Source organism: Engystomops pustulosus, chromosome 7 (assembly GCF_040894005.1).
Source record: "Engystomops pustulosus chromosome 7, aEngPut4.maternal, whole genome shotgun sequence".
Lineage (NCBI taxonomy): Eukaryota > Metazoa > Chordata > Amphibia > Anura > Leptodactylidae > Engystomops > Engystomops pustulosus.
In genome coordinates, this window is record NC_092417.1 from 146,043,583 (window position 1) to 146,284,679 (window position 241,097).

A 241,097-nucleotide genomic window follows, 5' to 3' on the forward strand; every position below is an offset into this window, starting at 1 on the left:
TCAGAGACTGTAAGCTCTTGTGTCACCCCTCATCCTCATAGACTGTAAACTCTTGTGTCATCCCTCATAGACTGTAAGCTCTTGTGTCTCCCCCCTCATCCTCATAGACTGTAAGCTCTTGTGTAACCCCCTCACCCTCATAGACCGTAAGCTCTTGTGTCATCCCCTCATCCTCATAGACTGTAAGCTCTTGTGTCACCGCCTCATCCTCATGGACTGTAAGCTCTTGTGTCTCCCCCTCATCCTCATAGACTGTAAGCTCTTGTGTCCCCCTCATCCTCATAGACTGTAAGCTCTTGTGTCACCCCCCCATCCTCATAGACTGTAAGCTCTTGTGTCACCTCCTCATCCTCATAGACTGTAAGCTCTTGTGTCACCCCCTCATCCTCATAGACCGTAAGCTCCTGTGTTATCCCCTCATCCTCATAGACTGTAAGCTCTTGTGTCACCCCTCATCCTCAGAGACTGTAAGCTCTTGTGTCACCACCTCATCCTCATAGACTGTAAGCTCTTGTCATCCCTCATAGACTGTAAGCTCTTGTGTTATCCCCTCATCCTCATAGGCTGTAAGCTCTTGTGTTATCCCCTCATTCTCATAGACTGTAGGCTCTTGTGTCACCACCTCATCCTCATAGACTGTAAGCTCTTGTCATCCCTCATAGACTGTAAGCTCTTGTGTTATCCCCTCATCCTCATAGGCTGTAAGCTCTTGTGTTATCCCCTCATTCTCATAGACTGTAAGCTCTTGTGTCACCCCTCATCCTCATGTGTTATCCCCTCATCCTCATAGACTGTAAGCTCTTGTGTTATCCCCTCATTCTCATAGACTGTAAGCTCTTGTGTCACCGCCTCATCCTCATAGACTGTAAGCTTTGTGTCACCCCCTCATCCCTCATAGACTGTAAGCTCTTGTGTTATCCCCTCATCCTCATAGACTGTAAGCTCTTGTGTCACCCCCTCATCCTCATAGACTGTAAGCTCTTGTGTCATCCCTCATAGACTGTAAACTCTTGTGTTATCCCCTCATCTTCATAGACTGTAAGCTCTTGTGTCACCTCCTCATCCTCATAGACTGTAAGCTCTTGTGTCACCCCCTCATCCTCATAGACTGTAAGCTTTTGTGTCACCCTCATCCTCATAGACTGTAAGCTCTTGTGTCACCCCCTCATCCTCATAGACTGTAAGCTCTTGTGTCACCCCCTCATCCTCATAGACTGTAAGCTTTTGTGTCACCCTCATCCTCATAGACTGTAAGCTCTTGTGTCACCTCCTCATCCTCATAGACTGTAAGCTTTTGTGTCACCCCCTCATCCTCATAGACTGTAAGCTTTTGTGTCACCCCCTCATCCTCATAGACTGTAAGCTTTTGTGTCACCCCCTCATCCTCATAGACTGTAAGCTCTTGTGTCACCCCCCCATCCTCATAGACTGTAAGCTCTTGTGTCACCTCCTCATCCTCATAGACTGTAAGCTCTTGTGTCACCCCCTCATCCTCATAGACCGTAAGCTCCTGTGTTATCCCCTCATCCTCATAGACTGTAAGCTCTTGTGTCACCCCTCATCCTCAGAGACTGTAAGCTCTTGTGTCACCACCTCATCCTCATAGACTGTAAGCTCTTGTCATCCCTCATAGACTGTAAACTCTTGTGTCATCCCTCATCCTCAGAGACTGTAAGCTCTTGTGTCACCCCTCATCCTCATAGACTGTAAACTCTTGTGTCATCCCTCATAGACTGTAAGCTCTTGTGTCTCCCCCCTCATCCTCATAGACTGTAAGCTCTTGTGTAACCCCCTCACCCTCATAGACCGTAAGCTCTTGTGTCATCCCCTCATCCTCATAGACTGTAAGCTCTTGTGTCACCGCCTCATCCTCATGGACTGTAAGCTCTTGTGTCTCCCCCTCATCCTCATAGACTGTAAGCTCTTGTGTCCCCCTCATCCTCATAGACTGTAAGCTCTTGTGTCACCCCCCCATCCTCATAGACTGTAAGCTCTTGTGTCACCTCCTCATCCTCATAGACTGTAAGCTCTTGTGTCACCCCCTCATCCTCATAGACTGTAAGCTCTTGTGTTATCCCCTCATCCTCATAGGCTGTAAGCTCTTGTGTTATCCCCTCATTCTCATAGACTGTAAGCTCTTGTGTCACCACCTCATCCTCATAGACTGTAAGCTCTTGTGTCACCCCCTCATCCTCATAGACTGTAAGCTCTTGTCATCCCTCATAGACTGTAAGCTCTTGTGTTATCCCCTCATCCTCATAGGCTGTAAGCTCTTGTGTTATCCCCTCATTCTCATAGACTGTAAGCTCTTGTGTCACCCCTCATCCTCATGTGTTATCCCCTCATCCTCATAGACTGTAAGCTCTTGTGTTATCCCCTCATTCTCATAGACTGTAAGCTCTTGTGTCACCGCCTCATCCTCATAGACTGTAAGCTTTGTGTCACCCCCTCATCCCTCATAGACTGTAAGCTCTTGTGTTATCCCCTCATCCTCATAGACTGTAAGCTCTTGTGTCACCCCCTCATCCTCATAGACTGTAAGCTCTTGTGTCATCCCTCATAGACTGTAAACTCTTGTGTTATCCCCTCATCTTCATAGACTGTAAGCTCTTGTGTCACCTCCTCATCCTCATAGACTGTAAGCTCTTGTGTCACCCCCTCATCCTCATAGACTGTAAGCTTTTGTGTCACCCTCATCCTCATAGACTGTAAGCTCTTGTGTCACCCCCTCATCCTCATAGACTGTAAGCTCTTGTGTCACCCCCTCATCCTCATAGACTGTAAGCTTTTGTGTCACCCTCATCCTCATAGACTGTAAGCTCTTGTGTCACCTCCTCATCCTCATAGACTGTAAGCTCTTGTGTCACCCCCTCATCCTCATAGACTGTAAGCTCTTGTGTCACCCCCTCATCCTCATAGACTGTAAGCTTTTGTGTCACCCTCATCCTCATAGACTGTAAGCTCTTGTGTCACCTCCTCATCCTCATAGACTGTAAGCTTTTGTGTCACCCCCTCATCCTCATAGACTGTAAGCTTTTGTGTCACCCCCTCATCCTCATAGACTGTAAGCTTTTGTGTCACCCCCTCATCCTCATAGACTGTAAGCTTTTGTGTCACCCTCATACTCATAGACTGTAAGCTCTTGTGTCACCTCCTCATCCCCATAGACTGTAAGCTCTTGTGTCACCCCCTCATCCTCATAGACTGTAAGCTTTTGTGTCACCCCCTCATCCTCATAGACTGTAAGCTTTTGTGTCACCCTCATACTCATAGACTGTAAGCTCTTGTGTCCCCCCTCATCCTCATAGACTGTAAGCTTTTGTGTCACCCCCTCATCCTCATAGACTGTAAGCTTTTGTGTCACCCCCTCATCCTCATAGACTGTAAGCTTTTGTGTCACCCCCTCATCCTCATAGACTGTAAGCTTTTGTGTCACCCTCATCCTTATAGTCTGTAAGTTTTTGTGAGCAGGGCCCTCGCTCCTATTGTTCCATATGACTGTACTCTGTAATGTAATATATTTGTATGTGTCCCCTATGATTTGTAAAGAGCTGTGGAATATGATGGTGCTATATAAATCAAGATTATTATTATTATCATTATAATGACAGTAATATTTATTATTTTCACTTTAGGCAAGTACATCCAAGACTGCCAACCTTTAGTTTATCGAAATAAAGTCCAAACATGCCAACTTACCTGTAAATCTCTGAGTACGAGAGACAAATCATGCGAAATAGACTTCGTTCACATTGATGGCTGCACCTGTAAGGATGAATTTTACATGACACAGCATGGTCAGTGTGTTCCCCAGAGTGAATGTCATTGTTACCATTTGGGAATATATTATAGCCCAGGAGAAAAAGTGAATAGAAATGGCATTGAGTGGTATGTATTATTACATGGTCAATAATCTGCATTGTATGAATACCATTATTTCCTTATGATTTTCTCATGCTCGCCATAGTCAAACATTTTCCATACACTATTATAGCTGATCAAAACTGAATATACATAGCACATAGTTATGTAGTTATTGTTAGAATTTTTATTATTGAGAGGTCAACTTGACTTAGTGCGCCTGAGGCCGATGGCACACGTGGCATTTTAAACCTGGTTTTAGGCCATTTTTAAGCAGTCCGTTAAAAAACGAGCCACGTATTTGGGATCCAGTATGCAAATGCAGCTTTATTTATGCTTCTGTGAGGCTGATCATGCAAATGTTTTTTTCCCCACCTCTTTATTGTATTTTGCTCTTATAATAATTCTATTCTGTTATTGAAATTATCAGACCCAAAAGGACTTGGTCTGGCTAGATGCCCAAGAAGCAAAAGTAGATCCTGCATAGTTAAGGATGAGTGTCCTATATTAACCCCTTAAGGATGCATTTTTTAGCTTAAGGCTCAGCCCCATTTATTGGATTCTGACATGTGTCTCTTTATATGGTTATAACTTTTGAACACTGTTACTTATCAAAACGATTCTGAGATTGTTTTTTCCCCACATGTTGTACTTCATTTTAGTGGTAAATTGTGGCTGATAATTTTTGCATTTATTTACAAAAAAAAAGAAAAAATGATGATTTTTTTTTTTTTTTTTAAATTGCCATTTTTTAAATCCAAAATCATTGCGTTTATAGGCAGATAGATTTACCACCTAAATAAGTTGCTGAATAACATTTCCCATAAGTCTGCTTTACATTTTCATAATTTTTGAAATGTCTGGATAATTTGTTTTGATGTCACGGGGCTTACAAATCAAACATAGGTTTTCAGTATTTTCAGAATTGACTATTTTGGGGATAAATACTGTTTTAAATGAAGTTTTACATATTCAACAACTACACCCCCCTATATAATCAACCGATTTTCAAATTTGCACCCCTCAAACTATCAGAAACAACTTTTAGGAAGATTGTTAACCTCTTGAGATCTTCATAGTGATTTCTTCAAAATGGAGGTGAAATTTAGAATGGTCAAATTTTGTCGGTTACCGTATTTTCCTGATGATAAGGTGTACCGGACTATAAGGCGCATTATGAATAAAGGCTGGCTACCATGAATAATTCCGTATATAAGGCGCACCGGACTATAAGGCGCAGGGTTAGAAGGAGGTCCGGGGGCGTGGTTTGAAAGCCGAGCGGAGAGGTCGCAACCAGCGACTCTCCACAGACTCGGCAACCCAGCAAGAGGTGAGTGGTCACACAGGGAGATGGGGAAGGGGGTCCGTTCAGGTGGAGGAGGGCAGTGGACCCTACTTACATGGGTCCCTGCTACCGAAGACAGCAGATCTCCAGCGGGAACTGCAGACCACGCGGCAGAAGTTGGCTGGAGATCTGCTGTCTCCGGTCTCCGGTAGCAGGGACCTATGTAAGTAGGGTCCGCTGCCCTCCTCCAGTCACTGCCAGTCACTGCCTTCCTCCATACATAAGGCGCACCGGACTATAAGGCGCACTTTGGATTTCTAAGGAAATCTTAGGTTTTTATGTGCGCCTTATAGTCCGGAAAATACAGTATATGTTCGTCCTAAAATTTACACTTTTCCAAAAGAAAAAAAGAGAAACCTTAGAATTTATTATGCAATTTCTCCCGAGTACAGAGACCCCCCCACATGTGGCCGTTACTTGTTTTATGGGGGAACAGGGAGGCACAGAAGGGAAGGAGCGCCCTGCAGATGCCAGGATTTTAGTTTCCTAATTGGCCCCTTTTGTAGGCTATAAAATGTTAGCTTTTTCGTTATTGGGGCCATGTGACAGCATTTTTTTTGAGGGATGAGATGCTTTTTCCAGTGTTCCAATTTTGGGGTTGGTATCCCCTATTGTTGAAAATTTAGGAACTTTTTTGAGGGCAGGAGTAGAAAAGCATCAATTCTGTACTGGATATTTTACTTTTTTTTCCGTGTTCACAGTATAGCCTTATAATCATGTTATCTTTATTCTATGGGTCGATACGATTACGGGGATATACGACTTAATCTGCCATATAAAACCCTATTGTGGGGAAAAATCTATCATTTTTGCATTGCCGTCTTTCAAGTGGCATAACAAGTTTACTTTTTTAGCTACGGAGCTGGTTGATAGCTTGTTTTTTGCGGGACATGTTGTGCTTTGCAACAGTATCATTCTGGAGTAGATTTTTTTTTATCACTTTTTATTGCATTTTTTGTGGGATTCAATAGGTAAAAATCATAAATTTTGGCGGGTTTATTGGAGTTTTTTTCACAGCGTTCATCGTGCAGGTTCAATAATGATATAATTGTATTCTACAGGTTGTTACGGACCTGGTGATAGCGCGAGCTGGTGTCGGAGCATATCTTCATTATTTCCAGAAAGCGCTGTATTGCTTTTTAAATGGTTTTATTCTTTATATTCCAAGCAGGCTTCAGCGCACCATGCGTGCGCCTGAATAGGAAGTGCCGGAGAGACGGTGATGTTACCGAGCTCTCGGGCAAACTCGCGCTTGCGCAACTTCGCATGCAAAGCTGGCCAGGATAAAAATTTTAAGTTGCGCAAGTGTGCCTGAGAGCTCAGTGACATCACTTCCTATTCAGGCGTACGCACGGTCGTGTGCATGGTGCGCTGAACACTTATTATAGTGCGCCAAAGAATGATTGGAATATAAAGAATAAAACCGTTTAAAAAGCAATACAGCGGTTTCTGGAAATAATGAAGATACAGCTCACTCTGAGCTGGTGCAAGGTATTTGAGGATTATAACTATGATTTTAAAGTGGTAGGTTTCCTTTAAGATCACGTCATAGATGCCATCTTTCAGGCAGTGCCTACAGGCAGCTTTGGGGTCCTGATCGGACCCTAGGGCTGCCATAGCAACGATTGGTGCCCCCCTGATGGCGCGGGGGAATGAGGGCGATCGTGGGGGACAGACTCCCCAAAGGCAAGTTAAATGCTGTGGTCGCGTTGACAGTGGCATTTAACAGGTTAAACACCCGTGATCGGAGCCCACTCTGACCGCGGGAGTTACACTGTTGTGTCAGCTATTAGTTGTAGCCGGCACCCCGCTTCTCCCGATGCCGGTTCAGCTCAGATCTTGAGCTGAACCGGCATCAGCACTGCGTCCGATATACCGGACGCTGAGGGCTAAGTCACTGTGCTCAGCGCCCAAAATATCAGAGACAGAGCGGGAAGGGGTTAAAGAGAATCCATCACCAGTTTTGTCCATACAAAGCTTCAGACAGTGTTTGGTAGCTGTGCAACCATACCTTTGTGCTGTTAGTAGCGACAGGACTGCGAAAAGTGAAGTTATGATCCATGTTTGCAGCTCTTCCAAGGGCTCTGGGCAGGTCTTTCACCCTGAAGAGCTTTCTGCTATTTACCCTGTGCTGCTCCACTACCCCTCCCCTCTGCTAGGAATACAAGCTGTGTCAGGATTTTGGATGTATAATCAAAGTAGTAACTCAGAACAGAGGCGAGTGGCTGATGAACTGTTCACTGCAAAGAGCAGAAAGCTCTTCAAGCGGAAAAGACCTGCCCAGAGCTTTTTCATGAGTTGCAAACCTAGATTAAAGTTACATTTTCACAGTTCTGCAACTACTGACGACAAACGCAAATGTATGGTTCCACAGCTCTCCAGGACCTATACCTAGCACTGTCTGCATTTTATTATGGTCAAAACTGAAGACAGATTCCCTTTAAGGACTTTCATGATGTGACTTGAAATACCTTAAAGTGCAAGAAACATTAATCTTACCAGGCAAAGGAGCTGTATGTCCAGAGTGACTAGATCTTAAAGACCAATCCAGTATGTATAGTAAAATATGGTGGTAGTGGTCTTATTTTGGTGGGAGATTTGATGCCATAAAGTGCCTAGAGTTTGTTGTAAGACTTGCCAGGGCTCTGATCAGAAATCCATGTATGTCATGTCATGGCCAGGATAAGAGAGCATTTTTATGGGTACTTAAAGGGGTTGGCCACTTTACCTCATGTTTTTGTAATGTGTGACTAAGTGCAGGGAGCAGGATATTAGGTAATTTACCAATGTACATATATTAAAAGTGCTGCTTCGCTTTATTGACATGTAAAGTGAAGTCTCCCGTCTATTACCTCATCAGCCAGACATTCCTGTCCATAAAATGGCTACAGATGGACGGTCATGTGATCTCTAAGTGGTTGTTCATGGACAGATAGAGATCACATGACCGTCCATCTGCGGCCATTTTATGGATAGGGATGTCTGGCTGATGAGGTAAAAGACAGGAGGCTTCACTTTACATATCAAGAAAACGCAGCAGAACTATTAATAGATGTATATTGGTATTGTTGACTATAAATCTAGATTTGATATATAAAGCTCCCTTTGTGCTTCTGTTGGTCTTTGATGGCTAGATAAGCATCATATATATACATACATAATATACATTGCAAAATACAATGAACCAGAGCAATTTTTCTGTAGACTTAATGTATATTCATTCAAGCAATTAAGAAATGATTAAAGCTGGGCTTTCATTTACAGTATCTGTCGTGATGGGAAGCTACTTTGTGACTACAGCCAACTGCAAACAAAAGGTAAAACAAACAAAAACATAATATGCTAAATACAAATATGGTGACGTGTGTTTGTTAAGTTGTATCTGCAGAGAAAAAAATCCACTCTGTGTCTCATGGTGCAGAAACAAAATAAGACTTGAAATGGAAGTTAGGATAAGCAGATATAGCTATGCTCACCTTGTATCGCTAGGTAACGGTCATATAGAAATTTGCTGTAACCTCCTCGGCTTGGGCATACAGATGGATATGTTGTCCAAAGGGTTAACGTGAATAGAGGTAGAAAACAATTTCAGGGTTACAGGTTAATAGTGCAAATCAACGTCAGGCCCAGTGCTGCACTGGCCGGCCACCAAATGCACCCAAAGGTTGGAGCCTCCTGATGTTTGCGCCAGAGAGGCACAAACTGCATCATATGCTGGCGCACAAGCACTGGTGTATGATAAATGTCCCCCTATGTTTCTAGTAAAATAGATAGTGGAAGTGGATAGATGCATCTGTGAACAACTACAGGTGGTGTTACTTAAACACTTAGCAGAATGATAGGGGTGAGTAGTTGCAAGGGTTAAAGGAAATCAAACCCTCAAAAAACGCAAAAACCTAAAAATACTCACCTCCGCTCCTCTTCATCTTGATCCCATCACTATCGGTCGCTAGTCTTGACATGTCGGAATCACCTAGAAAAGAAACGTATAATTAGCAGCACAGAGGGCAGGGACAAGATGTCCAGCGCTCCAGGCTGCTGATTATGCACGTCCTCGCACCTCCTTCTCCCATGCTACCAGCAGCTCTGTGCTGCTAATTATAAGTTTCTTTTCTAGGTGATCCCGGCATGTCAAGACTAGCGACAGACAGCGCCGAGATTAAGATGAAAAGGAGCGGAGGTGAGTATTTCTAGGGTTTTTTGTGTTTTTTGAGTGGTTGTTTTCATTTATAGAACATCTACTGCCAGGATAAAGGATTTTAAACCAAACACTTTGACATACTGGTGTGTGCCCTCTCTGGCAGGATCTGCTCTCATTTTAGCTTCTTATTCCCTGTTTTTTTTTTTTTTAAAAGGATTTTAAAACTATGCAAATGAGCCTAAGGGGCTCCAGGCTCCATTGGTTTTAATGAAGCCTGGAGACCCTTAGACTAATTTGCATAATTGTAAAACCCTTTATTCTTAAAAACAAGGGCATAAGAAACTTAAAGAAAAGTGGATTCTGCCTGAGGGGACACACACCACTATGTCAGTGTGCTCGGTTTACAATCCTTCATCCTGGTGGTAGATTTCCTCTAACGTATCTGACGACTGTACTGCTTACTGCCAGAGGCTAGTGGCGATACATGCAGGAAGAAAAAAAGGGAGAAAGTAGGTAAGTAGAGCCATTTTCCATATGGGGAAAGGACTATAAACTATTGCCTCTTAGGACATCGCTTCCAGGATTAGGGTTAGGTCTAAAAATACATTTAAAATAAGTTAAAAAATAAATAACACCTGAAAGTTTAAATCATCCCCTTTCTCCTTGATATACAATAAACAAATAAAATAAAAAACTTGTATATGTCGCTTGGTGTTCCAAAATGCTGATCTATCAAAATATAAAAACAAATATGCTGGCAGTGAACTCTGTAATAGAAAATACCTTCCACGTGTCCAAAACACCACATTTTTGCCATTTCACATCTAACACAAATGATGACTGTCTTTGTTCTGATGTGTCACATGTAATTTGTGGGCTTTTATAAAGAAGCATGCTGGTTTGATAAGCTGCGTGTCAGCGTGCTTCGTTTTCTCTTGATCTGAGAGTTGGTCCATGCTGATCAGACAGTAAGTAGTGGGCACCTGTTATATTTAGTAGATTACACCAGATAGAGTATACCTATAGTATACTTAATACTATAAATATGGTATAAAAATAATGATTATTGCTATAATTTGAATGTATTCCAATGTATTTCATTTTAGATTGTAAGGCACCGATGGTCTTCTTTAATTGCTCTAAAGAGCCTGTAGGCTCTACAGGAATTGAGTGCGTAAGGACCTGTCAAAACTTAAATGTGGACTGTGTAAGTATACGTGGAAGTATATGTGGACTGTAAAATGTAAAAGGTAGATTAGTATGTTGCCTGTTGAACTGAAAGTGCCTCAAAGGTCACTCGGCCCTACATTAAGAGACTACAGTACTATAATGAAAAGGGAGTCTACTAGCTACACCAAGCATTATAATCAGCTGGCAGCATGTTGTAGAGAAATGCACTGTGATTTCCTACATGTCTTTCTTATTTCTTTCAAATATGCCATTCACAGGATATTCCCACGCCATGTTTCTTACAAATGCCTTTCTAACCTGACATAGAGGGTAGTGTTCCAGGCAGGAACGTCAGTGCACCAACAAGCTCATTAGGATAGGGATTGCATGGGGAATTTCCGACGTATTGCCAATACAGGTGGTCCCCTACTTAAGGACACTCGACTTACAGACGACCCATAGTTACAGATGGACCCCTCTGCCCACTGTGACCACTGGTGAAGCTCTATGGATGCTTTACTATGGTCCCAGACTGCAATGATAAGCTGTAAGGTGTCTAATGAAGCTTTATTGATAACCCTTGGTCCCATTACAGCAAAAATTTTGAAACACCAATTGTCACTGGGGCAAAAATGTTTTTTTGTCTGGATCTAACATTATACAATATACAGTTCCGACTTACATACAAATTCAACTTAAGAACAAACCTACGGACCCTATCTTGTATGTAACCCGGGGACTGCCTGTATATTACAATCCTTGGGGAAAGCGGTAGACTCCCAGACATATAATGGTTCGAGCCGTGCTGAAAATGTGTGTGTTTTTCATTTAAGCTACATATTTAATGTATCAAAAATAGGCACTATTCTTTCTATACTCTGCCAACAGCCTGTTAAGTGGCTTCAAGTTTCACCAGCCATTTGGATATTCTTAGTCAATTGCCTTTGGATATTCTACATATTTAATGCAGGCAAATTTACACACAGAACTTACTCGTTCTGAATATTAGATTTTCTGCAGAAGCTAGACAGAAACACATTGATGATATCCCCTTTGACCTATAACCAACTTTTATATGGAAATATTCTAAATGTAATTCACTTAAAGGAAATCCACCATCAAAATCCATCATGATAAACCAGGGGCACTTACTCATAGATCCATGCACCATAACTGTGGCAATCTTTTTATATTTGTTATCCACAATCTTATTCCTTCTAAAATCAACTTTTAAAGTTATGTTAATGATTCAGAAGCGCTACGGGGAGCGTTACTAGAGCCCCAATGTGCTGCAGCACCATAGGCTTTTACACTGTATCCCCTCCCCCTGTTCCCTCTGCACTTCCACCCTCCCTCTGCCTGATGTCATCGCACTGCAGCAAAGGAAGTTTCAGCACACAGTGGGAGGGGCAAGTGCTCCTTGCATCTAATCTGTGAAGCCACAGCAGGGATGAGCTATATTAACATCCACCAGAGCCCTTCTGGTTTGTCAGCCTAATTATTAAAGTTGATATTAGAAAGTAGGAGGCCATGGATATCAAATACAAGAAGATTACCACAGTTATGGTGCCTGGTCTATGAGTAAGTGTCCCTGGTTTATCATGCTTCATTTTGATAGTAGATTTCCTTTTTATGTAGTGAAATGCCTCCCTGTATTCATCATTTTGGATCATAAACCAGTTATATGTTTTGTTTCATATAACAGATCAGCAACGAGTGTGTTTCTGGTTGTATTTGTCCTCAAGACAAGTTGGCAGACGGCAAAGGAGGATGCGTGCCTAGTGGTCGCTGTACCTGTTTTCACAATGACAAGATATATGACCATGGTGGAAAAGCCAAGATCGGCTGCAATATGTGGTGTGTAGCTAACCATTCATCAAAATCAATGCTTTCAAAATAGAATGGTGATCAAAAAGTTGTACAGTCCCCAAAATGGTAGAAAAGAAAACATCAGCTCTTCCAGCAAGAAAATGACACCTGCCACAGCTCCGTAGACGGAAGGATTAAAAAGTTATTAACAGAAGATGGCAAAATGAATTAATTAATTATTTTACAGAAGGTTTTAAAATGTATTAAAGAGGACCTGTCACCCAAATTTCCGGCACTAGAAGTGCTTGAACAAACGCATGAGGGGGCGGGGCTGGGACGTGGCTAGGGGCGGTGACTGCTGCCTGGCGCGCGGCAGTCGCTGCCGGCCTATGAAGCGAGCGGGGCGGTCCAGGGAAGAGGCAGAGCCTCGGACTGCCCCCTCATGAATTCATCGTGCCACTTTGTGAACGGATCGATGATTACATTGTACCCCGCCGCAGTGTTAGATAGCGTTACCGGAGGTTTGCGACGTTTGTTCAAGCACTAGGAGCTGCTTACTTTAGCCGAAAATTTGGGTGACAGGTCCTCTTTAAAACATATAGGGGGTCATTTACTAAGGGCCCGATTCGTGTTTTCCCGACGTGTTACCCGAATATTTCCGATTTGCGCCGATTGTACCTGAATTGCTCCGGGATTTTGGCGCACGCGATCGGATTGTGGCGCATTGGCACCGGCATGCGCGCGACGGAAATCGGGGGCGTGGCCGAGGGAAAACCCGACGGATTCGGAAAAACCGCCGCATTTAAAAAAAAAATTGTGTCGCGAAAATTTCACTCACCTTCATCCAGGATAGGCCGGTGTATTTCGAGTCATTCCAGCGGACTTCAGCGCAGCAGCGCCACCTGGTGGACGGCGGAGGAACTACCATCATAAATCCTGTCCGGACCCGAATCCAGCGCAGAGAACGCGCCGCTGGATCGCGAATAGGCCGGGTAAGTAAATCTGCCCCATAGTTTTGGTATCACTGTGATCGTACCAACCAAAGGAATAAAAGATAGGTGTAATTTGGAGCGCACAGTTAAACCCTTAGGCCTCTTTCTCACTTGCATTGCAGATCACATCAGAGTCTGATCAGGGTGCGATCAGGGTTTCATCAATTTTTTCAGTGTCTCAGTTTTTCATGCGCATTTTCAATGCAATTTCAATGCGTTTTTCCCACGCAGATAACGCACGTTAAAAAAAAATTAAAAGCTTCTGTACAAAAAAAAATCCTTCATATCACCATCTTCTGGCACTAATAACAATTTCATACTTTGGTGAAGGTACTGTGTGGTGTTATTTTTTATGGAATGAGCTGTATTTTCTTTGTTACCATTTTGGGGACAGTATAACCTTTTTATTCAATATTTTATGTGTTGGAAAAAAATGGTATGGTGAAAAAGTGTCATTTTGCCAGATTGTAACAGATCTGTGTAAATCACATAGCCTCAGGTCTTATAAAGACCAGAGGCTGTCATGGCAATGGATTGTCGCTCTGGTGGCTGGCATTACAGAGAGCGACGATCACCATGCACCCGCGGCTTTTGACTGCATCTGAAAGGCACGTTCTTCATTAATATGACACCCCCTGCCCTACTCTGAAAGTGTTCACCAATTATTGTGGCGCACGGTCAGACTAAGAACTAATACGTTCCTTCAGGTGCACATTTTTTCTGCCTTGTCGGACACAAAACTGGCGCAGACACTTTATAAATACATGTGTAAGCAATTTGCACATTCTTTCTAGTGCTAAAACAACAGAGAGAAAAAAGGGGGGGGAGAAGGCAAAACAAGAGGACGGCGCCTCGTGTATTATTGTGGGGTAGGAGGATATATCAATAGGCGTCAAGGTCGTTCTGTGGGAGGGTGTAAGCGACACCCCCCCTATATGTTATGCTCACCTTAGTGCGCTAAAAAAGCGCATATAGTTACATCAATAGCTGCCCATCAGGTAGCCGGTGTAGTCCGTCTGGAGGAACGGTTAACCGGTGTAGTTAAGTGCAAAGTGTGGTTGGAAAACCAAAGGAAAAACTGGTACGGCGCTATTGAAAGGGTAATCTTCAGGTAGGGTAATAGGTTTATTAGTTCCAGAGTAAACGCGTTTCGGGCAAACTGCCCTTCTTCAAGTACAATATGGAAGGGGGTTTCTATACAGTATTAAAAACATTCAATCAATAGTCAAACAATATTTAAAAATGGATACATATACATATACATATATATATAAAAATTATAGTGTAACAAATCTCAGGGTAATGTGCAGAGTCTTAAGGGAGCGAGATCATTTGTGAGATGGGAAAGTTTCAGTTAAAATTGATATTATTTAAAAATAGTAGAAGTTCATAGGAAAAAAAATATATATATATATAGACAACAATCAATTCTTAAAAGGAGGGATGTTTATCCACTAGTGGGGATTAAATGGCATAAATAAATATTAATATACTGAGTGTTGGGTATATAGCTGTGATGGTAGAGGCTATTAATTGGTGTTAGGAGTGGCCATCAAATATTTGTAAATAGGAATAGAAAAGGACCTAAATACTTAATACTTACAGTGGTTGAGCTCCGGGGTCGGGAGATGTTTGAGCGCCAACACACAAGACACACGGGCTGGGTGAATGCCGCGTGTATAAACGCTAGGTGGGCGGAAGTGAGGGAGAGACCGGACCGGAAGTTGACGGCCGGGGCTAGGTTACGCGTTGTCATGGAGACCTGACGCGCTGAGTGTCATTGGTCGGCACGAGATCGTGGCACGGCACGGAACCAGAGGTAGATAAAGGGGGTTCTACTAGGAGGTATTGTAGTGATCATTGGATAAATATAAAGATTACAATATAACAAAATTAAAATTAAATAATTAAAATGAACATAAATACATAAAAATTGTTTAGATAAAGGACAGTAAAGGAACAGTAAGACAAAACGTTGATTGAGGACCATATACCAATTATCCAGTGTTGGGCAATGGACATAGATTATCTGGGGTCTTCTAAAGTTTCATTTAATCCATCGGGCATAAGTGTTTTCAATTTAAAAATCCAGAACATTTCGCGTTGTCTAAGTTTATTAAATCTTGAATGACAGGAAATATCAATTTGTTCAATGGGGGTGACATAAAAAGCTTCCATATTACAGTCATGTACGGCCGCCGCGTGTCTAGACACGCTGTGCTTGGGGAACCCTTTTAGAATATTAGATCTATGGTTATTCAGACGGCTTTTGAGTGTCTGAGTGGTTCTCCCTATATATTGGAGCCCGCAGGAACATTCGATCAAATAAATTACAAAGGATGAGCTACAGTTTAAAAATGATTTAATGGGAAAGGATTCTTTTGTGATATTTGAGTGGAATTCTTTTTTCCGGTGTGAAATTGATTGACAGCATTTGCAGAGATTATGTCCACATTTATAGGATCCTTTTATGGCCGGAAAGAAAGACATTTTAGATTTGTTGGTGTGGCTGTTGGGCTTTTTAAGACGGCTGGGTGCTAGTGAGTTACGTAAAGTAGTGTTACGTCTATAGGTAAATCTAGGAGTTTTGGATAGAGATTTGCCCAGATGTGGGTCAAGAAGTAGTATGTTCCAGTGTTTATTAAAAATTTGTTTTATCCTTGATGAATGTTGGGAGAAGGTGGAAATGAAATTAGATGTAAAATTATTTCTATTAGGTTCTAAGGGGTCTTTGGGGGTCGTATTCTTTGTTTTTTTGTATAAACAGTCTTTTTGGTTTATTGATTCAACTTTAGACCTTGAATCTCGAATTAATTGAGTGGGATAGCCCTTGTCTTTGAATCTTCTAGCCAGTTGGGTGGATTGTTCTGAAAAGTCTTTGTTGGTGGTACAGTTCCTTCTAAGTCTCTTAAACTGTCCGTAGGGGACATTTAGGAGCCATTTTTTGAAATGTGCACTAGAAAAGTCTAGATAGCTGTTGCTATCCACAGATTTGAAAAAAGTACGAGTGTTGAGAACATTGTTTGAATTCGGGAATATTTCAATGTCAAGGAACTCTGCTTTGTTCTTAGTTGCAGTAAACGTGAATTGTAGTCCCCAGGGATTCAGGTTTAGATCACGTGTAAACGTATTAATTTCATCAAGGGAACCATCCCATATAATGAAGACGTCGTCAATGAAACGTTTGTACAATTTACATTTAGTAAAAAATGGGTGTAGGTAAAGGAAGGTTTCTTCTAGATGTCCGACGACCAAATTGGCAAAGCTGGGAGCGAACTTAGTGCCCATGGCAGTCCCTTTAGTTTGGATGTAAATATCTGACTTAAATGTAAAGTAGTTGTGGGTCAAAATAAATTGTATAGCGTCCAGGATAAATGAAATTTGTGACGGTAAATTTTCAGGGTCTTTGTCCAGAAAGTATTTAATTGATTGTATTCCACAGCTGTGGTCAATGTTGGTGTATAAAGAGCAGATATCCATAGTTAGAAAGTAATAAGTGTTTGTCCAAGGGTGATTTAGAGTAGTATTAATAAAATCGGTGGTATCTTGGATATGGGAGCTCAAGTTTAGGACATATTTCTGTAAGAAAAGGTCAATGTAATGTGACAGGTTTGAGGTGATGGAGTTGATTCCCGCAATGATAGGTCGGCCGGGTGGATTAATGATACTTTTATGAACTTTTGGTAGATAGTAAAATAACGGAGTGGTTGGTTCTTGTATTAGAAGGTATAGAAATTCATTTTTGTTTAGAATGCCTTCTGTAAGACCTTTTTTAAGGAATGTTTCCAACTCTTTGTTAAAGAGAGTGGTCGGATTGTAGTCCATTTTTCTATAAAAATCTGTATCTGATAGTAGGCGTATTGATTCTAGGACATATGAGTCTAGGGACTCATATGTCCTAGAATCAATACGCCTACTATCAGATACAGATTTTTATAGAAAAATGGACTACAATCCGACCACTCTCTTTAACAAAGAGTTGGAAACATTCCTTAAAAAAGGTCTTACAGAAGGCATTCTAAACAAAAATGAATTTCTATACCTTCTAATACAAGAACCAACCACTCCGTTATTTTACTATCTACCAAAAGTTCATAAAAGTATCATTAATCCACCCGGCCGACCTATCATTGCGGGAATCAACTCCATCACCTCAAACCTGTCACATTACATTGACCTTTTCTTACAGAAATATGTCCTAAACTTGAGCTCCCATATCCAAGATACCACCGATTTTATTAATACTACTCTAAATCACCCTTGGACAAACACTTATTACTTTCTAACTATGGATATCTGCTCTTTATACACCAACATTGACCACAGCTGTGGAATACAATCAATTAAATACTTTCTGGACAAAGACCCTGAAAATTTACCGTCACAAATTTCATTTATCCTGGACGCTATACAATTTATTTTGACCCACAACTACTTTACATTTAAGTCAGATATTTACATCCAAACTAAAGGGACTGCCATGGGCACTAAGTTCGCTCCCAGCTTTGCCAATTTGGTCGTCGGACATCTAGAAGAAACCTTCCTTTACCTACACCCATTTTTTACTAAATGTAAATTGTACAAACGTTTCATTGACGACGTCTTCATTATATGGGATGGTTCCCTTGATGAAATTAATACGTTTACACGTGATCTAAACCTGAATCCCTGGGGACTACAATTCACGTTTACTGCAACTAAGAACAAAGCAGAGTTCCTTGACATTGAAATATTCCCGAATTCAAACAATGTTCTCAACACTCGTACTTTTTTCAAATCTGTGGATAGCAACAGCTATCTAGACTTTTCTAGTGCACATTTCAAAAAATGGCTCCTAAATGTCCCCTACGGACAGTTTAAGAGACTTAGAAGGAACTGTACCACCAACAAAGACTTTTCAGAACAATCCACCCAACTGGCTAGAAGATTCAAAGACAAGGGCTATCCCACTCAATTAATTCGAGATTCAAGGTCTAAAGTTGAATCAATAAACCAAAAAGACTGTTTATACAAAAAAACAAAGAATACGACCCCCAAAGACCCCTTAGAACCTAATAGAAATAATTTTACATCTAATTTCATTTCCACCTTCTCCCAACATTCATCAAGGATAAAACAAATTTTTAATAAACACTGGAACATACTACTTCTTGACCCACATCTGGGCAAATCTCTATCCAAAACTCCTAGATTTACCTATAGACGTAACACTACTTTACGTAACTCACTAGCACCCAGCCGTCTTAAAAAGCCCAACAGCCACACCAACAAATCTAAAATGTCTTTCTTTCCGGCCATAAAAGGATCCTATAAATGTGGACATAATCTCTGCAAATGCTGTCAATCAATTTCACACCGGAAAAAAGAATTCCACTCAAATATCACAAAAGAATCCTTTCCCATTAAATCATTTTTAAACTGTAGCTCATCCTTTGTAATTTATTTGATCGAATGTTCCTGCGGGCTCCAATATATAGGGAGAACCACTCAGACACTCAAAAGCCGTCTGAATAACCATAGATCTAATATTCTAAAAGGGTTCCCCAAGCACAGCGTGTCTAGACACGCGGCGGCCGTACATGACTGTAATATGGAAGCTTTTTATGTCACCCCCATTGAACAAATTGATATTTCCTGTCATTCAAGATTTAATAAACTTAGACAACGCGAAATGTTCTGGATTTTTAAATTGAAAACACTTATGCCCGATGGATTAAATGAAACTTTAGAAGACCCCAGATAATCTATGTCCATTGCCCAACACTGGATAATTGGTATATGGTCCTCAATCAACGTTTTGTCTTACTGTTCCTTTACTGTCCTTTATCTAAACATTTTTTATGTATTTATGTTCATTTTAATTATTTAATTTTAATTTTGTTATATTGTAATCTTTATATTTATCCAATGATCACTACAATACCTCCTAGTAGAACCCCCTTTATCTACCTCTGGTTCCGTGCCGTGCCACGATCTCGTGCCGACCAATGACACTCAGCGCGTCAGGTCTCCATGACAACGCGTAACCTAGCCCCGGCCGTCAACTTCCGGTCCGGTCTCTCCCTCACTTCCGCCCACCTAGCGTTTATACACGCGGCATTCACCCAGCCCGTGTGTCTTGTGTGTTGGCGCTCAAACATCTCCCGACCCCGGAGCTCAACCACTGTAAGTATTAAGTATTTAGGTCCTTTTCTATTCCTATTTACAAATATTTGATGGCCACTCCTAACACCAATTAATAGCCTCTACCATCACAGCTATATACCCAACACTCAGTATATTAATATTTATTTATGCCATTTAATCCCCACTAGTGGATAAACATCCCTCCTTTTAAGAATTGATTGTTGTCTATATATATATATATTTTTTTTCCTATGAACTTCTACTATTTTTAAATAATATCAATTTTAACTGAAACTTTCCCATCTCACAAATGATCTCGCTCCCTTAAGACTCTGCACATTACCCTGAGATTTGTTACACTATAATTTTTATATATATATGTATATGTATATGTATCCATTTTTAAATATTGTTTGACTATTGATTGAATGTTTTTAATACTGTATAGAAACCCCCTTCCATATTGTACTTGAAGAAGGGCAGTTTGCCCGAAACGCGTTTACTCTGGAACTAATAAACCTATTACCCTACCTGAAGATTACCCTTTCAATAGCGCCGTACCAGTTTTTCCTTTGGTTTTCCAACCACACTTTGCACATTCTTTCTAGTGCAGTCAGACAGAAAACCGGTGCAAACACCTGTGACTGTGATAATCTTCTTACATCTGTTATGGTCTCCTTCTTTCTAAAATCAACTTTTAAAATTATACCAATGAGCCAGATGAGTCCTGCTCCCTAGGCACTTCCCCCTCCCTCTGCCTCTTGTAATTTCACACAGTGGGATGGGGGAAGTGCTCCTGCACAACCATAACAGATAGTTTCAGAAAAATCTATACAGCACTTCATTTGTTGTGGCTATAATTTGTTTTATGCTTGCGTAAAACAGTCCTTTTTTTGTCCATATTATGTTATGAAATCTATATAGCTTTTTAATTACAATGTTACTCAATTTCAGAATAATGTGGATCCTCTTGACCACTAAAGTTTTACTTTTTTCTGTCACTGAAAATTTGATTTGTTATTATTTGCTTACACCATGTTCAACATTGTTTTTCAAGTACCTGTAATAACCGTAAATGGGATTGTGCCAACCAAGAAGCCCTGGCTGAGTGCTTTGTTTATGGAGAAGGAAATTATATAACGTTTGACAAAAAGCATTACCGATACAGTGGGCAGTGTGAATATACTTTGGTTCAGGTACGTAATATATCAGCTATGCACTCACAGCTTATTTATTCTGTGCAAAGTAATCAACCAAAACACATGAAACGGCTGCTGGCACGATTTGAATGATCCAATGGCGAGGTTGGATTTCCAAGCAGCATAGTGATATGTGATGCAAGGAGTCCCTTCTCCCCCCCTTGCATCAGCAGCATCATTATAACAGTTCAGGGCTGCTGTTCCACACCGACAACTGAGCTACAGTACCTACACGGAGTCCTAGAGAGCTCATGGCACACATTTACAATCACGTGCATGAGGCCTTAGTGAGTACTTGTTTTATATGGATGTTCAAAAAATATTCATGTAATAAAAAATAATTGTTTTAAAAATAATACTATAATAAATAATAAAATAATAATAATAAAAATAATTGGCAGTTGAAGTCTTTATTATAATCATAATTGTTTTCTTTTTCTTTGTTCATATCATTTTCATAAAATGTATAATTACAGGATTACTGTGGCACTAATGTCGAGAATGGAACTTTTCGCATTATTTCTGAAAACACGCAGTGCAGTGACACCGGTACAACTTGTGCAAAAACCATCAAAGTCTTTTTACGAGTGAGTCAATAACATTTGTTAATATATTTTCCTCAAACCAGTCTTGCTATAACATAGTATTTATTAATTTTCCAAGTTACAGCAACATCACATTCTTAATAAAGATGGCATGTATCTGATGAAATTAATGTGCAGGATGTAATATGAATAGAACAATGAAGTTTCATTCTATACCAGGCATTGGATGAAATAGCATTTTTGGACCCCAATCACGGTTTAATTATATAGAGTTAACTCTTCTCTGCATGGTACAGCTCTGTCTTAGTTTTAAACTGACTTGTGACTCTAGGAAGCCAATAAAGCATAGGTGGTTGGAAGTGGGGGGAGTTGAGGATGATAGACCATGCTCAGTAGTGGATTATTATATAGGCTGTTTGGGAAGTTGCTGATGGTCTCCTGAGGGATCTCCTCCCAGACCTGGACTAAACCATCCACCAACTCTTGAACAATCTGTGGTGCAACGTAACATTGGTGGATGGAGCGAGAGATGATGTCCCAGATGTTCTCAGGAACGTGCAAGACAGACCAAAGCTCCAATGCCTTCATCTTAGGAACTGCTGACTCACTCCAGCGATTTAAGGTCTAGCATTGTCCTGCATTAGGGGGAACCCAGAGCCAACCGCACCAGCATATGGTGTCATACCGGGTCTGAGGATCTCATCTTGGTACGTAATGGCAGTCAGGCTACCTCTGGCGAGCAAATGGAGGACTGTCCAGCCCTCCAAAGAAATGCCAACCCACACCATTACTGATCCATTGCCAAACCGATCATGCTGAAGCATTTTGCAGCAGAGCACTCTCCGTGGTGTCTCCAGACTCCTTCTGTAACTCCTTCTGTGCTCTGTGTGAACCTGATTTCATCTGTGCAGAGCATAGGGTGCCAGTGGCGAATTTGCCAATCCTGCTTTTTTCTGGCAAATATCAAGTCTCTGTGAACATAACCCCACCTGTAGGCGTCAGGCACTCATACCATCCTCATGAAGTCAGTTTCTAAAAGTTTGTGCAGACACATGCACATTTTTGGCTGCTGGAGGTCATTTTGCAGGGCTCTGGCTCCTCCTGTTCCTTCTTGCACAAAGCAGGAGTTGCGGTCCTGGTGCTGGGTTGTTGCCCTCCTATGGCCCCCTCCACGTTTCCTAGTGCACTTGTCTGTCTCCTGGTGGGGCCTCCAGTTTGTGGACAGTGAAATATTCTGAAATATTCAAACCTTATGCTTTTAACCCTTTTGATGACTTTAGAGACTACCTATTTGAGATGTATCAGGCATTAGTGCTCCTACTAGATTGTAGGTACCAAGGCTGTCACCTTCATCTTTTAAAGGGGTTTTCCCACGAACAAAAGTTAAGCCCTATCCACAATCCGTCAGACTAATGTAGCAGATGGGCGCTCATGACAGTTCTGCTCCATTAATCTGTATGGACCTGAAAAGAATTGCCACGCTCACCGATCTCTATCAGCTCCATAGAGATTAATGAAGCAGAACGGTCATGCACGGCTGTCTGCTCCATTAGTCTGACAGAGCGACGATGGGTCTGACGGACAAGTTTAAAAGGGGCTGCGTTATGATTGAATATTTACCTCTCCATAGCCCAAAGCCATATAGTGTGTTGTCAGGATGGACAGAAATAATTATAATTCACTGCTGCTGAAAGCTATAAAAAAGAATAGAATATAAATTGTAATGGTTTAAAACTTTTCCTAACTGTAAACTGGTTTATTCCTAGGGCTACAGTCTACGTTTAGCAGATGGTGAAGTAGAAGTAACCAATGAAGGTGATAGTATAGAGTCACCATTTCAGATCCGGAATACCAGCCTTTACTTGATCATAAGGGCAAACAATGGATTGGTCATAATTTGGGATAAAAAAACTGGTATAACTATTAAGATCACAGGAAACTATCAAGTAAGCATTTATTGAATTTTTAGTTTGCTTGGTGTATGTGTGATGTTAAAGTTGCAGATATATTATGATGTGTAAAATTAAATCAAATTTTTCTTATTTTCAGTTCATTATCTCCTTGTAGGAATGTTCTCATGAAGACAAAATTCTTAAATGCACTCAGGATAACAACATAACATATTTACATAGATACAGTCAGATAAGATCTTTATCCAGGGGAAAGAAGGGGAGGCGTATAGTACAGCTGACAGTATGTAATGGATGTGATAGCAGAGGGGAAAATGTCATGTGTTATAAGCATCTCATAGATCTCATCATCTCATCTCTGATCTGTCTCATTTCTCTTTCATGTGTCAGATACTAGCTCAATGTTCAGAAGCTAAATGCAAGTGTATATAAACCTGTACCCTGATAATCTAACCACATTGTCAGCACAGAAAACTAGAGGAATCATGAGGTGTCTGCCAACCCACACTCTGAAATATTACACTGACCAGCCTAAAATTTCCTTCCATGGGTAAACCCCTTTAAGGAAAGTCCCAAAGTAAAATAGATGCATGTTTGTCAAATTAAAACAGAACTCTTCATGCACATATTGCACCTACAAATATCAAATGTTCCTTGTGTCGAATATTTGTCTTGAGTAGTTATATATCTCTTATCCTTCTTATAGCATAATGTCTGTGGACTCTGTGGAAATTATGATGGAAATTCAAATAACGATTTCAATACTCGAGGTCAATGTACTGTAGAAGATGTGATAGAATTTGGTAACAGCTGGAAATTATCACCATCGTGTCCAGAAACTGAGAGCATGGTAGAACCATGTGAGGTTAATCCCCACCGAAAGTCATGGGCTCAAAAACAGTGTGGAATTCTCATGAGTGACAAGTTCAAACCCTGCCATTCTGAGGTAAATTTAATAACGGCCTATCAAATGGTTGAACAATAGAGCAATAGATTTATCATATAAAATCATGTCATGATAATAAAATATAAAAGGAATGTGATTTTTAGCTGGTGACAGGTTCCACTAACCTATGCTATGCGGATTTTAAAAATGCCTTTGTCACCATTTGGAATCACTTCAGTAGTTTATATAGGTTTAATTCACATTACCTGGTTCCCTGCAAGCCGCCTGTGGTGAGTCTCCAAGGAGGAGGCAGTGGCAGCCTGTGTGTGCCTGTATCTCTTAATATCTCCTCTCTCTCTCCTCCACATCATCCCTCTCCTGCCTGCTGAATGCACATAACAGGAAGTGGGCAGGGAGCTGCAGGAATTTGGAGGAGAGGAGACTGGCACAGGCACACACAAGCTGCCGCTTTCCCCTCCCAGGGACTTACTGCACTCAGCTGACAGGGAGCCAGGTAATGTAACTGAAATGATTCAGAAAGCATTTTTAAGATCAGCATAGCATAGGCTATAGGAACCTGTCACCGGCTAAAAATGACATTCCTGGTGACAGGTTGGCTTTAAGTTGCACTAGCCTTAGGATCACTTAGCAGCTATAAAGCTCTTAAATGAATTACAGTTTTCAGACTGTCGTGGATGGAGGAGGAGACCAGCCCACCTTTGTCAGTGCGTGAGATGAGTGTATCTAACAGTAAATAAAGTGTGATTGTCTGTAAGGGATGACGTGTAGCTACACCAGAGGTACTTGGAAGATGCTCGCTCATAGTGCTGCAGAACTGAGAATGGTAGGCTGTGAGAGTGTGCAAGACAGCCAAGAGTACATTGTTGTCAAGCCAAAGGGACACAGATAAATTATGACCACAACGAATGTAGACTGAGCTGTTAAGATAATGCTGAGGTGCTATAATGTGCCAGCACTATTTTATGAATGCCAACATAATGTTACAGGTGTCAGAAATGTGTCAGCTGAAGTTAGACTTTGGTCTCCTATAACACTTTTTTGCCTCATCAAACACCAAAGTTTGTTGCCGTCATGTGAGTAAAATCTTTCAGATAACATTGTTGTCTGCCTGCATTCTCCTTTCATCTGTCTAATGTGCACAACTTTGTGCCAGACCTGTTTCACCTGATGCCTGAGCCTAACGTGACAACCATTTACAACAGGTTGGAAAGTTACCTGAACAGTGGCGAAACTTGAAGCTGATAGGTCCTAGTGCAAAGTCTGTGCCAAGCCCCTGACTATAATGTATGGTGTATACTACTAGCCTTCTCATATGGGAAAGTGACACCCAATGGGCCCCTGTTGCAACCTCACCATCTGCATCCCCCCAAGTTACCCCCCTGTACCTAAATTATTAACAGGTTGGCCTTCTACACTACAAGTTTTAAAAAGAGCTAAAAAATGGCCAAGTCTCAAAATCACCAAATGATACTTGTGTTACATCTAATCATCTGCATATTTTTCACAAAATATTTTTGTCACTTGCAAATAAAAATACCATTACATCAAAAATAACTGGTCTTCCACAACTATCATTACAGGTTGATCCTTCTAGCTATTATGATGCATGTGTGAAGGACTCATGCGCTTGTGATGAAGGGGGAGATTGTGACTGTTATTGCACAGCCATAGCACAGTATGCTCAGGCATGTCTCTCACATTGCATCTGCGTTGAGTGGAGAACACCAAATCGTTGTCGTAAGTATATATTACATGAATATATTACAGATGTTCAATAGCCACTATCATTAAAATTAAAGACTGTGCAAATATAAATAACATTCGCATTAACACTTTGGAAAACTTATTTGCATTCTTCCCAGAATTCCCTAGTGGAGCATCTACGGCTTTAAGTCTCCACTCGCCTTTAAGGTGGCCTTAATTGGCAATGTCTCCTTAAGGAGAACACCTACTGTCTGACCCTAGTCAATAGCCTCTCACATAGCCAAATTGGTTCCCTACACTGTACTGAGGAGACCCAACCAGGTTGAAACAGTGCTGTCTACAGTTGGGAGTCTGTTCCTTATGGAATAGATATACTGGTTTGGCTTAATCCCACATCATGTTTTTAGACTTCTTGTAGGTCATACTTGGTGTTAAGGGGGCTGCCTTTCAAGGTAGCAAAGGGAGGTATTGTTATCCATTTAACACCTTGGAAAAATTATTTGCATTCTTCCCAGTATTCCCTAGTGGAGCATCTATGGCTTTAAGTCTCCGCACGGCCGTAATGGAGAATAAAAAATAGCCCCTTTAAAAAAACGAATCGAAAGTGCAGCATGCAATTAATATAAATATGTTAGTGCACCTGTCCATATACATATACTTTTCTAGTGTCTCATGATTATTGATGTGATATGTACTTGTCCTTTTGTGCAGCTGTGTTCTGTGACTATTATAATGAGGAAGGCAAGTGTGAGTGGCACTATAAAGCTTGTGGTGCCAACTGCTTGAAGACCTGCAGAAACCCATCTGGAACCTGTTTATCTGAACCTAATAAAGTTGAAGGTATGTAGATTTAGGACTAATGCAAATTATTTTAGAGTACCGTATATACTCGAGTATAAGCCGACCCGAGTATAAGCCGAGACCCCTAATTTTACCACCAAAAACTGGGAAAAACTATTGACTCGAGTATAAGCCGAGGGTGGGAAATGCATTGGTCACAGACCCCCTCAGTATATACCCAACCAGCCCCTATAGTATACAGCCAGCCCAGCCCGCCCCCAGTAGTATACAGCTTGCCCCCAGTAGTATACAGCCTGCCCCCAGTAGTATACAGCCTGCCCCCAGTAGTATACAGCCTGCCCCCAGTGGTATACAGCCTGCCCCCAGTGGTATACAGCCTGCCCCCAGTGGTATACAGCTTGTCCCCAGTGGTATACAGCTTGTCCCCAGTGGTATACAGCCTGCCCCCAGTGGTATACAGCCTGCCCCCAGTGGTATACAGCCTGCCCCCAGTGGTATACAGCGTGGCCCCAGTGGTATACAGCCTGCCCCCAGTGGTATACAGCCTGTCCCCAGCATTATACAGCCTGCCCCCAGCATTAAAATAAAATAAACTTATATACTCACCCTCCGATGTGCAGCGCTGCTCCCCCGATGTCGGCGCCGCTTGTCTTCAGGCGTCCGCGCCGCTTGTCTTCAGGCTTCGGCGCCCGTCTTCTTTATTCTGCTGGGCGCCGCCATGTCTTCCCTCTGGGCGACGCCTAGTGTGACGTCAGCAGCGGCGCGGAGGAAAGACATGGCGGCGCCCAGCAGAAGAAAGAAGACGGGCGCCGAAGCCTGAAGACAAGCGGCGCGGACGCCTGAAGACAAGCGGCGCCGACATCGGGGGAGCAGCGCTGCACATCGGGGCCACCGGAAGGTGAGTATATAAGTTTATTTTTAAAGTATTTTTACTCGTATATTTAAGTATATTGACTCGTGTATAAGCCGAGGGGATGTTTTTCAGCACATTTTTTGTGCTGAAAAACTCGGCTTATACACGAGTATATATGGTATTTATTTGTTTTCTAGGCTATAACTATTGATCACCTATTGTACCCCAAGAAGAGACAATTGGTAACATTGCTGTGAAAGAGACCTAATATTGAGGATCTATTACATGTACATGTTGCAAATAGGTTTAACCCTGGGAAACCCTGTTTACATTGTCTACCTTGGAAAGGATATTTTTAGCAAAAAAATGTAAATATGATGTTCAAAAATTACTGAAAATGACACATTATCTGTGACACATCATATCTATAGTCAGATTTCTTTCAGCATTGTAATGAACACATAATGAGATATTCCTTGTGTGACTTTCAGTAATTCTCTGTGTGACTTTCCGTAGGCTGTTACCCTGTGTGCCCCATTGATAAGCCTTTCTTTGAAGAGGTTAGTATGGAGTGTGTTGCTCAGTGTGGCTGCTATGATCAAATGGGACGCTACTACAAACCTGGAGACAAAATTGTATCCTGCAATAATTGTGAAGTCTGGTAAGTTACCATAAAAGACAGTATTTGATTTTGACATTTTACTGTGCACAATATATATTTTTGGCTATATAAATTAAATTTTGCAGTGAAAAAAATGTTTTCATTTTCTTTTTTCAGTAACTGTACAACTAAAGGCATCCAATGTGAATATGACACAAATGGTATGTTTTTTAATTATGTGTTAATATTTTAGCTAAGGCTATCAGTCATCAGAGTTAACACAAAATATGTTGGATCTCCATAGACAGGCCTGTGTGTCAAATCTGTTGTACTAATTTATCACAGTCCATAGACGTGTTACAGACACCTTAAAGAGCACTTCAAGGGGTAAACCCATCTGGGTAATCGCAAATAATTTAATCCATCTGCCATATGTATACATTTATTCAATTAGATGTTATTAAAAAATGTTCATGTGTGAAGATAATTTCCCATTAATGTAGCCCCTATGTTGTCCCTTACAAATGAGATAGCTTCCTATGACCACCCCTGTACCCTGGCAAGGGGGGTTGTACCACAGGACAGATGCAGGACATACCGTAACTCACTGCCATTTCATATGCAAAAACAATAGGGGACATTTATTAGGTCTTCTAGAAAAGTGGCGTAGAAGAACTGAAATAATCTCAATTACTTGCAAAATGCCAATAATTGTGATTATTTTCCCTGCCAGTAGCAGAGTGGGCTGGCATGGGGCATACCTGCACACTACCTAAGAATGTTTACCTTGAATATTGGTTTTTACACAAACTGGTGAAGTTTTGGCCACCAGCGCAGCCTAAGGTGTACATTTGGAACACAGTTAAGTTTAGACCTTAAATCTTGGGTTTCGGGAACCAGCAACATATGTTTTTTTATTACATGATGTCATTTGGACATGTTTGGGGGTTTTCTTGGTTCATTTGGATAATAATAACCCTAATGGATTCCCAGGATGGTTTCATCAATAACCGCTTGTGGGGTTTTATAGCTTTATGTATTGGCTCTGAAGCACTAATCAAAAACCGGTCCTAGAAAGCCCTTTTATGGGCTTTACTTAGCAGGTTTCATTTGTAAATGAAAAAAAATACTACATAACAGCTTCAGATGGATCAGTCTAAGGACTTTTTCACATTGGCGTTGATGTTCAGCGTTAGTTCTGCAACGGTTGCACATCTGTACCATTTTGTCTCAGTTTTTCTTCAGTTCTGTCTGTGTTTTTCTTTCATTTTTATTAAACTGAAGGTTTAACATTGCTCTGAAAACATCACACCTGGATTTTCAGCCTCATCGGTGAAAAAAACTGAGGTTTCCTCTGTTTTTTTTGCGGACCATAGACTTCTATAGCCTTTCATGATCCACATGAGTGAAAAAAAATAGGACAGGTTTCATAATTTTTTCCGCAGAACAATGTGGAATCAGTGAAAATACAGGCCAATGTTAAAACACCTAAAGAAATCAATGGCTTTGTGATGCATCTGTGGAAATCAGTGAACCACAGACGTGAAAAATAACATCAATGTTAAAGAGCCCTAATATTTCTGTGCAGTTTTTAGGTGTGGTTCTAAGCTTAGCCCCTGTTTTATGTATAAAACACCTTATGAAAGCTATCTAGTATATCATAAATGTTAGCCTACTGGTTTGTCTTTGTGTCGGGGATGGGGGTAAATTTTGTACGCAGAAGACTTGCTGGAGCGGCAGGAGGGATTGGTAAATTTTGTATGAAGTCTAAACTATTCTTACATCTATTCCATCTGCAGCTTGTTATTGTGAATACAATGGAAAAATGTTTGGCTACAATCAAACAATCGATAGTAAAGATATTGGCAAAGGAATGTGTCTTATCCGTGTATGTGGCATCAATGGCACAACACCTGAATACACAGTTCAGTGCGGAAGTACAACGCCTACCACAATTACATCCACAGTGACTATAACTTCCACGACAGCCCCAACTACTTTTACACCACCATCGACAACAAAATGTATTTGCTATGTTGACAACAAAACTTATAAAGCAGGTAAGCTGTGCAAACCTAAACTGATTGTTCCTAAAATCTAGTGGCTGCTGAAGCTGGATCTCTGAAAGCACAGATTTTCTTCAATGAAATCTGGGGCAAAAGAACACACTTTTTAAATACCTTTTTGGAAGGGGTGCCATTGGGCCACCCTTAACCTTAAAAAAAAGATGTTCTGATTTGTACACACACACATTTATACACTCATATATATACACATTCATAAACATACATATGCGTATACACACATACAATATATACGCATTAAATACACACACTTATAGTATATTCACATTATATACACACATATAGTATACATGCATCATATACTTACAGGCATACAGTATACACTGTATATACTGTATATATATATATAGCACATACACAAATACATACAGTTTGTACACACCATGCAAACACATACAGCATACATATATACACACACACACACACACAGCAAATACACACACATACATGCATACACCCATACACACTTTATATACTCATTGTCAGGAAGTCTTCTTATCTTGGCGGAGTTGTCACAGTAGCTCAAAGGTAGAGCTGAAAGGTTACTAGTCCTGCTGTTCTGCTTTCCCCCTTTCCTACATTACTCATCTGAGCAACTGGCTCAGCCATGTACTGTGGAAGATGTGCAGTGTTATATAAATATTATCCTGTACTATGTTCAGCATAATATGTATATAATGGTACACATCCTCCGATCTTTAGTGTGGCTGGTCGGTGGCCGGGCCCCCTGACACTGCGGGCCCCGTTATAACACTTGTTATAACACCCCTGCCTTTTGTTATAGTTTTAACCACATCATTGGGGCAAAGTTTACAGGAAAAAAAGTATGCACAGCACCAGAGTGGATATTTGAGGGATCAGTCTTATCAAACTGATCCAATAACCTTCCATGTTCTGTGCCACGATATTTCCATTGCATTTGATACTGTACATATAAAAGGTTTGTATGTAAAAGGACACTGCTGGGGCAAGGGGGAAATATTTGTATTTGGATAAGCACTTGGTTAAGTGATAGATTGCAGAGGTTTATCATTAATGAAACATTCTCAGATTGGATTGTGGAAGCTCTGTATAGTAATTTACATAGAAGGATTGTATGATATTAAAGAGGGATTTCTGGCAACTGGAGGCCTCGGTGGAAAAATTTAATTTAATGTAGATAAATGTAAGGTTATGCACTTGGGCTGAGCAAATAAAAAGTACAACTATGTTTTAAACAGTCAGTTACTTGTAAAAACTGATACAGTAAAAAATTGGGGGTACTGGTGGATGGTAAATGTAATTTTAGTGAACACAGGCAGCTGCTGATAAGGTGAGGTAACAGTTGTATGCACTTTTGGATACTAGTTTAAGGAAAGGACATAGTTTAAGTTAAACAGTGCAAAAAGAGAGTAACCAAGATGATTACAGATCTGTAATCTTCCAAACCTAGAGGAAAGTCAATTCTACTATTGCCCTAACAGTGAGACTATGGAACTAATTTGTACATGTTCAACGGGGGCCTGGATGCCTTTGTTGAGAGAAAATATCAAATCAATCAATATCAAAGGAAAAAAAACACTTTGTTAACAGTTTATATTGATCCAGGGAGTTATATTTTGATGGCAATGTTTGAGGTCAGGATAGGATTTTTTTCTTACTTTGGGTCAATTGCCATCAGTCTTGTAGGCACTCAGTTTTCACAAGAGCCCGCCGGAAAGCGGGTTGGACATGCTGCGGCAGGATGCCACCAGGTCGTTCCACAGGCACAACTTTGCTCGCGGGGGTGGCCAAAGTGAGGTACAGAATCAGCAAGCAGAATAAGAGTTGTAGTCAGATCGGAGTCGGGCACGTAGCAGAAGATCAAGACAAGCAGAAAGGAATCGAGGTCAAGTATGAAGCAAGAGGTCACAGTGGATAATACACGGGAATCACAATAGGAACGCTTTCTCAATGGCAATGAGGCACAAAGATCCGGCAGGTGGCACAGGAAGAGACAGGCTACTTATTAGGACAGGGGCCGGCCAGTGCCGTGCTGGCCCTTTAGGTTGAACAGAGCCCGCGTGCATGCTGGGGCACGGAAGCCATCGCCGGAGCATGCAGAGGTGAGTGAGCCTGTGGCCGTCGTGCTAGGGCACACTGAGGCACATGGGTGAGCCTGCCACCCGAGAGATGGGTCCCAGGAGCACCTGTGACAGGTGATAATTTGGTGATTGTGGGGATAAAACATCTGGGACTCTCACCAACCCTTAGAAAAGGTCTTCTATGAATGGCGTAGTAAGCAGGGGCAGATTAACCCCTTAAGGACGCAGCGTTTTTTTGCTAATTTCTCGCTCTCCCTCTTCAAAAATCTGAAACTTTTACATTTTTCCTTGTACAGAGCTGTGTGAGGGCTTATTTTGTGCGTAACTAATTTTTCTACTTCGTGGCGTTATTTATCATTCCATGCCGTGTCCTGAGAAGCTGGAAAAATGTGACTTTTCTAGCGGTGGTGGTCAAGGCAAGGTACAGAATCAAGAGGCAGAGCCAGAGTCGAGGTCAGGCAGGAGGTCAGGACAGGCAGCACAGAAGCGGAGTCAGGGAAAAGGCAGAAGGTCAGGGCTGGTGGCAGATAATCGAGGTTAGGAACGGAATCAAGGTCACAACGGATAATCAGAATAACTTCAGGAACAAACACAGTAACGAGGCACGGGGCACTAACATTTGGCAGGGGACACAGGAAGTGAAAAAAAGCTGTGTAAATTAATTAACGAGGGAATTTATAAAAATTAGGAAACTAGCACACATGACATTTCTGCTCTAGGTAAAGGTGCCGGACATACAAACATTTCATTTTTGAAGAATCTGTTCTGGATTCGAACATTTCTTATTTTATGTTTTTTTATGTTCATCCTTATATGAATTTTTAGCAAAATAAAAGGAATACATTTTTAATGAATTGTGTGATCCTGCCCCATAACTTTGTCCGAAGGGGATACCAACATTGAGTCTACTGGCTAAACCACACTGTTATACCAGTCCAGCTCCTAACCTAGCACCCCCCGACTAAGCAGCAGCTCCACAATCATAAAGTTGAGCATATGGGTTGTGCCAGACCGCACAACCTGGGAAGTTGAGCACCCATTTTTGCCAATTAATCAACTGATTGTTGACGATCGGATATGAACTATCCACACACACACAAATATCCTGAGCTGAACTAAAGGAATAAAAGTTAAAATTGCCAATTTTAGCATTTGATGAAGCTTTATATAGTTATAACGTTTTATTTGTCCACCTCGTCCTCAAAAAGCGACTCTGAGAAACTCCCGAGAAGGCGCTTATGTAGTAGTGCCGAAGTGCTCGAGACTTCTGCCAGAGTGCCCGAGACTTCTGCCGGAGTGCCCGAGACTTCTGCCGGAGTGCCCGGGACTTCTGCCGGAGTGCCCGGGACTTCTCCTGGAGTGCCCGGGACTTCTCCTGGAGTGCCCGGGACTTCTCCTGGAGTGCCCGGGACTTCTCCTGGAGTGCCCGGGACTTCTCCTGGAGTGCCTGGGACTTCTGACCCCACACGGGTGACCCCCAGTAATTATACTCCTCAGATTTTACGGCCAGTACTGGATACACAGAAACACAGCAGAGCTTGGAACAGTGGACTATTTTAAGTTTGATGGTGCAGCAGAGATAGAGAAGTATTGGGACATAGTACTTCTTATGGGATTCGTCAAAAAGCCCGCTATCAGGGACTATTGGAGCACAGACATACTGTACCACACCCCGATGTTCTGCATGGCGATGAGTAGGATGCGCTTTTAAACCATGCATAGGTTCTTGAATTTTGGCGACAATTCTCAGTGCCCACCCAGCGATAAACCCAGTTATGATAGGTCCGGCCCATATTAGATTATCTGAGAGCCTGGTTTATGGAAGTGTATATTCCAATGAGGCACATATCAGTGGACGAGTTCCTGGTACATTTCAAAGGGATACTTCAGTTCTGCCTGTACCTGCCCAATAAGAGGGCAAGCTATGGCGTGAAGATGTATAAGCTGTGTGAGATTGCATCAGGGTACACTTTTAGGTTCAGGGTATATGAAGGGAAGGACTCTAGAATATTGCCCCATGAATGCCCCCCTCCCCTCCTTCCTGGGATTTGCTGGAAAGATAGTTTGGTATTTGGTGCACCCACGAGGGCTACCAGCTCTACCTAGATAATTTTTATACTAGTACTACCCGAAGTCGCCCGGTCTCCCGAAGTCGCTGCTAGGGTAAAAGCACAGAAGGCATGAGAGCTGAGCACCAAGCAGCGACTCGGTATTGTGTGTTAGGTACAAGGACAAGAGGGATGTCCTTGTACTAAAAACAATACAATGGCACACCACCACCCCTGCCCCTGTACGAGGTACCAGTGCAGAAACCCCTAAGCCGGACTGTATTTTGGATTATAATAGGTACATGGGAGGGGTGGATTTGTCAGACAAGGTACTTCCGACATATAATGCCATGCGAAAGTCGAGGGGGGGGTAAAAGAAGCTGGCCGTGCACATCATGTAGATGGCACTGTATAATGCTTACGTGTTACATTGAATGTGCAGGCCAGAGGGGACCTTTCCTGAAATTTCAAGAGGTAGTCACGCAGTTGACACATTTTTTACTTTGCACAAGTTACTTTGCATTAGATTTTGCCCAGCATGTTGGGGGCTAAAATGCTCATCACAACCCCAGATAAATTCTTTGAGGGGTCTAGTTCCCGAAATGGTATAATTTCTCTGGGGTTTCTATTGCACTGGTACCTCAGGGAGCCTGCGAACATGACATGACACTCCAATTCCAAACGTGTGAAAGCGGAGCTCCAAAAGTAAAATTTCACTCCTTCCCTTCTCAGCCCTGCCGCATGCCCAGCCTGTCAATTAATGGCACATGTGTGGTATTGCCATACTCGGGACAACCAGCAGAATGTTTTTTGGGGTGTTTGTCTAAAGTGGCATGGGTTGGCCACAATATATTAGGCACTAAAATTACATTTTTGAGATAAAAACTAATTTTTTACTCTGCACCATTTACTTTGCATTAGATTTTGGCCAGCATGTTGGGGGTTTAAATTCTCACCATAACCACAGACAAATTCTTTGAGGGGTCTAGTTTCCAAAATGGTGACATCTTTGGGGGGTTTCTATTGTACTGTTCATGGACTCTTCAATTGCACTGTGGCACCACAAAACATTTGCAGCCAAATTGGCCTTCCAAAAACCCAACTCTGTACGTACTGTGTTCTGGACATCGCTGTGTGAAGAAACAGCAGTTAAGATCCACATGTCTGGTATTGCCATACTCGGAAGAAGCAGCGCAAACATTTTGGGATGTATATTTGCCACCATCGGTGGGAGGTGTTGACATCGCCAACCAACACCAATCTGATTGGTCCTGTGATGTCGATCGCCGCCATTAGGCAATCAAACAGACTGGCCAATGACAGCGATCTGTGAAGCTGGAGGGGGGGGGCAGATCTTACTAGCTCTCCAACATCAGAATTTTTTGTTTGTTGGTGTTGGAGAGAGTGGTGCTAGTGATCTGTCCCTTTACTGTACCCTAAAACACATGATTACCCCCCATTGTCTGTTTTCCCTATCCCCCACAACTGCACTTTAAAGTGCGTTCTGTGAGGAGGAGGAGTAGTAGTAGTAGTAGTAGCATGTAGTAGTAGCGTGTAGGAGTAGTAATAGCATGGAGGAGTAGTCATTCTGTGGAGGAGTAGTCATTCTGTGGAAGAGGAGTAGTAGCGTGGAGGTGTAGTAGTAGCGTGGAGGTGTAGTAGCAGCATGGAGGAGTAGTAGTAGCATGGAGAGGTAGTAATAGCATGGAGGAGTAGTCGTTCTGTGGAGGAGTAGACGTTCCATGGAGGAGTAGACGTTCCATGGAGGAGTAGACGTTCCATGGAGGAGTAGACGTTCCATGGAGGAGTAGACGTTCCATGGAGGTGTAGACGTTCCATGGAGGAGTAGTCGTTCTGTAGAGGAGTAGTCACTCTGTGGAGGAGTAGGCGTTCTTTGGAGGAATAGGCATTTTTCTCTGGAGGAGTAGTAGTAATTGTGTGGAGGAGTTTGGAGTGCAGAGGAGGTTGCGGATATCGTTGCTGTATTTTTTCCAGGAAGGGGGGGGGTTGCCAGTAAGTCTGGAAGTGAGGCCACACGTATTGGACCAGGGCAGCACTTTCCAGGAGAAGTTCCCCAAACTGCCAGCAAAGGAACACACAAAAGAGGTGCAGGGTGTGCACCAAAAGGGGATTAAAAAACAAACCAGTGTGACACATAACCAGGGTTATGAATGAAGGAGTATTTTAGAATTTATCACACATCCCTGGATATATAATTGTACCCTGAACGATGCACTCTCACACAGCTTATACATCATGCCGCACGTTCCCTGCAGAGCTCTGCCGTGTGCCCAGCCAGCAAATTATTGCCATACCCGGGAGAACCTGCATCATGATTTTTGGGTTTTTTGTCTCTAGTGGCAGGAGCTGGGCACAAGATGACATACTGGGGGTCATTTACTAAGGGCCCGATTCACGTTTTGCCGACGTGTTACCCGAATATTTCCGATTTGCGCCGATTTTTCCTGAATTGCCCCGGGATTTTGGCGCACACGATCGGATTGTGGCGCATCGCCGCTGGCATGCACGCGACGGAAAACGGGGGGCGTGACCGAACGAAAACCCAACGATTCGGAAAAACCGCCGCATTTAAAAAAAAAAAATTTGTTGCTCGGGACGCGCTTACCTTCACTCAGCCCGGCTCGGTTTAATCCAGTGCGTTCCGATGATCTTCAGTGCAGCAGCGACATCTGGTGGATGGCGGAGGAACTGCCTTAGTGAATCGCCGGAAGACCCGAATCCACCGCAGAGAAGGCGCCGCTGGATCGTGAATGGGCCGGGTAAGTAAATCTGCCCCAATGAATATTTTGTACTATGCACTATCCATTATGCATTATCCTTGGGGTCCACCTGTGGGGCTAAAATGCTCACTACACCCCTAGATTTATTCATGGAGGGGTGTAGTTTTCAAATAGGGTCCGTACTCAGGGGTTTCTACTGTGCTGATCCCTAAGGGCATGTAAAATGTCTGTGCTCCAAATGGCAGTTCTTTTTTTCTGAGCCCTGTTGTGCCTCCATCTTGTAGATTATTACCACAAATGGGGTATCGCGGTATCCAGGAGAACCTGCATGATGATTTTTGGAGTGTTTGTCTCCAGTGGCATGAATTGGGCAAATTTTGAGAAATTGCAATGCAATTTTTACTCTGCACCATTCAATTTGTATTACATTTGAGCCATGATCTTAGGGCTTAAAAATGCTATTACTTCCTTAGGTAAATTCTTTGGGGTAACATCTTTGGGATTTCTTTTGTACTGGTACCTCGGAGGCACTCCAATACCAGTCTAGTGAAAATGGTGCTCCAAAAGCTAAAATTTGCTTGTTCCCTACTGAGCCGTGCCATGTGCACATCCTGTAGATTATTGGCACATATGGGGTATTGCCATAACTGGGATAACCCGCATAATGGTTTTTAAGGTGTTTATCCCCAGTGGAATGAGTTTAACAACAATGCATTTTTGGCATATTTGGCAAAAAATTGCATATTTTAAGAAATAAATGTAATTATTACTCTGTACTATTCACTTTGTATTACATTTCAGCCAACATCTCAGGGGTTAAAATGCTCATACAACCCTTGATAAATTCTTTGAGCATGTAGACTATTGCCACACGTGGGGTATTGCCATACCCGTAATAAGGTGCAGAATGATTTTTAGGTCCTTTATCCACAGTGGCATGAGTTGGGCTGAATACATTTCTCACTACAATGGCACATTTGAGCCATTCCCACAAAATTTGCTCCTTCCCTTCTCAGCCCTGCTGTGTGCCCAGCCTGCCTACCATTGACACATATGTGGTATTGCTGTACTTAAGACAACCCACAGAATGATTTTTGGGGTGGTTCTCTACAGTGGCAAGGTTTGGCCACAATATATTTGGCACTAAAATGGCATTTTTGAGATAATTAACGCAATTTTTACTCCGCACCATTTTACTTTGCACTAGATTTTGGCCAACATGTTGGGGGTTAAATGCTCACCTCAACCCCAGATACATTCTTTGAGGGTGCAGTTTCCAAAATGGTGTCACTTTTTGGGGGCTTCAATTGTACTGGTACCTCACAGACTATGTGAACATGACATGGAACCCCAAATCCCAACTTGTGAAAAGCTAAATTTCACTCCGCCAATAGTCAGCCCTGCTGTGTGCCCAGCCTGCCTATTATTGGCACATATGTGGTATTACCGTACTTGGGACAACCCGCAGAATGATTTGTGGGGTGTTTGTCTAAAGTGGTATGGGTTGGGCACAATATATTTGGCACTAAAGGGGCATTTCTGGGAAAAAAATGCAATTTTTACCCTGCAGCATTTACTTTGTATTACATTTTTGTCCAGCATGTTGAGGGTTAAAATGCTCACTACAACCCTACATAGATTCATTTAGGGGTGTAGTTTCCTAAATAGTGACATCTTTGGAGGTTTTCTATTGTACTGTTACTTCAGGGGCTCTTCAAGTACACAGTGGGACCACAAAACATTTGTAGCCAAATTGGCCGCCAAAAACCCAATAGCACCAACTCTATTCTGGACATCGCTGTGCGATGAAACAGCAGTTGACATCCACATGTGTGGTACTGCCATACTCGGAAGAAGCAGGGCAAAAACTTTGGGATGTACATTTACCTTAAATTCCTTCTAAATGTGTACATTTTAGGGCTTAATGAGAATAATCTTATTTTAAATTATAAATTGAAATTTCAAAATTTTCAATCCATTTTTGTTTGCTTCCAGGGAAAGAATTAATGGGTTAACAGAAGTCTCAAATGCTGGTTTGAACAGTTTGAGAAGTTAGATTCATAAAATGTTTTTTTTGTGGGGGTTTATAGTACATAAGCCTTTATAGAGCACTTTCAAACTGAATCGGTCACCAAAAATGTAGCATTTTCCAAATCTCTTGAATATCCGAGAAGTTGCTACTAAAACTTGAAACCTTCTCACATCCATAAAACAAAAGGAAACTTAAAACAAATTAAAAAAAAATAAAAAGAAGACCAATGGCATAAGGTTTCTACAAATAAAATTTTGGTATGACTTTTTGTCTAAAAGTAGAACATTTGAAACTGTGAAACTTTGAATCCCCCCCCCCCAAAAGTAACTGATCATTGAAATGATACTACTAACATAATTTACAATGCCTCACAAGAAAACAATCTCAAAATCATGCACCCTGTAATATACTAGACTGGCTAAATGTAGACATTATCCAATCTAAGCTTAATAAAATCAATGTGTATAAAGCTCTTGGACCAGATGGGTTACACCCCAGAGTTCCTAAAGAACTCAGTTCTGTTATTGCTGTACCACTGTCTAAAATCTTCAGGGATTCCGTAATGTCTGGTGTGGTGCCAAGTGACTGGCGCTAGGCAAATGTGGTGCCAATATATAAAAAGGGCTCTAGAACTTCGCCAGGCAATTACAGGCCTGTAGGCTTAACTTCCATTGTGGGGAAAATACTGGAAGGGTTAGTAAAAGACTACATACTGGAGTACGTGACATCAAATAGCATAATAAGTGACAGCCAGCATGGGTTTACTAAGAATAGAAGTTGTCAAACTAACCTTATCTGCTTCTATGAAGAGGTGAGCAGATGCCTGGATGGAGGAGCAGCTGTGGATATTGTGTTCTTGGACTTTGCAAAGGCATTTGACACTGTTCCTCTTAGACGCCTGATGGGTAAAATTAGGGCTATTGGTTTGGCAGAAATCATTTGCAATTGGATTGAAAACTGGCTGAAGGATCGTATTCAGAGAGTTGTGGTCAATGATTCCTACTTGGAATGGTCATCAGTTATATGTGGTGTACCCCAGGGTTCTGTGCTTGGCCCACTACTATTTCATCTATTTATTAATGATATAGAGGTAGGAATTAATAGCACTGTGTCTATTTTTGCAGAGGACACCAAACTGTGTAGTGTAATACAGTCTATGGAGGATGTTCATAGGCTGCAGGGTGACTTGGACAAACTGAATGTTTGGTCATCCACTTGGCAAATGAGGTTTAATGTGGATAAATGTAAGGTTATGCACCTGGGGGCCAATAATCCAAAGGCAAAATATGTCCTTGGGGGAGTAAATCTGGGAGAGTCCTTTGTTGAGAAGGACCTGGGGGTACTAGTAGATCATAAATTGAATAACAGCATGCAATGTCAATCAGCTGCCTCTAAAGCTAGTAGGATCTTGTCATATATCAAAAGTGGTAGGGATGTAATATTACCACTATACAAGGCAATGGTTTGGCCATACCTGTAATATGCTGTCCACTTCTGGGCACCGGTCCATAAAAAGGATGCCCTGGAGCTGGAGAGGGTTCAACGTAGAGCCACAAAAATGATAAGGGGTATGGAGGGTCTCAGTTATGAGGAAAGATTAAAACAACTAAATTTATTTAGTCTGGAAAAGAGACCACTACGAGGGGACATGATTAATTTATATAAATATATTAATGGTCCATACAAAAAATATGGTGGTAAGTTGTTTCACATTAAATCAAATCAAAAGACGAGGGGTCACTGTCTCAGTTTGGAGAAATCAAGGTTTAATCACCGGAGGCGACAGGGCTTTTTTACTATGAGAACTGTCAATCTGTGGAATAGCCTGCCTCAGGCGCTGGTCACAGCAGGGACAGCGGAGAGCTTCAAGATGGGTCTAGATGCCTTTTTAAACCTAAATAACATTGATTGTTATGTTATATAGAATTGTTTCCCCTAAATCCCTTCCTCATCCAATCCCATACCCTTCCTTGGTTGAACTTGATGGACAAGTGTCTTATTTCAACCGTATAAACTATGAAACTATGACAATCAAAGGGGCTGAGCCGTAACGTACAAACAGGCTACATCCTTAAGGAGATAAACAAGATATGTTTCTGCATCAGTGTAGCTACAGCATTCTCAAGGTATGTTTGGTTCATAATGCTGAAATTAAATGGTAGATTTCCTTTAAAAGTGAAAATTCTAAAATGGGTTCTTTTTTTGTGGGATGCTTCTTTTTTTAACAGGTCCATAAGAGAAATGCCTTAGAATCTATAAGCCTCAAACTGATTTTAAAGTAGCTTAGCAGGATAGTAGGGCCACATACTGTTTGAAATCTAATATATAAAGCTGAGTGTATGTATATATGTGCGCTAAAGGAATCCGCACCATCGTGTTTCCAATCGCAAAATTTTGAACTGTCGCCTTTTGTGACTTCCCTCTTAATTTCCAAAATACGCTTAGTAAAATTACCACCAAACTGCAGGAAACATTGATTGCTGACTGTTGTAGCAGTTTACCTGGATAGCAATTACAGCTCAGCTTCTATTTTGCTACTGAGCTCTAAGCTCTAAATGGTTGCTGTAGAAAATTATGTTCTGAGTATAAGACACTTAGTTATGAGTTAATTTGATTTAAATGGTGATGCTTAGCCAATGTTGTTGTTGTGGCATTAGATAGTCTCCAATACTCCAGTCACATCAAGAGCTGCATGTCTATTTAATCTTACACCATCCCAGAATACTGTAACTTTGGATGTGACTGGAGTATCAATCTGCTATCATATCAACTCACATGCTCTGATCACATCCAGAGCTGGAGTCTTATCCTTGCCATTATATAATCTCTGATATTCCATTCACATCCAAAACTGTTGTTAATATTTAGTTATTAGAGTTTCACTGATACTCCAGTCGGAGTATAGAATCCATCATCTATTTACTGCTGTATCTTTTCAGATGACTGCAGTTCTGGATTTGACTGGAGTATCAATCTGCTGTTAAATCATATCTGATACTCTAGTAGCATCTAGAGCTGCAGTCTCATATCCCCTCTTGAATTCTCACCCATGATCCCTTGCTCTAAGGGATGAGAAGAAGAAAGTAAGCATTTATTCCAAGCTTGGTAATTCATGAATAGAATGCCAGAACTACACTGAAGACTGGTACTGGGGCAGTTGGAGAGTGGGAGCTATTAGAGCATATGGGTGCCAGATATCCTTCTGGAGAGGGATGTGTACAGTAACACCGCTCACCCAGCAGAATATATGGAATATTGGAATTATTCTTGGTGGGGCTGAATTGTTGACAAATGGTGGAATAAAGAGCACACAACTGCAGAGTCACCTTCTAATGACCCCAATCACTATAACACCCTCACCAGGAGAAACAGCCCAGCCACAGGACCTGTGGGAGGTAGAGTGAACAGGCTGGATAAAGGGGTAGAGCAAATTTATGCCTTTGGTTTGTGATTTTTATATTCAATTTTTCTTTTTTAACCCATTCTATTTTGTTAAAGCTAAAAGCTATTTGGGCAACAACAGCTACTACAGATAGCGTTTTATAAAAGCTGCCTCAAGAAGCAGGGTAAAAACAAAATTATCTATTGTTTCTTAGTTGGAACTTACTGCAGTATAAAAAAATGTATTAATACCGAGAATTTACCAAATAATATTTTTGTATCATATTTGTAATTTTTGTTGTTACATTTGTTGTTCTCTTTCCTTTTTACAGATTCGGTAATATATAAAAACTATGATAATGAAACTGGATGCTCATCTTTAATTATATGTGACACATTATGTCAAATAAAAACAGAGCAATTGCCATGTACGACAGCCACATCCACAACAAGAGTAACACCAACCACTGCTACTACTACAAGTGCATATACTATTTTGACTAGCACCATTACCACCAAAAGTCCATCAACAACTAGTAAGACTACGGAAACTAGTACTTCAGCAATCTCTACTAGTAAACCTTCTACCACTCCTGTAAGCACAAGATCATCTACTGCATCTACAACAAGTGGTACTACAACATCTACCCCAGGAACAACACCAAGCACTGAAACTTCTAGTAGTACAACGCTATATACTTCTCTGACTAGCACCACTACCACATCAAAAACTACCACTACAACTCCATCAACAACTAGTAAGACTACAGCAAGTAGTATATCATCAACCTCTGCCACTACACCTTCTACCACTCCTGTCACCACTACATCTACTGCAACTACAACCAGTGGCACTGTCCCATCAACAAGTCCTGTGCCTACTAGCAGTACAACACCATATACTTCTTTGACTAGCACCAGTACTTCTTCACCTACTTCTACAACTACATCAACTTCTAGTAAGCCTACAACAATTAGTACATCATCAACCTCTGTCACTACACCTTCTACCACTCCTGTCACCACTACATCTACTGCAACTACAACCAGTGGTACTGCCACATCCACCACAACAAGTCCTGTGCCTACTAGCAGTACAACACCATATACTTCTTTGAGTAGCACCACTACTTCTCCACCTACTTCTACAACTCCATCAACTACTAGTAAGCCTACAACAATTAGTACATCATCAACCTCTGTCACTACACCTTCTACAACTCCCTTCACTACTAGATATAGTGCAACTACAACTAGTGCTACTGTCACATCCACCACAACTAGTCCTGTGCCTACTAGCAGTACAACATCATATACTTCTTTGACTAGCACCACTACTTCTCCACCTACTTCTACAACTCCATCAACTACTAGTAAGCCTACAACCATCAGTACATCATCAACCTCTGTCACTACACCTTCTACCACTCCTGTCACCACTACATCTACTGCAACTACAACCAGTGGTACTGCCACATCAACAAGTCCTGTGCCTACTAGCAGCACAACGCCATATACTTCTTTAACTAGTACCAGTACTTCTTCACCTACTTCTACAACTCTATCAACTACTAGTAAACCTACAACCATCAGTACATCATCAACCTCTGTCACCACACCTTCTACCACTCCTGTCACCACTACATCTACTGCAACTACAACCAGTGGTACTGCCACATCAACAAGTCCTGTGCCTACTAGCAGCACAACGCCATATACTTCTTTAACTAGTACCACTACTTCTCCACCTACTTCTACAACTCTATCAACTACTAGTAAGTCTACAACAATAAGTACCTCATCAACCTCTGCCACTACACCTTCTAGCACTCCTGTCACCACTACATCTACTGCAACTACAACCAGTGGTACTGCCACATCAACAAGTCCTGTGCCTACAAGCAGTACAACACCATATACTTCTTTGACTAGTACTACTACTTCTCCACCTACTTCTACAACTCTATCAACTACTAGTAAGTCTACAACAATAAGTACATCATCAACCTCTGCCACTACACCTTCTAGCACTCCTGTCACCACTACATCTACTGCAACTACAACCAGTGGTACTGCCACATCAACAAGTCCTGTGCCTACTAGCAGTACAACACCATATACTTCTTTGAGTAGCACCACTACTTCTCCACCTACTTCTACAACTCTATCAACTACTAGTAAGTCTACAACAATAAGTACCTCTTTAACCTCTGCCACTACACCTTCTAGCACTCCTGTCACCACTACATCTACTGCAACTACAACCAGTGGTACTGCCACATCAACAAGTCCTGTGCCAACTAGCAGTACAACACCATATACTTCTTTGACTAGTACCACTACTTCTCCACCTACTTCTACAACTCTATCAACTACTAGTAAGTCTACAACAATAAGTACCTCATCAACCTCTGCCACTACACCTTCTAGCACTCCTGTCACCACTACATCTACTGCAACTACAACCAGTGGTACTGCCACATCAACAAGTCCTGTGCCAACTAGCAGTACAACACCATATACTTCTTTGACTAGTACCTCTACATCTCCACCTACTTCTACTACTCTATCAACTACTAGTAAGTCTACAACAATAAGTACCTCATCAACCTCTGCCACTACACCTTCTAGCACTCCTGTCACCACTACATCTACTGCAACTACAACCAGTGGTACTGCCACATCAACAAGTCCTGTGCCTACTAGCAGTACAACACCATATACTTCTTTGACTAGTACCTCTACTTCTCCACCTACTTCTACTACTCTATCAACTACTAGTAAGCCTACAACAATTAGTACCTCATCGACCTCTGCCACTACACCTTCTACCACTCCTGTCACCACTACATCTACTGCAACTACAACCAGTGGTACTGCCACGTCCACCACAACTAGTCCTGTGCCTACTAGCAGTACAACACCATATACTTCTTTGAGTAGCACCACTACTTCTCCACCTACTTCTACAACTCCATCAACTACTAGTAAGCCTACAACAATTAGTACATCATCAACCTCTGTCACTACACCTTCTACAACTCCTTTCACTACTAGATATAGTGCAACTACAACTAGTGCTACTGCCACATCCACCACAACAAGTCCTGTGCCTACTAGCAGTACAACACCATATACTTCTTTGACTAGCACCAGTACTTCTTCACCTACTTCTACAACTCCATCAACTACTAGTAAGCCTACAACAATTAGTACATCATCAACCTCTGCCACTACACCTTCTAGCACTCCTGTCACCACTACATCTACTGCAACTACAACCAGTGGTACTGCCACATCAACAAGTCCTGTGCCTACTAGCAGTACAACACCATATACTTCTTTGACTAGTACCTCTACTTCTCCACCTACTTCTACTACTCTATCAACTACTAGTAAGTCTACAACAATAAGTACCTCATCAACCTCTGCCACTACACCTTCTAGCACTCCTGTCACCACTACATCTACTGCAACTACAACCAGTGGTACTGCCACATCAACAAGTCCTGTGCCTACTAGTAGTACAACACCATATACTTCTTTGACTAGTACCTCTACTTCTCCACCTACTTCTACTACTCTATCAACTACTAGTAAGTCTACAACAATAAGTACCTCATCAACCTCTGCCACTACACCTTCTAGCACTCCTGTCACCACTACATCTACTGCAACTACAACCAGTGGTACTGCCACATCAACAAGTCCTGTGCCTACTAGCAGTACAACACCATATACTTCTTTGACTAGCACCTCTACTTCTTCACCTACTTCTACTACTCTATCAACTACTAGTAAGTCTACAACAATAAGTACCTCATCAACCTCTGCCACTACACCTTCTAGCACTCCTGTCACCACTACATCTACTGCAACTACAACCAGTGGTACTGCCACATCAACAAGTCCTGTGCCTACTAGCAGTACAACACCATATACTTCTTTGACTAGCACCAGTACTTCTTCACCTACTTCTACAACTACATCAACTTCTAGTAAGCCTACAACAATTAGTACCTCATCGACCTCTGCCACTACACCTTCTACCACTCCTGTCACCACTACATCTACTGCAACTACAACCAGTGGTACTGCCACGTCCACCACAACAAGTCCTGTGCCTACTAGCAGTACAACACCATATACTTCTTTGAGTAGCACCACTACTTCTCCACCTACTTCTACAACTCCATCAACTACTAGTAAGCCTACAACAATTAGTACATCATCAACCTCTGTCACTACACCTTCTACAACTCCTTTCACTACTAGATATAGTGCAACTACAACTAGTGCTACTGCCACATCCACCACAGCAAGTCCTGTGCCTACTAGCAGTACAACACCATATACTTCTTTGACTAGCACCTCTACTTCTTCACCTACTTCTACTACTCTATCAACTACTAGTAAGTCTACAACAATAAGTACCTCATCAACCTCTGCCATTACACCTTCTAGCACTCCTGTCACCATTACATCTACTGCAACTACAACCAGTGGTACTGCCACATCAACAAGTCCTGTGCCTACTAGCAGTACAACACCATATACTTCTTTGACTAGCACCAGTACTTCTTCACCTACTTCTACAACTACATCAACTTCTAGTAAGCCTACAACAATTAGTACCTCATCGACCTCTGCCACTACACCTTCTACCACTCCTGTCACCACTACATCTACTGCAACTACAACCAGTGGTACTGCCACCTCCACCACAACAAGTCCTGTGCCTACTAGCAGTACAACACCTTATACTTCTTTGAGTAGCACCACTACTTCTCCACCTACTTCTACAACTCCATCAACTACTAGTAAGCCTACAACAATTAGTACATCATCAACCTCTGTCACTACACCTTCTACAACTCCTTTCACTACTAGATATAGTGCAACTACAACTAGTGCTACTGCCACATCCACCACAACTAGTCCTGTGCCTACTAGCAGTACAACATCATATACTTCTTTGACTAGCACCAGTACTTCTTCACCTACTTCTACAACTCCATCAACTACTAGTAAGCCTACAACAATTAGTACATCATCAACCTCTGTCACTACACCTTCTACCACTCCTGTCACCACTACATCTACTGCAACTACAACCAGTGGTACTGCCACCTCCACCACAACAAGTCCTGTGCCTACTAGCAGTACCACGCCATATACTTCTTTGACTACTACCACTACTTCTCCACCTACTTCTACAACTCCATCAACTACTAGTAAGCCTACAACCATCACTACATCATCAACCTCTGTCACTACACCTTCTACCACTCCTGTCACCACTACATCTACTGCAACTACAACCAGTGGTACTGCCACCTCCACCACAACAAGTCCTGTGCCTACTAGCAGTACAACACCTTATACTTCTTTGAGTAGCACCACTACTTCTCCACCTACTTCTACAACTCCATCAACTACTAGTAAGCCTACAACAATTAGTACATCATCAACCTCTGTCACTACACCTTCTACAACTCCTTTCACTACTAGATATAGTGCAACTACAACTAGTGCTACTGCCACATCCACCACAACAAGTCCTGTGCCTACTAGCAGTACAACACCATATACTTCTTTGACTAGCACCAGTACTTCTTCACCTACTTCTACAACTCCATCAACTACTAGTAAGCCTACAACAATTAGTACATCATCAACCTCTGTCACTACACCTTCTACCACTCCTGTCACCACTACATCTACTGCAACTACAACCAGTGGTACTGCCACCTCCACCACAACAAGTCCTGTGCCTACTAGCAGTACCACGCCATATACTTCTTTGACTACTACCACTACTTCTCCACCTACTTCTACAACTCCATCAACTACTAGTAAGCCTACAACCATCACTACATCATCAACCTCTGTCACTACACCTTCTACCACTCCTGTCACCACTACATCTACTGCAACTACAACCAGTGGTACTGCCACCTCCACCACAACAAGTCCTGTGCCTACTAGCAGTACAACACCTTATACTTCTTTGAGTAGCACCACTACTTCTCCACCTACTTCTACAACTCCATCAACTACTAGTAAGCCTACAACAATTAGTACATCATCAACCTCTGTCACTACACCTTCTACAACTCCTTTCACTACTAGATATAGTGCAACTACAACTAGTGCTACTGCCACATCCACCACAACAAGTCCTGTGCCTACTAGCAGTACAACACCATATACTTCTTTGACTAGCACCAGTACTTCTTCACCTACTTCTACAACTCCATCAACTACTAGTAAGCCTACAACAATTAGTACATCATCAACCTCTGTCACTACACCTTCTACCACTCCTGTCACCACTACATCTACTGCAACTACAACCAGTGGTACTGCCACCTCCACCACAACAAGTCCTGTGCCTACTAGCAGTACCACGCCATATACTTCTTTGACTACTACCACTACTTCTCCACCTACTTCTACAACTCCATCAACTACTAGTAAGCCTACAACCATCAGTACATCATCAACCTCTGTCACTACACCTTCTACCACTCCTGTCACCACTACATCTACTGCAACTACAACTAGTGGTACTGCCACATCCACCACAACAAGTCCTGTGCCTACAACTCCATCAACTACTAGTAAGCCTACAACAATTAGTACTTCATCAACCCCCTCCACTTCACCTTCTACAACTCCTTTCACTACTAGATATAGTGCAACTACAACTAGTGCTACTGCCACATCCACCACAAAATCAAGTCCTGTGCCTACAAGCAGTACAACACCATATACTTCTTTGACTAGCACCACTACTTCTCCACCAACTTCTACAACTCAATCAACTACTAGTAAACCTACAACAACTAGTACACCATCAACTGCTACCAGTAGTACTAGACCTCCTACTACCGCAACTACCACAAAATCTACTTCTACATTAAGTTACACAACAGGTAAGTCTTAATAGCAGAATGATTATGTGGTGTTTAGAATTGAAGACATCAGGGCACATGTATCATAGTTTCAGCTAGGCAAATTGTCAAATTTTAGTAACTTTTGCCATTCTTGCGCCATTTTTGTGACTTTAAACTGTTCTTTTTCAAGTACGCCTTGTCTGCACCTTTGTGCAGTGTGCCTGATTTATCATTGTTTTCCAGATGTTCCGTGCAACATTTCACTTTTTTTGCGCCTTTTTAGGCGCAAATCTGGACCTGGTCCAGGGCAGGTGCAAAGGAAGCTTTTTTTTTCATGGACCCGATTTTAACATGTAAATTGGAAGTATTTCACATGCTTTAACTGTTTAACATTTTGCACAGTATACACAGTAAAATTGGTTTCTTCTAAGGGTGAGGTCACACATAGCGGTTTAATTGCATTTTTAATGCATTTTGAAACTAATTACAACAGCTGAGGAGAGGTGATTTTCCTTATTTCATTACTGTTTACAAAATGCAATATAAACGCCATGTTAATGCATGTGTTAACATGGAGTTTACTATGCGTTTTGTACATTCAAATGTTAACAGTAATGTAATTAGGAAAATCACCCCTCCTCAGCTGTTGTAATAGGTTTGAAAATGCATTACAAATGCAACATGTTAAATCCCAAATTAACAGTAGTGTCCACTCCTGTATATAACCTCCTCACGTGACTTGTATCCACTTCTGCATATATCCCCCTCACGTGGCTTGTGTCCATGTGGATTTGAGACATTTGCAACAAAAAGTCTCAAAAAGAAGCCAAATTTTGCACCTGCCAGGACAGGAAAAAGTGAACATGTATCACAAGTAAAAAGACAGAATCATACATAAGGTGCAAAAAAAAGCCGCCAAATGTCTCTAAAATTCACCTCAGAGATACAAAACTATGATACATGTGGCCCATCTACTTTCAAATTGTATCTGCAAGTTTTTTTGATACCGTAAGTTGAAAATTATTCATTTTAAATGATGACCAACTTCTCAACAAACTTCACGTAAAGAAATTGTATGTTCAATTTCAAGAAGCTGATATTTTTTCAGGAGTAAGTGTCTCTTTCACTTCTTGTTGTTTCTTTGCTAATTTAATAGCAGCCTCAGCTGCAGTGACAACTTCTGGCCTCTACCAAGACACGGCACCAACTACTTCCAAATCTGTGTTCAATGTTTAAATCAAACAGATTAAATTAGAGTAGAAATATTTTGAGAAAAAAAAGGAGCATTGTGACAAAAGGTATATAAAGTCAAATGGGATAATCTCAAGTATTTGTGACTTAACTGCAGGATATGTCATAGATACATGATATATGAAGGTAGATGCAGAGAGTCTATGCATTTTTTTCTTCGATCCAACTGTCATGAGAGTGTGGCTGTGCAAGAGTGGCACGTTCTCGAGATAATTGCAGGGCCCATAGGTGGGACCCTTATCTGTCATGTATTTATCACATATCCAATATTCGGACGATTTCCAATTTGCGCCACATTTAGCAGGGATTTTTTCTTGCGACACAAACCGGGGCGTGGGCTGTCGGACAATCCGATTGATTCGGATTTAACATTTAAATTGTAAGCCCAAGCACTTACATGCACCGGGAAGAAAAATGTAAATTCCGGAAGACCTGAGCGGGGAAGCGACACATGCAGGATATCGGTTGCAAGATCTAAGTGAATCGCGCCATATGTGCATTCTCGTCGGACAACGCACCTCCTGGAACACACAGGGACGGGTAAGTAAATGAGCCCCATAGACTGTTAAGAAGTCGTTAATTTCAATTTATATAACTAGTTTTTCCATGTAATCTATTCACTGTAAGCCTATTCAAGAATTAGAATTTTTGAAAAGGAATTACGGTAATCCTCAGCATTATATATTTTTTTTAATTTTTATTTTTACATTTTTTTTTCACTGATACTCACTCAGATCTGTTTAATCATGGAATTCAGCACCACATGATTCTTATATAGCTGCATCAACATATCAAAATTGATAATAGGTTGACTAGGGTCATAGAAACTGAATTTCACTGAACTTGCCATGATACCCAACTCGCCTAGCTGTCCATGCCGTTTAGACTACCGAAATGATGGTACCCAACTGGACCACTTCCCTACAGTCAATGAAGTAGAGGATAGGGAAGAGGAGAGCCAACCACAGCAAACCACATCAAAACTGTGAGAGTGCATCAGGACAGAAGTTTTTGCTCAATTTTATGTTTGAGGTGTCTGAGAATTTCCTGTGCAAAAACATTGCAAAAAGGCAGAAATTGAGCAGATGTTAAACATACGTGCGACTGGTGCAGTCTATTTGCACACAACACACATCAGGAGGCATTTAACATTGCACATACTATAAATCCGACTCGTGCAAACCTGCCAGTCTAACACATAGGGGGGATTTACTAATTCTGGCGCAAGCTCGACTGTCTGCATCGGAGATCAGTCTCTGTAAAGCACAGCCCGATGTATTAAAGTGGTGCACGGCTGTTAGCAATTAATGGGTAGATGGAAATAACAGTTGGGCGCAATAAAAATGCCTACATCAATGAAATATGCGCCAAAATGTTACATGGACTGCGCCTTAATTTTGCTCTATGACCATTTTTCCTGGTCTATTGTGCGACAAAATTTGCGCCAAAATTGCTGACAAAATACATATAAATGTGACTGATAATGTGGAAAAGTTAGGCCACGCCCACTTGCGCCGGGGATAGTCGGAAACATCTGTTCCTTCTGGCGCAAACTCATTATAAATGATCCGCCACAATTCCACGCCAAATAAAAAGTAAAATCATTTTTTTTGGCGCAGATACGATTATACATCTGTCCCGTAGACATCTGCCCAAAATCCTGCCTAATGATAAATTGCGCCATAGCCTGCAGGTTATAGCTATCTAAACTATCTAGTTATAGCAATCTTAAAGAACTGCCGTCTCCATCTGCCAATAAGCACGGGTCCCTTCATGCCCCTCAACATCCACTAGGCGTTGAGGTGACAAAAGTTTGTAAATATTCTATTTCTGGGTTTGTATGTTAAAAAACGGTTGTACAAGCCCTTATAAATCTGCCTCCAGGTGCCTACAAAATGTACTATGTGATATTTTTTACTGAATATTTCTCAGAATGGTTGCTAGGTAATGCTATTTGTTACTTTAGAGACAACGTATTAGTATGACTGTATATTTTAATTTCTAATTTGATAAGGTTTTTATAAAATACTTTCTTAAATAAGTCAGAATCTTAACCCTCTATTACAGGCACAATAGCAATCAGTACTATGACGTCCTTAACAACATTACTTGATTTAACCAAAACTAGTATTTCCACAGTGGTAAGTTCCTGTTTTTATTTTACTTCACAACATAATTGGGACAAGTACATGGTACACTGGCCTTCTCTGTATTAGATCATTCATGATCTTTTCTTTTGTATTTAGATTATTAGTCATTAGTCACTGATCAAAACACCTTGTAAGGGCACTGACCACGTAATTACAGGTGCACGCGTAACTAGAGTAATTTAAATGCCACTTGCTACTTTCCCAGTGGCATTTAAACAGTTAACATGGGTGTCACCGGTGTTAACTGGTTTAAATTTCGAGTCCGCTCATCACTAGTCATTACAAGACAGCTATCTCCAGATGGAGTTCTTGGCACTAGCTGTCATAAATGTAATCAATATCTGACCACATATGTGGAAGATATTTAATTTCCTATATAAAAAAAAGAAACATATTTTTCGTTTATCTTAAGGCCTTTATCAGACTAAATCTGTAAAATAATTTCGATACTACAAATTTCTTGTTCTAATATTGATTATTATGTGAACAGAATTTAAGTAAAGTAATTGGGTGATATTTATCACCATGTTGCCTGATTTCTTGTATAATTTTTGCAACCTTTTTGTATCATCTGTCAAGTTAAGCCTTTTTTATCATTTTGAGTCTTTGGTGTGCCTCGATAGTCAAAGTTTCTTGAAATAACTGTTGTGGTTTCGGCCCTCTGGGTAAAGGGACAAATAAAATCTATTGTCAGGATTCGGGATGCGTGGATCCGCTGGACCGGGAGGGGGTACTAGCCAACACCTGGGACCGGAGTCTTAGTGGCACCTGGTCTTTACCAGAGTCCGCCGCAAAGCGGGTTGGACTTGCTGCGGCAGGGTACCAGGTCGTTCCACAGGTGCGACTAGCCCGCGGTGGTAGCCGAGGTTGAGGTACCTTGGCGGAAGACAGTCTCGTGGTCAGGTCCAGGCACAAGGTCAGGGCAGGTGGCAGAGATGCAACGTCAAGTCCAATCCTGGGTCAGCAACGGGAGGTCCAGGCAGATGGGAACGGGAACACAGGCACACAGGACACGTAAACTCAGGAGCAGGAACACACAGGAGCAGGAACGCAGGATACACAGGAACACACAGGAATGCTGGAGACACAGGAACGCAGGAGACTCGCTAGGGAGCTTTTTCTAGGCTGTGGGGCACATAGATCCGGCAGGGGAGAAAGGAAGGGGCTAGGAATTTATAAAGAATGGCATCTGGCCAGCGGCAATTATCGGCGTGCTGGCCCTTTAAATCCGACAGAGCCGGTGCGTGCCCTATGCTGTGGGGACGCGCGCAGGGAGCTGCGGGAGACGCTACTGGATCCAGGCAAGGTGAGTCGCGCGGTGAGCGCAGCGGCCCGCACGGAGGTACACGGCTGCGCCTTCAACCCGAGACAAGGGTCACATGGGCACCCGTGACAGTGCCCCCACCTTCGGCCTCCCCCTCTTCTTGGCCTGAAGGAATCTCTGAAGTACAGATTGGTCTAGAATGTTGTCTTCTGGATCCCAAGCCCTCTCCTCTGTCCCCTTCCGGTCAACAAGAAAGAACTGCTTCCCTCTGACTGGCTTCATGCCCAGGACTTCTTTCACCTTAAAGACATCAGAGGAGTCTGCCTCAGGAGTTGGCAGTGCCACTTGCCAGGAGAAGCAGTTCAGGATGACAGGCTTCAGAAGGGAGACATGGAAGGAATTTGGGATGCAGGCGCAACTTATAGGCCACGGGGTTGATGTGTTTCAGCACTTCAGACCCAGATAGCGAGGACCAAGCTTGTAGCTGGGAATCTTCACCCGGACATATCTTGAAGACAGCCACACTTTATCACCCGGCCTGAGTCTTGGTGCGGGCAGATGCCTGAAGTAGGGATTGCCGTGTTTGCTCCCAGATGGATCTGGGGTCCTGAACCAATTCCTCCATGGCAGGAACATCGGAAGGCACTGACAGAGGAAGAGGTGGGTGTGGATGTCGTCCGAAGACAACAAAGAGAAACAAAGAGAGCGGCACTGGCAGATTCAGAGTCCAGAGAATTATATGAAAATTCTGCCCAAGGTAAGAGGGTAGCCCAATCGTCCTGACGAGCAGAGACAAAGTGCCGTAGAAAGCAGCCCAGAGTCTGGTTGACCCTCTCCACTTGTCGGTTAGACTGTGGATGATAGGCAGAAGAGAAGTCCAGCTTTACCTGCAGTTGGCTGCACAAGGAACGCCAGAACTTGGAAACAAACTGGACCCCTCGGTCCGAGACAATGTGTTGAGGAAGCCCATGAAGCCTAAAGATGTGAAGAAAGAACAAGCTGGCAAGACGTGGAGCCAACGGCAAACCAGGCAACGACACAAAGTGGGAAATCTTGGAGAACCCATCCATTACCAACCAGATGACTGTATTACCGGAGGAAGATGGGAGATCCGCAATAAGGTCCATGGCTATGTGAGTCCACGGGCAACAAAGCATCGGCAACGGCAGGAGAAGACCTCCTGAAGACTTGTTATGGGCACAGGAAGTACAGGAACTCACAAAATCTTGAATGTCCTTGACCAGATCTGGCCACCAGTAGTAACAAGTTATGAGAGCGATAGACCTCTGCACCCCAGGGTTCCCAGCCAAACAAGAGCAGTATCCCCAAGTTAGCATCCTTTTCTGAAGAGCTGGTCGGACAAAGGTCTTGCAAGAAAGAAGCTGCCGTAGGTCCACAGGAGCAGCAACAAGCAGAAGTTCCGGAGGAATGATATGACGAGAAGCCGGTTCTTCCCTAACAACATCAGAGGCCATCGGCGAGCGCAGGGGCCCACACGGAGGTACACGGGTGCGCCTGCAACCGGAGACTAGGGTCGCAGGGGCACCTGTGACAATTATGGTGCAACTTTTTACACCTTTTATGTCTCTCAACCTCCCTATATGATTTAGAAAAGTCTCAATGGGAAAGAAGAGAAAACAAATCTCAACTTCACAAATCAGACCAAAAAAAAAGTGCTCAAAAATTTGTACAAGAAATCAACATGGTAATAAATGCCACCCATCAAATTATAAATCTCAACACTAAGGCCTGAATTTATGAAGACTAGGTGGATCAGGTGCCAGTCTTAATAACCCATCTGCAAGAGGCTGTGCTCTCAGCCCAGTCATGCCCACTTGTTGTGGAGGTTGATGAAAGGGGGGAAATAGTCCCAATTCCTAGTCAGTGCCAGGAATTGTGACATTTTTGTGCATTGTAAGCCAGAAAACTGGCGCATTAGGCATGATAAATTCCCCACACAGTATGCATGTATACCTAATGGGGGAATTTATTATTGTGCAGTAGCACTTGATGTTCCCCCTGTCCCTTTGATCACACCAGATATGTCAAGAGGCTCATGAAAAAAAGCAATAACTTCACAAGGAATGGGGGCTAGTGTGCAAGTGCGGGGTGGGAGTGCCGAGTGCATGACTAGCCTTTTGCTAGCACTTGCAACTATTTTCCTCTCTCTGCCACCTTCACACCAGTGGGGTGTGAAGGGGCGTGGGGGAAGGGCGCGACCACCTGGGCCGTTACTATCCCTGCGCCGGCACACTCGCTGCGCCAGCGCACTCGCTGCTGCCTGGCGTAGAATAAATGCTATGCAGCCTCCTGCCCCGTATGTTACTGAGAATATGCAACGGCAGTGCAATCATACACTGTCGCCAGCGTATGATAAATGTCCCCCAATGTTTTGTTGCAGCAACAATTGCTGTTAAACCTCTAAGGGAACTGTCTTTGCAAGCAGGTTGTCTTTTTTGCCCCAACAACACTCTGCCTCTGTTTATTTGAATCAACATTTATTTGTAAGCTTATTGAACACTGCCAAAATAGTTTAGAAAATATTTGAATTTCAAATTCTGCATATTTATGTATGTTTATTTGCCTTACTTTTGATGTTCTCATTTCTGAGGTTTTTATTTTTTATATTTTATATATTTTTTATATACTCAAAATAGTAGTGTAGCGCAGTTGAGTAAGGATCCTACTCATCATCGCTACTGCAGCAATATTGGTTGTCAACGCTGCACAAGTTTCGTGGCAACTAATGGGAAAATGATCACTTACATAATCATTAGTTTTTGGGGAGCGATTATAAATGTTATAAAACAGATAATGTATCCGAACGCTTTGATTTTCCAGGATTGAATGAAATTTTCTCAACTGGAAGACACTTTATCTTCTGCCAAACTTTATAGAAACTTGGGGGTCTTAATGTTAGCGCTACATTCTATTATTTGGTATATACTAATGTCCAGGAGGGGAAGATAAGGAAAATAAGATTTTTTTTTAAATTTATTTGCTTATTTTTTTAGACAGTAAATAAGTGCGAAGCTGTGAGTTGCCCAGCAGGTTCAATGTTAAATATCACTGAACTAGATTGTCTCAATGCAACAAAACCAAAGGATTGTAAAGAAAGTCTACGGTTATATGATACAAAACTCTGTTGCTTTATTTATATCTGCCCAGGTAAGTATAAATCAGTTTACATACTAATTCATCTGATAATAGCATCTAAATAATTTGCATCTAAATGATTTGTATATGTGATATTTTATGTCAATGGATGAACCAGAATGGAGCAGATTTATCAATTTGTTGGTTTCATGTCCCTGCAATTTGTTATGATGTTTGGTATGGTTTAGGAAAGCTTAACCCCTTAACGACCTGGCCCATTGGGCAAGATGAAAGTCTTGCTTCAGGCGCCAGATAGCAGTTCCCCGAGAAGTACGGCAGCTTGGTGCGCAGACCAACCATTTACATTGTGTGCTTATAGCACCAGCACCAGATCCTACTCCTGCCTCCCACATGAACCTCCTTCTGCCTCCTCCCACATCATGCTGGCATCGTCTTCAGGAGCGTAGTCGGCAGTACTGCCATCCACTGCTAGTACTTGCCGCCCTGACTTCTCCTAACATGAAAGCTGAAGCCAGCACTGCAGTTTCTAGCAGCCACTCAGATTTGCCATGCTTCCTCAGCCAAGAGATGCTTCTCACAGCAACCCCTCTACACCCCCTCCTCCTCAGACCTGACTGAAACTTGAGAAGTGGAGGGTGGCGCTGCAGTAAATTCTTTAGCAAATGAGTGTGAACAGAAGCCTGTGAAGGTGTCAGAGCCCTAGCAGATAAGTTTCTACTGTGTCTTCTTACTACTTGTGGGAAGTGGTCAGGGAGTTGTGAAGCTGCTGCTTGTGTGTTTCACACTGACAACAGCTTATATGTAGTGACTGTAACTTAACTGCTCAGCTCAAAAATATAATATACAAAATAGTATACACACAAACAGACCTGATTGCACAAAAAATCCCTAATCCATGATTCTAGTACAACGTGTCTGTTCCTGATAGCTGTTGTCTTCACTGCTGGTTATGAAGTTCCTTATCTCCCCTTCAAGGTCTTTCCCTATATTCAGAAACCTATTAGTCTGGCCCCCCTGCTCCCTTAAGGTATTATGACTTGGAGGATTGTGGTACAGATTTTCCATCTGTAAAAATTTTCCATATCCCTCTCTTATTAGAGCTACTGTGAGACCACTGTTAAGCAGAAACTTCTAAATTCCAATTCTGATATTCAGCTATCTGTCAGGGAAGGGGGTAAAGAGTTGAATATTTTGCTATGTGGTTAAACTATTTTCCAATTTTGCTACCTTGCAGATGTCCAAATTACAGGAATACAAGTTGAAATATTTTTGCAACAATGTTAAATGATGAAAATATTTTAGACTTGTGGTCAAGAATCTTATACCATTGTTGTAGATACCTACATGACAATTATATTTTCTTCACTAACTCCTTCCACATTGTGGATAGCGACAACGCAGGAATATGTGAGAATTCCTGCCATTCAACAACTGGCAAGGGTAGTAAGACTACTTACTTCAAATAGTTTCCACTTTTGACCTAGGTTCACCACTGCAAATGTGCTGTTTCATTTACAATCAGCAATGTGATCTACATGTACAGGTCCCTCTCACAACTGTCACGTCAACGCAATAACTGTAATTCTACATGCCACCTATCAAGTTATATCCCTTTGAATAGTTCATGCCCAAAAATGGACCTAAATATTTGCCGTTTATTAGGTGTAAAAACTGTTTAAAACCCTGCAGAGCAAAGGCTTTGGGCACAATTTACAAATTAATCTTCTATTTTCTGTTTTCTATCTTCTGTTTTATCAACAAATTGATAAATCTGCCTCCTTATGGTTGTAAAGAAGTTTGTGAGGAACAATGCTACCCAGGACTTCTTTTATTATAATTCTGTATGCCATGATTTCAGCAATATACAGTTATAAAAACCATGCTTATCAGTCTGGGATGCACCAGCTCATAGCCACTTGTCTTTTAATTTGTTCACTCCCTGATTATGATACGAGTCCCACCTGGTCCTGCCCATCCACTCTATATAGAGGAACTTGTATCGTAAGTGCTCTAAGGCTACGTCACGGGAGCACCACAGACCAATTAGCATCATTTTTGTAATCCTATATTGTTGCAGTCGTGGTGTATAGAGTTATAATGAAAGAAGTTCTGAGGAGCATAGTTGTAGTCTACCATCAGTAAAACTAATGGTAGATGTCCTTTAAACAGATGCAAAAATAAAACCTTATTTAAAATCGTAATGGCAAAGAAAGAAAACAAGGTTCTCTCTTTTGTGGCTCTACCGTATAAGCATGATAGAGTCAGCCTGTTTGGCTTTCATTGTCACAAGACCTTTGTCAGTTAATGCACTGAGCTTTAAAGGGAACCTGTCATGAGGTTGGCCATTGTTACTTGATGACAGGTTCCAATAGCCTCTTGCATGCAGATTTTAAAAAGTTTATTCACATTACCTGCCTCTCTGCTAGCAGTATCCACCGAGTCACAGGGATAAGAGGGACTTCAAAGGATGTATCCTTCCCTCCTACAAGCACTGGAATTGCTCGCAGCAGTGATGTGACGTAAGAAGGAGGCAGTGATCAGGGTAGAGGGAGGAGGATGTACGAAGAGGGAAGGAGGCATACATGAAATGGGAACTATGGCCATTGGAGCTGCTTACCTTGTGGCTCACTTAATGTTGTTGGCAGGAAGCCAAGTAATGTGAATGAACTTTTAAAAAGCATTGGCTGTAGTAAGAATATCAACGTGCAAGAGGCAATTGGAATCTGCCATTATTGAAAAATGACCATCCAGGTTCCCTTTAGCCTTTTGTATTTCTTATATTTATAGAATATTTTTTTCCCCTACAGAATGTAAAACAGAAAGTTTACAGAGAAAAAAGGTACAATTTTTAAAATGTTTATTTAGAATAAATTTTAAATATATTTGTGATTATGGGCTGTGAAATGGACAGAGGAAAGTGGGGACACATTTCAGAAATGAATTTGTTAGGGTCTGCAATTAGTTAAAAATGCCTTGACAGCTCTAGTGATATGATGGGGCTTTATACATAAAGATTATTGTTTTATAGAGTTACAGTAAACAGTGTTTTATGATTCAGTTGTTATCAATGGGAATAAAATAAATGGCATTTTCCTTGTCAATATGACATGCCCCTCTATTCTGTGACACCATAAGTGGCATTTCATGATAAAACATGGCCTATAGACAAGGTTTACTTTCATGAGAGGACAGACGACAAGATCACACAACACAGCATTATAACTATTGTCCCTCTCACATGTGTTGGCACTGCTCTTGTGGAAGCCCTGTTCCTCACCCTAGTTGTGAGGCTTCATCACATCTACCTACACCACTTAAACAGAGGCTAGAGTTAAGGATCATACAAGGATTACTGCATAGTACTCAGCTGTATTGGTGGAGGTCCTCTGCTACTTGGTTACTGGTGGAGGTCCTTCCTCCTGGTCACTAAGCATTCACCATGCTCCTGGTCACTAGTAGAGGGCCCCTCCTCTTGGAGATTCCCTCTTCCTGGCCACTAGTGGAGGCCCCTCCTCCGGGTCACTAGTGGAGCCCCCTTCTCTGTGGTCACTGGCGGAAGTCCCCTCCTCTTGGTCACTGGCAGAGGTCTCCTCCTCCTGGTCACTGGTGGAGCCCCCTTCCGCGTGGTCACTGGTAGAAGTCCCCTCCTCCTGGTCACGGTGGAGGTCCCCTTCTCCTGGCCGCTGGCGGAGGTCCCCTCCTCCTGGTCACTGGTGGAGCCCCCATCAGATTCATTAAAGTGGAATTTGGGCCATGATAAATCCACTGTTAGTGTCTTATGTTATGTGGGTAACATAAAAAGTCGCATAAAAAGTCACAAAAAAACATAAAATATTGCGGTAAGGACTGGTGTAAATATGTGCCAAAATTTGCACCTAAACTGAAAGTCGCAAATCATGAATTCAGTCCAATTGTGAAAACTTGTCTATGCAATTAATGCATTTGGTGCAAGCAGGGTCAAAGTGACTTTCACTGTTCCATGTTCATTTGGCGCAATGTAAATTCGCATTTGTACCACAACTGTGCCAAAGTTAATGTTGGTGGATCCCAATAATCTGGCTCATGATTATTTATAGCCCAGAAAAGACCTTAACAATGTCCATTTATTCAGTTCAGTATAATTGCATGATACTGCATTTGTACACATTCCAGGGTTATAATACATTACTTTACAAATACCTGAAAGGTACTTTATTTTTGTTCTTTTTGTTTCATTTTTTTCTTAGCCTGGTGATGTATGGGAGGAGAATTGTCAGAACTGCACCTGCACAAATAATGGTGAAAAAGCATGTGTTGCACTCCCTTGTCCTCCTGTTGTAACAAAACCATGCACTGAGCCCGGATATCGAGCCATAAACATTCAAAATCCAGCAAATCCCTGTTGTTTGGTACATAAATGTGGTATGTATAAAGCTTTTTTAAAACACACCACTACAAAAAAAAAATCCCTCCAAAGTCCTATGCAAATGGATGAAAATAGTCACTTTTTACCATAGATAAGTCACTTTTAGAAGCTAAAAGAGGAGCTTCACATCAGACTCCCTTATAATGGGTCTGTAGTATCCAGAAAACAATATTGTATGAGTTACAGAACTGGTGAAGACATGGTTAGGAATGAGAGATATAGATAAAGATGCATTTCCCAACTATGGGGGATATCTATCAGAAGTGTCTGAGAGCAAAACTGTAACCAATCAGAGCTCAGCTTTCTTTTCATAAACTGGTGTATGAAAATGAAAGATGAGTTCTGATTATTTGCCACAAAGCAACTAAAACTTGCTCTCTGACACTTCTGATAAATCTCCCAGTATGTCATTAAAGGGGTTCTTCTGGAATTTGTATTTTTTAATATACGTCTATTTTAAAAAAATAATAATTACCTCTCTGCTATTCCTGCTCCTACTTCCGTCACTGGCAGCTACTGATTATATAGAGAGGCCGGCGGTGACGTCTACAGCCGTGCTCCTGCTCCTGCATGAGTCTGAGTGCAGTAGCAGGAGCCCGGCTGTAGAAGCAATGTACTGTGTGCGGTTAGTTTCCTGCTATAAAGTACAAGGATTAGCTGATATGTGGCTCACATTCTATTTTCTCAATATGCTATTTTTTTTAAAATAATACTTTGATATCTTTTCAGTTTGCGATATAAGTACCTGTCCACCAGTAACAAGCACATGTGCTAAAGGGTTAAAGCCTGTAATCTCATTGGACGGTTGCTGTGCGAAGGTGTCATGCGGTAGGTTATGTAAAAACACTGTATTCTGTGTGATTATGGAGTCTTGATTTTCTACAGAGATTCTTAGAAAAAATGACTGTTCATCACTTACATGGCATAAAGGTCAGAAGGTTTTTTTTTAGGCCTGCAGACAAGTGCGTTGTGCGTATATATTTGCTAAACTAGATCATTATGAATATTGGATCAGAGAACATTTCCTACAGTACAGATAAGCCCCTCAACCCTAAGCTGTTTTGAGCTTGTGTTTTTTGTGGGACATATCGTTTTAATTGTTCTTTTATTGCTTTTCTGTTTTTTATTTGAGTCAGCATAACAAAAGTTAACAATTTGTTTATTCTTTTTTTTAACGTTAACCACAGAGGCGAAATATTGAGCTACACATATTTATTTTTAAGTTTCTGATATTGAATCTTCCAATATTTTAACTAGGAAAGGTGCATTTCTTTTTGCACACTTGTTTAGAGCCATTTCAACAATATCCACTTAAAGGACATCTACCACCAGGATGAAGGATTGTAAACCAAGCACACTGACATACTGGTGTGTGCACCCCCTCTGGCAGGATCTGCTCTTCTTTTAGCTTCTCATGCCCTGTTTTTTAGATGAAACAGGATTTGTAAATTATGCAAATGAGCCTTTGAGACTCCACTTTCCAAGGGTGTTAATGGAGCCTGAAGCCCCTCAGGGCCATTTGCATAATTTTAAGACCTTTTGGGGGGAATAGGAAGCTTAAACAAAAGTAAATCCTGCCAGAGGGGGCACCCCAGTATGTGAGTGTGCTTGGTTTACAATCCTTCATCCTGGTGGTAGATGTCCTTTAAAAGCTTTTTTCAGATAACTGTGTTTGACTGTGAAACAAAGGGGTGGGGAGTTATCAGGAGTTATTAGGCCTGTGAACAATCATGACTCAACGTTTACAGGTTGTGGTGCAATTGTATGCCAGATGGGACCTGGTGCACAATTGTACGCCATCACAGCCAGGCGTTGATATATAAGGAGGTCAGTGCTATCTAATGTATATGGTACATGGCAAAGGCATATGATAAATGACCACGAATGACTGTATGTTGGCTGAATTTCATGGTCCAAAAACTACCACGGAAACAGATTCCAAACATCAGAATTATCTGATTAGTTCTGTGTGTAAAGTATAGTGTTAGTTGTAATTCCGGATCTCACAATTTGTAAGAATTAAGAATATTCTCCTAAAAGAATCTAAGAATCAAAAATTTGATTTAGATTAACTTTTCAATATAGACCTGGACAGTTCATCTCTAATTACATGTTACTGGTACCATAGTGTACTGTATGGTATTATTGGAGTCCTTTGGTCAGTCCTGACATACTCTATCCCATGTTATATTCTCGCTCCGCACCTGGGTTTGCCGTTTCTTAGAATCTGACACCTTGAGGCGCAATGTCAATCTGAGTCCTTTGCAGGATTTGTCTACATCCAGACTTTTACATATTGTTGGTCTGCAGACAACATGTGCATCCAATTGTCCTAAACTTCTATGTCTTTACTGAAGAGCTGCATATAAGAAACAGCAACATTTTTGCACAAAAACAGATATAATGTGGATTGCGCAGACATTCTGATAAACTGCTCCGGTTCTGTCACCCTGGACTGATTTGACTTATCATATTAAAAGAAATAGTGATATTATGAAGTAGGTTGCATCAGAAGAATGACATGAGCCACTGCTCTAGCTAGGAAAGGTTTTGACTGGCCTTTTGTACTAAAAAGATTTGGAATTGTTAGTGACAAGGCAATACAGGTAGAAAGTGGTTTTGTATTGACAACAGTCTTACCTAAAAATTATTTTTGTGTAGTTCCCGAAATCACAACAACCACAAAAGCAGGCAAGCTGCCCACCACAAGTCCAGGTAAGTCATTATCTTGGATTCTTTTATCACATATGTATAAAACTCTACATCCCTTCCACATGAAAGTGATGGAAGGAGTATTTTTGTATGTAAAATTTGCAGCATCTCAACGTTCTAGAATGAGACGGTAATGTTGTTATCACTGTGTGTCAGTGGTGGGACTGGTAACCATGGGGCCCCATTGCAAAATTTTGAATGGAGCTCTCAATATAACATATCATTGTGTCGGGATAACACACAGAGTGATGTCACAATATTGTCATAATGCATGCAGTCATGTCACTGAAGAAGGACAATGCACACAACGATGTCATAGTACAGAGATAAATACAACGGAGATATCTGACTACAGCAATTATACTATTAATCACACAGATGTCACTCCACAGGTAATGTGGAGTGCACACAGCTCGTTTGTAAAATGTGTTAGCAATAATTAAAATATACCTTCCACTATCATTATTAACTGCTCTCTATAAGCTAAAATGGGCCCCCTTTATTGAGGGACCCCATCACTGCTGCTGCTATGTTAACTACCATGGTAGTAAAACCCTTGTGGATTTAGTATCATTGTCTTTGCTACAAAAGTGATAAAGTTTTTTCTTTCATAAACATGTTAGTCACAAGGCATATTAAAGGGGTTGGCCACTTTACCTCATGTTTTTTGTAATGTGTGTATAAGTGTGTGTAAAAATCTATTAATAGTTTTGCACTGCTTTCTTGATACCTAATATCCTGCCCCCCACACATTACAATAAACATGAGATAAAGTGGCCAACCCCTTTAACTCTTGAATATAGATCTATGTCTCTTTGTCTCTTACTACTTGTGAAAACAAGGTTTGGACCTACTGTATGATGGGAATCTTTAAACCTGCTAATTAAATTAGTGAACATTACAGGCATTTTAGGGACACAAGTAGTAGATTTGGTGTGATGAGTTATTACCATTTACAGAGCTGTTTCTAGGTAATAATCCCAGGGGGAAGCTTAATAAAGTACAGGACCTGAGCCAGGGTTCACTAAATACATATATATTATCCAAAAAGATGTTACATACTGTATATAAAGCCACATCATTTACATAATTTACATTCAAATTGGCCTCCTGGAGTGAATTGATGTTATTTCTATAGCTACCCACAAAAAAGTAAATCATTTTTCATCAGTAGGGCATAGCCACCGCAAAATAGTATCACAGAAAAATAAATCTAATCTCACAAAAAATAAGCCCTCACTTGACAACATTAACGGTGGCATAGAAGGAAATGTGATGGCAGACCCTGACATACAATTACTCGATGACACGATGATGTAAGCATGCACGTCTCAAGGCGGAACTGCGCTAGAAGGCTGGCGTCCCACTGACCTAGAACTACAGTCTAGGCCCGGTGTTATAGACATTTCTGACCCGGCGGGGAGGCCTTGGTCAGATCCTAGTAAAGAATGGAGGCTCTGGGAACCTGAAATCGCCTGTCAGGAGGAGCAGCCCCCTTAATTGCCTTGTGATCCCATGGACCGGAGTTCGGGAGAAGTGCTGGAGCTGGACCAATCGGGTGGACAGAGTGGCAACCTTGAGGCTGGGGAGTCCCCTGCTCAGACTGCGCGATGGATAAGGCGAATCAGTGGTTGGTGAGATCCCAAATGTGATGGCAGACCCTGGCATAGAATGCAGCCACCTCTGCTGGAGAGATTGCACAAAGAAACAAAACATCTAATTGAAAATTAGTTTAATGAAGATTAATGAATGCCAAAATGAGAATACCCCTTTAAGTTCTCAACACTACTAACTTTTCTAACCATTCTACTAACTTTTGATTTGGAGCTGGATTTCTGGTGTATATACCACTAATCAGGACTAACTTGTTTAGAAACTTGTGGGCTAAGATATGGAGGACTAATTTAACCTTGTTTATATTTTTAGACAATATTTATATTTGGTGTGTTATATAGCTTCATATTGATGTAAAGTGACTTTTACAAGCGATTACAGTAGGAACATTACAGAAACATAGAACCAAAAAGGATACAGGTTCCAGTAAGACCTCCTTGATGGGTCGCCAAAAGAAACAATTCACAGTACCCCGCTTGACCAGATATTTTGTGTCCAAACAGGGGGAACCTGAAAAGGGGGAAAAAAACAGGTGATAATGTGCAAATTAGTTCCATATCTAAAGATCTAGATTATTCGTTACTTCAGGGGCCTATGAAGATAATTCTTTTACTGTTTTCCCAGACAAACTTATGCTCATCTCTAGTATGATGCAGACAATGGGGCATATCTACAATGGCCTCTGTGGCGTTGAAGGGGCGTGAGGGGGAAGGGCGTGGCTGACTGAGCGGAGGGCACAGCTGGTTGGGAGTGGGCTGGCGTGGGGCATTACAGTCCCCGCGCCTGCACACTCGCTGCTGGGGACTTTTCACATTTGATAAGTCGCTGGCTGCATTTATTTCCAAGCCACGCAAGGCTGAGGCCTCTTGATGTATCGAGCTGTGGAAATGCAATTATCATACGCACATGCACCATCCAACATTGTCGGAATCTAACTTCCAAAGGATATTAGACAAGTTAGAAAATAACATTACCTTAAAGCTCACATCAGCTACTAACGAAATTAGAGTGCTGATAACGTAGAAGCATTCACAAGTGACCAACACACTAATTGTAACACCATGATTGATCTGACATCCAGTTTGCAAGATCAGCTGAAGAAACAGGCACTAAAAATCTGATTTAGAGGATAGATCAAGGAAGAACAACTTACGCATTAGAGGTGTTCCAGAAACTGTTAAAAATACTGAACTCCCATAATTCATCTGAAATCTGTTTTCAGCAAAACTTCCTGACAGATTTAACAATCGACAGGGCCCATAGGCTCACCAAACTAAAATCTCTTCCGGAATCCATTCCATGAGACGTTCTAGTAAGAGTCCCTTTTTTCACAAAAAAAGAAGAAAATGAGACAAAAATGACAAAAAAAAACAAATGAGACAAAAATGCTCACTATCAGCAAAATATAATGATATTAAGATTTTTCATGATCTCTCCAAAAGGGGCTACCCATTCAAATTGACTTTTAGAAAAGATGACTCTCTATTTTCATATGCCTCAATCAGCGAACTTGGGAAAATGGGATTGTCCAACAACAGAAGTAGTCAGAAACTCGCCCAAAAGCAAAGTCCCAAATAAACTTACAGTAGATTGGAAAAAGGTATAGACATGCTATTACTAGATGAATTGCATTTCTTTCTGTCCCTGCTTAGCAGCCGCTTAGATTGTGTACTCAACAAATAATTTAACACCATAAAAAGAGTTATATATAAAAATAAACATGAATTTACCCCCTCGGTCCTCCCGGTGTCCGCCGAAGCAGTCTCTCCGTGCTTTGGACTTGTAGCTTCTGGTTGCTTGGACAGGCCCCCCGATACCATTCCCAGTAGTTTCTGTTGATTCAGGGAGTTACTCTGACCACCATATTAGGGGTCAAAAATTCATTTTTTCCCTGCTGGGGCCAATTGTCTTGAGCCTTATCACTAAGTGATCACATTGCTAAGAAAATTCAAGTCAACCCTAAAAAAACAAGCCCTCAAACAGGTTTGATTATCGAACGTTTAAGCTGCGGCTTTTTGAAAGGTGAGGCTAAAAAAATGCTTAAATATTTTTAAGATTCATTAACAGTGTTCTAAGGGGTTAATGCGCTTTGTTTTTTCTTGTGTTTCATTCTGCAACTCCAGGTTGTAAGCCTCGGTGTAAATGGTCACAGTGGTTTGATGTCAGTGTTCCTTCAAATAAACCCGACGAAGGAGAGTTTGAGACCTATTTCAACATTATTAAATCTGGATTAGAAGTGTGTCCGAAGAATATGGGGCCAGAGAACATTACCTGTAGACCAACCTCAGATAATTTGTCACTAGAACAGTTCAGGCAGAACGTGACCTGTGATCTTGCCACAGGACTCATCTGTAAGAATGAGAATCAAATAAATCAACTGTGCTACAACTATGAGATCAGCGTATATTGCTGTAGTCCTTTACCTTATGAATGCTACTCTACAACCTCTGAAACTATTACAAGCACAACTACACCACCAACAACCACAACTACTACTACTCCTACCAGTACATCAGCTACAGTAGTGGACAGATCTACAAGTAAGAAACAAAGAACTTTTAATCAATGTGATTATTAGGCGTGCACTGTCTATTTAGTTTACAGCACAGGGCTGCATTTATCAAGTGTAATAGATATATTCACATTCCATTAACGCCACGGCTGTTCCATTAGAGATAATGCCCTGGCTTTTAGTGGCTGACTAAGAGACTCCAATCTGTGAGTATTTGTGGAGATTAATGCTACACAGAAGAAACTCCATCTGATTTTGCACTAGAAAGTATAATGTATCTGCGCCAATTTTGTGTCGAGGCTGCACTGTGTCCAACAAGACTAAAAAGTGTGCACTAAAAGGGGCTGTTACTGCTTAGTCAGACCATGCGCCACAATTCTGTCTAATGTGCACCACAATTCTCCAGTATGAAGAAAGTGCACCAAAAAAATGCTACATTCTGCTGGAGCAGTGCAGGGGGCGCCAGATTCATAGAAACCATGCAACACATTTCATTAATCTATCGCACTCTGCACACTCTGCATTATTTTTGTGGACAGGATGAATCTAGACAGGATCTAATCTAAGGTCAATAAAATAAATGTGTACAAGGCTCCTGGACCAGATGAGTTAAGCCCAGTTCTGTTATTGCTGTGCCGCTGTCTAAAATCTTCAGAGATTCCCTAAAGACTGGTACGGTGCCAAGTGACTGGCACAAGGCAAATGTGGTGCCAATATTTTAAAAAGGCTCTAGAACTTTGCCAGCCAATTACAGGCCTGTAAGCTTAACTGCAATTGTGGGGAACATTTTCGAGGACTACTTAAAGACTACATACAGGAGTATGTGACAACAAATAGTATAATAAGTAACAGCCAGTATTGGTTTACTAAGGATAAAAGTCGTCGGGATGGAGGAGCTGCTGTGGATATTGTGTTCTTGGACTTTGCAAGGGCATTTGACACTGTCCCTCATAGACGCCTGATGGTTAAAATAAGGTCTTTTGGTTTTGGGGCTAATAATCCACATGCAACATATGTCCTTGCAGGAGTAAATCTGATAGAGTTGAGAAGGCCCTGGGTTGACTAGTAGATCAAAAGTTAAATATTAGTTTGCAATGTCAATCGGCTGCCTCTAAAGCCAGCAAGATCTTGTCATGTTTCAAAAGTGGTATGGACTCTCGGCATAGGGATGTAATATTACCACTGTACAAGGCATTGGTTCGGCCTGTAAGTTGCTCATCGTTATTATTTCCACATGAATCCCTTCCACAGCATGGAAAGCTCTGCTGTCGGAGCCAAGAGCACAACTCCAAGAAAGTACCTTCCAACTCAAAGCTATCAGGTATGATTAAACTTTATTGTAACATCAAACAAAACATCCAAAGTTACAAACACTTAAAATGTCCAAGTGTTTCTGGCTATTCACAGCCCTTACTCATGACTGATTTGTGTGCGATCCGAATCTTTTTTAAGTTACTTTCGCCCAAAGTAATGATCGTACACTCCTCTACATCATGTGAAACCTTGTTTTCCTGATTGTGTATACCGCACAACCAAGAATTTCTGCAACATTGTTATAATAATCTTATATCATGTCACAGGTTTTATACATGTCACCTACATATGTAATTAAAATAAAAAAAAACATGAACCTATATTTATCTATATGGAGATGTATGGTGAGCCGCTTCCCCAGGTCTAAATTCCTCTTGTGATCCTGTGTTATCTCTTATCACATGACATCCTTCTTCTAAGTTGAAATCTTCTAACACTGAGATAGAGCTTTCTAGTTGTACCAAGAAGAAGCGGATTGCCATCTCCCATACATGAATAAAAAGAGAAGAGTAAAAGGATAAATCAATAAATATAATTAACTTTTAAAAACAATGTTACATGTTCTTAATATTTTAAAACAAGGGGTAATATTGATTATTAATTTACCGATAATTCATTAAAGCACTTGATCTAAAAAGAAAAGGAAAAAGAAGAACAACAAAAGGAATGGACCATTCCTACATAAATTGCACATGAAATTATGTAATACCTTGAACAATACATGTTAATTTTTTTGTATCAATTGCTTATTAGTGTAGTTAAAATATTTTTTATAATTTAAGCCATGGGGAAATCTAGTTTCTAATTTAAACACCCAATATGCCTCACGATCCCTGAGAAGAACAGACATATCTCCTCCCCTCTCTGGTTTCTTGTTTTTTTCAATATAGAAGGTTTTAAGATGGCTAATATCCTTATTATGTGTTAGTAGAAGGTGTTTGGAGGCTCCTGATAGGCTTCTGCCCTCAGGCGTATTAATAGCTTGTAGATGTTCTAAAAAACTGACCCTGTAGCGTCTTGTCATCTGGTCGACGTACATAAAATAACAGACTGTGCTTTTAATTGCAATTAAGTAAATCCATAAAAAGGCATGTTTTGCAATTATATGATCCAGATTTATGAAACCCCTTACACGATTACCAGTTACCCATGGGTTTTAGTTTTAAAAGTGAGGGTGCTAGTATGTTCCCTAGAGTGCATCCCTTCAATGGGACTACTCTACAACCATTATCTATGGTGTCTTCTTTCAGTAATGGTAAATGTTTCAGTACTCTTTGTTTTATTTTAGAAAATTGGGGACAGTAGTTTGTAACTAAAGTTGGTACCCCTGACAGTTTCTTGTTTTTAAATAGTTACTGTATATGATCCTCATAAATGTGGATCAGATAAGTAAAAAAAGTGCTCTTATGTCATGAAAACTTTTTTTTTCTTCTGATCGTCGAAATGAGAGAAAATATGACATTATGGATTTCATTAATTGCAATTTGTATAATTTCATATATGTCATTAACTGTACCCTGGAAAGTATCACGATGCTCGATACTGACACGATACTTTCGAGAGAAAAAAAGTATTATCTGAATGTATAGGGTCACATGGGGTGTTTACATTGCATTTAGAAATGCAATGTAAACATCTGGGGGCAGGGTTCAACCTGAATGCATATGCATTGCTATTGAAACACATGCGATCAGTAACTGTCAACCACAGTGTTGCAAGCAGAGCTTTAGTGTATATTTATTGTAAAGTCTGTCCTGATATTGTTAATATATGATAGTATACTAAATAGTTTTTGGATGTCAGTTTGATATCCTTTTTTTGCGGATGGCAAACAGACCCCTTGTTTCGTATGGGTCTGTTCACATGTCCATTTTTTTCTCGGATGTGTAGACAATGAGGAAAAAAATTGCAGCATTTTGTCTCGCATGTGGACCATGTACATCCATAGAAAAAAACATATGGATGTCATGCAAATGCCGTAAATTTTTTTGCAGATCTATTGACTTCTATGTCAATAGATCCGCAAATAAATTTACGGCAGTTGCATGACATCCGTATGTATTGTTGGAGGTATAACATAATTTCATGTTCAATTTGGGAAGTAATGGTCCATTCCTTTTGTTGTTCTTCTTTTTCCTTTTGATTTTAGATCAAGCGCTCTAATGTATTATCGGTAGAAACATATTTAATATTACCCCTTGTTTTTAAATAATAAGAAACATGTAACATTGTTTTTAAAAGTTAATTTTATTTATTGAGTTATCCTTTTACTCTTCTCTTTTTATTCATGTATGGGAGATGGCGATCCGCTTCTCCTTGGTACAACTAGAAAGCTCTATCTCAGTGTAAGAAGATTTCAACTTAGAAGAAGAAAGTCATGTGATAAGATATAACACAGGATCACAAGAGGAATTTGGGCTCGCCGTACATCTCCATCTCCATTTTAATTACATATGTATGGGACATGGATAAAACCTGTGACATGATATTAGATTATTGTAACAATGTTGCAGAATTTCTTGGTTGTCCGGTACAAACAATCAGGCAAACATGGTTTCACGTGGGCCAATGTAATTCAAAATAGATCCTGACCTCACACAAATCAGTCATGAGTAAGTGGTGTGGATGCTACAATAAAGTTTAATGATACATGACATCTCTGAGCTGGAAGATACTTTCTTGGATTGGTTCGGCCACAATAGGAGTATGCACTAGGAGTATGGGCACTGGTCCATAAAAAGGAGGCCCTAGACCTAGAGAGGGTTAAACAAAAAGTCACAAAACTGATAAGGCTTATGGAGAGTCTCAGTTTGGAGGAAAGATTAAAACAACAAGATTTATTTAGTCTGGAAAAAAGAGGGGACATAACTAAGAGGGGACATAATTTAGATTGATATATGAATAGTCCATACAAAATATGATGGAAACTAGTTCCAGGTTAAACCAAATCAAAAGACAAGGGGGCACTATATGCCTCTGGAGAAAACAAGGTTTAATTACCAGAGGCGACAGAGCTGCTTTACTATGAGAATTGTCATTCTGTGGAATAGCCTGCCTCAGGCGCTTGTCACAGTAGGGACAGCAGAGAGCTTCAAGAAGGGTCTAGATGCCTTTTTACATCTAAATAACATTGATGGTTGTCAGGATCAGTGGATCCTCTGGACCACCATGGGAGATGGAACTAGCCAACACCTGGGACCGGAATCCAAGTGGCACCTGGTTTTCACCAGAGCCCGCCGCAAAGCGGGTTGGACTTGCTGCGGCAGGATACCACCAGGTCGTTCCCAGGCGCGACCAGCCCGCGGTGGCAGCCGAGGTCGAGGTTCCTTAGCAGAAGACAGTCTCGTAATGAGGTCCAGGCTCGGGGTCAGGGCAGGAGGCAGAGATGCGAGGCTAAGTCCAAATCCGGGGTCAGCAACGGGAGGTCCAGGCAGGTGGGAACGGGAACACAGGCACACGGAACACAGCAACACGGAGGAACTCGGGTAACACGGCTACACAGGACTTGGGGGCGGAGACACACAGGAACGCAGGAATACACAGGAACGCAGGAATACACAGGAACGCAGGAATAATCACCAGGAAGCTTTCTCTTAGGCTGTGAGGCACAAAGATCCGGCAGGGGACGCAGGAAGAGGCAGGTTTCTTAAAGGTGAGGTGTTCAGCCAGGGCACCAATTAGCGGTGCGCTGGCCCTTGGAGGTGGGAACACGAGCGCACGGCAGTCCGGGGAAGAGCAAGAGCCGGGAGAGGTGAGTGAGGAGACCGGGCTGCAGCGGGGGCACACAGAGGAGCACGAATGCGCCCACGAACCGAGACAGGGATCGTGGGAGCACTCGTGACAATGGTTATGTTATGTAGAATTGTTTCCCCTAAATCCCTTCTTTATCCAATCACTTCCATTCCTAGGATTAACTTGATGGACATTTGTCTTTTTTTAACCATATAAACTATGTAATTTGTATCGGCTGAAAAAAAAATGGGGGCGGGGAAATTCCTTGCTGTCCGGAAAAGAGTTTCCATGGTGTCAACATGAAAAGAGAAGCCCATAGGGAGAATGCTGGTATATCAGTCTGCAGCTGTTATGGTAATAGCTATTGGGGATGAATAGTCAATGCACCCAATTAATTACTGCTGCTGCTATCCATCATTTGAGAGTCAATACACCCTGTTCATTACTGCTGCTAACCATCATTTGAGGGTCAATACACCCTGTTCACTACTGTTGCATGTATGTATCAACTTCCTGTTTTGGTTTTGGGATCCAATCCCCTTTTTGTAGGTTACAAAACACCACTAAACTGTGCTTAAGTACATTCTTAAAAGATATCACTAGTCTGTTGAGTTTCTGAGGTCACTATCCCCATATTTGAACTTACAGCATCACTGTTTTGCTGAAAATGTGTTATAACATTTTACATTTTGGGGGTGGAAATACACTTCTGGCCTTTGTGTAACAGCAGTAAGGAAAGGAGGTTTAGTACTGTCCTGATGGCATCACTAGGTGTCATTTGATGAATAAAACCTTAAAAAAGCAAGCCCACGAACATCTACAGTATGATCTATTTTCTCCACAAAAACAGTTCATCCTTGTTCAAACAATGATATGATGCATTATTGATGTATTGTAATGCATTAGAACTGTTAGCTTCCAGCAGGGACTAATAGGAATCTCCAGCAGGCGGGTCCAGGAACTTAAATCAGCGCTGCTCATGGGAGGACTGGTAATATTGAGGATGAGTTGGAAAGCCATTAATACAGATAAGAACAGCACTTTCATCACACAGGCTCTTCTTCTGATCCTGTATCCTGTGTTCAGTAATTGCATTTCCCACTCTGGAAATCTGTATTTAAGTCTTTATAAAAATGCAATACAATGAGATGCTCATTAATACTATGCTTGGATTTCCTATGGATTTATATGCAGATTTTCTGAATAAGAGCCCAGACACTGTTCAGTTAGTCTCATTGTCAGATGTGGATTATAATATATGTCGATTGGGCGGTAACCCGGGGCCCAAGCCTTCTAAGGGGCCGATGACCACCCAACCAAATTTTTACTGAGAAGGACCTTTGCTGCTGAAATTTTTGTTAATCTGTTCTTGCCTTTAATACATCTGTATTTAGGAGCCATTTTAGGACCTTTGTGGGCCCCGAATGACATGTCTCATTTATTATTTGGGTTGGTATGATCAATGAGATACTAAGAATACTATAATACTTTACCTTAGGTTGTCTGATCCTACCATATACTGCCATAATACAGTATAGCACTATATGGAGATTTTACTGATCACATACTACTACAGAATGTGCCAGTGGCACATTGTAACAAATGATCACAAACTGTACAACCCTCGGGTCTTACAAAGACCTGAGGCTGTCATAGCAACAGATCGTTTCTACCTGATGATGTCATGATGACGTCACTTGCCGCCGGCGATCAAAGGGTTAACACCTACGATCAACATCCAAACATTTGTATGGAGACATCTCTGCCTGTGAGCCCTCTCCATACACGACGTGTGACATTGTAGAATAACCCCAGTAAGGGGTTTAATAAGGAAGAAAAGGTAAAAGAGATAAAAGAAGGATACATAGAGATATTTCTTTAATAAACTATATTACAAAGTTTCCTTTTATCACCTACACTGTTCATTTATAAAATGTAGTCAAATGTTTAGTTAAACTTTAACCTTAAATGATAAAAGTCATTCTATAACTCAGTGGGAGAGATTTATCAATGACTTTTTGGCATAAAAAAAAAGACAACAAAAATTGCAAGGGCCTTTTTCCCGATACTCTGATATAGTGGCTTATACATAGAACCACTGCAAATGGAACACTGTGCATAGCCAGAATTATGACTTGTAATTTTTTAATTCAAAAAAAAAGTCACAAGGTCACTTCACTCCTGGTGTATGTGTTGTTGCAATTATTTTACTCTACTTCCGGTTATTTAAAAAAAAAAATCCCGGAGAGATTTATTAATGGGCCTACACCACTTTAACAAATCTGAAAAGCAACAGAGTTCCAAAGGCAGTCATAGAACTATTGTAAGGAGTGATATGTTTAATTCAGTTTTTTCCCTTAAATCCGCTAGGAAGGTCACTAACAAACATAATATTTTTTACTGTCAGCTTACTTCATCCTGCTATGGTAAAATTTACTCTTCGAGCTTGGGGGTTTTAAAGGTTTTGTATAGGGTGGCACACATCGGTACACTATAGGGTGAAAGATCAAACAGACCAGTGTCTCCACCACCATAATAAAATGGTAACTAGCACTAATAGGATTGATTTGCAAGGGTCTGTGCTTTTAGTGCAATTGTATCCACCTAGAAACGTTATAGTTGAAAATTTGTCAGGAACCACTCAGACATCCTAATAAGCTGCCCACATTCAGTGACTCTGGGGTGATGTGACTTTCCACACTATAAAGAGAAAATACCTATACGAGCATCAGTGTTGGATCAGAAATACATTTCCTATAGAACAGATAAGTTACTGGCCCAGCTGGGAAAAAAACATATCTAATGTTTTAATTTTACTTATTTCTTACGAAAAAGGAAAGTGTTAGTGACAAGTACATGTATAACATCTGTTTGTTTAGTCCAATATTCTTATCTGAATGTTATTTTTCTGTAGGGCTCAAAACCATAATGACCTCACTGGGCGGCACTTCAACTTCAGGTAAGTAATTATGACAGATTTATCAACTTGTTTTACAACTCATATCTACGGATTCAAATGTATGGATTTTTTTGCAATAAATCTCACTTTAAGGTTTTTGGTCACAACAATGACTTGTAACAAGTTTTACTGTGGTCTATACATGACACAGTGGTGTGGACAAGGAATATTACGGCGCATAACCAAAGTTTAAGGGAAATTTACCTAATAAACTCCAACCTGTATGTTGTGAAGAAAATTAATACCTTTAGATCATGTTTCCTTCATGGAAGGAAATCAGCTTTGAAGTGAGATGTAAATTGGTTGATTGTTTTGGATTATTACAGTATGCGCTATCCAATTCTTTAATGTACAATACAGAGCCAGATTAAAACAAAACCATTTAATAAATCTATTTACATGTCATTTGTATTAAAGGAAATCTATCATTTAAAGTAAAAAACATGTACAGATACTCACCTCCGCTCCTCTTCATGATGATCCCAGCGGTATTCTTCTCTAATGTTGACACGCGGGGATCACCTTGGAAAGAAACGTAGCTAATTATGCACGATTTATATTGCTGCGTCCAAAATATCTGATCTATCAAAATATAAAGACTTTTACTACTGCTATGGAAAAAGGACGGTCATAATTTTTTTTTAAAATGGTCAGTCAGTCAGTCCCTGTCACCGCCTGTCTGTATCCACCTTACCTCACGCATAAGTGTCTTCTACTAATTTCCTATAGTAACCAATCATAGCTCAGAGCTCATATTAATGACCTGTTGCAGAATAGCAACCAATCACGGCTCAGCTTCTAACTGCCAAAGCAGCAGCAGACAATGGCTCATGTATATGGTGGGTAATAAGTAAATTTTGGAAAGCATGGGGTTAAAATTTCCTCTCAAAACCTGGTCTGAGTCACAGGAAACAACTGTGCAAAATTTGGTGATCGTAAACGCAACGTTACAGATTTCTTTAGCGGACATACATACGTACATACATACATCCAGCTTATATATATATATATATATATATATATATATATATATATATACATATTTGATACCTCTGTGATGTACTACTCAAAGGGAAGGTGTCATGTAGACTGTATTGTGAAAGACATATAAATAAAGTGGTGCAACTTTTGTTGCCAATTCCTCCACATTTGGAGTTTTTTCTCCACTATATGGCACATATTATTAAATTGTGCTACTAGTAAGTACAATTTAAAAGAAATCAAGCTTAATTGAACAAAATTAAGCATAATCAACCAGTTACACTTACTCATAGATACAGACACTGTGGCTGTGGTAATCTTCTTATATTGGTTATTCATGCCCTCTTTTCTTCTAAAGTCAACTTTAAAAATGATGATAATGAGTCTGAGGGGCTCCTTAGGGTGTTACCAGCATTTACTGTGCTGCAAATAAAGATATTTGTCAGATAGGACAAATTTAACAGTTAGCTAACTGTTTAACATTTTAATGAATTCGTAGTGTGGCCTGTATATTGTGTGTGATTGAGAGCCTATACTGTATTGTAAATTAACCCACCCAAAATAAATACTTTATTAAAAACTAGTTAAAAAGCATTACTCTTATCCCAAAAGGGTTCCTTTCCATGGCTGCAATATTTAAAAAAAAATCAGTTTGTAAACTGATATGCAGCTCACCTGACATGAGTCCAATGAAGCCCTGCATTTTCATGAGTTACTTGCATTGCTCCGCCTCCTAGCTCCCGATTGCCAAGTCTCAGTGTTACAGAACTGCTGCTATTTGGAACATTGAGGCACATTTACTTACCCGGTCCAGTCACGATCCAGTGACGCATTCTCCAACGAGGATTAGGATCTGCCAGGATTCACTAAGATCCTTGCGCCCAATATCCACCAGGTGTCGCTGCTGTGCTGAGGTCCGCTGGAGTTCACCTGCTTCTTCCTGTTGCATGTGAGTGCTTGATCTTGCGACACATATTATTTTCAAAATTCCGCAGTTTTTCCGAATCCGTCGGGTTGTTCGACGGCCACTCCCCTCCGATTTCTGTTGCTTGAAAGCCGGCGGCGATCCGCCAAAATCTGATTGCGTGCACCAAAATCCTGGGCAATTCGGCGCAAATCAGAAATCATTTGGAAACCCGACGAAAGTGCCCGATTCGGACCCCTAGTAAATGAGCCCCATTGTGTTAGAGGTCATCATTGGCCACTTCATGTTTTAATAATAAGCTAATAACACCTAAATAATATTTCACTTGATAATTTAGATCTGTAATTAAATCAGTATGTGCATTTAGTATAAAGATTAGAGATGAGCGAACATGCTCGTCCGAGCTTGATGCTCGTTCGAGCATTAGCGTACTCGAAACTGCTCGTTGCTCGGACGAATACTTCGCCCGCTCGAGAAAATGGCAGCTCCCGCCGTTTTGCTTTTTGGCGGCCAGAAACAGAGCCAATCACAAGCCAGGAGACTCTGCACTCCACCCAGCATGACGTGGTACCCTTACACGTCGATAGCAGTGGTTGGCTGGCCAGATCAGGTGACCCTGGGATAGACTAGCCGCTGCCCGCGCTGCTCGGATCATTCTGTGTCTGGATGCCGCTAGGGAGAGAGCTGCTGCTGGTCAGGGAAAGCGTTAGGGTGTTCTATTAGCTTACTGTTAGGCAGGAGTGATTCTCCAAGAACCCAACAGCCCTTCTTAGGGCTACAATAACGTTCTACTTTTTTTTTTTTTTATTTGCATCTAGTACCATTTTGTGAGGAATTAGCAGGGGGACTTGCTACCGTTGTGTTTAGCTCTTAGTGGCACACATATCCACCTCAAACACCAAAGTGGGAAAATTTAGTAGGGGTTGGATTTCAATTAGGCACAGTCTGCCATTTTTCCTTTTTTATTTTACGTTTATTTTGTTTAATAACTCAGTGTCATCTCATCTGGCATAGTAGTGTGCTTTCATACTTGGCTAGAAAATAGCCATAGGAGAATCCAAACGGCTTACGCCTACAGTAGCGTTATATATTTGATTTCTGGTTGATCTGCTGGTGGCTGTACTTGCTGCAGTGCATCTACTAGCCAATTGTGAGCAATTTGTAGTGAGACTTGCGACCGCTGTGTTTTGCGCTTAGTGACGCACATATCCATTGCAAAGACCGAAGTGGGAAAATTTTGTAGGGGTTGGATTTCAATTAGGCACAGTCTGCCATTTGTCCTTTTTTATTTTACGTTTATTTTGTTTAATAACTCAGCGTCATCTCATCTGGCATAGTAGTGTGCTTTCATACTTGGCTAGAAAATAGCCATAGGAGAATCCAAACGGCTTACGCCTACAGTAGCGTTATATATTTGATTTCTGGTTGATCTGCTGGTGGCTGTACTTGCTGCAGTGCATCTACTAGCCAATTGTCAGCAATTTATAGTGAGACTTGCGACCGCTGTGTTTTGCGCTTAGTGACGCACATATCCATTGCAAAGACCGAAGTGGGAAAATTTAGTAGGGGTTGGATTTCAATTAGGCACAGTCTGCCATTTGTCCTTTTTTATTTTACGTTTATTTTGTTTAATAACTCAGCGTCATCTCATCTGGCATAGTAGTGTGCTTTCATACTTGGCTAGAAAATAGCCATAGGAGAATCCAAACGGCTTACGCCTACAGTAGCGTTATATATTTGATTTCTGGTTGATCTGCTGGTGGCTGTACTTGCTGCAGTGCATCTACTAGCCAATTGTCAGCAATTTGTAGTGAGACTTGCGACCGCTGTGTTTTGCGCTTAGTGACGCACATATCCATTGCAAAGACCGAAGTGGGAAAATTTGGAAGGGGTTGGATTTCAATTAGGCACAGTCTGCCATTTGTCCTTTTTTATTTTACGTTTATTTTGTTTAATAACTCAGCGTCATCTCATCTGGCATAGTAGTGTGCTTTCATACTTGGCTAGAAAATAGCCATAGGAGAATCCAAACGGCTTACGCCTACAGTAGCGTTATATATTTGATTTCTGGTTGATCTGCTGGTGGCTGTACTTGCTGCAGTGCATCTACTAGCCAATTGTCAGCAATTTGTAGTGAGACTTGCGACCGCTGTGTTTTGCGCTTAGTGACGCACATATCCATTGCAAAGACCGAAGTGGGAAAATTTAGTAGGGGTTGGATTTCAATTAGGCACAGTCTGCCATTTGTCCTTTTTTATTTTACGTTTATTTTGTTTAATAACTCAGCGTCATCTCATCTGGCATAGTAGTGTGCTTTCATACTTGGCTAGAAAATAGCCATAGGAGAATCCAAACGGCTTACGCCTACAGTAGCGTTATATATTTGATTTCTGGTTGATCTGCTGGTGGCTGTACTTGCTGCAGTGTATCTACTAACCAATTGTCAGCAATTTGTAGTGAGACTTGCGACCGCTGTGTTTTGCGCTTAGTGACGCACATATCCATTGCAAAGACCGAAGTGGGAAAATTTAGTAGGGGTTGGATTTCAATTAGGCACAGTCTGCCATTTGTCCTTTTTTATTTTACGTTTATTTTGTTTAATAACTCAGCGTCATCTCATCTGGCATAGTAGTGTGCTTTCATACTTGGCTAGAAAATAGCCATAGCAATAGGATAGCATTGTTTGGTTTTAAAAACTCAAAAACACAAAAAAAAAAAAAAACACAAAAAAAAGTTAAAAAAAAATTAAAGCTATAACTCTCATTTTAAAAATGTTTAACCCGAGGGCTAGGGGTAGAGGACGAGGGCGGGGATGTGGGCGTCCAACTACTGCAGGGGTCAGAGGCCGTGGTCCTGGCCGGGGTGAGACACCACCTGCTTATGAGGGAGCAGGGGAACGCCGCAGAGCTACACTTCCTAGGTTCATGTCTGAAGTTACTGTCTGTTGAGGCCAGAACAGTGCGAACAGGTGATGTCGTGGATTGCTGACAATGCTTCGAGCAATTTGTCCACCAGTCAGTCTTCCACGCAGTCCACCCATGTCACCGAAATCGCCACTCCTCCAGCTCCTGCACCTCAGCCTCCTCCCCCCCAATCTGCCCCCTCCCAGGAAAATTTGGCATTTGAACCGGCATACTCTGAGGAACTGTTTTCTGGACCCTTCCCACAGTCACAAACCACTTGTCCGGTTGCTGCTGAGCAATTTTCCGATGCCCAGGTTTTCCACCAGTCACAGTCTGTGGGTGATGATGACCTTCTTGACGTAGTGGAAGTGTGTAAAGAGGTGTCCGACGATGAGGAGACACGGTTGTCAGACAGTGGGGAAGTTGTTGTCAGGGCAGGAAGTCCGAGGGGGGAGCAGACTGAGGGATCGGAGGATGATGAGGTGACAGACCCAAGCTGGGTTGAGAGGCCGGGTGAACACAGTGCTTCTGAGACGGAGGAGAGTCCTCGACCAGAACAGGTTGGAAGAGGCAGTGGTGGGGCCAGACGGAGAGGCAGGGCCAGAGCTGGTGCATCAGCGCCAAATGTGTCAACTAGTGAAGCTCCCGTGGCGAGGGCTCTTGCGGCGAGGGCTAGATCTTCAGAAGTCTGGAGGTTCTTTAAGGAAACACCGGATGACCGACGGACTGTGGTGTGCAACATTTGCCAAACCAGGCTCAGCAGGGGTTCCACCACTACTAGCTTAACTACCACCAGTATGCGCAGGCATATGAATGCTAAACACCCCACTCAGTGGCAACAAGCCCGTTCACCTCCGGCCGTGCACACCACTGCTCCTTCCCCTGTGTCAGCTGATAGTCAGCCCCCTGCCCAGGACCCTGCCACAAAAACCCCATCGTCGCCTCCACGATCCTCCACAGCATCCACCAGCGTTCAGCTCTCCATACCCCAGACGCTGGAGCGGAAACGCAAATATAGTGCAACCCACCCGCACGCCCAAGCCCTTAATGTGCACATCTCCAGATTGCTTAGCCTGGAGATGCTGCCCTATAGGCTAGTAGAGACCGAGGCCTTTCGCAACCTCATGGCGGCGGCCGCCCCTCGGTATTCGGTCCCCAGCCGCCACTACTTTTCCCGATGTGCCGTCCCAGCCCTGCACCAGCACGTGTCAGACAACATCACCCGTGCCCTGACCAACGCCGTTTCTGACAAGGTCCACCTGACCACGGACACCTGGACGAGTGCTGCCGGGCAGGGCCACTATATATCGCTGACGGCACATTGGGTTAACTTGGTGGAGGCTGGGACCGAGTCTGACCCTGGGGCTGGTCATATACTGCCGACGCCGAGGATTGCGGGGCCTACCTCGGTCCAGGTGTTTCAGGCCTACTATGCCTCCTCCTCCTCCCACCCCTCCTCCACCTCCTCCTCCGAACTACCATCCGTGGGCACGGCGCCATCAGTCGGTAGCTCTAGGCACAGCAGCAGTGCCGTTGCTAAGCGACAGCAGGCGGTGCTCAAACTGCTGAGCCTAGGCGATAAAAGGCACACCGCCCAAGAGCTATTACAGGGCATCACGGCGCAGACTGATCTGTGGCTGGCACCGCTGAACCTGAAGCCAGGCATGGTTGTGTGTGACAACGGCCGTAACCTGGTGGCGGCTCTGCAACTCGGCAGACTGACACATGTGCCATGCCTGGCCCATGTGTTAAATCTGATAGTTCAGCGTTTCCTCAAGACATACCCCAATCTGTCAGATTTGCTCACGAAGGTGCGCCGCATCTAAGCGCATTTCAGGAAGTCCAGCACAGATGCTGCCACTCTCAGGGCAGCGCAGCGCCGCCTCCAACTGCCCGCTCACCGACTGTTGTGCGACGTGCCCACGAGGTGGAATTCAACACTGACCATGTTATCCAGAGTTTACCAGCAGCGCCGAGCCATTGTAGACTGCCAGATGTCAACTTCCACCAGAACTGGTAGTCAGGTCAGTCAGCTTCCTCAAGTCTACAATGAGGAGTGGACGTGGATGTCTGATATCTGTCAGGTGCTGAGTAACTTTGAGGAGTCAACACAGATGGTCAGTGGCGATGCCGCCATCATCAGCCTCACCATCCCGCTGCTTGGCCTGTTGAAAAACTCTCTGATCAGCATGAAGTCGGAAGCTTTGCGCTCGTCACAAGAGACGGGGGAAGAAGATTCCCTTGTTGATAGCCAAAGCACCCTTAGGTCTGTTTCTCAGCGCATATCGGAGGAGGTGGAGGTGGAGGAGGATGAGGAGGAAGAGGAGGAGAATGTTGGCGAGACACAAGAGGGGACCATTGTTGAGTCCTTTACTGTTCAGCGTGTATGGGCAGAAGAAGAGGAGTTGGAGGAGTTGGAGGAGGAGGAAATGGACAGTCAGGCCAGTGAGGGGAGTGAATTCTTACGCGTTGGTACTCTGGCGCATATGGCAGATTTCATGCTAGGCTGCCTATCCCGTGACCCTCGCGTTCAAAGAATTTATTCCAGCACCGATTACTGGGTGTTCACTCTCCTGGACCCACGGTACAAGCAAAATCTTTCCACTCTCATCCCTGCAGAGGAAAGGAGTGTGAGAATGCATGAATACCAGCAGGCCCTGGTGCACAAGCTGAAACAGTATTTCCCTTCTGACAGCGCTAGCGGCAGAGTGCGTAGTTCTGCGGGACAAGTAGCGAGGGAGAGTAGGCGAGCAGGCAGCTTGTCCAGCACTGGCAAGGGTATGCTTTACAAGGCTTTTGCCAGCTTTATGTCACCCCAGCAAGACACTGTCACCTGTCCCCAGTCTCGGCAGAGTAGGGCTGATCTTTACAGAAAGATGGTGAGGGAGTACGTAGCTGACCATACCATCGTCCTAAATGATCACACAGCTCCCTACAACTACTGGGTTTCAAAGCTGGACATGTGGCACGAACTGGCGCTGTACGCCTTGGAGGTTCTTGCCTGCCCTGCCGCTAGCGTCTTGTCCGAGCGGGTTTTCAGTGCAGCTGGTGGCATCATCACCGATAAGCGTATACGCCTGTCGACTGACAGCGCTGACAGGCTGACGCTTATTAAGATGAATAAAGCCTGGATTTCTCATAATTTCCAATCTCCACCAGGTGAAGGAAGCTCAACCTGAATAATTGATCCACTCCTCCTCCTCCTCATTTTCCTCCTTCTCCTCCTCTTTGTACAGTAAAGCAGAGGAAACTGGCTATTTTTTGACAGGGCCCACTGGCTCTTGCTATAGTACTTTATGCATTTAATTTTTCTGGAGGGCCACCGACCCGGTCCTCTGTTTTAAACAATTTTTGGGAGTGCCACATACAGGCACTCAATCTATTCAATTTTTCTGGAGGGCCACCGACCCGTTCCTCTGTTTTAAACAATTTTTGGGAGTGCCACATACAGGCACTCAATCTATTCTATTTTTCTGGAGGGCCACCTACCTGCTCCTCTGGTTTGAAAACTTTTTGGGACTGCCACATACAGGCACTCAATCTATTCTATTTTTCTGGAGGGCCACCTACCTGCTCCTCTGGTTTGAAAACTTTTTGGGAGTGCCACATACAGGCACTCAATCTATTCTATTTTTCTGGAGGGCCACCTACCTGCTCCTCTGGTTTGAAAACTTTTTGGGACTGCCACATACAGGCACTCAATCGATTCCATTTTTCTGGAGGGCCACCTACCTGCTCCTCTGGTTTGAAAACTTTTTGGGACTGCCACATACAGGCACTCAATCTATTCTATTTTTCTGGAGGGCCGCCTACCTGCTCCTCTGGTTTGAAAACTTTTTTGGAGTGCCACATACAGGCACTCAATCTATTCTATTTTTCTGGAGGGCCACCTACCTGCTCCTCTGGTTTGAAAACTTTTTGGGACTGCCACATACAGGCACTCAATCGATTCCATTTTTCTGGAGGGCCACCTACCTGCTCCTCTGGTTTGAAAACTTTTTGGGACTGCCACATACAGGCACTTAATCTATTCTATTTTTCTGGAGGGCCACCTACCTGCTCCTCTGGTTTGAAAACTTTTTGGGACTGCCACATACAGGCACTCAATCTATTCAATTTTTCTGGAGGGCCACCTACCTGCTCCTCTGGTTTGAAAACTTTTTGGGACTGCCACATACAGGCACTCAATCTATTCAATTTTTCTGGAGGGCCACCTACCTGCTCCTCTGGTTTGAAAACTTTTTGGGACTGCCACATACAGGCACTCAATCGATTCCATTTTTCTGGAGGGCCACCTACCTGCTCCTCTGGTTTGAAAACTTTTTGGGACTGCCACATACAGGCACTCAATCTATTCTATTTTTCTGGAGGGCCACCTACCTGCTCCTCTGGTTTGAAAACTTTTTGGGACTGCCACATACAGGCACTCAATCTATTCAATTTTTCTGGAGGGCCACCTACCTGCTCCTCTGGTTTGAAAACTTTTTGGGACTGCCACATACAGGCACTCAATCTATTCAATTTTTCTGGAGGGCCACCTACCTGCTCCTCTGGTTTGAAAACTTTTTGGGACTGCCACATACAGGCACTCAATCTATTCTATTTTTCTGGAGGGCCACCTACCTGCTCCTCTGGTTTGAAAAATTTTTGGGACTGCCACATACAGGCACTATCCAAATTAAATTGTCTCCATAGCAGCCTCCACACGTTGTCTCCATTGCTACCTCCAAAAGTCGTCCATATAGCTGCCTCCATACATCGTCCCTTTATCAAACGAGGTGTGTCAGGCAGAAATTTGGGTTGTTTTCATGGATTCCACATCAAAGTTGTTAACTTTGTCGCCACCCAGCTGTGTTATCCACAAAATATACTAATAAACTTTTATCATTTACCAATATTATTTCAGCGCTTCTTGCGCATCTGTTTACATTCCCCTCACCCGCCATATCCTAAACTTATAAGAACGCTACTACACTTGATCTTATACAAAAGGTTCTTAGAAGTGCTGTTTGGGGAGTAGCCTAGAGACAGGGGCTTGGATTGGCGAAAGCTCGCCTGGCAGCGGAGCGCCAACTCCATGCCAAGATCCAACTAACATAGTTTTAACTGCAGCACCTTTAATCTACTACTAGTTCACTGCCTCCATACATGGTCCCCTTATCAAACGAGCTGTGTCAGGCAGAATTTTGGGTTGTTTTCATGGCTTCCATGTTAACTTTGTCGCCACCCTGCTGTGTAATCCACAAAATATACTGGCAAACTTTTATCATGTACCGATATTATTTGAGCGCTTCTTGCTCACCTCCTTTGGTTCCTCTCTGCCACCCATTGGTTTGAAGCCTGAGTCCATTTAGGGTATGTCGCCATGCCACTCTCTAGCCTGCTGCCGCTGCCTCTGCATGCCGTCCCCTATAGTGTCAGGGTCAATTATTGCATGTTTTAGATGCTATCTAGCTTCATTCTGTCACTCTGTCATGGCCATGCTGTTGCCCATAATTTTGGCATAATGGTGCGATTAAGCAGCCTTAGAGGCATCCATGCATGCTGCCCCTGCTGTTTCCTGTCCATTTCCGTGGTGTTTCCATCCTTTTCTGAGGTTCCCAGGTGTTTGGCCAAGCTTCCCTGTGCAGAGCCTTGGTCCCCTTGAAAAATGCTCGAGTCTCCCATTGACTTCAATGGGGTTCGTTATTCGAGACGAGCACTCGAGCATCGGGAAAAGTTCGTCTCGAATAACGAGTATCCGAGCATTTTAGTGCTCGCTTATCTCTAATAAAGATCTAAGTTATTAGACACTATGCCCTCCAGCACACAATCGTTGGTTTTCCACAATCTACGGCTGTCATGGCCGTTTTTGTGGGCTGCGTGTAATCCATATATACCTCGTTTCACAGCTGTATGTCCGCAAAGTTGGTCTGTGCGTAATCCATGTTTTCTAGAAAGGCAGTGTTTGAGCAAAGGCCTAGTACAAGCTTAAGTAATTTGTCTTTTTTCACAACCCCATTGATTTGGATTGGGCATGCTCTGAGTTTTCCTCACAGGCACCAGCTTCAGCCACGGTGATGAGGAATCCTCAATAATGAGCATGATCCCATAGTAATACATGGAGCTGTGAGACAGCCACAAAAAAAAAAAAAAATGGGCATAGCACCTGAGGAACAAATGATCGTGTGCATATTGCTTATAATAGAAATATAGGGGAAAAACAAATAGAACACAGAAAATGTACCATTAATTCAGTCGATTAGAAGAATTACTTTTATTAGCTCAAAGTTGAACACCATAAAAAGAAACACAAAAATGTTTTATGTGATTAAAAAATCTTAACTTGGTTAATCATGTGTAATGTAATGTAAAGTATCTGCATGCATTGCTTTATTTTGATGTTTCTTATTTTCTTCCAATTTTTGGTTGATCATAAGTAAGTGGTGCAAATGGCAGCTAATGTACTTTTGTGGACCCCATGCCCCCCATCCCAGGCCATGCAATACATTATGTGACATCATATGAATCATATGACATACATGTTAACCCGATTCTGATGGTCCACTGTCTTTTGATGGCGAGCATTGCTATCTATGCGGTGAATGCTGGAGCTACTCACGGACACGTGATTGCCCTGTGGACATGTGATTGCCGGCTACGAAAGACTTAAGCAGAGATGTTTTTCCCCCACATGGGGTTATTTTCCTCGCTAACTTAACTTTTATAGATGCCCCAGTTACAGTGTTAAATGTGTAAGGTAAAAAAAAACTAAAAACAAACAAAATGTAATTTTATCACCAAAAACTGGGAAAACCTATTGACTTGACATAAGCCGAGGGTGGGAAATGCATTGGTCACAGTCTCCCAGTATACAGCCACCAAGCCTCCAGTAGTATACAGCCAGCCCCCTTTAGAATATATACAGCCAGCCTCCTTTAGTAAACAGCTTTCCCCCTGTAGTATATAGCCAGCCAGCCCCCTTAGTATACAGCCAGCCCCCTTTAGTAGCCAGCCAACCCCTCTTAGTAGCCAGCCAGCTCCCTTTATTAGCCAGCCAGCCCCCTTTAGTAGCCAACCCCCTTTATTAGCCAGCCAGCTCCCTTTATTAGCCAGTTGGCCCACAGTTTGCCCAGCACTTAAAAAAATAAACTTACAGATGACGCCATAGTATGATCTAGCTGGCAGAGCGCAGTGCCGCGTCTCTGCCGGCTGTTACAGCAGACAGAAGAGGAGCTGCGGGGACCCAAGCATCGCAGAGAAGACAGTAGAGGAGCCGCGCTTAGTGTCAGGGAACCGCACCGAGCATTGAGGGCGCCAGAAGATGAGTATGTAAGTTTATTTTTTTTATTAACTCATGTGTAAGTCTTCTTTTACACTTTTTTGTAACTTTAACCACCACCCCCAAACAATATGCTCTTACATTTGTTAATTGTTCAACTAGTCCAATGAAGGAATTTAACAATGTGTCTGAGGTTCTGCCAATTTCAAAACTAGAAAATGCTATTTTTTTGCCGTACCTGATTTATCGTTGTAATGATATTTCTCAGAGCAGTACAGGCGGTCCCCTACTTAAGAGCACCCGACTTACCCCTAGTTACAAACGGACCTCTGGATGTTGGTAATTTACTGTACTTTAGCCCTAGGCTACAATAAACAGCTATAATAGTTATCACAGGTGTCTGCGGTTAAACTTTATTGTTAATCCTGGTTCTGATGACAATCCAACATTTTTAAAATCTAATTGTTACAGAGACCAAAAAAAAATTTGGCTGGGGTTACAGTTTTAAACAATACAGTTCCAACTTACATACAAATTCAACTTAAGAACAAACCTACAGAACCCATCTTGTACGTAACCCGGGGACTGCCTGTATAAGGTTCTTACTTTAGACCTAGGGCCACATGTATCACTTTTGTCCGCCTAAGTGTAGTAGTTGCGCCTAAATTCTGCCTAAAGTTTAGGCACAATTTTGGCGCAGTTTCAGCGCAATGTTAGATTTGGGCACTTACATGTGATCCTGCTACAAGCTCCTCTCTGCTTCTCCCACATCCCAGAATGAAGATAACACTCACAGCAGCACCTAGGTGTGTGACTCCCAGCACCCAGTGATCTCCTCAGCAGTGGCTTCTCCTGGAGGGGATCATTTGGAGCTGATCACCAGTGTGATCATTCTGCTACACAAGGGACACTTGTCTGTACTATCTGCAACATTCTGCAAACTTTACTTGCTCTTGCTCTGAGCTGAGGATTTTGCAAAATGTTTTGTAAATAGAAGTTGATGAACTGTAAATAGAGTCTGCAGGCAGTTTATGTAATGTCTGTACTAGTCTCTGCAGTGTCTGCTGCTGGGTATGAGCTGCTCTACACAGGGGCTCAGTGTCTGCAGTGTCTGGCTGAGCTCTGCTGCTGGGGATGAGATGCTCTGCACAGGGGCTCAGTGCTTACTTCTTAGTTAACGCCACCTTGGGCTGGAGTGTTTTTGCACCCGTTTTTCCACCTGAATGAAAAGTCACAAGTAATGAATATCATAAGGCGCAACAAAACATCTGGATTGGTAGGATAAATGAGGGAAATATGGTTATATTTGGTGCGCGGCTAGTTTGGCTTTTAATTGCAAAAATGGCGCAAAAACTGTGCGCCAGTATGAAAAGGCGCAAAAACAACAGAAAAAACAAGTGATACATTTGGCCCCTAGTTTTAGTTAGTCTAAGCTGTGCTCCCATATTTTTGACGCAGGGACTATTTACCCCAGGCCACACCCTTTTTTTGTAAAGGCCATGTTTTGAAGGCCATTCCCCCAAGTTGGAAATTTGCCAAAAAAAGGTCTAAAAGCCTTGATAAATGTGGTACGGGGCATTTTAGGTCCAAATTTTTCAGTTCTTTTAGAAATTAGCCCTGAAACCTATCAGCACAGCACCTTGTAGCTATTTCCATCAATGAGAAACACAGTGGTTATTTATTTCTTTACCTGGTGTAGTAATCTTGAAACTTCTAAAACTGCTAATTAGCTTGAGATTACAACTAAGGTTGATTTCTGCAGTGGCATCTTCAGCATTTGACGCACATAAATGCATTGTACAAAGCTGCGTTTCATAGGTAACATGTGAAACTACCAGATAAGTCCCAACCCCAGCAATGTTGTCTGCAACACTGGCTCTGCACTCATGGACCGACAACGACAATGTAAAACTGCTAGACAGCAGTATTATTTCACTAATCATAGAGCCATATTCCATAGAGCTCCAATCAGTCACAGATTGGCCCATATATATTAACCCTTTTGCGCATGTACATGTACATTGGGAAATCCAGTCAGTTTCTATATCCCAACGTACATGTACATCTCAGCTATCGCCTGGGCTCAGTAGCAGGGCCGTGTGATCGCTGCATGAGCTCGGCTGTATGTGAAAGCTGGGCTCCCGCACTAATAGTTAGAATTGCGATATTCACATAACGAAAATAAGTGCCGGCACCAGCTCACGCTGAGCTGGTGCACGGCATTTGCAGCTTAGAAGCATGATTGGAAGTGTTAGGTTTCCTTTAAAGGGGAAAAAAATGACAAAATGCTTTAACATCCGGGTTCAAAACAGGATACTAATGGGTTATATTTTTTCTCAATTATTTAACTCTAATTTGTGATATTTAGTGTATTTGGTCTTATGAACATGATTACAGGCAGTCCCCGGGTAACATACAAGATAGGGACTGTAGGTTTGTTCTTAAGTTGAATTTGTATGTAAGTCGAAACTGTATATTTTATCATTGTAGTTCCCGACAATTTTTTTTTTTGCCCCAGTGACAATTGGAGTTTCACATTTTTTTGCTGTAATAGGACCAAGAATTATCAATAAAGCTTAATTGCAGACAATTTTAAGCTGATTATTGCAATCTGGGACTATTTTAAAGCATCCAGAGAGCTTCACCAGAGGTCACAGTGGGCAGAGGGGTCCGTCTGTAACTATGGGTTGTCTGTAAGTCGGGTGTCCTTAAGTAGGGGACCGCCTGTATTGGAAAAAAAAAAAAAAAAGATAAGTAGATCTTTTCACATTTTTATGAATGGCCCAAATTGTTCCATAGGAGGTAAAAAACCCCCACAAAAAACAAATGATGAAAAAACCTGAACAAAACCCACGGAATACAAGTTCTAGTTCAGCTGTGATGACAAAAATTTTAAAGGTTATGGATCTTTAAAGATGAGAGTGAATTATGTCACAATAAATTCTAGGGACAGAACAGAATGCAACAGAGCTAATTTGTAATGTATTTTTTTCTCTCATATTTATTCAGCAACTCCAGAATGTCAGCCTGTATGTAAATGGTCAGAATGGTTTGACGTCAGTCATCCCGCAAGAGAACCTAATGGAGGAGATTTTGAAACCTATGAAAACATTAAGACGGCTGGATTTAAATTGTGTGAGGGGAATATAAGACCTGAGAGCATTGCATGCAGAGCAGTGGATAACCCAAATATATCCCTAGAACAGATAGGACAGGTGGTGACCTGCAATGTCTCTATTGGACTCGTCTGCAACAATAAGGATCAGGCAAAAGTCTCAGAGTTGTGCCTCGACTATGAGATCCAAATATTATGCTGCAATCCTTTACCTGATTATTGTTATGCTACAACCCTTGAACCTCCTACAAAATCTATGACGACCACATCTACACCTCCAACAACCTCCGGGTCTACAGCTACCCCTGCCAGTTTTCCAACTACTATTACATCATTGACCACATCTACAAGTAAGTAACAAAGAGTAATTCACATGAGTGGGATTATTGCAGTTATTAGGGCTGCAGGCAGCCCTAAACCCCTGATGACGCCAGTATCGGCGAAACATGTCGGGAGGGTCTGGTTGAGCAGAATGTTTTAAATAGCAGTGGACAGTGCTTAGGAAAATGCCAAAAAGGGCTTGCTATATATAGGTTAGCCTGCACTTGTTAGCCTCTCAGTTAGACAAAACGGAGAGGTCTTTCATATAATAGGAAGAGTTGGGAGAAATCTATGAACATTTCTTACCCACTTTTAGATGCTCACTTCAGCATCTGTTGCTATAAGAAAGGGAACTGATAACCCCCTCCAGCATTAGTTGTATATGCACATTCGTTCATGGAGTCGCTTAATGCTGCTGCACTTTTGTTTTCCAGCTACTGATCACTGTGCCTTTTAACAAACTTTAGTCCAGTTGTTCTTTAATTGAAACCGAATAAAAGTTACATTTTAATATTTGTCCCCTGGTGGTTTACAGGTAATATTGGTTGCATGCCGGGCGACTATGGGCTCTTTCTACGACAGATTTCTGGTGCAAATTATGACCCAATATGGAACAATTTAGCAATTTTAGTAAATAGTTACTATGTGTGTAACCTGTATAGTGGCTGATGTATTGCAGGCATCCACACTAACTACATCAGCATAGAAATACTTGTAGCTGTTTTCATGACCCATTTATTTCTGGGCCTCTTTATCTTGACACTAATGGGGTTGATTTCCTCACCACCAAACGCAGCATTGGGTAATATGTCACTTGCTGCAGATGCTCATGAATGTGCTTGACCCATGAAAATAGACCCATGTATTGGTCAGATCCCATGGACTGAGCGCAGAAAAGTGGACATGAGTTATTGCATCATAGAGAAATATAATGCAAGGAGTCCCTGTCTGCCGTCCAAACAGTGGAGCCGACGCAGACACTGTAACATCATAATAAATAATAGTATGTATTGCCCCTATGAAGAATTAAGATCCCCATACTAAATGATATATTTTTCCAATTTAATGATTTATTATGGAGGAGTCTCAGTTTAATAGAGATAAAATATATATTATTCATCATGTTCAATTTATTCATCAAATTATTAAAGGGGCAACATTAATTATGATTTTTTATCGCCCAAAATATGAAATTTCTCAAATTGTGACCTTAAAAACAACAGTTCATCCTCCTTATCACTTACACTAACCCATAATATGGAAAAACGTTATAAATGCGGTCATTTCTAGCAAATGTTAAATACAGTTAATTTTCTGTTCAAACTAATAAGCCTGAATACTGATATTATGAAAATTATTATAGCTGTCACCATACTACTCAGCAGGAATCAACCACACATTTACATTGGTGGCAGGAAGGGGGCTATTCATATTTCTGGGCTCTAGCAGTGATCACACATTGCATCCCCCACATGGAAATCTGCAAGCAAATCTTCATAAAAATCGCAATACAGATGACAGTAATCCAGATGAAATGTGCATTGAAAATACATGTTGAATTTCTATGCACTTATATGCAGATTTACTGTATTTGCATAAGAGTCTAGATTGTGTTAAATGAACCAAAGGGTGTTTTTTATGTTGGTATTATGGACATTTTGATGAGCAAATCAGACTTTTTATGTCGGTTCTCATTAAATTTTGTAGAAATCTACTGATCTTATAAGTACCTTTATCCTCTGAACATTTGCGACTTCTGCAAGACAGATCACTTAGATCAGTGTCATTGTCAGGCATGACACAAGCCGACACCTGGGACTGGAGTCTAAGCGGTACCCGGTTTTCACCAGAGCCCGCCGCAAAGCGGGTTGGTCTTGCTGCGGCTTGGTACCACCAGGTCGTTCCACAGGTGCAACTTATCCGCGGTGGCAGCCAAGGGCGTGGTCGGAGACAGTCAGATGGTAAAGGCAGGCTGCAACGGTTCCAGGTCTGGGACGGAGCAGGAGGTCAAGGCAGGCACCGTAGGAGCGTGAAAGGGAACAGGTGCGGGGTCACAATGGGGAATCCAATCACAAGCACTAGGCACAGTACAAAGCTTTCTCGACGGCATATAGTATAAAGATCCGGAAGGGAATGCTGGGAGATGCAGTGCTTTATCCATTTCCTGAAAAGGGCCAGCACCAATTAGTGATTCGCTGGCTCTTTAAATACTCTGACGCTGGTGCGCACCCCTGAATATGTTGCGCCCTCCACATATAACAATAATACTGTGTAAATTATGATAAATATTATATAACATCAACAAATAGAATTCCCTGGATAAAAGCATGTTATGTGACCAATAAATAAGAATAGTTACTACCCCTTCCTCTTTAATTAAAGGGGTATTCCTACTTCCTCCAAATATTGTTTCTACAATGAAAATGTATACAATTTTCCAATATAGTTTATTTATCAATTCCTCACAGTTCTCTAAATCTCTGCTTGCTGTCATTCTATAAAAAGCTTCCAGAAATCTAAAACAAGGTCACAGAGGTGCACGGCTCGTTATATCACACAGCTCTGATTACTCTCTGTGATATAATGAGCCGTGCACCTGTGTGACTATGGTCAGATTTCTGTCCACAGGAAGTAAACATAGAAGCTTTCTATAGAATGACAGCAAGATCTAGAAAATTGAGGAATTGCTGCAAAAGTATGTTGAAAAATGCATACATTTTCATCATGCAAACAATAACAATGATTTGTCTTAAAGGTGTTTTTTTCCCGAACAAAAATTAGGCCTTATCCACGGGATCTGTTTTCACATATTGTGAAAGCGAGGGGTCCGATGGGTACCCACGTACCTCCATTGGACCCCTTGTCGCTCTGTCAGAGTAAAGGAGCAGACGGCCGCGCATGACCGTTCAGCTCCATTAATCTCTATGGAGCAGACGGAAATTGCAGAGCGCGGCGCTAACCGGGATAGGTCCTAACTTTTGTTAATGGGAAAAACCCTTTAATGAGAAAACCCCTTTAACTATTCTAAATACAGTCACCCTGTCTGTATTAGAACACACTGGGAAAGAATAAGTTTTATGCCCCCGTAATTATTAATATAATTAATATATAATACCCCATTTAATTATTGCTCCCTAATCAGGAATGCTATTTATTATATTGCCCATGAAGTTATCCTTATTACGTAAATAGCTCTCACCGTGGTAAATAAAATTAATACATATCATACAAATATTCAAAAGCAGAGCGCGTCTCAAATACAGATAAATAGAAAATCAGGGTCATTTACTGCAATTATTAACGCGCCTAACGGAAAAGCCACAAAGGTGGACTGAAAAGGAGACGCAAAGTAAATGGCAAAATGGTGTCATGCAAGAGGGAACGAGGCATTGGTAGGCAGAGAAGATAGTATGCTGGGAGAAATGGTAGAGGGAACCCAAGATATGGCGAAAGGAATTTCTCTTTCCAATGTTTTTATTCAGTCACACAGGTAAAATGTACAAATCTACAATTGGCGTATATGTTAGACTCATTTTACATTAAAAGGTGTCACATGAAAATTTATGATATAACCATACAGAAGAAAATATAATTTTCTAACAACAATCAACTAATTGGTGCCAGAAATATTCCAGGAACAACATATATACTTTATTGTATATACTCTATGTATTATGTATATGGAATATGGACACAGGGCATCAGTATCAGAAGGGCTCAGGTCTAGCATCCATCAGGGTTAAATCCTGTTCTTTTGTACCAGGGGCCCCATGTTTTATAGTGGTTCTTAAGGGTTCTTGAAGTTCTTTACAACCCTTGAGAAAGCAATTTCTGATACCGCTGTAGATAAAATTTTGACGGCAATTGATAAATGTAATTAATTTGTGTCTGATTTATGTATAATCAACAATTATTGGACATAGCAAAATATATAACAGTACAATACAAGGAATAAAAGAAAAAGATGATTGTACAAGGCAGATCACGCAGGATCCGGAATATTATAAACATTTGGTAATGGTAGGTTATACATTAGAGGTTGGAACTAATTTGTATTCCATTGGATAAGAAGCCCTAAGGTGCTGTCTTGTACAGAATAGCTATTACAATATGGCCAACATGGCCGCATAAAGAAAGAGAGGATATAAACAGACTAACATGTACATATAATAGAAGAAAAAAGGAAACGAGAAGGAGAGGGGGGGGGCACAAGGGGGAGGGAAAGGTGCTTGAAAAGGAGGGGGTGGGTACAGGGGGTGAAGGACCTCTAAGACCGAGTTCCAGCGAGTAAGGGGGGGCTGTGACACGTGCCTGCTTATGATAGAAGATCGTGGAGTTCCTGAGAACTCGAGAATGTATCCCATGGGATCCAAGCCGCGTTCACCTTGCCCGGGTCTGCTGAATCATTAGCTACCAACTCCTCCATTCTACGAATAAACCCAAGCTCCTGGATCCATTCAACTATTGTGGGAGGATGTGGGCTCTTCCAATGTCTAGGAATTACTGTACGAGCTGCGGTTAAAAAGTGACGAAGGAGGCCTTTCTTGATGGTAGAGATAGTACCGGGTATAATCGATAATAAAGCTAGCTGAGGAGAGGGAGTAGCACTCTTACCAGTAACCTGATGGTAGACGTCAAAGACTTTATTCCAGAACGGTTGGAGGATCGGACAGCTCCACCATATATGGAGCAATGTACCCACTTCCGCCCCGCATCGCCAGCACGTGTCAGAAACCTCGGGGAAAACTCTATGAAGCCATGAGGGACATCTGTACCACCTGGAGAGTATTTTATAGTTCTTTTCCTGAGCACTACAGGGAAGAGGCATTTTGTGTGAGAATAGAAAGGCCTTATCTAGTTCCTCGTCTGTTAGTTCTATAGAGAGAGCTGTCTCCCATGCTCCGATGTAGTTCGGCCTACCCGGAGTGGCGTCCTCCAGCAACAGGCCATATATGGTTGAAAGAGCATGGGCTGGTGGGGAGGACTGTCTGAACAATGCTTCTAGAGACGTGGGAGACGACCCGAACGCAGTGCGATCAGGGTCAGCTGTTATGTAGGATGCTAGTTGTCTATGCTCTAGCCATGAGAGTGAAATATCCGGGTGGGAGGCCCTCAGAGACTCCATAGTGGGGATTGCCCCATCAACCATAATCTGGCCCAAACGGGTGTCAGAAGAAGCCTCCCAACAGAGGAATCGCTGTCTACCCACGCCAGGTGGGAATGCCGGATTATTAAATAGAGGGGTCAAAGGGCCCCCCATCCTGAGTAATGTATTTTTGCTCGTCAGTCTGTCCCACGTGGAGAAGAAGTATGGGGAGAATAGTGAGTGATCGAGGTCCGACGGCCTGGAATTAACCGGGGTCCAAGGAAGGTAACGCAGCGTAGGGGATACCAAGTCGCGTTCCAGCCGGGCCCACTGTTTAGTCTCTGTATTGTAAGTCCAATCTACCAGCCGCTGGACCATGGCCGCTGTGTGATATAGTCATGGGTCAGGGAGTCCCACCCCCCCCCCTAGCTTTTGTACGGGACAGCACGGAAAAGCTGATGCGACTAGAACCGCCTCCCCAGATAAACCTCCTAAAAGCGGTACGGAGTTTCGAGAAAAAGAAACTTGGGGGTCGGATCGGCAGTGTCTGAAATAAGTACAGGAAACGGGGCATTGTGTCCATTTTTAAGACATTAACTCGGCCGAACCAGGAGAGGTGGCGGCCACGGTACTGGCTGAGGTCACTGAGGGTTCTCTCTAAGAGAGGTTTGTAGTTCAGAGCATACAGAGAGGAAAGGTCCGCTGAGATATAAATACCCAGGTAATATATGTGGGAGCTCTTCCATTTGAAGGGGAATTGAGAGGCCAGGTGGAGCGCTTCAGCCCCAGGGAGGGAAACATTTAAGATCTCTGATTTTGAGAGGTTCACCTTAAAATTGCTAAGGGAGCCGAATCTTGCAAATTCTTCCAAAATATTGGGGAGAGTAATTCTAGGCTGTGAGACATATAAAAGGAGATCATCAGCGTAAAGGGCCATCTTATAGTGGTGGGTTCCGATTTGAAGACCATGTACACTAGGGTTCCGACGGAGGGCAACAGCCAGGTACTCCATGACTATAACGTACAGGAGAGGAGATAGAGGGCAGCCCTGCCTGGTGCCATTCCTAATATGAAAGGGACCAGACAGGATACCGTTCGTTCGAACCTGAGCCGTAGGGGCCGAATATAGAGCCTGTACCAGGCCCAGGAAGCGAGGGCCAATGCCCAGCTGTTCCAGCGAGGTCCAGAGGAAACCCCAGTGTACACGGTCGAAAGCTTTCTCTGCGTCCACCGAAAGCAAACACATCTGCTGTCTGGTCAACTTAGCCCTGGAAGTAAGAAGCAGAGTCTTATTAGTGTTATCACGTGCTTCCCTCCCCTGGATGAAGCCCACCTGGTCGTTATGGATAACGGCTGGGAGTAAGGGCCCTAGGCGGTTGGCCATTAATTTAGAGAGTATTTTTATATCCATATTAATAATGGAGATTGGGCGGTAGCTGGCGCAAATGGAGTGGTCTTTACCTGGTTTGGGGAGCACGGAAATAGAAGCCTGTAACGATTGCGGTGGAAGGGGAGCCTGTGAGGAGATGCAGTTGAACGTACGCGTCAAGAGTGGGACTAAGTCAGTCTTCAATGTCTTATAGAAACGGGGGGTAAAACCGCCTGGGCCCGGGGACTTACCCGCCGGCGTGGTTTTGATAACCTCCATTACCTCAGATTCGGAAAAGTCAGCCTCCAGGTCCTCGCGACCCTCCTTAGTCAGTCTTGGAAGAGCATTATCCTTAATGTAAGCTTGTATTCTCTCCAGCTCTCTGGCCCCAGCCGAGTCAGATAGTGGGCCCTGCAGGTTATATAAACTTTCGTAGTAGCTCTGAAAAATTGTATTAATCTCTTTGGGGTCGTGAGTCAGTCTGTCTAAACGGTCTTTGATTTGTGGAATATACGTGCCGGTTGCACGGGGGTGAAGGTACCTAGCCAGAGCTCTCCCACACTTATTAGAATACTCATAGAAGAAACGCTTATTCCTATCCACAGACCTCAAATAGTTCTGGTTCAGTAATTCCTTCAGTTCCTCACGAGTATTCAACAGTTCATTCAATACTGCCTGGGACCCCCCACTTTTGTGTTCCTGGTCTAGAGTACTAATCCTGGACAAAAGTGCCAGGGTTTTGGCCGATCTCTCCCGCTTCAGACGGGCCCCGTGTTTAATAAATACGAGTTGAAGCATACCCTTGAGGGTCTCCCACTGCAATGGGAGTGGAGGTTGTTGTCCCGAGTGAATAGTGAGGAACTCGGTAATTTGCTTACGAATGTCCGCAAGGCAAACAGAGTCCCTGAGCAAATTGTCATTAAGACGCCACCGCCACGGCGAGGCAAAGGGACCTGGGATGTCTAGAGCGAGAGAGATCGGGGCATGGTCTGACCACAAGGAAGGAGCCACTGACGCTGCGGGCCTCCATGTAAGGGCATGGTGACTCAAAAAGAACATGTCCAGCCGGCTGTAAGACCGATGCGCCGGGGAGTAATAAGTATAGTCTCTGGAATGCGGATGGAGGATTCTCCAAACGTCTATTAGCTGAGATTCCCACAGGGTTTTGCGTAGCTTCCGCATTTGGGCTGGGGCCATGGAGGGTCGTGCCACGGAGCAGTCAACAGTCGGGTCCATCGGGAAATTAAAGTCCCCCCCCATGACCACTATGCCCTCCGAGAAGTCCCGCAGCCTAGCCAGGAATTTACGGCAGACTCGTATCTGATCTCTATTGGGAAGGTATACTGAAGCCAGCGTCAGCAATTGACCCCATATCTTTATTTTTACAAAGATATATCTACCCTCGGGGTCAGTCTGGGAGTCAATAACTTCGTGCTGTAGGCGCTTGTGGATAGCAATAGATGCCCCTCTGGACTTAGCCCCCGAGTGAGTGCTGTGGAACCAAGTCGTATAGTATCTATCCCTGAAATTGGGGATGTTGTCGGTGCGGAAGTGGGTTTCCTGTAGGAATAGAAGGTCGGCCCTCAGTTTATGCATGCGGAATAATATCTGACTGCGTTTCTGAGGAATGTTCAGCCCCCTAGCATTGAGGGAGTAACAGGTGATCGGTGCCATAATCGTGTCTAGCGCAAGGAAATGAGCTCGGTCCTGGCACACTGGGGAAGGATAAAAAGAGGTAAGGGGACAGCAGCAGGAAAGATTCAAGGAAAGTCAAACGATGGGGAAGGGAATTCAAGAACAACAAATAAAACAATAATAAAGCAGCTTCAAGGGCTGCTAAGCTTTCAGGGTCAAATTCTGTCGTAGACGACAGAAATGAGCCTATTGGGGTCAGGTTATACCACGAGTAGACCTGCTAGTCGTGGGGCCCACTGGGAAACGAGCTGTCTATGCAGGGCGCCCCACGGGGGCCAGGGACCGCCATAAGAAAGGAACAATAATATACAGTTATCCATGCCTTACTGTAAACAAAACACCAGCAGAGCAATCACGTATATAAGCAATCAATGCAACGATGCAACAGGATATAAAGGATACGTTTGAGGACCGAGAGCACCATTCCTAAGTAAGAAGATAGAAACCCAAGTTGTCTTGGAGGGAGGATGCAAAGTCCAATTAAAGGCAGAGAGTCCTCATCTCGGCTGGGGGGGACCCTGAACATCTTCTCCTCCTCTGTCAGGAGAGCGTCTCCTGCCTCTCCGGCGAGGGAACCTCTGCGGTCTTGGTGGTTGGAAGGGAAGATTTGGTGGGAGGAAAGAGGGCCAGTCCGTTATAAGAACATCCGGCAGATTAAGTGCGGCAAGGAATGCAGGGAGGTCTCCAGGATGGCGAAGCGCTGTTGTTAGGCCATCGCGCCTGACCTGGAGGCGGAACGGGAAGTCCCAAGAGTATGGTATATTCCTGCCCTGTAGGATATTCAGGAGGGGCTTGAGGGCCTTGCGTTTCTGAAGTGTTAAGCGAGACAGATCAGGCAGCAGCTGGATGTCTGTATCCCGGTAACGTACCCTGCCGGCCTCCCGTGCTCTATTCATAATTTGCTCTTTGATCTGGTATCTATGGACTCTGCAGATGATGTCCCTAGGTCGAGAAGGATCATTTGGGCGAGGGCCCAAGGCTTGGTGTGCTCTGTCGAGCTCTAAAGGGGAATCCACAGGGACCCCAAGAACGTTGTTGAATATGGTTCTGAGGGTACTATCAATCTGCTGATTATCAATGGCTTCTGGTAGTCCCCGTACTCTGATATTGTTCCTGCGGCCCCTATTCTCGGCATCATCCATCTGCTCAGAGAGGGCCAGGATTTGTTGTGAGTGAAGAGAGATCTGTGTATCATGAGCTGTGAGTCTTTCAGAAACGGTGCGATGTGAGGACTCATTGGTGGATACTCTCTGTTCAAGCTGTTGGACTTCATCGCGCAGGCCGGCTATCTCCACTCTGTACGATTGTTCAAGGCGAGCCACATAACTCTCCATATCCTCTCTAGTTGGGATGGCTCTGATATGATTGCGGAGGGCACGTATGTCTGCCAGCACTCCCGCTTCCAGCGGATTGCATTGATAATTTGAAAAAGGCTGCGGGGAAATTGAGGCTGCCCTTGTGGGCGAGTCACCAAGAGATTGATCAGGATCACTATCCTGGGTGCTGTTATAGTATAGACGTGGACTCCTTGATAAGGAGGACTCCGGAGGTCCAGGAGACTGTGCTACCGGCGCATCTTGAGGCCAGGTGCCAGGAGAGTCAGGGGGGGCACCCTGGGAACTAGCAATTATATGTGGGGGCGATGAGCCTCTCTTGTCGCCCAGCAGGGGGGCCTTCTGGACCTTCACTGTCGGGTATAACCCTGCATGGTGGGAGGGTGTAGGTGTAGGTGACCCATAGGCAATGGCCCCCTCTGTGCCTGGGGGGTAGAACTCAGGGGTCAAGGGACATAGGTCGGTGGCTTTCCCTAAGTGAGATCCCGTGACCTCCCGCTCCTGTGAGACCCTTATCGGGTCAAAGTCCCGCACCTCAGGGGGGATCTGTCGCTCACCTGTCGCCGCTGGAGCTGCAGGAGGGCTGTGCTGTGGCGTGGTGTCGCTCCGGACTGGAGTGAGGCATGTGCCGTTCATCCCTGACCGGAGAGCAACAAGGCCGGGAGACGCCGCGTGGATCCTCTCAGGTGGCCGCGATGGGATGCTCCCACTCAGGGCCTGCAACACCGGGGCGCCAGTGGTCTCTGCTAATTCCTCCGGAGCCGAGGCAGAGTCGGGGGAGGCCGGAGCCGCACCAGTGCGGTGCGCACAGTGTTGCGGGGACCCGGCGGAAGTGTAGGCCTGCGCCTGAAGGTGAGAGGAGGCCGCGACATCCGCCATTTTGGCGCACTCACCACGCTGCTCTGAGTGCCCGGAATCCAGCCCCTCCGCTGGCTGCGATCCGCGTTCCGGTGAGCGAGGATGAGATCCGGGAGAAGGCTCTTGAGGTGAGTTGTCCGGGGGAGCCAGGTCAATCAGGTCCCTCGCGTCCACTGGTGAAGGCCGCGTGTCTTGGGAGGCCTGAGGGACCAAGTACCGGTCGATGCCCTTCGGTGCAGGCCTTGTTGGGGTTGGGGCGGCAGGCCCTGTTCCCCTTCTCTTCCTGGGACCCATGTGGGGTAGAATCGGGCAGGATGGATGCAGATTCTGTGGCGGATTCCTGGCTAAACCCGGGAGCTAAGTAAGGTTGCTTCCTCACTCCTCCATAGCCAGGCCACGCCCCTAATTTGTGTCTGATTTAGTTATGGAGGTAGGAGGGCTTAAGAATGAAATTTCCTTCCTTAGAAAAGATATGCAAAAAGTTAAAAAAAAGGGTCAATAACACAGAAAAACAGGTTGGTGAGATAGAAGAATCCCTGAAATTACTAAAGTCAGAAGTAGGAGAGTTAAAACAGGAGAATGTATAATTTAAACACAAACTGGTGGATATGGAGAACCGGTCCAGAAGGTCAAACGTTAAATGTGTTGGATTCCCTGAGGGTGCAGAAGGAAAAGACCCAGTGCTAGGGTCTTTATAGAAGATGCCTCGAAAAAAGGTTAAGGGATTTTTATTTTTCCCATGACACAATTATGCTAAAGAGACAGAAGGACTTAGCGGGGTGTCATTAGAGCCTTTCCGTGCTGCATATCTACTGGCTGGTACACTTTCCCATCCCACTGTGTGCTAAACCTTCCTCTGTTAAAGTGAGATTACAGTAGGCAAAGGGAGGGGGAAAGTGCTGAGGAGTAGGGTGAAACAGCCTCTGCTAATCCATCCCAGAACCCTTCAGGCTCATTAACATAATTGTAAAAGTTGATTATAGAGGGAATGATTAAACCAATATGTTTACTGTCATTTTGAGGCGTATAACATGATTTTATAATTACAGTCTACAAAAAAAAACAGAAGATCACAAATAAACCTGTGATCTTGTAAACCTTTATCCAGCTTAAGTGACTGAAACTTGGGAAGTTATGGATTTTGAAAAAAAAAGAGTAATGGTGAAAAAATGATCAAATAAATACTTGGACAAATTTAATGCTAAGGGGTTAATTTATGATCTTTTTGGCTCAATTTTTGATTGTGAGCCTCAGTGTGAATGGTCATCCTGGTTTGATGTCAGTACTCCTCAAGATGGACCTGATGGAGGAGATTATGAAACATATGAGAACATTGAGAAGGCAGGACTCAAAGTGTGTGAGGGGGATTCTATACCTAAGCACATTAGTTGCAGAGCAGTGGATTCTTTAGATACGTCACTTAAAGATATGGGACAGATAGCGACCTGTAATGTCTCTATTGGACTCATTTGTAACAACAAGGATCAGTCATATATGTGCCTCGACTTTAAGATTATGCTGTAGTCCGTTACATGATTACTGCTACCGTACAACCCCTGGGGTCACTACAACAACCACCACCACGACAGCTACTCCTGTCAGTTTTCCAACTACTATTACATCACTGACCACATCTACAAGTAAGTAACAAAGTATGTCCTAGATTTCTGCGGCTGCAGTCTATGAGCAGCCATGATGCTTTATAGAAACAACTTGGCCTTACTGATGTTTTTGTAGACTTGTGGTATATCATGAAAGTTTATATACAGGCATTAACCCCTTAAGGACGCAGGGTTTTTTTGCTCATTTCTCGCTCTACACCTTTAAGAATCCATAACTTTTTCATTCTTCCTTGTACAGAGCTGTGTGAGGGATTATTTTGTGTGAAACAAATTTTAATTTCTCGTGATGTTATTTAGTATTCCATGCCGTGTACTGGGAAGCAGGAAAAAAATTCCAAATGTGGAAACATGCATGTGCGTAACGTTCTTGTGGGCTCAGTTTTTACGACTTTCACTTTGCACTCCAAATGACACCTCTACTTTATTCTTTGGTTCGGTTGGGTTTCATACTTTGGTGTACGGATCTGTGTGATGGGTCATTTTGTGCGAAATGAGGCGATGTTTTCATTGCTACCATTTTGAGGACTGTGTGACATTTTCATCACTTTTTACAAGTTATACAAGTTATACTAGTTAACTTGTAAAAGTTATGCTTTTTACAAGTTATACTAGTATGGTGGCTAGATGTAGTGGCATGGGCCACTGGTGGTCGAAGACTGGTGAGATCCACCCTATTATTCCTTACTGTCCGGATTAATGTTGGTCCGTGGTTTTGAGATGATGCACCGTGTCATATGCTATACAGGAATGCACTGAGGCACGGTGAGGTATTACTGGGGACCGTGTCAGACGAGACTTATTGGAGGTCTGAACGAGTTCCCTTTCTGATGTGTTTTTGCTGACTAGATGGTTGATGTGCATACTATTGTGGTTCACTGTGAACTTATTTTATCAGTAATTATTAAAAGTTACGTTTTACTTATGGTACTGGTACATTCTGCTGGATTTCTTTCTACTTTTTTTTTACTTTGCTGCCATATATGTCATTATGTGATATTAACTGATCTTTATTTTGATTTTTACTACTATGAAACAGTTGATTTGTATTCTTTGTATGATTTTACATTGTCATTGTCTAAACAAACGCATCATTATTTAGGATGGCCAGACTTACTGCAGTAAAACTCTCTTTGTATACATCGTACAAAAGAAGTGCCAGATTTTTCTATGCAAGTTTCTGACGTAGTGGTACTCTATCCAAGATCCCCAAATGCCACATGTACAATTTGTTCAGCAAGTCTTAAAGGCATTGGCACAAAAGATCATTTCTCAAGGCTAAGAAAAGGAGGCCCTACCAATCACTGGTACTACCGTTAAAAAATTCTATCAACCCTGCAGAAGACATGTAAACATTCAACTTCAATGACTGAAAACTGTAAAAGTTTTAAATTTTAAAAAATGAGGGTGAAAGAATGCTTGGGCATATTGGCCCAAAACAAGATTCTAAGGGGTTAATGAGTTGTATGTTTTTCTTGCATGTATTCAGCAACTCCAGATTGTGAGCCTCAGTGTGAATGGTCATCCTGGTTTGATGTGAGTACTCCTAAAGATGAACCTGATGGAGGAGATTTTGAGACCTATGAGAACATTGAGAAGGCTGGACTTAAAGTGTGTGAGGGGGATAAGAAACCTGAAGACATTGCTTGCTTAGCACAAAATGGCATAGCACCAGAAGAGAAGGGAGAGGTTGTGATCTGTAATGTCTCTATTGGACTCATCTGTTTGAACAAGGATGTTAAAAGGCCCAAGAAATTGTGCAGCAACTATCAAATTGATGTATACTGCTGCAGTCCATTACCCGATTACTGCAAGACTACAACCTCGGAAATAACTACTACAACTACATCACCGACAATCACTGCCTCTGAGACTACAACTACTTCTGTCAGTACTTTAACTACTACTACTACTACTACTACTACTATATCATCGACCAGACCTACAAGTAAGATTGAGATAAGGAACAGTTTGGTGTTATTTACATGCCTGTGATTATTGGACATTGCACCCCCAGGAGAAGCCATGCATAATCTCAGGGGCTATAGGGACATAGAAAGGGTAGAGACCTAAAGCTTCAAACAGAGGGACAGCTCAGAGGTGGCATCTGGCTGTAAATATCACATATTCGGCACCATTGCACTTATATATTTAGTTGGGCCATGCAGACATACATAATGGGGCTCATTTACAAAGGGTCCGCAGGACGCATTTTCGTGGGGTTTCCCACCGATTTCCATTTTGCGCCAAATTGCTCTGGGTTTACCCAATTGCCCTGGGATTGCCCTGGCTTGCACGCGACAGAAATCGGGGGGCGGGCTGTTGGACAACCCGACGGATTCCTACAACGCGCGGGATTTAACATTTAGAAAGAAGCACCAAGCACCAGAAAGAAGCAAGTGAACTCCGGCGGACCTCGGCGCAGAAGCGACAGATGCAGGAACTCGGGCGCACAAGCTTAGTGAATCGCGGCAGACCCTAATCCTCATCGAACAACGCACCGCGGGATCGCGACAGGACCGGGTAAGTAAATCTGCCCCATTGTGCTAGACTGCAGCAGTGAGGCTCCTTAGATAGTCCTTTTATCTGTATGAACCAGTACATACACCAAAAAGCTTTGTCAGACATTGTCCACTCAGCTGAAGAGGTATATATGAACAATCCAGAAGTTTATTCAGGCTGAAATTCTTGTTCATATGCGCAAACCAGCAGGTGAAAAGATTAAAAAATTGCCAGAGCTCAAGAGGAGATAACTGATAACTAAGATGGCAGACAAATATGTGCTACAGACAGGGCCCTACTAATGTTGATGTTTCCCTAGGCACTCTCCACAAATGCTACCTCTGCTCTAGGCACTCTCAGTGCTTACTCCCCCTATTGGAGCTTAAAGCTAACACCTCTGCCCATAACGCTCAGCACGTTACTAGAAGAGATCAGCACCAGACCCAGGAGGAGTATCTCTAAATGATCCACTGTTAAGCATTAGATTCAAAAACTGCTTCAGGGAGCGTTCACAGTGTGTTTTGAAATACATTCGGAAAAATGCATCATCATATGTAAATATATTTTCTCAGTAGCATGCGTATGGTGTGTGACATTGTCAGTCATCACTATTAATAACAAAACACATGTTGCTACTTAGAAAACACATATGCTTTTGATGCATTTCACCAAATGCATTTAAATTGCAAACACATCAGAATGCGGCCTACGGGTGTGTTCACATTCTGCACGTGAATTACATTTAGGAAGGAAATTCTAGCAACATTAGGAGGAGTTTCTCTCATAATGTGCTCTCTCTTAGGGCTCATTCACATGGCCGTCTGGGGGGACGTACATGCGGCCGCAAATTTGCGGCCACATGTACGTCCCCATAGACGGCAATAGCGGCACGGCGGGGATACGGTGCCACAAATGTGGGCAGATCTGGGCCGCACATCACAAAAAGATAGAGCATGCTCTTTCTTTTGGCGAGCGTGCGGCCGTATGCCGCACGGCGGGCATACCGCGTGTCTATGTACCCTTAGTGTGATCTCCTCATCTCTTTGCAGTGTAATAAAAATGCACAGGGCATCAGCTTCTATCCACAAGCAGACATCATCTTAGTTTCAGCATGTATCAGCAAGTATGTAACATAAAAGCATTTTCATCAATCATAAAGCAGTGCTTCACAATGTCATAATATTGTGTCTGCTGTACAGAGCAGCAGAGTGGATAGCTCTTTGCCTCTTTAAAGGCAACTAGAGATGAGCGAGTATACTCGTCCGAGCATAATGCCCGTTCGAGTATTAAGGTACTCGAAACGGCTCGTTGCTCGGACGAGTATTTCCCCTGCTCGAGATCGAGCATTTAATTTAAAAAACACAGTGAAGAACAATGAAGAATAGAATAAAAACAGTGAACACAGGATCATTTAAGTGAAAAACACAGTGAAGAACACAGTGAAGAATAGATTACAGATGTTCTGCACATCTGCTTACTTGTCGGAAGATACGCGTGGAACGGCAGCAGGGAGACATCAAGCAGCACGAGGGAGACATCAAGCAGCAGGGAGACATCAAGCAGCACGGGGGAGACATCGGGCAGCACGGGGGAGACATCGGGCAGCACGGGGGAGACATCGGGCAGCACGGGGGAGACATCAAGCAGCACGGGGAGACATCGGGCAGCACGGGGGAGACATCGGGCAGCACGGGGGAGACATCGGGCAGCACGAGGGAGACATCGGGCAGCACGGGGGAGACATCGGGCAGCACGGGGGAGACATCAAGCAGCACGGGGAGACATCGGGCAGCACGGGGGAGATATCGGGCAGCACGGTGGAGACATCGGGCAGCACGGGGGAGACATCGGGCAGCACGGGGGAGACATCGGGCAGCACGGGGGAGACATCGGGCAACACGGGGGAGACATCGGGCAGCACGGGGGAGACATCGGGCAGCACGGGGGAGACATCGGGCAGCACGGGGGAGACATCAAGCAGCACGGGGAGACATCGGGCAGCACGGGGGAGACATCGGGCAGCACGGTGGAGACATCGGGCAGCACGGGGGAGACATCGGGCAGCACGGGGGAGACATCGGGCAGCACGGGGGAGACATCGGGCAGCACGGGGGAGACATCAAGCAGCACGGGGAGACATCGGGCAGCACGGGGGAGACATCGGGCAGCACGGGGGAGACATCGGGCAGCACGGGGGAGACATCGGGCAGCACGGGGGAGACATCAAGCAGCACGGGGAGACATCGGGCAGCACGGGGGAGACATCGGGCAGCACGGGGGAGACATCGGGCAGCACGGGGGAGACATCGGGCAGCACGGGGGAGACATCAAGCAGCAGGGAGACATCAAGCAGCACGGGGGAGACATCGGGCAGCACGGGGGAGACATCGGGCAGCACGGGGGAGACATCGGGCAGCACGGGGGAGACATCAAGCAGCACGGGGAGACATCGGGCAGCACGGGGGAGACATCGGGCAGCACGGGGGAGACATCAAGCAGCAGGGAGACATCAAGCAGCACGGGGGAGACATCGGGCAGCACGGGGGAGACATCGGGCAGCACGGGGGAGACATCGGGCAGCACGGGGGAGACATCAAGCAGCACGGGGAGACATCGGGCAGCACGGGGGAGACATCGGGCAGCACGGGGGAGACATCGGGCAGCACGAGGGAGACATCGGGCAGCACGGGGGAGACATCGGGCAGCACGGGGGAGACATCAAGCAGCACGGGGAGACATCGGGCAGCACGGGGGAGACATCGGGCAGCACGGTGGAGACATCGGGCAGCACGGGGGAGACATCGGGCAGCACGGGGGAGACATCGGGCAGCACGGGGGAGACATCGGGCAACACGGGGGAGACATCGGGCAGCACGGGGGAGACATCGGGCAGCACGGGGGAGACATCGGGCAGCACGGGGGAGACATCAAGCAGCACGGGGAGACATCGGGCAGCACGGGGGAGACATCGGGCAGCACGGTGGAGACATCGGGCAGCACGGGGGAGACATCGGGCAGCACGGGGGAGACATCGGGCAGCACGGGGGAGACATCGGGCAGCACGGGGGAGACATCAAGCAGCACGGGGGAGACATCGGGCAGCACGGGGGAGACATCGGGCAGCACGGGGGAGACATCGGGCAGCACGGGGGAGACATCAAGCAGCACGGGGAGACATCGGGCAGCACGGGGGAGACATCGGGCAGCACGGGGGAGACATCGGGCAGCACGGGGGAGACATCGGGCAGCACGGGGGAGACATCAAGCAGCACGGGGAGACATCGGGCAGCACGGGGGACACAGACATCGGGCAGCACGGGGGACACAGACATCGGGCAGCACGGGGGACACAGACATCGGGCAGCACGGGGAGACTTCAGTGGAAGAAGAGGAGCGGATCCCGGGACAGCGTATCACCCCGACAAGTAAGCAGATGTGCCGAACATCTGTAATCTATTCTTCACTGTGTTTTTCACTGCGTTTTTCACTTAAATGATCCTGTGTTCACTGTTTTTATTCTATTCTTCACTGTTCTTTACATCTGCTAACTTGTCGGGAGATAATATACGCGCAGAACAGTGAAGAATAGATTGCAGATGTTTGCATACATCTGATCACTTATCAGAAGACATTCTTTTTCAATTAAATAACACATTTTATTCCTGAACCATGGTCCCTTTGAAAAATGCTCGGGTCTCCCATTGACTTCAATGGGGCTCGTTATTCGAGACGAGCACTCGAGCATCTGGAAAAGTTCGTCTCGAATAACGAGCACCCGAGCATTTTAGTGCTCGCTCATCTCTAAAGGCAACCTGTGAGGAGAAATTGATATAATAAGTCATCCACCAGTATGTTGTCAAGCAGCTGAATACCTTCCAGATTGTATTTCTTTCATGACCCCGTATGGTGGAATCATCGAGAAAATCTACTCTGAAGTGAGATGTAAATTTATTATATAACGTCAAGGAGGAGGAGATTTTAACATTGAAGTCAAGCTCTCAAGCCCCTTCACTGTTATTGATGGTCCTGCATCAAGAGACATGTTTTTTAATCACAGAGGAGGAGGCGTTCAGAGCTCCCCACCTTGACTTCAGTGTTAAACTCTCCTCTTCCTTGACTTTACACAAACAATTTACAGCTCACTTCGAAGTTGATTTTCTGGATGATGTCATCACACTGGGACATGAAAGAAACAAAAACTAGAAAGTGTTACACTGCTTGACAACATTTTGGTATTGGTTTATTAGGTCAATTGTTGATGACAGTTTCCCTTTAAGTTCATGCCAACCATCATCATAGTGGTCACTGTGCAGAGGGTTTCAGTGGTGGAGGAACCTCTTTTTACTATTTTCCATTGACTCTATATTTTTTTAAGTATAAGATGACCTGAGTATAAGCCAAAGTACCTAATTTTAACTAAAAAAACTGGGAAAAACTTATTGACTCAATTATAAGCCTACAAGTATAAGCTTTTTCCTGGCGAAGCTCTGGCTTCGGCTCTGTGTCCCTGCGCGTTTCGTCGGAAAGGTGAGTACAGTGTTTTTTAAAATTGACTCAAGTACAAGCTGAGTTAGGGTTTTTCAGCATATTTTTGTGATGAATAACTTGGCATGTACTCAAGTACATACGGTAAACATCAATGTCAACATTGACGGCATCTACTTGTTTACATTGGTCGCACATGTCGGAGCAGAAGCCTGGCAGTTTCTACCCACACAATCACTGAATGCAAGTTTACATCAGTTTGCAGCAAAGGGTTAGAGGCAATGGTACATTTATTATTTGCCAATACTTCTTTACGACTCAAGCAGCATCTCATAGCTGCTTAAAATAGGGGGGCTGATACTGCCCTAATGGCGTCCCTGGGTGCCATTATTAAATTCAGCTTAACCTTAAAAAAACAAGCTGTGATGAGAATGTAAAACCTTATGGCTTTTGAAAGGTGAAGTTCAAAAGAATTACCAAAAATTGGATGAATTGGATAGGATGCTAAAGGTTTTTGCATTTTTTTTCTTGTTGTATTCAGCAACTCCAGAATGTGAGCCTTACTGTTATACCTCAAAATGGTTTGATGTGAGTACTCCTGTGTATGAGCCTAATGGAGGAGATTTTGAGACCTATGAGAACATTGAGAAGGCTGGATTCAAAGTGTGTGAGGACAATATGAGACCAAAGAACATTTCCTGCAGAGCAGAGAAATTGCATGATATACCACTTAAAGAAGTGGGTCAAATAGTAACCTGTGATGTATCCATTGGTCTCATCTGTAACAACAAAGATCAATTATCTATAAATATGTGCTACAACTATCAGATCCAAGTATATTGCTGCAGTCCTCCACCTGATTACTGCTACTTTACAACATCTACAGCACCAATAACAACAGCCACAACAACAGCCACACCTGTCAGTACTCCTACTATTTCCACATCTACAGGTAAGAAGGAAACAAGGAATATAAACAACTAGTTCTCCATAGGAATGTGATAATTAAACGTGTAGCATCAAATAATCCACAGAAAAAAATTCAAAACAATATAGTATGCCAATTTTACTAATTTTCATGACTTAAAAACAGCAGGATCTGTGGAAATGGATGCTTCTCTTAAAACCTGTCCAGCAAACAGCGCAACCACAACTAGACCTGGTGCAAGCAGTCACACTGTGTAAGCAGGGATAAACTGTCCCTGGGGTGTCCCTACAGGCTACCAATTGCCTAAAGCAGACAAACTGCTCTGATATGGGCAAACCCACCATCAGGTACCTCACAAACGAACCCCGAGAGACCCTGCAAGTTGACAGGTAAAACTTACTTCATCTGGCAGCTGCTGGATGGTGGAGCGGACAGGTAACAACAAGTTGGAGACAGACCACTAGTCATACTAGGACACAAAGGGACAAAGAACAGACACAGACAAACAAGCGGAGTCGGACAGAACTAGGTCAAAATCGACATGATGGCGAAGGTACAGAACTTTAACACTAAAGACAGGTACAGTAAAGTAGCAGAGGTCGATACACAGAGAAGCAAGTAACCACACAGGGAGCAAATTCACAGGGAACAGATATAAGGAGACTAGTACAATCAGCAAGGTGCAATGCGACTGGTCATGGACTGGTATATAAAGGAGTTCCTGGATGCCGCCCACAGCAGCTAATTGGATCAACAAGAAGATTATGCTGGCACAGATGTTACAGCTACAAAAAGTTATGAGCTTTATATATGGTGGCATTAAAATTGTTATTCTATAGTGCAGTGGTGGCGAACCTATGGCACAGGTGCCAGAGGTGGCACTCAGAGCCCTCTCTATGGGCACCCTCACCATCACTCGAGGGCAGAGTTCACCAGACAGGACTCAAGGCCTTTTGCAGTCCCAGGCAGCCAAATACCCTAGAAGGAAACTACAATGATAATCCAAACTTCTTCTCCTTTTTTCTACTGTATTGGTGTCCTCAGGTGCCTGTACAATTTAAACCTGTGACAGAGCAGGGAGTAATAAGTTGCTGCTTAAATTGTCGAATTGGCACTTTGCAAAAAATACGTGGGTTTTGGTTGTAGTTTGGGCACTTGGTGTCTAAAAGGTTTGCCATCACTGCTATAGTGTATAGGGACAAACAACTTTGGCAAGTGAAATGGAAACCGAGTTGTTAATCATTTGCAAAGTTCTTGTAGGAATAACATTGCAATAACACACAGACTTAAAGTGGTTGGTCCCTTTACTTCATGTCTTTTGTTCTGTGTGTAAGTGTAAGAGGGGTAGGATATTAGGTGATTTCCCAATATACATCTATTAATAGCTTGCTCATTTTGGCTTGTGGTTCTAAGTGGCTTGTGTAAATAAGTGGAGTTAAAACAAGCTGATTTGTGTGTGCTAAGAGTGAATCTGTGGTTTGGACCATTATGGATTGTGTACATAGAAACTAGCAAGGCACTTTGGCCGCAGTCACATGTTCCGTCTGAACACTGGTGCATGGGGGGGAAAACTCGGCCGGATAGCATATGCGTTTCCAGGGAACTGCATCCAATTGGTAGACCGCGATGTCTTGTTTATTGTGGCTTGTGGAAATAAGGGATGTTTACAGAGGAGTTCACAGCAGAACTGTAAGTAATCTATATCTCTTGATTTATACACTCGTCACAGTTTTGTAACTGGAATTTGGATAGCAAGATTGTTGTTATGCTCCAGTGCACACTCTGCCATATGTATCTCGCTGCTAGAGCAGGAGTTCCAGGGTGAATACAGATGTGCCCATATGTTTCATCTGGAAGCTGTTAGAGATTTGGAGGAAAATATTGCACGTCTCCGAGTAATCGCCTATTTTGAGAGGGTATACTGCTTAGAGAGCAAGCAATAAAGGGGATAGAAGTGTCGGGTCCAGAAGAAAGCCAGGAGGACCAGGTTGGTAGCTGGGTTACTGTAGATAGAGGGGGTACAAAGGGGTCCAAGAAAAGGAAGGCCAATTCTGCCTCTGAACACCCAAGCAAAATTGCAAAATTGTGCAATGATGCAAAGATGTGGGTTTCAGAAATGGCAGCCCTAGAGGATCTTGCTCTCTCTTACAGCCAAGCAGACCAGCTAGTAGTAGGGGGATGATAGTGCAGGTAAGCCAAGGCAATTAGTGATTGTAGGGGAGTCTATAATCGGGATAGAATCATTTGTCACCAAGACCACCTCATCCGAATGGTTTGCTGTCTCCCTGGTGCAAGGGTTCGGTATGTTGTGGGACAGGAGGATAAATTACTGGGAGGGGCTAGGGATGACCCAGCTGTTGTGGTCCATATTGGAACCAATGACAGAGTAGGTGGTACGTGGAGGAGCCCGAAGAATAATTTTAAAGAATTAGGTTCAAAGATTAACAAAGGACCCCCAAGGCGCCCCCTGCACTGCTCCTGCACAATGCCTCAACTTTTTTTGGTGCACCTTAAACATAGGGTGCATGACACAATTATGTTGAACACTGCATGATAAATGTGTTGCATTGTGCACCAGAACGCACCTTTCAGTGCAGAATAGGTGCAGCATGCGCCACAAATATGTTTTGTGCATCAAAAATTTAGAGCTGCATTACAGGGTATACAGGAAAGACCAGGAGCGTAACTAGTAGTCTCTGGACCCCATAGCAGATTTCTACATGGGTCCCCCTTCCCCTTAAAAAGCTACATACATATTTGTAAAATCCCACTCACACATAGATTATATACAAACTCATAGGGACTTATTTATCATGGCTTCTGCACCATAACACTGGCGTAGAAGCCCTGAAATAATCACAAATGCTAACGTATTGCTAGCACTTGCGATTATTTTCCTCTATTGCCACCTCCACACCAGGGGGACATGGAGGAGGGTTGTGACAGTGATCTGGTGTGGGGCATTCTCCTCCCTGCGAAAAGTCACTGGCTCCGCTTATTTGTACTCCAGGCAGTACCTGATGCAGAAACAAAATGTGGCACAGCCACCTGCCGGATATATCAAGAGGCCTAAGTCTCTTGATGTATCTGGCTGTGCCTATATACAAATTCATAAAGTATAAACACACCATAAAAACACATACTGAATATACAAACATACAGCATTTAGCAGAGGAAGGAAGAGGAGAGAGATATCCACTCTGTCCGCACTGGTGTGAGGTTAAAAAATGTTCAAAACAATTTATTCAGTTCATCAAAAAAGTTAAAAACAGCACAACATCACAGGGAAAAAATGCATGAGATGACGCGTTCGGACAAAACAAGGTGTCAGTCCTTAACCCCTAAACGCTGAAGCCACTTTTCACCTTCCTGACACGGCCCATTTTTTAAAATCTGACATGTGTCTATTTAAGTGGTTATAACTTTGGAACGCTTTAACATATCCAGTTGATTTTGAGATTGTTTTTTCGTGACATATTGTACTTCATGCTGGTTGAGAAATTTAGTCAATATATTTAGTATTTATTTATGAAATAAATGGAAATTTGGCAAAAATTTTGAAAAAAACAATGTTTTCCAAATTCAAAATTTTCTACTTTTTGGAAAGTTGGTCATATCACTAAAATAACTTGATAACTAACATTTTCCATATGTCTGCTTTAACTTGGCATCATTTTTCAAACCTCTTTTCCTTTATTTAGGATGTTAGGAGGCTTATAACTTTAGGTGCAGTTTTTCAGATTTTCACGAAAATCATCAAAACCTACTTTTGGAGGGTCAATTTAGTTAGAAGTGACTTTATAAGGCCCACATGACAGAAAACCCCCACAAATGACACCATTTTAGAAACTACACCCCTCAAAATATTCAAAACAACCTTTGGGAATTTTGTTAACCCTATGAGCATTTCATGAGGGTGAAAGATAAATGAAAGTGAAATTAGAGAAATGTAATTTTATCTTACTATAGATTCATTGAACACTAAAATTTGCACCTTCACAATGGGTTAAAAAGGAAAATGCATTTTACAATGTTGAGGGCAATTCCTCCTGAGTATGCAAATACCCATTTTGTCACTGTACCCTGCTGTACGGGCACAGGGGGGCACTTGGAATGGAAAGAGCGTTGTTTTGTTTTTGCAGGGCAAATATGGCTGAAAAAGTTTTCACGTGTCAGGATGCATTTGGAGAGCCATAATGGTACCAAAACAGAGGAAAGCCCCAACATGAGACACCATTTTGGAAAGTACACCCCCTGGAGAGTTTAGCAATGTGTAATTTGTGTATTTTCCCCAACAGGTGTTTGATTCAATTAGGCCCCAAAACGGAAAAAAGGTGAAAATTTTCTAGAAAAAGTCACTTTTACCCCAAATTTTTGTAAGCCACAAGGGATAAAAGATGAAACAACCCCATAAATGTGTAAAACTATTTCTCCTAAGCACAGAACTGCACCACTTTTGCATGTAAAGTGTTGTATGGGTACACAGTAGGGCTCAGAAGGGAAAGAGGGGCTTTGGCCTTTTAGAAGCCAGATTTGACAATCATCCTTTACATGTGTCAGGATGCATTTGGAGAACCCTAGTGGTACCAAAACAGAGGGGAACCCCAACAAGTGTCACCATTTTGGAAAGTGCACCCTTTGGAGAATTCAGCAAGGTGTAATATGTGTATTTTCCCCTACAGGTGTTTGCTTCAATTAGGTCCCTAAAAGGAAAAAGGTGAACATTTTCCCAAAAAAGTCACTTTTACGGCTAATTTTTGTATCCCATAAGGCATTAAAGATGAAACAACCCCAAAAAATGTGTACTAGCATTTCTCCCGAGTATAAAATTGCCCCACACATGCAAATAAAATGTTGTATGGGTACGCAGTGAAGCTCAGAAGGGAAAGAGGGGCGTTGGCCTTTTAGAAGCCAAATTTGACAGACATCCTTTACATGTGTCAGGATGCATTTAGAGAGCCGTAGTGGTACCAAAACAGAGGGGAACCCCAACAAGTATCACCATTTTGGAAAGTACACCCCTTAGAGAATTTAGCAAGGTGTAATATGTGTATTTGTCCGTAAAGGTGTTTGATTTAATTAGGACTTATATAGATAAAAGGTGAACATTTTCTTATAAAGGTCATTTTACTCCTAATTTTATATAGCCACAAGGGATAAAAAAATGCAATAACCCCCCAAAATGTGTAAACCTATTTCTCTCAAGTGTAGAAGTACCCCACATGTGTATATAAAATGTTGTATGCACGCACTGTAAAAGGAAAGGGGAATGTTTGCCTTTTAGAAGCCAAATTTGACAGAAATGTTTGACATGCATTTGGAGAACCCTAGTCGTATAAAACAGAGAAGAATCCGAAAAGTGACCCTAATTTTTGAATGTACACCCCTTAGAGAATTTTGCAATGTGTAATATATGTATTTGCCCCTACAGGTGAATGATCCAATTAGGCCCTAATCATTAAAAAGGTGAACATTTTCCTATAAATGTCACTTTACCCCTAATTTATGTAAGCCACAAGGGATAATATATTAAATAACCCCAAAAAAGGTGTAAAACTATTTCTCCTGAGTGTAGAAGTACCCCACATGTGCATATACAATGCTTTATGGGCGCACAGTAGAGGAAAAGAGGGATGTTTGTCTTTTAGAGGCCAAATTTGACAGAAATCCTTCATATGTGTCAGGATACATTTGGAGAGCCGTAGTGGTACCAAAACAGAGGAAAACCCGAAAAGTGACCCTAATTGTTGAATGTACACCCCTTGGGGAATATAGCAAGGTGTAATATGTGGTATAGTGTAATACACGTGGTGAAATGAGCATTTTGAACATACAGGTGGTTTCCAAATACGATGTGCAATGGAGTCCAAGATGGAAATTTCAATTATTTCTGGAAAGTTCAGTGCCCGTTATGTGGCGCCCCTTATGAAATAATGGAGGGGTATAGGGAGCAACGGGACATAACAGTTGTTATTATTCATTTTACCGAAATTAATTCACAATAGGTTGGGCGTGAATTGTGAATGTCTAGTGTATAAGGAGGTAGAATATATCAAGGGACCAACTAAACTTTTGTCACTCTGGAGTTGTCGCAGGTCTCTTAGTAGTATGTAGTGTCCATCCTTACTCCTCTTTTGGAACAGACTCTTTATTGAGTCCTACCTTTAGAAGCAGCAGAATTCACCGGGAAAATGCTGTCCTGGCAAAACACAGGAACATCTAAACCAGAGGTACTGGGGCCCCGTCCTTCTTGTCCCAATGTTAGTTTCCTAATATCTTCCTCTTGAAAACGGAGAAATGATACGGCAGGACCTGCACATTGGAACAGCTCGTAAGAGTTGTACAGCATCATCTGTACAATGTGCACGGCCAGCGCTTTTGTACCATATCTTCGTTTTATCGCCAAGTGTTGCTCTTATTCACCCTAGCGATGCCCATTGTGACGAATATTGCTGCTTTTGGCTGGACCAAATCGACCAGCCAATAGCGGCAAACATGGACAGAGGGGGGCAACAAAACCCCTCTGGACCGCAAGGCACAATTGGTGGCTTTCAGGAACAGCCGCCACCCTGCCCCGATCACCGTGTCTACAGACACGGTGATCGGTATTACTGACGTCATAAGTAAATTCGCTTCTATTGGCTCGTCTGAATTGATGAGCCAATAGCAGCGATAATAAACTGGGGGGGTGTGGGGGGGACGTAACCCTTCTGGTCCATGGGGCAGGATGGATGGCTGTGAGGAACAGCCGCCGTCTTACCCCGATCAGTGAACAGCCGCCGTCTTACCCTGACCGGTGTTGGCAAGTCACTACCCGCCGCACCGTTCTATAACAACGCTCGTTGGGAATAGGCTATACAATCTTTATTTATTTTTTAAGCAATTTAGACAAATAAGGGCTTATTTTTTGCGAGACGAGATGCACTGTAAAAAAAACTTAATTTTAGTGGGTTTTTAGCTTATTGAAGCAATTTTATTACGTGTGGAGGAAAATAAAATCATCAATTCTTGTTTTGGATTTTTAGCATTTTTTTGGGGGGGGTGTTCACTGTAGCATAACAATAATATATTATCTTTATTCTACGGATCCCTACGATTACGGTGATACCTCATTTATATAGTTTTATTTTTATTTGTCCAATTTTATTGAAGGAAAACTAGAATAGAAAAAATTGCATTTGTTTTAGTATTGCCATTTTTATAGCGGCATAATTATAGTATTTTTTGGTTAGCGGAGCTGGTTGTAAGCTTATTTTTTGCGTGACAAGTTGCTCTTTTTATTGGTATCATTTTGGTGCTTGTAACTTTTTCGGATCACTTTTTAGAACATTTTTTGTAAAGCAATTTGATAAAAAGTTTTAATTTTTGGCAAGTTTTTGGTTTTTTTTTTTTACCACGTTCACCGAGCGGGTCCAATTATGATTAGGATTTATTGTACAGATTGTTACGGACGCGGCGATACCAAATAAGTGGGGTTTTTTTGTGATTTAGTGTTTTTTATACTTTATTACTTGTGTAAAGGGAAATGTGGTGTTTGGGGGGACTTTCACTTTCTTTTATTATTTATTTTTATTGTAAAAAACCTTTATTTATTTATTTTTACTTTTTTTACTGTTACTGACATCTAAGCTTGAACAAGTGATCTTCTGATCACTTGTTCAAGCTTTTTTAAAGGTTACACAGTGCAATACAGATGTATTGCACTGTGTAATGTAAGACACTGAGCATGCTGCGCATGCCCAGTGTCTTACAGCCGGGTCCTGCCAGGAGGCACGGACCCGGCTTCCGGAGGAAGATCTCGCAGCCCCGGGCACCGGCAGTCCCGGGGCTGCGATCGGAGCAGCGGACCCCCCCCCCCCCCCCGGTAAGCGCCGCGGGGGGGTCCGATTCAACTTTAATTAACTTTAAATGGCTCTAACACGCCGCGGTCAGCGCGACCGCGGCGTGTTAGGGGTTAACACCCGCGATCGGAGAAATCTCCGATTGCGGGTGTTAGAGGCGGGTGTCAGCTATAACATATAGCCGACAACCGCAGCTTCTGGCGCCGGCTCCGTTCAGGAGCCGGCGCCAGAAGCTTGACGTAATAGTACTGCATTTTGCGGGAACGCACCTCCCGCGATGCAGTACTATTACGTCAAATGTCGGGAAGGGGTTAATCATACCGCATACAGCATTTACACATGTAAATCTCCCCCATAGAATATAGGCATCATACTTACTTTATATACATACCATACATCATGTATAAACATAAACACACATATACACATGCAGATACACCAGATAAACACACATATACACCATAAACACATATATACAGCTGCATACTTACTAGAACATGTATTCTCTCTGCATGTTGTTGCACCATCAGTTTGGGTCAAGTGACCAGATGGCGAGCGAATGAGGTGGGCGGGGGAAAACAAGGTTACTGGTCACTATGGCAGGGATAGACACTCCTCTCTGGCGGGCCTCTGTAATGATGTTGTGTCGCAGTGCATGACAAAAACCATCGGGCATGATTCGCCAAGTCACGGGCCCCTGGGACTTGAGGGGGCCCTGTAGGAGCCACTACTGCTGATATGGCTATAGTTATGCCCTCTGTGAAAGACAAATGGCCAAAAGATGGCAAAACAAATCACAAGAAATCATTTAAGTATATAAATGCTAAAAAAAATAGTTTCGAGTAGGTGGGACCCCTATAAACTGAAAAAGGAGCTTTGGTGACTGGAGACCAGAGAAGGCGGAGCTATTAAATGGGTTTTTTAGCTCCATTTTTATCTCTAAGGTATAGAGATAGGGGGCACAGCGCTCGGCTACAAACACCATAAGCTCATTTAATTAAGTGCAACTTCATTTATTGGGGGAACCCCCACTGCTCAGCTAGTTAAACGAGGTTCACACTACCGTACAGATTTCCATTTCTAGTTTCCGCTCACAAAAGTAAAAAAATGTAAGTTGAACATTCATTATAAATCCCATTGAAATCATTGTACTTATCAATGTCATCTGTTATGACTTGTTAAAAAAGTCATAATGATTCATCCATTTTTTTATAGTAAAAATGGCATTGGCTGCATACCAAATGTTACCATTTTTACATTAAATTGAGTGTGAGAGTGATAGTTAGAAATGTCATTTTTTGTATCTGTTATTACCTAACTTTTTTTTAGATAGATAGAGAATTAGATAGATACAGGCAGTCCCTGAGTTACGTACAAAATAGGTTCCATATATTTGTTCTTAAGTTGAATTTGTATGTAAGTCGAAACTTTATATTTTATAATTGTAGTTCCAGACAACATTTTTTTTACCCCAGTGACAATTGGAGTTTTTTGCTGTAGTGGGGCCATGGATTATCAATAAAGCTTCATTACAGACACTTTACAGCTGATCATTGCAGTCTGGGACTAAAGTAAAGCATCCAGAGAGCTTCACCAGAGGTCACAGTGGTCAGAGGGGTCCGTCTGTAACTATGGGTCGTCTATAATTCAGGTGTCCTTAAGTAGGGGACCACCTGTATAGGTAAACAGAGATATAACAGATCAGGAAATAGTTTCAATAATTGATCATCTATTTCTGTATAATATTGTTTATTCATTCAGATTTTTTTTTTTTGGGGGGGGGGGTCCTTTCTAAACTTAGTAAGGATTATTAGTAATTCTAAAACTTAAATTGTAAATGTCTGCCATAAAATCAATCAAGACTGATTTCAGAACTATGAGTTCATATTTAACTTGTGTTCATTTTTATTTCTTATAGGAGGATGCATTATTAACAATGTCCTGTACACGGTAAGTCTTCACATGAATGAACAGTAAGTTAAAAACTTTAAGTCTCTATCTACAGGTAGATTCACGATAGGAAAGACCACATGGCCTTACTAGCTTGAAATTTTTGCTGTTGGTATTCATAGCAGCTCTCCTTTTTTTAAATTCAATCCAAAAGTTGAAATCAAGTTAAGTCATCAATGGACTGACCAGAGTGGAGTTTTATTATGCACCATTTTACACTTTGAATAGAGGAGATGAGAGGGCATTTCAGTTCCGTTCCGGTCGCTGAGCGTTCATGTTGAACATTCCATCAACCACACAATGCGAGTTTGATGCAAGTTGAATGCTTCAAAAACCTCTCATGGTCAATTGGCCTAAGTATACGTTGCCTTCCTCTGTAGTAGGTGTGGTATTTGATTTTTGGCTATTTTTGTGATTTATGACTTTAGATGTCAACCTTCCAAATATCCGAATATTATTGGTAAGTTATCTAGTCTTGGTAAGAACAGTGAAGAAGCTTTTACATGGGCCACTGATCAGGCTTGTTTATCAGATCAACAAATCTTTTATACTAGCCTAAAAAATGATTGTTTGTCAGAAGTACAGTATATCTCTGCACCTGAACACAATGAAAAGGATGATGTGAAAGAACCCTAAATCCATGCCTAGATGCTGAAGGAACAAAATGGGATATTACTTTATCTGTTATCTTTATTGATAATATATTTTGATATATGGACCTATATACAGGATAGTGCCATGCACAGGACAAACAAGACAAACAACACAAACAGGGAAGAATAGCTGACAAGCCAGTTCTCAACAGAGATAGCAACAAAACACAAAATCACAGAAGCAGAAGAACAGTCTGAAATTCAAATGAGATCAAAACACCAGAAATGCTGAAAACAGAGACTCACAATCAAGATATGGAGCATCTATAACTATATGTAAACAGAATACTTAAAGCAATAAACACCCTCTGCTTCAGGAAAGATTGTAGCAGAGCTCTGTCAGTCACAACAGTTAACCATTGCTGGAACAGAGCATACTTCAATAAGAGAAGGATGGGTAACAATCAACTCCGAAACAGCCAGCAAACTAGGTCCGTTTTGTTGGATACAGTACTGCATGTACTATGCAGATAAAAAATATACAGTCAATTGAAAGTCAATGGAAATGTTATTGTGTACCGTATTCTTCCACGTGAAAACAGTATATTTTCGAGTATGTGACTATTGCTCTATTGACCACTATATGATTTTCAGAGTATGGTCTCCAATAATAGAACATTGAGTGGTGGTCAATCTGTTCATATAGCAAACTCTGAAACACATATTTTTGAAAATATTTAAAGGAAACCTACCACTTGAAGTGGCAGGTTTCAGAAGAAAACACCGAGCACCAGCTCAGGGTGAGCTGGTGCCGGTGCTTATTTTTGTTAGTGTTTTAAACCGCGGTATCCCGGTTTAAAACACTTTTTAAACTGTACAGCCGGCGCAGGGAGGTACGCGCTCGGCGCTTACCATGCGCGCGGCTCTCCTTCACTTCCTATGTAGCCGCGCGCATGGTAAGCGACGAGCGCGTACCTCCCTGCGCCGGCTATACAGTTTAAAAAGTGTTTTAAACCGGGATACTGCGGTTTAAAACACTAACAAAAATAAGCTCCGGCAACAGCTCAGCCTGAGCTGGTGCTCGGTGTTTTCTTCTGAAACCTGCCACTTCAAGTGGTAGGTTTCCTTTAAGGATCCCAGTGGTCAGTTCCTGAGCAGTTCCTCAACAACTACAAATGTATACTCCACCCTGTGTAAAGAGTATATCTCTTTTAATTATGGATATAAATATCATCAACAGAATACTTATGTCTGAAGAGTCTAATAGTCTATTTCTTCTGGTTTTCAGGAAGGACAGTCTGTACCTTCCCCCAGTGACAAGTGTGTAGTTTATAGATGCGAGAAGGTGGACGGACAGCTTGTTACACTTGAAGAAAGGCAGACCTGCCAATATAAGAGCTCAAATGACTGTAAAAATGTAAGCATATAATGACCTTGCGCTGTGATTATACTTTTCTGCAGTAATGAATTTCTTCATTCTAATCTGAATTTTATCATATGTTTAGGGTGAAGAGTTTGTTCAAATTCCTGACCAATGCTGTGGAGAATGTGTCCAAAAACCCTGTGTTGTTGTAACATCAAATGGAGAAACTAAAACTTTGACCGTAAGTTAACCCCTTCGTGACTGAGGTTGATTGGTGCCTGAATGTCCAGGTCAATTTCTGATGTTCTTCCATGCGCTTCATAAGAAGTTTTTCTTTGTTTTTTTTTCATGACATGGGAGTCTTTAATTTGATAGTATAGTTTTATTCATTACATATTTTTTTCTTTATAAAATTTTCTGATAATTGACTAAAATGTGAAAAAATAAGCTTTTTTTTTACCAAAATATGTTATGAATATCTACAGCATTATTCAAGCACCCTTTACCCAAGTTCAGCTACAGATGCAGAGGATGCATGTATTTTCTCAAAGTGAAAGTTAAAGTCTTTCTGCAGCTTCATCTACATTTTGCCTTCAGCTGAAAGGATGGAAAGGGGCACGCTTCAAACAACTATATCTCCTGAACCCTGGCACGTAAAACCACATGTCATATTAAACAGAAGAATTTCCCCTTTATCATGATATAAGGATGTGTGGATGCGTAACAGAACCAGAGATATCCCCTCTTAAAGGATGATGCAGGATCATATCTTGGTTAATCCCTGAGCTGGGTGGTTTTGATGAAAAACAATTAAAAACATTCAGTACCTTGGGAAAGCTTGGTCAGGCTGGCTGCCTAGGTAAACACATTAGACATGGAGTTTGTAAATACAAATAGAGTTTAGTCAAGATATGACTAATCAACCTAAGCTGGTAAACAGCAAGTGGGGATGGTGCAGCAATTGATTATTCTACCTTCAGGCACAACTCAGGGATTACATCATCCTCTCCTGCATTGAATAACTCACATTCTAGGTGAAGCACTGAACCAAGTGCTGAACCAGCCATAGAAGGGACAGAGCTTCATCATCATAATGTTATATCTGTTTTATCAGCAAAACCACTCAGTACAGGAATCAAACAAGATATGATCCTGCATCAGTGAGGCTACAGCATTCTCAAGGTATGTTTGATTCATAATGCATCAATTCAAATGGTAAGTTTCCTTTAAGGCTACTATTGGAAATAGACAGCTGTACATAAAAACTTTAAAGATGTATCTCTGGTTCTGTGAAGCATCCATACAAAATCCTTATATCATATCATATATTTATAAAGGGTATCTAAAAGTTAACTAAACATAGAATTCAGGTACCAGAAATGGAGAGGTGTTCACACATGGTAGTGTTCATACATTTATTTATCATTAGGGATAACTTTTGTCAAGGCCTTACCACCCTTTTCATCAGATCCTATGATAACATAGGTGCTGTGCAGGGTTGGAACAGCGTGGATGGGCTGATAGGACTAACAAAGACGAAAACTGACAAAAACTCCTTCCTAGCTGTCCTTACCTAATTGCCCATCCTACCCTTATTGGTAAGTAACAACTGGTTGATGTTCCTTTCCTGCACCAAAATGCAAATATAGAGAGAGACAAGTACAGAAAAATGCAAACACCAAAAAGAAGTTAAAAAGATATGGGTCAGAAACAAGAAGACAAATAGTACAAAATTTGTAGGCAAAAGGATAGTCTAAAAACTAGGGTGAAAAAAAGGGTCAAAGAATTCAGAATACAGAACATGTCAGAGCCCCAGTCCAGAAGATGAATGGATCAGTCCATGCAGACAGGGGAGAAATGTGAGAGATTCTGTCTATAACAGTTGATTAACCGCAGAGCTGGTATAGTGGAGATCAGCCAGAAAACAAGTAAACCAGTTTTCAGTCTAGTAAGGACATAATGATGCATAATTAAATCCAAATAGGCATAGATGTTACAAAAGGTAGGTGCAGGACGGAAGATGGCAGTATATGATAGGATCGATCAGACAATCTAGGGTTAAAGTACCCTAGGGAGTATGAAAAATAGTAAAAATAAAAATATAAAAAAGTAAAAAAAAAAACCTTAAAATTCAAATCACCCCACTTTCCCTAAAACTGATAGAAATATAAATAAACAGTAAAAATCATAAACCCATTAGGCCACGTCCAAAAATACACAATCTATCAAAATATAATAACGGTTTTTCACTGCGATTTCAGTCCTAAAAATGGTAGCATTGAAAACGCCATCAAAATTCGCAAAAAAATAACACTACCCACAGCTCCGAAAACCAAAGTAAAGAAGATGGTAAATAAATTTTTTTTTGTACGGGAGGTTTTAATTTGTGTAAATATAGGAAAACATTATAGAACCTATACAAATTTGGTATCATTGTAATCGAACCGACCCAACAGACATGTAATTTGTGGCGCACAGTGAAATCCGTAAAATCCAAGCCCACAAGAAAACGACGCAAATGCTTTTTTTCCTGCAATTTCACTGCATTTGGAATTTTTTTCTGCTTCCCAGTACACGCCATGGAATTCTAAACACCACCATTTTGAAGTGCAATTTGATACACAGAAAACAAGCCATCACACAGCTCTGCACATGGAAAAATAAAAAAGTTATCGATTTTTGAAGGTGGGGAGTGAAAAATTAAAACGCAAAAACGAAAAAGGGCTGGGAAGGGGTTAATAAATCACCTTCTGCTTAGTAAAATTCATACCCTCTACTGTTGCCTACTCTCCCATATAATACATGATAAATAGTCCAAATGAATTATCAGTATTGTATCAATTATTTATGGTAAATCACTCCCCATAATTAATTGAATTAATGTATAATGTATATACAGTGAAACTGAAGAAACAAGCCCCCTCTCCCCAAAATAGAGTTAAATAAATGCTGTGGTTCTAAATAAAACAAAATAGCCAATCACTGTACCTTCCACTGTACCTACTTTCCCCACATGACCTTAGCCCTGCCAAAAATATACTTCGCATACTATGAAAAACACAGGATAGAAAGTAGTAGCAAGCTACGCCTTTCCATCCTACTTCCTCCTCCTCAGCAGAGGACATTGGAGCCTATTGGGAACTGCTGGACTGGACCCAGCTTTCATCCTGTGTGATCAGAGTCCTACTGGTTTCCATTAGAGCCTGAGAGCATTCAGCTCATTCCTGCTTTTGGAAAGGTGTGAGTATCGGGGGAATCCTGTGAGTGGATATCTTATACATGTGACGATGGTCTTGTATAACTTTTACCATGGATCCCACACTAATGTGGACATTTTGGGTTAGATGGGGAATGTTTACCTGGCAATTTTTCAAAATGGCGACTCCCACTTGCTGGGTGCTGTGTTCATCAATAGCAGAGTGGGGTTGCCATGGAATTGGAGATGTTAGCACAGAAGTCTAAGCAGATTTGAATTGATAAAAGGAAAAAACTATACAAGCCTGGCACCAGAAAACATAGAATATTTCACATTTATTAGTCAGGTTTTTATAAAAATAAACATTAAAAAAATGTCTATATTGATTATAAATAGACAATAGAATTATAAATAGTAAAATGTTATATTGGCACTGCAACCTCTATTTGAGGTAAAAAAGCTAAATTGTCCTATTATGATCCTCCAAAATGTCCAGACACAGTTATATATAATATCACATCCAAATCATAGGACGGTAGATAAAGTTTGCTGTATAGTGCACTAATGTGCAAAGCAAAAATAAAACGGTAAAATGTACTATGACTGTGACTATAATTAGGTTAAAACTCACAAAAAAACATGTTTTATACAACCTCCATTATTCTCCAGCCTTATTGTGTAGAGACTTGTGCTGGGTGTGGCGACTTTCGGCTCTATATGATGAGATTCAGTCAAATAAGTTGCTGCACTTGTTTTTTTTTTTTTTGGACCACCACTGGTCACAGGAGGCCCAAGTCCATGGGAATCCTTCCAGCAAATATGTGTCTGGTTTGTGACGTAGTTTCTGGTGCACATGTTTTTGATTTGTGGGGCAGTTTGTGGCGCATGTGTTGTTGGTTTGTGGCACAATCTGTAACGCACTCGGTGTACCACTTATCCCAGAAATAAAATTCAATGAATTCAATGAACACAATGGAGCACATTTACTTCATAGTATATGTGCTTTATATTTCACAGAAAGTGCATTGTCCGACAATAATGTCCTGTGCCGCGATTCACTAAGATCGTGCGCCCAATATCCTGCATGTGTCACTTCCCGCTCAGGTCCACTGGAGTTCAGCTTCTTCTTCCTGGTGTATGTAAGTGCATTGTTTTGCGACACAAATTGAAAGTTAAATCCTGCGCTCACTCTGAATCAGTGGGCTCGTCCTCCCCCCGAATTTCTGTTGCATGAAAGCCGGCGCAGCTGCGCCACAATTCGATCGCGTATGCACAATCCCAGCATAAACCCCTGTTAAATACCTGTCAAAGCTGCACAAATCCCGAAAAACCGCGAACAGTCCGACAAAAGTGCGATCCGCGACCCTTAGTTAATAATCCCCAATGTCCGCAGTAGTGGAGAACAATACAACTTCCAATGCTATTGTGAGTATAAAAGCTGCATTCACTGCACCTTAAATTTGAATAGAATAGTGGACCGGATGATCCTATTAGTATATAGAAGGTGTATTATCGCTAAACGTGATGCTACTGAGGAATAAGTTGGAAACTCCAAATGTGTCTAGTGATAATATACCTTCTATATACTAATAGGGGCGGCCGGTCCACTATTCTATACAAATTGAAGGTGTTGTGAATGCAGCTTTTATACTCACAAATGCATTGGAAATTGCATTGATCTCCACTACTGTGGACATTGGGGCACATTTACTTACCCGTCCCGTTGACGCCGCCGATCCGATATGTCCAACGAGGATCCGGAGCTGCTGCGTCCAATTTCCTGCATGTGTCGCTTCCCCGCTGAGGTCCGCCGGAGCTCAACATCTTCTTCCCGGTGCTGATCTTGGGACACAATTTTGAAATTTAAATTCTACGGTTTGTCTGAATCAGTGGGGTTGTCCGATGGCAACGCCCCCGATTTGTGTTGCATGAAAGGGGGCGCCGATGTGCCACATTCTGATTGTGTGCGCTAAAAACCCAGGGCAATTCAGGGCAAATTGGAAATATTCGGAAAACCCGACGAAAATGTGTCCGATGGACCCTTAGTAAATGTGCCACATTTTGTTCTGTTGCTAAATTTTATTTCTGGGATTAGTGGTGCGGCTACCTACGTCTGTTGCACAGCAAACTTAGACCAAATATAGGTAAGTTTATGCCTGGGTTGCCATCCTTTTTCAATTGTTAAGCAGAGATCTAGAAAACCATGAGGAATTGGTACACAAAGTATATTGGAAAACTGTATAACTTATCCTTAGACACAAAATATCAATTATTTTCTGAAAGTAGACAACCCCTTTAAGTTTTAACAGTCTAACAATCTATTTCTTCTGGTTTTCAGGAAGGACAGTCTGAACCTTCCCCCAGTGACAAGTGTATAGTTTATAGATGTGAGAAGGTGGACGGACAGCTTGTTACACTTGTAGAGAAAGAGGCCTGCCAATATAAGAGCTCAAATGACTGTAAAAAAGTAAGTATATAATGACCTTGCGCTGTGATTATACTTTTCTGCAGTAATGAACTTCTTCATTCTAATCTGATTTTTATCACATGTTTAGGGTGAAGAGTTTGTTCAAATTCCTGACCAATGCTGTGGAGAATGTGTCCAAAAATCCTGTGTTGTTGTAACATCAAATGGAGAAACTAAAACCTTGACCGTAAGTTAACCCCTTCATGACTGAGGGTGATTGGTGCCTGAATTTCCAGGTCAATTTTTGATGTTCTGCTATGTGCTTCTTTAAATGAATCTTTGGAAAAGCTTTACATATCATAAGAATTTTTCTAATAACCCCCTCTAAAACATGGGTCAATTACCTGTGATCTTAGAGATGATGGAGCATATTTATAAAGAGTATCTAAAAGTTAACTAAACATAGGATTCAATAGGTACCAGAAATGTAGAGAAGTACACACATGGTGGTGTTCACACATTTATTCATAATCAGGGACGACTTTTTTTCAAGCATTTACCCTCTCCATAAAATCCTATGATAACATAGGTGTTGTGCAGGGGAAAGGAACTGAGATGGGCTGATAGGAAAGACAAAGACAGTGTGCTTCTAAACTCCCTCCCAGCTGTCCGTACCTTATTGTCCAGCCCACCCTTATTGGTAGGTAACAGCTGGTTGATGTTCCTTTACTGCACCAAAATAAACAATACAAAAATACAGAGAGAACAATGCAAACTCCAAAAAGAAGTAAAAAAGATACAGGTCAGAAACAAGAAGACATATGCATAATTGGTAGGCAAATTGATATGTAACAATAGGTAGTTGCAGGGAGAAAGATGTGTCCCCCTGGTTTCCCTCACAACTATTATTATCCACATAATTATAATAAATTAAAACATTGAAATCACATTGTCCCTTATATCCAATGCCTGTAGGTATTAGGATTAGAGATGAGCGAACATGCTCGTCCGAGCTTGATGCTCGGTCGAGCATTAGGGTACTCGAAACTGCTCGTTGCTCGGACGAATACTTCGCCCGCTCGAGAAAATGGCAGCTCCCGCCGTTTTGCTTTTTGGCGGCCAGAAACAGAGCCAATCACAAGCCAGGAGACTCTGCACTCCACCCAGCATGACGTGGTACCCTTACACGTCGATAGCAGTGGTTGGCTGGCCAGATCAGGTGACCCTGGGATAGACTAGCCGCTGCCCGCGCTGCTCGGATCATTCTGTGTCTGGATGCCGCTAGGGAGAGAGCTGCTGCTGGTCAGGGAAAGCGTTAGGGTGTTCTATTAGCTTACTGTTAGGCAGGAGTGATTCTCAAAGAACCCAACAGCCCTTCTTAGGGCTACAATAACGTTATACTTTTTTTATTTTAATTTGCATCTAGTACCATTTTGTGAGGAATTAGCAGGGGGACTTGCTACCGTTGTGTTTAGCTCTTAGTGGCACACATATCCATAGCAAAGACCGAAGTGGGAAAATTCAGTAGGGGTTGGATTTCAATTAGGCACTAACTCAGTGTCATCTCATCTGGCATAGTAGTGTGCTTTGATACTTGGCTAGAAAATAGCCATAGGAGAATACAAAGAGCTTACTTACGCGTACAGTAGCGTTCTATATATTTGATTTCTGGTTGATCTGCTGGTGGCTGTACTTTCTGCAGTGCATGTACTAGCCAATTCTGAGCAATTTGTAGTGAGACTTGCGACCGCTGTGTTCTGCGCTTAGTGACGCACATATCCATAGCAAAGACCGAAGTGGGAAAATTTAGTAGGGGTTGGATTTCAATTAGGCACTAACTCAGTGTCATCTCATCTGGCATAGTAGTGTGCTTTGATACTTGGCTAGAAAATAGCCATAGGAGAATACAAAGAGCTTACTTACGCGTACAGTAGCGTTCTATATATTTGATTTCTGGTTGATCTGCTGGTGGCTGTACTTTCTGCAGTGCATGTACTAGCCAATTCTGAGCAATTTGTAGTGAGACTTGCGACCGCTGTGTTCTGCGCTTAGTGACGCACATATCCATAGCAAAGACCGAAGTGGGAAAATTTAGTAGGGGTTGGATTTCAATTAGGCACTAACTCAGTGTCATCTCATCTGGCATAGTAGTGTGCTTTGATACTTGGCTAGAAAATAGCCATAGGAGAATACAAAGAGCTTACTTACGCGTACAGTAGCGTTCTATATATTTGATTTCTGGTTGATCTGCTGGTGGCTGTACTTTCTGCAGTGCATGTACTAGCCAATTCTGAGCAATTTGTAGTGAGACTTGCGACCGCTGTGTTCTGCACTTAGTGACGCACATATCCATAGCAAAGACCGAAGTGGGAAAATTTAGTAGGGGTTGGATTTCAATTAGGCACTAACTCAGTGTCATCTCATCTGGCATAGTAGTGTGCTTTGATACTTGGCTAGAAAATAGCCATAGCAATAGGATAGCATTGTTTGGTTTTAAAAACTCAAAAAAAAAAAAACACAAAAAAAAACAAAAAACACAAAAAAAAAACAAAAAAAAGTTAAAAAAAAAATAAAGTTATAACTCTCATTTTAAAAATGTTTAACCCGAGGGCTAGGGGTAGAGGACGAGGGCGGGGACGTGGGCGTCCAACTACTGCAGGGGTCAGAGGCCGTGGTCCTGGGCGGGGTGAGACACCACCTGCTGATGAGGGAGCAGGGGAACGCCGCAGAGCTACACTCCCTAGGTTCATGTCTGAAGTTACTGGGACTCGTGGTAGAGCACTGTTGAGGCCAGAACAGTGCGAACAGGTGATGTCGTGGATTGCTGACAATGCTTCGAGCAATTTGTCCACCACCAGTCAGTCTTCCACGCAGTCCACCCATGTCACCGAAATCGCCACTCCTCCAGCTCCTGCACCTCAGCCTCCTCCCCCCCAGTCTGCCCCCTCCCAGGAAAATTTGCCATTTGAACCGGCATACTCTGAGGAACTGTTTTCTGGACCCTTCCCACAGTCACAAACCACTTGTCCGGTTGCTGCTGAGCAATTTTCCGATGCCCAGGTTTTCCACCAGTCACAGTCTGTGGGTGATGATGACCTTCTTGACGTAGTGGAAGCGTGTAAAGAGGTGTCCGACGATGAGGAGACACGGTTGTCAGACAGTGGGGAAGTTGTTGTCAGGGCAGGAAGTCCGAGGGGGGAGCAGACTGAGGGATCGGAGGATGATGAGGTGACAGACCCAAGCTGGGTTGAGAGGCCGGGTGAACACAGTGCTTCTGAGACGGAGGAGAGTCCTCGACCAGAACAGGTTGGAAGAGGCAGTGGTGGGGCCAGACGGAGAGGCAGGGCCAGAGCTGGTGCATCAGCGCCAAATGTGTCAACTAGTGAAGCTCCCGTGGCGAGGGCTCTTGCGGCGAGGGCTAGATCTTCAGAAGTCTGGAGGTTCTTTAAGGAAACACCGGATGACCGACGGACTGTGGTGTGCAACATTTGCCAAACCAGGCTCAGCAGGGGTTCCACCACTACTAGCTTAACTACCACCAGTATGCGCAGGCATATGAATGCTAAGCACCCCACTCAGTGGCAACAAGCCCGTTCACCTCCGGCCGTGCACACCACTGCTCCTTCCCCTGTGTCAGCTGCTAGTCAGCCCCCTGCCCAGGACCCTGGCACAAAAACCCCATCGTCGCCTCCACGATCCTCCACAGCATCCACCAGTGTTCAGCTCTCCATACCCCAGACGCTGGAGCGGAAACGCAAATATAGTGCAACCCACCCGCACGCCCAAGCCCTTAATGTGCACATCTCCAGATTGCTTAGCCTGGAGATGCTGCCCTATAGGCTAGTAGAGACCGAGGCCTTTCGCAACCTCATGGCGGCGGCCGCCCCTCGGTATTCGGTCCCCAGCCGCCACTACTTTTCCCGATGTGCCGTCCCAGCCCTGCACCAGCACGTGTCAGACAACATCATCCGTGCTCTGACCAACGCCGTTTCTGACAAGGTCCACCTGACCACGGACATGTGGACGAGTGCTGCCGGGCAGGGCCACTATATATCGCTGACGGCACATTGGGTTAACTTGGTGGAGGCTGGGACCGAGTCTGACCCTGGGGCTGCTCATATACTGCCGACGCCGAGGATTGCGGGGCCTACCTCGGTCCAGGTGTTTCAGGCCTACTATGCCTCCTCCTCCTCCCACCCCTCCTCCACCTCCTCCTCCGAACTACCATCCGTGGGCACGGCGCCATCAGTCGGTAGCTCTAGGCACAGCAGCAGTGCCGTCGCTAAGCGACAGCAGGCGGTGCTCAAACTGCTGAGCCTAGGCGACAAAAGGCACACCGCCCAAGAGCTATTACAGGGCATCACGGCGCAGACTGATCTGTGGCTGGCACCGCTGAACCTCAAGCCGGGAATGGTTGTGTGTGACAACGGCCGTAACCTGGTGGCGGCTCTGCAACTCGGCAGACTGACACATGTGCCATGCCTGGCCCATGTGTTAAATCTGATAGTTCAGCGTTTCCTCAAGACATACCCCAATCTGTCTGATTTGCTCACGAAGGTGCGCCGCATCTGTGCGCATTTCAGGAAGTCCAGCCCAGATGCTGCCACTCTCAGGGCAGCGCAGCGCCGCCTCCAACTGCCCGCTCACCGACTGTTGTGCGACGTGCCCACGAGGTGGAATTCAACACTGACCATGTTATCCAGAGTTTACCAGCAGCGCAGAGCGATTGTAGACTGCCAGATGTCAACTTCCACCAGAACTGGTAGTCAGGTCAGTCAGCTTCCTCAAGTCTACAATGAGGAGTGGACGTGGATGTCTGATATCTGTCAGGTGCTGAGTAACTTTGAGGAGTCAACACAGATGGTCAGTGGCGATGCCGCCATCATCAGCCTCACCATCCCGCTGCTTGGCCTGTTGAAAAACTCTCTGGTCAGCATGAAGTCGGAAGCTTTGCGCTCGTCACAAGAGACAGGGGAAGAATATTCCCTTGTTGATAGCCAAAGCACCCTCAGGTCTGTTTCTCAGCGCATATCGGAGGAGGTGGAGGTGGAGGAGGATGAGGAGGAAGAGGAGGAGAATGTTGGCGAGACACAAGAGGGGACCATTGTTGAGTCCTTTACTGTTCAGCGTGTATGGGCAGAAGAAGAGGAGTTGGAGGAGTTGGAGGAGGAGGAAATGGACAGTCAGGCCAGTGAGGGGAGTGAATTCTTACGCGTTGGTACTCTGGCGCATATGGCAGATTTCATGCTAGGCTGCCTATCCCGTGACCCTCGCGTTCAAAGAATTTATTCCAGCACCGATTACTGGGTGTTCACTCTCCTGGACCCACGGTACAAGCAAAATCTTCCCACTCTCATCCCTGCAGAGGAAAGGAGTGTGAGAATGCATGAATACCAGCAGGCCCTGGTGCACAAGCTGAAACAGTATTTCCCTTCTGACAGCGCTAGCGGCAGAGTGCGTAGTTCTGTGGGACAAGTAGCGAGGGAGAGTAGGCGAGCAGGCAGCTTGTCCAGCACTGGCAAGGGTACGCTTTACAAGGCTTTTGCCAGCTTTATGTCACCCCAGCAAGACCCTGTCACCTGTCCCCAGTCTCGGCAGAGTAGGGCTGATCTTTACAGAAAGATGGTGAGGGAGTACGTAGCTGACCATACCATCGTCCTAAATGATCACACAGCTCCCTACAACTACTGGGTTTCAAAGCTGGACATGTGGCACGAACTGGCGCTGTACGCCTTGGAGGTTCTTGCCTGCCCTGCCGCTAGCGTCTTGTCCGAGCGGGTTTTCAGTGCAGCTGGTGGCATCATCACCGATAAGCGTACACGCCTGTCGACTGACAGCGCTGACAGGCTGACGCTTATTAAAATGAATAAAGGCTGGATTTCTCAGAATTTCCAATCTCCACCAGGTGAAGGAAGCTCAACCTGAATAATTGATCCACTCCTCCTCCTCCTCCTCATTTTCCTCCTTCTCCTCCTCTTTGTACAGTAAAGCAGAGGAAAATGGCTATTTTTTGACAGGGCCCACTGGCTCTTGCTATAGTACTTCATGCATTTAATTTTTCTGGAGGGCCACCTACCCGGTCCTCTGTTTGAAACAATTTTTGTGAGTGCCACATACAGGCACTCAATCTATTCCATTTTTCTGGAGGGCCACCTACCCGGTCCTCTGTTTTAAAAAATTTTTGGGACTGCCACATACAGGCACTCAATCTATTCCATTTTACTGGAGGGCCACCTACCTGCTCCTCTGGTTTGAACAATTTTTGGGACTGCCACATACAGGCACTCAATCTATTCCATTTTACTGGAGGGCCACCTACCTGCTCCTCTGGTTTGAACAATTTGTGGGACTGCCACATACAGGCACTCAATCTATTCCATTTTACTGGAGGGCCACCTACCTGCTCCTCTGGTTTGAAAAATGTTTGGGACTGCCACATACAGGCACTCAATCTATTCCATTTTACTGCAGGGCCACCTACCTGCTCCTCTGGTTTGAACAATTTTTGGGACTGCCACATACAGGCACTCAATCTATTCCATTTTACTGGAGGGCCACCTACCTGCTCCTCTGGTTTGAAAAATGTTTGGGACTGCCACATACAGGCACTCAATCTATTCCATTTTACTGGAGGGCCACCTACCTGCTCCTCTGGTTTGAAACATTTTTGGGACTGCCACATACAGGCACTCAATCTATTCCATTTTACTGGAGGGCCACCTACCTGCTCCTCTGGTTTGAACAATTTTTGGGACTGCCACATACAGGCACTCAATCTATTCCATTTTACTGCAGGGCCACCTACCTGCTCCTCTGGTTTGAACAATTTTTGGGACTGCCACATACAGGCACTCAATCTATTCCATTTTACTGCAGGGCCACCTACCTGCTCCTCTGGTTTGAACAATTTTTGTGAGTGCCACATACAGGCACTCAATCTATTCCATTTTACTGGAGGGCCACCTACCTGCTCCTCTGGTTTGAAAAATGTTTGGGACTGCCACATACAGGCACTCAATCTATTCCATTTTACTGGAGGGCCACCTACCTGCTCCTCTGGTTTGAAACATTTTTGGGACTGCCACATACAGGCACTCAATCTATTCCATTTTACTGGAGGGCCACCTACCTGCTCCTCTGGTTTGAACAATTTTTGGGACTGCCACATACAGGCACTCAATCTATTCCATTTTACTGGAGGGCCACCTACCTGCTCCTCTGGTTTGAACAATTTTTGGGACTGCCACATACAGGCACTCAATCTATTCCATTTTACTGGAGGGCCACCTACCTGCTCCTCTGGTTTGAACAATTTGTGGGACTGCCACATACAGGCACTCAATCTATTCCATTTTACTGGAGGGCCACCTACCTGCTCCTCTGGTTTGAAAAATGTTTGGGACTGCCACATACAGGCACTCAATCTATTCCATTTTACTGCAGGGCCACCTACCTGCTCCTCTGGTTTGAACAATTTTTGGGACTGCCACATACAGGCACTCAATCTATTCCATTTTACTGCAGGGCCACCTACCTGCTCCTCTGGTTTGAAACATTTTTGGGACTGCCACATACAGGCACTCAATCTATTCCATTTTACTGGAGGGCCACCTACCTGCTCCTCTGGTTTGAACAATTTTTGGGACTGCCACATACAGGCACTCAATCTATTCCATTTTACTGGAGGGCCACCTACCTGCTCCTCTGGTTTGAAAAATGTTTGGGACTGCCACATACAGGCACTATCCAAATTAAATTGTCTCCATAGCAGCCTCCACACGTTGTCTCCATTGCTACCTCCAAAAGTCGTCCATATAGCTGCCTCCATACATCGTCCCTTTATCAAACGAGGTGTGTCAGGCAGAAATTTGGGTTGTTTTCATGGATTCCACATCAAAGTTGTTAACTTTGTCGCCACCCTGCTGTGTTATCCACAAAATATACTGGCAAACTTTTACCATTTACGGATATTATTTCAGCGCTTCTTGCGCAGCTGTTTACATTCCCCTCACCCGGCATATCCTAAACTTATAAGAACGCTACTACACTTGATCTTATACAAAAGGTTCTTAGAAGTGCTGTTTGGGGAGTAGCCTATAGACAGGGGCTTGGATTGGCGAAAGCTCGCCTGGCAGCGGAGCGCCAGCTCCATGCCAAGATCCAACTAACATAGTTTTAACTGCAGCACCTTTAATCTACTACTAGTTCACTGCCTCCATACATGGTCCCCTTATCAAACGAGCTGTGTCAGGCAGAATTTTGGGTTGTTTTCATGGCTTCCATGTTAACTTTGTCGCCACCCTGCTGTGTAATCCACAAAATATACTGGCAAACTTTTATCATGTACCGATATTATTTGAGCGCTTCTTGCTCACCTCCTTTGGTTCCTCTCTGCCACCCATTGGTTTGAGTCCAATTAGGGTATGTCGCCATGCCACTCTCTAGCCTGCTGCCGCTGCCTCTGCATGCCGTCCCCTATAGTGTCAGGGTCAATTATTGGATGTTTTAGATGCTATCTAGCTTCATTCTGTCACTCTGTCATGGCCATGCTGTTGCCCATAATTTTGGCATAATGGTGCGATTAAGCAGCCTCAGAGGCATCCATGCATGCTGCCCCTGCTGTTTCCTGTCCATTTCCGTGGTGTTTCCATCCTTTTCTGAGGTTTCCAGGTGTTTGGCCAAGCTTCCCTGTGCAGAGCCTTGGTCCCCTTGAAAAATGCTCGAGTCTCCCATTGACTTCAATGGGGTTCGTTATTCGAGACGAGCACTCGAGCATCGGGAAAAGTTCGTCTCGAATAACGAGCACCCGAGCATTTTAGTGTTCGCTCATCTCTAATTAGGATCCATTCATTTTTTTACTCATTTATCCCCCATAATTATTTTTTGTCATTATCATCCATTTTTATTATTTTGTAATTTATTTTTATAAATTTATATATAAATTATAATCCCTACAGTATTGTATAGATTATTTAAATAACTCCCCATAATTAATTGAATTAATGTATGATATGTGTATAGAGTGAAACTGAAGAAACCAACCCCCCTCTCCCCAAAATAGATTTAAATAAATGCTGTGGTTCCAAATAAAACAAAATAACCACTAACTGTACCTCCCATCCTCTAACTTTCCCCACATGACCTTAGCCCTGCCAACTGTCTGCACAATATACATTGCACAGGGTAATACATAACCGCAATCTACATCTTTCCATCCTACTTCCTCCTGTTGAGCATTGGAGCTTATTTGGAGCTGCCCCTAGCCTCTGGTGTGTGCTCAGGGGGGTCAGAAGTGATGTAACTGTCAATATTATGGCAGTGACGTCACTAGGGGAACATTGGTGGCAGCCAATCACAGGCTGCAGCGGATGATTACTTCACCTATTGTGTTCAGAGGAGGAGGAGAGAAACAGGACAACCTATGTGCATACAGTGGGATACGCCCTAGCCTTCCGTTGTAAGGGTACCTTGGGATCCCTCCTTTTCATTTGCTTACATTAAATAAGATTTGAACCTAACCTTATTTGTAGGCTATCAGGGGGTCTTTTGTAGGCGGGTACAGCACAATGTATGTGCTTTCTGTCAGTAAAATATACAGTTAATTGAAATTTCATTGATTTCTGTACTCTCCATTATGTGGTGATGCATATGAGAACAAAGTTTCCCAATATCCTCATTTATGACCATTGCTTCTGGGCCTATGAGTGCTATACTTTACATCAGAATTATTTGGTTATCAGGCATTTACATAATCACTCTAATCTTATAGGGGACTTTAAGACCCAGATTTTGTGATTGATGGATGTTCCAGTGGTTGAAATCTCAGTGATAAGAAATGTATCCTCTTGTGGATAGGGGGTTATTTTTTCTGGTAATCCCTTTTCAATATACCGTATATACTCGAGTATAACCCGACCCGAGTATAAGCCGAGGCCCCTAATTTTACCACAAAATAATGGGAAAATCTATTGACTCGAGTATAAGCCGGGGGTGGGAAATGCATTGGTCACAGCCTTCCCAGTATATAGCCTGTCAGCCCCTGCCCCAGTGTATATAGTCTGCCAGCCCCTGCCCCAGTGTATATAGCCTGATAGGCTCTGCCCCAGTGTATATAACCCCCCCCCCCTGTTGTGCAGCACAACAATACCATTGTAGCGGATGGATCGCACAGAAGATCTAAGGGGGATGCCAGAAAGGTGATTTTTGATTTAGTTTTTTGACTCGAGTATAAGCCGAGTTTGGGTTTTTCAGCACATTTTTTGTGCTGGAAAACTAGGCTTATACTCGAGTATATAAGGTAAGTAACAGTCATGAGTAATTTAGCAGAATACAGTATGTCTATTTCTTCTTGTTTCCAGGAAGGAGAATTTTATACTCCTACAGATGACAAGTGTAAATCTTATACATGTGAGAAGATTGATGGACAGCCTGTAACAATAATAGTAAAGACGGACTGCCAATATAAGAGCTCGTTGGATTGTGCATCTGTAAGTAAATAAGGACCCAGCTCTATGATAAAGAACATGTGCACTGATTTACTTCTTTATGAACTATATTAACTTTTATTTAGGGTGAAGAGTTTGTTCAGCCTCCTGACCAGTGCTGCGGACAGTGTGTCCAGAAATCTTGTGTTGTTGTAACATCCAATGGAACTAAAATCTTAAACGTAAGTTAAAATATCTTCTGTTTCAATGTTATTAAATCACTAAAGGATCTTTGCATACTTATTTTATAAAAGTACTGTTCTCATGTGCTTTGTTTTTCAGGAATTTTCTTTTCTGTTCCAAATGAAATATACACATGATATATACATTTTTGACCAGTTTAGTAGTAAATAAAAAGATTTAGATTTTTTTTTCCAGGCTCCTAAAAAGAAGTGTAACATTTGTTTTTATGCAATGTGAACCAAACATACCTTGAGAATGATGTAGCGACACTGATGCAGAAACTGATTTTGTTTATTCCCTGAGCCGAGTGATTTTTCTTAAAAAATAATTATACAATTATGATAATGAGGCTCTGTTGCTCCTGTGGCTGCCCAGTGCTTCTCCTCTTAACCTAATTATGCACTGCTCCAGAGAAAGCTGTAGTCACTGTGTTGTCCATGACAGGCAGAAGTTGTCAAATGCTGCACCATCCCCGAGCTGCTGTGTATGAGTCATCCAGCTCAGGTTTAGTTTGATTAATCCTATCTGGACAGTTCAGGAAGCTCTGTGTAGTGTGTTCATCAGTCTGCATTCAGCTTTCCCAAGGTCCTGGATTTTATAATTGTTTTTTGAGAAAAACCACTGGTTTGAGGGATTAAACAAAATATGTTTCTGCATCAGTGTAGCTACAGCATTCTCAAGATTTGTTCGGTTTACAATGCATAAAAACAAAAGGTAGATATTTCATTACTTACAAAACACTTTACAAATCTGTGAGAAGTAAATAAAATCAGCCAAAATACAAAATAAAAGACAGATGGCCAAAGATAGCAAAACAAATCCTATGAAATTTTTAAAGAATATCATTGCAAAAAGAAATGGGTCAGAGCAGGTTTGAACCCTATATTCTGAAAACAGGGAATTGCTGACAGGTGACTAAGAGAAGGTGGAGATACTAAATGTTTTTTTTAGCTCCGTTTATACAATAAAAGAAAGAACTTCTGACGTGGGTGGTGTCAGTGCGGGTCATGGATCTTGTAATATACTACACTGGCTGAATGTTGACGTGATCCAATCTAGGCTTCATAAAATCAATGTGTACAAGGCTCCTGCACAGATGGGTTACACCTCAGACTTCTTAAATAATTCAGTTCTGTTATTGCTGTACCGCTGTCTAAAATCGATGGATTCCCTAATGTAAGGTATGGTGCCAAGTGACACTTTTTTGACATTTATTTGATAATTAAATATAATCAATTAGATTTGTAAATGGCACAAATTTTTCTCGAATCTTATCTATAGTGTCACTTAGAGATCTTAACGTTCTCTTTCTTAACCAATATAAACTGTTTTGCTTTAAAGGAACATTGACTAAGAAATTCTTCGCAAGCCTTTTCATCATGCACATTATAATCTCTTTCTAAACAGTAGATTCCACCTTAAACCTTCCGGAATTATTTGTGCCTTATCTAGATATTTCACGTAACTTCATTATTACATAATACAGCAGACACCTACTTTGTACGGTTTAAGCTAAAAATAAAGCTCATTTGCTCAAAACAGCTGAAAGCAGAAAGAAAGGTAGGGGTAAAAGAGGAACACAAGTACATAATTCATAAATGAAGTCTAATACAAAGTTTGGTTTATCATTTGTACTATTGATTTATGCCATTTAAAAGAAAATTAAGCTTCTCATAAGAACGGTCGATGGCTGGGAAAAGTACATTGTGAAAGTTTATAAAATACTACAGAATGAGGGTTATTTGTTTCCTGAGGCTGCCTTTAACAGAGAAATGTAATTATTAATGAATGAACTCAATCATTATTGCAGTCTCTGAGATGTGAATGAGTGCTGAGAACATGGAATGCTTAATCCTACATGTAAAAAGAACACTCCACATTTCTGACTACTTCACCATGAGTGCTATACTCTCTATCAAAATTATTTTGGGATCAGGCATTAACAAAATCACTGTAATCTTATATAATCTTATAGGAGACTCTGACACCCAGTTTTTTGTGATTGTTGAATGTTCCAGTGGTTGAATTCTCTGTGATAAGAAATGTATCCTCTTGTGAATTGGGGGTTATTTTTCTTTTCTGGTAAACCTCTTTCAATATGAGTAACAGTCATGAGTAATTCAGCAGACTACAGTATGTCTATTTCTTCTTGTTTCCAGGTAGGAGAATTAAATACTCCTCCTGATGACAAGTGTAAATCTTATACATGTGAGAAGATTGATGGACAACCTGTTACACTTATAGCAAAGACGGACTGCCAATATAAGAGCTCGGTGGACTGTGAATCTGTAAGTAAATAAGGACCTGGATATGTGATAAAACACATGTGCACTGATTTACTTCTTTATGCTAATCTATATTAACTTTTATTTAGGGTGAAGAGTTTGTTCAGCCTCCTGACCAGTGCTGCGGACAGTGTGTCCAGAAATCTTGTGTTGTTGTAACATCAAATGGAGAAACTAGAATCTTGAATGTAAGTTAAACTTCAATGTTTTTAAGTCACTAAAGGATCTATAGGATATGTTTATAAAAGTGCCATTCTCATATATTTTTTTAAAGGGAACCTGTCATCAGGAAGGTCATTCTTACAAGATGACAGGTTCCAAGAGCATCTGGCATGTTGATTTCAGTTTTTGTGCATCTGAACAATACCAGTGATTTTTATATGTTTCTTTAACATTACCTAGCTCCCTGTCAGCAGTAGGTGGTGAGACCCAGGGGAGCAGTTCAAATGAAAATTTCTTATGCCAGTGAGCTTCTGTAAGCGGGGGAGCAGAGAAAAGGCTGAGGGAGGGCAATGAGTGAGGATGAGGGGAGGAGAAATGGAGGAGAAGACGACTTGTGCCATTTGAACTACCCCTTTTTCCCCAGGACTCGCCACACACTGCAGACAGGGAGCCATGTAATGTTAAATAAACAATTTAAAACTGTTGGGATTGTTCAGATGCACCACAAAGGAATTGTTAAAATTCACATGCCATTGGGACCTGTCATCATGTAAAAATGACCTTCTTGATGACAGGTTCCCTTTAAGGCAGTAGGTTTGTGGTTTAACCCCTTAACGCTCTGCGCTCTGGATGTGAATGAGTACTGAGAACATGGGGTGCTTAATCCCTCATGTAAAAGAACACTTTGCATTTGTAACTTCTGCTGCATTCACTTCTACAGGTTTTATGAGATAGTATTCCATAACTATATCAAAAGAAAAAAGTCAGAAACCAGAAATGTATCCTCTTGTAGAAAAAGGTTTTTTTTTTTTCCCTTGTAATCCCTTGTCAATATGAGTGACAGTCATGAGTAATTTAGCAGAATACAGTATGCCTATTTCTTCTCCTTTCCAGGTAGGAGAATTATATACTCCTCCCGATGACAAGTGTAAATCTTATACATGTGAGAAGATTGATGGACAACCTGTTACACTTATAGCAAAGACAGACTGCCAATATAAGAGCTCGTTGGACTGTGAATCTGTAAGTAATTAAGGACCTGGATCTGTGATAAAACACATGTGCTCCGATTTACTTCTTCATGATAATCTTTATTAATTATATGTAGGGTGAAGAGTTTGTTCAGCCTCCTGACCAGTGCTGCGGACAGTGTGTCCAGAAATCTTGTGTTGTTGTAACACCGAATGGAGAAACTAGAATCTTGAATGTAAGTTAAAATATCTTCTGTTTCAATTTTATTAAGTCACCAAAGGATCTTGTATGCGTGCATGTTTTTTTTTTTAACTTTGTTTTATAAAGGGAACCTGTCATCAGAAAGGTCATTTTTAAATGATGACAGGTTCCAATAGCGTCTGGGATGAAATGCCTTTGTCATGATTCTAAATAATTCTAGTGATTTTTTAATTGCTTCCTTTACATTACCGAGCTCCCTGCCAGCAGTGTGTGGTGAGTCCCAGGGGAGGAGTTCAAATGAGAATTTCTTGCGACAGTGAGCTTACAAAAGCAGGGGGAGTAGGGGAGAAGCTGGGAAAGGGCAATGAGGATGAGGGGAGGAGAAGACAACTTGCTGCATTTGACTTGCCTATCTTTCCCCAGGACTCACCACACACTGCAAGATAATGTTAAAGAAACAATTAAAAAGCACTGGAATTATTGATATGCACCACATAGGCATATTTAAAATAATTATGCCAGAGGCTATTAGTACCTGACATCATGTTAAAATGACCTTTCTGGTGAAAGGTTACCTTTAAGGCATTTTCTTTGTGGTCCAAGTAATACATATATTATATTATAAAACCTGATAGATTCCTCCTGCTGCCTCTGCCCTAATCTGTAAATTAATAATCCTGAAACCTAACCTAGCTGGTTACAAACTTTACCAAGGGGCGTGGATTAGCCTTAACTTCCAGTACCGGAGCAGGCTAGTACACGCACCCAGTACTAAGGAAAAGGGACTTAGATTTTGTTTTTAATTTTTTTACAGGCCATTTAGGGTTCACACAACCTAGGGAAGGGTGGGGGCTGAAAATAGTTTAAAAAATTGTGATTGCTCATATAATCTACTGCAATACAAATTTGAAGTATTTTGCCAATATAACGCTTTCCTATCACACAATGCTGGACACAGAGTAAAATAATACACCTACTCTGTATGGTTTAAGCTAGTGCAGAGAGCTGATTTACTCAAAACTGCTGTAAGCAGGAAGAAAGGTAGGAGTAAAAAAGGGACACATGAACATATTTCATCAATAAAATTTACTATTATCATATTGAACTATTGATTTACGCAATTTAAAAGAAAATTAAGCTACACTTTAAATTTCCTCTACAATGACCGATGACTGGGAAACAGTAAAGAAACTTCATGAAAGCTTATAAAATACTACACAATGCTGGTTTTACATGTGGGGTATTTTTGTTTCCTACAAACTGCCTTTAACAGATAAATCTAATTATTAATTAATGAACTTATTAATTATTGGGATGTGAAGGAGTACTGCGAACATGGGATGCTTAATCCCCAGGATTTATGAGACTGTAACCCCTATTTTTTATCAAAAGAAAAAAGTTAAATGACAGAGAAATGTCATTGATTTCTGTACTGTCCATTATGTGGTGATGCATATGAGAACAAAGGTCCACAATTCCCTCATTTGTGCCATTGACTTCTGGGGCAATGAGTGCTATACTCTCCATCAGAATATTTGGGTACCAGGCATTTAAATAATCACTCTAATCTTATAGGGGACTTTGAGACCCCGTTTTTGTGATTGATGGATGTTCCAGTGGTTGAAATCTCAGTGACCAGAAATGTATTATCTTGTGGATAGGGGGTTATTTTTCTGGTTTAACCTCTGTTAATAGTAATACTCTGCCATGAGTAATTCAGCACACTAAAGTATGTCTATTTCCTCTCCTTTCCAGGTAGGAGAATTATATACTTCTCCCGATGACAAGTGTAAATCTTATACATGTGAGAAGATTGATGGACAGCCTGTTACACTTATAGCAAAGACGGACTGCCAATATAAGAGCTCATTGGATTGCGAATCTGTAAGTAAATAAGGGACCAGCTCTATGATAAAACACATGTTCACTGATTTACTTCTTTATGATAATCTATATTAACCTTTATTTAGGGTGAAGAGTTTGTTCAGTCTCCTGACCAGTGCTGCGGACAGTGTGTCCAGAAATCTTGTGTTGTTGTAACATCAAATGGAGAAACTAGAATCTTGAATGTAAGATAAAATATCTTCTGTTTCAATTTTGTTAAGTCACTAAAGGATCTTGTATGCGTGCATGTTTTTTTTTTTAACTGCCTTTCTCATGTACTTTGTTTTTAAAGGGAACTTGTCATCAGAAAGGTTATTTTTACATGATGCCTTTGTCATGATTCTAAATAATTTTAGTGATTTTTAATTGTTTCCTTAACATTACCTAGCTCCATGCTAGCAGTGTGTGGTGAGTCCCAGGGGAGGAGTTCAAATGAGAATTTCTTGTGGCAGTGAGCTTACAAAAGCAGGGGGAGTAGGGGAGAAGCTGGGAAAGGGCAATGAGGATGAGGGGAGGAGAAGACAACTTGCTGCATTTGACTTGCCTATCTTTCCCCAGGACTCACCACACACTGCAAGATAATGTTAAAGAAACAATTAAAAAGCACTGGAATTATTGATATGCACCACGTAGGCATATTTAAAATAATTATGCCAGAGGCTATTAGTACCTGACATCATGTTAAAATGACCTTTCTGGTGAAAGGTTACCTTTAAGGCATTTTCTTTGTGGTCCAAGTAATACATATATATATATATTATTATTTAAAGAAAACCTACCGTTAGGAATCTATCATCAAAAGTAGATCTGATAGTAGATTCCTCCTGCTGCCTCTGCCCTAATCTGTAAATTAATAATCCTGAAACCTAACCTAGCTGGTTACAAACTTTACCAAGGGGCGTGGATTAGCCTTAACTTCCAGTACCGGAGCAGGCTAGTACACGCACCCAGTACTAAGGAAAAGGGACTTAGATTTTGTTTTTAATTTTTTTTACAGGCCATTTAGGGTTCACACAACCTAGGGAAGGGTGGGGGCTGAAAATAGTTTAAAAAATTGTGATTGCTCATATAATCTACTGCAATACAAATTTGAAGTATTTTGCCAATATAACGCTTCCCTATCACACAATGCTGGACACAGAGTGAAATAATACAGCAGACGCCTACTCTGTATGGTTTAAGCTAGTGCAGAGAGCTGATTTACTCAAAACTGCTGTAAGCAGGAAGAAAGGTAGGAGTAAAAAAGGGACACATGAACATATTTCATCAATAAAATTTACTATTATCATATTGAACTATTGATTTACGCAATTTAAAAGAAAATTAAGCTACACTTTAAATTTCCTCTACAATGACCGATGACTGGGAAACAGTAAAGAAACTTCATGAAAGCTTATAAAATACTACACAATGCTGGTTTTACATGTGGGGTATTTTTGTTTCCTACAGACTTCCTTTAACAGATAAATCTAATTATTAATTAATGAACTTATTAATTATTGGGATGTGAAGGAGTACTGCGAACATGGGATGCTTAATCCCCAGGATTTATGAGACTGTAACCCCTATTTTTTATCAAAAGAAAAAAGTTAAATGACAGAGAAATGTCATTGATTTCTGTACTGTCCATTATGTGGTGATGCATATGAGAACAAAGGTCCACAATTCCCTCATTTGTGCCATTGACTTCTGGGGCAATGAGTGCTATACTCTCCATCAGAATATTTGGGTACCAGGCATTTAAATAATCACTCTAATCTTATAGGGGACTTTGAGACCCCGTTTTTGTGATTGATGGATGTTCCAGTGGTTGAAATCTCAGTGACCAGAAATGTATCATCTTGTGGATAAGGGGTTATTTTTCTGGTTAACCTCTGTTAATAGTAATACTCTGCCATGAGTAATTCAGCACACTAAAGTATGTCTATTTCCTCTCCTTTCCAGGTAGGAGAATTATATACTTCTCCCGATGACAAGTGTAAATCTTATACATGTGAGAAGATTGATGGACAGCCTGTTACACTTATAGCAAAGACGGACTGCCAATATAAGAGCTCATTGGATTGCGAATCTGTAAGTAAATAAGGGACCAGCTCTATGATAAAACACATGTTCACTGATTTATTTCTTTATGATAATCTATATTAACCTTTATTTAGGGTGAAGAGTTTGTTCAGTCTCCTGACCAGTGCTGCGGACAGTGTGTCCAGAAATCTTGTGTTGTTGTAACATCAAATGGAGAAACTAGAATCTTGAATGTAAGATAAAATATCTTCTGTTTCAATTTTGTTAAGTCACTAAAGGATCTTGTATGCGTGCATGTTTTTTTTTTAACTGCCTTTCTCATGTACTTTGTTTTTAAAGGGAACTTGTCATCAGAGAGGTTATTTTTACATGATGCCTTTGTCATGATTCTAAATAATTTTAGTGATTTTTAATTGTTTCCTTAACATTACCTAGCTCCATGCTAGCAGTGTGTGGTGAGTCCCAGGGGAGGAGTTCAAATGAGAATTTCTTGTGGCAGTGAGCTTACAAAAGTAGGGGGAGCAGGGAAGAAGCCGAGAAAGGGCAATGAGGATGAGGGGAGGAGAAGACAACTTGTTGCATTTGACTTGCTTATCTTTCCCCAGGACTCACCATACAATTCAAGGTAATGTTAAAGAAACACTTAAAAAGCACTGGAATTATTGAGATGCACCACAAAGGCATATTTACAATCATTATGCCAGATGCTATTGGTACCTGACATCATGTTAAAATAACCCTTCTGATGAAAGGTTACCTTTAAGGCTTTTTCTTTGTGGTCCAAGTGAGATATACCGATTATTATTTAAAGAAAACCTACCGTGAGGAATCATCAGAAGTAGATCTGATGGTAGATTTCTCCTGCTGACTCTGCCCCAATATGTAATTTAATAATCCTGAAACCTAACCTAGATTGTTAAAAACTTTACTAAGAGGCGTGGATTAGCCTTAGCTCCCAGTACCCGACCAGACTAGTACACGCCCCAAAAGCCTCTTCAGTTAATTTATATATTACTAAAATAAAGTTTTTAACAAGTTTATTGCAGTACAGATTTAGACAAATGCAAACAGGAGGAATGTACCATCAGATCTCCTCCTGATGGTAGATTCTTCATGCTAGGTTACCTTTAACATCAGTACAGTACTAAGGAAAAAGGGACTTAGATTTTGTTTTTACTCTTTTTACAGTCCATTTAGGCTTCAGACAACCTAGGGAAGGGTGGGGGGGCTGAAAAAAGTTTAAAAAATTGCGATTGTTCATACAATCTATTTCAATACAAATTTGAAGTATTTTGCCAATATAACACTTTCCTATCACACAATCCTGGACACAGAGTGAAATAATACAGCAATCACCTACTCTGTATGGTTTAAGCTAGTGCAGAGAGCTGATTTACTCAAAACTGCTGTAAGCAGGAAGAAAGGCAGGAGTAAAAAAGGGACACATGAACATATTTCATTAATAAAATTTACTATTATCATATTGAACTATTGATTTATGCAATTTAAAAGAAAGTTAAGCTACACTTTAAATTTCCTCTACAATGACCGATGACTGGGAAACAGTAAAGAAACTTCATGAAAGCTTATAAAATACTACACAATGCTGGTTTTACATGTGGGGTATTTTTGTTTCCTACAAACTGCCTTTAACACATAAATCTAATTATTAATTAATGAACTTATTAATTATTGGGATGGTGAAGGAGTACTGCGAACATGGGATGCTTAATCCCCAGGATTTATGAGACTGTAACCCCTATTATTATCAAAAGAGAGAAATGTCATTGATTTCTGTACTGTCCATTATGTGGTGATGCATATGAGAACAAAGGTCCACAATTCCCTCATTTGTGCCATTGACTTCTGGGGCAATGAGTGCTATACTCTCCATCAGAATATTTGGGTATCAGTCATTTACATAATCACTCTAATCTTATAGGGGACTTTAAGACCCCGTTTTTGTGATTGATGGATGTTCCAGTGGTTGAAATCTCAGTGACCAGAAATGTATCATCTTGTGGATAGGGGGTTATTTTTCTGGTTAACCTCTGTTTATAGTAATACTCTGCTATGAGTAATTCAGCACACTAAAGTATGTCTATTTCCTCTCCTTTCCAGGTAGGAGAATTATATACTTCTCCCGATGACAAGTGTAAATCTTATACATGTGAGAAGATTGATGGACAGCCTGTTACACTTATAGCAAAGACGGACTGCCAATATAAGAGCTCGCTGGATTGTGAATCTGTAAGTAATTAAGGACCCAGCTCTATGATAAAACACATGTTCACTGATTTACTTCTTTATGATAATCTATATTAACCTTTATTTAGGGTGAAGAGTTTGTTCAGCCTCCTGACCAGTGCTGCGGACGGTGTGTCCAGAAATCTTGTGTTGTTGTAACATCAAATGGAGAAACTAAAATCTTGAACGTAAGTTAAAATATTTTCTGCTTCAATGTTCAGTTAAGTCACTAAAGGATCTTTGCATGTATTTATAAAAGTGTCATTCTCATGTACTCTGCTTCTAAAGGGAAACTGTCATCAGAAAGGTAATTTTTACATAATTTAAATAGGCTCCTTAGTGTTCAAACACCATATGGAAGGGTGAGGCCTGAAACAGAGCAAAAAAATGATTGCTCATACAAGCTACTGCAAATTTGTAGTATGTTGCCAATTTAACACTCTCCTAGCACAAAGTCCTGGACACAGAGTGATATGTAATAGAAATCTTAAAACAACAGGCCTGGAAGCATTGTCTGTCACTAAAACAGAAATCTGATTTACTCAAAACTGCTGAAAGCAGAAAAAACTTAGGGGTTTGAGGAACACAAGAAAATATTACATTTATAAAGGTATATCGCAAAGTTTAGTATTATCAATTGTAGCATTGGTTCATGCAATTTAAAAGAAAATTAAGCTACACATTAAGCTACATTCTTGGGAAACAGGAAAGGTACTTTGGGAAAGCTTATAAAATACTACACAATGCTGGTTTTACATTTGAGCCGTTTTGTTGATGGCAGACTAACTCTAACAGAGAATTATAATTAATTATTAATTCATTCATTAATTAGTACATATCCATACCTTTACCATAAGTTATAGGAATGGTGATCAGCAGGCCCATTTCTTCCACCGGCACTGCCAGAGATGGCCCCAGGCACAAACCAGTGGAAGAAACGGGGCTGCAGTGTGCTGGCTACCTGTAGACTGTGTGTGTGTGTGTGTGGGGGGGGGGCTGCATTGTGCGATTGTGAGATTTGAGATGATGTTTGTATTCTTACCATTTTGCGGACTGTGCGACCTATTATGTCATGTAAAGTGGCATAAAAGTGGCGTTTCAGGCATGTGGCCGCTATTTTCTATTATGTGGTTCACCCCGGGGAATACCCGTTTTTATATTTTGATAGATCAGGAAATTTCTGACGTGGTGATACCACGTTTTAGAGAACGTGGTTTATAAACTTTCTTTTAGTTTATATTTTACAATTTTTTTAGATCTTCTAGGGTACTTTAACTTTAGACGGTCTGATCGTTCCTACCATATACTGCAATACTGCTGTTTTTACACGATTTATTACAATGTGCAACAAATCTGCAGAAACCATACGGTTTACAAAGAGCTGAGGCTGCTAAGGCAACTGATCGCCACCCCCCAATGACGTCACAGGGAGCGACAATTAAAGCAAAGATGGTGGCACACACACGATCATGGTTGTTAGCAGTGGATGTTTGTAATATGCAGCGAATCCCATGTCTGTATGATGAGAGCTTACCTCCTGAGCCTTCTTTATACATGCTTAACAGCTCCACGTCGTGAAAGTACAGCATTGAGAGTTAAGAGGTTAATAAATTAGCAAAAATATCTACATTTCTGTTTTATTCTGTCAAGATGGGGTGCAGAGTATAATTTCATGAGCAAAAAAAAGAACTTTTTTGACCTTACCAATTGGCTGCAATGAAACAAAGCGTGAAAAAATTAAGGGATCTGTATATTTTCTGTACCCACTGTATACATATAAATCACTGTTATAATAATTCATAACAGGTACAATATTATAATTTGAAAGACATTGTACATTATAATTAAAGGGGGGGGGGGGGTCACTGTATATGTTAGAATTAATTTTGGAGAGCAATGTCTAAGGTGATGTAGTGGGATAGTGCATACAAAATATCTTATCGGAATAGTCCCTGAACGTTTCTTTGGGTCTCCACGGCCTGAGTAATCCTTAAAGTAGGAATGAAACATTCACCACGCTGTTATTTGCTATTTAGCGATTTTCCTTTATCAAAAATATATCAATTGTTTACAACACCTGTAAATATGAATATCAGTAAAATCACCAGCATACACCAAGTGTTAACAGTCTATTTCTTCTGTTCTTTAGGAAGGATCATCTTTTACCGATGACAAGTGTACATCTTATAAATGTGAGAAGTTGCAAGGACAACTGGCTACACTTATAGAAAAAGAGACCTGCCAACATAAGAGCTCAAAGGACTGTGCATCTGTACGTATCTGCTGACATTGCTCTGTGACTATACTTATGATCACTGATTTTCTTCTGTTATCTAATCTTTCTTAACTTTCTTAACAATTAGGGTGAAGAGTTTGTTCAACTTCCTGACCAGTGCTGCGGACAGTGCATCCAAACATCTTGTGCTGTTGTTTCACCTAGTGGGAAAACTGAAAGCTTGCCTGTATGTTAACATGTCTTTTTTTCTCTATTGTTCAGTTGTATAGGTATCTCATCAGATTAAACTAAAGTGTTTGTCCTTCCGGGTACTATTATGCAGAGGAGGGGCAGAATAGGTTAAACAAATATTGCTTACCTCCCATTTTTAACTAGAACCAATGTTCCATCACTTACTGGTTGTGGTAATGCCCCCTTACCACCGTGTAAACAGTTGGAGGCCAGCAATAGAATGGAGTCAATATAATGTTCTATTACGCTGGTCTTTTTTTCGAGTATGATGAAGACTGATGGCCCTACATTTTCAACACCCTTGCCATACCCCTTTTTTATAAGGTGGTTAGGGGATCAAAAAAACTTTCCATCATAGCTTGTGCCTTTTTCTACAAAGGTAATACATCCCAACCCACTGAGTCCATATAGGTCACTTATCCCTCATCATTTTTGGATGCCACTTTCAGTAATTTGGACTTAATTATTTCAGTGTAATTAGTAATATGTTTATAGCAGAAATCTGTCGGAATTTGCAACCAAGAAGTCTCAGAGGGTTTGGAGGCTAAACCCTGTCTTGGATGACAAGACAAAATGGCCATTGCCCCAGCAAAAGGATGTATCGCCTAAATTGTGTGAAAAGTACAGAAATATCTGGTGCAAACTATGCCTAGTAATAGGGGTTTAAATTACACTTAAGAGTTTTAAACTTCTCCAGATTGATCATCGATCATCAGACAGTTTGATAATTATTGCGTAGTTTGGGACTGTCTAAATACTAAATAGCTTAAGGACACTTTTGATAATCTGCCCAGCTTGTCTGTTTATTAAAAAAGAGATACACATATACTTGCTGCATTGTATATATAGACAGCACAGCATGTTGTATGAGCTTTATGATAGTTGCAAACAAATCCAGTCATTAGAAATTAGAGAAATAAAATTTGAGTATTGCAGGCTCCAGGATTTGATGAAGTACCACTGGTTCATAGACTAAATAAAACAGTTCTCTGCAGTCTGTATTAGGCTACATGTACACTGCCATTTTCACCCACGTCCGGAGCAAGTGGTTGAGCTTAATACAGGGGAGGGGGAGGAGCTCTCCTCACCCCTCCCCTCTGCATAGAAAGCCGGAGACCGCAATCTGGCAATCGGTAGGAAGCGACCAATCCCGGCCGGCGTGGCCGCCCGGCCAGATCAAGATGCGGTGAGACAAAGTGTGCTCATCTCATTGTGAACCGGTGCCATAGACCTCAAGATCACATGAGCTGTAGTGTGCATGTAGCCTCAGAGTTTGATTTGTGATCAGACATGTGCACAGCCATTCTATTAATGAAGGGTATACTGTAATCCTTGTGGTTTTGATCTGTGTGTGGGTTTTTTCATGGTAAACATATAAACCATTAAAATCAACAAAATGCACTTAGTCTTAATGGTCTATTTTAATTCTGGTTTACAGGAAGGACAATCTCTTACTTTCCCCAGTGACAAGTGTACATCATACAGATGTGAGAAGCTGGAAGGAAAGATTGTTACACTTAAAGAAAAAGAGACCTGTCAATATAACAGCTCAAAGGACTGTGCTAATGTAAATATAACTTGTTCTGTGTTAAAACCTATTACAGTGTTTTACTTTAGGCTATTGTAATCTTTATTGACTTTGATGTTTAGGGTTTAGAGTTTGTTCAACCTCCTGACCAGTGCTGCGGATACTGTGTCCAAAAAGCTTGTGTTGTTGTCTTACCAAATGGAGAAGTCCAAACCTTGATCGTAAGTTAATCTTTTTATTGTTGTTCTGGTGCTTATGTATGTTATGTTCTACTAAATAGGTGGCCTAACAGATACAAGTTTTGTATCAAGGAAACAGAATAGGCTAAACAAATGTAATAAACATCGCTTATCTCACTTATTTGTTCCATTCCTTTACCAAGTCAATGATTGATTTGTAAGCCTTGAGTGGTTACTTAATTGGCCACATACTTATAGGACTTTCTTTTTGACTGTTCATCTATTAATTTAAAGCCCCATTTTCTACAGAAATTGGCTGTGTCCACTGTGTAGTAGCTGTGCTGACTTACAAGCCCCATAGCTGTACAATAGATATATAGATGTTACATAAAATATATAATATTTTTTTTTAAATGTTGCTGGCGGTGGCTATGTTAGAGATTCACACATACTTTGTACATTGAAGTTGTAGACAGCACAGCCATATATATGTGCAATATGACTACAGTCAATTGACAGGAATATCATTAGTTACTGCAGTCTGCAGGATGTATTGCAGTATATGAGAAAAGGGAACCCTGGATCCCCCATGTGAGTACAACATTAGCGCACATTTCTGAACACTGATTTTATTCAATTCTATTGGAATAATACAATCTAGCATTTTGGTAACTATATGAGAAGTAACAGAGTTGTAGTCAGGTATGTGTTCTTTTCACATGGGGGTTTTAAAAACACTTGTTCTTTTGATCACGTTTGATTCTCAGTGACAAGAAAATTACATTCTAAGAATAGGGAATGTTATTTATTTGCCTGTAAGCCCTTTAAAGGATATCTACCATTTGTTTTTATGTATTGTGAATCAAACATACATTGAGGATGCTGTAGCTATACTAATGCAGAAACATATCTTGTTTAATCCCTGATCCGAGTGGTTTTACTCAAAAAAAAATTATAAAATTGAGGACCTTGGGAAAGCTGGGTGCCTACATAAACACATTAAACAGGGAGCTGTCTGTACTATCCAGACAGGACTAATCAAACTAAACTGGATGACGCGTAGACAGCAGCTGGGGGATGGTGTAGTGGTTGATTACTTCTTCCTGTGAGAGACAACACAATGATTACAGAGTTCTATGAAGCAGTGCATAATTGGGGTAACAGGAGAAGTGCCGGGCCAGCCACAGGACCGCCAGAGTCTCATTATCATAATTTTATAATAGTTTTTTCAACAAAAACAATTCAGGGATTAAACAAGATATGTTTCTGCATCAGTGTAGCTACAGCATTCTCAAGCTATGTTTGGTTCATGAAGCAAAAAAACATATGGTGGATTTCCTTTAAATATGAATAACAATGACATCATCAAAATTTAGTAATTCTTAAGGGTATAATCCTTTTGGGTTTCAGGAAGGAGAACCTTATTTCAGTCCGGATGATAAGTGTACATCTTATACATGTCAGAAATTGGAAAGACAGCTGGTTACACTTGTATCAAAAAAGATCTGCCAATATAACAGCGCACTGGACTGTAAAGATGTAAGTATATAAAGACCCTGCTCCATGACAATACTTAGGCGCAACGATTTAGTCCATCATGAAAATCTATATTCATTTTTATATTTAGGGTGAAGAATTTGTTGATCTTCCTGATCAGTGCTGCGGACAGTGCGTCAAAAAAGCTTGTGCTCTTTTGGGCCCGAATGGAGAAAAGAAAATCTTGACTGTATGTTAACATGTCTTGTGTTTCATTGTTGAGAAGGTGCTTGTTATGTTATAGTATTCTATAGGAGTGATTGGCAAGCACAATCAAATATTTTAGAAGAGGAGCAGAATAGGTGAAACCGAATACACAATCAAATTAGCATCGCTGTCCCTCTGTCACTCATTGGGTACACACAGGTCACTAATTCTGGTCTATTGTGTAGACACAGTCAGTGCCTGGATGTGCCCATTCATCCATTAAGTCTTTACCACTGGATTACAGTATTTTATACCATAGGTGATGAATGAGTGTATGCAAATGAGCCTGAGGGGCTCCAGGCTCCACTAACACATATGGAGCCTTTCAGGATCATTTGCATAAAGTCCTTCATCTTGGTGGTAGATGCCCTTTAAGTGATCAAGTCTTGTACATCGGCTAATGAATATATATATATATATATATATATATATATATATATATATATATATGCATACCACACAATTGCCCCTCGTAAAGCTATACCCAAATAGCACAGCAAATGCAAACAGTTATTTCCGGGCCCATTGACCACCCAATGAGTCTTACCTTTATAATCATGTGTTTCACGGCTGCTCCTGCGACCCATGTCCCGGGGCGCAGGCACACCTGTGTGCCTCCCTTTGCCCCATCATGCCAGCAGCAGCTTCTCTCATCTGTCCACAGTTTGGCAGTGGTCTGCTCCGTGCGCCCCAACCCCTAATGCGCGTATGCGCTGTCTCTCTAAGATTTAATGGGCCAGCGCCACTCATCAGCGTGCTAGCCCCTTAAATCTTGGAGAGAAAGCGCAAGGCCACCTTCCTTCATAAATATCCGGTCCCTTCCTGTGTTCCCTGACAAATTTTTGTGCCTCTGAGAGAGCTTCCCTTCTGTTATTCCTGCGATTACTGTTCCAGTTGTGACCTCGATTCCTGTTCCTGACTCTGATTCTCTGCCACCTTTTTCTGACCTTCTGCCTTGTCCCCGACTTCGCTCCTGTACCGGCTGTCCTGACCTCCTGCCTGACTACGACTCTGCCTCACGATTCTGTACCTCGCCTTGACCGCCAGAGAGAGCTAAAGCGCGCCTGTGTAGCAACCTGGCCGCAGCAAGTGCCTGCTTTGCGGCGGGCTCTGGGGAAAACCGGGTGCCACTTTGACTATGCTCCAAGGTGTCGGCTTACGTCCTCGCTCGCGGTGGTACAGTGGGTCCACTACCCCTGAATCCTGAAGCCACAATGTGGCTATTGACGCCATTTCTTAACTTCTCTTCAAAGCCCTAAAGGCTTCCTTAATAAGGGCTAATTAAAATGAAGTTTAAAAGATAGATGTTGGGGGTCAGCATGGTGTTTAACCTTTCCCAACTTGGGTTGGCTCCTAGGAGATGGATAGAGGAGGAGATCATTTGATGGCGGCGCCCAAAGAAACAACACCACACTTGTACTTGAATGTTAACTGTAGGGGTAGCGGCCACCTTGGTAAGCTATCCTCCTCAATGTGCTCTTCAGTGTGCTCCTCACATGCACTGCACTTTGCTGGTTGTACTAAGTCACTGGGCCTCTGCTTTGGCCTGGCTCCTGAGAGCCCTCCTCTTGTCTGGCACCTCTGTTCTTATAATTAGAAAGGAGCCCAGCGGATGGGGAATAAATGCTTTTTGTATATTTGTTGTAAACCCCTTTAAATATTAACAGCAGTAAAATCAGCAGAATACACTAACTCTTAAAGAAGACCTGTGACCAGAATTTTACCCCTCATACCAGTAATACCCCTCCCCTATCGCCTTAAATTATCTGCCACTGAGGCCGAGTACCTTAATCACAGAGGGGTTTTCAGAGTCATATTCTCAATAGAAGAATCATGTTTTCTCCAGGCTACCTGTGAACCCCCTCAATCTTTTGATTGACAGTTCAGTGCCACTTCAAATCTTGTTCTGTGCTGACACAGTGCTGAAAAAGTTTGGGAAGCAATTTTACTGGTGGGAGGAGATTTAAGCTGAGACACCTGCACTGGACTTTCAACCAAGTCACAGTAAGGGGAGAGGGGGGTGAGGGTTATTGTGCCTGTTCTTGATGACAGGATTCCTTTAACTGTTTATTTCTTTTGGTTTTCAGGAAGGACAATCTTATACACGACCAAATGATAAGTGTAAAACTTATACATGCAATAATTTGGATGGACAGATTGATATATTTGTAGAAATAGAGAACTGCCGATATACGAGTTCAGACAACTGTAAAGATGTAAGTATAAAATGACCTTCCTCTGTGATAAACCTAATGGTCAATGTTTTACTTCTTCATTCTAATCTATATTTACTTTTATATTTAGGGTGAAGAGTTTGTTCAACCTCCAGACCAGTGTTGTGGACAGTGCATCCAAAAATCTTGTGCTCTTGTAACACCGTTTGGAGAAGTGAAAATGTTGCCCGTAAGTTTTATTCATGTATTATATCCGAGTGGTTGTCCTACACTGTCAAATGTTATATAACAGTGGCATAATATAAAACATATAAACATATAAAATAAGTAATGCTTAATCCCATTTTTCCTGCACTTTCATATCTATACCACAGTACCGTGTTCACATTTAATGAAGCTTTTATGAGACAGTGGGGCTTATTTACTATAGGTCCCGCGGCCGGGTTTTCCAACTTTTCAGGGATCGCTCAGGGGATTGTGTCAGATGCGAATTTTGGTGCATCGTCGACTGCTTTTATGCAACAGAAATGGTGGGGCAGCCCGGCGAACGATCCAACGGATTTGGACTAAGCGCGGGATTTAACATTTAAATTTGTGTCGCAAGCCAAGCACTTACATGCACCGGGAAGAAGGTGAACTCCGGCGGACATGATCGGGGAAGCGACACAAGCAGGATGTGCAGTCCAGCAGACATTCCGGATTGGGGATCACGCAGGAACGGGTAAGTAAATGTGCCCCAATGAGTCAATGAGAAATATTGTTCAACCTATCAGGCTCTGATTTTATGGAGCATAAATACTTTTATTTTATGATTCACAAAATGTAATGGGCTTTCTAAAGTAGGTGGAGTTATCACGAAGATGACCGCCCCTGGAAACTACAAGTCCCATGATCCTTTAGTTCTTAGTAACTTCTCCTCCCTTTTATGCTCTGAGCCCAGTGATGATGTAACACGCTGTTCGGCTCTGTTACCATAGTAATGACAATAAGGCGTAGAGTGTTGAAAAAGGGGCACTATCCAAACTCCTTATTTATACAAGGTGCGAGTATATATGTCTCCAGACGTCACAGGAATAATATGCAAAAACATCCAGGTGGTGCTCAGAGTTCGTAGAAGAGGTACAATCAGCATAAGAAAGAAAAATAAGGATTGCGGCACTCACCGGTAAAACATCTTCTTTATTTCATCGCCTTTTCATACCCTTGCTCCTATCTCTATCCTGACTGGGCTACTATGTCAGACTTGTTTTACTTTGTGATTAAAAAAAGAAGATGTTTTATCGATGAGTGCCGCAATCCTTATTTTTCTTTTTTAGTAATGATGTGTAACTGCCATCACTGCACATTACCTCACTGGATTCAATCTATGTACTGTGCTCTGTGGGGACTGGGGAAGCGCAAAAAATGGGTCTCCGGGTGATAGGTTCCCAATAGAGATGAGCGAGCACTAAAATGCTCGGGTGCTCGTTACTCGAGCCGAACATTTCCAGATGCTCGAGTGCTCGTTTCGAGTAACGAGCCCCATTGAAGTCAATGGGAGACCCGAGCATTTTTCAAAGGGACCATGGTTCAGGAATAAAATGTGTTATTTAATTGAAAAATAATGTCTTCTGATAATTTGCAAACATCTGCGATCTATTCTTCACTGTTCCGCGCGTATATTATCTCCCGACAAGTTAGCAGATGTAAAGAACAGTGAAGAATAGAATAAAAACAGTGAACACAGTGAACACAGTGAACACAGGATCATTTAAGATAAAAACACAGTGCAGAACACAGTGCAGAATAGATTACAGATGTTCGGCACATCTGCTTACTTGTCGGGAGATACGCGCGGAACGGCGCGAACAAAATAGCATGTGAAGAACAATATATATGTGTGTGAAGAACACATTGCAGATGTTTAAATACATCTGCAATGTGTTCTTCACACATATATATTGTTCTTCACATGCTATTTTGTTCGCGCCGTTCCGCGCGTATCTCCCGACAAGTAAGCAGATGTGCCGAACATCTGTAATCTATTCTGCACTGTGTTCTGCACTGTGTTTTTATCTTAAATGATCCTGTGTTCACTGTTTTTATTCTATTCTTCATTGTTCTTCACTGTGTTTTTTTTAATTAAATGCTCGATCTCGAGCAGGGGAAATACTCGTCCGAGCAACGAGCCGTCTCGAGTACCCTAATGCTCGACCGAGCATCAAGCTCGGACGAGCATGTTCGCTCATCTCTAGTTCCCAATAAAAACTAAGATATTTCCTAGTTTATCATACCAAACAGCCCCTTCGTGGTCATTTTATATAAGGCCCCCCCTCACCCCTTATGGATTCATTAGATGCAGCCCCCATCACCCCCTTTCACCCCCATTCCTTATGTACAACTTTATGTGTGCCCCCCAAGCAGCTCTGGGCCCCGACACTTGCTCAGGTATGCCCAGTGCTGGTGCCGGTCCTGTGTTCTGCAACCAACCGACTACAGACAAAAATTGTGATTATCATACTACCTGCCCAGGCAGGTGCAGGACATGTGACTTGGACATTTGACCAGCGGCCATCTTCTGTCCGGTGTCTGCTCTGCAATGAGAAAATGAGTGTATGTCAGCATTTTTCTGCTAAGGGGAGCAAAATTTTAAATAACAAGTAATGACCTATTAGCTTATATTTTAAGGACCCATTTGTATATAAATAATGCTTATTCCTGGAATACCACTTACCTCAGACATAAGAGTCATACACTAATTGCCAACTGCCACAGCAGTAGCAGACAATGGCTCCTGTATATGGTGGTTAATAAGTGTATTTTGGAAAGCGAATTAAAATTTTGTCATGGTGTTCCGTGAGTCACAGAGAGCGGCTGTGCAAAATTTGGTGATGCTTAGCGGACATATATACATACATACACACACATACACTCAGCTTTATATATTAGATTTTTTTATAGAATTTGTTCAGATTTGCCGGTAATTTCTCCTGACTACAACATGTATGGCAGTGTTGTATGGGATGGAAAAAGGTGCTACATTTTATATACAGATCATCTAAGATATAGGAGCAGTGAAAACCCCCAAAGAGGAACCCAGTGTTGTTCTTTTAACCCTTTATTATATTTAATGAGCAGTATAGCAAACTGTTTAACCCATGGGTGTATTATAGAATTTGTTAACTTTGTAAGTAGACCTTTTATTTTTATTTACATATATTTTTAGGAAGTAAAACTTCATGGCCTAAATAATTTGTGAAGGGCTTTTATACCTCCATTTCAGTACCCAATATGTTGTGTCCCCAGTGTGACACTCTTAAAGTTCCAGTCCCTGGTTATTATGCTTTGTTTAGCCTATTTTTGGCACAGTTCCAGTATATAAGCTGTCCAGGGTACAATCCTGAACTACTTTGCGAATAATACCTGAGATTGGGTTACATTACGAGGGTCATTTCTAGTGCCTTTGTCCTCATAAACATTAAATCATGATGTAGTCTGTAGTCTGAATTAGGGAGTAAAATCAGCACAATACACAAAGTCTTAAAAGTTTATTTCTTCTGGGTTTCAGGAAGGAGAATCTTATACTTCCCCCAGTGATAAGTGTACATCTTATACTTGCGAGAAGATTAATGGACAACATCTTACACATGTAAAAAAAGAGGCCTGCCAATATAACAGCTCCCTGGATTGTAAAATTGTAAGTATACAGTGACCTTTAACTGTGATAAAACATATTTACACTGCTTTACTTCTTCATTCTAAACTTTATAAACATTTATATTTAGGATGAAGATTTTGTTCAAACTCCTGACCAGTGCTGTGGAAAATGTGTCCAAAAATCTTGTGTTGTTATTACACCCGCTGGAGAGACGAAAATCTTCACCGTACGTTAACATGCCTTTTGTTTCATTGTTGTTAAGGTGTTTAGGTATGTTATTATATTGTATGAAAGTGGATAAAAATGTGGAAAAACACTTTTCTGGCAAACAACCCCCTTTTCCTTATACCACCTCCATGACAAGTGACCAGTAGAGTGACCAACCCAGTGTGAACTATAGCCGCAAGCTACAGCAGAATTCTACATCAGGCAGGACATAGAATTCATTGGGTGTACAATATACTAAGAGATCAAAACTTTTAGTATATCTTGCGCATTATGTGCCTGCAAGAATTGTCAAGCTTGGCATCCAGTCTTGAATCCCTCAGTATTCTGTCCGCTTTGGTCTCTACAGCTGTATCAACCTCCCAGAAATTGAATACTTATCAATTATTAAGTTAATTTGCCCCTATCTAGCTACATAAAAAACTTCAAAATGTTTTTTGAAGTCCTTTGTACTGTACAGTTCCATTTTACAGACTTATCTTATCCCTAAATTAACAGTTCTCCCTGATGCCAATACCTTTTCTATCTGTTGAACACAGCCTGTGAATGTCATCAATATGAGATTGGTGGGGGTGTAACCTGCCCTCTAGTTATAGCTATGCATGCTTATGAAAGAATTAGCCCCCTTTAAAGTAGTGTAGATGTTAATTGTTACAAACAGTCTTTGTTACGAAAATAGTAGCTAAATATTTTTGTACTTTTAAAACTGTTACAAGGAATGGCCATGTTGGGGGTATATACCTCCTTCCTCCATTGTATGTATAGACAGTACAGCATAGTGTATGTGCTTTATGACTTTTGACAAAGAAATGTTATTAGTAGTGAGGAGTGAACCCAAACTGCAAAGTTGAGATCTGTACCAAATTCTACAGATTCGGTACCCATGGACCCAGAGCTCACACACTTGTAACTATTCGGGATCTGTGTCCGTGTTAGGGGAAAAAGCATCAAGCAGCTTTTAGCCCCTAGCAACGCAGGCTCATGATTGGCCGGACTGGACATATGACTCTGCAGTATAAGAGCAGGATTACACATCCAGATGCCAATACACATAGCTGATAGAGCTAAGGAGAGCTTCCTGCTCATAAAAGAGTCAGTCAGCAAGGTAGGGACTTCTTAAAAACCAGAAATTCTCAGGGCACCTAGGTGTATGGGAGAGGCTGCTGTTATTAGGGACAGGTGGATATTGGAAATAATTACCCTTATTAGCTACTCTGAAGATTAGTCTTAGGATGTTATAGTGAATATTGTTACTGCTTATAGAGGACAATACAGTAATACAGATAGGAATATTAGCATTTACTGCATCTGTAACATTGCCCTGACAGTACATGTTTCCCAGGGTTGGGAATTGCTTGTTGTAGTTGCGGCATAGCACCAGAATATATGTCATGGTGACTTGGTCCATAAAAACAAGCCTTACTATGCTCATCAGGGCCAGCAGGAAGATGCAAGAAGAGGGGGGCTGCAGCATAGTGCGTGGATTCGCCTGGGGCACTCCCAGTATGTGTGTGTTAATAGATCCATAAGGACAAGATGAAGGGGAGGACCATTGTGTTAGCAGCAGGCCAGGTATCACACGTGGAGACAGAAATCTTAAACAATAACTCATAGTCTCAGGGCCGGCTCCAGGTTTTAGTGGGCCCCTGGGCGACAGAGCCTTAGTGGGCCCCTCCGTGGGCCGCCTTCCAGTGGGCACACTCCCCCCCCTCCCCACACACTGACCACCCCCCCTCCCCTGCGGACACACTGACCACCCCCCTCCCCTGCGGACACACTGACACCCCCCCCTTCCACCTGCGGACACACTGACCCCCTCACCCCCCCCCCCCTGCAGACACACTGAACCCCCCCCCGCTGACACAATGACCCCCCTTCTCCCCTTGTATACACAGTGACCCCATCCCTCCCCCCGCGGACACACTGACCCCCCCTCTCCCCCTGTATACACACTGACCCAATCCCTCCCCCTGCGGACACACTGAAACCCCCCCCTCCGGGAAAGAAGTATTTTACCTGTCCTGGTTCCCCCGGCGCAGCACCTGCAGCTGTCTTCGGCCTGGGCCTCCCGTACGCGCCGGCTCTGAAGCCGGCACACGTGACCCGATGACGTCATCATGTGCGCCGGCTTCAGAGCCGTCGCATACCCTGCGGAGCACCGCATCGTGGGAACCGGGACAGGTGAGTTGTAGATTCTGCCTCTATGCTGCGCTCCCCACCAGCGCAGCATAGAGGCAGAAAAGTGATCGACCCGGATGGTGATCAATTGTACCAGTGTCTTATAGCGACACTGGTACAATTGGTCCGGGGGCCCGAGTGGGCCCCTCCAGTACCCCGGGGCCCCGGCACTTGCCCGGGTTGGCCGGGTGCTGGCGCCGGGCCTGCATAGTCTCTTTGTTGACATACAATCCAAAGCAGTAGCAGGTAACAGGCTGTAAACTTTCCGACCTGCAGGAACACATAAGACGGTGGATTGGTTGACTGCGGATCTGAAATTTGGAGCATATCTCAGCTCTACTCCAGTGGTCCGGAGGTTGGCTAGTAGGTGCCCAAATTAGCTGTGCTGTTTGGACAGCAAGTTGGCAGTCTCCATGGCATTAGCACACAGAGACGCAGGTTTAGCAGAAAGACAGAGAGAGTACTCTACACTGAGTAACTTGGAGTCTTGGAATAAGATCCCATTTATAAACTATTGCAGGGCTAATTCTAAAGTATGTTGAGCCTGAACCAATTACCAGCCTGGGTTGAGAAGATAACAAAGATTGCAACATTGACATCAACATTACATGTTATTAATACATTCCGGACATAGTTGGCAGCAAAGGATAACTAATGGGGAACTCCAGAATAACATTGGTAGTATTCCAATAAAATAAACATGGAAAGCTGGCCAAACTTCCTCCTGCTGACGAGGAGGCTAACTGTAGTTAACTTTTGTAATGACCTGTTAAGTGGGACATAACACAGCATGCAACAAGATCTTGAAGGTCCTATCTGTAAAGTTTTCAGCTCCAGAAAAATCATCAATTATACTTTGGTTGTAAAGATTCTCTTAAAAGTGCTGTTGTCCATTAATGTTGCACACTCATACATACATCATAAAAGTGTTATTGTCTATTAATATTGCGCACTCATATGTGCATCATAAAAGTGCTGCTGTCCGTTAATATTGGACACTGATACATACATCATAAAAGTGCTTTTGTCTGTTAATATACCTAAGAAAGTGTGCACACAACAGGGGTGCAAAGAAGTCCTACAATATAGTCACAAACAACCAGAACAGGGACACAATTGCACTCTGCACACCCAATAAACTGAAATAATTTTTTTAGTTCATAGCCACCCAACAAACACATTAAAATGCATATATTCCCCTTCATATAGTAGTTATATATATATATATATATAGTTATAACCATATAAAGAGATGCATGTCAGATTACAAAAAAGGAGGCTGACCCGTAATTGAAAAAATGGCTCTGTCCTAAAGAGGTTAACCACAATGAGGTAGAGCATGGAGTTTTCCCATTGCTTCTTTTAATGCAGAGAGAATAATTAACTGGGTCTGAACACCCAGAGGGTATTTAACCGCTGTGAAATATTATTAAATTATATTTTTCAATATTTCTTTGTTTATTTTTTATAATAATATTATTATTTCAAGTACTTTCCCTAACCCATTATGGGCAGGGCAACTTCCCTGTTATTTCCACCATTTCCAGCCCTCTAGCCCTTACTAGCCTCATTTTACAGCCATTTTTGGGTGTTAAAATCCAGGTCCGCATTAACTTCAATGAGCTTCATGTTCGAGTTATAGTTCGGTCCAAAGTCTGGGTCTCAGACCGAAAATTTTTTTTTGCGAAAATCAAACAAAACCTGTGAAACCCGAATTTAAACCAACCTGCTCCTGAGTGTAGTACATGAGAAAAAGGGGTCACTGAATCCCTCATGTGAGTAGAACATTGGCGCATATTCTGACCACTGCTCCATTGACTTCTACAAGACTGACAGAATGTGGTACTTGACAGTCTCCATCAGTAGAAAACTGAGTGGTGGTCAGGAACATGCACCACCACACTATACACATATTTACCATATTTTTCTAGTGTGAAAATGCCTTTAACATTGATTAACAGTAAAATCAGTGGAATACACTAAATCTTAACAGTCTATGTCTTCTGGTTTTTAGGAAGGACAATCTTATACTCCCCCAGGTGATATCTGTGCATCTTATTTATGTGAGAAGTTGGACGGACAGATTGTTACACTTTTATCAAAAGAAATCTGCCAATATAAGAGCTCAAATGACTGCAAACCAGTAAGTATACAATGACCCTGCTTTGTAGTAATACTCATGGTCACTGATTTTCTTCTTTATTACATTCTATATTAACCTTTCTATTTAGGATGAAGGGTTCATTCAACCTCCGGACCAATGCTGCGGACGGTGCGTCCAGAATTCTTGTGTTGTTATGACACCGAATGGAGAAACTACACTCCTGTTGGTATGTTATCACTTCTTTTGTTTTATTGTTCTTAAGCTGCTTAGGTTTTTTATCATATTCTGTTAAATTGTACGCATCGGTTAAAAGATAAAATACGCCTTGCTTATCTTATTGGTTTCCCTCTGTTGCTTACTGAGTTAACAAATGTTTCTGGTTAATTGCTGATGCAGTTAATTCCTAGAAATAGCAATTCATTGAACAACTGGGGCAAATTTATGAGGGCTTGAAAAAGTCACAATTTCCAGTGCACGGGAAAGAATTGCAACTATTTACCCTCTTACCCCAATTCCATGTTAAGAGGGTGTGGAGGGATGTGAAGGGAGGGTATTTGGCCACCGTGGGCATTTCTGGTCCACCCCTGTACATTACCTTTAACCTTTGCTAAGAACTGGACAATTTCCTGCGAATATAGACAGAAGAGGTTATTTATCATAGGTTTCCATGGGTTTTTTGTCTAAAAAAGTCTAAAAACAAGTTGTGTTGAGGTACTTTGGAACTTTTCCTGCTAAAAAGTCTCATAGGACTATTTATACCTCTTAATTAATCTGGCATACACATAGAACTACTGCTAGTGCAACACCATGCAAAGCCAGATTCATGGCTTGGGAATTTTGCCAATACAGTAGTCCCATAAAAAGTCTCATCGTTACTCCAGTCCAATGCTGGTGTCCCAACTGTCCCAAGGTGCCTGCCTAATGATAAATAAGCCCCAAAGTGGCATATGGCGTGTCTTTGGAGCACTTGTGGTGTATTTTGCACATCTCATTTATTATAAAGGCTTGGGCATGTTGATTAATATGATGTCATTTTGGCATACACATTCATACTGGGACTAGATTTGTGTCTTATTGACTTTGAAGTTACAAAAAAAGTTGCTATCAGTCCGTGGAAGTTGCACTTCATAAATTTGTCTACCACTTCTGGATTCACAAGACAAATTGTTAGTTATCTGAAGTAAAAATTGGAATCAGTTTGCTCACTCTAAAACAGTGATGGCTAAACTATGGCACTGGTGCCAGAGGTGGCACTCAGAGCCCTTTCTGTGGGCACTCAGGCCATCACCAGAGAGGACTTCAGGTATATTCCTGCAGTCCCAGACAGCCCAGGACTTGCTGTGCACAGATGTATTTTAAAGTGACAGCTCTACCTGGGACTATTTTCTGCTTTATTGGTGTCCTCAGGGGCTGCTATCAATGAAAACTGTGACAGAGAAGGGAGTATAAATCACAAATTACATTTCTGTGTTGGCACTTTGTGATAAATAAGCGGGTCATTGTTGTAGTTTGGGCACTCGGCCTCTAAAAGGTTTGCCATTACTACTCTAAAACATGTAAAAAAAAAGTTTTAGGCTGGGGGGCTTGCCAGTTTAGGTGGTAGGTAGAATAAACATTATAAGAATGATTGTATAGTCTAAATGGTTATATACCCTACAACACGCTTCGCTTCAGGCCCCACTCTATTTTAAACATTCAACAATCGTCTTACTTCATTATGGCAGGTCTAGAGCTAAATTAAAACTTTGCAACCTTAAAATTCCCCAAGCATGCTGAGCCATCGCTCCTAGATCAAATATTCCATGTCTTCCCAATTCCAATTCTCAAACTATCCTCTAATAGGGGTCTGCTGTCTTAGGGACCTCTGTGGTCTAGTTTCTGTATTATTATAGTGTGTACGGAAAGACCCCTTTATATTTTTCACTCTTTTAAAAAAATTTTTAAATTATGTACATTTTAATTATGTACTCGTGGTTGAGGACAGGCAGGAGGTCGAGACAGGCTGCACAGGATCAGAGTCAGGAATGTAGCGTTAGGTCAGGACAGGCAGCACAGGATCAGAGTCAGGAACGGAATCGAGGTCACAACGGGAAATCAGGATAATAACAAAGGTTATGGAACAAAGCTTTCTCTTAGGCATAGAAGCACAAACATCCTGCAGGGATCACAGGAAGAGGTTGAGCATTTATAGGTTGTCAGGTGGCCAGTGGCAATTAGCGGTGCGCTGGCCCGGTGCGCATGCACCCTAAGAAGGGGGGACAAGTGTGCTGAGGCAAGGAGATTGTCGCTGGAGCGCAAGTGAGGCTGCTGGCGTGAGGGGGGACACGAAGGCACAAGGGTGCGCCTGCGACCAGGAACATGCGTCACAGGAGCAACCGTGACATTCAAGAATACTATAATGAGGCCACATGTCTCTTCTCTCATGTAGTGGGTATAACTGTCCCCTCTTCTGTAGAGGATGCCATTTAGTAACATCATTTGGAATCTTTGTTGTTTGCCCAAAACACAATAACAGTACATTGGATATTTTTGATGAACCCAAAACATATATATAACAATAAAATACAGTACAATACATAGAGTGTTACAAGTTTTCCTTCTGTTTTTTAGGTAGGACGATCTTACACTCCTCCCGATGATAATTGTACAACTTATATATGCGATAAGTTGGAAGGACAGATTGTTACATTTATAGAAAAAGAGAATTGCAAATATAAGAGCTATAAGGACTGTAAAGAGGTAAGTATAAAATGACCCTGCTCTGTGATAATACTCATGTCCCCTGATTAAATCTTTAGTCTCATCTATAGTAACCTTTATATTTAGGGTCAAGACTTTGATATGCCTGATGGCCAGTGCTGCGGACAGTGCATCCAAAAATCTTGTGTTGTGGTTAAACCCAATGGAGAAAGTTTAATTTTGGTGGTATGTTTGTTTTGTGAAAACCTCTTTCAGTACCAGTGAAATTAGAAGAATACAGAAAGTCTTCATAGTGTATATGTTCTGGTTATTAGGGAGGAGAAACTTTGGAAACTGACAAGTGTACATCTTATAATTGTGAGCGTATGGATGGACAGCTCATGGCGGGGGTAAAAAAAGAAGTTTGCCAGTATGAGAGCTCAAAGGATTGTAAAAATGTAAGTACATAATGACCCTGTTCCCTGATAATGCATATAGTAGCTGATGTGTTTTTTTTTAAGAGTATATTTTTCCTTTTTACTAGACATAAATATTGCAATCAAATACATAAATATTGCAACCAAATATAAAATGGCAAAAGTGTAAAACAAGAAGAAAAACTCATATTATAAATAATCTACATTTTACTGGCTGCAATCTTAGTTAAAAATCCAGTAATACAGAATTATTTATTTTTTGTATTAATTTATTTTTTCTTTTATCCCCCCTTAAACCTAATCCGGTTTAATCCGATAGATTTAAAAAAAAGTATTTTTCCAAATTTACCTCTCTCACTCTTCCACACATAGGTGATGTTCCACATCAAAATGTCTTAATTGTAAAATAAATTATTTTAAGGGTTAACAAGCTTTAATATGATACCAAAACATGAAAAAAATGTTTAAAATGGTTTTCATTTGAATCACTGGCAATACAATTTAGCAAATGTTTCCATTCAAAGAGTTTTATTGAATAACAAACTGGAATAAAGCTAAAACAAAGGCATGGCAGTAGTATGACAACAATAGAGATACCTTTTGGGGCAAGATGAGATCAATAGCCATATAAGAGTATTGCATACAAAAGAAGTGCAAAAACAATACAGAATGAGGCATTGAGTTGTATAGTCATTCTTATAACATAAGATCGGTAAAGAATGAGAGATCAAAAGAGAAAACTTTCTAGGAAATCAGAATAGGAGAGGAAGCATAAGAATAGGCATGGGGGGAAAAGAGAGGTGAGGGGGAGGGATCAGTCAGAGGCACACAACAATGTTGGAGAGGGTCCACAAAGTCCACAGCAACATTTAATCCTGGGGGCACAGAATGCAGGAGAGGACAGGAATTACTGCCAATGGAGCCATGAGTTAGAGATACAGGCGTGATCTGCAGGGGATTGTGCAATGAGTTCCTCCATCCTGTGTCTGCCAGCCACTCAGACACTCGAATCACTGTATTGACAGCTTAAAGAAGTGTGAGAGATTTCTTATAATTAGGGGCCAGCATGTCAAACATGAATAAAAGGGTTGCTTCATGGGTGTAAAGGATTAGTGTACTCTTATACAAGTAAGGACCATGGACTATAAATTACTTAGTTGCAGACAGGACTACCAGAGGTGAACAAGGTGCCCCCTATAGAGCAATATAGCAAATTTTGTGATTAGTGATTATTACACAATAGGCACTGTGTAGATAAGTATAAAAGAATGCCAGAAGGGATTTTACCAAGATAGCACGTACTGAATAACAAAACTCATAGCAAAGGAGCTGAGGAGTAGTTACCAGGATGCAGGGGGAACAGTATTTCTCTAGGACCTTTAGTGATGTAAAAAGCATGTGATCAGTCAGATCAGGTCTCTCGTGCTGCCAGATAGGACTAAGTTACTCTGGGGGGCATATCTTTGACTGCTGGCTATTCTGGAGGGCATCTCTGAGACTATTGGATACTCTGTGGGGCATCTCTGTGACTACTGGCTACACTGTGGGACATGTCTGTGACTGCTGGCTACTCTGGAGGGCATCTCTGTGACTATTGGCTACTCTAAGGGGCATCTCTGTGTTTACTGGATACTCTGTGGGGCATCTCTTTGACTACTGGATACTCTGGGGACATCTATGTGACTACTGGCTACTCCAGGGTGCATCTCTGACTGCTAGCTATTCTGTGGGGCATCTTTGTGACTACTGGCTACTCTGTGGGGCATTTCTGTGACTGCTGACTACTTTAGGGGCAGCTCTGTGACTTCTGGATACTCCAGGGGGTATCTCTTACTGCTGTCTATTCTGTGGGGCATCTTTGTGACTACTGGGTAATCTGTGGGGCATCTCTGTGACTGCTGACTACTCTGGGGGGGGGGGCATCTCTGTGACTTCTGGATACTCTGTGGGTCTTCTCCTTGACTACTGGCTACTCTGGGGTTATCACTGTGACTACTGTCTACTCTGGGGGCATTTCTATGACTACTGGCTGCTCTAGCGGGCATCTTTGTGACTGCTGGCCACTCTGTGCGGCATCTCTATGACTACTGGCTACTCTGTGGGGCATGTCTGTGACTGCTGGCTACTCTGGGGGGGGGGCATGTCTGTGAATACTGGCTACTCTGTGGGCATCTCTGTGAATGCTGTCTACTCTTGGTGGTATCTCTGTGACTACTGGCTACTCTAGGTGAGGACATCTCTTTGACTACTGGATACTCTGGGGGCATCTCTGTGACTGCTGGCTACTCTGTGGGACACCTCTTGGACTACTGGCTAATCTGTGGGGCATGTCTGTGACTGATGTCTACTCTTGGTGGCATCTCTATGACTACTGGCAACTCTGTGGGGAATTTTTTGACTACTGGATACTCTGGGGGCATCTCTGTGACTGCTGGCTACTCTGTGGGGCACCTCCGTGACTACTGGCTATTCGGTGGGGCATCTCTGTGAATGCTTTCTACTCTTGGTGGCATCTCTGTGACTACTGACTACTCTGGGGGGGGCATCTCTGTCACTACTGGATACTCTGTGGGGAATCTCTTTGACTACTTGATACTCTGGCGGCATCTCTGTGACTGTTGGCTACTCTGTGGGGCACCTCTATGACTACTGACTACTCTGTGGGGCATCTCTGTGACTGCTTTCTACTCTTGGTGGCATCTCTGTGACTACTGGATACTCTGTGGGGAATCTCTTTGACTACTGGATACTCTTGGGGAATCTCTGTGACTACTGGCTACTCTGTAGGCATGTCTGTGACTGTTGGCTAATCTGGATATCACGGGTGTCCCTGCAATCCACAACTCGGATCATAGGCACACCGCTGCCCCTGTCCGTGATGGCGCCCGTCCTGGCCCTCACTTACCTCTCCACACTCCTGCTTCTGGGTCTGCAGGTCCATGCACTATCCCCGCTCCCTAGGGCGCTGATTGGCACTGGCCACTTCCGGGTTTGCATTTAAACCGGTGGCTCTCATCTATACCCGCCAGATCTTTGAGCTCACTGCCTTAGAGAAAGCTTCCATTGCGTTCCCTGTTCCTGTTCCCGTCTCCATTCCTGTATCAATCTCCAGTTGTGACCTTGGATTTGACCTCTGACCTTGCATCTCTGCCACCAACCATGACTGTGTACCTGTGCTTGACTCCAAGACTGCCTGCTGAGTTTGTACTTCGACCTTGGCGTCCACCGAAGGCTAGTCGCATCTGTGGAACAACCTGGTGGCACCGAGCCACAGCAAGACCATCCTGCTTTGCGGCGGGCTCTGGTGAAGCCCGGGTGGTGGCAAGTGTCATCTCCCGTGGTGGTCGAGGGGGTTCACTGACCCGAGCCCTGACACTGGAGGGCATGTCTTTGACTACTCTGGGGGCATCTCTGTGACTGCTGGCTACTCTTGGGGCATCTCTTTGACTACTGGCTACTCTTGGGGTATCTCTGTGACTCCTAGCTCCTTGGGATCACTGTGTGTTTTTGTGTCTGCTGGCTACTCTGTGGGGGCATCTCTACGACATTTTGGTATTATGAGGGGGGGACCCTGTAACTTCTAGATACACTGTGGGGCATCCCAATTCTGACCGCCATGGAAGTGGAATCTTTGTACACAAACATTCCCCACAAAGATTAAATAGCAGCATGTCGGGCACACATGGAGACACAGAGGATCTGTACCTACAGTGTATGGGAACATCAACTGGTTCAAGGTGTGGACCATAGTATGCAAATCTTTTTATAGCTGAACTGGAAGGTGCTTACATATCTACATGCACCACAAAATCCATGATATACCTCCTTTACATTGATGATATTCTGATCATCTGGACTGCAGGTAAGTAGACCCTGCTTCAATTCCATGAGGGTTACAATAACTTTCACCCCGCTATCAATCTGAACTATAGCTATTCAGATAACTATATGCACCTTCTAAATACCACCAAACAAATTAAAAACCGCCGCTTAACCACAACAATATACCACAAATCAACAAACCGAACAGCCTACCTGAGAAATTACAGCTTCCACCCCATTCAGCTAAGCTCAGAATTTCTACAGTTGGGCTACCAACCAACAGGGATTGACAACCAAATAAGCAAAGCAGCAGCCATCAACAAAGACAGGTTACTCACATATAAGGAGATTCAATAGGAGGCCTGAGAACCCCTAGTAGTCACCTACGGTGCACAACTGGGGATGCTATGTTGTATTGCCAGGGAACTCCAAGCTTAAAAAGGAAAGAAAAAAACTCCCAGTGGCCGTACATTTCTGCAGAGGACCACACTGTGGAAAATTTGCGGATTAATATTTCAATAAGACATTTCAAGACACAGAGGGAAAGGAAAGAATTGAAGTATAAATTAACACCTTGTAAAGTGTTCTAAATTTAAATGCCATCTTCTCTGACTTGGAGGCCACAAGCAGATAAGAGTCAAAGGTCTCTTCTCATGCCTCACGGGTTTTTAGTTTGTTTATGATGTTTTCATCATGTCATAAATAAGATGTTTCTGTATATATCAATATGTTGAATTTAAGAACATGTGAAGTATCTCTATGGTGAGCCTGTTCCATGCACAGTAGGTATCAGCTGCATTATGCAGCTTGCACACACGGCTGACGTCACATATCGAATGCGATATATTACGTGCCACTATCTAATGTGATGCAGTTCTTGAGTGATCTGGTTGGTGCCTCCCATGAAATCATCAAAGTCACCTAACTGAGAGACCCCTTAAATGATAAGTACCCTAGGGAGTCTAGAAACAGTAAAAAAAATGTAAAAACTTACCAACATATATCAACATATAAAAATGGTTATTCATGGACATGAAACCTGTAATGGAAAATAGCTCCCACATGTCTAAATCCCCATTCTTTTTGTAATTTCACAACACATATAAATTTGAATAAAAAGTGATCAAACAGTGATACAGTCCCACAAATGGTAGAGATCAAAACGTCAGTTCATCCCACAAAAAATGACACCTTACACAGGTCTGTATACAAAAATCTGTAAATCTGTATTAATCAAAAAGTTATTGGCGTCAAAATTCGGGCAAAAGAAAGAAATTTCTTTACATACAAAAGATAACATTTTTTTAAATTTAGTATCCTCAGGACTGTACTGACCTGAAGAAACAAGTAGAAGTCTCATTTGGAGCACACAGTGAGAACCCTAAAAACAAGGTCCCCCAAACAATGGCACAAATGTATTTTTGATCAATTTCAGCGCATTTGGATATTTTTCCCAGCATCTCAGTGTACAGTATGAATAAAAAATGCCACCATTAGGAATTACATTCAGTTGGTGGGAAGCAATAAACTGAAATGTAAAATAGAAAAAATCTTTCTTCTACAAAGGTAGCAAAATTATACTGCCAGATAGACTCTTCTCTATGTGTCCGTTTTTTATAAATGTTGTGTTTTTTTGTGAAACATGGCAACATCTCTGAATTAGACACAGATGTAATCATGTATTAGAGTACCCTAAATCTGCTTCCATATTTAGGACATATATTTATTCTGATGGCATTTACATAACTTTTTCTATATAGGGTGAAGACTTTGTTCAACCTCCTGACCAGTGCTGTGGACAGTGTGTCCAAAAGTTTTGTGTTGTTACTATGCCGGATGGAGAAACAAAAAAATTGTCGGTATGTTATCACATCTTTTGTTTGATGGTTATTTGTTATCTCAAGTATAGGTGGTCCCTTATCTTGTACTAGCCTGGGGACTGCCTGTATTACATCATATTCTAGGAAAGTTGGTCTGCAACATGATGACATATTGTGAAGAGGGGCAGAATAGGTTAAACTTATGAAATAAGAATTGTTTGACAATTCTCTATTGCTGCCTTAAGGCTTACTGGGTCCACTAACTACATTAATTGGTCTGACTGTCCTATTTTTAAAGCAGTCAATGCTTGGATATGGCCATGTAGGCAATCAGGCCAAAGGGGTTTTCCAATAAACACTCCCAGCAGGCAGGTGTCTGTAAGCCAGCTGTGAGAGCAAGGTGAGTATAATTTATTTTTTTATACTTAAATCTTTTCCAGCCCACATGAGGGTTTTGCAAAACGAAAAAATTCTTAGTAATATAAACAAGTACTCTTCTACAAGGGTTAACGATCAAGCTCAAAATCATGTGGCTATTGGACACTGGCTACTGCACGGTCCAGTCATAGGTTTGATGTTGCAATTACACATGGTGTTAGAATTGCGCTTTAAAAAATGTCTGGCAGAGATTGTGTCAAAGAAAAAATACCTGGTCCAGAAGCTGGGGCGAATATTTGTCCAAAACCAGGAAGATGCTTCCTAAATTACTATAATGTTACAATTCAGTTGACCAGGCTCAGGGCTTACCAACTTCCATGACATCGCTTTTTACTTCTCCTTAAAAGTGATGGACTGCTGGACTGTGCATTATATCTCACCCTTGTAGACTCTAAGCATCTCATTCAGATCAGACTAGGTTCATGACTGGAAAGTCCTCCAGACTACATCGAGTCATCACACAGACGGTGGCTTTAAGGGAGTAGGATTGAGTCATAGTATCTTTGAATGCCGCAAAGGTATTTGACTTGGATTAGTAATTCCTTTTACAGGTCTTTTCATGGTTAAGATTTAGGGAGGAATTCAAAGCTTGAATTTCTATCTTCTATAGGCCCTCATGGCTGACATACGTGTGAGTGGTGGGATGACTCTTCCTTTTTGAGGGAACCACACAGGAGTTCCCTTTTCTTCCTTGCTGTTTGCCCTGCCTTTAAAAGTGCTATCTGTTAATCTTCCAGACTAAGACTAAGTCTGTTTCTTCTCAATTTTAGGAAGGTCAATCTTACACTTCTCCCAATGATAATTGCACATCTTATGTATGTAATAAAGTGGATGGACAGCTTGTTACACTTACAGCAAAAGAGACCTGCCAATATACGAGCGTAGACGACTGTAAAGATGTAAGTAAATAATGTCCCTGCTCTGATTCAATAAAGGCCACTTATTACGTCTTCATTCTAATCTATATTAATTTTTATATTTAGTTTGAAGAGTATATTACAATGCCTAACCGGTGCTGTGGAGCGTGTGTCCAAAAATTTTGTTATGTTTATGCAAAGGAGGGAGAACCTGAAAAATTGAAAGTGAGTTAACATATATTTTTGTTTCATTGTTGTTTACTTGTTCAACTATCCCATCATATTCTATAAAAGAGTGGTAGAATAGCTGAATAGTATTGAATAAGTAGTTTTTTTGAATTGAAGTTGTTTTTAGTGTATCTTAGACCACAGGATGAAAAATCTCTATATAACTTTTCTCTATAGAACTTTTATATGGAATAATTAAAAACCCATGGTCTCTGCATATATTGGTCCAGCCTAAATCCCACAGGAATCTTAAGTTTTGTTTATTTTTATATGCGGTTCATATGTTCAGTACGTAAGAAAACAATCATAAAAAAGGTAAATAATGGGCAGCTATGCAAAAAGGTTTGTAAATATAGAGTGCTCTCTTATACTGCTCCAGACTGGTAAAAATTGCTACTTCCTACTTATATCTTAAAATTGTTTTCTAAATATGAGACGGACAGACTGCTGTATTCTACAAAGGAGACTCTGGCTTTCATAACTTAGGGAAGTCCCATAGTCCAGCTCTCTAGCTTTCAGTTATGTATTCACTACTATGTGGAAAAGGGAATATATGTTTGATGAGGGAGTCCCTATAAACTGCATCTAAATCAGCAGTACACACTAACTCTTAATGGTCTATTCCTTCTGGTTTTCAGGAAGGGCAATCTTATACTCCCCCTGATGAGAAGTGTACGACTTATAAATGTGAGAATGTGAAAACACAGGTTTCTATACGTGTTGAAAAAGAGGCCTGCAAATATAAGAGCTCAAAGGACTGTAAAGATGTAAGTTAATAATGACCCTGCTCCCTGATAATATTAATGATTCACTTCATATGATAATCTACTTTCACTTTATATTTAGGGTGAAGAGTTTGTTCAACCTCCTGACCAGTGCTGCGGATTGTGCGTCCAAACATCTTGTGCTGTTGTTACACCCAATGGTGAAACCAAAGTCTTGACTGTAAGTTAAAATATCTTTTGTATGTTGTTGAGTTACCCAAGTATCTTATTTTGTTGGATAGAAACTTTCATAGAATATAATATTATTTTATAGTGGGGGGCACTAATTCACACACCACCACCTCTCACATGTGGAGCTTAGCATACCATGCTGTAGGGGCTGCAACACAGATTCAGGAACATTTAGAATTTTCTCAGCCCCCACGTTTGAGCATGTACAGAACCAAGATTAGAAACATTTTGTCCAATTTTTTTATGGACCTAACTTTACATAATGGGGCCCTGCACTTTCCTCAGACTGTTTACCTATTTCGGGGCTAAAACGGCTAGCACAGGTATTTAACAAGTGTGTGCGCTGGGATTGTGGCGCATGCAACCCTTTTGTGGCTTCCATGCCACACAAATCAGGGGGCTTGTCATCAGGCGGTCCAACTGATTCTGACTAAGCGCAGTATTTAACTTTTAAATTGTGTCACAAGCCGTAATATGCACCACTAAAAAGATAGTGAACTCTGTCGGATCTGAGCCGGGAAGCAACACATTCATGATTTTGGGCGCACAATCTTACTGAATCGCCTCACGGTGCATTATAGTTGGACAATGCACTTTCTGTGAACTCCAGTGACTGGGTAAGTAAATCTGCCTCAATGTATTCAGCTGACAAATCAGCCTGATCATTGGCCCATTTTAATAATTATTCATTTTCAAGAATAAACTTAAGGGGCTTAAAAATAAAGAAGACCTTTCACCTCTTTACACACACATACATACAATACCATATAAATACATACAGCATATACAAACACATACATTGGGGCACATTTACTTACCCGGTCCAATCGCGATCCCGTGGCGCATTTTTCCGACGCTGATTCGGGTCTGCCGGGATTCGCTAAGATCCGTGCGCCCGATATCCAGCAGGTGTCTCTGCTGTGCCCAGGTCCGCCGGAGTTCACCTTCTTCTTCCTGGTGCATGTAAGTTCTGATCTTGTGACACAAATTCTTTTTTAAATTTCGGAGTTTGTCCGAATCTGTCCGGTTGTCCGACGGCCACACCCCCCATTTCTGTCGCATGAAAGCCAGCGCCGATGCGACACAATCCGATCGCGTGCGCAAAAATCCTGGGGTAATTCAGCGCAGATTGGAAATATTCAGGAAACTCGATGAAAGTGCGGTGTACACCCAATACACACTTAATACGTCAGATGCAGTGTCCCCCTTTACACTGTGGGACCCATAGCAGCTGCAATGGCTGCTACCACCGTAGTTAATAAGTAACTCCCCACCCACACTCTGGAATCTTACACTGACCATCACTGAGTGATAGGAGCTAAAACAGTAATAAAACTGAGTAAAATTATAAAGTAAACATCACTAGGGGATTAAAATTAAAAGATTAAAAGTTTCTTTCACATGAAAACCCCTTTAAGAGTCTGTTTTTTTGGATTTTAGGAAGGACAATCTTACACTCCCCCCAGTGATAAGTGCACATCTTATGTATGTAATAAGGTGGATGGACAGCTTGTTACACTTACAGCAAAAGAGACCTGCCAATATACGAGCTCAGATGACTGTAAAGAAGTAAGTAAATAATGTCCCTGCTCTGTTATTCTAAAAATGATGTCTAATTACTTCTTCATTATAATCTATATTATCTTTTGTATTTAGTTTGAAGAGTATACTCCATTGCCTGACCGCTGCTGTGGAAGCTGTGTCCAAAAATTTTGTTATGTTCTTACAACGAATGGAGAAACTAAAATCTTGAAAGTAAGTTAACACGTATTTTGTTTCATTCTTGTTTAGTTGCTCAAGTATCCTATCATATTCCATAAAAGCTGTTGTCCAAGGTTCTATCAGACAGGTAGAATAGGTTAAGGGAATGAGTTGTTCTCTAATTGCCGTATATTCTCCAGTCTCTTCTTATATATCTTAGACCACAAGATGAGAAAACAACAATGGAGCATTTATATGGAATAGTAAAAAACTCAGGGTCTCTCTGGACATATTGACCCAGCCTAAATCCCACAGCGATCTTAAAGGAAACCTACCACTACGGATCTACCTATTAACCCTTTAATGACCTGGCCCCTTTTTGTTTTTTCATTTCCATTTTTCACTCCCCACCTTCAAAAATCTATAACTTTTTTATTTTTACACATAAAGAGCTCTCTAACCGCTTGTTTTCTGCATAAAAATTGCACTTTATGGTATTTAATTTTCCATGGCATGTGCTGGGAAGTGGGAAAAAAATTCCAAATGCAGTGAAAATGGTGAAAAAACACATTTGCGTTGTTTTATTGTGGGCTCTGATTTTAGGGCTTTCACTGTACGCCCCAAATGACATGTCTACTTTATTCTTTGGGTTGGTACGATCACGAGGATACCAAATTTGTGTAGGTTTTATAATGTTTTCATACATTTACAAAAATTAAAACCCCTGTACAAAAATTTTTTTTTCATTTTGCCATCATCTGGCACTAATAACTTTTTCATACTTTAGTGTACGGAGCTGTGGGTGGTGTAATTTTGTGCGACTTTTGATGTAGTTTTCAATGCTACCGTTTTAAGAACTGTACGACCTTTTTATCACTTTTTATAGATTTTTTTTTTTCAAATTGGCAAAAAATTTTTCGAATTTGGGCGCTATTTTTTGTTTTATGAGATTAAACGCAGTGAAAAACTGTTAATACCTAATGTGATTATGATTTTTACTGTTTATTTTTATTTATATCAGTTCTAGGGAAAGGGGGGTGAGTTGACTTATTAGATTTTTTTATTATAATTTTTTTTTTACTTTTTTATTTTTATTTTTATTTTTATTTTTTATAGGGTACTTTAACCCTACATTGTCTGATCGATCCTACCAGATACTGCCATACTACAGTATGGCAGTTTATGGGGATTTTCCTTCTAATTCATCGCAATGTGCAAATCGCATTTGGTAATGAAATGGTTAAAACGAGACAGCCTCGGGTCTTCAGAGGAGCTGAAGCTGTCATGGCGGCAGATCACCGCTCCCTGATGAAGTCACCAGGAGCGACAATTGTCACCATCCCTTTGAAGCCGCCGGCAGCTTTGCCGGCGTCGATTTAAGAGAAACACCCGCGATCGGTGCTAGCAATTATCACGGGTGCCCGTGAGCCCCCTCCATGTACCCGCACCCGACGCGCTGTACTGTTACAGCGTACGGCTGTAAGGGGTTAAGGTAAATCTGGTGGTAGGTGCATCTAAACTATATAAGGATAGCCCTTTTTAGTGCTAATCCTTTACTCCCCTCTGTTTTTTCTAATCTTTAATCAGGGTAATATGAAAATTTTCTAAAGAGGCTACTGGTGCGGGGAGTATCGGTAGCTGAGGCTACACAGCGCGGCTACTCCACGTCCCAGTGGCCTTTTTGATCCTCTTACCCAGACATCTACAAGGAGCTGCACACACTCGTTTGTGAAGCATTTGTTCTGCGCAGGACACAGGCCAAGGCTGCGCGTTCTCAGCTCCAAAGCCAAAGCTACTGCGCATGTCGCTGATGTAATTGAACGATACGCTGCCTTACTGTGTCCGATGGCCGGGCTTGACCATCGCAGCTCAGTGGCACCGCGTAGATGTGCCTGAGCGCTGAGCCGGCGTGATGACTTCCCAATTGTGGGATCATGGCAGAAGGAAAGAGAAGAGTGGAGCGGACGGATCGATCATCGCTGGAGTTTACTATGTAGTGGCCCAGCGCAGGGCTTTACTTTCCCCACGCCTGCACACTCGCTGCAGACAACAAGTTTTCACATGGCCTGGTACAGGCATAAACGCTGCGCAGGACCCCGCCAGTTACATCAAAAGGCCGTGCTGATAAATAACCTCCTATATATCTGTCTATCTTACCATATATCTATTAATTTATCTGTAAATCTTCTATCTACTTATCTGCATATATTTTATCTATTATCTATCATATCCATTCAATTCAATTTAAAGAAGCTTTATTGGCAGGACCAAATACTGTACATGTTAACTTTGCTAAAGCATTTACAAAATATGTGACTGTGATGGATAAGGTGGGGTGCAGGATGATGGGGAACAGGATTATGGGGGACATAGGGTTATAGTAGTCCACGGTATCATATATGTATATGCTCATATATGCTCATGGTATCACATATTTTGTGGCTATGGCCATTGTGGTCTCCTTTTCCTCGAGCAGGATGGAGATCTTCTTTCCCTCCTTCATGGAGCTGAAGCCCGGGAGGAGATCTAAGAGTCTCCTGAAGGAAGTGTCCCTCACTGCTCAGCAGTGTAGTGGGAAGTCGACTTCATCCTCGGTGGCCTCCTGGTCTTGGCACTGTTAGTACAGTCTGCTCTCCCTGGGCACATACTGTACATCTGTGCCGCCCAGACTCCAATGCCAGATTGTGTGCACTGATCTGATGGTCTCTGGGGTCCAGTAGTTTCTCCTGGTATGGGGCCAATGTGAAGTCTCTCTGTAGACTCTGGCAGATGCTCAGCTTCTTGAATGACTCTGTGGTGGTCCTCCATTCACTGATATATTCCTCCTGGGCCTTGTTTATCAGCTCCATTATTTTTGTTTTTGTCAACCGCTATTAACTGCAATGTTTGTGTCTGGCTGGGTTTGGACTACTGTTCTGTAGGTGAGCCAGGAATTATAGTACCCTCTCCTGACTGTAATATGTAAAGAGAATCTGCCCACTTGCAGAACTCCAGGTGAAATATTTCAGATGGACTGGAGTCCCACCTTGACCAGTCTGTGTATGTGTATGAGTCCCAGACCTCACTGCCATACAGAAGGATATGATTCTGTCAAAAATGTTGGATACCTGGAGGTTTAAGTCTGTATAATGATCTCATCATCTCCTCTGCAGGCCTTGTCTCTAAGTCCCAGGATGGCTTGCTTGAAGCTTCTCAATTGGTGGATTTCTAGGCCTAGGTACTTGTGTGTACTTCTCACTGTTAGTGGGCAGCAGTTTAGTGTGAAGCCTGGTAACTTTTGCATTTCTCCTCTGGATCACCATAAAATTGTTTTTATTTAGGGTGATGGGTAATTCCCAGGTGGCACTAAATTTCTCCAGGATTTCCAGGTTGATTAAAAGACCTTTCTTAGTAGTGACAATATTGGAAGGTAATCTGCATATAGCAGAAATTTGACCTCAATGTCATGTAGGGTGAGTCCAGCTCATTGATGTAGAGTTTTCAGACTTAGAGCTGAGGATTGAGTAGTCTATTCTTATCCATATGTGGCTGTCTCCTCTCTTCACTGGTGCAGCTCATCTTTGTACCATAATAATATTCCTCCTGAGCTCCGCCCCTACTTGGAGTTCTTATTTTTCAGGGTAAAGACATAGATTTTCCTGTATCCAGGGGGCACCTGGAATTCATCCTCTGTCTTGGCCATGTTTCTAGAAGGTTTTGTATTCTTTAGACTTCTCTTGAAATCTGGGTCTAGCTCTTTACATCCAAAGGCTGAGGTGGTGAGGCTCTGAATGTTCCATCTACTGATAATAAGGGGCATAGATGTTGATTACTGTTTAGAACAATCTGAGTTTGGATTGGTTGGTTCTCTCCAGTCACATGAATCTTTTGCACAAGGTGATAAGCAGGGTCTTTATCTCCCCCATTTCTCTGATTTGCATCTTCCTGTGTGATGCAGGTGGATTTCTTCATAGTTTATGCCTCTGGTGGTCTGAGTTCCATTTAATGTTGGTGACCTCCCTGTAGGATTTCGGTGTGGCATTGTGTGAGGTCCAAGCCATGGCATTGTATGATATTCAGGCTGAGGCTCTCTGTTCTTTGGCCAACATACTGACCTCTTTTTTCAGGTATTTGTTGTCATAGATGTGGTGATTGATGAAGGGGTGTTGTGTCCCTTGTTGATGCCACCCTTTGTGATATTCCCATAGTGTTGGCATATAGCTGTGTGCCTGTCCAGGGGCTGATCACTATAGAATATCAAGTTAGTTTTTCTTTGTTTTAGAGGTGTAGTCAGTAAAGAGGGTTTCTGTATTTTCTTTGGAGTATGTGAACTCCAGGGTGTGTGAACTCCCTGCTGGCTGAGGCTCCAGTTGAGATCCTCCTGCTGTCTGGGCAACTGAAAATATTCTTACAGACTTTTCTATTGTGTTGTTTTGTGTTGCAATTTTTCATTTTTGGAGATTTTTTATGTTCTACGGGTTCGGCTTGCTAGTTGGTTTCTACTGAGCATAGTGTTGTAGTGTCCTCATACTTTTAGCTTATGAAGTCTCTCCCAGTTTCTGGGTTCTGGCCTTTGTGCTGCATTGTTTGGGCTAAGGTTTATCTTTTCTTGTTTTGCTCTTTAAATCTTCAATTTTTCTCCTTTTTCATGGCAACCTTCTGTGTTCTGTTGCTTCTGGATTCCATGGAGTCTCGATTTTCCAGGTTTTGTCTTTAGGTTTGCTTATTACAAGGTATACATTGGTGGAATCTCAGGAGCTGATGTTCAGTGTTGGTTATTATTTGAATGTCTATTTATTATCTCCTATCTATCTATTTATCTATCTATTGTCTTTTTATCTCTCTTTAACTCTATTTACCTCTCAGATCTTCTATTATCAATCTACCCATCATCTGTCTATCTCCTATTGAATTATCCTACAGTCACATATTACACATTGCCTCACCATACTACAGAGTGTTATTACTGTGCAGGGCTAAAGGAGTCTCTTAATGAATGTGACTATTCATAAAATCATTTATTTTGGGGCCCCAGTTTTAGTTTTGCTCAGGACCCCACTAAAAGCGTCCCTGAGGGAATCCCTATAAATTACATATAAATCAGCAGAATGCACTAACTTTTAATGGTCTATTTCTTCTGGTTTTCAGAACGGCCAATCTTATACTCCCCCTGATGAGAAGTGTACGACTTATAAATGTGAGAATGTGAAAACACAGGTTTCTATACTTGTGGAAAAAGAGGCCTGCAAATTTAAGAGCTTAAAGGACTGTAAAGATGTAAGTTAACAGCTACCCTGTTCCATGATAATACTTATGAATCACTTCACATGATAATATATTTTCACTTTATATTTAGGGTGAGGAGTTTGTTCAACCTGCTGACCAGTGCTGCGGACGATGTGTCCAAACATCTTGTGTTGTTGTTACACCCAGTGGTGAAACCAAAATCTTGACCGTAAGTTAAAATATCTTTTGTATGTTAATAAGTATCTTATCTGGTTGGAAACAAATTTTCGTAGAAATATGATAACATTTTATAGAGGGGCACTAATTTCTGGTACTGCTTTTAGGCACAATCAGTGCCTCGAAGAACCCGTTCTCCCTGGATTCTCCCAGAGTGAGCACCCATATGGGTTTATCCACCAGTCATTAAGGGGTTAAAGAAGTTTTAAGAACCATCAAGCGGATCCACCCCGCAGGAACAGGAAGTTTAAAGAGAACCTTTCACCACCTCACACATATTGAGAAAAACAAACAGTTCAGTAGGGCCTACTACACAGATTTTGGGACACTTTGAATGTTATCTCTGTCCAGTGGCATTACATGCCAGGTTAATTCTGTCATTACAAGGCCTGCTAAAACACAGGGACAGGGGGAGGTATAAAGCAGATTCTGTATATAGGGTAGAAGGGATGTATAAAGGGCAAAAGGGAGCCCTAGAGTGGGTAGGGGTGGTATAAATGTGACCCTATATAAGGGGTAAGGGGCATGTGTAAAGTGGAAGAAGGAGCCCAAGTGGGGCAATAAATGGGACCCCATAGGGGAGTTTTGGGGGGATGTGTCAGGTTCCCCTTTCATACATGACCGTAGGTATTCTAATGGTTTACATAGGCAGCTAAGTGACCTCAAAGAAATCACACCAAAACTGGAGCATGGTAAAAAGATCTTCCTCAGCAGGATGTTGTACTGACAAAAGAGGAAGTAGTTCTGTCCTTTATTGCGACACATAACATTATATACAAAATACTTTGGGGAGGGTGACTTCAAAGTTAGCAGAGTGACTATATAGATTATTGCTTGTCTGATTATCATATGAACGTAGCACTGCTGTATAATTTCCCCATGGTCTATATATGCCTGTGATAGTTTTGATCATGCTCAGTGGATCTGTAACGTTGATAGCAGAACTTCTCTGTAATTTCCAGGAAGTGTGCTGCCAGTATAAGGCACATACAGGGGGTCAATCCGCAGACAGGCACCATCTTAGTTCAAGCATTTAGCAAGCATGCAAAATAAAAGCATTTTTATTAATCAAACAGTAATAATCCTACAGTAGTACTTCACAGATGTATAAAGGGTAAGAAGGAGCCCTGGAGAGGTAAGTATAAATGGGACTCTGTGACCTGGTTGGGGTGATGTATAAAGGGGAAGAGGGAGTCTTGGAGATGGGAAGTGCCCCTTGCTTAAGAGTGGGGTAGGGTTGTGATGGCCCTGCATAAAGGGGGGCAGGTATCACTTTATGAAGGGGGATGTGAGGCATGTGAAGGAAACTGTGACATTTCGGACCCCTGAAAGGTCACTCAATTATCCTTTTTAGACACTCTCAGAACCCACGGGTTCTGAGTGGCCCTGGAAGTGATTTCAAGTTGTCCACACAACTTCCGGATATGGCACAACACCAGTTCTCCTTTAATATATGTTGGTCAGTAATGGGATTATATAGGGCGAGGAACCAACTTGGTAGCAGGTATATAACCGATACTAGACACAATAGACAAAACAGTATATACATTAGAGATATATACAGTCAAACAGAGTAAAAATACAAGGGTAGGACTACAAGTATCAGCAGTTCAGTAAGTTAGTTACCTTAGGTGTGGGCCTTTTGGACCTAATAGTCCACACCTTAAGATCTTTCCTCTGCACTTGATGGTAAATGGTTTACCAGACTAAAGACTGATTATATCAGGTGCAGACACGTCTCTGCCCACCCCCAAAATGGGTCATGGGTTCCTCCTACCTGGTTTTAAGTTCAGAACCTTGGACAAGTCATAGCTTTTCAAGGGGAAGTCGTATGGTCAGGATTCTGGCATCATTCGATCTGGGTGAATCCCGGGATCACATTCATACCAAACCGGATCCATTTGCTATTTGCTTGTGATATTTATATTTCTGGACCCAAGGGTGCTAGAACCTAATTAGACATATCGATAGGATACCATGGTGATACAGGCTCCAAAAATGTATGTGGCTGAGATGGACAATAACTCCATAACTGTCCCTAATCAACGTATTGGTCTAAAAGTTTTATGACTCACTGGAGCTCATTTACTTACCCGGTCCAGTCACAATCCTGTGGCGCGTTGTCCGACGAGGATTAGGGTCTGCCGCCATTCACTAAGATTGTGCGCCCGATATCCTGCAGGTGTCACTGCTGCGCCGAGGTCTGTCGGAGTTCACCTTCCTCTTCCCGGTGCATGTGAGTGCTTAATCTTGCGACACAAATTGCTTTTTAAATTCCACGGTTTTTCTGAATCTGTCAGGTTGTCCGACGGCCACGCCCCCCTATTTCTGTTGCGTGAAAGTCGGCGCTGATATGCCACAATCTGATCGCGAGCGCCAAAATCTCGGGGCAATCCGGCACAAACCGGAAATATTCAGGAAACCCGGCGAAAGTGCGGCTCTCAGACCCTTAGTAAATGAGCCCCATTGTCTCCTGTTTGAAAATGGGGGGAAAATCAGCTCAAGCATTTTTGAGATGCTGTGGCTGCTAATGGTGTTTATATCTACCCTCTGCAGAGCCAGAGTTCCTCTGCTAGCTCCATTCTAGCTAGCAACATTAGACCAATTGGGATGAGGCTGGAGGGAAGTGGGGGATTTGAGTAGTATAAGGCCCCCTCCCCCTGGCCATATTTATCACACGGCACTATATAAAGAAAGTGCTTTATTGTATTGTATTTATTGTAGAAAGAAAGGGCACTGTGTGAAGGGGTAGAATGTAACGTGAAAAGTACAGAAGGTCACTGCATAGGGCCATTGTATGTGTATATGGGGTTGCTTTATGTTCAGTATGGAAGTGAGGTACAGTATAGCAACTAGATGGTCTGTAATGCTGTATAAGGGGGTGATCAGTATAGAAGGGAGTATGGTTTATTAGAGGAGAGGTGCTTTATGTAAATTTATGGGGGATGCTGTAAATAAATGAACGATAGAGGCACTGTAAATAATTGGGGATCTTTACATATGTTGCAATATTATTGGCAATGAGCAAAAGGTTTTTAATTTGGAAACAGTAATCCGTCAGTATCAGCTTTTTAAAAATACACTGGTAGTGGCAGTTTTTTCTTTTTTTTGGGGGGGGGCAAAGCTGAAACTTGCTATGGGGCCCCAGGATTTCTAAGTAAGCTCCTGTCTCTGTCTTTGCCAGTTGCAGAGATATCAGTCCCAGTATCTGACCATTTTAATTCTAGCAAGATGAGGGGAAAAAAGCTGGAAATGGCTGCTCGTTGGCTCAGATCACTGATTAGCAGATGTAGTGCGCATTGCTCCCTTTATCAGGTCATAAATGGCTTTATGAGTACAAGAATAGACATAAAATATAAAAATAAAATAAATATATATAGAGATCTATAAATATATGATTATAGTAAATAAATTCATATCTAGGAAACAAAAGTGGGTCAATTCATAAGCGTATAAAGTACAATTAGGACATACAAAAAATAAAAGAACATATGTATATGCAGTGGTCTGTGTACATATATATGTATATATAGGCTGAAACAGTTAAGTTCACTAAAAACGGTGGATGAAACCTGGATAAAAGATAAATAGCATAGATAAATAAAAACAAAAAGCAACCTGCGTTCAAAAGTTCAAAAGCATCTTGGAATAACTGGTAAATTGTTCTATCAATCTGGGTGACAAATCTATGATAAACAGAGAGCCTAATAAGTGATCGGGGTGTCAGAGTAAGTCATTGCATAGTCAGGAGAATTGTAGTACCCTGTCATGAGAAAACACGTCTCAATGTAAAAGATAATGGGGCAGATTTATCAAGTGTCTGAACGTCAGAATATTTCCAGTTGCCCATGGCAACCAATCACAGCTCAGCTTTCATTTTACCAGTGCTCATGAATATTTTAAAGGGGAGCTGTCACTGGTTGCCATGGGCAACAGGAATTATTCTGACTTTCAGACACTTGATAAATCTGCCCCAATGATTCTAAGGGTAAAACAATATGGGGCAGATTTACTTACCCGGTCCATTCGCGATCGAGCGGCGCATTCTCTGCAGTGGATTCGGGTCCGGCCAGGATTCACTAAGGTAGTTCCTCCGACGTCCACCAGGTGGCACTGCTGCGCTGAAGTTCCCCGAGGTCCGCTGGAATGCACTGAAGTTCACCGGCCTATTCCTAGTGAAGGTAAGCGCGTGTCCCGCGACACTTTTTTGTAAATGTGGCAGTTTTTCCGAATCCGTCCGGTTTTCGTTCAGCCCCGCCCCCCAATATCCGTCGCCATGCCAGCGCCGATGCGCCACAATCCGATCGCGTGTGCCAAAATCCCAGGGCAATTCAGGGAAAATCGGCGCAAATCGGAAATATTCAGGTAACACGTGGGGAAAACGCGATTCGGGCCCTTAGTTAATGACCCCCTAAATATGGGGAGAGGGAGAGAGATCTGGCCCAGGAACAATTGTAAGGCAAGTTTATGACTGGAGAGCATATATGATTGCCTAGTAAAGAGGACTTCACATAATAACATTAACTATAATGAGTAATAACATAAATATACATTTAGTGTATCAACATGATCTGTGTATGGTGGTACAATGGGGATAGAATCTTATGCTATATCTTATATGCTATCAAAAAGAAGCGGGCAAACGTAAGGATATGAGGGGGCAAGAAGGGATTTTCACTAGAAAGGAGACAAAACTATATGTTGAAAATTGGTAACCCTACTGCTCCCTACTTCAGTGATAACTATTGAGCCGAGCGTTGTACTTTGCAATCTCCATGAGAAAATACATTCATAAACTTCATTCATAAAGCAAACTCTTTTGATAGGGGCCATTTTTATGTGGTGGAAAGGCCCGATGAATAATAGTAAATCACAGTTGAATACACCAAGTCTTAACAGTCTACTTCTTCTGATTTTCAGGAAGGACGATCTTATACTCCCCCCAGTGATAAGTGCACTTCTTATATATGTGAGGTGGTTGATGGACAACTTATTACACTTGTAGAAAAAGAGACCTGCCAATACAACAGCTCCCTGGACTGTAAAGATGTAAGTATATAGTGACCTTCCGCTGTAATAATACTTATGGCACTGATTTACTTCTAATTCTAATCTATATTAACTTTTATATTCAGGGTGAAGAGTATGTCCAATCGCCTGTCCGCTGCTGTGGAGAGTGTGTCCAGAAATCTTGTGTTGTTGTTTCACCAAGTGGCGAAACTAAATTGGTGAAGGTATGTTATCACATCTTTGTGATTATTGATTATAGTTGCTTTAAGGATTTTATCATATTATATGAAAATTGTTGCAGCGTCCCATAATGGTATTAGATGTGAAGTCCAGCGGTATAACTAGGAGGGGCTGACTATATATATATATATATATATATATATATATATATATATATATATTTATACAATCACACACATAGAAGGTGCTATGAGGTTATACCAACACACACATATACATTTATATTCTCAAAAACACTAATTCACTTATATTTACACATTTATGCTCTCATATATACATTTACACACATTCAGTAAGTACATATATCCAGTATAAACACATCAGATACACACACATCATATACACACATAACAAATATACATATATAATATACACATCATATATACACACACATCATACACACACCATATACATATGCACAAAGTATACTGTTCCCAAATACATTGTAAACACACCAAATTCTCACATATAGCATATATACATCACATACCTACAATATAAACAAACCATATAGAAACATACAGTATATACACTTACATACAATATAAACACACCATATATCCATCAATATACACACATAGTTTACAAGCAGTGAAATAATAGCAAATTCTTGTGCAGTGCGTTCCTGCCCCATATCTCCATTTTTTGAAAAAACAGCAAACTTATGTTCACTGGTTTTTATGCAAAACTACGCCTGGTCGGACCTCATGTAGTTTTGCTCACCAGCCGCGCCACCCGCCAGATACATCAAAAGCCTACGATAAATCTCTCTCATACAATGTATACATATCGTAGCCACACATATGAAGTATATATACAGCATCTACACACATTTGAAGTACATGTACAGCAAATACACACACATACAGTGGAAACACACCAAGTACACACATAAAACACATAAAATTGTGCGTTGATTGTGGGTGATTTTTTCTGTCGTATACATATTGCTGCACATTCTTTAGTTTGTCAAGTCAGGTGTCCAGACCTCCTGACACTGCGGGTGTGATAGCAGCTTCTTATAATGCTATATGCCTTCACATGCAATATGAATAGCAGCCCAGCCAACCAGAACAGAGAATCTCAGGCTGAAGCCTTTCCTCAGCATTACTGCTGTATAGATTAGATGTATGCATACTAACATGCTTTACAGCACTATGCTTAGCAATTTATGATGCTCCCATAGAAATTAATGAAGCAAAAACTCTCTAAAACTGTTTTAGGCTGCATTCACATGGGAGGCATGCTCCCTCTCCATAGAGGTGCGGTACGGTGCTGTACCACTGCCAGGTCACCAAATGGGGATGTATATCCGGACGCAAATTTGCGGTCATGTAAATGGGGCCTTATACTGTTCCAAATACATTGCAGTGGCTGGTGATGATACAGTATATCTGTTGCACTGTCTTGTCTGAATTGATGTGGAAATTTGCCTGGGTCTGACAGACTTATACACTCTGACAATCTCCATGGACTGATTATCTTTCCACGGTCAGCGATGTGCACCATTACTTTATTCACAAAGAAGACTCTACAACCTCTGCTTTCATAATTAAAGGCAATGGTATTGGAGATCTCTGTTGTTGGTTCCCTAGCATTTCATTTTTGTATCCCCTATCCTTTGTATCATTGTTTTGTAGAAATCCCAGTGAATAACATTCTAGACAGCAGTACATATTACCGTAATTGCTTACAGCCTTTTTCTACTGGTTTTCAGGAAGGAACATCTCTTACCTTTCCCAGTGACAAGTGTACAGCATATAGATGTGAGAAGGTGGATGGACAGCTGATTACACTTGTAGAAAAAGAGACCTGCCAACATAAGAGCTCAAATGACTGTGAAAATGTATGTAAATGATCACCCTTATTGTGACTCAATATCCCGGCAGTAAGTTTGAGGCTACCGAGACAATCCTTCTATGTATGTCTGTATAGAACTAGTACACACAACAAGATATTGTCTTATTGGACAATGTCAGCTCAGCTAAAAAGGCATATATTAAGAATCAAGAAGAAGTTGATGGTAAGATGAAATTCTTATAGACACACACAAACCCACTTGTGATAATGTGACATTTTGCCAGAATTCCATAGGAGACGCCTGATATCTGAGGTGGCAGGCAAATAGGTTTCATAGGTAGATGAAGTGAGGGGATACACTTTGGAGCTTGGAACTTTTTGTGCAAACTTTAGCCGCCATATAACTAAACTATGAGTCGTGGGACATGACATCCCTGCTCTGCCATTCTTATATTAAAGTACTTATGCTAATCTATAGTCATTTTATATTTAGGGCCAAGAGCTTGTTCAACTACCTGACCAGTGCTGCGGACAGTGCGTCCAAACATCTTGTGCTGTCTTGTCTCCAGAAGGAGAAACTAAAATATTGAAAGTAAGTTAAAATATCTCATGCCTGATTGTTGTTGAGTGTTGAGTTGCTCACGTATCTTGTCATATTCTACAAAAGTTGGCATCCAACAAGTAATGTTTTATGAGAATTGACAAACGATGTGAAAAATAACCAATGCTTACCTCATTGTCTTTGCTCCATTATGAACCCACTACTTACTGGATATTACCCCACTGATCTTATTTCCTGGACATTTTTAGAGAAACTGGCCCACATTTACTAAAAACAGTGCAGGGGGGTTTTCTAATAAACACTGGCTGGTTATATCTGCAAACCTACTGGGATGGGTGACATTGGAACAAGAAGCCGGAGAAGTGCATGTATATATACTAGGATAATTTTTTATTTATTTCAATTTATTATTTATTTCAACCAATAAAATATTTGTGCCAGTGGTATATACTCCTTTGTAAACAGAGACTATGCTGCGGTCAACAAAAAAAAACAATACAGAAGTCATAAAGTAAGTTATGAGGAAAATAGTAGTTCCCCCCCTAACTAATTTCTTAGTGTAAGGCTACAGCCACCACATGTGGCCTTTGTCCTGCTTACATTATTCTAAACATGAAAATGAGTCTTGCCGGCAAAATCAGCTGTCTATGGCAATATCTGGTCATAGTCCTGAAGCCCCTCTTGACAAGTACTGATTGACTGACTGAAAATTAAGCACATTGGGGCACATTTACTTACCCGGTCCAGTCGCAATCCCGCAGCGCGTTGTCTGACGTTGATTCGGAGCTTGCCGGGATTCACTAAGGTCATGTGCCCGATGTCCACCAGGTGTCGCTGCTGCGCTGAAGTCCGCCGGAGTTCACCTTCTTCGTCCCGGTGTATGTGAGTGCTATTCTTGCGACACAAATTTTTTTAAAAATTCTGCGGGTTTTCAGAATACGCCCCCCGATTTCTGTCGTGTGAAAGCCAGCGCCGATCCGCCACAATCCGATCGCGTGCGCCAAAATCCTGGGGTAATTTGCAAATCGTAAATATTCGGGACACCCGACAAAAATGCGCAATTCGGACCCTTAGTAAATGAGCCCCATTGTTGCTTGTTTTGGACAATTATGTGTTTGTAGAGCCACTGGCAGTGACAGCTGTTTTGTGGGTGTGCACACCCACTCCAGCACAGTTCTCATTGAATTTATGTAGCTGTATGCTTTGAACATCATAGAGGAGAAACAGAAAATGTCTAAAAGTTAAAATGCAACTGTATCTATTCCTCTGAACTGAATACCTGGACTTCGATATATATTATATGTATTGTAATACAGTATATTGCCATTTGTGTAATAACTCTGGATGATTTATTTGAAATGAGTTTGAATTAATTCATAGAAACTTTTATTGTTATCCTTTTTTTTAATTGCAAAACCCTGTGAATGAGAATACATTGCTGTCAAATTACAGTGGCCTTAACAGTCCATGAGTGTAATTTTTTCTTATTTTTGCAACTTTCATATATTTGAGCTTGAATTTGTGACTTTTTCACTCTAAAGTTAGCCGCACAAGAAATTTTCAGTGTTGCTACAGAAATACAGTATCTTTAAAATCCAGATGTGGGCAAATGAAAAAGTTGCAATTTTGGTGAAAATCATGGTTAAAAAAAATCACAAATAAACTCCAGTCCTGAACAGGCTAAGGAAAAACATTTGAGGGTTTGCAGAAGAGTTTGTGACTTATCTGTGACTTTATAATAAAAAGTTACAAAAACCCTGCCTGATATATCAACCTCTAAGATAAATTAAGCCAAGTTCAAAACCCAGAAAAAACAAAAAAAGACACACACAGATATCATGTCTAAATGTAAATGACCCACTTCGTCTTCTGGTTTCAGGAAGGACAATCTATCACTTTCGAAAATGATAGGTGTACATCTCATGTTTGTGATACCGTGGATGGAAAGATTGTTACACTCGTGTTAAAAGAAAACTGTAAATATAAGAGCATAAGTGATTGTCAAAATGTAAGTAAAAAATGACTCTGCTCTGTGATAATACATATGGTGACAAATTGGTAAACAAAGAAATCCCTAGTATTGCTACTATCGTTTTTCCATCTATCCCCTCAGGGTCCACCATTTACATCAGCTCTTCCATCCTTCCTTTACTGTTGTATTATTCTTATGCACCCTATACTTAATCCAACCACCCTTTTCCATCTTGTTCCACCTCATTCTCACCCATTCACAGAAACTCTGCAAACCTCATAATATTCAGTTCATCTTCATCCTTTTTCTTACTCTCCTTCTCCCCCTATAGCTCCTTTCAAATATGCCCCCTGGAATGCCCGCTCTCTTTGCACGAAACTTGAATTCATTCACGACCTGTTTCTTTGATTTGCTGCCCATCACTGAAATGTGGATGTAACAGGATGACACTGTCTCCCCTGCTGCTGTGCCTTATGATGGTTCGCAATTCTTCCTAATGCTACAAGTTCCTCGACCACTTTGCTTCTTGGCTTCCACACTTTCTATCCTGTGATATTTCAATGCTCATTATGTGAGACTTTAACATCACTACTGAGACCCTCATTTCCCTTTATGCCTCTCAGCTTTTATCACTAACTACTTATTTAGGACTCTTAGAACTGTCTGATTTTCCTACTCACCAGGAAGGAAACCTCTCTGACTTGGCCTTTGCCTGACTCTCTTCAGCCTCTGACTTTTCTGATACTATCTTTCCACTTTAGGACCAAAACCTTCTATCTTTTATTGTCAATAGTTTTTCTCCTTTACAGAATATGCCTACCAATCGCACATACTGGAATCCATATGACATCAATACTAACTGCCTCACAGAAACTTTGTGGTCATTTCTGTCTCCCATTTTCTTCCTCTTCTGTCGTAACCTGACAACTAACCATTTTAATCATGTTCTTAAAAGTGCCCCAGAGGAGGTTGCCCATACTCCCTTGGCAACCTTGGCATATGCCCAAAACATGTTTCCATCAGCAGTGCTCCAGGAGTGCTTAATGTTTGTGGAGAAAATAGTGCATCAACAGACTTTCTTCACTTTAAATTTATGTTCACCACCTGTCACTATGCCATTCACCTTGCTAAAGAGGTCTATGTTACCAATCTAATATCCTCTCTCACTAATAATCCTAAAAGACTCTTTGATAGGCTTCACAGGCCACGTACATTCCCAAACTGCATAAAAACTTCAACTTTCTTTTAAGTAACCTATCCCATCTATAATCCGGCAAACACCAAATACAAGGCTTCCCTGTAGTCCTATTGACCTTTGACTTTATATATAAGATTAGGACTGATAAACTGGTTCAAGCAGCATTTTTATTTATTAATTATTTTCATAACTTAATGGCTGGACCATTATACAAGATCTTCTAACTCATGTGTCACCCCTTTCATTCTCATAGACTCTTACATGCAGGGCCCTCACTCCTATTGTTTCATATAACTATGTTTTTACTTTGTTATATCTTATTTTATTTATGTCCCCCAAAAATTTGTACAGTGAAACGTAATATGATGGTGATATATAAATAGATTGTAATTATTGTAAACTATTTTTAACTTTTTTATTTAGGGTGAAGAGTTTGAACAAATACCTGACCAATGCTGTGGACAGTGCGTCCAGAAAGCTTGTGTAGTCACTCCGCCTAATGAAGGGCTTACCTTACTGAAAGTATGTAATAAAATATTTTGTTTTATTATTATTTAGTTGCGCAAGTTTTTTATCATAAAAAGTTGTTGTCGAACAAAATTATGCAAAAAATGTAAATGAGCATTACTTGCCCGATGGATTTTCCTTCAATGCTGTTCACTTGCTGGTCAAACTTTGGAGACATAGTCAGTGCCTGGAATTTCTCATTTACACCAAAAAGGCTTTACCATTACACTGAGTATAATACATGGATGATGAAATATAGCGTATTCTGTATGTATTTGTATAAATATATTTCTATAAATCAGAAAATGGCAATACCCCAAGGTTCAACCTTTTACCATTGATCATTCATGGATAATCAAAGTACAAGTGATGGAAAGTTATGGATAATTACTAATCTAGAAATGAACCCCCCCTACTATCATTCATTGTGATGTTGTGGTCATAGCCCCTTCTAATGATCACATAGCTAAAAGAATTATGTTGTTATTGGTAACCGTGGGTTAGTCATGCTTAGGCCTCATCCTGTCAGTCTTACTTAGCCATTAATTTCATACCTAACTTTCTATTAACTTTAGGCCCATATGTCATGACATCATGTCACTGCCTGCTTATGTTCCTTAGTAGCTAAAATTAACCACAGATATCATTTTTTGATATGATAAGCCTGTAACTGTTATACAGAATTCAGAAGAAAACAAAAAATCTTAATAGGTGTATTTTTTCTGGGTTTTAGGAAGGACAATCCTATATTTCCCCTCGTGATAACTGTACAACTTATTTATGTGAGTTTTTGGATGGAAAGTTTGTTACACTTGTAAAACAAGAGGCCTGCCAATATAACAGCTCGAAGGACTGTAAGAGGGTAAGTAAATATTGCTGCTGCTCTGCGATAAAACATATAGGGGCTCATTTACTTACCCGGTCCAGTCGCGATCCTGTGGCGCATTGTCCGGCATGGATTCGGGTCTGCCAGGATTCACTAACATCGTGCGCCTGATATCCTGCATGTGTCGCTGCTGCTCCGAGGTCCGCCGGAGTTCACCTTCTACTTCCTGGTGCATGTAAATACATTGGGGGTCATTTACTAAGGGCCCGATTCACGTTTTCACGACGTGTTACCCGAATATTTCCGATTTGCACCGATTTCCCTTGAATTGCCCCGGGATTTTGGCGCACGCGATCGGATTGTGGCGCATCAGCGCTGGCATGCACGCGACAGAAATCGGGGCGTGGCCGAACGAAAACCCGATGGATTCGGAAAAACCGGCGCATTTAAAAAAAAAAAAGTGGCGCGGAGCTTGCACTTACCTTCAATCAGCCCAGCTCGGTGTATTCCAATGCGTTTCGGGGAACTTCAGCGCAGCAGCGCCACCTGGTGGACGTTGGAGGAACAGCCTTAATGAATCCCGGCTGGACCTGAATCCACCGCAGAGAACCCACTGCGAATGGACCAGGAAAGTAAATCTGCCCCATTGTCTTGCGACACAAAACATTTTTTACACAAAAACAATTTTTCCGAATCCGTTGGGTTGTCTGACGGCCACGCCCCCCGATTTCTGTCGCATGAAAGCCGGCGCTGAAATCCGATCACGTGCGCCTGGCGGAATTCGACGCAAAACGGAAAAATTTGGGAAACCCGATGGAAATGCGGCCGCGGAGCCCTTAGTAAATGAGCCCCAGTGTCCCTAATTTACTTCTTTATTCTAATCTTTATTAACTTATATATTAAGGATGAAGAATTTGTTCGATCTCCTGATCAGTGTTGTGGACAGTGCATCCAAAGATCTTGTGCTGTTATTGCAGAGAATGGAACAATTACACTTCTGAAGGTATGTTTCGTTGTAGTTGAAGTGCTCAGTAACTTACATTCTATAAAATTGTTGACCAACACATTAAAACGATATAAAAAAGGACATACAATTAGTTTTGCCTTTCTACCGCTTTATTACATATCATCTTATAATTGCTTAACTTCTTACTTTTATTCATACTGTCTGGAATATTAAATCTGTAAGAGTAAATGAAATCAGAATCAGCATCCTGCAAGGGAAAATCTTAACATGATTTTTGCCATGTGAACGAACTCCAGAAACTAGTTAATGAAATAAAGCATTAAAGGGGTATTTCGGGAATAAGCATAATTCATATACATAATGGGTCTTTAAAAAATATAAGCTACATAAGTTTTGCTCTCGGACACTTCTGATAAATCTCCCCCTCAGTTCAGACCTTCAGAACTGAGATGTTTGAGGTTTCAGATGGACAAGTCACAAGTCACATATGAAAGAAGGGAGGGTTTCCAGCACTCAGCCAAATCCTTTGAGTAGTTCGGATAAAACAATTTTTATTTCATAATGTGTAAAAACATGAATTATATGACATGACAAAAAAAGGGTAAAAAACTGACGCGTTTCTCATCTAAACAATCCTTAATCGTAGTTCAAGTCACATATAGATAGTAGCAAAATGCCTCTTCAGATTAAAACATAACTTTTAATGTGCTAATAAAACCAACAATCACATCTAATATATACAGTAAAACAGCTCAATCGCTGCATGAACCTAGTGAAAGTGGACAAAAACCACACTTCAACACTGAATCATATATTAACCTTCTATCACTTCAAGCCCAGTATAGGGACTGATATAGTCACTGAAATAGAAAAAGTGCATATTGATGAAGAAACGGTTTGATCTCATCAGTCTTCAATTGCAAACCTTTCCATATGCACTCATCAGGGAAATACACAAATTAGTTTTTGGATTCTTAATGCTGACTGGAACTAGGTGAACATTAGCCCAACAACTAGTGGTCAAAGACCGCGCTGTGGCCTGTCTGACTAACAGTCATGTGCACCTGGTCACTAGGCTAAACAACTTGGCGTGGGCCCAGTTTAGGACAGTTTAAGACCATATCCTTCAGCCTTAGGGCATAATAGCCACCAGCAGGGACAGACTTGGGATTGCCCTTGTAAGGGCGGGGAGCTGCTACACGGGGCCAGGAAAAAGCTACAATAGGGAAATATAGGTGGTCTCCGACCTGTATCCCGTTATTCCTGGAACTCCCGATTGAAGACTGGTGAGATCAAATCTTTTCTACATCACTATGCACTTTTTTCAATTTTAGTGACTATATAAGTACCTATACTCGACTGTCTAATTGTTGATACTATCTTGGATTGGCATTTTTTGCTTTTATATCTATTCAAATAACATATGCAGAAATGTCACTTCTATCCTACTGGGTGCTAACTAGACCTTCTCTTGACACACAAATATCGCAGGTACAGACTTTTTCTCTAATAGGACTGTGTGTATGTGGCCCTTGGGTTCTTCAATATCTATCTTATATAAACCTTCTCTGTCTCAGAAGATCTCCAGGCCTTCACTCCCCAGTACTGTATTTTTACTTGACACACATGTGAAACACTTAAAGGAAACCTACCACTTTGAAATGGTCATTATGACCTACACTAACCTGCACATAAGCGAGATGAGGTGGTACAGGCACATATTTTGGTTAATCAAATAACGAAATGGATGGATTATAACTATAGATTGTGAACTTTGCTAATAACCAACTCGGCGCTTGAATCTATGTCACATTGCTTGGGCATTAGCATACTAGGGGAGGCATGCTGACGTCACCGAGCCCTCAGGAGCATTAGAGCATGCGCATCAGCGGCTCACATGGCGCGAGACTTTGGCAAGGCAAAGTGGTAGGTTTCCTTTAAACATTGTGATAGTTGCAACCTTCTTTGTCTTCAAAGTTTTCAGGTATTTAGGTGCATACCAGTCAGAAGTTTTCAAGTTTCCAGCATTCTTTTCATAAGGAAACTTTTAGATGTATATGAGCTATAGCTCTGATGAAAACTTTGGAAGACAAGCGTGTTGAACACAAGTTTTAAAAGTCCCCCTGCTGGTGCACCAGCTCCCATGTAGAAGGTCCCGAACCATCAGTCTTCTCCCGTATTTACTAAGACCAGGTATGAACTGATGGAGTTTTTTGTTATAATCTCCGCCAATTTTCCAGCGGAGACCATAGTACATCTGGCAGGCAGGGTGCTCACGCCCATCATCACCCTCCGCCTGCTCGACGACATGCCCAAAGTGACGTGAAGTTGGAGAAGCCAAAAAACTGGCGGGCAGGGGGAGATTCATATGCCTTTTTTGATAGAAAACTTGCAGAGAAAGCATAATGAATCTCCCCCAATGTGCAATCAACTTCTATGGAATTTGAATGTATTACATTACACATTCTGGAAATCCTATTCACTATAGGGCAGTTATGGGGTAGCTGTAATACTCTTTGGGTCCACTTCTGATCAAATAAAATCTTGACTTTGTGCTTTCACTTTGATTTCTCTTCTGCTGTCAGTCCCATGATGCCACAGTACAACATTGGTGCATCACACAAAAACACTTCAACATCAGTTTAACAGCTAGAGTAAATTTTAAGATTGCTGATAAACTCCAGGGTGATGTGCTGTAAATTCTTGGTGTCTCCACATGGAATTTTCCTGCAGTGTAGAATTAAAATTTAGTGGCCATTTGCTTTGCCAAAGGTTTGATAATTTCTTTTATACAAAATGCAGCTGGAAACTTTGCATTTTGTCTGCACCCTGTACATAATGACTAAGCTGAACACCATGCAGTGCAACTGTTTTATTTACAATTTTTTTTCTTCTGTTCAAAGGAAGGTGAAAGACTGCCAAGTGTTGACAATAAGTGTGCAGTGTATATGTGTAACCATTCAAATGATCGACCTATGACTTATCTGGAAGTACAGAAGTGTGTGAATGACCAGTGTAGACCTGTAAGTTTTGAGACAACTGATCATTGAATCATGTATCATTTTATATTAAATAAACTTGTTTCTTTCTTACTCATGTATCACAGTAACAAGAATCCCTACCTCAACCCCCCCCCCTCCCATACACACACACACACCTTCAATTGTACGCTTGGACAAGAATTTGGCACTCTTTGTAAAAAGTTACTGCTTAAGATGCTTTTTTTAGTTTATTTAGAACACAATCGAAACTGATATCTTTTGACATTTCAGTTTGGGAGACCTTCAAATACGTATTGTATAGAAGCACTTTATGGGTCCCCCCCAGGTATAGGGGTGAGGCACAGCTGCTAGTGGTTCGAGGTAACAGAATAATAGGGCAATGAAGTAGGATGCGCCACAGTTTAGGTGCCAAGATCCAGTATTGTGGAAAATTGTAATGGATGTCTATGACCATTGCGTAGGATACATCATCAAGTTTAGATTGTTGGTGTGTCCTTTACCCCATACCCCAGCAATCACTTGGTACAGAACTGCCAACAAGCCAAGTCTATTACCGGTGGGATGTCAGACCGCCACTGATTTGATATTGATAACCTATTGTAAAGGTTAGTCATCATTATACTAGTCCTGAAAAGCACCTGCAAAGACATTGTTTCATCCATGTTTAAAAAGTTGAAAGGCCTTCTGCAAATAAATTTTATATTGTTATTTTCTGTGTTTAGGGTGAAACTTATGAGGTTCCTGCCAATGAATGCTGTGGAAAATGTGTCCAGGAGTCATGTGTGGTTTACCAATCCTTGGGTACACCAATATTTTTAGAGGTATGATTTGATAAAAAGAGCTTAGTGTTATAAATGAAATGAGATATTATACCTGGTGTTTGGAAAGTGTGAAATGATCAGTCAAATAGTAGTAACTAGTAGTACCCAGGGTCTGCTTAATGTTATTCTATCTCTCTTATACAATATTTTGCGGCAGCCCACAGCTTCATTTGCATTGCTTCCAAGTTTTGATCAATATTCTAGCATTTAGAGAATCATCTAGATATGGAAATATTGGCATGTAAGGCCGGGTTCACACGCAGCGTTTATGTTGCATTTTGAAACGCTGCACAAAGCCTGTAGGAAGGGGCTTGCCTAATCACATATATGTTTCCAATGAAATGCTTCCAATGAAGTACCACATGTTTTGGATGTAAACAATACAAAAGACGTGGTTGTTGATTCGGATCACAAGCGTCTCACAGTGGTAACACATTTGTAATCAGGCAAGACCCTCCCTGCAGCCTCTGCATATGAGCAACTGGTCAAGAGCTGCAGAAATGCTGAATAACTCCCACCTCATGTCTAAAAATACAAATACAAAAACAATCTGTTCCTTGTCATCTAGGCATTCACATTCAGTTTCATTAATCTGCCATATATAAACATTTCTTCAATTAGATTTTATTAAAAAGAATGTTCCTGTGTGAAGATGATTTCTCAGAAATGTAGTCATATGGTCCCTTATAAACACGACTGTGTCCTTGGATATGACCACCTTGATTGCACAAGAAACAACAAGGTTTCTGTATATGAAAGTTACTGCGTGTCCCACAGCCGCCCTATGGTAATGATCGCTGAATCCAGGAGGTCCGGCAGGGCTCAAAAGTGCATGTCTGGCCACCACTGCCATAATGTGAGGTGGTCGTATCAGAGGAAGCTATCTGGTTTCTAAGGGACAACATGGCGATATTTATGAGAAATTATCTTCACACAGGAACATTTATTTTAATAACATCCAATTGAAGAAATGTTTACGTATGCCAAAAGAATTAAATTACATGTAAATGTCCAGATGGGAATACCCCTTTAAGGCTGCATTCACACATGTGTTTGTTAACGTATTGTAAATGCAATTCAGTTTACATTGTGTTTACCTGTTACATCACATTTGTATAAACACAATGGGGCACATTTACTAAAACTGCACATAGTGCAGTTTGCCTGTGTATAGTGCAGAGGAAGCCACATTCAGGATCTCTGGCGCTCGTTCTTCATGAATCTGGCGCTCCTTGCACTGCCCGACAGAGTGCACCAACTTTATTTTTGGAGCACCTTTAACATGGGCCATGCGAGAATATTCGCCCTCTTCAGTGCAGAAACTTGTCTTGCATGATGCCTAGTGCAGCTGCTCCACAAAATTGGTCACTTCTTAAATACCTGTGCAAAACGTTTACACTAGAAAGTCTGACAGAAAACTGGCACACAGCCCTTAGAAAATGTGCCCCAGTGTTAACATTTTATAATTATATTGTTAACACAATCTAAACGCAGAGTGTGAACGCAGCCATAAAGGGAACCTGTCAGCAAGAGCCCTTATCCTGGCTTCCCCTTGTCCCCCTAGAGAATAGTGTACACATTGCCAAAGAGTGTTTAAAATAAAACTTGCTTTTTCTGCAAAAAAACATAAGTTAGATGAAAGTTTACCTTTCTGTATGCAGAGCTCTGTCCATAGTCCTATGGGAGTGGCCGTGTGTGTGTTTGTGGGAATACTTCAAATGTCAAAATCTTAATACATATTGGTATAAAAATGAATAACTTTTATTTTCTCATGGGAAGCCTGGAAAGTCTTTGCCCGATCCCGAAAATGTTTGTAATACGTACGTTTGTAAGAAAGCCTTCGGTGAACTTGTTACTGAAGTGGAAACAAAGGTCTGCAAATACAAGAGTAACAAGGACTGCAACGAAGTAAGTGACGTGGAATTACAAACTTTAAATCTTAGAACTAATAGTATGATTAATACATTGATCAGATTGCCTTGGGTGAAGCTCAGTAATTTTGTAAGGAAGTTGTAAAATTACAATTGTATCCAATGTTAATTCCTCCTACAAAAAATTGCACTGACACATTCTGGCTGACTTGTCAGAACAAGGAAGGCCGGTGATCAGAAACAAGCACTATAACTTATAACAATGCAAAACACATGGTGCTCATTGACAATCGCTTTTGTTTCTGTTAAAATAGATGTGCGATTAGGCCAAGCCCATCCCCGATTTGGTTGACTTGCCTTTCTATACAGAATTTGTGCAGACATTCAGAATTTTACGGTGATTCATTTCTGTAGAGCAGGAAGTGCTGAGCTGAATGCACATAGGGGGTCATTGTATTAGTTTTTTTTTCTCTTGTTCTCTTATGTTTGCAACTCATTCAGGCATATTTGAATATTCGCTTAAAAATGTCCGTAATGTTTTTCCCCGCAAACCAAATTTCCCTGTTACAGAGTTTTGCAGTGTTGTGTTTGATTTATCGTTAGAATTCAAAAAGTTGCAAACATTTTCATTGAAAAATACTCTACTCCCCTGTTGGTTTAGGAAGGGGTTGGTCAAAAATGATTTTTGTGTGTCTTATTGCGACTTTTTAAAAAAAGTAATACTCAAATGCCAGATTTATCACCCTTTAATTAAACAATGCCCCCAAAAATAAAAAGGTTGCACATTGCAAGACTAAAGATAATTGACCCCATGGATAGACCGCATTTTGCAATGTTTGAAGAAGGATCATAATAAAAATCTCGAATGACTAGAATTGACCATAAATTGAATTGATCCACGTCTTGACGGTTGAGTGTTGTAAACATGCACACCATCTACTTAGTAGTGTCAGATATTGTGGCTGCAGACCAATTAAGCTCTTGGTTAAGGGACACATACCCTTAAAAGAGCTGATTGTAATAGTATTCTATTAATATTTCTAATGATGTCGTCGTGGTGCTGGAAATCTGGGCACACTCCAATGCCCCCCCCCCATTCCAATTATGATTTCAGGTTTAATGAAGCACGCTCATAACCGCATGCAGACTTTGCTTTAGGACTTTTGAAACCATTGAGGCCATGAGACAGTTTCTAAGTGACGCACTTGTGTCTCTGTTGTCTATTGATATGTAATAAAGGAGTCACAGGATTATACTGGGTAGAAAGAAGTAATATCTCACTACAATATATCTGCTTAATATGTAAAACATGTGCTTACTGAACGTTGTATTTCCAATGTTAACTGTATAATATTTCTTCTACCCAATAAATATCTTTAAAAAAAGGTTCCCTATTAAAGGAGTTTACTAGGCTAAAAAATATTGATAAAACATCTAAAGAATAAGTATCAGTATTAGATGTGGAAACTGATGTGGATCTTTTCTTGTCTTATCTACAGGGTGAAGTGTATACTGTTTCCAATAATGAGTGCTGTGGTCAATGTCTCCCAGTAGCCTGCAACATAGTAATGTTAGAAGGAAATAATGTAACTTTAAAGGTAAAAAGAAGCCTTAAAATTTTTGCTTATTGTTGACATAGATGTGGAGAGGTGAAAAATTATTTAAAATTGTGCAAGAAATTAAGAAGAAATGTTGTACTATCAGAACTTTTTTTGGAAGCTTCTCCGATTTCTAATGCAGAAAGCCAGCGCAGCTGCGCCACACTCCGATCGCGTGTGACACAATCCCCACATAAATACCCGTCCCAGCGGACCCTTAGTAAATAATCCCCACAGTGTTGAAATGCCCAAGGTGATCAGTGATTATCCATTGACATGCCGCCAAGGTGGCAGGTTTTCTTAACAAAGTGAAATTAATTTCATTTGTATAACAAAACATACATCATACAGTAAAATTTGTAACCTATAATTTGCAACCCCCATTGTTGACCAGCTATAGAGAGAGGAAACAAATTGTTTCAATTAGATTCGTGAGACTTCCAAATAAATAATTGAAACATGAAATAAATGAAACATGCAGCAATATCTGCAGAACACACAGAAGAACACTATGCAGTAAGCAACAAATTTTGTCACCTTAGGTCCTTGCCAATTGTGGGCCATTTTTGTATTTTATAATGATAAATTATATATAATCTTTACACATATTAAAGTATCTCTTTTCTTATTTTGTTGTAAGGCAGGGGAATCGATGTATTCCCCAGGAGACAAATGTATATCCTACAACTGTATGTTTAACAATGGAGTGTTTACGTCTATATTAAATAATAAGACGTGTGAACAAGTGAATCCAGAAGACTGCGAAACAGTAAGTCATTGACTCTGAAGGAATAAAAGATTTTGTTTGTGGTCTCATCACATGGCGATGACAATAGAAAAAGACTGCCACGGGCAGGGAGAGGATCTCCTCTGAAATAAGCTAAATATGCAGATAGATTTCCAGTATGGGGATAAGGAAAACCACGCCTTGCGTAGGGAACTGGTTTGACTGAGTGAGCGGCTTGAGTTCTCCTTACGTAGACTGCCGATTAAGGCCGCCATGTAGGCATATTGAGACTTATATCCATTGACACTCCACTGCAGGGAATATATGCAAATAGTTTTCCAGGTTGGGATAAGTAAAACCACACCTCTTTCAGCTACCTTGTAAGGCAGCTTCCTTGACATCAAGCATGCCCTTCAGGAAGCCTTATGGCATGATGGCATATTAAAAACAAACCAGTATATCTATTCCAGAAGGAACAGATTACCAAGGCTTTTCACTAGGGTTGGGAAGTAAGAATCAGCTACTCAGGTAAATAGCTCACTCATGGCACAGTGGAAAACACAGCCATAGGCATAAGCTCATGAGAAGACATGGGACATGTGCAAAGCACAAAAACAGTGGCTATCATACAATCCCGATATAAATTAGTGTGCATTGGGGCCTACGGCTACAATATTCACTGGTAACACTACCATTGGTGGCATCTATCAAAACCTTAACTTGGCACACTTACTTGTTTAGCTCAGATACATTATTCAACTCCTCCTTGTTACCTTATATAACCTATTAAACACCAACAGACACTGCAGCCACACAGACGTTACCATGATATTCCATCAATCCATGCGACTTTAGAGTAAGTTTGCTCAATGGTCCTGCAAAAATATCCCTTTTAACCTCCAATGTTATAAAGGTTGCAAGATTTCTCAGTCTATCTAGTTAAAGTCGTGTCACAAATCCCTTTTGTATGTCCAACCCAGTGATCCAGTAATTCCTTGCTCCTAACATTAAGAGATGTCACAAAAGCCATGGAAGCTCCAATACTGTCTCCAACCTCTTCTTAGTCTCCATCTCTTCTTCTTCTTGATAATGTAACAATGTTACCGTCATCTGATGCTCAGCTGGCTTTTCAGTAATGGAAACACCTGAGATTTGCTATGCATGCGGCTACCTGCACATGGCTGTGTGAAAAAACATTTCGGCAACGTGGAGATGGGGTTGAATGCTGCCCAACCCTCCCTTCTCCACTGGAGCTGAGTGGCTGTAACATGGTCTGAAAATGATCCTACTCGATAAGGATGCGGTGATACCTGGTGGCCTCACTGTACATTGACCATGCATGTAGATCTCTACAGGGGCCATGAGCTACACACAATAACTTACTCTGGGTTGTTGTACACTATTCTCCCCCCGGCTGCCCATTTCCACCTATTTTGGGATCTCCTGCTACTGATGAATGGATGGAGATGGATGCTCAGTATGGATGACATACCTTTCTGTGCAGAACAATACAGATGATAAGAATAGGGAGGCCTTTTGCTGGTGAAAGATTTTTCCCACTTTTTAACATCTTCTTAAATATGTTTTTTTTTTTCACTTTTGCATTTTTTGTTGTTTAGGGAAGGCTAACAAAACTTTTCACAGGCTACAACACACAACATAACCTGTGACCTGTGTGAAGTGGCTTCTTTCTGTAAAGCACGATTTGTAATAAAATGTGCCGGGTGTCCCTGTAATTGCTTGTCTTATGTATAAATGTCATTGTTTTTCTCTTAAACAGGGCACTATAGAAGTGAGTGATGATGGTTGCTGTTCAAAATGCAAGGGTACGATCTTTTTTATAATAAAATAATAAAAACATTTTGGTGGAGAAAGTAAGAAAAATAAAATCATATTAAAAGTTTTCTGATCAGTTAAAGGAAATCGGTGGTGAAGCCTTAGGGTACATTCACACGGCGTTCTTCACACGGCGGCCTGCGCTGGAGAGGAGGAGGAGGTGGCCCCCTCCATAGGGAACAGCGGCGCACGGCCGCATACTCAGGAAAAGATAGAGCAGGCTCTATCTTTCCCGGTGTACGGCACGGATTGGCACCATACCACAGCCATGCCGCCATTGAAGTCTATAGGGATGTATATGCAGCCACAAATTTGCGGCCGCATACACACCCCCATAGACGGGTGTGTGAATGCACCCTAAGTAGGCTCATTAGTTTCCTGCTCTGTTCCCAATATTCAGCTGCTTATAATGCCCGTTCCTTGCTATGTGGCAATTTAACTGGGTGTTCACTAGTGACCCCTTATGTCAGCATCACTGACAGATTATAAATGCATTGTTCTAATAGTAATTTCATTTTTAATCTCCTTTTATGCAAGACTAATTTATACTTATCTCTTTAGCTCCAAAGAATTGCAGACTTGAATTTGGCTTAGTAACTCTTACCAGTGGCGATTGTACTCTCGATAAAATTCTTCCATACTGTACTGGAGCCTGCCCAACACCTACAATGTAAGTATTTCAACATTGCACCACTTCCATCAGAATTCAAAAGCATTTGCCCTCACAAACTACTTACATAGTTAGTAGGGTTGGAAAAAGACATATAGAAGGGAAGGAATGTAAGGGAAATAATTCTGTATTATAACCATCAAGATTATTTTGAAGAAAAAAGGCATTTAGACACTTCTTGAGGCTCTCTGCTCTCCCTCTCTGCTGTCCTTTTACATGGACAGTTTCCTCAGCATAAGTCTTGTGCAGGAGATTATTCATTTCTTTAAAAATAATTGTTATAAAAATTAAATTATAGAGACATTACATTAAAGAAAATCTACCACCAGGATGAAGGATTGTAAAGCAAGTAAAGTTACATGCAGATGTGTGCCCCCCCTCTGGCAGGATCCGCTCTTCTTTAAGTTTCTCAGGACCTTGTCCTACCGAAAAAAAGGTTTAAAAATTTTTGTAAATGAACATAAGGGGCTCCAAGCACCATAGAGCATCTCAGGCTCATTTGCATAATTTAAAAACCTTTATTTCTTAAAAAAAAGTCCTAAGAAGTTACAAGAAGAGCAGATCCTCTCAGAGGAGACACACAGCTGCATATCAGTGTACTTGGTTTACAATCCTTCATCCTGGGTGAAGACGTCCTTTAAGAACACAGCAAGATGCCAAAGAAATATAGAGAAAACTTAAACATAAACATAAAACTAAAAAAGACAGCTGGGATGCAGAAGTACACCCTTCTAAACAGCCATTTTGACTGATACAGACTAAGCCCTCTCCTTATAGTTCACGGGTGTGCTGAATTATACAATAGACACCTGTCGTTACCGTTAATTGGTGCTGTGAGGTGGTACCACCATAATACCTATGATCCGCCTCCGCATGATGTCTTCAGGTGGTCAACAATAAATTGCTCTGACAGCCAAGACCCTCTCAGAGGTTCCCATGTCTGTCATTTGGCAATTTCCATTGCAGCCAGCTGGAGGCCTGCAAAAAATAAACAGAAATATGAACTTTGGGCAAGTTTATACATTTAATTAAAATATATTTAGTTGTGGCAAAACAATAAAGGGGCGGTGTAATCTGGATTGCAAAATGAAAATGCACAGCCCATAAGAAAATGGAAATTTTCATAGAGTTTTAAATGATGCCACTAGAAAGATTTGTCTAGCAGATAGCAAACCCTCATACAGCTGTGCAGATGGAAAAATCTAAACAAAAACTAAATAATAAACTTCTCTAAAGGGAATATAATAAAAAGCACCATACTGGTCCACAGATTATTTAAGGTATTGCAATTTTAATGGATCTGAGATGCAACACCAGATACAACTAATAAACAGATGCAATGCTGACTTTCAGGCTGCAATCTTAAAGGGAACCTGTCACCACATTTTTCATAAATACAGCTAGTGGCAGGTTCTCATAGAGCCCGAGTAACTAACTGACACCCTTCTTTTAGCTAAAAAGTGTTTCCCTCAGATTTCAATTTATTAAACTATATAATTTTACCTGGTATCCAAGGATGTCTATAGCATGTAAAGGTGAGCTTGGCAAATTGTACACCAAGCATATATTGCATGAAATCACAGCATATCATATCACATGACATCACAGCAGCCTGCATGGAGAGGAGAAGAAGTCCATGCAGGCATGCTTTGATTTTATGTGGTCAGATATGTGCATGGGGTACAGTTTGCTAATGTTAAGGGGCTGAAGGACCTGTGGTGATGTCACCCTGGTCACATGACAGTAGGCCACTCCCTCCAAGTCACTCTATAGATCCCTAGCTACCAGGTAAGTTTATAACTCTGATTTTATGGGGATCTGAGGGAAACTATTTTTAGCTAAAAGTAGGGGGTCAGATAGTTACTTGGGCTCTATACCAACCTGCTACTAGCTGTATTTGTAAAGAATGTGGTGACAGGTTCCCTTTAACTCCTTCAATTATTTTTAGATCATCTTTCAGATGTTTTCATTCTTTTCTTATGTGGACTATTTCTAAAGCCTGTTAGATTTCTTCCCATTCCTACTGACTGCCATAAACGCCTCCATATCCATAATCTGGAGCATTGGATGTCCTCCATTATCGCCGCTCTCAGATTTGCCAGTAAATCCCCTGCACCACAGCTCCTATTTCTAACACTGGTAGTAGAGAGAGCGCTGTATAGTAATACAAATATAATATATAATGTATAGAAATATATATATATAAATTTTGCTAACAATATGTTTGTTTCCCATTAGGAAAAATGCAACTGAACCAGAATGCAAATGCTGCAAACACCGCAAGTCAAGAAAAGAATCAGTGACTTTACCATGTAAAAATGGGAAATCTATTTCTTATAAATATGACTACATTGAGTCATGTGGCTGCACCACTAAGGTGTGCGAATAACACTGTACAATAGCACCTACATTACATGGTTTCGTTTCCTGAGGCCCTGTGTGTACTGTATTTGTTACATTCTTTACTAAGCTCATATTTTTCTGTTCAATTTCATAATTTACATTTTTTAGATAATTGTTCATCAGCATCAAACAGCATTGCCCAATATACCATACATTGATAGTATATCTAAGGCAGAAATGGAATTTACACAAATATGTATTTGGATTTATAAAAAAAAAGATGATAAAAGATAATAAGATGTATAAAAAAACTAATAAAATCTAAATGCATTTTGGAAAAAAGCACAGTACTTGGGATTTTACAATCTGCATCCTCATTACCAAAAGAAAGAAATAAGAAAGACCTGAATTATTATTATATTAAGAACATTCATTTTGCTTATACTTTGCTTTTAATTAAAGTAATAAATCATTAAGTAGCTTACAAATTAACATAAAATGAACATAACTGCTTTGCACTTCTTTGTGATGAAATGTGTACTTTACAATGCTGCTTTTACAGTACTCAATAAAACTGTCTGCTGCTATACCTGAATCTGACTTCCAATGTCTATAAAGTGTAATAATGCTATTGTGTGTTAGATAGTCCCAAGATGCTATAAGCGATGACCAGGGCCGAGTCTGGCCTGGCCTTTCTGAAGCCTGCGGTGAAAATTGAAATGATGTCCTTACCCCCCGAGAAGCCTCCAAATCCTGTGCTACAGTATATCCAGCTCACCAAAACTGCATGCGAATCTATAAAATCAGAAAATGCTAACAACATTATTAGCAACTGAGAACATCCCCACACAGCACCACTAGTTTCCTGGCATCCATACACGTGATGATCAATTTCTGCAGGCCATGACTTATCACTATTGAATTCGGCACCAGATATCTTTGGCTCTGGGCAGCAAGTTCCCACACTTTGCACCTAAAAATACCACAGTCATTTACAATATAATGTCACCTGGATAACAGTGTTCCTAAAATGTTTTGCACACACAACTGGCAAATAAAACATCCTACATATAGTCCCCAGAATAAATTAAAGTATATACAACACCTACAATTTATGATATATACTAGACCCACCCTAATTCATATATAGATATTCTATACAGCTACATCCCCCTCATAGATATTATATACAGACAGGACTCCACAATAGATAATATATGCAGGCAGTACACCCCCATAAGTATACTGTAGTATTAACAGGTAAGATACCCTTAGAAAAAGTATATACAGGCTGGAAAGTATCTACAGGTATACCCTGCAGAGATTTTATATACAGGCAGGACCGCCCATATATAATATTTACAGGCAGGACACTCCGTTAGACAGTATAAACAGGCAGGACATCCCCATATATAGTATATACAGGCAGGACACCCCTGTAGACAGTATATACAGACAGACCCCCTAATAGACAGTATATACAGGCAGGGCCTCCCTGTAGGCATTATATACAGGCAGGACATCCCCATAGGCTGTATATACAGGCAGGACAGCCCCATAGATAGTATATATTCTTACCTGGGAGGTGGCCGAGTCAGGAGCAGCCTAGTCAAGCAAGTGGAAAGCCAGGAGGTGGACCGACAGACAGCTGGATGGAAGAAGTTGCGTGTTCGCACCCCGTAACTCCCAGCCCTCTCATCTGCCCTTTGGACCCACAGCTTGATACCTTAAACATGCACTTAGCAAGACACATAGCACTTTACTTACATTTCATTTGATGGACACTTGATGACTAACTTACCCCAAATGTAAAGATTACCCTTTTTTAGCACCTCCAAAATATTTTTCTATAAACTCTTCTTCAGAGATCTCATATGTAATGTTATGGCTATCACGCACATGTTATGTTGGGGGAAAATGTATTAAAATTGGATCTTGACTTCTGTCTGCTGCAATAACGTATTTGCTTCGCGAGATACATTTAGGAACATAAATATTTGGACGATGACATTTTTCTAATTTTGGTTCTGTACCATAATGACTTTTCAACAAAACAATTCATATCCGGTGGAAGTTCAAACTTTGAAATTTTAATTCACTGAGTTAAACAAAATAATTGCATAAAATGTAAGGAACTTAAGCATTTTTTAAACACAATCCCTTAATTTCAGGGGCTCAAAATTAATGGGACAAATTCATTGCAAATCAAATGTTGAAAACCCTGACCCTGACCTGGCTAATCAAGAATATTACACTTTCTCTCAATACCTCAATATCCATCTGGCTGCTTGTGCCCTGTATCGTCAATAATCACTAGTGACCCAGTGCCACTGGCAGCCATGCAAGCCCAAACCATCACAGTACCTTACAGATGCTTATAGATGAGGGGCTATGCTTTGGATCATGAGCTGTTCCAAAGAAACGGTCAATGGGGGAGATTTATCAGAACTCTGAAGCGTGATTTTGTACCAAAAAATTGCACATTCAAAATTGCACCACTTTTGCTGCAAAATGTGAATCTCGGGCACCATTTCACCACAAGAATGTCATAATTAAAGATATGTGCAGGGGTGTAACAACCGCCACAGCAGCCATAGTGGCACAGGGGCCCAGAATGTATGGTGGAACCAAAATTTATCAGTGCCGTTCTCCCAGGCCCTTCACTCCCTGCTGACCACTATAACAGGTCTCCCCATAGACCATCTGTTCTAATGTATTATTGTGCAATTATTTGCATATAGGTGAAATATTATAATAAATTGTGGATAAACATCTGTAAAGAGGCGCAATGTAATGACAAATAGCAACAATATACAGTGAATTCAGGGGTAACAGTCCAAAAAATTTGCAAAATAGGTGCAAAACAGCCATTACACAGCAAAAACGTGCAAAAACCCAAACGGCAAGGAAGCAAAAAAAAAAGATAAATAACCCCCATAGTATTTAATAGATCTGATAGTATCTAATAGATATGATAGTCGAAGAGCTTGCTTTCAGTAGCCAGTAGTCACTATAGCCAATAGTCTTAGTGCCTGCACCCAGTAGCCAGTAGTCACAATCATGCCCCCAGAAGCCATCAATCATAGTATGGGGCCTCAAATATCCACAAGCCAGTGATGCCCACAGCTGTCACAGCGATGCTCCACAGTAGCTAGTAGGCACAGTGATGCCCCACAGTAGCCAATAATGTAACATTCCCCCCACACAGTAGCCAATATAGTAACAGTGCCTCACAGTCACTAAAATAGTAATAGTATATCCAACAGTCACAGCCTTCCGCAGTAGCCAGTAGTCACAGTTGCCATTAGTCACAGTGCCCCTCCTCAGTAACCAGTAGTCACAGTTCTTGCCTCAAATAACAGTAGGAACAGTAATGCCCCACAGTAGCCAAAAGACAATAGAGTGCCTGCCCCATAGTAGACAGCAATCACAGTAGCCAATAGTCCCAATGCCTGCCCCCAGTAGCCAGCAGTCCCATGTTTTCCCCCAGTAGATAGTAATTACAGTGCTTCCCCTCAGTAGTCACAGTGATTCCCCCAGAAGACATAGTGATGTTCACACTAGACATTAGTCACAGTGATGTCCTAGGTAGTCATTAGTCACAGTGATGCCACCTGTAGCAACAATAATGTCCCCAGTATCCTTTAGTCACAGTGATGAAAACAGTCAAAATTTGTGGTGCCCAGAGGAGACTTGGTGTTATGGTACAAGGGCTTGCTGGAGCGTACATGTGTCACATGCAGCGTTATGGGGTGCTAGCCCTGTATCTCTCACAATGGGCCCTTCCCACCTCTTGAGATGATGCAAGTCCGTAATGACCAACTCAGACAGAGGCTATAACTAGAATAAACTTTAATCTTTACTATCAGATAAAAGACTATAATCCATTACAGGGGCTACGAGTGTTGGTCATAATTGCTTTTATCACATAATCTTCACCAGCTTTAATTACATAACTTGCACGGTTCACTATGCAGGGTGTACAGTGATAGATGTAGGTTCCCTATTGCAGGGTGTACAGTGATAGATGTTGGTTCCCTATTGCAGGGCGTACAGTGACAGATGTATGCAGGGCCGGATTAAGCTTGGTGGGGGACCTTGGGCGCAAAATCTGGTGGGGGCCCATTGAATGTACTCCAGACAGGGAACAGCAACCGCTATATACTGCTCCCCAGCAATAACTATATACAGCGTCCCCAGTATTCACTATATACAGACCCCAGACTTTATTATATACAGTTCCCCGCAACCACAATATAAAGCCCCCCAGCAACCACTATATTCAGCTCCCCCAGCAATCCCTATATACTGCTCCCCAGCAATAAATATATACAGCGTCCCCAGACATCACTATATGCAGCTCCCCCAGCAACCACTACATAAAGCCCCCCAGCAACCACTATATACAGCTCCCCCAGTAATCCTTATACACAGCTCCCCCGGCAACCACTGTATACAGCTCCCCCAACAATCACTATATACAGTTCCCAGCAACCGCTATATAAAGCCCCCCAGCAACCACTATATTCAGCTCCCCCAGCAATCCCTATATACTGCTCCCCAGCAATAAATATATACAGCTCCCCCAGACATCACTATATACAGCTTCCCCAGCAACCACTATATAAAGCTCCCCAGCAACCACTATATTCAGCTCCCCCAGCAACCACTATATTCAGCTCCCCCAGCAACCACTATATAGAGCCCCCCAGCAACCACTATATACAGCTCCCCCAGCACCCACTGTATACAGCTCCCCCAACAATCACTATATACAGCTCCCCCAGCAATCACTGTATACAGCTCCCCCAGCAATCACTACACACAGCTACCCCAGCAATCACTATATACAGCTCCCCCAGCAATCACTGTATACAGCTCCCCCAGCAACCACTATATAAAGCTCCCCAGCAACCACTATATTCAGCTCCCCCAGCAACCACTATATACAGCCCCCCAGTAACCACTATATACAGCTCCCCCAACAATCACTATGTACAGCTCCCCCAACAATCACTATATACAGCTCCCCCAGCAATCACTGTATACAGCTCCCCCAGCAATCACTGTATACAGCTCCCCCAGCAATCACTACATACAGCTCCCCCAGCAATCGGTACATACAGCTCCCCCACCAATGACTATATACTGCTCCCCAGCAATAAATATATACAGCGTCCCCAGACATCACTATATGCAGCTCCCCCAGCAACCACTACATAAAGCCCCCCAGCAACCACTATATACAGCTCCCCCAGTAATCCTTATACACAGCTCCCCCAGCAACCACTGTATACAGCTCCCCCAACAATCACTATATACAGTTCCCAGCAACCGCTATATAAAGCCCCCCAGCAACCACTATATTCAGCTCCCCCAGCAATCCCTATATACTGCTCCCCAGCAATAAATATATACAGCTCCCCCAGACATCACTATATACAGCTTCCCCAGCAACCACTATATAAAGCTCCCCAGCAACCACTATATTCAGCTCCCCCAGCAACCACTATATTCAGCTCCCCCAGCAACCACTATATAGAGCCCCCCAGCAACCACTATATACAGCTCCCCCAGCACCCACTGTATACAGCTCCCCCAACAATCACTATATACAGCTCCCCCAGCAATCACTGTATACAGCTCCCCCAGCAATCACTACACACAGCTACCCCAGCAATCACTATATACAGCTCCCCCAGCAATCACTGTATACAGCTCCCCCAGCAACCACTATATAAAGCTCCCCAGCAACCACTATATTCAGCTCCCCCAGCAACCACTATATACAGCCCCCCAGTAACCACTATATACAGCTCCCCCAACAATCACTATGTACAGCTCCCCCAACAATCACTATATACAGCTCCCCCAGCAATCACTGTATACAGCTCCCCCAGCAATCACTGTATACAGCTCCCCCAGCAATCACTACATACAGCTCCCCCAGCAATCGGTACATACAGCTCCCCCACCAATGACTGTATACAGCTCCCCCAGCAATCACTGTATACAGCTCCCCCAGTAATCACTATGTATAGCCCCCCAACATTACCTATATACAGTCCCACAGCATTAACTATATACAGCCCCCTATAACTATATACAGCCCCCTATAATAACTATATACAGCCCCCTATAATAACTATATGCAGCCCCCTATAATAACTATACACAGGCCCGTATAATAACTATATAAAGCCTTCCTATAACAACTATATACAACTATAAACACCCCCTATAATAACTGTATACAGTTCCCTATAACAGTCCCTATACAGTACCCCTATAACTGTATACAGTCCCACCATATAAACAATTATATACAGCCCCCTATAACTACATACAGTCCCCCTATAATAACTATATACAGTCCCCCAATAATAACAATCTACAGACTCCCTATAATAACTATAACAGTCCTCCTATAATTACAATATACACCCCCTATAATAACAATCTACAGACTCCCTATGATAACTACATACAGTCCCCCTATATACACCCCCCCCATAATAAATATATACAGTCATAGGATAATAATAACATTGTATACACCTTGCAGTATTCCCCCGATGTGCGCCACCCCATGCGTTGCCAGCGTGGACATCTGATGTCAACAAAGATGACGGCGCCCTGCTATAGGCGGCGCCGAGACGTTGCGGTGCTGTGACGTCACATGCTTCAACGTCACATGATGCGACACCAGTGGCCGGGCGCCAGCATCCTTATTTACATCCTATCCCACATTGCGGGATTCGGCCTGGGCAGCCCAGAGCCAAATTAACTGTTGGAGATTTGGGCGGTCATGCGACTGCCCAAATAGCCCCCATTTGGTGGAGGTCCCCTTTAAGGGCAAAGTGGTCGGTGCCCCGGGACTCTCACCCCATGCGACCACCCAGTAATCCAGCCCTGGATGTATGTTCCTTAGGTGTATGACACTCACGCTGGCTAAGCATTACAGGCGCTGAGTGGAGCAGAGGAGCCTTGAAAAGCACTCTCTCTTCTGGCTATATGAGCTTACAGATGAGGCCACCCTCCTCTCATGGACTGCAGGCAGTTTGGTGTGTTCTGAGGTAAATCTTTTACATTTCCGTGATCACTATGGCGCTCCAATGCTGGGAATGGATGGTGTTTAATACAGATCTCTAACTAGATCAGGAAATTGGAAGCTAGGGCCTAGGCTGAATGTGAAGAGCAGCCTAAAGAGCTGTATACTCAAAATCCTGACTGAAATGTTCTCCTCAGCATCTAGTCACAACTGGCTCCCCCCTATGGTTCAAAGTTTGGACTTGGAAGAATCCTCTCTCAGAAGATTCTAGAGGCTTCCCAGGAATCCTGAATGAGGGAAGCTCATGTGACCAAAACTCTTACACCTCACCTATACAACTATGCCAGTAAGTGGCAGCATAGAGCAAACATTAACTGAATCACATAATATATTTGGCATCTCCTCAACCATTTAACAACTATATTATCCAGTAGCTGGGGTGAGGTACTGGGATACTACAGCTGCAATGCCCCAGTACCCATCAGTAACAGTGATTCCTCAAGTAGCCAGTAGTCACAGCAATGCCCCCAGAAGCCAGCAGTCACAGTGATTTCCACAGTACCAGTACTCACAGTGCTACTCCACAGTAGCCAGGAGTCCCAGTGATGCACCAAGAAGCCAGCCATCATATTGATGCCTCCAGTAATCACAGTGATGCCCCCAGTAGTCAGCAGTCAAAGTGATGCCTCCAGTAGTCAGCAGTCACAGTGATTCGCCCAGTAGCCAACAGTCACAGTGATGTTCCAAGTAGTCATCACAGCTCCCTGTAGCCACAATAATGCCCCTAGTAACCAGTAGTCAAAGAGATGCCATCAGTCACTGTGATTCTCCATTAGCCAGTGGTCACAATAATGCCCCAGTAACCAGCATTCACCGTGATGCACCCAGTAGCCAGTCACAGTAATGCCCCCAGTAGCCAGCAGTCGCAGTGAGACCCAGAATATCCGGTAGTCACAGTGATGCCCACAATTACTCATAGTGGTTCTCCACAGTAGCCAGAAGTCACAGTGATGCACCAAGAAGCAAGCAGTCACATTGATGCCCCCAGTAGCCAGCAGTCATAGTGATGCCCTCAGTTGCTATCAGTCACAGCAGTCACCATGATGCCCCACAGTATCCAGTTATCACAGTGATGTCTCAGAGTAGCCAGCAGTCACAGTAATGCACCCAGTAGCCAACTGTCACAGTGATGCCATAAGGTTGCCAATAATCATAGCAATGCCCACAGAACCCAGCAGTTCTAGTGATGTGCCACAGCAGCCAGTGGTCAGTGTGATGCCCATAATAGCCAGTAACCACAGTGATGCCCCACAGTAGCCAGTACTCAAAGTAATCCCCACAGAAGCAGTAGTCTCACCAAGAAGGAAGCAGTCAGAGTATTGCTCCCAGTAGCCAGTGGTCACAGTGATGCCCCACAGTAGCTAGTAGAGACACTGTGATGCCTCATGTAGCCATCACACCCACAGTAGCCAGCAGTTAAAGTGATGTGCCCAGTAGTCAAAAGTCAAAGCAATTCCAACGTTAGCTATTAGTCACAGCAGTGCCCCACGGTAGCCAGGTGTCACAGTGATGCCCCCAGTGGCCAGTAGTCATAATGATGCCCCCAGAAGCCAGTAGTCACAGTGATGCCCCCAAAATATCCAGTTGTAGCAGTGATGCCCCACAGTAGCCAGTACTTACAGTGCTACTCCACAATACCAAGAGTCCCAGTGATGCATTAAGAAGCCAGCCGTCACATTGATGCTGCCAGTAGTCAGCAGTTAAAGTGATGCCTCCAGTAGTCAATAGCCAAAGTGATGCCACCAGTAGCCAATAGTCATAGTGATGCACCCAGAAGCAGTCACAGTGATGGCCCGCAGGAGCCATTAGTTACAGCAAAGCTTGCGGTAACCAGCAGTTACTGTGATACCCGGAATAGCCAGTAGTCATAGTGACACTCCACAATATCCAGTAGCCACAGTGACGTACAGTGATGGTGCTCCCAGTAGCCAATAGTGACTTTGATTCCCTACAGTAACCAGTAGCCACAGTGATACACCCAGCAGCCAACAGCCCCCACACAGTAGTTTACATAGTAACAGTGCCCTCAAAGTGCCAAAAAAGAAATGGTGTCTCCACAAAGTAGCCAATAGTTATAGTGCGCACCCACAGTTATCTAGTCATAGTGCCTGACCAGAAGTCACAATGATGCCCCCAGTAGCCATTAATCACATTGATGCCCCACAGTGGCTAGTAGTTGAGATAAAAGGTTGTAATGGGTGGAGCTTCATCTAGGCGGAGACCCACCCACTTAGAAGTTGCTTGAATCAGAGATGCGTATTAATCCATTAAATTACTGTTCTTACAGTGTACACTGTTTAAAATTGTACACTATCAGTTCTTGTAAGGTCTCCTGAAGGCAAACTATAGAGGAACACTTTCCATGCTTTAAAGCGTAACTGTAAAGTTACTTGACAAAAAATAGTTTTAGCACAGAGAGAGCCTTTGACAACAATTACAACGAAAAGGTAATCCACGGCCTCCTGGAACCATAGGACATGATTTCCTATGATGTAATAAGTCACATAAAATGGTCTATAGAGGCCACTCACTGGCCAAAGTGGGTTTCACTAACCCTTGGAACTGCCTCAAAGGCGCATTTCTTTACTGGAGCAATGAAGGAAATGGGAGGGGTAACAGATTAGTATGGGCCGTTGGGGTGGTAGCCAGGGTTCCAAGCCTTCTAGGGCACGTTGGCCACCCTAACCACCCAACCAGTGTAATACTGCCATGTGGAGCAGGGCCTCCAGCCATGAAATCCTCAAACATTTTTCCTGCTATCAACACATGTGGATACATGAGCCCTTTAAAAAAAGATCCTCCAAAGGTCCTCAAACGGTACGATTGAAAGCAACTGGCTAAGCAGACTATATTCATCGAAACCACTTAGTTAGCAGAAGATGGAGCCAAAAGAGGATGATGCCATTCAAAAAAGATCCAGGCACACACACACATTGGGGGTCATTTACTAAGGGCCCGATTCGCGTTTTCCCGACGTGTTACCCGAATATTTCTGATTTGCGCCGATTGTACCTGAATTGCCCCGGGTTTTTGGCGCACGCGATCGGATTGTGGCGCATCGGCACCGGCATGTGCACAACGGAAATCGGGGGCATGGCCGAACGAAAAGCCGACGTATTCGGAAAAACCGCCGCATTTAAAAAAAAAATTGTGTCGCGAAAATTTCACTCACCTTCATCCTGGATAGGCCGGTGTATTTCGAGGCATTCCAGCGGACTTCAGCGCAGCAGACATCGGAGGAACTACCATCATAAATCCCGGCCGGACCCGAATCCAGTGCAGAGAACGCGCCGCTGGATCGCGAACGGACCGGGTAAGTAAATCTGCCCCATTGTGCTTATCATATGTGAAGAAACTTTTATTGCAGCAGTGTACAAAATGGGTTATGTTTTGATTTTAACATCAGCCTGTGTCAAACGCTATATGAAATAGCAAAATGGAAACAATATATATACAAGAAACATATAAAGTAGCATATGTATAGTTTACATATAAGATGGTATCACAATATCACATGTTAGTGTAAAATCCATCTTTTTTGGCAATATCTGGCTGGCAGAGTATATCTGTCATTTTACAGTATGTTATACTACAATTAAAGTAATACACATAAGTTACAAAACCGATGGTGTGTGGGCACAACACAGTACCATCGATTTATTCAGATAATACCCAAAACTTTGAACAACATAAAGAATGCATCCATACAGGAATATATAAATAGCTTTATTAAAAAATGACAATAGAACTGCACATGCACAAGGCAATGCTGAATAAACTGCAATTAATCAAAAATATGTGTGTCCAAAGTAGCGGCTGTAATGAGCCTAATGGTAGGTTACATAATAAAAAATAGTCACTACATTATAATGAGAGACTAGCAGAAAATGCCATCACATCAGAAATGGTAATACTATGAGGACAATGTTCAATATGCTGATATACCGTAAGTTTCATTATTTATTACTATATTTCTTTATTCTCAGTACAAGCAGCCTATAAATACAACTGTACAATTGGTATTTACCCCCTGGTGGCGCGTGCGCACAAAGTATTTGTATTTTATACTATTAGACGCGTAATCCTGCAATGTTTTAGATCTTGTGCATGTGCATTTGTGGGCCTTCCATGGTGCACGTGGTCCTGTGATATCCCTTGGTCTCGCGCATGCGCACTAACTTTGTTTGACGCAATCTCTTGACTCAGTCCCACTTATATAATGCAGGATGTACGCTACGATCATGCAAATGGCTATAGCAGTGGCGTCATCTGTGGCAATACATGATTCATGTGTACAGGTTTTTTTGGTACTCTGACTGGTCCTCAGCAACATAAATAGTGGCAGTTCCTGTTGCCAATCACTCCCCATGATAAAGTGCCATAGAGAAACACGTGTCGGGGTATTCTATGTGTGGTCCCTCACTTGGTATGGTATCTCAGATTCTCTGTATACTCTGTCCTCATAGAATGTATTACCATTCCTGATGTGATGGCATTTTCTGCTAGTTTTTCTTTATAATGTAGTGACTATTTTTTATTATGCAACCTACCATTAGGCCTATATTTTTAATTCAGTGCAGTTCATTCAGCATTGCCTTGTGCATGTGCAGTTCTATTGTCATTTTTCAATAAAGCTATATTTTGTTTCATATATTCCTGTATTGATGCATTCTTTATGTTCAAAGTTCAAAGTTTTTGGTATTATACAATTAAAGTAAGTAAACACATTGGGGGTCATTTACTAAGGGCCCGATTCGCGTTTTCCCGACGTGTTACCCGAATATTTCTGATTTGCGCCGATTTTCCCTGTATTGCCCTGGGATTTTGGCGCACGCAATCGCATTTTGGCGCATCGGCGCTGGCATGCACGCGATGGAAATCGGGGGGGCGTGGCCGGTGTACTCTACATTTCAGCGGACTTCAGCGCAGCAGTGCCACCTGGTGGACATCGGAGGAACTACCTTAGTGAATCCCGGCCGGACCCAAATCCACCGCAGAGAACAGGCGGCTGGATCACGAATGGACCAAGTAAGTAAATCTGCCCCATTAAAGCTGATGTCCTCCTGGATGCCAATGTAGTATCACAGAACAAAGTACAATATAAGGTATCTGGAGCACTATTATATATCATGATCAGACAGACTTATCACTCACAATGTGGCCAATGAGTAAACTTACACAGAAGAAACAATGATCAATGGCTCACCTTTGTAGCAACTTGTGCTCCGGGTGTGTCTGGACCCAGACGATTGCACATATGCAGGAAAAAAAGGAGTTCATTCCGGCACCAAAGAGTATCCAAATTCAAATTTCTTTATTTAATCAAAAATTCCAGTATTACATGGTAAAAGCATCCAGTATAGCTATGCGTTTCTGATGTAACGTACACCCTTAGTCATGGCACGGTGCCATGAAAGAAATTTGAATTTGGATATTCTTCAGTGCCGGTGTGAACTCCTTTTTAACTGCAAATGAGTAAACTTATACTGGAATAGCGTAAAAACTCAGAGGTTTAACGTGCAGCTCTGGGAGGAAGAGGGAGAGAAAGAGTTGGTTATATACTGTCAGCACTGGAATGATATCTCATGTCTGTGTTCTTGGATTGGGCTACCCCAAATAAGAAGGTAGTGTAGTATAAAGGAGAAACCAGGCCTCTTAGGTGGGTGTGTTTGCTGAAAACATTCAGCTGTTTCCATCACTCTTTCAGAAAAATAATGTTAAATGAAGACTAAGAAGTATAAAGAGGAAACTGCGCCTCCGAAAGGAGGTTGTGTGGTGGGTTAAGCCAAGTCAAATTTATTGATACCATATAATTCTTGTAAGGCAAGACACAATTTGTCACAACTAAAGTGCCAAGTTTTGGAACAAATTCCATGACTACATCGTGGAGGTGAGTTAAGCTTCTCAGGCATACTGGATACATACCACTAAAAAGGGCACTAAAACCACCAGGGATGAATAGAGACTGTGATCTCCAAAGTTTTTTGTAAATTATTATGTACGGCCAGGGCAGCCATCAGGAAATTCGGGGCCCCATACAGCAAAAGTGTCTGGGCCCCAACACACCCCAAAACCGAACAAGCCTCCTGCCCCCCGCAGTGACCTTTCACAAACAGGGTTTGAGGCCTGTTGCTACGACAAGGCACACTCTTCTGGTCAGGGGCGGACTGGGAATTTAAAATGGCCCTGGAAAAAAATATAAAAGTGGCCCCATTTAACGGGCGGAGTCAAAACAAGTGGGTGTGGTCAGATAAAGTGGGTGGGGTTATAACAGACAAATTGTTGGTAGATGGCCTTAATGCAAAACAATAACATCTTTTGCTAGTAAGTGAATCTAATGAGCAAAGAATGTGACCTGTCGATTAGTAAATGATGCAAACACACAACCCGATAAGCTTTAAATAGCTTTCCCCTGTGCCATACATGTACAATTCAGAGAAATAATATATTGATACTGCCTCCTATGTACAAGAATAATGCTACAATAACACATTCAATCCTGCCTTCTATATACAAAATAAAACTACTACAATACCTTCTCCCATATACAAGCCAATTACTATATAACTACTATAATACTGCCCCTATGTACAGGAATATAACTACTATAATACTGCCCCCTATGTACAGGGATATAACTACTATAATACTGCCCCCTATGTACAAGAATATAACTACTATAATACTGCCCCCTATGTACAAGAATATAACTACTATAATACTGCCCCTATGTACAGGAATATAACTACTATAATACTGCCCCCTATGTACAAGAATATAACTACTATAATACTGCCCCCTATGTACAAGAATATAACTACTATAATACTGCCCCCTATGTACAAGAATATAACTACTATAATACTGCCCCCTATGTACAAGAATATAACTACTATAATACTGCCTCCTGTGTACAGGAACATAACTACTCTAATACTGCCCCCTATGTACAAGAATATAACTACTATAATACTGCACCCTATGTACAAGAATAGAACTACTATAATACTGCCCACTATGTACAGGAATATAACTACTATAATACTGCCCCCTATGTACAGGGATATAACTACTATAATACTGCCCCCTATGTACAAGAATATAACTACTATAATACTGCCCCCTATGTACAAGAATATAACTACTATAATACTGCCCCTATGTACAGGAATATAACTACTATAATACTGCCCCTATGTACAAGAATATAACTACTATAATACTGCCCCCTATGTACAGGAATATAACTACTATAATACTGCCCCCTATGTACAGGAATATAACTACTATAATACTGCCCCCTATGTACAGGAATATAACTACTATAATACTGCCCCCTATGTACAAGAATATAACTACTATAATACTGCCCCCTATGTACAGGAATATAACTACTATAATACTGCCCCCTATGTACAGGAATATAACTACTATAATACTACATATATACACAGAAGCGAACATGAAAAAAATCAGTATTTATCATATACAGCTACAGAAAACACACGAGATCCTCACCTATTACATCCAGAGACATCAGGTGACGTTTCCTCGGATTGTACTTGTTCCTCATCTTCTCCATTAGTTCCACCATCTCCTTGTCTCTTCCTCCAGGTACACAGCTTTCCTGCAGAGTTTACCACACAGACGTCTTATGTTCTGCACTTTCCCATTGTCCCTTCTTCTGCTATAACCTATACTGTGCCACAAATACTGTAATAGAGCCCCCTGAAATATTAGTACCACACAAATAGTGCCCCATAATGTAACACCCCTACCCCAGACATATAATTAATGGCCCCAGCCTACCCCAGACATAGAATTTATGCCCCCAACCTACCCCAGACATAGAAATTATACCCCCTGCCCGCCCCACACATATAATTAATGCCCCCTGCCAGCCCCAGATATAGAATAATCCCCCCACCCCTACCCCAGACGTATAATTAATGCCCCCTGCCAGCCCCAGATATACAATAATGCCCCCTGCCCGCCTCAGACATATAATAAATGCCCCCTGCCAGGCCCAGATAAACATTAATGCCCCCGCCATATAATTAATGCCCCCTGCCAGCCTTAGATATAGAATAATGCCCCCCGCCCCAGACATATAGTTAATGCCCGCTGTCAGCCCCAGATATACAATAATGCCCCCCGCCATATAATTAATGCCCCCTGCCCGCCCCAGACATATAATAATGCCCCCTGCCCGCCTCAGACATATAATTAATGCCCCCTGCCAGCCCTAGATATGGACTAATGCCCCCCCCCCCCGCCCCAGACATATAATTAATGCCCCCTGCCAGCCCCAGATATAGAATAATGTCCCCCACCATATAATTAATGCCCCCCTGCCAGCCCTAGATATAGAATAATGCCCCATGGCTAGGCATAAAATTAATGCCCCCTGCCAACCCCAGATATAGAAAAATGCCCCCCTGCCATATAATTAATTCCCCCTGCCAGTCCCAGATATAGAATAGTGCCCCCTGCCATATAATGAATCCCCCTCTTCCCGATATACAATAAAGCCCCCCATTCTATAATTAAAAAAAAAACAAAAAACACATAATACTCACCTCTTTGGAGCAGGTTTCTTCCCGTCTTCCCTCGGTCTTCGGCGGCTTGGTGCAGAGGCGCGGGATAGTGACGTCACTGCTCCGCGCCTCTTACACCAAGCCGCGGAGCTACACGGAGGCAGGCGACTGGACAGCTGACAGCTGGTAAGTCAGCCTCCTCCACACTACACAGGTCGCGCAATGAAGTCAATTGCGCGACCTGTGTAGCTGAATGTATACACAGACGCAGAAGCAGCGGTGCTGCGCTGCGTCTGTGTACTAATTAATAGTACCTGCATCGTACGATCGTACGATGCAGGTACTATAGATTAAATCAAAAGTTGTAGGGAGGGAGTGCGGGCCGGCCCCGGAGAAACTCCGGACCGGCCCAGGACCGACCGGCCCACCGGGAAAATTCCCGGTGGGTACAATGGCCAGTCCGCCCCTGCAGACCGCACAGTCTGCGGCCCACCGGCCGGGCCCCCGGGCCCCCCCCCCTAGTGTCTTAGAGTCCGGGCCCCATAGGGCAGTACCAGTTGTACTGCCCTATCGGCGGCCCTGTGTACGGCTCTAACCATGTTTCTTCTTCATACACTGTCCAACCTCATACTCCACCCATCAACTACACGCCAAGACAACTATACTTTGTTCGGCACACATGCCCCATTCCCATGCATCATTGGCAGAGAAAGCAACGCCAAAGACACCCACCTTATATGTCTCTTGTATATACAGTATTTTCATTTTGCTATTTTACCGGATCAGGACACTCACTGTTCTACAGGCCTGGGCCAAGATATTTTGGTACCATATACATACAAGAAAAAGTACTGGTAGGGGGTTGTCATGTTCAAAGGAGTTAGATGGATTACTGTGTTTGGCTAGAGAATCAGTGGTCATGGTACACAATGGTAGTAATGACAATGGTATTGGATGATGGAAGATCCTGATAGGAAATCTACCATCAAAATCTTGTACTGTGATCATCTTCTTATATTTGTTATCCATGGCCTTTCTCCTTCTAAAATCAATGTATAAATGTATGCTTATGAGCCTAAAAGGCTTCTTGTGGGCTTACCAGATCCCATCCGTGCTCCAGTTTCACAGGCTGTTGCACTGTGCAGAAGCACTTTGTACCTTCTGCTCTCTATGCACTATAACACTGCCTGTAATCTGGTAACACCGCCAGGAGCCATTCAGGCTCATTTGCATAACTTTAAAAGTTGATTTTAGAAGGAAGGAGGTCATAGATAACAAATATAAGATTACCACAGTCAAGGTGTAAGGTATAAGTAAGTGTCCCTTGTTTATCATGCTTGATTGTGATGGTAGATTTCATTAAAGCATATTTTAAGGGTGCAAAGTAGGAAACTCACATCCAGGACCTCCAAGGTTGTGTTGTCAGAAATGCCACCAGTTCCACGAGATTCACTTTAAAGGCACAAGTAGCATAAGGAGTTGTATAAGTGGCTTATAAAATGGTTCAGGGGGTTGTGCCAGGTTAAGAGGTGAGGAACAATGCAATGATAAAACCATCAAAACCATCTCTATGATAGAGAAAGCCCAGGCCATCCATTGTGTGGATTGCATAGTGTATGCTGAGAAGGAATTTGATAGGGTAAAATTAGCATTTCTAGAACCAGTCCTCTGTTAAATAGGCATAGGTCCTAGAATTATACAAGGCATTATGGCCCTGTATTGTGATCCAACAGCATGAGTAAGATTCATGTGCACCCTCTCAGACCCTTATAACATTACCAATGTTTGCAGATGACCTGTAAAGTTACATTAAATCTCCATGTGTTTCCTTACCCTCCATTCTAAAAATATCACTTGATCCACTGATCCGCATTCCAGTGCTGTCTCCCGCGATATGGCACACGTGTCCTGCCACCTAGGGTGCACGCGCACCAGCTTCCCTAGATATAAAGCGCCAGCAAAATGCTAAAATGCTAATAAATAACCAGCCTAGTCCTGCAATCCCCATCGGATCTTTGAGAAAGCTTTTTTCCTGATGCCCTGTGCTCGTGTTGTGAATTCCCGTTGTGACCCCGGTTCCGTCCCTGACTATGCTCCTTTGCTGCCTGCCCTGACCTTCTGTTTTTCCTTTGACTTTGATCCTGTCTCAACCTCCTGCCTGTCACCGACCAAGATTCTGCTTCACGGCTCTGTACTTCACCTTGGCCGCCACCCAGGATAAAGTCATGCCTGTGCAGCGGACTGGTGGAACCACACCACTGCAAGTCCAACCCGCTTTGCGGCGGGCTCATGTGAAAACCGGGTGCCACTTAGATTATGCTCCCAGGTGTTGACTTATGACATCGTCCGCGGTGGTACATCGGGTCCACTACCACTGAATCTGGACACAAACAGTCAAAACTCCAGTCTACAATCCCCTTAAATGGGCAGATTCTGATATACACATCAATTATCCGCCTTTATTTTATACCATAGGACCACAATTTCTTCATTTGTAGTAGATCTCTTCCACCATTGTACTTCAAAGCTTTCAGTTGCACCGACTCCGGTCTCTTTTCCCTCGTACTATATTACTTAAATCCTGGAGTAAGTTTGCACATTCCTCTGCCTTGATTACAGCTCTCGGCCTGCTCAACGGGAAGGTGGGCAACCCTGACTTGCTTGCTCTTCAAGAATGTTTCAGTCAGCCCTTCTATCTATCTTCTCCTTCCATATCTAAATTCAGGAAGAGCCTTCTTATCCATTTCCTTGTGGCCATGAGGAAAAAAAAATCTGTTTGTGAAAATCCACTGAAGAGCCTTCCAGACTACAATGGACAGAACTCTCAAGTTAATTATACATATGGAGGAATTGAACGACACCACCTGCAGTAAATACATGGTTTTCCATAAAATCTGGCTCAATGTCCTAATGCCCAGTGGCCTTATGTCATGTGGCCAGGCTGCTGTCATGTCTTGTGATACGATATGCCGTGATTTCATGAGATATATGCATGGTGTGCAGTTTGGTAATGTTAGGAGACTAAAGGACCTGCAATGATGTCACCCTGGTCACATGACATTACTGCTGCATGAAAAGAAAGCATCGGGAGGAGCTGCTGGATTCTTCCTGAGAAGGCCACGTCCACCTCGACATGCTTTAGACATCCTTGGATACAACATAAAATTATACAGTTGAATATGTTGGAATCTGAGGGGAACAATTTTTAACTAAAAGAAGGGTGTCAGTTAGTTACTTGGGCTCTATGGAAACCTGCCACTATCTGTATTTGTAAAAAATATGGTGACAGGTGGCCTTTAAGTATCTCTGTCTGCTTATTAGTCTGAGGATGGAATGTGGTGGAAAAGAAGAGAGAAATTCCCAATCAGCCACAAAATTCTCTCCAGATCTTAGAGACGAACTGCACTAATAATACACTAATAATTTAGCACTAGGTAGTTTTTTGAGGGGTACTAAAAGACACATCTTAAAAACCTTAAAAACCTATGTGTCCAGGGTTTTAAGGCAGAGGAAGAGGTTGGAGTAGTCCTTTTGGTAACCTTTGGGGGAACCTAAGTCCTGGCACATAATTCACAAACTGCTACAAACTCCTTAACATCACGTCACCATGCGGGCAACCAGTATGACCTTTCTACTAAATATTTAATGCCTGCAATATCTGGGTGTCTAATGAACGCTGAACATTAAACCTCTTCCAGCACTCAGAGGGGGAGGTCAGGGAGAGATCATGATAAATAATGAATACCTAGAGATAAAATTCTATCTAGTACAGCCTCTTATGTGCTGTAATTTCCAAAGCTGCATAAAAGGGCATCTGTAAAAGGTTTTTTTTCCACTAATCAATAGCTCTTGGGATGTAATTAACTTATTAGCCTATTATCTTTGTTACCTGCATTCAGAAGTTTCTTTGCTACCCCCTCAGATTACCTCAGTGCTGCAATGGCTGCCTATGCTAATAAGACCTGTAGCTTCTTTACTCTTAGTTTCTCTGATGGTTTCATGGGAGGGGCGGGGGGGAGCTGCTGCTCCGTGCTCACAGAGGAGGAGGTCATGTGACAGAGCTGGATGTGTACTGAACAGTGGATACAGTTGTCTCCTGCCCAGAATAGCGAGGTACAAGATCTCCCTGTTTGCTATCAGTCCCTCCACCCCAGTCTGTGATCCTACAGAACTTTCTCTGTCTGTCTTTGCATCTTTGCATCCCATCCACCACCTTGTCATCAGCAGTATAAGCTCTGGGCAGATAAGCTATTAACCCTTAGTGCTCACACAGCACTGGCTATAGACTGCATGTACTAATGATTTCTCCCACTTATTACATGTTCTCTGCTCCTCCATGTGATGGAAGTTTCCAGGCTGGTCACCATATACATCCTGTATGTGCACTGTGTAGTATTCAGTGGATTTACTTGTGGGAAACTAAATGGATTTAAGCTAACTGGCCTTAGCTTGAGGGCATAGACTGACAGACATTAATCTCCACCCACTTCACCTCTAGTGAGAAATATTTTTGTCAAACACTTTCAGCACAGTAAATGGCATAACTTTAGAAAGAAAAGGACGAGCAGCACAAAGTAGGCATTGTTCTGTTTGTTTTCAAAGGGGGAATCACGTATAATATAGCTTTATGGTTACGGTTTAATATTCTTAGTGCCAGGGTGGTAAGTGACAACAGAATTAAACAAGGAAAGAAAAGTGGCCAGTGAGCCAGTCTGGGATTAAGAGGCATACAGCAGGTTTATATGGTTTGTGTCTCCATTACTCACACATTACATTACGGTTACCCACATCATAATTGCATTCAGCTGGAGTACCATTACTCCAAAACAGGCAAGGTAACAAAACATTTCTTAAGCTGTGCAAATGCTTTTTCAGCTTCTAGAGTATAACTGGTCAAATCAGCACCCTCTTTAGTAAGATCCCTCAGCAGCTTAGCCACAACAGAATTTTTTTAAATTTACTTCCAGTTGTAATTAGAAAAACTTATCAAAAGCTGAAGGACTCTAAGGTTTGTGGGATGTCCCCACTTCTTGATGGCCGTGACCTTGAGTGGATCCATACAAAAAGATTCCGGGGTGAGGATGTAACCCAGAAAAGTAATCTCTTAGACCCCAAACAGACATTTAGATAGTTTAGGCAACAATACATTTTACGTAATTTGAAGAGAATACTCCTGACATGTTCAAAAACCAGTCAAGTAGGCAGTTGGGGGAAATCATAATATTGTCAAGATAATCTACAAAATATTGACCCAGGACATGAGAAATATTGTTAACAAATTGTCGGAAGACTGCAGGTGCATACAATTTTGGAAAACCAGTGGGAACCCTCTACTTGATTAAACAAAGTCAGGGATTTGAGGAAGTGGATATAAATTTTTGAATGTGATGTTATTTAACTATGATAATCAGTATAAGGTCTAAGTTTGCCATCTTTTTTCCTAAAAAGGAAAAAGCTGCCTCCTTAGGAGAATTTAAGAGATGGATGAGATCCTTCTCAGAACTTGAATATATTCTTGCACAGCCTCATATTCTGGGGGAGACACATCAAAAATCCTTCCCTTTGAATATTTAGACCATGGGAGAAGAAATGGTCTATGTGGGGGCAGAGACACATAGGTTTTCTTATCAAACACATCAGAGAAATCAGCAATGAAATTAGCAATTTTTCCTCTTTGAACTGACATTCAGGTATTCAGTACAATGGGAAGAATATGTGGGCCCCTATTTAACTAATTCCCTAACACTCCAATCAAAAACAGGATTGTGTACAGTTAACCAAGAAAAACCCAAAATAACATTTTTGAGGACAAAAAACACTACAAGCTCAGTATGGATATAACCATCTTGCATGGACATTTGAGGAGTCTTGAAACAAACTCTGCCCCAACAACCAGGACAGGAGAAATCTAGCCAGAGAGCAGAAACAAAAGCAAACAGAGCCAGAATCAATCATAGCCTGACCTGAGATAGTTTTATCTTTAGCAGACAAGGATGCTGGCAACAACATTTTAGATAGTGACTCGGAAATTACCTGATTGCCTGAGTGGCTCACCCAATTACCACTCAGGCACTGTAGTTTTCCGGTCTAGTAGTGTAGTTTTGCATCTATCCCTTAAGCGGTGGTCAATATGGACTACTCTTTGCTCCAAAGTGCCAGGATCAGGATGACCAACCCAGGCTTTGTTTACAGAGTCAGACAGACCACTTTTGAAAGAGGGCTTTCAGGGAAGGTTAAAAGAAACCTACCTCCACGGATCTACCTATTAATGTAAATCCATTGGCAGGGTTCTCTATATAGTATAGTAGTATAGCCCTTTTTAGGGCTAATTCTTTCGTGGCCCAGAACTTTTATAAATTTTAATTCCCCCAAAATGTAAATTTCCTAAAGAGGCTACTGGCGCGCAGAGTAGCCGTGCCATGTAGCCTCAGCTCTGGCTACTCTGCGCCCCAGTAGCCTCTTTAGGAAATTTGCATATTGGGGGAATTAAAATTTATAAAAGTTCTGGGCCACGAAAGAATTAGCCCTAAAAAGGGCTATACTACTATACTATATAGAGAACCCTGCCACTGGATTTACGCCCAAGTAGCCTCTTGTTTTCCACTTTGCGAGCAGTCCGGAATTTACATTGTACTCCGCCGCAGTGTTAGATAGCGTTTCCATAGGTTTCCAGTAACGATATCACTCTAACAATGCGGAGTTTGTTTAAGCACTAGGAGCTGCTTACTTTAGGGATACAGGTCCTATTTAAGAAGATGCAGAAACTCAACTCACAGAAGCAACAATGCACCAGAATTAAGGCGCAACAGTGATGCTTGACACCGAACATTCTATGTACCTGCCTAACTTAACTAACTTCATGTTGTGATAAATGTCTCCATGTTCTATGTTCTTTTGTTTGTGTTTTTTTTTTATTTCTTCTATTTTGTCTTTAATGATAAATATGTGTGGTTGATTTTATTAATTGCATGTTGCAATTTTTAAGATTATGTTGGTCATTTTCAGTGAAAATTATCGCAATTTGTGTTTTTATTAATAAAAATAAGACACAAACATTAATGCAAAAAATATGTACAAAATACATATACAAAAATATGCAAATGGTCCTAAAAAATAATGTAAACTTTTTTTAGGTAAAATATTTGTTTGTAAAGGCTGGCCAACAATTACAAATATAGTAAATGTGAAGATCGGATTTAAATACCATATATACTTGAGTATAAGCCTAGTTTTTCAGCACAAAAAAATGTGCTGAAAACCCAAACTTGGCTTATACTCGAGTAAAAAAATATCAAAACTCACCTTTCTGGCTATCCCCGCTGCTGGCTATATACTGGGGCAGGGAGCTTATATATACCGGGGGATATGGGCTGGCATGGTATATATTGGGGGGCAGGTGCTGGCTGTATACTATGGGGCAGGGTCCGGCAGGCTATATACTGGGGAGGCTGTGACCAATGCATTTCCCACCCTCAGCTTATCCTCAAGTCAATAGGTTTTTCCAGGTTTTTGCGGTAAAATTAGGGGCCTTGGCTTATGCTTGGGACGGCTTGCACTGGAGTATATACGGTAGATTATCCTTGAAATTAAAGGATTCATCTGTATTGATTTATAGGGACTCTGTCAATATTGCACAGATAGATGGTGGGATTCCTTAAATCATACACCATGCACATGATGACAAAACAATAAAAAAAGAACATATTAAGGGTTAAACAGTAGAACGTTGCAAGGAAGTCACGATGACCAAACCAAAAAGGCCAGTCGTACACTTAAAGTATGATTTCATTCACATTGAAGATTGTTCCATAAAGCTGTGGATGATGACTATTGTGCCCAAACAATAGAAATTGTTACCAATATTTACATACTGCAGAGACTGTGACGGCCTGTCAAGAACACAGACCTTCACAGCTGTGCCGCTAATGTAAGTGTCTAATGAAGCCCTATTTTGCTTACATGACATACAAAAGTTTCTTTTTATTGTATCAGTTTTGTTGATTGTGAAATGTGAGAAGTTTGTTCAGTTTGATAATACTATTTTTGGATTCTGATGACAGTAATGATATATAAGGTGCAGTTGAATACCACAGGCATAATATTTATTATGTATAATACGTCCACACAGCCAGATATACAGCAATAAAACATCACTTAGAAAAACTTCTTGTTCACTCGTGTCTCGTAAGTGAATTACATGAGCATTTGTAGCATTTCACGTATGTCATTTACATGAGATAGCCAATGCACTATATAGCTATAGTCTGTCAGACTAATCTGATTGGTTTCTACGAGGAGGTAAGTTCAAGAGTGGATCTGGGGGACGCTGTGGATGTTGTATATCTGGACTTTTCAAAGGCATTTGACACCGTGCCACATAAAAGGTTGGTATATAAAATGAGACTGCTGGGAATAGGGGAAAATCTGTGTATTTGGGTAACTAATTGGCTTTGTGATAGAAAACAGAGGGTCGTCATTAATGGCACATTCTCAGATTGGGTTGATGTTACCAGTGGAGTGCCACAGGGGTCAGTATTTGGGCCACTTCTTTTTAATATTTTTATTAATGACCTTGTAGTGGGTTTACACAGTCAAGTTTCAATATTTGCAGATGATACTAAGCTGTGTAAAGTAATAAATACTGAGGTCGATAGTTTAGCTTTACAGAGGGATTTGTGGAAGCTTGAGGAGTGGGCAGAGAAATGGTTGATGAGGTTTAATGTAGATAAATGTAAAGTTATGTACTTGGGCCATGGAAGCAAAAAGTATAATTATGTTCTAAACAGTCACTTACTTGGTAAAACTGGAGCTGAAAAGGACTTGGGGTATTGGTGGATGGTAAACTTAATTTTAATGACCAGAGCCAGGCGGCTGCTGCCAAAGCAAATAAAATTATGGGATGTATCAAGAGAGGAATAGGTTCTCATGATAAAGACATAGGGGGTCATTTACTAAGGGCCCGGTTCGCGTTTTCCCGACGTGTTACCCGAATATTTCCGATTTGCACAGATTTTTCCTGAATTGCCCAGGATTTTGGCGCACGCGATCAAATTGTGGCGCATCAGCGCCGGCATGCACGCAATGGAAATCGGGGGCGTGGCCGAACGAAAACCCGACGGATTCGGAAAAACCTCCACATTTAAAAAAACACCTGGTGGACGTCGTAGAAACTGTCTTAGTGAATCCCGACAGAACCCAAATCCTCCACAGAGAACGCGCCGGTGAATCGCGAATGGACCGGGTAAGTAAATCTGCCCCATAGTTTTGCCCTTATACAAATCCCTGGTCCGACCACACATGGAATATTGTGTACAGTTTTGGGCACCAGTGCATAAAAAGGATATAGTAGAACTGAAACGGGTGCAGAGGAGAGCAACCAAGATTATTAGGCGAATGGGGGGATTAGAATACACTGACAGATTACAAAATTTGGGATTATTCAGTTTAGAAAAAAAAACACTGAGGGGAGACCTCATTACAATGTACAAATACCTGAACGGACAGTACAAGGATCTCTTCAAAGATCTTTTTATGTGACCAGGACAAGGGGGCATCCTCTACACCTAGAGGAGAGGCGATTCTACCATCACCATAGACAAAGAGCAGTGAGACTATGGAACTCTCTGCCGCAGGAGGTTGTTATGGCGGACTATATGTACATGTTCAACAGGCCTGGATGCCTTTCTGGAGAGAAAAAATATCACGGGTTATGGGGATAAAACATTTATTTAATTCTTAAAGGTTGGACTTGATGGACTTGCGTCTTTTTCCAGCCTTATATACTATGATACTATGATAGGTCAGATAAATCTGGCAGTTGCTAAGGGGTGAGGAGAGCATCATACATGAGCACCATCATATGATGAAGGGCAGGATATCACCTTTAAGGTATAGTGTAGAAGCTAGGTCCAGTTTTCCCACCAAGAATTTGAACAGGGAGGACCCATCTTTCAGTACCAGGATACACATGGACAGATAATCTTCCACCATATGAGTCACAGTCTGTCCTGTCACAGTCTGCCTCCTGGTAGGTGGACACCCAGTAAGCTAAACCTGTGATTATCCAGGTGTCATTGCACAGGCACTATATAGTGGCCCATGTGTGCCCGGCTGCCCAAAGTCTGTTCTTGGAAGAAGGTGTCGCCTCCCTCTCTGCATCTCCCCATCCACACTCCATTGATGTCTGGGAGCTGCTGCAGCTGTCATCCTTCTCTGAGGATAATTACTCCTCCTTCTTGCCCTCCTCCAAAAGTGTCCCACTGGTCCAACAACCCACCCTGCAAGCCATATACAGACTGGCCTGAAACCTGTTTCTTTTCCTCTTCTTCCTGTGCCACAATTACATCCTCTGTCAGGAGCTTTTTCAAGCAGGTGGAAGATGGGGATGGTAGCACTGATGATCATCAGCACTGTCTGTATAGGTGGCATGATGGAAGCAGTGCAGCAATGAACAAATGTCCCTCATGGCGGCAAAGTCGTTGGTGATGGAGTGCTGTTAGTCAATACTTCTAATCACCCTGGCGTTCTGGAATTCGACAGTGTCCTGCTTCTGCTCACATACCTTTTCCAACATATGCAAAGTGGAGTTCCATGTAGATGGTACATTATATGTAAGGTGATGGGGGAGCATGCCAAAATGGCTCTGCAGTGCAGATAGGCGAGCAGCAGCCGGGTGTGAACCTCGAAAATGTAAACACGTGTCAGCAGCTTCAGCAGGTCTGTGTAGTTGGTCAGAAACCTTTCCACTACAAGGTCCAGCACATGCCCAAAGCTGCTACAAGGTACTGTTCATTGTTGTACACCTCCTTGCCTGGCTTGATGTTGAAAGGCAGCAACCAATCGTCTGTTTGCTCCTGGATCCCAGTCTACAGTTCACAGGTAGTGTGTGGTCTTTTACACAGAGGGATGAATTTCCGCATGTTCTCTTGTTGTTTCCTCATAGTAAAACTGGTGGTGCAGATGTTGCGCTAACTGGTTCAAGAAGCAGGAGAGGAGGAAGGGGAGTAGGAGCTGCAAACTATACTGAGACGGAGCCTTTTTTGATTTTGCTTATGGCAACTGAACTGCAAACTATACTTAAATTGGGCTTTTAAGATATTTCTTGATAATGTATCAAATGCTAAGTCTGACCCTGCATTATAGCCATCTATCAGTAGCTTAATGGTATTCAGCTCAGTGCCCTCAGAAAGGCAATTATTTAAGGTTTCCACCTGTCCATTATAACAGCAGCCTACTGTGCCAACCTAAGTGCCCTGAAAAGGGAGATCATTGGTATTTGAGAAGAAACAACCTCTCCCTAGCTCTCTCACCTATTTGTAATGGCAACTGGAAATATGAACCTTCTCTTTTACAACAGGGTCACATATTTCCCTGGCCAATCACAACATTCTCCACAGAAAAACATGCCTGTTGTTGCTAAGGGTCTGCAATCTGGTAAGATTGGCTGCTCAATCAGCTTGATACAAAAAGTGTCGCCTGTTCTGGGGTTTTTGGTTGTTCGGATTAGCTCATCATTATTCACAGCACAGCCACACTGAACTAGGTGATAGTGCTGTGCCTATTCATTTTATTTAAACATTAAATTACTTTCAGGGAAGTGTATGTCTATGCTGATTTTTATTCTCCCTCATTTTAAAAGTTATGGGTTAGAGGTTGAGATGCTACTTTTGATGACGTTTTCATTGTTATCATTTTAAAGACTGTACGACTTTTTGATCACTTTTTATTGAATTTGAAAAATTTTTCAAAATGGCAAAAAAGTGCAATTTTCGAAATTGGGCGCTATTTTCCGTTACGGGGTGAAACGTAGTGAAAAACCTTTATTATATTTTGATAGATTGGGCATTTTCGGATGCGGCGATAGCTAATGTGTTTATTATTTTTACTGTTTATTTTTTTTTATGACTTCTAGGGAAAGTGGGGGTGATTTGAATTTTTAGGTTTTATTATTAGAAATTTTTATTTTTACTTTTTTATTTTTTTTTTACTATTTTTCAGACTCCCTAGGGTACTTTAACCCTAGGTTGTCTGATCAACCTATGGGGATTTCCCTCCTCATTCATTACAATGGGGGTCATTTACTAAGGGCTGAATCGCTATTTTTCATTGGGTTTCCCGAATATTACCGATTTGCGCCATTTTTCCCTGAATTGCCCCGGGTTTTTGGTGCACTTCGGAAAACTCCGGCAGACTTCAGCTCAGCAGTGACACCTGGTGGACACCGGGCGCACTACCTTAGTGAATCGCTGGAAGACCCGAATCCTTGACTGAGAACGCGCCGCTGGATCGCGACAGGTAAGTAAATGTGCCCCAATATGTTGATCGCACATTGTAATGAAGGGGTTAAACCGCGACAGCCTCGGGTCTTCCAAAAGAGCGAGGATTCTCGGCAAGATGGCGGCGTCCATACTACCACCGACCGCAGGTGTTACCGGTAAGCCTTTGCTGCAATATGCAGCAAAGACTTACCAGCTATGGAGAGGGCTCAGCCCGTGAGCCCTCTCCATGCACTCACACCAGGCATGTGACGTACTGTTACGTCACATGTCGGTGATTCATTATGATTCGATTCTGGTTGAACAAAATGTTGACGCAAAATTCAGCTAACCTGGTTGAATCGAATTTTCATAAATCGCCCATCTCTAGCAAGAGGTCAAAAATCCACATTTTATTATTTTATGTGCTGTTATCAGGATTCAGTATAAATCAATTTAAGGGGGGAGATTTATCATATACCAGTACCATCGTAGACCGGTGTATGATAGAAGCTGCACCTACCCCCGTCTATCCGGATATATTAAGAGGCTTAGACCTCATGAAGTATATCTATCAGGCAGCCGTGCTGGCTGGTAAAACAATGCCAGGTCAAGTAAATGTAATCAGGAGAAACTCCTCCCCACTGTGCTTGAATTGTGTTCCATAATGTAATTCAAGTACAGAGTGTGATCGCAGCTGGAGGCCGCATTCTGATGATATGTTTCCAATCCAAATGCAACTGCAAAAGCAGTTGATTTTTTTTAACATTCTTTATTGAAATAGCATATAGTAACAGACATTAAGGAATCATTGTGTAATGTATATAGAGAGCAGGAAAGGGAGGGGGTATGAGGTGTACAAGGGTTGAGAAATAGAGTAACTAAGGAATAAGGGAGGAGAGTGGACAGGTATTTAGCAGGCAATTGTGTCGCACGTGATCAGATTTTGGAGCAAACACGCCGGCTTTCATGCAACACAAATCAGGGGCAGGCCGTCGGACGATCCGACAGATTCGGACAAACCGCGGGATTTAACTTAAAAATTGTTTTGAAGGCAAGCACTTACATACACCGGGAGGAAGATGGTGAACTCCGGCGGACCTGATCGGGAAAGCGACACATTCGGGAAATCCGGCGCACAGTGCATTGTAGTCGCACAATGCACTTTTGGGAACTCCTCCAGACCGGGTAAGCAAATGTGCCCCGCTATGTCAAGAGATCAGCATACCAAATGGTTGGTCCAGCAAATGGAACCCCCGGCAACTAGCTATGGCTATGATTGGCCAGTGGGTCACGGGATCTAAGGATTGGATGCATTCAACATACTGGATTGAAAGCATTATTTTATCTTAAGACAATAATTCCCTTATTACATGAAAGTAAGTGTACTCACTGCGCTATTTACATGACACTTTAATTTTCAAAGTCCTTCTTTGTTTAATAAAGTCTCATGCAAATAGCAATGTGAATGCATGTACTTTGTTTGTAGCTGTACAATAAGCTTATCATTGTCTTAGGACAAAGTAAATCTATGAGTTGATAACCCTCATCTACCTGGGTCACAACTGATCCTAACATAATGGATTGGACATTTTGTTACCACTTCAGAGTCTGACGATTTATATAATTTATAGTTTTCAGGTGCATGCGAGGGCCACATAGCCACCAACATTAGCTAGTTCCTGGAATTAGATCTTGGCTTGATTTATAGCTATACTTTTTGCTTGATAATTTTTTGATTGATTACTTCATGAATATTTGTAATAATTTTATGTGATTTGGTTTCATTTAAATGAATATATTTTAGGATATATTAGTCTAGCAGATTCTTATTCTTTGATTATATTTCCTTCTTTTATTTCAACATAATATAGAGCAGAGCACTACCACTGTATTGGATCACCATGTATCACTGACTTTCAGTCCCTGTCACAGCCTGTCTGTGTTAGTCCATGTTACAGCCTGTCAGTCCCTGTCACTGCCTGTCTGTCAATCAGTCCCTGTCACAGCCTGTCTGTCAGTCCCTGTCACAGCCTGTCTCAGTCCCTGTCACAGCCTGTTTCAGTCCCTGTCACAGCCTGTCTGTCAGTCCCTGTCACAACCTGTTTCAGTCCCTGTCACAGCCTGTCTGCCAGTCCCTGTCACAGCCTGTCTGTCAGTCTCTGTCACAGCCTGTCTGTCAGTCAGTCACAGTCATAGCCTGTCAGTCAGTCCCTGTCACAGCCTGTCTGTCAGTCCATGTCACAGCCTGTCTGTCAGGCCCTGTCACAACCTGTCTGTCAGTCCATGTCACAGCCTGTCAGTCAGTCAGACCCTGTCTGTCAGCCCTTGTCACAGCCTGTCTGTCAGTCCATGTCACAGCCTGTCAGTCAGTCAGACCCTGTCACAGCCTCTCTGAAGTCCATGTCACAGCCTGTCAGTCAGTCAGACCCTGTCACAGCCTGTCTGTCAGCCCTTGTCACAGCCTGTCTGTCAGTCCATGTCACAGCCTGTCAGTCAGTCAGACCCTGTCACAGCCTGTCTGAAGTCCATGTCACAGCCTGTCAGTCAGTCAGACCCTGTCACAGCCTGTCTGTCAGACCCTGTCACAGCCTATCTGTCAGCCCTTGTCACAGCCTGTCTGTCAGTCCTTGTCACAGCCTGTCAGTCAGTCCTTGTCTGTCAGTCCTTGTCACAGCCTGTCTGTCAGTCCCTGTCACAGCCTGTCTGTCAGTTCTTGTCACAGCCTGTCTGTCAGTCCCTGTCACAGCCTGTCTGTCAGTTCTTGTCACAGCCTGTCTGTCCCTCTGTCTTAATCCATTTTTACCTCACGCATAAGCGTCTTATACTCACTGCCAATAGTAACCAATCACAGCTCAGAGCTCATATTAATGACCTGTGAAAGAACAGCAACCAATCAGCTTTCAACTGTCACAGCAGCAGCAGCAGACAATGGCTCCTGTATATGGTGGTTAATAAGTGGATTTTGGAAAGCGTGGGGTGAAAAATTCAGCTCAAAACCTGGTCTAAGACGTTTCCTGAGTCACAGAGAAAATTTGGTGACTGTAACTGGACGGTACAGATTCCTTTAGCGGAGATACATACACACATACATCCAGCTTTATATATTAGATTGCAACATGAAAACCTGTGGATACAACAGATACATAAAAAGATTGATAAAATAATTTTTTCTTCATGTATAAAAACACTTAGTGTATTCATCAATGCTTG

The 241,097-nt window shown here is 42.0% G+C and overlaps 2 protein-coding genes across 2 annotated transcripts; both read left to right on the forward strand.

Annotated features, from left to right (window-relative positions):
- Window positions 1-8,474: 8,474 nt before the first annotated feature.
- LOC140070234 (mucin-2-like) lies at window positions 8,475-30,065 on the forward strand. Its single transcript, XM_072116589.1, has 12 exons — window positions 8,475-8,523; window positions 10,454-10,554; window positions 12,223-12,374; window positions 20,502-20,640; window positions 21,120-21,230; window positions 22,955-23,134; window positions 23,805-24,044; window positions 25,586-25,742; window positions 26,421-26,549; window positions 27,880-28,024; window positions 28,142-28,185; window positions 29,764-30,065. The coding sequence occupies exons 2-12, from the start codon at window positions 10,468-10,470 to the stop codon at window positions 30,063-30,065; spliced, it is 1,686 nt and encodes a 561-aa protein (XP_071972690.1). The 5' UTR covers window positions 8,475-8,523; window positions 10,454-10,467.
- A 1,706-nt stretch (window positions 30,066-31,771) lies between these two features.
- LOC140070235 (uncharacterized) lies at window positions 31,772-210,402 on the forward strand. Its single transcript, XM_072116590.1, has 68 exons — window positions 31,772-31,920; window positions 38,896-38,951; window positions 42,646-49,251; window positions 52,531-52,604; window positions 56,892-57,045; window positions 59,802-59,833; window positions 61,221-61,395; window positions 62,129-62,227; window positions 64,061-64,114; window positions 76,198-76,242; window positions 91,322-91,777; window positions 121,384-121,415; window positions 123,297-123,425; window positions 123,514-123,612; window positions 128,906-129,034; window positions 129,123-129,221; window positions 139,333-139,461; window positions 139,545-139,640; window positions 141,801-141,929; window positions 142,016-142,114; window positions 142,983-143,111; window positions 143,197-143,295; window positions 145,017-145,145; window positions 145,232-145,330; window positions 147,090-147,218; window positions 147,305-147,403; window positions 149,292-149,420; window positions 149,507-149,605; window positions 151,567-151,689; window positions 151,781-151,879; window positions 153,323-153,451; window positions 153,535-153,633; window positions 155,002-155,130; window positions 155,219-155,317; window positions 157,422-157,550; window positions 157,639-157,737; window positions 161,056-161,184; window positions 161,273-161,371; window positions 165,563-165,691; window positions 165,780-165,878; window positions 168,263-168,391; window positions 168,479-168,577; window positions 168,667-168,789; window positions 174,351-174,449; window positions 175,619-175,747; window positions 175,832-175,930; window positions 176,572-176,700; window positions 176,780-176,878; window positions 178,330-178,458; window positions 178,546-178,644; window positions 183,718-183,846; window positions 183,926-184,024; window positions 188,953-189,081; window positions 189,168-189,266; window positions 191,000-191,128; window positions 191,576-191,674; window positions 193,524-193,652; window positions 195,238-195,336; window positions 196,055-196,183; window positions 197,052-197,150; window positions 200,018-200,137; window positions 200,839-200,937; window positions 202,717-202,845; window positions 204,308-204,406; window positions 205,047-205,175; window positions 206,914-206,959; window positions 207,531-207,639; window positions 209,878-210,402. The coding sequence occupies exons 1-68, from the start codon at window positions 31,772-31,774 to the stop codon at window positions 210,026-210,028; spliced, it is 14,271 nt and encodes a 4,756-aa protein (XP_071972691.1). The 3' UTR covers window positions 210,029-210,402.
- Window positions 210,403-241,097: the final 30,695 nt, after the last annotated feature.

Bases quoted from the DNA above. Each gene is read 5' to 3' on its own strand.
- LOC140070234 (XM_072116589.1), top strand. From the start codon at position 10,468: ATGGTCTTCTTTAATTGCTCTAAAGAGCCTGTAGGCTCTACAGGAATT. The intron at 25,743-26,420 runs GTAAGTATATAT...CCTTTTGTGCAG, and splicing joins GAGAACACCAAATCGTTGTC to CTGTGTTCTGTGACTATTAT. The intron at 28,025-28,141 runs GTAAGTTACCAT...TTCTTTTTTCAG, and splicing joins TGCAATAATTGTGAAGTCTG to TAACTGTACAACTAAAGGCA.
- LOC140070235 (XM_072116590.1), top strand. From the start codon at position 31,772: ATGCCACCAGGTCGTTCCACAGGCACAACTTTGCTCGCGGGGGTGGCC. The intron at 139,462-139,544 runs GTAAGTAAATAA...ACTTTTATTTAG, and splicing joins GCTCGTTGGATTGTGCATCT to GGTGAAGAGTTTGTTCAGCC. The intron at 200,938-202,716 runs GTATGATTTGAT...TCTCATGGGAAG, and splicing joins GTACACCAATATTTTTAGAG to CCTGGAAAGTCTTTGCCCGA.